Below are 231,975 nucleotides of genomic sequence, written 5' to 3'. Positions count from 1 at the left end.
GTCAGGGAGGTATTTTTGAGTTTCCCAGGACATCTAGTTTTTTAATGAAAAAGGTAGCCATTGCACTAAATTAACATACCTGGTTATCCCAGTTATCGCTCAGAACTAGAATTAATTCTGAAACTATGCCTGTTTGTGCAAGTGTTGGTAGTTGTGCATTTTAGTTGACACCATCCTTGGAGATGTCATAGTTATGGTGATTTTAACTTTAAATCCACCAGCTCATTTTTAAAAGAAAGGAGCAAGACAATTTTTACCTTATTCTAAGCTTTGTATTACTTGAGTAAAGGAAATTCAAAACCATAAAAATAGAAATCTCAGGATTAGGGTGTTTTTAAGTTCTTAAATTAAGTGATTTCCTCTCCAAAGGTTTTATTTGTTTCTAAAAAAGGTTGAAAATGTACTTTGGTTCAACAATTCTGACCTTGCAATGTTCCTTAAGGAGCAGAAAGCAAGTGCTATTTAGCAAAGATATCCTTGAAAACAGTCTAGTTTTCGTGTGTTAGATATTAAAAGGCTGCTAACATCTTCCCTTTATTCATGTGTGCATCAGAAGAAACCTCTCACTTATAACAGCAAAAAAAAAAATTGTGACTAAATGGCAAATAACATTTTTTAGTAAGGACGTTGACATTTTCTAGAACAAACGTAAGTAAACTCATTATGATGATTACCATTGGTCACCAACAGAACTGATCACTATGTTTCTACTGTGTAAGTCACAGGCTAGCAGCGTGTGTGACCAGCATTAGAAGCTTTACAGGCATAGGCAAGTACAACATATTTTGCACCAGAGTGTAGACTGTCCCATTTTTTCTCATACAGCACAGGCAGGTATCAGGTCAGTTCAGTGATTCCAGAGTCCTTATTGCCCTACATCATCCCAGCAAATCCCACATTTCAGTAACATTTTCGATGAATGTTTAAAGTTAGTTCAGAGAGCAAGTGAAATTCTTATTTTACATACCAACCAGCTTTTGATGAACAAGAACCAACAGTTCAGTTCGGTTTATTCTTCTCTTTAATCTTAATCTTCTTCTGCCAGGCTACCTTTTTCTGTTGTGCTGGTTTATTGTCTTTGTTTTATTTCATGAACAGGTAACATGGAGACAGCTGGCCCAAATTTACAGCAGAAAAAAATGAGTCCAAAGTTTTATCTTTACGTCTTTTGCTTTAAACAAGTGCTGACACCATTGCTTAGGATTGAATGGCATGTAGAATGCCACTGTTTGTTTTGTCTGTTGTTCTTTTGTAAGGCATGTAAGTGCTAATTAGACTTCATTATGGGTGATGTCTGGGTGTGGGCCTGATTGCCTGTGTCAGGGTATTAGTATGAAAGCAGTTCACAATTACAGGTAGTTCTGTGTGGTGTACTATGACCCCCACATTAGATTTTACAAGGTGGTTTCGGTTTACTTTTTGGGTTCAAACATTTATAAAAAACTTGTACTAATTTCTTAAGGCACCAACGTACTTTTGATATTGAGCAACATATGGAAGCACTGTTTTGCAAGAAGCTAATAACATGAGGCAGATCAAGGCATGGATCTGACAGTGTGATGGGAAGAGCAAAAACATCTTCAGAGAAAAACAGCCTGGCAACAGAGATCTAACCCTTCCATTTCAATTATAGGACTTATATGGCAGGATACATATGTTCAGAATTGAAGAATGAGTTGAATGTCCTGTGTAATTTGAGGAAATCAGTCAAGGCATAATAAGGGTTGAGTACTCTTGGTAATATGTCTTTACTTTCATTCTGACTTTCATGATCTATCAGAAGATAAACTGAAACATGGGACTGTTAACCAATAGCAATGAAAGGCACCTCTTAGTTTTACGTTATTAATATAAATTGTGAGTTTTTATGCAGTGACCGCATCAGACTGACAAAAAACTTCAGATGGACTGAGTGCTACTCTGCTCTCGCCTCAATTAATTTCAGGGTAATGTATCGCCCTGTCGGGTCTCTTCCTGTGGCGTCCAGCCTCTGTAGTCACATCCGCCGTCATCATGAGCCCAAACTGGCCGTCAGCACTGGGACTAACACACGAGGGCCGTGGCTGAAGTCCAAGGCTCGTTTTGAAAAGCCACTCATGGTCATGTTCGTGTTGAGCCCGGGCTCCTCTCTAGGCAGACTAAGGGTGTCGGTATTGCTGTGTTGGGTGCCAGCGAGTCAAGCAAACAGTGGTCTGTACAGTAGTGGCTTTACCAGCACTGCCCTAGAATGTGTTACTGTGGTTAGGGCCAATAAACAGCTCCACTGAAACGCACTGGGGAAATGGCAATGCCCAGTCTCCTTGTCCCTAGAGGAAGAGCTCTGGGAGAAAAAAACAATAGGATCTTTTTCCTCAGGAAATATCATACATTATGAATAGCTCAGGGAGTGTGGAGTAAACTCTAAATAGCCCATGGGGGAAAATCAACAATGCTTTGTGTTTGAGCCCACAAGGAGGAGACTACAGGGGCCAGGCTCCCCCACCCTGTTGTTGCTCTCAAGAACAATGCGAATGCCGACATGTCTCGGGAATGATAAACATGGAGATATCTGTTTTAACAATGTCTTCTCAGGAGAAGCTTGGCAGTGTGCTCTTAAAAAGAGGATTTCGCAAGCTGTTGACCCATCAAAAGGGGTGTGTGGCTCAAAAGCACTGCAAGAAACGTGCTAAAAAAATTAAACACGTCGGTCTGATTTGACTTTCTTTTCTAAGGGGGAAAAAATAAAAAAAAAATAGTTTAATTTCTTGACATAGTAGTTCTGGTTTATCAAACAATACTTCTAAACCAGTGATCATTACCCCTGGTCCTGGTCAACAAGAGCCTTGACAGTTTTTACAAAGAGCCCACACTTTTCAATAGTTAAAGACCTGGAGTCAGTTTGAATTAAGACCATGATGAATTAAGTCAATAACATGTTCAATTAAGTCATAAATTAAGGTGAGGTAAGGTCAGGACTCTAAATCAAGGCATGAATACACTTACTGCTTTAGTTAGCAAATGGTGGGAAAGCACTGTCAAAAACCTCTAATATATACTGTACACTGGACATACTGTAACACCAAATTAAATTAGTAGAGGGGTACGTAAGGATAAAACAATGTACTGTATTAAAACTTTTGTAAAAAATTGTAAAAACCTGGTAATTACCTTGTATTTGAATCTGTTAAAGAGAATAAAGCTCCCCGTTTTGTGCTAGAGGCAGTGGTGAAGGAGGACTGTAATGAAATCAAAATGGATTAAATTAAAAAAGAGCTATACCGAACTTTGTCTTGCACACTTTGGATGAAAGATAACGTTTTAATCAGAACTGTATTTGAAAAGTGGCTGCTCAAGACCCTTGCAGTTTATATTCTGAAATGGGGATATTCAACCCTTGCACTGGAAAGCCCCAGTCGAGCCGGTTTTGTATGAATCTATGAAATCCCCAATTTCATAGACCTGGAACATCTGAACTGAGACCACTTAAACAGGTGAGGCGTCTAATTTAGATATTATTCGGAATACAAATTGTGAAATGTCTCTAACTCTCAAAGACCAGATGTCTCTTGATTAAACACACTTCCTGCTTAAATGGTCAAAAAGTTACAAGTGTTTCCAGCCTTTGTACATAGGAAATTTATGAAAATCCATCAGAAGCAGTCCTGCGCTTTAATCATCCACTCAGTGGCAATAATTATTCTGCCCACTAGGAGGAGACACAGCAAGTAGAAATGCACATTCGCTTTATACATACACAGTGTAAATTATGTTAATTATGTTAATTCATTTAAGCTTTTTAGAAGTTGAATTTCTTTTAATACCATAATATCTTTAGTGGCATTTTAATTAAATTAAATTAAAAGCTCAGCAAATGGTGAAAAACTTTCAGATTAAAAATAATAGTTAGCACAGTTAACAGAAGAAACAACAAGAGAGAATTTCTTGGACCATCTGTTGCAGAACAGGCAATTAACAGAGCACTTTGTTCATTGCACTGCACATTATTGGATGACAACAATGTAAAAGCTGTTTCTGTATGTGTTTATATATTTTATTCCCTGACAGAAATGAACACAAATGACTTCCTACATTATGCTAGGAAATTCTTTAATTATATTGTACTGTTGACCTGTTGATTTTAAAATGTTTTTTTTAGAACTAGTTGTCTTAACTGATAACTTTGTTCACTGAAATTCAAAAGTGTTTCAGTTTGTACTGTATGTCAGGCTCCACTGGTCTGTGTTTTATAATTATTTATTAATTGTGAAGAGAGGGAAGCTTCAGCAACTCCTTGTGAGGAATATTCAGCTTCACTGGTAGAGAAAAGATTTCAGTTTTTGTTTTTGTGGATGCTATTGTAAAAAAGACAATGTAGATCGCTTCTTAAACATCTTCACATGGCTATGCTCACTTCTGGAAATTAAATTAAATTGTTGCATTGGATGAATTGATAGCCAGTGAATTAACAACTAGCGCCTAGCCGAGTGTCAGCTTTGTGTTTCATTAAAGTGATGAAGGATGTGAATTTTGAAAGCTTTCCTGCTTTTGGAAAGAGAACTGTGCTTTTGATACAACCAGGGAGACGCACCTAGCTTGTAGATTAAGTAGGCCCATCTGCCCAGACGTTGTGAGGAATGCTCAGGTATGATAGCATTCCCAAGGAAAGTAAAGCAGTTGTTCTGAGAAGGCTCGGTCAAGCTTGTTCTGGCTTTCACTGAGGCACGGACCTCCATTCTGGCCACAATCTATAAATAACGCCACTCTGAAGGATGTAGCTTCAGCACAAAGTTCTTGCTTCTTCTGTTCAGCAGTTTTTCTCCTCATCTAGCCGCAGAAATGGAAGAATCAATATACAAACAGCTGCCAGCATTTTTATCCCCCTTTCCTTCTATGCAGTTGCAGAAGCTCAGCCTTGCTGAGCACAGAGCTTGTAAGGTATCAAGGTGGCATGACTGCAGGCTCAGCTTTAATCAGTACCAAAGCTCAGGCAATTATCTAAACCAGAGTGTTAAAATGAAAACATCCTTAACCCCACAGTTGATTTTAGAAGCTTCTGCATGTGTATCTCATCAAAATCACATCCTTTCTTTGGACACTGGTTGATACAGCATCCCAAATCACTTATGAATCCCTATGCTATCGTTCAGAATCCATTTTTCCAAAATGTGACTGTGAAGAAAACACTAAGACCTATAATTCAAGCCACAGTGACATTCAAAGGTTGTTAGCAAAAAGTTTTATCAGGCCCACTGATATTTGCAATGTGATGAAGGCGTGACCTCTAGGCTTTTGTCTTTGAGACTTGCTCACTTTACACAGGAGAACAAAAACATTCATTATCTGCCCTTCTACTCACTTAAGTATAATAATAATAGTTAATTGCTTACTCTCATATAGCACTTTTCTGGACACTCCCCTCTAAGTGCTTTACAGGTAATGGGGACTCCCCTCCACCACCTCCAGCCCCACCTGGATGATGCGACGGCATCCAGAGTGCGCCAGTACACTCCCCACACACCAGCTCTCAGTGAGGAGGAGAACAGTGATGAAGCCAATTCATAGATGTGGATTATTAGGAGGCCATGATTGGTAAGGGCCAATGGGAAATTTGGCCAGGACGCCGAGGTTACACCCGTACTCATTTCGAGAAACGCCCTGGGATTTTTAATGACCACAGAGAGTCATGACCTCAGTTCTCAGTTCAAGTCTCATCCGAAGGACAGTGCCTTTTTTTCAGTATAGTGTCCCCGTCACTATACTGGGGCATTAGGACCCACATAGACTGCAGGGCGCCCCTGCTGGCCCCACTAACACCTCTTCCAGCAGCAAACTTAGTTTTTCCCAGGAGGTCTTCCATCCAGGCCAGGCTCACACCTGCTGAGCTTCAGTGGGCTGCCAGTTGTGAGTTGCAGGGTGATATGGCTGCTGGCTTGTATTCTCTGTGATGCTGGCATATTCCAGACAACAAATAGCCCTTTGGCCACTTGTTATATCAATTGCTGCTCTTTCAGGCTCTCAGAAAGCATGTTTATGGGAAAAGCATAAAATCATGTCTGATTTTAAAAGATATTGGTACTTTCTTACAGCCATATACAGTATAGATAGAAACTGGAACACCCTTTGTTGAAGCTACCAAAAACTGAACTACTTAATGACAGGTACATCAGCATGGAAAATCTGATGCTAATGAGTTAATTTTGTAATGCTTTCAAATTTAAAATGTCCTTCCTCATTCCCTTGGCTTGTACCTCTATGGAAGTGCCTGGTGTGTGAGTGTGCATGGCTCTTGAACACTTCTTTTTTTTTGTTTACAGAGGTGGACAGAGCCTCTGGTTGTAACAGGGGCACCTCAGGGTTTCCACACGCTGTGTGAGGGAGGTCAGCCAGCTCTGTTCCTTGATTGCTCAGCGCTTGGACATTCTGGGCTATTGGCTAATAACTTGATGGGCTCCAGGGACGGATTTTATTCTGTGCTCCTGGGGGTGTGATTAAGGAGTACAGAGCAAGTGGAGGCCATCCAAATACAAGCGGTAGGTCACTGAGCAGAGTGAAGGCAGCCAAACGTAGTAAAAAAAAATGGATCATCTAACCAAGAGGGAGCTACTGATCAAGCTTTATAGGGACTTCCTATAGGTGTACAGACAGTACAAGACGGCTGTAGATGTTTCAGTGGATTGTAATCATTTGACAGCAATCAGAGTAACACAGTGTAAACAGAAAATATGTACAAGTGCTGCAGAAAAGTTCTGATCCCCGGAGATTTCAGGGGGCTTGGTGTTGAAATGCACACTGAGAGGCACGTCGATGCAAAGAAGGAGATGCATGTGTGCAGCACGTTTACCTCCGATGAATGATTTTTGACTTTGAACATGGCTTTAAGGTCAGTGGGCTCATAAATTTAATCACACCTTATGTAAGTTCAGCAGTAAAAGCTTCAAAGTTTAGAGGAGAATTTTGTCCACTGCCATCGCTTATTGTGCTTTACGCATTCCCTTGTCAAAGTGTTACTTCACACTTTCACAAAGCTAAAGGAGATGTCTCTGTGGATTTCTCATTTTTCATATTCTCTTTATTTTTGTTTAATAGAAAAGGAAACTCCCAGAATGGAAGCTTTCGACAACAAATTATCTGGGGCAACAGTCAGAGAATCTTTCTGGGCTTGAACACCTTGATTTCTGTCTTTCAGGGAGCATCGTCTGAAATCTACTGAAAGTTTCTTACTGAAGCAGTTTGTCCCAAATTATTTCCAGTATCTCAGAAATTATGAACTGTTTTGATAAAGGAATTTCTAAAAACACCACGGACTGTGAGTAACTAGTTTGAATTTCCAAGGGCATAGCTAGATGTGTTTTGTAAACAACAGTCAAAGCACAGAAGACCATACATTTTGAAGTTGGTGTTTTTGATTTTTGTATCTCAATACATGCCTGTGTATTAAGATACAAAAATCAGCATGTCAGAATGATAATGTTAATATTATTTCTTCAGTGGTGCTTTTACCAGCTTTGGTTGGTGTGGGAATATTTTAATGTTATTCTTCTGTTTGCCTTCTCTAAGATGAAAGAAGTGAGATTGCTTTGTGATTCTGATCAGAATCAAGGATGCTTTGTGTGTAATGATGTGCTCAAACGCTCTGAGCAATGGGGCACATTATTACACATCTTAAAAGATGACAGCACTTGTACATTATACAGTCTAATTAAATTTTATTTCATTAACTAGCCACACAAAGCTTTTAACGATGTTTTTCTGTGTATTTTTACTGCTACTTCAGTTATTCTCAAGTACATCTATAAGAAAAAGAAAAAAAAAGCACTTGGCTAAGATTGGTGTGATTTTAATTATTTTGTCTTCACGTGTCAGAGTTGCACAATGACTTGCAGAGCTGTCCATATATCCACAGAGCCCAGCTGCAGACAGGGCCTGGGGAGCTTGCACATGGAGCAGATGGAAAGTGAGGCCTGGCCTTGTCTGTTTCTCCTGGGAGTGATGTGTAGTCTGGAATGTTCTTCAGAAGACCTTTGCTCTTAGCAGTCTGAGTGGGATGTGTTGGATACGTCACTCCAGAATTAGAAGCATGTTTTGTCCAGGAAAAAGCAAGAAGATATGTGTTTATAATCCATTGATTTATGAACAATCTCTGTGTGCCTTATAAAAATGCAGAAGCTTGTTTACCTCCCCCGACATGAAAAGACACAATGTCCACATAATACATTAGAAATTGAGTGTAATAACTGCCTGGTTCTAACGTGTTTTTGTGTGAAGCGCAGGGTGAGCCTGTCCATTTTTACTTGAAGAACCAAATTTCTTTTTAAAATAAGGTGAAGAAATGAGGTTACACCCTTTTAATCTTAGTAAGCATTATATATAGATTGCTGTTGGCTGAGGCACCATGTTGCTTTCTGTAGAGTATGGATTTGTGTGCTGGCATTTCTCTTTTGCTCCGTATAAAAATGTTTCTTCCACGAAGTAGTGACGCACACTTAGTACAGACAACCTGTACCCAAAAGAAAATCTGTAGCAGGGATCCAACGTAAATTGTTACTTTTTCAATTTTTGAACAGGACAGAACACAATCTTGAGTGAAACTGGCTCATTCTAAGATTGGCTCCCAAACATTCCAGCGTGAAATACGACTTCCTGCCCCTTACAGAAGCTGGGATGATAGACTGCAGACTGCCCTATTGGATAGATGTCTAAACATAAAGAAAGCTGCAGAATTTTCGCCACAGAAATGCTGGAAAGTGGGATCCTTCTCATGTCTTGTGTAGCTCATCCGTTCGCTCTGGAACATGTCCAGAGACTGAAGCCTAAACTGCTGCTGCCTTGGCCACAAAAGTCCCACAAACGTCCCGTCTGCTCAAACTCAACACTGGAGAGAATATTGCACGTATTCTACAGCATTTATTTTCTTAGTTGTGCAGAGCCAGGAGAAGGAGTGTCATATTACATAGGGGAGCCTCACATAATTTTTTGAGAGTAAAAATAGGAGGGGTCTGCCTGGGCCAGTTGTTGAAATCACTAGAAATTAACTTTTACTCTATAGTTACTGAAGTTCTTTGGGCTGGACCAATTTCTGAGGTCATGTTCAATATCACCTCCTAAAGAGGTGGTACCAGGAACTAGTGCCACTGTGCTTGCAGGCATTAGAGACTTGGTAGACAACAAGCATGATTCAAAACTGGCAGTGTAGCTGGTGTTACTGAATCAGCTCTTGGCCTTCATGGTAGAACAACGTTAAGCTGTGTGTTTCTAGTCTTTGCTCTCACCTGAAAACAGTGATATGGCAAGTACCAGCCAATGATAACTGACTTATAACTCATGATAGTGGGATAAACAACGTGTTCTATTTTATAGTAACATTTTAGCCATTTTTGTGACGAGCTAAATGTTCAGGATGTATGTACGCATTGTATCAATTGTTTTGGCTGAAGCAGTTACTGGAAATGGATGGAATTTTTGAGGCCCTAACGACCATTTTTAAGTGTAACAAAACTGTGAACTTAACTTGAACATTGAAGAAAGTAATTTCTTTTTCTTACTCATTTTTGCATGACTGTTCTTTCATCTGGAACTATTCTGTTGTTTTCTGTAGATACATTGAAGCCATGGTCTTTCAGAGCCCAAATTTAAATTAAAAGCCATAACAAATTCCTTTCTTGGCAAAACCCTGTTTTGTAACCTGTTGCTGTTGTGAGGATTGTTTTCTACCGGTCTTGAATTGAGCTTGAGAGTTTGCATTCCTTTAGAATACAAATGCTTTTAGAAGCTTGACCAATTAGTTTGACACTCCCTGTGACTCTGCTGATAAAACTGTTGAATTTGCACACCAGAGTGTCAATCTGTGAAGCAGCTGACAACAAGAATCCCCCTATCTACCATCTTTACTTACCCATCAAAGAGGGAGTCACATGGTCCTTCTTCAAAGATTTAGCTCTCTTACATACAGTCATGCCAGGGAAACAAAAATAATTTGAACAAAAGCATTTCTAAAAACTACTCAGTGGTAAAAGTCCAGTTGAATGTGCAGGTAAAGGTCGAATTAACAGACCTAGTTGAAACAAAAGAGAACCAGCTTTACGTACCTCCATCAGGCAGCTGCATGCTAATGGCTAGTCTTGGTGTACCTCTAAGCTCGTAACTGGAAGGTTATGGGTTCAAATCATTGGTGTTGCATTTCTGACTGAGCAACATCCTTAACTCATTTTTTTCAGTAAAAAGCCCAGCTGCACAGATACGTAGCAACGTAAGTCATTTTGGATAAAAGTTATCAAAATAAATGAAGACTATTTTTCAAGTGACATTGTTTTGGTAGTTTTCTTCTTTTTCCATTCTAATTGAAGTTCAGATTTGTCCCTTCCCTAAAAAAAAATTGTTTTTAGAGAAATAAAAACTAGAAACACAAAGGATAAGTAGAGTTGTTTTATAGTCATTTTCTGCATTTTTTTCTCCATTTATATTCAGAAAATTGTTTTGTATTTTTTCATTCCAGTTTAGACCTTAGAAATTCCCTATGAATGCATGGCGACATCTGTAATATTTTTAATACTGCCTAAAGTGGTGCCTATGTGAGGTCATAACGCTACTTAACACATTTGTGAACATACTGTGTGGACATACTGTAGCATGTGCTTTTCTCAGCTCTGCAATGATCTCGATAGATCGGAGGTGTGACACTGCAGCTGAGGAATGATACATTAACTCAGTGTATGGACATCTCTCCTGGGCTTGCACTTCACACAGACTTTCTTCTGTCAGCTGTCAGGTCAGAACACAATAAGGACATAAGAAACGCAAAAGACCTTTTTCAACATCTCGTTTGAGGCTCTGGACTGGGTGTCTCACTGTGATGGATGCCAGAACAGCCGCATCCAAGCCACAGGAAGCAGTGTATCATCCACAGGAAGCAGTTTTTGAAAAAAATAATTCTGAATTTCATCAGCATGGGCTTCAGTTCCCTTCTGAACCTCTGACACTCGTTCGCACACATTCAGGAACGCGCACCTTCTTAGTCACTTGTGAGGAAGGAACCGGAAGCCCAGACACACTGCAAAGCAGCAAAAGCTTATGTTATAAAACGTCTCTAGAATTAGAAACTCACTGTCAAATGGGACATGAATTAGGGATGAACTGTGAGGTCCACAACGAGTACAATAAAAAAACGTTGCAGTTTGAAACATTGTAGGAAGTGATACCGTTACAAATTCGTACACCGGTTATATTTGGTCCAATATGTACGGTGTACTCCATGTTTAGACAGCACAATTTTCTCTTTGTCGAGTGCAATGTTATATATTTTTGTCATTGTTTCGCATCTTGTTGTTAGCTCCCTTAAGGCAAGTGCTGGCTGGCTATGTGCTGCTGTCCAGAGAGAATTCTGGAAGCCCTTTCTCAATCTTACATGTGTCTTACTAGGTCACAAGCTTTGTCTGAGCACTGGCGTTCAGGTGAATGGCTATCAGACAGTCATATGACTAAAACTAAACTGACATTCATCTCGAGACATTTCTTGTAATTGTTGTGCTTCTATGTTATGAGACTCCAAGAAAATGTTTTTTGGCAGAAAGGGCAACTTTGTGACACTTTTACCTGTTGCGTAATTGCCTGACATATTTAAATTTAAAGTATCGTAGTTATATATACACTGTATATGAACATGTTGTATAATGTAATGGGCTCAGTTATATGAATGTAGTAAAGTCATCTGCAATAGAGCAGGAAAAAAATGCAAAAAACTTTTTAAAATTTGTTTCATTTATTTAACAAGTGATTTGAGTAGACGCCAGGCTGTTGTAGACAGATTAGGATGTTTTTGGCCATTACCTAGATCATTGTTTTCATTATGATGGTAAAATATTAAGAACAAGAATGTAAGAATACTCATGGAACAAAGTTGCTGCGGAAAACTAGACTGATGCTTAATCACAACAGAAGTGATTAAATTCACAAGTGATTCTATGGCTCAAATATTACTGTTTTGCTAATGCTTTTAAAATTGGCAGAAATACATGTTGCAATAAATCTGCAACCATTTTTATTTCATTTTGGCTTTACGCTCATATAGATTTATATTAAATAGACCTTAGGGGAGACAAAGATCTTTAATATGTATTTTTCTTCCTTTGTTTCTTTAAATATCAAAAACGGCTCCTGAGCTCTGTTTCTGTTGGTTCTGTGCCATGCTATGAAATTTAATTTGAGAGTTAAGCCTCAGTGCTGAAAGGAAAATCATAGAGTTAACTAAGAGTTCTTATAGAAGCTGACATTGTTCTCAGTTAACAGACTATAAAATGTGTGACCTTTTAGGTACAGTATGTTAACAATAACTTTATACAAAAATAGTGCAGTGCTATCTCTAGAACAGACATACTGCATAGATTTGGGAAGGTTAAAATGCACACAACTGTTAAGATAAGTCCTGTGAGCAGGATATAGACAAATTCAAGACAAAAAAATGAGAAATTTCTCACTTTATCTCACAAAGAGGTCCCTGGGAGATGCAGATATTTCAATGTGAAAAGCCAAGTCATTTCAAGCTCTGGTCTATTGTTTTCCACCAAAGCCAAGTTCTGGTGTTCCTCAGGAGACCCTCTCTCCTCACTATCCCAAATTTATTTCTTTAGACAGTTCTAGAGCATATTTACATTAATTAATTGTTTGATATCTACGGAGATCATGCTACAAGTTGGTAATAGAGCTGGTAGATGTCTGCAGGACTGGCTGGCTGAGATTGGACTTGCCAGAGAATATTGTCTCATGGATTTGGATGGGAGATGTCTCCATACTCACTGGTCTTCAGCCTCTTTTCTTGAGGACTCATCTTTCAATCACAAATCACTGATAGGAAACATGCTAAAGACTGGGCATTATGCAAAAAGTGTCACTGAAAGCTGATACATACTGAATGTAGTGCATTTGTGCCATCTTTATGGCCAAAATAACAAGTGACAGTTTGTTATTTAGGAACTAACAGCGCTAAAGAGGAGTTCTTGCTCCATCTGTAGTTTTCACTGCAGGCTGACTGCTGCTGTAAGCTGTGTTCTCACAGGGGGAAGCAGAGGCCCAGTACACACAAGCACTAGTGTTTTCACACCCTGCTCTGCTCTGTGAGCTGTCTGCACGAGACAGCTTCTTGTTGTCTGTGAGAGGCCAGTTGGGATACAGCTTGTAACAGCCAGCTGTGTTCTACAGCAATGGAGAAGTCCCACTGGATATACAGCACTGCCTGTGGAGGGGGTGGAAGGAGTACATGATGGGCCTTTTTAACATCTCATAAGAACACATTGTCTAACTGTGGACACTGTGATATTGTTCCTATCAGGAAGAGTAATGCATTCTGAAGTTTCAACGTTTTATCATCGTTCAATAAAGGAAACAAGCAATTGAGAGGACTCAAGATCTTTAGATATTTGGAAATGAGTAATTGATAATTATGAAATTCTTCAGTCTGCAAAAATAATGATGTTAAGTAAAATGACATTATCTTTTACTTTACCAGCTACAGTAAATGCAGATGGACAATCCTATGAAATTCTACTTTTAAGTAAATGAAAATCATGTTACTATTTATTTTTAGCTTCTCCTTTTTCTATAATTCCATCTGACTTTTACACAATGGAATTCCCAAATACAAGACTGAATGGAAAAAAGATGTACTGTTACTGATGCCAGCAGTATGCAGAAAAAACTTTGGTACTTTGGTCAGAAAGATCAGGGTTACTTTCTTCTAGTTTATGTGTTGCAGTGGTGTAGGTGTGTGTGTTGTGGTAGGGGAAGGTGTAGATATGTTGATCATTACAGTAGGATATCTTGTTACAATCAGAGTTGTGTATATACAACAGAAAATATAAAACAGCAAGAGCCTAAATGGATTCTAAGAAATCATTTCTTTCTATTACTCTGGTAGCAGGAACCATTACATCACTGCTACAAATGTGTGTGATTCTTCATAAAGTGGTCTTTCTGTGGAGAAAAATAATGCCACAGAGAGTACTTGGTTTAGTTTTAAACTGCCAGGGCTAACCATAGGATTGACTATAATCTGGATACGGTTCAAACAGTGTTAACAGTTAACAGCGATGAAGAAAGATGGTAGACTACTTTAAAAAGATGGAGTTAGCATCAGCTGTTGATAATCCTTTCAAACTAAAATGATACTCTGTGCTGTCAGTGGTCTGGCACAAAGTGGAATTTTTTGGTTTTCTCCTTAAAATTATTTTCAATGTTAACAGCGATGCAATCCAAAATACTGTAAATAACATTTGCAACAGATTTTCTTTGGCTTCCTTCTGACGTCTTGGAAGCTGTATATTGTTAAAGCAACATGGCTGCCAAAGTGCTAATGCTCCTGAGTTTTATTGGGATAATAAACATTAATGGGGCAGCTGTATATTATACTGGTGAAATATTAGCATGCACTGTGTATGGGCACAGCTCACGGGTGAGCTAGCACAGAGGATGGCAGGACTCCAGCACTGTAAATCTTGAGACAGCTAGAACTGGATGCCAAGTGCACAACGCCAGTCCCCCAGTCCATTGTAAGGGTACGGGACACTGTGTCCAGTGCCTGGCAGCCTTAAAGATAATTTCTTTCATACTTCATAATTTTTTATTGATCATGGGTAATAGGCGCTGCCTGTGGAGATAAGTCTGTATTTCTTATTGTTCTATTGCTTTGCTGCATGTTCATTTGTGTCTGGATTTATGCTGCTATATCCGTTCATGATGGCCTGCATTATCATATAGAACGGCTTTGTCTCTTTTTTGGCTTGCACAAGCTTACTGACTACAGATAGAAGTTGAAATGAATGATTCTTTCAAAGCAACTGAAGCACTGTTATACTTTTGTATAAAAAGTGTATCTGGAGGAATGCCCACTTCTTAACTTAAGTTATTACTACTACAAGTTCCTGTCAATTAAGATCCTAGTTAATATTCCAGTGTACAGTTTCAAAGATATGTACTCATTTAGGAAAAAAAAGGTTTTTAGTTATTTAGCTCACTGGCCTTAGAATTCCTCTCACAAAAGGTTTAATGATGACTGACTCTACATCTACTGTATTTTCCTGGCAGCTGTTCTGTAATTTTGGCTGTAAAAATATTGGAACAATATTGATATATGCTGGATATACTGTATATTTCAATTTTTATAATTGTATTGATCAAGTGTCATAGGTTCTCCTTGTGAAGATAAGTCTGTACATTGTGCTATAGCTTTCCCGCCCACCCTCTCTTCTTCTAAGAATTCCTTGTACTTGTACACTGCTTCTCAGAGTATTGTGTTACTTACAGGCTGGGTCATGCATCTCACTTCTCACTTCTCACTTCATCCAGCAAGGAAGTGCAGCACAATCTTAACCTGGGTCACCGGGGTGATGCTTGCCAGCCACTATGCAGCCCAGTGAATCAGGTGGATAGAAGTAAGATTTAAGGAGTTGTTTTGGGTAGACCACATTCTGCATGCCCACAGTGGAATTAATCTGACACACAAAAGTGGTGCTTTCCCACAAGGATCCTTATGATTATAAATGACTGGACCTTGGTTTAGTGCCTCATTGAAAGTTTGGCACCTCCAACACCACCATGTCCATTGTCACCACTCCGTGGCAGCGGCTTGGAAGATCTAGCCAACACCACATACAGCAGTGACCTCATTTCACACATAAGTCTCCCATCCCAGTGGAGCACACCCAGCCTCGCTTAGGCCTGAGATCTGATGCGCTCAAGTACAAGAAGGCAAAAGCTGCTGTTGAAACCTTTGAAAATACAGAGTGCAGCTCTGTTTGTAATTAGGCATGATGAGAGGTTATGTGCCTGCAGAAAATCTTTGAGCTCGTGTCACCCACATTATCCTCTCCTCTCTTCCTCCCACGTGGGAAATGACAAAACATCAGTGGTAAGACGTGTGGAGAGCAATGTGTGCTGCTTAACGTGCATAGACAAGAGACTCAGACATGAGCAGCCAGGCGGAAATGCCTAATGGCAGGAAAATTGTCTGATTGAGGGACCATATGAGTGATTGTTTTTACTCTGTAAGATCTACAACTACAACTAACACAACTAGGTATCATGAATGACCATTACATATGCATAAATTCACAAGCTAACACTTACATAGAGATACTTGAATTGGGGATGCTGTACACATCAACAGACCTATAATCCAGGAATAACAGTACTCTCCCTGCCACCCCATGACATTCAGGTGTTTGTGCTCTGCTCAGGGAGAATAGGCACATACTGTATTACAGTTACAGACAATGCACAAGTGACTAAATCAGAACTGATGTAAACTTTGTGAAAGCAGTAAATTCAATACTGCATATGAAAGGCTTATTTGCTTTTGGGCATTAATGCTTTTTAAAATCTGGATTATGTGCCACAGACATGTAAGCTAAATCACTCAGCCAAACAAAATTGACCTTGAGCTCTCCCTGTGTAATGCATGTAGCCCTGCTGGATTAAAAGAGCTGAGATGACTAGGAATAGTCTGGTATATTTTCAGAATGATGGCAATAATTGTCTTATAACCAACCAAATGTACATCTAAGCAAAATAGAAAGTTTTTTTTCCAGTTTTGCACATTCACATTTAAATTCTTCAATAACATCAGAAATGCATAGTTTAAAATGGGAATGAATGAAAAAAAGTAAATCACCCAGCTCTGAATGAGTATTAACATTTTGTAGTGTATGTTTTTGAACTCTAATATTCCTAAAAAAATAGTCTAATCTGATTTGATAAAAACATGCTCAATATCAATTTATACTAATTTCACTGATGTTTGCTACAGTTTTGAACTATATCATGGCTGCAGATGTAAATGTTTTTACATATTTGTGTTCACTAGTGTATATGTACTGCCATATTTCTATTGTTTAGAAGGTCACCTTGCAACCATTAGCCTATTCATTGACATCTGGCGCTAATGGGGATACAAATGACGTTTGTGGCATGAGGGAGTTAATGGAATTTGAGCTCCAGAGCTGCTTTGAAAAATGCTCTTCTACACCGTACAGTTACTAACAACTGACTGGGAGACATGGATAATATGGTGACCTGTTGCTTAGTGGGCCAATAACCATGAACCTGTACCATACTTAACTGTATTTTACTAATAACCTAATGTCAGTTAATAATCGCTTCCACCTTTAAAAAAGCAAGAGCACTAAGTAAATTGATCAAATCCTTTGACACGGTTGGAAGAGAAATGTGTTTAGAACAGAAGGGTGCTGCTAGGCTACAGGTGCTGCAGGGATCTTATTCATCTCTCGTCTTCCTGTGCAGTTTGAGCAGGCCACAGTTAGGGTTGCAGTTGAAATAAGGTGTTGCAGTAGAAGCTGTCTGCTGGGAGTAACCATCCTGCTCACGTTATAAGCTTTGCCCGGTGCAGTTAACACGATGAGCTTTTTATAATGTTGGTGGGTGTGCTGCCCTGTGTGTCCTTCTGCATGGTCTAGATGCCCAGGGGAAAGTCTACATGCACAGGGTTCAGGGGTTCAGAGATAAATCATACTAACTCGGCAGTACAGTATTTATTTGGCAAAAGGTACTGTTGCAACGCTAGTGGCATACTGCGTTTGATAGATGTCAGAAGTACTTGATCAGTGATGCTGTGAGAGACTCTCCATTTTGGTAGCTGATGAAGGCTTATAGTACACTTGTTATTACTGCATCCACAGTAGTGCTTTAGGGTTGTTTCTTTGAGTAAGTGTGTCTTCTGTTACATGCAACTGAGTGGAGTTTTGCTTAGGGAATGGCTAAGAATGCCTTTAGATTTTCAGTTGTCTCATTTTACAGTGTTTGTGTCTGCAGCTTTTGAACAGGATCACTTAATTGTTGTAAAAAAATTGTAAAAAAACAAATGGAACTTTCTAACTTCAGGTTCCAATTTCGACTAAGATTAAGTATTGCTTATTTTGGCAGGAACAGGGTGATTGGGTTAATCGTGATTTCTTATGTTTTAATACATATGTAACACTCCATGTTCATTAACCTCTCTATAAGCCAAGTCCATACAGGGGGTTAGAAATGATTCTGGTCTGTCTAGCATTAAGCAACACTAAGGTTTCCTTGGCTGTAGCAGTCTAGGATCTGTGCCAGTCAGGTAAAATTGAAATTGTGTTAATAGCATAGTTTGTGCACATGCTAATTCAGATTAAATTTGTGTTCTTTGTATTCCAGCAAATGTTGCATCTGGATAAGGTTCTTATCCAGGGTGCAGCTGGAGAAGACCCTCACTGCTGCTGGGGCTTCAGAACACACTGTGTGATGATAATTTGCTTTCCTGACCTCAATATCTCCACCTTCAGAATTTTTGGATGTCTTTGATTCATCAATTTAGTTTAAAGGACAGACAGCGGCACCAAATTATGTAGTTCAGTAGTATAACTGTATTCACAGCAAATAGGTCTGGAAGTGTCATTAACATCAAGAAGCAAAACAATATGGTTAGATATTGTATCTGTAGATTTTTACATTTGTTTTTAATCATTGAATTAAATCGGTCATGATTCCCGTGCATTCCTTCAGAAGCAGGTATTCCAGGTTTATTAAATTCCACTGTGTTGCTAGAAATTGTTCCAAAACTCTGAAGAGGGAATTGGGAAATTTAAACTGTGGAGAAAAATATGAAAGAAAAATAAATTAGGTTCTGCGCATTGATTCCTTCAAGGAAAGAAGGTAGGAAGCCTCCTCATCTGGCGAATATAAAATGGATGTAGAGTAATCCTAATTGTTGATTAAATCCAACAGCCCTGATGTGTATGGAAACAAATGGAATGTGAATAACATATCTGTACAGAAAGTGTTATTTGAAGAGGGAAAGGTTTGGCGTAGATGTCTTGCCTTCTCCATCAGTTCTCCCATAATGCTCTCAGGCATACAAAAGCTGTATATGTGCCGAGCGTCTGCCTTTGATTAGACTCCTGTGTTGGGCTGTTACAATTATTAATAACGACATATAGAATTAATAGCTAATCAGGGCTAACACATCCCTGCACTGAAAACTAGTCTGTTGGAAACTGATGTGAAGACAAAGTCATAGCAGTCGGAGCTCTCCATGAAAAGTCACCTGCACAGGGATGCAGCTATACTGCCTTTGTGATGCCAGGGAAACGCATCTCTGTTTGTCATGAATGTTGGATATTAGCAACGGAATGCCCAGAGAAAGGCCACTTATTTGAAACACAATCTGGAAACATTCTGTAATATAGCCACCTGACCCTGGCTGAAATTTTATCTTTCAAATCATGATATAATTAAAAGCAATATAATGTTTTTTTTAAGGCAATGACATTAGTTTCTTTGCAGGTACTGTAACCTAAACAATAGTTATCATTTCTAAATTGCTTCCCATTTGAAAGCAATATTCCATTTTTAAATCAGATACTATATTTAGGATACTATAAGGAAAGTCTTACGAAAATACAGTGTGGCATACAGGCTAAGCACATACGTCTGTGCATGTGTATCAGTTCCATTAAAAATCCTCCAACTCCTACTTAAAAAGGTCATAACAGCTGTGAGTATTGATCTGTACAACGTAGATTCTGGCAGTGCCTGGTTTATTAAAAGCTGATTTGTATTCTCTACAGAAATGAATTATTATGCATTTTTTACTGACAGTGATCCATACAGTTTTTCTGAGCCATTGCTGGCACGTCACCAAAAAAAAGTGCACACCCCCCTCAGTCAAAACCCAGCAATGCTAAATGTTAATGTCGGGAACAGTGAAAAAAGTAATGCAAAAAAGATTGACTTGTTTTAGAAACCACCTCAAACATATTTTGCCAAAGAGCTGAAAATAATTGTGAAAAACGATACGGCCTTTTCTGCCAAGAGGCTAAACGCGATCATGCTTCGTCTTTGCAAAGCCTTGGAAGAGCTGGAGCCAGGCTTTAACCAAAAACCCAAACATGACAGGAATTAAATACGCTTTTCATTTGACGCAGTGATACAAGACGCTGGCGCTTCACTGAGAGGAACGAGCCGCGGAGCGCCGTGCTGCCGAGGATGGCAGGTTACTGAAGAATGGGAAGAGCAGGCTAAACCAAACCCACAGAACGCCTGGAGCCAACATCAGCCCCCCAGACAGGGGTTGAGGAGGCTCACTTGCAACTCACTCGGGAGCTGCCTAATTTTCCTAGTGACACTGCGTCTCTGACACTCTTCAGCTCATCTCTTGTTACTGCTTATTTAGCTACCCAGGGATAAAAGCATTCTAGTGAAATGACAGCATCCAGCTATCTGATCTAGGCTTTGTGACAAGCATGAGGCAGTATACTGTATAATGAGTATGGGCAGAAGAGGTGGTATATTTACCATTTTTAAGGTTTGTATGTCCCCTATTGAAAGAATGTTGTTTAAAAGCTAGCTTTACAGTTTTAGATAGATAGAGTATGTCATTAGTAGATCTTTATATTTTCTGACCCTGTGGTTAAGGAACATCACCTTTAAAAGGGGTTATTTCTCTCTCCATGAGTGCAACTGTGTGACTATTGGAATTTTTTTAAATCGTGAATTATGAGTAATACAGAGAAACCCTTCATTTGCAAACAAGCCTGAAAGCAATTTATTACACACTGAGAAAATACAGTGTAGAGGTTTACACTCTACATTTTAGCAATCAATATACTTTAGTAGTAAAGGCATTTGTTAAATTCCTTTTCCCTGTAAGAACATATCTAAAAGCAAAGCATTCTTCCTCAGAAACTCCTCATGAAGTTAAAGCTCTCTCTGTCAAATTAATAGCCTGCTGCACCTCAGGTTACTTTCACCTTTAATGAATTTACTCTTAGACATCAACCAATGTCTAGTTAATGGCAAATCATGGTCAATCGGAGAGGATTAAAGAATACAAGAAATATCTTTATTTCACAAACTCATCTGATGTCACCACTGGAGGCTAGGTACAATAATGAGAAATGGAGTGCCTTTAGTTTATTCTCCAGCTAGAGTTTCCACCAAACTGCAACTCACAAGTCCCTGCACACAGAGCTTAGTTTCCTGCATGACTGTGATCTCCTGCTACAGTGAAGAAACCATGAAGCACGGCCTCAGACTTCCTTGTTAACATCCAGTTCACAGAGTTGGATGCACCTGGTTTTCCCTCGCCTGTTTGTTGTTTGCTGGATGGGAAATAGTGATTTATCGGCCGAATGGATATGCCTTAATCTGAGAGACAGCTGAAAAGAGATGGAATTAACCCCACAGAGTGCGCCAGCTAGCACTGCCTGCTCTGTGTTTATAGAGGAAGTAGTCTGGCAGCCCAAACTGAAATGAGCTTCAATAAATATTCTGAGTGCCCGTCAGTATAGTGTTCTAAGAAATAAACATCTGGAGAATCTGCAACAGTTTGAAACTTTAATTTATCTTTGAACTAGTTGATCTTTGTCTAGTTTATCTAGTTAAACTTTAAGTTAACAGAGCTGTGATCTTGTGGCACAGACCTAGGAAAGGCAGGACTGAGCTAAATAGTTCTGGCTTAGTCCAAGAGAAATATAATCTCCATAACGGATTTCCCTCTGCTCTAGTGATGTTAATAATACAGAATATGTCAGTCATGTAGAACTTGCACACGCCGAACTATAAAACCTAAAGATTTTGTATTCGAAAGCCACACTAGTTTTTTTTTCTTCTGCAAATATTCTTGACAAATTCAATTGAGCAATGGGTGAATATTATTCTAAATGTTTTTCATCTGGCCCCAAGTTTTAGATGATCCACAAATATGAGCAGCAATATCATCCAACCCAGCTCAAGCCAGCTGGGGAGAGAGTAAACAATCTGGGGAGATTTCTCCACCTTAATTCCAAGACTATTCTTACCAGGATTCCTCTAAAAGAGGAAGACAAACCCAGGACTGGAGCCACAGATTTTTAGAACCCAAACAGCCTACACCAGGGCAACATATGTTTGTTAATGGAATAAACACAGAGGTGAAATGGCAAATGATATCTGTAGGTGGATGTGCCTCAAAAAAGTTTTTAATCACCAGTGTGTTCCTTCTTCATATCCTAGTGTTATGGTCTCAGTTGGTGTTTAATCTATAATCACAATTTTCTACTTGTAGTAGAAAAATAGCATCTGAAAGGCTTCCCAAAATGTTGTGCATGAATTGTGCTGTTCTGGGAAATTTACTATTACGAGCTGCTAGTTTTACACTAGGCCTTTTTAAGGTTCTTTCCTCTAAATTTTAAAGGGCCTTATTTAGATGGGTGTGTTTCTTGATTGTATCACACAAACGTGGCTTTTCTTTGCCATATTTCCACCCTCCAGTGTTTGTTTATAATGTGTGATTACACCCTTTGCTCATTAGGAATCACGATTTTTCTCCTGCTAACTCAATCTCACTTCCTCAAGAAAAAAAATGTTTTTACGTAGGATTTCCTGCTCTCTGCACAGATACGCATGAGTGCCTCACTTAACTGTGTGAAGAGAAGAGAGGGAGTGCTCCTACACAGCAATGCATTTTTCCACAAATACCCCTTTAAAAGAGTCTAAAGAAACTGCAAATGCAGCTGTGGCTCCATATGTGTATGCTTACAAAGATTGTGCACATTAAGCCTGTTTTGGCCATCTTATATACTCAATAGAAAAAACATTCTGTGTCAGTTTAATGCTTAGTTGTGACCCTGAGTAATAATCCTTGTAAACATACAATGAAGTGAAAATGTTCAAATAAATGTGAAAAACATCAGTCTACTAGTAAACGGACTGAGCACAGGATAGTGCTGTTCACAGTCTTTAAGATTTCAAGTTTTTCCTCACCACTTCTGTCTTCTTTCTGTTCTCCGCAGTGGACTGCAGTGCTTTTGTTTATGACCAAAAGGAAAGCTGAGTGGTTTAATCTTTGCAATAGCATCTCAGTGGTCGAAATATGATACAGATGAAGGTACAGGAAATGCAGAGATCTCGACCCATGTGGACACACCAGTGTGATGCGCTGCGATTCCCTGCCTCTTCTACACTTCACACTCTCCCTGGAAAACCCAGGCCCCAGATCCTAAAGGAAAGGCTGTGCCACAAACATAGCAAAGAAGAGCTAGCTAAGCCAAGACATTATTCAATTGCGCAAAAATAATGCATCATAATTCAATTATAGTTTCATTCAGGAATACGAGAGGCACACTTTCTCTCCTAAATGTTCTCTGCTTGCTTTGGCACAAAACGACGCCTTGAGGAACCCTCGGTTCCCTGGCACGTGAAGGCCCAGGAGCTGAAAACACACTTCTTCGTGTGCTGCTCAACACTCTGCCCCTCACAGCGGGGCAACGATTAAGGGTCCGTATGGCACCTCGAGTGTAAGAGACTCGAGCAAACCTTCTGAGTCCAGCAAGGGCCACCGCTAACTGTCCTCTCTCTCTGCCTTTGTGTCCATGCCCAGCAGGAAAAACGGTTTGCTCAATCGTCCCCGATGTGTCTGCGTATTGAATGCGATTCTCGTTAGCAGCCTTGAGGCCCCCGGTAAACAAAAGCTCATGCTAGCGGTCCGGAGGGGCGGAAGCAGGGGGACCGGTCACTCCTTGGCGAGCCTCTCGATCAGTCTTCGCCACTCGGCCCGCTTCCGCGTGATGTGGGCGGGGGTGACGAGCTGGGCGAGGGGGGTGGGGGGGCCCCCGGGGCCCCCAGGGCCGGCGCCCTCGCACAGGGCCTCGGCCATGCAGATGACGTACATGCCGCAGTCGTAGCTGTTCTGCTGCGCGGGGGCCGGCTCCTCCGCGAAGGGGACCCCCGCCGCCGACCCCAGGAAGGCCTCCAGCTTGGCGGCGATGCGGCGGGCGTGCAGGGAGTTGCTGCCGCTGTGGGAGTCGTAGTGGGCGAAGCGGCCGCAGTCGCGGCGGTACAGCAGCAGGCTCCAGTGGGTGCCCCCGGCCGCCTGGCTGGAGTTGTCGTTGACGGCGAGGAAGACCCAGCGGCGCCGCGGCAGCCCGAGGGGCTCCAGGAACAGCGCCAGCTCCTGCTGGCTGGAGGCGCACTTGATGAACTGCGTGACCTCGGGGCTGATGAAGCAGGCCGCCCCCCGCAGGTCCCGGAAACGCTCGGTGGCAAAGTACTCGAAGGCGAAGCCGATCACCTGGTCGTTCAGCCAGTTGGGCCCCTCCAGCAGGGCCACGTCTGAACGTCTCAGCAGACTGTCCTGGTAGCTCAGAACCACCGGGTCCATCCTCCAAGGCAGGGAGACACAGTCCACCTAGGAGACCAGGGAAGGACCAAGCATGTGTGGTAAGAAACCAGATCATCAATATCATCAATAGTTAGCAAAATCATCGGATCTGCCGAAGCTGGTTTGTATCAGCATTCTAGTATGTTTCTACAATAGCTAGTTTATTCGCTCACGTTACATTACAAAAAGAACAGAAGGATCTGTTAACATCGTTCGCATCATCCATTTAATTTAGTGTGAGTGCTTCTTCTAGTCTGTTCACAATTTGTAGGGCTCCTTTTCCCTTTACATCTGACGAGCGATTAAGACTGAACTGACCTGAAGAACAGAGGGGTCATACAGTATTGTACTTGAATCAGGATTAATGACGGCACAAAATTGAAATAGCTGTAGCCATTAGTGATAGCTTTTCTGCTTACTAATGAACCAGACAGAAGGGGATCAGCCTGGAGTGAAATGTTTGAAAAAAATCCCTAATTATGGGATCTGCCAGCTCTCCCTTCTGAAGTCACTCATCCCCCCCCAAGGGACGTGTGCTCCTGCAGTCATCTGGAAGAAAGCAGCCTCTCGCATCTGAAGGAAATGTACATCTGAAGACATGAAGGTGCTCCTGTTTTCAGCTACCATCTTTTTAATTGGGAAGTGTTGGAAATAAACTCCTGGAGCAGTTTCTGAAGAGGTGTGAGTTGAGTGGCACACTAACCATTTATAAGCACATATCCATGAAAGAGCTAAGGCTTTTTGTGTGCTAATGTTCCGTTTAGAGGCTATTGTCTCTGTCAGGACTGCCAAATTCAACAATCCAAAAGTGTGCGTATTCTGATATGTACAGTATATCCTTTGAAGCAGTTTCATCCTTTATCTCAGTACATAAACTGTGAAAGTATTTACTTCTGTTGCAATAGATTAAGATTAGAATAAACTAGTTGCTGAATATTGTCATTATTGAATATTGCTGAATATTGTCACAAGAAACATCATAACAATAATTCCTTAAACTTACATAGTGCTTTTCTGGACACTCCACTCAAAGTGCTTTACAGGTAATGGGGATCCCCTCCACCACTACCAGTGTGCAGCCCCACCTGGATGATGTGATTGCAGCCATAGTGCACCAGCACACTCCCCACACACCAGCTCTCAGTGAAGAGGAGAGCAGAGTGATGAAGCCAGTTCAGAGATGGGGATTATTAGGAGGCCATGATTGGTAAGGGCCAATGGGAAATTTGGCCAGGACGCCAAACATCCCTACTCTTCTCGAGAAACACCCTGGGATTATTAATGACCACAGAGAGTCAGGACCTCGGTTTTATGTCCCCAAGGTATTTGTATTATATGACTGTAATACTATTATTTTTAACATACTTGTTAACATTGTTGTTTCAGTTGGTTTGCAAAATCTGTAGTGAAAAATTTAGCTTTTTAAAATAAATCGCCTTTGTTTTTAATTCTTAATTAACAGGTTAGTTTAAGGAACAGCTAAGCATCTGTAAAATACAGGATCCTAAGTATCGAGAAAATACAAATGATCAGTAAGGGAAACTGTAAATTACAGGGACGCCAATGCACTATGGAAAGTTTCTTAAATTTTTTAATCTACTAGGAAGCTTCTCAAATATCAATAATGCATGTGTAGCCCCTGGTTAGAAAGCTTGTATGACCTCCTAGGTCACTAATGCAATTCCAGATAAATGGAATGCATTTCACCCATACATGGTGCAATTGATAATTGATATAGAGGAGTAATAAAAGATTAAATGTAAAAAAAAAAACTTTTCAAATGACTGGATAAACGGGAAATCAAGTGGCATCTGGATACACTTCAGTGCTATGTATACAATGCTCCAGTGTGCACGTTACTGTTAAATAAGTCATGGCAAGCCTTGAATAACAGAATTCTGGGATTCATTAACCTAATACACCGAGTTCACACTGTAATACATTTTTATGCCTCAAAAACGTTTTGAATAGTTAATTTTCTTAACAGAACTTCAATTATGGCTTTATGGTTACAACCAAAAGATAATTTTGTCTGAAACAAACCGATGCGAGGTCGGCAGGTCTGTTTTTTTTTATCAACGAACAACAGTAATGTTCTATATCGCTTCATATCCTACAGCACATACAGTATATGCTTTCGGAGTAACGGTCTTTTATTTCGAAATGTTTTCATGCCGTCTTGTATTTACAGAGAGTCGTACCTCAAAAGAAACACTGCACGAACTGTTAGCTTTACTTAACGTTACGATCACAGGGAAAAAATGATATAGAAATGATATACATGATCAAATATAGATTGTAGATTTGTAACACACTGTACTGCATTGCGCACATTACCGATCACTCAGAAACCCCCCCTCTTTCTTAACGTCAGGGGTTATTTTTCTCCATTCGGCGTCTTGCCGAACACCCACTCAAAAGATTTATCCCAGCCTTACCTTGGACAAAACCCACTCACTGCCCTGCACGAGATATTTTTTTTAGGTTCCTCGTCCTCTCATTGCAGACTGGAGAAAAACGACGTGTAACGTAAAGCAGTTTTGCAACTTTTCCGCAAGGCCGCCTTGTTGTGCTGGGGGGGGGGGGTATGATTTCACGACAGAAGTGCGGGGCAGCAGTGGTTCCCAAGCACGAGGGCGCCCCCTTCCGCCTCTTCGGCTTTTCCTTCGGTCCGCGATGCGTCACGCCGAGCCACGGGCGCTCCCGGCGCCCTCCCACGCGAGCTCGCCAGGCACGGCCTTCCGCCACCGCCCCCCCCCTCCCCGTCTTCGCCTGGAGTAGCCGCGTGCTCGCGCGGCGTGCTCGTGGTCGTGCGCGAGCGCGAGCGCCTGCACTGATTAGCAGGGCGGAAAAAAAAAAATCTTGGCAGTCCGAGCCGCGCGCGGGGCGAACGAGAGAGGAGACGAGAGGGGTCCTGCTTCTTTTTTTTTTTAAAGAAAAAAATTATTCTCAGAAGGGAAGGATAGCGGGATTAACCAACGGCGTTTTCTGGATTTTACACTCGCAGCAAACTGTTGAGGAGGATTAATTTAACAAACCCGTTTTTTTATTATATATATACGAACGATCGACAGCGCCGGGGATTTTATATCGGACGTCTCGAGCTCCGTCTCTGCGAGCGCACGGGGAGCGCGCGCCGCCCGAAGAGGAGCCGCTCGCTCGCTCGCCGGCGGGCGCGCGCCGGAGTGGAGGCCAGCCGGAGCGGAGGTGAGACCGGAGGCTCTGTGTCTGTCGCGTCTCCCCAGCGGCGAGCGGCGCGGGACTGCACAGCGGGCACCCCCGCGGCCGGCCCTGGCGCTGCGGTGCACAGGCGCGCCAGGCAGGTACTGCGGTCCCGTTCGTCTGGCTGGGTGCCTGTGAATGCCCACAGCCCGGTGACATCTCTCTGAGCGCTGAAACATTCCTTGTCCAGGTGTAAAAACACCGTCGCGTCGCCGTGTCTTTACTAGTGCTGGTGATGGGATTGTTGAAAGAAACGCTCCTTAACAATTTCTTGGGGAGTTCTGTTTTCTGATCGCCGTGTTCGGCTGTTTTGTGAAAGCGCAGCCTGCGTGTTTTTTTTTTTGTTTGTGAGTGTCCTCCTTGCTGCGAGAACTACAGAGTGAAAACGAGCCCACGGGCTTCTGCGCTGTTCTGTGGGTTCTGCAGTCTGCAGCTCGAATAAGTGATTCAGGCGGACTTGACTCGAGGTTGGACGGAAAGTCGCAGCAGGGAATGAATGAAACGCTGGCGTTAAAGGCGAGGACGCTGAAATGAGATTCGGCGCCGGGACCTAATGACGCATTCTTTGCGCTCTGGTCGCCGGTTCACACCATTGCTGGGCTTTAATGGTGAAGAAAATGGAACTGAAACCCCGTGCACGTTGGTTTAGGGGCATGTAGCTGGTGTCCCCATGCAATCATCCTCTCTGCGTTTCTGACAAAGAGAAATCGTGCCCGCGACCCCTTTCGCTCACTTGTTGTGTCGGGGAGAAGGAGCTTGCATGTGCGATGCGAGAACCTGAAGGCGCTCACTTGACAGGTTGTAGGACGCCAGGCGACCGTGGCGCTTTGTTGACGGAGAGCGGCATTGTGCTCGGTGTGCTGGGGGGGCCGGGGCGGGCATGGGTGTGAGAGTGTGCTCGGTGTGCTGGGGGGGCCGGGGCGGGCATGGGTGTGAAAGTGTGCTCGGTGTGCTGGGGGGGGGCCGGGGCGGGCATGGGTGTGAGAGTGTGCTCGGTGTGCTGGGGGGGCCGGGGCGGGCATGGGTGTGAAAGTGTGCTCGGTGTGCTGGGGGGGGGCCGGGGCGGGCATGGGTGTGAAAGTGTGCTCGGTGTGCTGGGGGGGGGCCGGGGCGGGCATGGGTGTGAAAGTGTGCTCGGTGTGCTGGGGGGGGCCGGGGGGGCCGGGGCGGGCATGGGTGTGAAAGTGTGCTCGGTGTGCTGGGGGGGGCCGGGGGGGCCGGGGCGGGCATGGGTGTGAAAGTGTGCTCGGTGTGCTGGGGGGGGGCCGGGGCGGGCATGGGTGTGAAAGTGTGCTCGGTGTGCTGGGGGGGGCCGGGGCGGGCCGGGGCGGGCATGGGTGTGAAAGTGTGCTCGGTGGTTCGTATCTGCATCAGCGTTCGGGGGAGGGGGGGAGAGAGGGCCGGTTTGTGCCTCATGCGTTGGATGTGTAGAATAAGTACCGGACACTCTACAGCCTGATGATGTAGCAGCTGGAGAAAAAAGGCATTCCAGCGACACCTCGAAGAGCTGTAGTTTCAGCTGTAGGTCATTTAAACAGGGGTGGGATTGGGCTCTGCGGAGCTGGTAGCTGGGCGGACGCATCGGGCAGATGACGGCGGGGGTAAACACCGTAGGAGCGAATTGCGCTGTATCATTACAGATGAAGTTTTTGTTTTTTAACCCACGTAGAGGGCTTTTTCTTTTCTCCCCCTTTCTTATAATACATTTCGCGTTGTGAGTGGTCCCTTTTGTAGCTTGATCAGTTGTTGTAGATGAGGTGAAATTAGTTTTCTTTCCCCTCGTATATACATATATACGAGTACGTTGCATTATGAAATGAGTGATTCCTTTTTCCTGCACTGTACTGCACAAGCTGGTGAACAGATCTGTTGTGCTGCGATCCTTCTCCTCAACAAACAGTTCTCGGTGACAAGTCTCCTCGGAAGTTGTTTTTTTTGTTGTCGTAGTTGTTGGGCAGTGCCGACACGAGCAGCGTGCACAGTGATGGCGACAGAATCAGCCTGTGTTCCGCCTGTGTTGACTGAAGCGTGGTATCTAATATAGCCGGACAAATCTACGAAATGACATCAAAATGCGAGCAATTCTACATTACACAACTAGGAAATAATCATGAACCCCTTAGTTTGTGTAACTGAGTAGCAAAGACGTTTGTACAGTATATTTAATGCCCACACCTGCACTGGTAGTTGTGTTGTATACAGGCAAGGCATGAGTCCTGCTAAGACTGTCGCTGCGTTTCAACTGCTCTTGTCTGCTGGGTGTTCGCAGCTGACCAGGCTTGGTGCAGAGGGCCTTAAAGACTGCTGCTGGTGCGGAGCTGTTACATGGCTCTGTTGTGCGAGAGCTGCAGTCCCTACAGCGCCCTCGCAAACGGCCCAGCAAGTCTCTGCGCGTGGGACCTGACAACCTGCCCTGCTTGCAAAATCAATTTCAAAACTGTACTGGCTCGGCAGCCACGGCAGAACGTACAGTCCAGCGTTGAAGCAGTGTTATTCGAGGCCAGGCGATGATGCCTCTGTAGCAGAGGGTGGAGTGGCGGTCAGGAGCACTGGACTGCAGACAGCGGGGCTCGTGGATCTGATCCAGAGTGGGACACTGCTGTCGGACCTTTCGCTCTGATTAGAAGGGCACTATAACCGAACACGCTCTGGCTCTTTGTAAAGGAGGAGTTGTTCTCAACTGACACATCTGGTTAAATGAAGGAATAACATAAATACTGGTAAAGGAAGCTGGGGGAAACAAGTTGTGTGTGGGTGAAGAAGTCTCATCTTGAGAAACTAGGAATCGCCCATGTGCCGTGTAATCTGCAGAGTTCTGCAGGAGCTGTCTGGGTGTCTGGCGGGTGTTACAAGCTTTCAGGGAAACTAATTATAGTGTTTTTTTTTACTAACTGGCCATGCCGGAGAGTTTCACTGCATGCCTTGTGCGGTGTACAGTACACACGAGGCAAGTTTAAGGTTCAGCATCTTTGCATAGCGCAAAAGAAGACTGAATTAATGTTGGCGTAATGGGAAGATAATTAAGAATGGGTGAGGGTGATGTGTGGTGCCACAGTGGAGGCATTGCATTGTTATTCTCAGACGTGATCTAAACTCTTTGTGAGCTCTCTAACAACAAGTGTTTTCTGTTTTGCAAATTAGCTGATGAAAGCAGCCAGGAGAGCTTGATGTGGTTTTGAATAGTACACTTTCAAAGCCAGATGAAAACGCCTTTGTTTTAGGGAAGGATGGCTTGTCTTCTAATCGGCAATAGATTTGAAGCCTGCAGGCACCCTTGGCAATGCGGCGTCTGAGGAGAAAAATCACTCCGCAGTTGGAAGTGCTCCGGCATAAAATATTCATCAGCGCTAAAAATAAAGTAAGCTTTCGACATCATTCTCCTTCGCTGTACAAGATTGTTGAGCCATGACAAGGCCATTGGAAAGTGCTTTACAGCATCGACTTCCTGAACAGGAGGAAGTTGTGGAGAGAGGCAAAAACAGTAATTGTGTTCACGAAGCCACCTCATAATCAGGCGCATTGTAAAAATAAGAAGTACTGTAAGTGTAATGGGAATTGCACAATGTCATATGCAGCTACTAGGTGACTTCATTAACCAGGAAAGAGATGCCAGCACAGCTGATGTGCTACCAATGAACACATAAATTAAAACACTAAAAGTTAGTCAGTGAAATGTGTGTGTTAAAACAAGATAGGCAAGCACAGCTTGTACTGGATCAGTATGTCTAGGGAGGGTGTCAGTGTGCTGCAAATTTTTATACTTATGTAGGAGTGCTGAGGGATGGAAGAGTTTGAGAAAGCAGTGCACTAGATGATGCTCTGGAACATATTTTTATTAAAACATGTGTTGCCTTGGCTGCGTTTGCCAATGTCTGTGAGCGGACTGAAAAGAGGTCGCCAAGATTTGCAATGTTTGATGAGATAAGACAACGGCTCTGTGGTTGTTTGTAGTCAAAATGACTGTAAGTGATCACGCCGAGGTGTTTGGAATGAACTTCAGTGTCAAATGGAGGAGAGGTGTGTTCCTCACCAACAGCGTCACTTACCTGCACGTCTGCAGGGGTTACCGTGCCACTGAGGCCGAGACAGGACCATCTTACCCCACCCCACCCTCGGTGGCACTCGGCTAATTGTGAGCCACAGCCTTGGGAGTGCCAGTCACAGTCGGCTAGTGACATGACCTAGTCTCGAACCCATGGTCATGGAACTCAGCCTGCAAAAGGCTCAGAATGCCATTACTGGTTGACCCACTCTAGCAGTCCCTGTCTGTGAAGGACCCTGGAAAGTTGGGCAGCAGTCGTGACCCCTTAGGAAGTCATAGAGAGCTAACTTAGTGACTGCGGTCCACTCTCACCAGGGTTCACAAGAACACACGAAAGGTCTCATGGTCAGCTGCTCCGAATAGTATGTCCTGAAGATACATACGTGATGAATGATTGCTTGGTGAGCACCACTTTTCGTAATGTTCCCTACTCTTGTTTCTTCATGGAATAATTGGATATATAATTGATGTCGTAGTCCGTTTTGTAGGTACTGTACACCTTGTACGATAGTCAGTTTTGGGCTTTTTGAATGACCTTATATGAAAAGTCCATTAGCTGTAAAATTTAGCCACATACTGTAGTTTCATTGGAATGGGTCAAAGAGGAAGCAGGAGAATTTGAGTCCTTATTAAATCTGTTTCATAAATGGACAGTTTAAAAACTGAAGTTTGATGCCTTGTATTTGGAGGTTTGCAAAGACAATTTGGAACTCAGGCGTCAGTCCTGAGTCTCTTGCATGCTTTTGTCATTTCACTTAACATTCTTCTCATGACAAGGGATTGAGGAGATCAGTATCGTATGTAAATTTTGCACAAGGTAAGAATTACAAATTGGATCACACATGAGAACTGTTCTATGTAAATGTGTTTCCAAAGCAATTTGCCAATATATTTTGGCACAGATTTATGTAAACTTTGCAAACCATAAGTAAATAAGTCATAATATTTATTTAAACACTCTAACATGCACCCAAATGGCTTATTTATATCTTGGAATCATTATCTGTTTTTCTTCAATTATGTTTAATAAAGCCAGAGAAAGGACTTGTACAGGGGGGAAGCCATAGTAGACCTTAGTGTGAAGGATCATCTAAATACTTGTACTACAGGAACTGTGACTGTCCATGTCAATCCATCTGTCGTGTATTTTATTGTCTTAAGGCTTTTGAACACACTTGGTAAGTTTGACATACTCTTGGAACTGCGTGGTGTGTTCTTCACTTCTGCCTGTTAAAAAAACAACTATTAAGAATTATTCTCTTATAAACAATAGAAACATTACTTTGTATAAATATATTTCTCATCTAAATCTGTTCAATAATTCTGTTGTTCTGATTTGACAGCAGTGTGTTCTTGCTTGTCCTTTTACTTACCAGGATAAAGGCATTGGACTGGAGTCTTAATTTGTCAGCAGTGGTTACAGATCTGCTCTGGTCGTGTGTCATGGTTGGCATTTGGAACTGTTCACTGCTGTGCCATTTCTGGGATGTATAACAAATTATTTCCTCATAGTGTGTGACTGTGTGCCCTTTCAGGCTCTGTATTCAACTCATTTTGTGTTTTATTTGCCCTCTTTTTATATCAGAAACTATTTTTTGTTCTTTACATATATCTTTTCCCTTTCCTTCAGTGAGGTTGTCCATTTTTCTCTAAGAATAGAGAAATATTAACATCTACTTCCACGGTTCTGTTGCTTTAGTACCAAACCCTATCTCTCTCAATGATGGATTACGATATTTCTTTTTTCTGTGGAATGTGTGTGTAATGGGAGCCAGTCCGGTACAATAGTAAGTGGAAAAGGACGACGGGGATCAGGGCAGGCTGACAGACAGGGGGGCGCGACGATGGTGAACTGGCGCTCGTGGGGCGTGAGCAAGGCGCACTAGTGCAAGGAGTCCAGGGGGGAGATCCGGGGTGAAGTCCAAAAGCCCAAAACCGGGTGATCCAAACGAGACGGGAGAAAACACAGTTAAAAACCAGCACGGGATCCGGTGCAGGGACGGGGAATGAAAACGGAACGACGAAGCCGGGGCTCAGCTGGGTCAGGACGCTGATGGGAGGCCTGTGCCCTCGAGCTGCGGACGCGGGGCGACTTGGTGGGAGACGGGCCCCCCTGGCGTCTGTCTTCCAATGCAGAGCCCGGAGTAGCGAGAGCGCCCGGCTTAGATAAGGAGGGGCAGGATTGGGGGCAGGCGCATGTAGTTGGCAAAATAAGAAAGAGCCGGAGCGCCGTTAAGGGGAGGGGTTACGATTGCGACAGTTTGCTCTTATGGGGGGTGCCTGACTGAGCCCTGGTAAATTGGCAGTAGTCTCACAGAATACGCAGCTCTGATTTTGTCATGTGCATGAACACTCTGATTTTGAGTATTCACACTCCCTGAGCCTGATGGAGCTTGGTGTCACTGCACTGTCACAGGGAAGCTGACATATCCAAATAAGCCAATGTGCCTGGTGAAAAATTAATTTGGACTGTAGACCTCTGTCCAATCTCTCAATTTGGCTAATGTAGGCTAATGTTTTCATCCAAAATGACTTACATCTGTACCTGTTTATGTAGCTGGGCATTTTACCAAAGCAAATCTGAGTGAAGTACTTTGCTGAAGGGTACAATAGCAGTGCTGCACCTGGGATTCACAACTACAACCTTCCAGTTGTGAACCCAGAGCCCTAAACACTATTCCATACTCAGCCCCACTGCGGTTTGGACTTCTTTTGAACTGTGGACTTTTCTAAGAGCTTTTGAGACTGCGCTACTGCTAGTCTTCTTTACTGATATAGCATTTCTTGTGATTATGCAGTACTTGATTTGAACATTTCAGCCAAATTAAAAAAAAAGGATTGCTTTAGGTAGTTTAACATGTTTGCAGGTATTAAGTGATCTAGGGCAACGATACCCAACCTTGGAACTGGAGGAATACTGTCTCCTCTGTTTTTTGGTCGTGCCAAATTCTTAATTGCAGGCACCCTGATTTCAGTTTTCTGTTTGGGACAAACTGTATCTGATTTGCTTTCAGCTTTCTCATTTGCTTTCAGCTCTTAAAAGATCATTCGGGATTTGAAATTGACAGCAAACCTGTACCAATCTATGAGTTTCTGATCCGCCTTCATTCACGCATTCTGCCAGAAATCTGGCCGATTGGACGACTACAGAAGGACTCATTGAGGGAGTGTTTGATTCCCATCAAATTCCCAATACAAGAAATTGTGTATGGCCAATAAAGTCATCTTATCTGTGTTTGTTCATCAGCTGATCAAACTCTTAAAAAGCTGTTCGTCATAAACACTGGCTAGCAAATGGAGGTGACTCAGCACAAAGTTCTGTGTGCTGAAGTTGTCGGAAACAATAGCCTTGAAGAAAGCTATTTTTGACACTCAAGACTGCCCAATGAAACCAGTTAAATAAAAGACTAAACAAGCAAGCCTATCAATTAAGTCATCAGTTAGCACTTGCGATTTAGAGCTTAGCTGGAATGCAAACCAGCAGACATAGTTTTCCTACAGGACCAGGACTGGATCCACTGCTCCAGACTCACTTAAAGCATAAAACTTTAGAAGACAAGGCCTGTTATCCTTTGAATTTGAATTGAATTGAATTGAATTTTGCAATAAATCGCTGGGTTGGGATCACCTAAGGCAACACTTGAAATAAGGTTCAATAATAAACATCAACTAATGCTGCAGTTGATAGATTGTGACTATGTAGTATAAATACTCTCAATAGATTAGTGACAAATCCGTTTAAACTTGTAGCATTATAGAGAAAAGCGAGTGTATGCAAAATGTGATGTGAAATTATTTTACTCAATTAAAATCGGAGACGTGCTGTGACAGTGTTGTCAGACACCAAAAGCTCAAGATCTGAAACTTCCCATTAAACTGGGATGGATTTTTTCATTTTGCTTTCTTTGTTTAAAGAGGTGTTGCTACAGTATTCTAGGAGAACCTGGCTTTTAAGAACTAAGGCATAACTTACAAGAAAAAGACTGGACACATGAATTCCACGATAATCATACAGGGAACTCTCAGACTCGTATGTGAGCTAGTTCATGCAGTTTATAAAATCCTACAGTTCTGTTGTGTTATGAGGTTGGTGTTTCAGTTGATATTTTAGAAGAGAGAGTACTGAAACACATTTTACAGAATCAACTTCTGCAAATTGCTTTTCAAGGCTGTTTAAGCCTTTAATGCTTTTCTGTTCAGGTCTGTGCAAATTGAACTTAATAAACAATGGAGGCAGAGCTTTTGCGACTTGTCTGCTGTCAGTTGTAATTCTGGTGCTCTGCCGCTTAAAGAGCTGCAGGTGAGAATTTGTATTTGGGTTCTTGTTTTCCTGTGACGATGCAATTCTGGCATAGAATAACATATCTCTTAACACTGAGGGAATGAAAACATCCAGTCTGCCCACCATCTGTTACTCTCATCTCCACCATGGCAATTGGAGTGGCATTAGCAGGTGCTACCACTTCCTCCATCATCACTCCCTCATCAGACCTCCAGCAACAGGACCGGCTAGCAGAGCAAGCTGCGCACATTCTCAGGCTGCGTGTAGAGAAGACTGGGGGGTTTGTTCCCTGCCCATCCCCTAATCAGCAATAGGAAAGGCAGAAATCCATTCAATTGACCAACTGTAAGCTGCAGTACAGTACAACAAAACAGCTTAGGTTTGCTGCTGGAAATCAGGAAGGAGGAAATCACGAATTGGGAGAGTTCTTGAAGACCTACAGTGACAGGCTAAAGGAACAGAATCTCTGTAGTTTTTAACAGAGAGGATTATGTGGGGGCCTAATTGAAATGTTCAGAATCCTAAAAAGCATTGAAAAGTCAGCCCAACAGTGTAACACGGACCTAGACATCCTCTCCCTTAGAAGAACAACAAAGTTGTGTCCTAGGCCTTCTGTCACTACAGTTTGCTTACAGTTGTTAATATGAAGGACCTTTGCCTCCGCTGGGGTGTGAGTGCATTGCTTTTGTGACATCGACTGGAGTTCTTACAAAAATAAAAATTCTTTGTACCGTCATCTGACAGTTCAATGTACAGTGTCCCCTCTGGAGCCTCAGCCCAAGACAGCCCTGTTGTTTACTAGAAGGCTCATTGTGCAGGTAACTTAAAAACAACAAAATGCAGCTGCCGCTCAGGCTCAGTTGCGAACACCCGTGGGCTGGACACAATGAAGCCGAGCCGTGGCGAGCAGGCGTTGCCATGCTGCCTGCTGCAACGAGTGTGTGAAGAAGACAGTTGGAAAATTGAAAGTTGATGAGAATAAATTCACTCAGTATGTTGCAAATCAAATGTATTTCCTACTTTTATATGAAACAGGAAGAAATATCATTTTATATTTCTTTTCTTAAATATACTCAACCAAGTTCTTTTAAAAAAACCATCTCTCAAGAAAACCTCCTGATTGTCTTGGGGGTGGGCTCTCCCTGCTGGGCTGGATTCCTGGAGGGGGGGAGGAGAACAGCTGGGGTGGTGTGACGCCAAGACGTGCTGTAAATAGCAAGACTCAACAATGCGACTGCTAGTCAAACATAGGAGGGGTTCCTCAGTGTTTTACGATTGTACATTTTTTTAAATACAGAAATGACAGTGATTGATGGGAGTGAATAAGACACTTCTTCATTTGCAATATTTATTCATCTATTTACCAGTTAAGCACCATTATGCTCTTTTTGTTGCTTATTGAGTCTTCCTACTTTTTGAACAGTTTGGAGCCAGCATTGTGTCTAGGTCGAGGGTTGAAGTCAGTCTCAAAGTTACATTCTTATCTGGGGCTTAGTGCCTTTCATATATATTATATATATTATTTGCAAGCTATAATTGCTTTTCCCCAATTGACAATTACTTGTTATCCGTTATGTTTGAGTGTTTTGACATTTCAAGCCCTGGTGTTAAATCTGCCCTCATTCTCGGGCAGCAGATGCGCTGTAGTTAGCAGCATTCCTCCTGTGTTATTAAGTCTATGTGAATTATTTCTTTTCTAGGATTTGTTTTGGGTTGGGGAGGGTCAGGCTGAAAGTGGATAGCCAACTAAACAAGGAAGGAAAGGTCCTTGCTTGTTTTTGAACCGTGCCTCTTTATTAACACGTTTTCTTGGGTTCATGCATTCATCCTCAGCACTCTTCTGAGTCGTAGGAATTATTTCAGTAGTTTACTTCCAGCCAGCAGCCATATCACCCTGCAACTCACAACTGGCAGCCCACTGAAGCTCAGCAGATGTGAGCCTGGTCAGTACCTGGAGGGGAGACCTCCTGGGAAAAACTAAAGTTGCTGCTGGAAGAGGTGTTAGTGGGGCCAGCAGGGGGCGCTCACCCTGCTGCTCATGTGGGTCCTAATGCCCCAGTGTAGTGACGGGGACACTATACTGTAAACAGGCGCCGTCCTTCGGATGAGACGTAAAACCGAGGTCCCGACTCTCTGTGGTCATTAAAAAATCCCAGGGCGTTTCTCTAACCCCGGCGTCCTGGCCAAATTTCCCATTGGCCCTTCTAACAATCCCCTTCTATGAATTGGCTTCATTACTCTGCTCTCCTCCCCACTGATAGCTGGTGTGTGGGGAGCGTTCTGGCGCACTATGGCTGCCGTCGCATCATCCAGGTGGTGCTGGTGGAGGGGAGTCCCCATTACCTGTAAAGCGCTTTGAGTGGAGTGTCCAGAAAAGCGCTATATAAGTGTAAGCAATTATTCCATGATACAAATGTAGCACTTGTGGTATGCAATATGTTTAAAGAAGAGAGCAGTATATCACAGGGCTGACTCAGTGATTTTTAATTTGGGTTGTGATTCTGCTGATGTTTCTCAGGGCAAATATGGTAATTTGCCGCTGTTTATTTTTTTTGTGGTGGGAATGAGAGACAATCTCAACCTAATGTTCAATATAGCCTGCACTACCCCTGATATTAAAGTAATTGTTTCAAACCCCTGTTCCCTAGAAAAATACAGGGTCACTAGAGAAAGACCATGGGCCATTGGAGAACATTGCATGGCTGGACAATATTTAACAGCCACCTCACAAAAGTGTCTATAAATAAGATGAACTTTCTGAAATGAGACACGAAAGGAGAAAATGCAGTGTACGTTTTTTTTTCCACAGCTTATCAATAGACTTGGTATTGCAAAAATGAAACCAGCTCAGCCGAGCAACATTCTTCACCATATCCTCATGTGAAAACAGTGTAACGCTTTTTTTCCCTTTTCTAATTGATGAAGTAGAAACAAGGTCCAAACATAGCACGAAATACATTTAATACAGTCTCTTTCCTTTCTCAGTGTTTTTAAAAAACATGAGTTATGCAGCCTACCCCCATGACTTCGGTAAGTGCTTCTGGTTCGAGGGATCAGCCCTTCGTGTCCCAGGCCCTAGAGGGTGTAGAAGTATGAGGCTCAATGAAAAGTGGTGGAAGGAGGAGAGAAGTGTGCTTTTATTCCATTCCAAACCTTATTCCATCTAAGGTCCATTTTAAGTCAAAACGTCAACCCACCTGACAATCACAAATCAGAGAAACCAGGACTTGGTGGCAGATCTTTGTTTGCCTAAGGAAACGGGCCTTCAAGTTCTCAGCTTGTAATTTGTGATTGTTGGTGTGCGAAAGTTTTGATTTAGTCTGGGTTTATATTTGTTTTAGGGTTAGAGAATGTACTGAGATATGTAGTAACCTTTTCGTGGAAGACATAAAATGATTCATCCAAACTATTGGGCACTCAGAAATATCCTTATTACTCAGTTCATTAAAAGAAAAACTGCATACAGCCGGTCTGTCTTCTGCTGAAGCCACTGAATATCGAAATTAATTTCTAGCAGTTTGGGGTGATTTTTGTTTCTTCTCAAATGCATCACATTCATGGTGGAAGTTAGTCTGTTTCCATCCTAATGGTTCCTTTCTTAAATGGTTGTTTAGGATTATTAGCAGTGGTTAGTGTGGCTGCCTCACAGCTGCAGGGTCCTGGGTTCGATTCCTGATCGGGTCACCTCGTGACTTCTGTGGAGATCTTGCGCTGTCCCTGTGTGTGTTCTCCAGGTGCTCAGTTTCCTCGCACAGCCAAAGACAACTGGCGTCTCGAAAAGGTCCACTGTGATGGACTGGCGTCCCGTGAAGAGCATAGACTCGCCCTGAACTCCCTAAGCTGCAAGAGAAGGCTTGGGATTAAGTGGTTTTCTGATAATGGACTGAAGGGTTTTCCCTGCTCATGTTTGTCATTTGTTCCTGATTAGTTTGTGGGACAAGGAATAAAAAATATTGAGTTGATGAACATACAATCATAAACAGCCTCGCTCATTACCTCCACACACAGATGATGGATCTAAGTTTATCTTAAAAATGAATGAAATAAAGAAATCATTTAGAAATAGAACCAGCATGCACCAAAAAATGAATGAATAGAAGTATTACAGGCTTCGGTTCATACTTTTAAACAACATGTTGTACAGTTTTTCAGCAAGGCTGTCTCTATTTTGTTAACCGTTTTAAAGGTGGTTGTTTGGAATGTGTGTTTGACAGATTGTGCATCTGCTGTAGGTCCGTAGAGCTCTTTCCTGAAGGAAATGCTCAAGTGTAAACAAATCAGCATGACAATAAAAGTTTTCACTTAAACGCAAAAAATCTTAAAATTTCCTTAAACTTCGAATGAAAAAAAATTGCTTGTGCACATTTTAACCCCCCAAAATTATGCAGGGTAGGTAACCTAATTGTCGACACAACGCGGACACAAAGTCATGCCAAGACGCTCAAATGGCGAAGCCCGATTTCTGAGAGGGAAGGGTTTGTACATTTGAACACGGAATAAAATATGGGTCTTCCTTTCATTTGCTAAAACCATTAGACTTTCACACTGCTAATCCTCAACACATGCTCGTGCCTGGTGCTTTTCTCCAGTGCCACATGGCTTTGTTCCTAGTCTTTGCTAAGAGAGCGGCCCAGACACCCACCCCCACGCCCCTTTTAAAAGACAGCTGTAGCTGTGGCTGCAGCAGTCTGTAGTGCATGCCTGTTACTGGAGAAGGCTGATGGTTAACCCCAAGGCCTGAGCTGCTGTCCTGGAACAATGCTGCCCAGTTGCTAGGGTGTGGTGCTGCTGCTTCTAACCCTTCTGGTGATGTCTGAGTGTCTCGCTGTCCAGAGTCTAATTACAGAGGCGCCCTGTGATTGCGGGGGAAAGATGGGCTGCAGTATGTGCCTTCAAGACCGTGTCCTTTCAACTGCAGTAACAGTCATCTTTTCTTCATGTTCAGTGTGCTAAAATAAGGCTGAGACTTTTTTTCTACGTAGAACCACTGCGAGTGATACATAAGGGGCGACCTTTTCACTGTATTTCGCATTGAGAAAGTTTCAACAAATTTTAAAATTATAACCCTGGAGTGGTTACTTCTGAGCAAGGATATTTAAAGTACATTTTTTTTTAAATAGAACCTTTGTTCTTGAAAATGTAATTAGTCAACTGCCACACAAGTTATTTCGTCTGTCTTTTTTTTGTGATGGAAACCTTATGGCAAGATTGTTTGGCTATTTAAAAATAATCATTTGTGCTGTAACGTGTTGCATCTCTTAATTGTGTGATTTCATTTGAATCAGCGGGCTGCTTGAGCGTTCTGCCAAATGACATCTATTCTAGTAATTAGAGAATCCTGAAACAGGAACAGGGGCTGTAAAAGGCATTAGGTTCATTAACATCTTTCTTAATTTGAAGCAAAAACATAGGCAAGCTAATTCGTTCTTGCTTGATAAACAGTTTTAACCAGCTGTGTCAGTTTTTTTCTTTTTTCAGGAATTCAGTTGCTTTACAAGAGAACAGGTCTCTTACCCCTAATGCTTTAACCTTGCTAAAGGTAAATTATTAGATGACATATAAAAATGAACTTTGTTAAATGGTGAAGGATTTCAGTTTCCAGAAAGATCTAGATATTTAAGTTCTAAACTGCTATATCGTCTTTCCCATCTGAGTTCCAGAATATTTAATTGATTCTATTTATTTTTCATGAAAGCACAATCCGACATATATGACTGGAAAATACATTTATAAAGATATTCCTTTGTGCTACGTTAACAGACATTAACACAAGATATGACAAATATTAAGAAGTATCAGAATTGTTAAAATAGTTTTATTTATTTTATTATTTTGTCTTTTCTCAACGGGATTTGCCGTTTTTTGCAAAATGGAAAAGCACTGTGAATTATAAATGCAGTATATAACTGTGTGTAAGGACCAACTGCTTCCAAGTATAAATCTTCCCTTGCAGATTTAGAACTTTGCCTTTAAGCAAGCGTCAAACTACATAAATCTGAGTGTTGCAACATGTGCTGTCTTACGACAGGTTAAATGAAGTCAGTTTCTGTCTTCCTGCAGTGAAATGTATAATAACACTATAATTATATTTTCCCTTCAAAACAAGGACTATGAATTCTTGCCCTGTGTTTAGAATACCCTCCAGGAGTCCTACTTTGTTGCGTTTTTTGAAATCTAGGGCGCTTGACTATAAATACATGACCCAGAGACAGAATGAATGCTGTGGACCTACCTGATGTCTACTCCACCTCTGGAATTCATTCCTGGTGTTATGGTGACTTTAAGCAGCCGTAAGGACTGACATCTTGCTAGCCACCAATCTGAGTGTAAACGGTTGCCTTAAGTCTTCATGTTCGTCTTGCTAACTTGGGTACTGACAATGGAATAAGGTACAGCTTAATGAAATATGCTGTTCAGAGAAGCAGGTGCTTTTGCCTTGTATTATGGCAGTGCGAGTCCTGATTTAAAATCTTAAAAGTTCTTGCTTTTATTGAATCGGCGCTTTGAGCATTTTGAATCAATGTCATGTCCCGCTTTATACCCTACGGTGTCGCGGGAAGCCGGAGCCCACCCGGCAAGCAACGAGCGCAAGGCAGGGTACACCCTGGACAGGACGCCAGTCCATCGCAGGGCCAGTGCAAGCCAATCACACATGGGGACAGTTTGGAGGCGGCGGTAAAGGCTGAGGGGGGAATTTGGCCCGGACACCGGGATAACTCCCTACTCTTCTCGAGAAGATGCCCGGGGATCTTTAATGACCACTGAGAGTCAGGACCTCGGTTTAACGTCTCATCCGATAGACGGCGCCCACTACAGTATAGTGTCCCCACCACTATACCTCGGCGTTAGGACCCACACAGACCGCAGGGTGGGCGCCCCCAGCTGGTCCCACTAGCACCACTTCCAGCAGCAAGCATAGCTTCCCAGGAGGTCTCCCATCCAGGTACTGATCAGACCAGGCTCACAGCTGCTGAGCTTCAGTGGGCTGCCAGTTGAGAGCTGCAGGGTGACATGGCTGCTGGCCCATTTTGAATCATATCTTCTTCAAAAGGTTTGTGTATGATTTTTATGTGATTAATTAGTTTCACACTTCTGTATGTACAGGCCAGATCCTGTGTATCTCCCCTGCCTGGATGGTCATGAAATATCTCTTCTGTGTTGTCTGTGTTTCTTTTCCTGCAGTTTTTCCTTTGTTTAGTTTTAGGGCCCTTCTTCTGACAAAGTCAGGGCTCATTATATTTGTGTCCTACGAGCTTTAGATTACAAATAAGATGTTGGCCTGATCTCCAAGGCAATGTGTTTCTTGGTAGGTCTCACCAATAACGAAATCTAACAACAAATGTAGGCCGTTTGCAGTTAATAGGAGATATATTTGAAACTATAAATAATGTGTTTTTTCTTATCAGGACTGCAAATCTGAAGGCAAGTATTGACTTAAATTGCATTCTTAAACGAAGGACTTAAAATGATGTTCATAGTTTTGTTGCAGTCACTTGGTATAAGTATGCCTTTAAATAGTAGCTTGTAATTTATGTTTTTTTTTTCATTTGGGTAATGTATGTAGCAGATGTGCTTATATTTCATCCTTGTTGTGGAAAGAGGACCTCAAGGCAGCTCGTGTACAGTACTTTCTGTTGCCACTGGAATCGTGCACGTTGGGTGGAGTCAACATGAATTCTGTGTCCCAGATTCAGTGTTGTGTATGAGGTTGGAGTAACAATGCAGGTCATAATGTGCAGAATGTAAAGGCAGTGTCAAAGGGGTAAAGAAGAGGAGGTTGCTCAGCTCAGCCAGTCACACTCTGATCTGAGTTCCATTTTCATCTCCATTTCAAGCTGGTTTTTGGAGGTTCCTAATTTAAAAAAACACTCAGAATGACTTGGCACAATGATTTGTTTATACATTAGAACGCCATGAAAACATAAATTCACTTTTAACGGCACAATTTGAGTAAATTGTTCATTGCTCATTGTACAGCTTGCATGGACTTCATTCAGACAAAAATGTCTAACAGACTTTGTACAAAACAATTTGAGAACAAGTTGTAAAACTAAGTAGCTCCAACAACACTCGCACTGTTGACTGGGCAGGTCATGAGACGCATAACTTTTCTGATCCACCATTTCTTTCTTTATGTGTTGTTCAGTGCACACCATGACATTTACTTTGACTGTTTTGAAGAAGGTGATATTTAATACTAATGGTACAGTCTGGGATTTCTAAGAATGTCCTGTTTCCTAGGTGTAGCCTATGTGTTGTCACCACTGTAGCATGTTGGAAGCAGTGGTTATAGACCTGACCTGGACTGCGGTTGCTACGATGTTAACCATGCCATTGTCAGTGAGGTGTTATTCACTGTTCTGGTAAAGCGAGGAGGCTGGCATTCCTGTGAAGCAGTTTTTTGCACTTGGAAGGCGCCTGTCTGAGAGTGTAAACATTACAGCAGTTTGTGTAGCATTTCTCCATCCAAAAAGTAAGCTCTCGGGCATGGTCGTGCTTTAAAGTATTTTAATGCCTTCATGCTGAAATCTGACCCCAGTTCTATACCGCTTTTTCTGTTTCTTGGGATTTTCCTTTGATCTGACTAAAAGAAAATACAATCGGAACGTTTTTTCTGTCTCTTTCTGTCCACTCATATTATCAGTTTAATTGACCGTTGGCTATCAGAATGAAATTAAAGGCAGCTAATCATAGCTACTGACTTGTGTGGGAGCCTTTATTCTCATATTAGGAGGCGAGATGGCTAAAATGTACTGCTTTGAAATGGCATTACAGGTAATTTAGTACACTAAGCTGACACTGAGGTGTTTAAAAATAAATTTAAATGCAGGTACCGAAATGCAGGCACGGTCAGTTTTCTTTTAGCAAATGTGAACATGACCTTGTTACAGTCTCTTGTAAGGCACATGTTTTCTAATTTCAGAGATGGTATTCAAGACGGTCAGATACGCTACTGCTTTTGGGTCTTATAGACACAGTCTTGAGTCTTTTATGTATTGAACCAAGAAGCTAAATATTGAAATGAAAAATTCCATAATCATTGAGATCATGGTCTTCCGAAAGTGACCCGGTCGAGCCAGCAGCAAGAATGCTATAGTGCTATATGTATTACAAAATTTAAATGAGAATAACACAGCAATAAATACGTTTAACAATCAATATAATTATTTAAAAAGTTCTTCACCACTAACAGTTATCAATAATCAATTCACCAAACATGTCATTAAAACCTTTCAAATAATATAAGGTTGGACAACAGGAAATGTTTTTTGGGGGGAAATGCTCTTGAGCTTTACTGGTTAAGCCACTCTGGAGGCATAGTAAGAAGGTCTTTTAAGTGTTAATGAAACTGTGCCTCTAGACATTTATGTTTTGGCATATTACAAATATATGGACCACTAGATGTTCTTTGGAACCATCTAAAATGGAAGGTGTTACTGTCATCTGTTGGATTCATCCAATAGAAACTGTGGGGTTTATTATAGAGTTAAGGTGTTGTATGTGCTTCACATGCTGAATACAAATGTCATCCCTGATCTGAGTGCTGTGATGGGGTGTGCATTGATGTAAACAATGCATCCCATTGCTTAAAAGCATTAGCGCATTACATTAGTGCAGGCTGCCACAAGGTGTAACGTGGAGTAAAAATAATACAGTCTCCAATGACAATGCTGGGCGGCTTTTGCATTTAATTTAGGCATGTAAAAAATGTGTACATGCACTTTGCAAAAACAAGTGTCCTTAAGAAAAAAACGTGCGCGTGCGAGTGCGCGTGCGTCTGGCAAACCGTGCAGGCTGTCTGCCTCTCCCCAGCCCTTTTCAGATCTCCTGCCCCCAGGCCTGTGCCTGCTGAGTCCTGCAGTTTGTCCTAATGGCTCGGATTCTGCTGGTGAAATGGAGTGTGAGTAATCTGGGCCAGTGATAGCTCAAACCTCCCAGTGTCCCCCCCCCCCATCTCCCTACTTCCTTATTCCTCCTGATGACTTGTCCTGAATCAGCACAGCTGGTTGCCGGGCAATTAGACTTGAGGAAACTGCATGCTCTTTTTGGCGCCTACACTTGCCTGCCTTGGGCTTTTGTTTGGGATCGCTCTGGCATTCGGGATGGCGGGCACGTGTCCAGCGTGGAATGAATTTCATGTGTTCAGTTTTTCCACAGTGTTTATTTTCTTTTGCATACGTTGAACTGATGGACAGCACGTTGGTGGGGTGGATAGTACTGCCGCCTTCCGGCCCTGTGGAGTCTGGGAGGAGTTTTTTGCTGGGAGTTCCTCCTGAAGACACTTCTGATTTAGTTGAACTCTATTCCATGTCCCTTTTCTCTGGGGTCCTGCAGGGCCATGTGCCCTCCATCCCACCCTGCACCCGGTTCTACTGGGAGTAACTCTGGTTAGCTTTCAACCGATGTGGCCTCTGCAACCTATCCTTGTAATGTAATAACATTAGCCAACATAAAACACTTTGACCTGGACACAATACAAAATATCTTATTGCAATCTAATATTAGCTTGAGAATTAAGAGAATTAGAATAGCAGACATGACAAATTCTGGACCCTGTCGTATGGTAAGTCTATCTAGTAGTTAAAATATCTTTCAAAACATGTATTATATTATATCAGTGTCCTGAGAACCATAATGAAAACTGCTTCCATGAACTGAGTTTTAGCTGTAAGGCAGTAGTGTTATTGGTTAGGAGAAAACCTCTTCATTTTTGTTGCAGAGCTTCCAGAACTAGACGGATGGAAAAGCTCCCTTGGTGCAGAGTTGGAGACAATTCCAGTTTTCCAATTCCTATTCCCTCTTCCAGTTCCTTTTTTCAGAAAACAGAATTGGAAATGGGAATTACTTTGATGGAATTAGGCTCGAAAAACAGGAATTTGACCCCCGAGCCTATATTATTGCTTATTGCATCAAGTCTCTCTAACCATTTGTGAATGGTCTCATACGTAAAGACCTTTGGAATCCTTTGAGATGGAAAGCTCTGAAAAAATGCAAGGCATTATTCAAATTTTAAGGTAATCGTTAGATGCAGCAGCTCTTTTGAGCTTCTAGTATAGGAAATAAAAAAGTGCACATTTTAAACGTTGTTTTGAAACACGGCTGTTTTAAACAATGCTTGTTTGGTCTTATCTGAATGCCTTTTCATTCTAAAATCTAATTTGCAGAGCATAGTCTTCTATATTTGGTTGGTTTGTTTATTACAATGAGGAAAATCACAAATAAATCACATATCTACTACTTAATATATAATATACTAAGTAAGAAGAAATCTGCATTCCACGGGGGGTGAGCTGTACTTACAGGGAGCATTAGGAATTCTGTACAGAAGTGTCCACTCAGGGATAAGTATTCCAAGGGGCTAACAGATTCCATATGAATGAACCTTCTTGACATTTTGTAGCACGGAGACTCTCAGAGTTCAGATTGTTGAAATATTGTGTGGGCCCCATGGAAAGCGGCTAGAGAGAGGGTCTTGAAACTTCAGAACGCTTTTAAAATTTTCAATAAAAAATGACAGTCTGGTTGATTAAGTGGGTTTAAATCTGATTGATACACATTACTTAAATTTAAGATATGTTTTATAACATTTAGATATACTTCAGTCTCTCTTTTATGAAAGCCAGTGTTTGGCAGTCCTCAGCAGAGAGAATTCCGGCTGAGGTAATAAGACGTTTCCAGTCAATCCATTCTTAATAACTGGGATCTGTGGCGTGCCTCTTGTTTGTCATTTTCAATTTCAAGTTTGCAAGTGTCTTTTGGATTTTATGTGCAAAAGTTTGTTTTCCTTCCTTTCTTCCAAATGACTTCTGACGACGGCTTTAATAAGATAATACAGTCAGCATCTGCTTTTTGTTTGCAGCAGGGTAACTCTGGGTTGCATCCAGTAGGCATGCAATTCGGACATTCTAAAATAATCCCAAGAGATTATGTGCCAGTAATGAGAATGTTACGTTTACGGAAGATTAAACAGGGAAGAGAAGGTGGCCAGGGCATGTGCGCTTGGGATGGGGATTGCTGTTTGTGGCTGCTGCTCCTGTGCATTGTTTTCAGAGTGATCCAGCGTGGAATTTGGAAAGCTCATTGCTGAACATTTGCCATTTGCAACAGAAAAAACAAAACTGAATATTCTGTTGGATTTAGTTTTTCTGTGGCGGTGGTTGCAGGTCCCTTGCCCTCGTGTGTTGCCTGCACTGGAAACGTGCGGGCACAATGCCCTGCTAGGTTGGCTTAGCATTATGGTACTTGAAAAGCCCGATGAACCTGAGGGCTGAGGGCTGTGCTGCAGATGAGGAGCTGTGAGGCTGTTGGAGAATCTGTTGAGTTTGGACACTTCAAAGCTAGCTCTTTTTTGTGCTTCCTGCTATAAGGTGTAAGCACCCCTCTTCCTGAAGCTGTGTTAGAGTTTTGCGGTTATTTAGATGGTGACTTTATTGGCATAGCTGGAGGTTCCTCCCATAAACGGAGCAGAGAGTGCAGACCCTCTCGTTTCCTTTCGAATGGCCTGACGGATATGGTGCTGCAGTCGATGCCCTTTACTTTCAGCACGCAGAGTGTTGTAATTACTGCCAGAGCCTCTTCTGTTATGTCTGTTCTCCATCGAAAACCCATGGTCACTCAGCCACTTAGTGGATGTTTCTTTTGGAGCCGATCACCCCTTGTTACCATGGCCTTTGGTTTAGGAACAACAAAACAAATCTCTTAATAGGGTGCTGGACGTCTTCTAAGAAATGACTAGATGAGATATCTGGCCAGTTAGCTACCAGAACACTAATAACCCATGTAGTTTGAATTTGGTTTTTAACCTTATCTTGTAATTAATATCAAAGTTAATAAACTGTTTTTGGACTATTTTATCAGCTGAATGAGACATTATCAGCACACATTTCAGTGACATTGAGACATTGCATGATTTCAAAGTTAAGTCTTTTATTATCGCATCTGTAAGCCCTAGACACAAGTTAATTGGTTTCTATTTAGGATACCTATTATTGATAAGATTCAATAGTCATAACATTCGACAGTCATGTTATTGACTGGTGACTGTGGTCTGGACATGGGTTCGGTGTGATAGTACTTTAACATTCTTCTGCTCTGTTTGATGTCATATTATTTGCTTTTTGTGCTGCAGTGGTCTAGATTTCATTGGTAATCCGTTTCTGTAAGTTATAGATTTTTCATTTTTAAGTAAGTAAAATTGTTTTTCTAATTAATGCTAATGCTGAGAAGCTGAGATTTTTCTTCTTCTTTTTCCATTTAGGATGTTAGTAAATGGTTATCTCTCAAGCCAAAACCATTTTGTAAGCCTTTGTTATAGAACTGATATATTTTTCCAAAGAAGGTTTTTGTAAATCTTGTTTGATTTAAGAATAATGTCATGTAATCAAATTTCTTTTCAGTTACTATGGATGTGAATTACTACTATGGTGTTTCCGTTAAGTAAGATTTCTTATACTTAAGCCACAGTGAGCTGAGTGATCAGATGTTTATTGTATGTTAATTGTTATTTTGGATGAGCAATAATACAAACCCACAAGCCATTGTTTTGAACATACTGTAGGTAATACTTTTCTCACATATTACACTTGGTCTAAGAGAAATGGATCACATGACTATACCTTGTCCTATAGTATAGATTTGGTTAGATACCTGTACGTTCTATTTTCACAATGACAAAGAAATGACTGTTTTGTATACATTATGATGTTCACTCGCATATTTGAAAAGAAAAACAAGTTTCTCCATTGTAATGAACTAGTTCTGTATTTTTGCATTTCAGTATAGTTTTTGTTTAAAATTAAAACAATAACCTCCCTCTTTCAATAATAACCGCTATTGTAGTGGACAAAAAAATGGAAACAACTGATATAGTGTACAGTCACTTAATAGGGTGTTGGGCTGCCGTGGGTGGCTAGAATGGTCTGTGTGTATCGTAGCTTGGAGTCTACCAGTATCTGTGTGTATTCTGCAGGAGGGATGCAGCAATATTGTTGTGTGAGAAGGCCAATCAATGCTTGTCTGATAGAAGTGGAAAATGCTGCCTCAGACACCAGAGTATCCTGGTCAGTAAGGTTTAGATGTGGTGACTGGAAAGGTCATGATGTATGGATAACGTCAGTGTCTTTCTCATCTAGCATTGCGCAACCACGCTTGTTCTGTGGGCGGGGCAAGACGCGCTTCCTGGCAGGAAAGAAAAGCTGCAACAGGGGGGAAGATGATCACTCCGTACCGTTAAGTAGCGGTTTAGCGTTGACCTTGCCTTGTAAGGGAATGAGTGTACCCAAACAATACCAGGAAAACGCACCCCACTACATTACAGAACCAACAGAGCCCTTCACTGTGGGGACCCACCATTTGACCATATCACATTTTTCCACTGCGCAGTAGTTTGTCTGTGCTGTTTGCACCAGTGACCCAGAGGACTACCAAAGAACATACACAATGCAGTACTGAGCAATGAAGAATTGTGTGCATTGCCAAGTGTGTTGATCAAGACACATTCTGCCAAACGCATTCCAACTATCACCCATCTTTCAAAGTTACCGAGCCATGTATTGTGCGGTGCTCAATTCTTAATAATTCAAGGGAACCAGGCCTGCCCTGCTTTTATGACCCTCAGCATGCTGGGATGTTTTTTGTTTAATTAGTGCATAAGGTTTTCCTTTCAATATGTTGAAAGTTACTTGTATGTCATCTTTGTACCATCAAAGGTAGGAGGATAGCAAAATCCACAGCTGACTAAATCTGATCCTGTGATATAGCCACTCCATTTTGAATAGTGTCCCTACAAGTGCATGTTGCCCAGATCAGCCCTCACTGTAATGGCTGAACTCGTTGTTTTAATAAAGAGAACGGTGAACTTTAATAATTAACCAGAATAAAGGTGAATCACAAACCTATTCCATACAATCAGATGTGATCTGCATTGACGATGAGATTCCCCACATGGATTAACATCTGTGTCATCTTCATGCTCAAATAGTTTTAGTGCCGTTACAGTCATATGTCATCTTCCTTTGTGCTTGAATCTCAGGAGATCTCTATCTGAAATATGTATTCTGTTGGGTCTCAGATTCGTGAAGGTTCAGTGCAGTGCATATAGTCACGTCCACGTCCAACCCTATACTGTCACATAATGTACTACATGGTATATGTGTGGTTAAAAGACATAAGGTGCCTTCCTTTATATGATAATTAAAGCACTAATGCATTGGATTTAAGCTGATTAAAGTAACATTGATCAACTAAAATAAGCAACATTAATCACAAACTTCTAGTAATCAGTTAAAATAAATAACAGGACTCAGTTTTTCTCTCTACCTACGTGAAGAGCACGCCCCGCTGTAATGAAACAGGCAGTAACTACTGCAGGGTCTCTGCCAGCCGTCTCCACAAAGCAGACGCAGAACCAGGAGTGTTTGTTACAGTATAAAAACAAGACCATGGCAGGGAGAGACTCACTAGCCAGATGCGTCTCCTGGGCCTAGTCTGCTGCACTGATGATTTGAAAGTTGAGCTTAACAACCTTCGTTTCAGTTTTATCCTGTTCTGCTCTTTCGTCCAAGACCCAGTCAGCCAAAACAAATGGTAAAAAAGTGAATTTGCGATTGATACGTTTGCCGATGCTGAAAGAATAGAAATTAGAATAGGTAGGCTATTCCAGCTTAGATTGTTGTTTTTTTTTGGTTGATGACTTCAGTATTGTCAGCCTGTTCATTTGTGTACACTATTTCCTTTGATTTCTTTCATTTATTATTGCAAGAATGTAGAACTCTTTTTAAATACAGTGCCTATCTAGCGTATACAGATACTAATAAAATGTCTGTTTCCAGTGCTTGAGTTCAGTGGGATGCAGATATGATTTCCCTGGCATTTTAAGGCAATTATATGCAGCACATGCTGTTCTCTTTCTTGAGATTGGACACTACATGACTTGAAAGTTTAGTCTTTCATAATGGAGTCTGCTAGTTTCTGGTGTGGGCTCAAGGATTTAGGTACAGACAGTAACTAGTTGACCGATTTGTTCCAGTGGAAAGTGTGGGGGAAATTCTAAATTGGTAACAAATAAGCAGTGATTTTTTTCATTCCCATGTTTTGAAGGGTAAGAGAACAAGGCCCTGGTTGTAGTACAGGAAGACAAGGTGAGAATTTGGCCTTAAAAGCCCCTGTCTCACTTCTGTGCAGTATGTAAAACAGTGTGTACGGAGTCCAACTTGTTCTGTTTTATACAGTATGGGTGTGTAGTGTGACTGTTTTTGAGAGTTTCAGCTGATGTCACAAAACTTAATTTTCCTGCACGTGTAATACATGCATGATTTTACAGCCAGTAATTTTGTAGCACTGGTTATAGTGCACTAAATACCATATTTATTACGTGTCCATTCAGTATAACATAACTGCCCTTCTGCAGTGGAGGCTGGCTATCAGCTGACATCAGAGTTGCTCCTGTTTTTGCAATATTCGGCTAGGCAGAAGTGTAAAACAGAAGAACACTGAGTTTACCAGTGATGCATACACCTCACGCCAATGAGCCCAGATATTCTGAGCTCTGCTCCTGCTTCTGCAGGAAGTGTACATACTGGCCTGAGGGGAAGTGTAAATTCTGCATCTGTCATTTGTGGGTGAAGGAAAAAAATTGAATTTGAATTGCGTTTCCATTTTGTGGCATTGCCATTGCCACCAACAAAAACAAAAGAGGATTTTTTTTTTTGCTGTTGCTGACTTACTGATTTGTGAGTAGCTTGTACTTTTAGAGATATTTCTTCCAGCTCCAGAAAGGCAGAAGGTCCATATGAGGAACCGGGGGGTTTCTGCATTTGTGGCGACGATTAAGTGTTCCCAGGAGTCATCACTGGCTCAGTTCTTCCCTCGTCTGATTTAAATCAGTCTTAAGTAAGTTCTCTTTTCAACCTGGATATACAGTAAGGGTATAACTTAAAAAGCACTGTCATTTCTAACACTTCTCATTCTGAAAGAGTGTTGTGCTCTATCTGAATTCGCTGGCCGTTTCCCAAGTCAGTAATGAGTATTACAGTAAATGAGACAGGAACAACGGAGCAGAGAAGCTGCGTAAAAAGGCAACATCAAGATGTTTGGAAATGTGGTAGGAAACTTTTCTATCTCGCCATCGCTTTCGCTACATGTCTAGCCAAAAGTTTCATATTTTCTTTGGTTGGAACGAAGACTGCCCATCCTCCTTAAACAACGGGGTTAGGGATATTTTACAATTCCTGAAACTGGGGAAAAAAATAAATTTACACAAAGTGAATCTGCAGACGAGGTCTGTACAGCCTGGCGGCCAGTTTTGGATTGTCTGGGGCCTAAGGGAGTGTCCTACACTGACAGGTTGAAGACTGTGACAGAACCTGGGACAAGTATTGTAAATCTTCAGAAACACTGACAACACGCCGTATTTTTTCAGAAAGGAACAGCGAAACCCCGAACAGAGGGCAGAAGTGAAAACTGCCTGGAAGTACCTTTAAAACTGAGGACAGCAGGCACTTCGTCACCCAAAGGGCTGTGGGGCGAAGGAACAAACTACAGTACAAAGCCTTGCTTCTGAAGCCGATACCTTGGCTTCTTTCAAAGAAGGTCTGGAAGAGATCCTCATCTCGATTAACTACCACCTGCCAAAGGGGCTAAGTGGACCGGTTGTTTGTGACCTAATTAATTCGGTTTATATTCTTTTTGGCATGAGCAGTTATCCCTTTGTCTGATTTATCTATAGTTGTGCTGGGTCCAGCCCTGACCTAAAAGCAAGACGCTTTGAGTTTCAGTATATTTCCCTATAGGACTTTACTGGGGTACGGGGCTCCCTTTATCCAATTTAATGTTTTGTCCACGTTTAACTTTTAAACTGACTAGAAAGATGAGAAGATGGTTGGGGGAGTTGGGAGTGAAGGAAATGCTATGATATGATATACCCGTTATGATTTTAAACTTCCGAAAGTAGCGTATTACAATTGTCAAGAAAATATTCTTTGTATTGTTTGTACGTCACTAAACCCCACGTTGCGGAAGTAGTGTACTTGATTAAATACAGCGTTTGAGAACCTTGGAAGTTTTTTTAAGAAAAAAAAAACGATCTAACGAGAAAATATTTTTACTCGTTTTATCATGTCATCGTGATCTTCGCTAGAAGGGCCTGAGTCACTTTTCCTGTGGCTCCTGGCCTCCTGGCCGCTGGTCATTGTTCTGTGAGAGGAAATGAGAGCCAGGGGACAGGAAGAGGGGACTGGCCCTGGCGACTGGGGTGGAGGGCTAGATCTGCACCGCCTGACTCCGGCGCAGTTTCCGAATAACACCCGCGGATATTAATAGAAGCGAGTTCCTCTCAGGAACTGGCTTTTGTTATCAGTTTGCTCGCCAAGGGCTGCCCAATTGTTGTGCCTAAATTGCACAGTCCCAGGTCCCAGATTCAGAGTGCAAACAAATCCGAGGCGTCCTGTCTTGTCAAGTGGATGGTTGTATACATTTATGTGTAGTGGGAAATGGGGGCTTTCAAAAGACCGTTTGCCAACTTGTTTTCTTCAGTGCTGAGAAAATCTAGAATACATGAGGTCATGACATTTGAAAGTGTTGCCTTTCACAGGCATTAAGACACCTTATTTTTGCATCTAAATTTGATCATCTCCAAGCCTGTTCAAGGTAAAAATGAAAACCCAGAGGGTTGGTGATTCTTTTGTGTCACATGTTTATACCCTATCCAGAAAACATTTCTTCCCATTCTGTTTTTCATAAAGTACTAACAGTCAGTTGGCTGTTGCTGACCGCTTAAGTTGAATTTGACTTTTCTGAGTACGCTTTTGCTCAGGCCCCTTATCACTTTGGAAGAGTGGTAACAGCTTTGCGCTTGAAAATTTGCCAGGGAACATTCATATTGGTTTACACTGCATATAATCTGGAAAGAAAAACAAAAACACACTTAAATGCATGTCTTTCTATGCCAGAGGATCTGCCTGGTGGACGAGACTCGGTGTTGCGGTGTCAGTGTAGTTGGAGGCTGTTGCCTGTGTCATTATGCATCTGGCAGAACGCTGATGTTTGCTGGCCTCGGTGGGATCCTCTGCCGGCCTTCCTGTCTCTAGGAAGCCACCACTTGAAAGCACATTGTCCTCCTGACCCTGCTTGGAGTTCGAGCTGCCCAGGTCTCTCTTGGCGGCCCTGGGTCTGCCCAGGTCTCTCTCGGCAGCCCTGGGTCTGTCCAGGGCTCCTGTGAGGAGGTTGCAGGGCTACAGCAGCAGAGACGGAGGCGGTCCTTTCAGCTGTCCTCTCTGGGTGTCAAAGCCGATTGTTGTGTTTTACGCGTCTCGGGAACAGTGGTTTTCATGGCACCTCATCTGTAGGGATGCCGTCACCTGCGTTTGGACTAGCGTGATTCCAAATGCAGCACGTCGTCCTGTGAACTTGATCATCAGTGCCTGCCCAAAATCGCCAAGACGAACAGTGCCACATGCACACTGCTGTTATTAAAATACTGAAATTGCCGTATCGGTTTCAGTCTTGATCCCCCTGAGGTCCTGGGCTTCTTGAGTTTTCACTTGCGTGGCCTAGTTGCGTTCTGTTGGAAACTTGAGGACTTCTCTGTGAACATTTTCTTGAGACTTAATTTTTTCAAATAAATTTCTTTTCTCCTTTTTCAGTCTCTCGCTTTCTGACACCTGGATCTTGCGGTGTTTGGCACTGGCACGTCTAAAGGAATCTATCATAACAAATACTTTTGGCTGCGTTCCCTCCGTTCTCTGACTGGCTGAAGTAATCCTGTAATTCTTTCAGTTTGTTTAAAGAAGTCGGGATGCTGCCAGCAGTTCCTGCGTGGTATTTGTGAGCCGCTGAGAGCTGGCCAAGCTTAAGATTTGTTACACGGCATGAAGAAGCGATAAAAGAAGTACTCCAGACCAGTCACTGGAAGTGCACTGCTCTTCGTGCAGGACTGCTAGAGAAAGTACGGCTGCTCTGCTTACTTCCATAACCCTCCTCCATTCTGTTTGTCTCTCCTCTGATGACTCCCACCTCTCCAACCTGTAGTGTACCTGCAGAAGACAGGAGCTGCTATAAATGTACCAGCTCAAAAAGCAATTATGAGATCACTTTAGATCACTTTATTGGCCATATACAATTCCTTGTATTAGGAATTTGTCTTTTCACATACCCCAGCTTGCTCTCCATGAGACAGACAGACAGGGAGAGAAGCTTGGGGTCAGAGCGCAGGGTCAGCCATTTATATGGCGCCCCTGGAGCAGCTGGGGTTAAGGGCCTTGCTCGGGGGCCCAACGGAGTAGGATTCCTCTGCCGGATGCGGGATACGAACCGGCAACCTTCCAGCCACAGAGCCACCACACCGCCTGAATTGCATTATTCTCCAGTAAGTGTCCAGAGACAGGTGCGTCTGTATCAAGTTAGTGAAGCTGAGTAAATTGCAAAGGGACCTGTGGTCTGAAGTTGACTAGCTGTTACCTCATCTTCCTCACGAAACCATGGTTTCACATGGCTGGCCATACCTGCACTGGATACTGTATTTAACTCAACCCAGCAGTCCTTATTCTCCTCGTGAAAGCAGAACTCACAGCAGTCTCTGGTTGAATGTTCTGTAATGCAGTTTTTCCTTTGAGTTGTAATTCACCCTTGCACAAAGGTTTGATTAAATAGTTTCCCTTTGGGGCATATGGGCCCATAACATATTTACCTTATTAGGATTTGTGCTGTCTAATAAAAGGGTAGTAAAGACATCTTGGGTTAGTTTTACTGCGCTTTGTGTGTCTGTGGAGGATTTAAACTTGTGAGTGTAATTCAAAAGGAAAATGAGATAGATGTATACTCAGCTGGAACGCTTACATTTTTATTTAGCTTAAATGTTGATTTCCTTTAGGAATAAATAATTATCATTTTAATTTAATGTAGCACTGAAGTGAATATGTCACGTACCATAACCCGAATATAAAGCCCCTGTCTGGATAATTGTAAAGAAAACAAATCATGTCTACTTTCCTTATTTTTCTGTGAAGTAAGTCAATTTTGTTTATTTTCTTAAACAATTGTTACAAATCTGCTTTTTAACACAATTGCCTTTGTTTCATATACTGTTTTTTACTGGGTGCTGTTAATATTTAATATTCTGTTTGCTGTTATGTATTCGTGGGAATAGATATTGATTAAAGTAAAATCCGATAAATAAAAAAGTGAATACAAATGGAGCTTCATTGACCTCCAGTGTGTGAAACGAGGTTTCTGGATATTTCTTTGTTCAAGGTTATGTGAGAGCAGATTTCTGTATTAAACAGTACAGTGACCACAACCAGGTCAATATAAGTCAATATATTACCCAGTCTATGACCTTGCATGTACTAATGTATGGTACTGTGTTTTTTTTGTATTTTCAGTGGGTCTGTAGTTATGTTTCCAGTTAAAACCACTTCTTATAACAACAATATTTTTTTCCTGCTTAGTTTTAATTGTGTATTTACCTTTAGTTTCCCTTCCGTGTAGGCTTGGACACATGAGTAAAGCTTTTGACTGCCTGGTTGGTGAAAATGTGACATGAGTGAGCTGATCAGGTTGTTATGCCGTTAGTAAACTAAGAGAGACATTTTTTTTTAATATAAATGAACAATCTTATAGACTTGAGAGTCTTCCTGCACAGGAATAGGTAAAACAATTGAAAATTGTGTTTTTTCATGGGAACAGTTACAAAGATGTAGAGGCCATTCAGCCTGTCTGAAACCAGAGAAGGAGGCTTCCACTGACTTTTCAAAGAGACCTTTCAGCCAACAAAATGGCAGTGTCTGTATTTATGTGTCTCTTTTAAGTTGGGCACCATTCCAGGATGTTTTTTTTGTGTTTATATCCTTATCCTCATGTGACGTCACAGGGAATTGCTAAAATCTTAATTTTCTTGCGATTATATTGTGTCACTTACGTGGGGAGTGAGAACATACAAGGGGTTTCTCAGCTCCTGGAGAGTCAGAGCACGGTGCTTGTTCATCTCTCTCTGTCCACAGTTATACTCACTGACCCAGTACCCTGTTAGGCAGGGCATGAAGCTCCACAGCACTGAGGGAGTAACCTTGATAGTCCTGTAATCTGAGGGCTAAAGGGAGATAAAAAAATACAATCTGTTTTTTGTTGCACCATACAAAAAAGAATCAAGTCTCTAGGAACATCCTGAGATTCAGTTATGACTAATATTTGGTTTACTTTTATTAACAGGAATTTAGACTCACTGACAGTATTTCGCTATTGTCGTCACACACTGCATTATTTCACAAAATGCATTCCTTTCATTGCAAGATCAAGTGTTCGAGTGACAGATTTAAACCCATCCGATAATCTGCCTCATAACTTTTTACATTCACCAGCATCTCAGTGCCCACATGTTGTCTTGCTGTACAGATGACATTAATCGCACTGCATTTAAGTACATTTCTTTGATTATTGAGCTGGCTTGATCCTATCCAGTGTACCGCTGTAGGAATTCAGTTGAACGGTGATCTGCAACTTCTCTCCCTTCACCCTTTCTTTTTAGTATATTAGTGCCTCTATCCTTGACATGTGTCTGTTTTCCTTATTTCAAGTGCTTCCTGGTGGTTTTTCCATTTTTGACTGTTGCCAAGCTAACTTGCTGCTGTAGACATATAAAACGCATATGAGGGGAAATATATCACTGATGCTTCCTTGGCTGTCGGTCTTCTTGGCCTCTGTGTCCATGTATTTGCAATTAAATCAAGAGCGTTGCTTTTTCTGAAATGACTGATTTGCGTCGGTCAGTTCCTGATGAGTCCTAAAGACTTCAAACTTACATCAATGTTTTAATGTTGTTTCTAGTTTTTGTTGTGCTCTAGTTTTTGAAAGCCAATATATTAACACTACTAGGCGACATACAGTAATAATTGTTACCCTAGATCTGATCTGATCTGAACCTGGCACCTGGTTAAAATATCTTGTCATACCTTGATTATGTAGTTTGATAAAGTTAAAAAATGCCTTCGTGGTCAGATGGGAACATACACTGAAAAAATATGCCCTTCTCACCTTGCTGTCCCATCAGAGAACATAGTTTGTCACAGTTGCAGAGACAACAGAGCCTAAGTGTACTTTGAAATCCAAAAGGCAACCATCTTCCCAAGAACAACAACAAGGTTTAAATAGATGAAGTGAAAACGAAGGCAAAAGCAAAGATTACCTGGAAATTAAAACGGCCATTTTTTTTCAGGACATAAACAGATGAAAAGATGAGATCAGTTTTGCAAGATGCCACAGTGCAGAGAACTGGCACTGGAGGGTTTTATATGGCAGTGGGTAAGTGATGTGCCCCTTTGAGTGGCTGTGAGATGAGGAGAGTTTGCTTTCTAGAATTAGTGAATTGTGCATTGTGGCCTTGTGTGCTCTCTGCTGATACTTGGCATGTGGGATGTGTTGTCAGCAGCATATTTGGTGGTGTGAGTTTGCTAATATAACTTGCTGTTTGTCTGCACTTTATAGGTGACCTTTTGTTGCCATGCCTAAAGCTCTGCAACAGCATCCCAAATCAGGGACTCAGTGTCATTGCGTCCTTTGAAGTCTAGGCAAAAAACATTCTTCTTCAAGAAGTTGCTTTGTCTTCTTGGTTTTGTGGTTTCCTTTAATTTGATTTTACAGTTTAGTCTGCATATTTGCATATTATGAAGCTTTTAAAGGTGTCATGTAATATTGCTTACCGTAATTAGGACTGGAGTTTCCCAGTGAAAGCTGTCATGAAAATGATGGCAGAGCTGTGAATGGGATAACTGTACAGCGTGCTCACATTGGCAGTGACCCTTCTGGTGTTCTTGGAACCTAATAGATCACTTGCAGGCTATATACAAGCTAAAACATAACAGCATGTTGGGATTCATTCCTCTGAAGCGTACGACACTGAAAACGAAATGTAAAAACTGGACTGAGAGGACGTCACTCTGCGCCCTTGTATGAGCAGTTTGAAGTGCAGTACAGGAGGAAGTGTGACTTGTGAACACAAACACACAAGGGGTCTGAGCACAACTTGCCTCTGCCTAGAAAACCACTCAGGACCTTAATGCAAATTGATCTTCTAGTGCAATAGATCAGCATTATTCTCCTCTGTGCGGTGTTGGAGCAAACATTAAAATAACAAGGGATATTTTTCCTGTATGTAATGGAATTTTGATGCATCATTTTTGCTAGGAGTGTCTGACACCTCATCTTCATCTTCACTTGGCAATGAGGCTTGGATGACATACCATGTGTTTCAATGTTTCAGTTTTCTGCACTGGCATCACCTGCCACATGAACCATTTTGAAAGCAGCTCCTTTTTTCTTTCTTACTCTAATGGAGTTTTACTGCTTCTGTACTGTTTTTAATGGCCATTAGTGAGCCTCCTCAGCAGAGACCTGTTTGTGGAGTTGCGAAAGGACAGTAATGACCAGTTCCCTGAGGCTATGGAATCTGTGGTGTCAAGCCCTATTTCATTTTTGCCCATGTGGTGCCTGCTGCTTGAATAAAACTCTTCAGCTGTCATTGAGGAATTAGGAGTGCTTGCTTCCTCCTGTAAGGAATTTGCTTTTTCAAAACAGGTTGTCATTTCTGTATTATAAGAGTGTCATCTTAGTGTGACTAGGTGGTTGATTACTAGTGATATTGATAGAAACAAAGTTTTAAATATGTTGTTTTCATTTGGAGGGTTTTATAGTGGTTAACATGCATGTAATGGCAATGGCTGAAGTACGATTCTGTTTAACGCAATGCAGTTTTTATTGAAAGTCTTTCTGCATGATTCACCGATCATGACTCTTAAGTACCATGCGTCACAACAGGTGACAAATTGTGTAAACTCTAGTAATGGCCAGGGATGCTAAAAATATTATGACATATCAATTTTCATGTTTGCTTATGGAGGTAAGCTTGCCTGAGGTAGAGTAAACAGGTTCCTTTGATCAAAACCATACGAAATGGCAACATACGTCCTTTCATCCATTTCCTTTCTTACAATATTTTTTCCACTTTTACCATAGGTCAGAGTTTTAATGCTTCTGTTTCATTTTGCCATTGTTTCACTAGGTAAAGGTTCCTGTTGGCTGTGACAGGGATGTCAATTAAATGAAGTGGTTGATTTGTATGGCGCAGTGCAAACAGTTGTATTCAAAAGCATGCAAATAAGCTGCAAGCCCGCTGAGCTCACTCAGAGCCAGGTTTGCTGCAGGGATTTGTACAGAGGTTTGCACAGCTGCCTCAGAGCAGGGTCCAAAGCAGTGGTACAGTACAGGGGGTGATGATGGCTGGCTTTTCACAGCAGGCCCAGAATCTGAAAGTCAAAAGGCAATCCAGCACCTTTTTTTCTTTCCCCCCAAGTTCAGGTTTCTGACTTTATTACCACGGAGTGCTCAGTGATTTGATTGGCAGGTCATGCTGCATCCTGTTGAGCTGACAGTGGGAGGGAGTTGACAGGGAGAGTCAGGTTCTCCTGGGTGGGAGCTGTGCAGTGTGTCCTGATGTCATCCTCCTCCTATCCTGCTGGGTAGGAGGCTCCAGTGATCCGTGAAGTTCTGTCATAGGCTGCTTGCTGACCGTGGGCTGGCTCTTGGTGGAGTGGCTCTGAAATCCTCTTGCTCACTCACACAAACTCTCCCTTTTTCTCTCTCTCTCTCTCGTGATCAGATTTCAGGAAGCAATCGCCTCCACCCCTGCCAAAACCCCACACATCTCCACCACTTCCCTGTGTCATGCATCCAAAATGAAAGCTGTGAGTGAGAGAGGGAGAGCAAGAGATAGAGAGGGAGGCACCGTGTGTCCGTTTCGTGGCTCAGAAGTAAAAAAACCAGGAGGCAGTGGCTGTGTGCACTGATGTGGGAGTGTGATTTGCCAGCGACTGCTGGGGGAATTTCTCTTTCAAATGGGCTGTTGTTAAGAGAGCCTGCATTGGCCACGCTGTGGACTCTGGGGAGAGAGGGTTGGTGATGTGTGGAGAGTGAAATATCACATCACAATGCAGGAAGCCCTTTGAGTCCTGGAAAGTGGGGCTGAATGACAAGCTGTTGTGGTTTCGTCTCAGAATCAGAGCTGCCCAGCGTTTGCTCTGACATTTATCAGCGCATTGGGACAGTAAGTCTGTTGTTGGCTGGAGCCTATCACGTCTTGGGGATTGCCATGCCTGAGGTTCGACTGACTTTCTGTGGGGAGGAGAGGACTGGCAAGCATGAGTGAGACTCTGAACATTTGTAGTCCAGTCAGTTAACTGGCAAGGAATTCCGCACGCAGTGCTTTACAATTCCATTGAGCTCCGATAGCCAGCTGCACCTTTCAAAACACAGACGTGTCCTGGAAAACAATTCATTCTTCAGCTCCATCTGCAGCCCTTTATTACAAAGCAAGCCCACGTTGAGGCACACTGGACTTCCATTTGGATGCTGAAAGTTGCAATGTAATGGATTTTTTCCCCCAGTTTTAAAACATTTTTCATCAATCTTTTTGTATATGGAACCCCAAAGAGCACTGAACATCCATTTTAAGGGATTTTGTAGTTTGGTTTAAAATTAAGTTTACTTCTCCAAGCTTATTTTTTCACATACCAAAGGGTAAGTCAGAATACAAATTTTGTTGCAAAGACGTAATAGCTTTTCATTTATCTAGTGGAGTGGCAGGCTTTATTGAATCACTGAATCAGCAGCATAGATTCACAGCGTTGCTGGAAGCTTCTCTAATGATAAGCTATGTACGTATTAACAGTTGAGAAGTAATTATAGCCACAAATGTGTAGTCTCTGGCCATGTATCCCTGATGTTTTTGGGAGGTTTACTTGAATAAAACAAAAGAAAAGCCATTCAGCAATATCGGAATGCTGAAAGTATCTGTGGGTAGGGTTTCTCTGTTGGTGTTAAAATATAGAAGTGTGAAGTTCAGTGTTAAGAATGAAATATATTGCCACTTTTAATGTGTTTAAGTCTGTGCTCAATTAAAGGTTTTGGTTTCAAAATGAAGACACATTTTAGAATTAAAGATGGGTGCACATGAAAAATATTTTCTGTAAAATTTCCAATCCCAACAATGGCAAGACAGCCGCTGGATTTCTTCTTGCATATTACAAGATTTGGAAGGTTTCTTCCGAGAAGACCACGGTGTGGATTTTGTTTGAGGCAATTCCCTGCTATACCTTTTTGTTGCTTTTTGAGGGGGTTGGTGTTTGCTGAAACAAATCCTTTGCATTAGGACAAAACTGCTCAGGCCTCAGCTGACAGATAAACCCAGCAAATAAGTAATGAATATCAGTAAGGTTATCACTGAGTTTTAGATCAAAAGTAAGTGAATCTTCAACTACTTACCTTTACCTCTGTCTGTGCACTGTTGAAGAGCTAGGAGTAGAGGATGTTGTCATAACGTAAGATCTGGATTTCTACCAAATGATATGCAAGGTGTAGGTATCTTGAGGAGAATGGTGTTTGATGGTGTACTAGCACTAAATCACTGTCTAGGGATTATGTGGCCTTTTGAAGCTTACTTCACTAAATCACCAACACATTGAAAATGGTGCATTGTCAGATATTAGAATGGTGACTTTGTGTGATATAATTGTACAGTTTATAGAATACACCTGTCAGACTTCTTTAAGTATCACTACATAGCTGGTCCGTTCAGAGCCCTAAATAACCATGTACTAAATTTCTTATGTTTAACTTGGAGCATATCTTTGATTGCAACACTCTGGAGATATCTTTAAGGCTTAGGGTAGGCTTTAAATAGTACCTTCAAACGATCCCTTTAATCTTTAAATAGTTAAACAATACTTGTGAAACATTCCACTGATGGACAGGTTTTTACTCGCTTGATGTTTATGGAGATTTGCATTAGGGACAAGTGAAAAAGCCAATAGGTTTAGCAAAAACTGTAAGTCAGGTAGTATTAATCCAAATTGTCAAAATGGTGTCTGGCTGAATTGAGCTTATCTGGTGCCCTCTGAAAAAGCATCTTCTTTGAAGACAGAAGCCAGGTGAAACAACAGTTAATAGCTTGTATTGATTTCCTTATTTTAAAAGTTTTTAGACATTTTGAATTCTTGTTTTATGACATCTGCCAGATTCCGAAGAAGCAACATCTTGTTTTCTTGAGCTCTCCTTGTGCGTGAAAAGTCCTTGTTGTCCAGTAATATTGTGATAATGAAACCTTGTTGTCTGTCAGTCGCATGCAAACACAGAAAACACAAAGGGCACAAGGACAAGATTCTGCACAGTGTGACTGAAATGCAAAAGATATTACACCCAAACCTGGAGAGCGGGTAGCCAGTTTGTAACTATTAGTACCTTAAACGGTGTCTAGGAACGGATTGGTTGTGGGGGGCGGTTTTAGTAATTGCAGCTAGAAGATTCTGTTCATTTAAGTGGGTCACGGTGTGTGTGTGTGTGTGTGTGTGTGTGTGTGTGTCCAACAGAACCAGAATTCTTCATTAGACGGACCCTTTGGTCTAGAGAGCGCGTCCATGAGGCATGTCGGTGCGTGAGCGGGATGCCCCAAGGGCCTGCGCTCCTCCTCCACCAACCCGCCAAGAGATCAGCGGAGAAACCAGCTGCCGAAGGGTCATTATCTGGTCAATTATCTCATTCCATGAGCCCCCTGCTTCATCTCCTGCTGAGCAGCCTTGTTCTCTTCTGGAGCGCAGGCAAGCAGCCGGCAGGAGTGCAGCTGTAGGAATGGTTCTTGTCGTTTCATATTTAAGGCTAAAAGTCAGTGACACAATTCATGCTTTTCCATTGCTTCCAGGAACAAAACCGAAGATGTAATTTTCTGTATCTAGTGAAAATCTCCTATGTGTTTTCCAGCAAGTCTTGCCAGATACATGTGTGCCTTATATGGCTCAAGCCTAAGCTTTTATAATATGCGGCGAGGTTTTGCATTAACTGAAAATTGTGCAGAAAGGTGTTTGCTTGTTCAGCAACAGTATGTTTGTGTCTTTTGTAAGCATACATGAACCAAGGTCTTCAGAATGTCATGCTTTAAGAGTTTACAGTTTTCCATCTTCTCCTGAATTATTGCACGAGAGCTTGATCCAGCAATGTAAGATTTTCTACTTAGCTTCTTTGGTAGGTAACTGGGAGCTGTCCTCAATGTTACTGGATAGAAGACACTGGAGCACGAGATCAATAACATCAACCCATGTGAATTATAGTTCTACATGTCTTGTTAATTCCGGTCGTCTTCAGGCATCCTCTATAGCTTTCCAGTAGTGGTGAATTGTGCGTTATCTGCTGCAATCTGCAAGACAAAGAAGGGAGAAGGGAAAGTTCTTGTGATTGGGGCAGGACCTCTGAAAATCTGGCACTTCATCTTTTCCAGAGAGCGTTTTCTCTTCCCAAGTAAAGGAAATCAGATCCCAGTTTTCTCAGAAACAATGACATCACATTTCAAACATGCTTCACCACGCAGACAGACTACAAAAAAGCTGTTAGTGTTCAAATATAGATTTTAGTATCCAGCAACAGGAATGCTCTGGTCTTAAGATACCCGTTATTAATATGGAAACTTTTTTCATATTTTTAATCATTCTATAGTATCACATCTTAATCATTCAGATAGTTTAGCTAATTAGAATAGCTACTTAATGTGTGGTGCATAACATATCATATCAGTGCTTTAGCTTATTGTAATGCAGACCTGATCTAAATTACGGCTTGTTCAGTCTTATATTAATAATCAATTGTCAACCTGGATAGGCCTGATTCCACTGTAAATTAATCATCAAACATGTTAATCTTGAACAGGACCATTTGTATGAGGATTTTTCTCCTTTATTTAATCTTGCTTGGTAAATATTCAAGACGTCACTGAGGTTCACTGCTTGGATGATGGTAGTATGGACTGAAATTCTGATTTGTTGAAGCATTTTATGCTTGTGTTATGGCTACCTTCTCCTGAGGTGTTTTTGTATGGTTTCTGCCTTGAACAAAAATGCTCTAGTTAATAAGGGGCTGTTTGAGTTGCTCTCAGTTAAGATGTAGGAAGTGTGTTGGTGTATGATGACTCTGTACCTGCTCTCAGTGGTGGGCTATAATTATCACTACCAAAGGAAGGCTGAACTTCAACTGCACACACAGTGTTAGCCACGCAGGGTGCTGTAACAGACTGAACCTTGCAATATGAAGAAGACAGCAGATAGCTGGCATTGGCCCAGCAGCCAGAGGAGATCGGCAGTCATTGGCTTGTGATGATAGATAAGGATAAGACCAGACAAGTACAAATTGACAGCTTAGGATGAGAGCGTGCATGAGTGAGAGCTCAGTTCATGAACATACACTTATTAAAAACATTAGTGGGAAGTCTAAGACTTGATGATAAGAACTCTTATGGCAGCTTTCAGCAATTTCTTGTCTTGTTGTTGCAGAGGCCTTTCGAGGTTCATTCTTTTATTGCTGTGAAATCAGGAATTGCCATTTATTGAACTTGGACTCTGCCTTCAGGTGGTCGTCATTTACCAGCTCCCACGTGTTTAGGGTCTAAACTAGCAGAAAGGAAGTTTAGTTTCGTTTCCTCTGTGCTGTAGTCACAGTCATGAATGGTAACCCCTGGATACTATTTGTTTACCACTGGGAAGAAGTGAATTAGGATATTGTGTCTTTATTAGAGACACGTCTGTGTGGAAGGTGGCAGCTGTGAACCTTGGCACGGGACGAGGCAGGCTGTCTCTGCGTAGACTTTGGAAAAGTAGCCCCCGCACTGTGTGCGTTATCCCTGGATCCCTGTTGTTTCCTTTCACTTACTGGCCTGTTCATGCCTTCCAGGCTGCAGTCAATCACTTCCTCTGGCTCCCACCTGTCTGGACTTTCTGCATCTCTTCTGTTATAGACCATTCCAGTAGCAAACCTCATAGGAAAGAACAGAAAAATTCACGAGTGCCTTAACCACAACCTATATCATTTGATCATCAACAGCAAGAGTAAAGGCACAAAATTGCTACGATTTTGAAATATCGCGGAACTGCTAAACATTGTGGTGTTGCATTTACCTTCTTGAGATAGTGTACCTTCTTGAGTCACTAGGTGGTTGGATGATGTTGATGGTAATTCCTTACGTTTACCTTTATGTATAGGATCAGGCCCACATCATCCACCATTAAAATGCAGCATCCATCTGGGTGAAACATGGCAGCTATTGCACTCTAGCAAGGATCATTCCTGTGGCATTCCTGTGGCATACTGTATAGTGCAATATGCTGACACGTGGCAGAGACCTCAAATTTGTTCTTGGAAATAACAAGTTTTTATATTTTAATATCTGACTAACACCTGTTTTTTGGGGAATTCACAATATATTTGTAAAGTGCTCTGTTTTTATTGAATTCCACATTCTGCTAGGACATGCATGGCATCTCTGCGTGTTTTGGCCCATAGTGGAAGTTTATTCTGTGTTTAGGGTGCGTGATCTCTGTCCCTTGCCGATGTTTCATGTCTCGCCCCTCTCTCCCTCGCAGCTATGATGTCTTGAAGCAGTCGCCTAGGCCTTTCGAAGGATGTGCAGCGCGTGCTGATGGGAACTGCTGCTCCAATATGAATGTGCATGATGTTGGAGGGAGACGACGCTTCGAGGACTCCGAGTTCACCCTGCGGATCTACCCGGGGATCATTGCCGAGGGCACCATCTACTGCCCGGTCACAGCCCGCAAAAACACTACGGCTGCCGAGGTCATAGACCACCTCATCGGCAAGCTCCAGCTGGACAAGACCAAATGCTACGTGCTCGCTGAGGTGAAGGAGTTTGGAGGGGAGGAATGGATTCTGAACCCCACGGACTGCCCCGTCCAGAGGATGATGCTCTGGCCCCGCATGGCCCTGGAGAACCGCTTCAGCGGGGAGGACTATCGCTTCCTGCTGCGCGAGAAGAACCTGGACGGCTCCATCCACTACGGTAACCTGCAGATGTGGCTGCGGGTGACGGAGGAGCGGCGCCGCATGGTGGAGAGGGGCTTCCTGCCCCAGCCGCAGCAGAAGCACTACGACGACCTCTGCAACCTGCCCGACCTCAACGAAAAGACACTCCTGGACAACCTGCGCAGCCGCTTCAAGCAGGAGAAGATCTACACCTACGTGGGAAGCATCCTCATCGTCATCAACCCTTTCAAGTTCCTGCCTATATATAACCCCAAGTACGTGAAAATGTACGACAACCACCAGCTGGGGAAGCTGGAGCCCCACATCTATGCAGTGGCGGACGTGGCGTATCACGCCATGCTGCAGCGGCGCCGAAACCAGTGCATCGTCATCTCCGGGGAGAGCGGCTCGGGCAAGACGCAGAGCACCAACTTCCTCATCCACCACCTCACCGCCCTCAGCCAGAAGGGATTTGCCAGCGGAGTGGAACAGATCATTCTGGGAGCAGGGCCTGTTTTGGAGGTACGGTTCTGGTTATTCTGCATGGGCATGCCTCTGGAGACGTTTAGGGTGTCCTACCATCTCTTATGTCATAGTTTTTGTGCTGGTGCCGAGTAATGTACTGTAAGGACGTTCAGGAATTTATTCAGGTTAAAGCGAACTGTTAGAACTGAGCTAGCAATTAGTTACCCTTTGAACTTTTCTGTATCCAATTTGTTTAGATCTGTCTGGATTTTCTTCAAGACTAAAACCATCCAAACATTTGACCAGTGAGCAGCATTCCTTTTCTAGGAGGCAGAAATATTTAGTCTCTTATTTTCTTGATTGTATGAACCTCTGAAAGGCACTCAGATGTATAAGCCCATTGTTTGCCAGATTAATGAGGAGAGCGGCTACAAATTATTTATGCGAGTCCGTTATGTTCAGTCCTGTGACTGCTCTGCATGTCGAGTCAGGTGTTGATGTCTTGTCTTGGTGTGTCTTGCCAGTGGTGTGCAGGTGATGTGTTTGTTGATGGCAGCTGTGGTTTAGAGTCAGCGAGAAAAATGACTAAGCAAGACTTACTGGGCCCAGTTGTCCCCATTCTGCAGATTTCTAATATCTTTTGGGAGACATGAAATCTTAATCCACCCCTCCTGCGTTTACACACCCCAAAGTATAAAGCACTTTATGTAGTCAGCAGCATGATTGGCTTAAATTATTGTTTTTTCCTCTAAACACTCTTTCCTCTAAGCTACATGTAGTTTAGGGGACTAACACTAATTTCACACCTCGCACGACTGTTCTCTTAGTGCCTTAGCCTATATATCACTCCACGCTTCATATAATAATGCTAAAAACGTAGACCTGTTCAAACTGCATTCCTTTTTTCAAGAGCTTTTCATTTCATGACAAGATCTAGCCTTAGCAGCACTAAGGTGGAAATGTGAAAAGTGCTCCAAGGCAGATTTCCTTCAGCAAACATGTGGTTCAGAGTTCCATTTTGCATGAGAAGGAGATTCATGTACCTTCTAATGTTTTACTGTACTGAAGATCTTTTCTTTTCTTTAAATCTGTGTTACATCTATTATTTCTTATTAAAAAATCACTAGTGAACGGTACATTCCCATATATATATATGAACTGATTGTTCTACAAGCATTTACAGTTTTTAAGATGACAAAATGCAAGCTCATTAAGAGGCCCCAATATTGTTAATTGGTTAATGGGAACTATTTGGTTTATATACATATATACATTTTTACAAATGAATGGTACTTATTGGGTATGATTTAGTTTATGTTTAGGCTGAAGAGATGTATTCATTAGAAAATGGAGAATGGGCTGTTTGAAGGGTAATATTGAATAGAGAAAGGAGAGTGGGATCTTTATAGTACCATTTGTTCTGCCATTATTTGAGAGCTTCTTGTTACGATGTGATATCTCGTATAGTATTTCAAAACTAGCACTTCTGACAGTGGCTTCATGTTGTGTTTTAAAAGGGCCGCTTTACTGCCTGAAGGCCGAAAGTATATTTGTTTTCAGTGTGTTGGGAACTCTTTCCACTTGGGTTTCATTATTTAAATGACTGTGGGTTGCAGACTTCAGGTTCTTTGGGTTCTCCTGCTTGCTATAAAGGCATGTATAAAGTTTGTCCAGAGAATGGGACAGAGGCAGAACTGGGCTTAATTCAAAGTTCAAATAAAAAGTCTTTAGCGGCCATAAAGTGACTTTGATAGGATTCCCCTCTGTGCACTAAAGTGCAGCATTGCAGTGGTCAATGCATACACTTTGACTTGTTGTTTGATTAAAGAGATGCCATGAATTACACCAAGGATGGCAGAAGTGGAAACATTTGTTATTAACAGATTGTTCTCTACTAAGTAAATACCTTATTGCCTCGAGTTTTTACTCATATATTTCAGTTTTAATTAGCAAACTGAAGTGTCTCTTCCACAAAAGATGCGGTTTGCACACTACTTTGGAAGTAGAAGACGAGAGGTTTTTATTTTTATGCCTTGATTTTTAAAATAGTTAGCGTCTTTTCTTGAAACTTAATCTTCACTGTTTCCTAGTCCTACTTTACAACAGCTAACCCTGTCTGTCATTTTTAATAGGATCCATGGATCGTAACAAAGTATAGCTCTGCGATGATGCTGTTTGACATGTCTTCTGCACCATAATATTAATTTTCTTAAATATTGGAGAACTAGTCTCATATTATCCCTTGTTCAAAATGCTTAATATTATCTCCACCAATGACTTCACTTGGGTGCACATACTGACATTTACTTATAAATGTTATAGTTTTCTATTTTGTGCTGCATTATAAACTTGAACAATGTGCTATAGGGAGTTTTTTTGTTACAATCCCAATTATTCTGAGAAGTCAGTCTTAACTAAACAGTGGGATAAATGACAGGATCACGAATGGGAAACATCTTGACAAACAGGTTCTGTACTGTACAATATTTAGTTGAACTCATTCAGGAATGCTTATTGGGACATTTTGAAAGGTTAGTATTTAAGCATCTGGGTTAATCTCTAACTACCTGCCACAATAAAGTGGTCTTTGAGTGCACAATGCCAACAGCAGATGTTTGCACAGCAAGATTAGCTATCTCCACTATTACTGATTAATCTCAGTGGTCAAGTGGAGCATGGAGTTTTGTTCAAGAGGGAGATCTGTGTATTACCGTAGGGAGGAAGTGGGCTTCTTTTACTGTGCTCTTGTGTTTGTCCTGTAGAACAGAGTGAGTGTTTCACAGTTCCACAGTGCTGTTTTGACAAAGAGGCAAAAGAAATTGTCTTGAAAGCTAATCGGGGACATAGCTGAGTTCCTGGGAAACTTTCCTGGTATACTGTGGTTGCACCACCTCATATAGAAGATGATATTTATTGTCCTACAGGAGACATGCTGTATTTGGATTCAAGGCTCCCAGAATTCCTGAGAAGACTGCTGTTATCTTAACCTCATCCCTGCCCTGGGCTGTTGTTTTAAAGAGTATGAAGGCTACATATCTCACTCTCATATTTTTAGACTTTCTAAGTGAAGACAGATTTTTTGCAAAGAGTACATTGGGCAGAAAATGTCTTAATCAGCTTCTTCTGTAATATAGCATAGTAATTAAATGTTTAATACCAGCAGTGATGGGATGAAGAGTTGGATAGGATTTCTACACATGAACAGTACAACACAATGACATACTGTATGCACATGTGGTGCAGAAAATGTGAAAAATCCATACCCAGATAACCGGATAACCATGCTGATAACAATACTTGAATGTGTTTTCAGTGTAGGGAATTTACAAACTAATGGTCATTCTCATACATTTTGTAGGAGCAGCTGAAGTGCTGTAATAAGCACTTTAAGAATTCTTATGCACATTAGAAATTAGGCTCCGGGAGCTTTAACTTTGTTTCACAAAATATGATTTAAAGAGTCATTGTACCCTCTGTGTTATTTGGATGAGACCTTATATCATGAGTCAGTGGTATTCTTAAACAGCCTGTGGGAGAGCATAAAACATCTCAGATTGCCCCTGTTTGAAAGAGTATTGAAAAACACGAGTTTGTATGCCACAGGAACTGGCAGCACAATGTAGAATTTCTCCAGCATTGTGGAGTTTGAACTGTAGTGTCTGGTTTTTATTCAAGAAGAGAAGAACTTCAATACAACCTTCAAAATGTTCTGAGCATCATCAATTAGTATTGAAGAGCGTAAATTAAATTTTGTTAATTATAATGTGCTATATTGTTTCATTGTTCAAAACACACCTTGTGGTTTATTACCCTGTGATCTATTTGATATACATGTTGTCACAATCTTATTCAGCTGTGTTATTTCTAAATTACTGCTCAGTTTGAGACTTTTTTAGAGCATCGTTACCTAACAGCTTAGGTTGCCTGACGTAAATACAGTTTTGGTACTATAAAAATAAGAATAAATACTGGGACTGGCAGGTATTTGGAACTAAGGCCCAGTTTAATAGCTACTTTTGTTCTGGGAAGACATTTTATCATGAGGACACTGAAAGAAATCTAGGAGCAACAAAGTAGAGGGGAAAGGCAGTCACAAAGTGCTCTGCTCTGTTTTCTAAAAAGCCACAAATTATATCAGATTTTTTTTCGGGATTAGCCAGAATCTCATTCTCTGGAGTGGATTTTTAAGTACTGTAGAGTAAAACTATTGCTTTTTCCTTTAAAGCTAAAGAGCAGCCAAAATGACTGGATTAGGGAATTGGAGTACTTATTGACAATGCCAATGCAGGACTTCACACAGTACTTAAATTATAATTTAAATACAATAACCCTTACACTTACTTATATAGTGCTTTCTGGACACTCCACTCAAAGTGTTTTACAGGCAATTGAGACCAACACCAGATAGGGATTATTCGGAGGTCATGGTTGGTAAAAGCCAGGAGAAAATTTCTTTAGGACACTGGGGTTAACGTCCCTACTACTCTTTTTGAGAAACACCCTGGGATTTTTAAAGACCATGGAGAGTCAGGACATCTCATCTGAAAGACAGCACCTTTTATACAGTATTGTGTCCCCATCACTGTACTGGGACATTAGGACCCACACAGACTGCAGAGTGAGCTCTCCCTACTGGTCCGCTTAACCTTTTCCACCGGCAACCTTAGCTTTTCCCAGGATCACACCTGCTTAGCTTCAGTGGGCTGCCAATTGCATAATTAGCATAATTAATTTTCTCCTTAAAAACTTTGTTCTGAGATAAAGGAAGCTTGGTACGCTGTTTTTCTCAAGCAACATAACTATTGAGCATTCTCTTGTTATTTTATATAACAAATTCACTTTTGCACTCAAACCTGTTGAAGTCGTCATTAACATACTCGCCCATTTCCACACTGCACAAAGGTGACTTCCATTAAGGTTTGAAAATCTCAATTATGCAATGCATTTGCTGTCTGGTTTTGTCTTTGAACAATCTGTTCCTGAAAGACATGTTTGTAGCCTCCAATTATATAAAACAAGTAAAGCTTAGATTTCTTTTGGAACAGGAAACTCTAAATCCCTTCTCGGCAGACAAGTTTGCCAAATTCAACAGAAATCATCTTGCTTTGTGCTTTGTTTTTATCATCGTCTATTTTAAACAACTTTGAATATATACAGTTTGAAGCACATTATATTTTTTTGTCATTGTAGCATTTTTGTCCAAAGCAAAGGTGTTAAAGGGTTGTTGCAATAGGATAGTCTATAAAAAAGATTTATATTTTTGCATTCTGATCAGTGGATGCTCTCCATTTGATAGCCAAGATCCATTTGTCTGTTCTTGCATGTTGTACAGGAGTCTTGATTTGTTTCTCTCTTTGTACAATGGAAATAACTCAGATATGTTCTAAGGCAGAGTCTCTGCATAACTGATGCAGCATTGCATTCAGATATGTCATAAGAGACAAACAGACTGATTAAAAGTACAGACCATGGGTGTTACTGTGCATCCGAAGTGTCAGCTTTCAGGCAAAGACAATTAAGGAATTCAGTCAACACAAAGGCAGATGGTCAGCTTAAATGAAAAGAAGAGCTGTACCTGGGATACCTGTAGTTTTGCACTAGCCGTTGTGCCGTTTAAAATCTAATTTTTCTGCAGTGCATTCCTCATGATAAAGGGGAAAGCATTCTGGCTTGATTTACACAGTTATGTTGTTACCTCCAGCAAGAAATAAGAGAGACTGTCAAAGTCCATTAGAGGTAAAGTACTCTTGTTCTATGGCTGTATGAGATACCTACTGGCAGTGGTATAGTGTGTTTAAATCAGAAACTGGCACCTAGAATCTGTTCCATGTAGCTTGAGCTACATCAAGTTGAGGAAGGTGCACAAACAGGCAGAGCAGATTCCTTCCTGATGGACAGTGCTTACCACGTCTTTATGCATATGTGTCTATTATTTGGGATGTTGAGTGTTCATTTTCTCACAGATATGGTTAATTCTCACTTTTTGTGTTCTTGCTGTTGTTGTTACTATAATTGTTTTTGTTGCACTGATATGTATTTCAAAGCAATATTCGCATAAAGTGCACAAGTGAAGTAGGGCAGAATGAGCCATGAAAGGATGGCTAGTTGAAAGGGTGGGTTTTAAATCAAGGGATCTTATGTGAAAATTGTACAAAGCACATGTAAGACCTTATTTAGCAAATAGTGTACGTGGTAATTTTGGTTGCCATGCTGCAAAAAAGATATCAGTGTTCTGGAATTGATTCAGAAAGTAGAGAGATCATTACATTCATGGGCACACTGTGATGTCCTACTCTTGCAGGCTAAACTATTTAAATCTTTTCAGTCTTGCACAGAGATGGCTACAAGGGTTCAAGCATTCAATATCTTCAAGTGGAGTTCTTCAGAACCATCAGTGTAATGCAAGCCAGAGGACAACACTGGGAAATATAGGGATGCACATGTATAATGGAGTCCAGAAGGCACATTTGCATGTAAAGGATTGTGGGAATAAATACCCAACCATGCTGCTGAAGCTGGTAGAAATCCTAGATTCCCTGCCATTAACAACCAGGCGAGCGAGATCGGCTGAATGGGTTCCTCTTGTTTGGAATCTTTCTTAAGTGACGACCAGGCTCTGATGAGAACTCATCTATCTGAGGTGGGGATAAAAGCAAGAGTATTTCACTCACCCATGACTTTATTGGTCAGATGCAACTGGTAAAAAAAAGTGAGTAGTTTTTTAATATGGGCTTGACCACACGGTTCCTCTCTGAAAGAGACAAGATAAGATGTCAGGGGAAATGAAGCAGGTGTACAGTATTTGATATCTTTACTTGTATATATTTGCATATCTATATGTTTTTCTTAAAAAGGGGAACCCGTAAAACAAGCCCCCAGAACTATGAAGTGCACTTCTCGTCGGTGGTGTCAGACAGTTTCTTGAGTTTCTTGCTCTGCTGGAGGATGAGATTCTGGCAATCTGCTGCAGTCAGCTCTTCACTGTATCCTGGCTGGCCCCGAGGAACGCCAAGAGAAACATTCCACAGAGACAAATGTTCAGTGTGCTGGTGTCATACTGGGTCGCTCTGTGGCTTTTCTCTGTGACTATTATTGTTAGTTGTTGAATCTCTCAATGAGCTAAGTAATCCTACCATCTTGTAATGAATATTTAATGCCAAGTGTCATTAGGCCTAATGTGCTGTAAGGCTTATTTTGGAGGTAAATGGGTGTGTCACAAATCTTTTGGGCTTTACAGTGCATCTGCTGCATTTTCAACTGTCTGAATAGGATTTCTGTTTAGTTGATTCAGTTTCAAAACCAAGTATAACCCTCAATCTCCTGAATGTAAAGGCTTCTTTAAAGAGTCAATGCTGATTGCTGATTTTGGATAGAATGTTAATAGAAAATTGCAAAACAATAAGTAAGATATATTTAGTCAGGGGCTAACTATACATTATGAAGTATTTGAAAACCACAGACTATCTGTTCTGTATCAGACATTGAGCACTTGGCATGGTTCTCGCACTTAACTGTTAAACAATTCTTAATGACCAGGGCTGCATGTATCAGTTATCTGTATTAATTTATTTTAATTAGCTTCTGCTTACCTCAAATATTGCCTGCAATTCTGAATTTGAATGACTTGTCTGTAATGTCAAAAAGACACTTAGTGAAGAAGTAAACAAGCTTAGGTTTTGCAAAATCTGCCAAATTCTTTCCATGTTAATTTTTATTTTCCATTTGAAATGTGTAAATTTGTTATTATTTTATTCAAAGATGTTATTTAAGAGCAAAGCCTCTTCTCAAAACGTCTGACAGCACATCTAATAGGTATCTGCTTACAAAATGTATTTAAAGTGGCTTCATTAAGAAAATATGCATTGAATGTAGAATGTTTCTTACTTAACATCCATAAATACACTTAATTTTGTTTTTTGCCGAATGCACAAATATTCAATACTTATCATCTTGGGTAAGACGTTTCATTAGGTTTGTAGCTTGAGCTGCCTTTGTCATGTCTATTCCACAATGTTAAAGAACATGAAACTCAGCCTAATGACTCATGAACTCATGAAATGTTCAAAAGGTAGTTTGAACATTTTCTCATTGACAGTGAATAAACTAATTGTCTGTAGGCAAACATTAAGAAGCAGAAAAGATCCTGATATGTCTAACCATACAATCTGACCAGGAGATCCTGAAGTTTAAGCCCAGGCCAGACAGTGGCCTCGGAGGGCATTGTAAGCAGGAATGCAGGTATGTGAGTAGACATGCATGTCGCTCAGGTTAGATTCTTCTCGGGTAAAAGGCACTGGACCTAATCGATGAAAGAACTGACATTAAAATTATATTTGCACTGTACCTTAGGAAAAAGCCCTAGATTATACAATAGTTATAATATCTATTTCTGTAAAAACATTCCGTGTAATTCATTATGAAATAATAGCAGATTGTGCTCACAGTGAAACCCCCAGTGAATTTACTTGCTTTCTTTAATGTACGATCAGTTCTCCGTTGTCCTTTTGTTAGGCACATTTAATAAAATCAGAAGGCCTCTACCGAAAATCGATGCTTTAAATGTGCTTTATTCAATCTCGCTGGCTAATAAACAGATAATTAAATTCTCTTTGAATTCTGTTGTCTTTAATTGCGTCTATTGTTTCTGGCTCGGAGAGAGATATCCACTGTGATGAGACATGCTTTATTACCTCCACTTGCATGTAAGAATTTTTAAGACCTGGTATTTGTCTTCCTTCTTTCTGCTATTGCCATTGTGGTTTTTGAGGAATACACCTATCCTTCGATTCTCTGTATGTACATGGTGTTTTCTTCTGCATTTTTCCACAGTTTATCTTCACTGTACTAGGGTAGATGGGAGGATTATTTATCATAAACAAGCAATAGTGATCTTTCTTTTGTTGAGTCAGTGGTCTGTTAGGGTAAAAATAATTAATATCAGGTGGCTTTCTAGACGTCAGGAATAATTCGGATGGTATAACGTAAAGTAATAGGAATTTCCTTTTCAGATTCATTCTGAATGTTCACCTCCTGAACAGTTTTTGAGGAACGATTTACATGTTCTGTTTTACTACAGTAAGTTTGATTGCATACAGAGACTTAGACGAAGAGGATGTTGATGAAGGCCCTTTTGGGCCACAATGTCAAATTCTGGACTGGCGGTAGCAACCTCATAACCTTTACTGGGTGACAGGTGTCTGGCACCTTCTCTCTAAAGAGCTGTTGTAAGAAGGTATAGGGAAGAGGGCTTTTCATGCAGGGATACAGATCGTTCCAGGGCGTTGTGACTTCTCTTTACATCCAGAGTGGTGCGGTAGGCTGACCCAGGGCCATCCGTTTTTAACTCATTGCAAGTCTTCAGATATCTGTAATTCCTCTCCTGCTCACAGGTCAAGTTGTGTTTCAGCAACAGTTTTGGTGCGCTATGAGGTGACCGATCTGTGCTAGTGCTTTGGGGGATGTCTTTGGAATGATTCTGTAGCAGAGTTGTAACAGTATGGACATGTTTTCATTTTTTCCTCGATTACTCTAACCAGGCCTCCGGTTTCTTTCTCATGTGGTGTGATGGAGATCCTCAGACATATTGTGCTATGCAAAGGTCACAAACAGGAGATTTAAGTATTATTGTTATGAGTGTCAGCTATTTACACAGACCCAGCACTAGTGTTTTCTACTATTATATTCTACTGTTTCTACTGTTAGAACAACCTTGTCATTTTACCATCTGTAATTCACATTATTCTACACAAACATGATCACAGCAACACAAGGTAAAGTACACAAGAACAGCCTTCAATGTGAAGTGTGTAGTAGCCAATCCATCACTTTTACCAGTCAGTTCTGATTGACTCGGGATCTGGTGTTCCATGTTATCAACATCATTGTGCATTTCTACACATAATACAAGGCCTATGTATTGTACTATAACCTACCGATCACAATTAACCATTAAAACAAAATGGTTACAATCTCAATAGACGATCACAATAGAATTGTATTAATATGTCTGCATGAAGAAGGGTGAAAAGAGTAGATCAGTAAAATATCTTACGACTTTTGCACAGCTGCGAATATTTTATGGGTTGACTTGAATAAAATCACAACTGCGTGGAGGTTGAGATCATACATGCAGGGCTGCTGTCTCACTGTTTTGAGTATGGAGGGGCTGGGATCTTTCCTTTATGCTGATCAGACACAGCTGGTGAACAGTGACACTAGGTCACAACTCGAAGCCTTGCATTTTCAGTTCTAATATTCCGATACATTAAGGAGGAAAGGATAAGCATTGTAGCTGTATATGTGAACTACACTAGCATGCTTCAGATTTAGATTTTCAGTCTTTGGTTATACTTGTCATAAACAGACATCAACTAGGATATTAAATATCCAAGTACATAATACGAAACAGAATATGTGCAAGCAATGAGAGCATGCAATTTAAAGAAAAAGGTCAAATGGACTTAACAAATTCATTAGGCAAGAGAAGGCATACTGTATGTCCATGGTATCACCATTTTTGCACTAGCAAGAATGAACTGTAGTTCTTCCCATAAAAATTATTTCTACAAATGCATGCAACCATGTGTTATCACTACATATTTTAATAAAATCCATCTTTAGGCCTCCCTCTTAGCATGTCTCATAATATTTTGTCTGGTGCTGTTGACGTGACTCATTTTCGAAGATGCAGTGCTTTACTAAAACTTGGTAATCTTCAGATGTCAGCATCTGCTTGTTAAGAAATTTGCCAGTTGAATAGGTTACTATTACTCAAATAGGTTTGAGTTGGTATGTCATACTGTTATTTGCCTGCTTATCTCTTTTTGAGCTGAGGAGGAAAGGAGAGAGAGGATCATGGAGAAATCTTGTATCAGACATACTGGAGGGAAATTCTTTGCTGTTGAGAAGGATAAATGCTGAATACAGCTGAACTGTCTCTTTGGTAGTCCAACAGAATTCATTAAGGATGTACATTCAATTTAAAATAAACTTGACTGAATCTGCCTGTGAACATATTTTTGGCTATTTTGATTTATTCACTACTTCTGCTAACAAGTGTATTGCTGAGATGTTGAGGAGACAGCTACAGTATTTTATCACATGTGTTTAACAATGAATGCAGTAGAATGCTAATGGCTGCGTCTACTGTCATGAAGTTAAAATATATCATGTGTTTGGTGTAGTCAGATCTGTTTTTACTGATGTACAGAACACAAATACTCCCTTTTATAAAGTCTTGATCAGAACAGATGTATTATGACCAATGATGTCGTAAATGAATGTCACATGATGCACTCACTTGATTTTCCTGAGAAAGACCTCCAGTGTCTGCTGCCTTTTTGATTTAGCACTAAGTAGCTCCAATTCTTTTCCTTTTTTTCTGTTAATCGCAGTGCAGGAGTTCACTATAGGTTGCAAATTAGTGCAGTTATCTTGCAACAATGGGTATGTTGAGCATGTATTGCTGAAGGGACCTTTCGTTGTAATGGATTTCAAATTACATTGCGCAGCAATTTGTTCTAGACTTACAGTGTGCCATTTCAGTGTGAAGCAATCGTATGGTATAAAGAATGTGAAAACTCTATAGTATTAAATCTCTCATTTTTGTGGTGGTTGAAGCTCTGTGATTCTAAAATAATTAAAATTGTTTAAAATGTAGTAGAGTGAAAAACTTTCTGTTACTGGTGTAGTTTACAGTGGCTATGGCTATGTAAAACATACAGTAAACATACAGCAGGTCTAATAGTGGGCAATGTCTGAGCCATACTAAACTGCAGCAAAAGCTATTAAGTCAAAGATTTTCTCCCAGGTCAGCATCAACTGTGAAACATGAGCTTGTTAACACTGAGATCTATCAAAATCTCATTTGATATATTCCAGGAAACACAGCTGGCACTAAAATGCCTGTGATAATTATGAATGCCAGTACAGTGTACATAGGAGGGAATCTTGGGTACTTCCTGCCTATGTTGAACAGATTGTAACAAAGGCATCCTCACGGAATTGTATGCATTCTTCCAAGTACTGTAGCATGGCAGGCTTTCCCCTGCCTCATTCAAAAATCATTATAAAATTCTTCAAAATCAAAAACTAAACTTGACACTAAGGGGAAATGCATTGAAAATGGGCAACACTGGGAGTCTGCAACAGTCTGCCCAGACATAATGTTGAAACTGTTTCTGGGGCTGCTTTCTACAAGTGGCTGAGTGACGTCTTGTATCACTTGAGCTGCAAACAACCAAACATCCCTGATGGGCCAAATGATGTCCTCTTTTTGGGAACCTTTTTATGTACTGTACTCTCAGTGCTCTGAATTATTTTGGGTGTGGTGATTAGTGCCACCACTGCATTGACATATCTAGGAGAAAATGTACTGGAGTTCTTCAATTGGCAATTCATTTTTACTGGCATTTCCAATTTGTTAGTCACAAGCTTACAATGGGGGCTTCTGAATAATGTGTCATGACAAGGTTTAATGCATGGTTTGATGGACTTTTTGTTTAGCCAGAAGCCTATAAAGAAACAAGTGCTCCAGTGCAGACACATTTTCTGCAAAGAAAGAGAAAAAAAGCAGACAGTACAAAATAACCAAAACTGTAGTTTTGCAGTTAATTCACCACTCACAGTTTATAATAATAAGGCTTTTGAGAAAAACCCAACCTGTTAAATAGCACAAGGACTAAGTTAATTTACCCTTCACAACCAGCTCTAACCAAACACTGACTGCCACACTATGCATCCCAGGTTGAATGCCCTAAGCTCTGCCCCAACGTACCCCTGATGGACAGGTAGGATCCATTTGAGCCACACAAAATGGTGGAACAGACAGGAGACCAGAAACATCAAACACAACAGAAAATAATTATGCAAGCTAATGCATAAGAGATCCTTAACACAGAAGACTAAGAAAAGACAACATCCAATACACAGTTAAGAATAATAACACATCCAAATAGATACTTAACAGAATAACAACAAAAACAAGCCGTTTAATAGTGAAATTTCATGATATGCTGCATAACGTGGCCAGGAATCTGTGACTAAGGCATTTTGGTTTTGATTGGTAGTGTTTTATGAGTAATGCCATTCCTCTGCACAGCCTACATTTGACATGTAATCTTTGTTTTGTTTTGCTATCCAGACTATAAATCAAGTTACTCCAAATTCCTCTTCATGTGTTATCTCCTTCCAAAAACTATCCATGAGGATATCGGTAAGAATATTGCTGGTCAGCCTTGAAAAAGGCTGGCTTGAGTAAGCTTCTCCAAAGCGGTATTCTTATTTTTGAACAGTTAACTTGACAAAGGAGGAGTGGAAGAAAATACAGTCACATGGAACATCTCTCTCATGAAAGGATGTGCTAAAAAGGTGGTATAAATTTATCCTTCAAACAATCCAAATGACAGAAAATAAACTATTGTGTTGAAACACTCTTAGTCTGAGCCTCAGCAAGTACTGGTATTCCTCTGGCAGCAGCAGAAAGCAGGTGTCTGCCCCTGCTACCAGCTGGCCTCCTGGCCTACCCCCATTCCAGCAGATGTTCAGCTCTGTGGCTGCCTGGCAGTCCACTTGTATTTTAAGGGCAGCTCCCCAGAGGGCAGGCCAACTGGACGTAGGATTCAGAGCAACAAGTGTGTCATCTTTTTTGCTTTCTCTGTAATTCCCAAAACACTACAGCCAGTGCTGCTCCCCAGTTCAGTCAACTGATGCTAAGGCTCAGATTACTTCTCATCTATGTCTGACTTACAGAAGATTTAAACCTGCTTTATTCGACATTCGGTTTCTGTCTTTGCAAGTTGCTTCTCGGGCATTGATTTTGTCCCACCTCTCTTTAAATAGGGAGTTCTATTTTTATTGCCACTGTTGTTACACAGCTCAGCTCCGATTGCCTAGCTGTTTTGGCAAAAGATAAAATGTACAGTTTGTTCTCAAAGCCTCTGAGATTAATTTTGCCAATTTCTTTCTAAAGTATTTTGGATTCTGGAAGCAACCTGTTTGCTAACAAACTTAAGTTTTGAAATTAATATGATGAATATTAGATTCTGTATTTAGCACTCTGGGTGAGGTTGAGTATTGCATGCATTATAGCATTGGCCACTTTCATTAAAGCATTCTCTTAAATATAACGCATCTTTTTTCTTTATAAAATAACATATTTCTGTTTGGGCAAATAAAAATGACGTAGAGAGTTTTTAAGATCAGCATCTTACAGTTTCGTTCTCAGTCTAGTACATACAGTATTTCGCCTTTCCAATCCAGGTATTGGGTTGTTCTTTTATTTCCCAGATATGTACCCGCAGAAAATGATAGATGAGATGAGTTGACCCCAGGCTTAAGAGATTAATTCTGCTGTTGATTTGATTTAGCATTTAAGGCTTATTTTATTTTTTGGGAGATTTTATTTTTAATTTTATGTTGTAATCCTCACTACCCCCCCCCCACCCCACCCCAACCCCATGCTAGGAGCAGACTGCTTTCTTGGCTCAGCCTGGCTGCAGCCCACAGCCTCTTTTCTGGGCTGACCTCACTGGACTGCAAGTGGATGCTGAAAAATCATGCTTCTAATGTTGAAACACCCCCACCTGTACCGCTTTCAAGAGGCATACATGGACTGTTTAAGTCTCTGCTTTATCAGACTACAAAACTATCTTGCATAAGAGGAGGAGTGGGTGGTCAGTTGGCTCTTTGAGGGTTGCGTAGGCCTTCCAAGAAAGTCTTTGCCTCTTTTCTTTCCATCACTCATGGGACGATGTGCATCACTGTGCTCATCACATCAAAGGGGGCTGTAATGCACCCCATGCATATCTCTTTGATGCTGCTCAGCAATGGCGCTGGGGCATCTGGGCTCAAGTTTAGATTGATAAACAAAGATTGAATTCCACTGCATACAGTCTCAACATGTGACAGCTCTGCAGAGGACGTGCATTAAAAAAAGGTTTTGTGCCTTTTCGGCCCTTAAGGAACTTTTGGTTTGTTCTAAAATAATTGCAGGAGACTGTAGGAGTGCGTAACCAGTTGTTGGTGAGTGGTGTTTAAGGCGCGACCCAGAGTGCAGCTGCAAGTCTTTGATCACGTTTTTATTTCAGGTCTGAGGTGTCCGTGGTGTGGACTCCAGTCCTTGGCAAGCCTTGTGTCTATACGCTGCAGAAAAGAGCAAGGCCAGAAAAATGAGTTGCGTTTTTTAATGCTTCACTCAGAGAGGAGAAAAAAGGAAGCTCGATCTGTTGTGATTTTTGCCCCCTTTATTCAGACATGCACAGGAAAAGCAGTTAGTGATACTTCAGATATAACGCTGGCTATTCAGAATGTGTACGTGCTTGGAGCTTGCCCTTACCCAGTGTCTCCTATCTTCTGAGAAAGTTAAAGTAAGTGAAGAAGGAAGCAATTAAAAAAAAAATGGAATTTTTCATCACCCCATAAACCTTTAGATACTTTACATCTTAGAGATGTATCTAATTTTTCTTGAAACTATTTGTAGAGGAGCATGCTTCTGTGAGTTCAGTAAAACAAAAAAATGAATCCGAAGAGAAGGGCCTTTCCAGAGTGTTTGTCAGTGTGTAGTGATGGTTACGGGCTCGTTTGCACTTTGGCTTCCAGATTGCAACCAGTCATAGGAGGACTAGAAGTGTTTGCTTTCACTTTTCTGGAGTCGTTGGAGCTGTTTCTCTTTTTCACCTGTAGTGTTTTGCTTGTCCCTGGTGCCTCACCTTTCTGTGGAATGTTGATGCTGCTCACCTCCCAGCACTCTGCTCTGCTCTCATACCTCATACCATGTTTGCCTGACCCTTTGATCTGTAGTGTGCCGTGTGGTCTTCAATATGAGAGGATACGTGTCACCCCACTGCTAATAATAAAGCTGTTGTCTTCCTGGAAGCCTGCCTATGGCTTAGTAATTTGAAAGTTTCTTCAGCTGTACAAATGTGTTATATATAGAGAGTATGTGCGTGTCATGTGTGTTACGTTGTCTTTTCCTCCATTTACCAAACCAAGCACTTGAAGTTCTGAAGAAAACATGGAAAATTATGAGTAATTATTTGCAATTTGATGTGGAGTGGGAGGTGTAAACCAGTGGAGAAAAACTAAATATCCCCTTAAGTTCCCTTACTTGATAAGTCAGGAAACAAAATCCAGCAAAACATATGGAGAAGTAAAAATATTTGCATATTACAGTACATGCTCAGAGTTTGATAGGTGGGTTGCTCTTGTCTCCCTTTTTCAATTTCTGTGCAGTGCTTGTGAAATGACCTGAAACCAGGAATTGCTTCTTTGAAGTAGTATCACAAGAGAGTAGTGCAACACCTGACTCGCCTTACCTTGTAGTTTGGTAATCAGTTACATATTAAGATCTAAGCAGGTCCAGTACATGTTTTCTGTTTGCTTGATCTTTCCATCTTGACAGCTTTTCTTTTGTTGAAGCAGTGCTAGGCCTTGAGCTGCCAGATGGGTGTGGAAGCTTTTCCTAGCTCAGCCATGAGGAACCTGGTTTCGATTGTGAAATTCACTGCCTGCACCCTCCTTCATTAAACAGCCCCTTTGGACATCACGACTGCTGTAACGGAGATGTGAAGGAGAATAGATGAATCGGTGTAATTGCATGTCCACAGGGTGGTAAAGGGGCCGTGGTCCACAGTCAGAGGTGCTGAGTAATACTGGGATTACTGGGAAACCATGCTCCTCACTCCATGCAGTTTTCCATCCTTTCAAGACTGTACCTAGATTGTCTGTGTTCTGTCCCACTTCCAGGAATGCTCCTTAGGTCTACCCTGGTGCGACAGGTTTGGGACTGTGACTGATTACTGGTGCTGTACTCTGGATGCTTTGCCACTAGGTATTGTTGTCAGTTTATACCAAAATGGAAAGGTGTCTGTTTGTTCATTCTAATTTCCAGTGTGTATTCTTAAATTTACAGTGCTATACAGGTATGTCCAGAGCCTAACCTGAATTAGGGATATTGTCATTGTCCACCACTGCCTGGGTTTCTGGCACTAAAAAAGTTTATTGAAGGAAGCTATCCCAATCCTTCCTCTTCAGTGAAGCTCTCATGAAAGTGTCCATGTTGCATTTATAATACATGAACTGCGCTTTGTGATTCTTTGACATTTGTTGTCCAGGTAATTAAAAAAAAACAAGGCAGTGTAGCTCTGCATTGTTGGCAAGGGACTTGAGTCTAAGGAGAAAGAAAAGAATGTAAACACTGACAGAAAAGTGAACTGAAATACAAGGTCCTATCCAGGCCCTCAGATGGTAAATAATTGAGGGATTAAACATGGGCAGTGGTCCAAAGTAAACTTTCCGTATTTATGGAGAAAAAGAAAGAAAAGAAAGTTATCCAAAAAGATATCGCAACGATAACCAACTGGCCTCTTGCCTGGCTGCATTTCTATAGTACATTCTGTATCTGCACGGTTAAATCTGTTTCGGGTCCACTTGTGTTTCCAGGTTATTTTTGAATGTATTAATAATGCAGTGTGCTTCACCAGTTGCTCTGCATTGTCTTCTGCATTTGCCTCGGCAGGGCTTTCATAAGCCTGCATAACAAAACAGGAGGGCTTGACTTTATTCAGAACAGGGAGGACCGAGATGGACCGAGAGCTGGCCCAGTCTCCCTGAATTACCTCAAGATAAAATTGTGGAGCAAGGGCGTCATGGCAACCCTATCTTCAAGAGAGTGAGAGCTCTGGTCTGCTGGGTCACTCCAAATGATGGGCCTCTGGGTGTCCTGTTGTCTTTTCTTTTATATTATCTTGTGGTGGTATTAAATTTAGACATTGAGCTGTTTGCTAAGATTGAAGTTATGTTTGCTACTGGAAATCCTCCTAGTAGTTTGCTTGAACACTTAAACTGTTATAATGCAATGATATTTCAGTTTGTAATGAATTGATGTTTCACTTCCAAATGCCTCTGTGCTGGTAAGCCAGACTGAAATTGCTGTAGCTGCAGAGTGTTAAAAATGAGATAAATCTGAGAGAGTTTGAATTTGGAAAGAGAAGACAGGAAACTATTAGACACACATCTTCCGGACATTTTTTCTTCCTACTCTGAATGTAGGTCTGTATTCTAATAATAAATATGGCTTCCAGATTGTGAAGCTCATTCACATGATCTGTGCTTCCTCTGTTTCCTCCTGCGTCTGGGCACTCTTCCTCCATCCAGAAAGATGGGCTGTAACCTTGATAGTCCGGGACTGTTCCGGACAGAACTTTGTTACCACTCTATTGTTCAAGTGCCCTGAGCTACCGGGAGTGTTATCGTAGATCCCAGCTCTAGGCACACATTGACCACCTCCCTGTCACGCATAGGCACACAGACGCACTGTTATATACAGTAGGAGCCATATCCCTACAGACCTGCACATCCATACCATCTCTGCACTGCTCGCAGTCTGTGGGCCATGCAGAAATTGTTCAGAGCATTCCATCTCACACAGGGCCTCTGTTTCGTGCTGGAGCTGTCTTTAAAGCTATACCATGTGACCCACACAGCTATGTTGACCCAGTGCTTTGGGGTTCAGATGATGTGTCTTTTCAGAATTATGGATCGTAAAAAACAGTGTGCTCTTTTGTATTCACACTAATGGGTTTTCGTGTATCCACGCCATTTGGTTAGCACAGTTTTCTGGGAGGATCAATAATCTTTGTAGGGGGTGTATAAAAATACCGTCAGATCAGATCATTTCTGCACATTGACTTCATCATTGCGATTAATCCCACTAGACTGCAAATGGCAGTACCGCTTCCAAAAAAGTATGCCTATATAGATGCTCGCTGTAAGTCCTAATATTGAATATGACTTTCAAAAGTTTGAAATTGATTGTGAGAGCGCTGTGACAAACCGGGACAAGCAGGTCTTGATTCAGCCGAAGTGCAGCTCAGTAGTGTTTCCATTTCCCTGCCTGGGTCCAGAAACTGGGGCCGCGTTTCACTTTAGCAGAGCTGTTGTGAGGAAAGCTTCTTAAAATTAGCAGTGGCACTAGGGTCTTGCCAAGAGTGTAACAAAATAATAAGAAAAACCAAACACAAAAGATCCCATGGTCTTGGAATGCCGTTATGGTTTATTTTAGTGGAACAAAAGCTGCTGTGAACACATGAAGACATCCCGGGACGTTTTGGCTCACCTCGTGACAGTCGGGGCTGGAGGTTTTTTGTTGTCGGGAGAAGAAATAGGAAGCCTCCACGCCCTCTTTCTTCTTTTCTGAAACTGGTGAAAAGGAACAGATCTGCTTTTTTGGTTTTGGTTTTCTCCCCCCCCCCCCCGTGTTCTCCTGTGACCCCACGAGGGAGCTCTGGTTTCTTCCGGGGGGGGGGAGGCTATGTGCTGTGGTTGCAGGCGGCTGACATTTATCCTCAGACAGAGCCACTGTGTCCTCGGCCCCCCGTACAGGAGAGAGCCGGCGGGGAACAAGGCGACTCTTGTGACAGAACATTAGAACTCCCACCTTTCCCAGCAGGGAAGCCTCGGCGCGCATTCCTTACAAAGTTGTGCAGCCGTTTTGGGACTGAGTCCTAAGAACGAGCATCTCTTCCATGGAAACCGGCAATAGTGCAGATGGATTGAATAGATTCTGGAACAGGAATAAAGCATGTCCAATTTCAGGCTGACAGATGTGGCTGTTTTCTCCTGTACTTCTATATTTAAAAGTTATCAAGCAGGTCTTAAAGTAACCTTTTTTATTTAAATATTTTTACAGGTTGATGGGAAATACACTGAAAGAACCAAATGCAAATCTTTTTAAGCTTTAATATTCAGATTTTAAAGTTAACATATGCATTTAACTGTCCTTGTAGCATCAGAGTACTATGACAACAAGTCTAATAATACAATTTATATAAGAAGACTTAAAATTCTAGATTCTTTTCCTATGCAGTCCAGGAATAAGTATTTTTCAGTCCGTTTTGTAAATTCATTCGCTATTAGTTTATTTTGGAAATAATGTGCTTTAGGTACTGAATTGTTCAGTGAGTATTTTACAGTGCTTAAGGATTCCCAAAGTTTCTGGATTTAGTATCTATGAAATAATACACAGCTCTGGCAGTGTAATCAAAGTGCTGTCCATTATTGCACTGACCTTATACTGAAGGTGAGTTGCTAATGCTCTGTTTTCAGTTTTCCAGAACAGGGTGGGGCAAATAAAAATTTTCCTGTTAGCCACCATAATGTGTCAACAGTCATTGCTGGATTAAAGAAGCACAGAAGCCGACTTTATTACAAGACGATTCCTATTTCTGTTATCGTTTTTAGTGCAATATCTGATGCAGCTGCAGTTTAGGAGAAGCACTGTCGGTAAGGGCCTGGCACATTTACTCACAGCATGTCCAAAACCCGTGCCTACTTTGCTGGAAAAGGGCTCTTGATATTTACTTGTCCGTTAACATCAAGGGACTGGTGAGATTATGCATTAACAGTCTTAACACTTTAACAACCATCGCTTTTTTTCTTGGCAGTTACATTCTCAGAAATGTTGCTTTGTGTGCCTTGGCAGGACTCCGTTCTTTCTTTGCTATATGTTACAATTGGAATGAACCCACTAAGCATTTTTTGTAGCAGCAATGTGGCGTAGTGGTTAGGGCTCTGGATTTGGAAGGTTGTGGGTTCAAATCCCGGGTGGTGTTGTGCATTTGAGATTCACACAGATTCCTCCAGTACAGTACTCTGCTGTATACTGTAACTGTATCCAATAACAAGTTACTTTGGATAAAAACATCAACTAAATTATTTAATAATATAGCAGTCGAGATTCTACCTGCAATATTCCTAAGCAGTCCTGTTATAGGCTTTTGTCTATTATATGAAGTTTGCTTCTGATGTACATTGAATGATTATTTCTTTAAAAAGATGTTTATTGTGTTTTCTTGCAAGTTCACATAAATATTTTCCAGAGAGTGAGGAATTTAATGAAGACAGGCCCTTCTTGTGCTGACGGGCCTTGTGTCCATCCCTAATCTTGTCTTAACATGTGTTCTTATATATTTGCAGGATGTAGTTCAGACGATTATGTTAACATTACGTTATTGCTAATGTTAACAATACATGATTACTAATTGCATGTTATTGCTGTTTAAGATAATTTTTCCTTAGATTTGACATGTGGATTGAATCTGTGCCGTGTTGCTTTCTACAATATAGAAAGGCTATGTTGTGCCTTTCTAGCCTCTGCAATGAAACTCTCTATGCAATGCAACTATCTTATGCATCTCTAGCCTGTGTAATGAAACTCCAATGAAACAATCTAACTCTAATAGGCCTCAAAGGGTCACAGTGAGCCAGAGCCTAATCAGTGGACACAGGGCACAAGCTGAGACCACAGGCTGGGTTGGGTGCAGAGACGCCAGTTACCCTGAACAGCAAGGCTTTGGACTGTGGGAGGAAATCGGAAACACCCAGGGGAAACCCACAAAGACAGAGAACCTACAGGCTCCACAGAGAAGGTGCCTCAGGCCAGAATCAAATCCTGGACCCAAGAGCTTTAAGGCAGCAGTGCTAACTTTCCTAAGTCAGATCCCAACCTTATATGTGTGGAGTTTGTTGTCCCTGTGTGTGTGTTGGTTTTTGCTGGACATTCTGGTTTTCTCACACCTTCCAAAGTGATGCTGACATTCTAAAGTGGTGCTCAAGTGTCTATTCTAAGTTGTCCCTTTTATTGTGACCCTGCGCTGGGCTGGTGTCCCATCCGGGGGGAGAGCATTTGAGGGCCCCAAGTCCTGCCACTCCTGCCCCGTGTCCTGTGCCTCCAGGATGGGCTCACTCTTGCCTCAACCCTTCCCAGAATGAGTGGCTCCCTGATATTGTGTGGATGAGGTTGTCAGAGTTGAGATAATAATAATTGCTTACACTTACATAGCGCTTTTCTGGACACTCCACTCAAAGTGCTTTACAGGTAATGGGGATCCCCTCCACCAGCACCAGTGTGCAGCCCCACCTGGATGATGCGACAGCAGCCATAGTGCGCCAGAATGCTCCGCACACACCAGCTCTCAGTGGGGAGGAGAGCAGAGTAATGAAGCCAGTTCAGAGATGGGGATTATTAGGAGGCCATGATTGATAAGGGCCAATGGGAACTTGGCCAGGACGCCGGGGTTACACCCCTACTCTTTTTGAGAAACGCCCTGGGATTTTTAATGACCACAGAGAGTCAGAACCTCAGTTTTATGTCTCATCCGAAGGACGGCGCCTTTTTACAGTATAGTGTCCCCGTCACTATACTGGGGCATTAGGACCCACATAGGCCGCAGGGTGAGCACCCCCTGCTGGCCCCACTAACACCACTTCCAGCAGCAACCTTAGTTTTTCCCAATAGGTCTCCCATCCAGGTACTGGCCAGGCTCACACCTGCTGAGCTTCAGTGGGCTGCCAGTTGTGAGTTGTAGGGTGATATGGCTGCTGGATCCTTGCACTGTGATTTCTTGCAACTCAGATCCACATCACGGTGCCCTCAAGTTTATCAAAAATTGTTTGTGGTCAGCAAATAACTTCTGTCGATCCTTCAAAAAGACATGGAAATGGCCTCTTAAGCCTCCAATAGAAAGAAAAACCTTTTGTTACCATACCCAGTCCCCTGCTGACTGTAAATTTGTATTTGACTATCTGTATATTCTATTGCAATTACCCAGCCCACTTGTGTGGATGCAAACCAGATGTGGTTTAGATTTAGTGACATTGAGACAGGGAATTTGTAGAGATGAAGAAAGCCGCACTGTCTAGGCAACACCCTTTCATTATACATGCTAGAGAGTCTCTCAACAATTGCTATTTTTATTGCCTCAGGAGTTTTAATACTTATGGAGTACTGTATGTGCTCACTCTGCGTCAATGTAACCATACATTACACTTTCCAGAAATACTGCCACACTGCAGTTTTCTACTACCATCCAGAATTTTGTTTCTGCTTTGCAACTCTGATTCTATTAAGAAGCAATTACCAGAAGGATTTTGTAAGCCTTCTGATCTAGGGACAATGGATCTTGTTCACTCTGCAGCATGCCAGGGGGTGGAGGTTGCTGAGTTCAGGCAAACTCGGGCACTTTTACCGTGGCGCTCTGAGAGCTCTTTAATAAGACCAGAGTGTGTAATTGCATCATCAACTACAGCACGAGTGTTTTAGATTTGTGTGGTTCTGTTTGTTCAAAAGAATGAAGACATCTCAGCCATAGCCATTGTTAATTGGGGGGTAAATACTGTTTCTTTTTGCAGTTTCTGCTAAAAAAACAATTTGTTAGCAGATCCTGCAAGCTCCGTTGTTTGTTTTTAGCTGAGATTTCATTGCTATTTAAGAGCACCGAGGAAGGAAGAAGCTCAGATGTTTCCGAATAGATCAATATCCCTTAGCCTTGTATGGATTTAATGACCAAATGAGGAGATTAAAAAAGCAAAAACCATAAGGAATTCTCCTTTGAAATGGGGAGGGCGGGCAGTTAGGCCTATCCTCTTTATCCAATAAAGAACAAGTTTTAATGTCAAATCTTAGGAACTTGTAGATACAATAATTCAGTGCCATCTCCTGTACTCTGTAGGTGGATTAAGCACAGAACGTGACCTTTTCAACACGGGAGAAGCATGCAGCAAAGTGTTCAGGAGGCAGAACCTGATAACTTTACTTCCTCATGGGTAGTAACACACAGTCGAATTTGTACAGTGCCATGCGATAGGACTTTACTAATTATTAAAAAAGTCTATAGCCCTTAGCCCCCTGTCAAGTTCCTTCCAGCTGCTCCCCTGCTCACAGCACTGCAGTCTTTGACTTTCTGTCTCTCCTTTGTCCGTCCAGGCACAGCGTTAACAGCTCCAGCAGCTTTTATGTCAACAGCAGCTCACATTTTATTTTTCCCCCTCATTGAGTTGGGTGAACTAAATCCATAAGGACATAACAACAGTTACAGAGGAGGCCTTTCATCCCGTCTAGCCCATGTGGTAATTAGTTAATTGATTCAAGGATCTCACCCACCCTTTCCTTGAAAGATGTGAGGGTATCGGCTTCAACAGCGTGGCTGGGTAGCTTGTTCCATACTCACACAACCTTCTGGGTAAGGAACTACAGTACGTTCACATAGTGTCCGTGTCACCCTGCAACTCACAACTGGCCACCCACTGAAGCTAAGCAGGTCTGAGCCTGGTCAGTACCTGGATGACCCTGCAGTCTACGTGGGTGCTAATGCCCCAGTATAGTGACAGTTGACACTGTACCATAAAATAGGTGCCATCCTTCAGATGAGACGTGAAACTTTCCGCAGGGCGTGTCTCGAAAAGAGTAGGGGTCGTCCTGGCCTAATTTCCCATTGGCCTTTACCAATCATGGCCTCCTAATAATCCCCATCTATGAGCTGGCTTCATCACTCCCCTACTGAGAGCTGGTGTGTGGTGAACATACTGGTGTACTTTGCCATTGCATCACCCAGGTGGAGGGGAGTCCCCATTACCTGTAAAGAGCTCTGAGTGTCCTGAAAAGTGCTATATGCTGTAAGGGTATGGAGTTATTATTACTTCTGCCTTTTGGTTTCATCTTTCACTGTTCATTCTAAAGAAATTAAGATTAGATATGATCACTTTATTGGCCATATACGATTTCTTGTATTAGGAATTTGTCTTTTCACATACTGTACCCCAACTTGCTCTCTATGAGACACACAGACAGGGAGAGAAGCTGGGGGTCAGAGCGCAGGGTCAGACATTTATACGGTGCCCCTGGAGCAGTTGGGGTTAAGGGCCTTGCTCAGGGGCCCAGCGGCTGCGGGATACGAACCGGCAACCGTCCAGCCACAGGCGCAGATCCTGAGCCACCACACTTGGTCACAGTAGATAAATGCTATTATTTTGGATGAAATGTTTTTGAACCACATTGAAACACAGTGCTCTAACAGTATATCCTATTGGTTTAATATTGAGGATCAGTAATTATTGTTTGCATTTAGAAATAACTCAAATTTCTCATTCATGAAATCAAATTTGCATAAAAAGGCTGGATTTTTTTAAATGCAGTGTCAGTTTTTGTATTTGTGTTTAACCATGTATAAAAGTATTTTTTAAATCTGTTTTTAATTCCATTTTATCTTGCATCACTAGTAATCTTCAGTTTGTCATCAGCTTTCTCAGACAAACTTATTCTGAGAAACCATAGACAACAATTAAAGGATTTTCTTAAGCTTGTTTAGACAGTAATATAGATGAAAATGTCAGTAGTCATTTGGTTCTAATTGATATTTTCTGAAATTTGAGCAAATAAGGTAGTATAGTGTGTTCATTCTTGGTTTTAACCCTGAAATGTTCATTGCTTGGTACTGTAGCTGTGGGCTGTTTACTTTTTCATAGACACAACAGAAGTGCTGGAGATTCCTAATTGACTGCTTCTGCCTTATAAGCAAGTTTAGTCAAGCATGACAAGTATAATTAATCATGACTTAGTGGCTTCCTTGGAAGATGTGGTTAGAACAATTTATTCTGAAATCAGGATGTCTATTTTGAACCAGTAGTTAGAGAATTTATTTCTCAACTCTTTAAAGTACAGTGCAATTTAAAATTGTTCAGTGGATGTGAATGTACAGAAAAGTATTTTAAATAAATAAAAATGGGTTTAAATAAACCTTTACAGGTACTGGAAGAGTTAAGCTCTACATGTGCTTCTGTGTTGATGCAGAGGTTGTAACTAGAAAGGGGCAGGTTCGAAAATAGAAGGATGTCCTTTATTGCAAAGAGTGAGACAGTAAAAGTGGGGGGGAAGGGAGGAAATACTATATTCTTGGTTTTAATGAATCTCTGAGATCAATAAATTCTTAATGCTTCTATTAGCCTTTGTACAGGACATTGCATGGCCACAGTGCAGTTTTACAGGCCCTATAAGCAATGTGCAATGTCATTTCTGCAGATAAGGCATCTGTTTGACCATCTTGCATGTAGACTAGGAATTGTATCCTGGAGGCCTTCTGCTTGAAAAGAAACTGTTCTGCTGTGTTGTAATTGCTGCAAGAATCACTGAAACACATGTCCACTGAACTGGACTTATCTGCAGTTGAGACCCCCAAAATAGGGTCAGTCAGGCATGTAGCTCTTCCGTTTCTGCCGACTGTATTTGCACGGTGCACTCCATCTTGGCTCACTTTGGGTTTGTCTTTAATCTGTTTTGATAGTGCAGGATGACACTTGTCCCTGTATTCAGATGGAAATGAGGTTTCATGGTAATAAGGGATCCTTGCAACTTAATAGACATTTTGGGAAAGCCTAATTGTAGGCCAAATTATGAAGACATAACAGCATTCATTGAAGGCAGGAAATTGAGAGCATGCCTCAAGCATTTTAGTATGGTAATTTCTAGTGGTTGGCTGATGTAAGATACAATACGGTATGTTTATCAGCATTTAAAGTAGTTATAAATATTCATCAAGATAAACAAGTATTCACCGTGCAGGAGAGCCCACACCCTGTTAAGCTTAGTAGGACAGAACTGGACTGACTGCCTTTCATTAGTAATGGGAGAACACCCATCTAATCATCAGGTGGATCTGAGAGGTGAGATACTTTTTTTTATTTAAGTGATGCAAGTCTTTATCTGTATACACTAATGTGATCATTTATTACATTATAAAATGGAACATTTAGATTGCATGAATTGAAATTGAACTAAAAACAATGAATTTGCATTGTAAGCAAAGAGAACAAGCTCTTGACTTATTACAGTTATAATTCTAAGCCATCATTTGTATTTTCCTTTTCACTGTTGAGATCATTTTTCTCTGTGTTCAGCATCTGGTTCTTTTCTTTCATCAGCTGGAGGGAAGACTAGCCCTTTCCCCAAAACTTGCTGCAGACATTTGGTGGAAGTTTCCAGTTCATTTGAGGCGAGAAACATTTGTTTAGTACAGGTCTTTGAAAATGATGTTCTGCTGTGAGTTAGTGCTGTTTTTCACATGTGATGTTTGGCAGAAAGCAGAGGTCTTGTCTCTGAGCCACATGCGGGTGAGAGGTTTCTTCAGAAGACATTTGTAGATGTTAAAAGTGTAGTTTTGTTAAAAAGGTAAGATTAGGGAAGTCTTAACTTGTCTGTTGTATACAACAACGCACAGAACTGATTCACACTGTATAGGGAGGACCTCTCATGGATTTGTTTAAATCCACACAGATGAACTATGACAGCTGTCTCTATGAGTAAGAGGGTATAATTACAAATTTGGTGTAATTCTGCTTTAGTGTTACAGCCAATTTGTACTTACAGCCAACTGCATTGGTCTCTATAATAGACAGGTTTATTACAAACAATGCTACACCTGCTTCTGTAGCTCTCTGATGAGTCACATATTCTCTAAAATGTTGAACAATTGTTCATTTTAGCCTTTAGCAAAGGCAATGGAAGCTCAGACAAGGATACAAGTGGAAGGGAACTGCATTTAAAACTAAATAAAGGAGGTACGTCTTTACAAAAAAGGGTTGTAGGAGTATGAAGCAAACTGCTGAGCCATTTTGTTAAAGCTGGTACCCTGAATCCATTCAAGAAACATCTGGAAGATCCTCAGATCAATTTCCTGCAGTTTCCTCTAGTTGTGAGCTACATGGCAGCTAACTCCTGAATATTTACCATGTGGACTAACGAGTAATGGCACTTGCATTTACCTAAGTGAGCTGCATGGCCGCCTACAGTATTGTGTCCAGACCATATTACTTCAGGCTGGATTTGACTTTGTATTTCATTTCCTTTTGTAAATATTACTCTTGAGCAAAGACTGTTTTGAGATGACCTTCCTGAAAAAAAACAGGCTGTTTCTTACTGTCAAAATTTCATAACCACAGATTGTATCAGTTGATTGTCGTGACGTGAAATTTGAAAACACCAACCTAATTTGCTTTCCAAAAAGTATTTTAATGTATCCCACTCCAACTTGTTTATGAATAGCCCTTAATTGCTTGAAGTAAACGTTCTCTAGCTTCCTATGAATATACCTGAAGATTTCATTTTTTTGTGTTTTGGAGGAATATTTGAAATCATTTCCTGTAAGATACATCTGTGACTGCATTTGTATGTGTGGTTTTTTTGTCACAGACTCATTTGTGGCTAGATGTATTGTAACATGCAGTCCTGAATTACACTGTGGTCTTTGTGCATTTTTACCAAACTACAAATGCTTTACTTAGCATACCTGTGCTGATGTATAACATTCAGCAACTATCTTTTCCAATTCAGCCAGTCCGTACATTTTCTATTTTCTAAAGATTTGACCTTGTAATGTTAGCTGTGAAAAGGTTTGATAGTTTCACGACTGCCTTTATTCATCATGCGACAGAATCTTCAATATGCTACAGAAGGGGAATTAATCTGATCTTTGGTTTCTCATTTGTTCCTTAGACTTGTAATGAAGTAGGACAGGACAGGCAGGTCCTGTGTGTGACTAGACAGCCTCACAAGACAGTTTGTCTGCAGTGTCATCTTCTGAATGTGCAGGGTGCAGATCTCACTTCCTCAGGCAGAAATTTAACTCTTTAATTACTAAACCAGCTATTTCTGTTTTGGAACATTATGCGCACTGTTGGTGATGCATGATGCAAGCTGAAGTTATGTACTTCATCATACCAGAACTCTGAGGCACCCCAGGGGCTGAAAGTATGGAATTATACATACACAGAGAGAGCTTCCACACGCAGAGTGGTGGGTGTATGGAACAAAATATTGTCAAAGTATTGGGGTCTTTCAAGAAACAAGTGTTCTCAGGTCTTTCTTCTGTTCCCTGCTCTTCTATATTGCCATTGTCAAGTTTATATATTTCTTACATATTTTGCAGTGGTCTTTCATTTCCTTTGAGTTTTGTGAATAATGGAGGCTGATCAAGACAATTTAGTAAAACTCTAGCTTAAAACCTCCTGGTTTTTCAGAAAGGAAGCAGGGATGCTGTGGCCAGTAAGTGCTGTGGCCTCATAGCTCTTAGGCCCTGTATCTGACTCCTTCTGTGTGGAGTTTGCAGGTTGACTCTGTGACTGTGTGGGTGTTTTCCTCCAGTCACCCCACCACCCTAAGACATGTTGCCCTGGTTAACTTCTGTCTCTGATCTGCTCTCCCATGTTTATATGTGCGAGACCTGCAGTGGACTGCCATCTCATTAGGTTAAAGTCCCTGCAGATACTGAATGTGGGTGAACAGATAGTTTTTGGAACAGTTCACTATTGGAAAGTTAAATATCAATACACTCTGATTGCTTTTGTTATTATTATTTTTTAGAAGAGCTGATTACTCTGTAATCTAATAACAGTCTAGGATTAGCCATTAAATTATTCCTTGTTTGTAATAAGTGAGGCTTAGATAAAAGTCAGTTACAAGATTCCACAGCAATTGCAGTGCGGCAAGGAAATTTGGGATTTATTTTACATCAATCTTGGCTTTTTTCCTAATAGCACAACCACTGAATTTTTTTCATTCAGAGTTCTGTTTAAGGTGCTGGTAGAGGTTTTTGGAAAGCAAACAGATTTGGCAGGTAATAGGCTATGAACTGCAGTTTAATAAGTGCTCACTACAAAATTGGCATCCTAGTATTAAAACTAAGATTCCTTAGATAAGGTTACTTGTTCTCATCACTTTAATGGTGCAGTAATTGAATAGGTGTAGATTTGATCTTTATTTTATTTTTATTTCATTTTTTTATTATAGTTAAATGTGCAAACTCTTACTCATCTGGATAGCCATGCTTCTGTTTTTTGGGTTTGATTTCTATTTTGCTGTCGGTACCATGAATTGTAGGCACTGTATCTGATGGGCTCTTTTAGCAAGGTGGGGTGTCTTGTCTATCTTGCTGAAATTTGTCATTTCGAAGAAGAAGCCTTTCTTAGAAAATGTCTTTCAGACACTAAGCTCTATTTTTGTAAGCATTATCTTGGTCCAGAGCCCCTAATCTCCTGTGCTCATCAGTCAGAAGTGAGATTGAAGCCTTTGACTACTGCAGTTATGATACTGTAGGTTAGAAGAGTGTTTACCGAAGTCAATTGGAGCACAATATTGCAATCATGTCACTTCAAACCTCCTGTACATTGATATTAAGCCTTGGAGATCTTGGGTCATTTCTGATTGCTTTAATACATTCTGTTAGTAATCACAGGAGTTTAATTTTGCTTGGAGTTGAGAAGGTGAAGCTCTGGGTAACAGAGACAATTGATACCAACTGGAAGCGATGCAGCCTGCAGGCAGCATAAGACAAATTGAGAAACGAATGAGATCTAGTTGTTTGAAGGGCTAGTTGAATGTTTATTATTTATTTTTATTTGTTGTATCTTTATTCTAAGGGCTAGTTGTATTATATCTATGTTACGTATCATATCCTGTTTGATGCATGTAACTGATCTTAGTCTGTAATGTAGCTAGCAGTTTTGTTTCCCGCAAGAAAGAAAAGGCATCTCAAAATGAAAGTAATGTTGTTTCACTACACTTAGTTTATATCTATGAACAAATTATGGTCCTATGGAAAGTTTTTTTTGCATGTAATGCACTCTCTAAATCATGGGCTAATGACCACAGTTGCTTGATTTTATCACGTGCTGTAACTTGTTTTTGTTGGTAATTATAAACCAAAAAATCAATATATTGTATCTGAGTACCATGCCTTTTCTTAGGTCTCTTCAAAAACAGGAATTATTTCATTCTTTGAAGTTCTTCCTATAACAAATGGAACTTTTTGAGCTTGCTGTTGTTACACTGCCACAAGGAAACAGTACCCTATTGTTAGCTCCGGAATGTACCGGGAACGTTGTGTCCCAAAAAGTAGATTCTGACACTTTCATTGTTCGTGTATTAATTTTGTTCCATGTTAAAACCTTTTCTTGTTGCAACATTGGTGTGGACATGCTGCTGGCCTCTGTATGAGATATTGCATTGATGTGAGGCATCGTGGAGCAAGAGAGGAACTTTACTATTTTTGCAAGTGACAGTGCTAGTTAAACATGGCTCTCATGCAACACTGTTGAAGGTTTGGTTTGAAATGCCAGCTCCAATAGTTAATTATCGTGTGCAGTACTAAATAGATTGCATGTTTAGCCTTAATAGACCAAAAACGGGACGGTCAAGAAAAACAAAATACCAGCATTGTCTTGGAAATCAGAGTACCTACTGTATCAGCAATATTATAACAGAGAACCATGACGTTTGAATCAAGGAGACTATAAATAATTGATATCCCAGGAATTTAAAATTATAAGAAAACTCTGCAATTTTCCAGTAAACAATGCATACACAGAGCTTGGGCATTGCACATTACAATTTTATCAGGAGATGACCTTCGCTGACAGTCTCAGATATCCAACACAATATCCAGCAGAACATGCTGTTCTGCTGGAGAATATAGACGTATCTTTTTTCCCTTTTACTCTTTTGTTTCCTTTATTGTTTCTTTTCTCTTATAAAATCCTTAGGGTATACCTACCTTCTCGACTTGCTGTAATGTTTCTTACAAAGGTAAAGCAAGACAATATATCTATAATATATATTTCTTGTTCATCTTAAACTGATTTAAGATTCATTTTGGGTGTCAGGTGCAATTCTGGTAGATCTTTGTGCATATTTTGCATTGTTTTTTCAACCAGTAGGGGTTATCAACCGCTTTTCAGAATTTAAAGACTTTAGACTAAAGACTTTATACCCAGCGGCTTGGATGCACTCTTTTATGTGTGCATCTCATCATAAATATTAGTGCTGTTTAGTAAAGGTGTGATTGAAGACACCACAGTTCAAGGGGGTCAAGTTCAGGTCATGTTCTTTGTGGTGGGGGGAGTTCATCTCAATTCTGATTATGAATGCAAAGGTATACCATTCGGGCCACAGTTAACCTACATTGTAACAAATTGTAATAGGGATACTGTATGTAATCTGTTATATCTCTCTATCTTATAATCTTATCTTCTTATAATCTGTCTCGCCACTTTCGCATTGCTCTAATGACCTGATGTACTGGGGGCTGTGAATGTGGCTGTGAACAGTGTAGCTTACAGTACTCGGTGTTTCAGAATTTAGCTGCACATGTTGTATATCGGTTCTGCTGAAGCATCTCCTGCAAAGTACAGGCCTTCTCTCTACCCACAGAGGCGCTTTATGGAAAATTACACCTACAGATACCTACAATGATATAGCCTATTATTACAAAGCTCTTAAAAAAACCCTTAACCCACTTTGTACTTTAAAGGGTAACTTAATAATGGCTCTTTTCTTGACCTTATAATGTCAATTTTGTCATGAGGTTTGTTCCAGTCTACTTCTGAACTACTATACAACACACACAAACGTTTTTGACCACCTGTCAACTGGGGGCTGTATTGGAAAAACAGATTTTTGTAATTCAATAGATGACCCAAATAATAAAGGTTAGGATTTCTTCATGGGTAATTTGCAAACAGCAGTCTTGACAATCTGATAAAGATTGGCCTCTTTCTGTGGGAGGTGGAGGGTGCAATTAAAGGCAGTGCTCTGTCTTTGCATTTCCTGCTTTTGCCTGATGAAATTGATAAGATAAATTTCAAATGCATAGTTCTTTCATTCAGATAGTATAGTACTTTAGCAGCATTTAAAGTCATATGCGTGGGCATTTTGCCTACTGTATAAGTGCAGCACAAAAGACTTTGGCTTCACAGAAAAGGAGATATCATCCTTTAAGTCTGCAGTCAAAGGACTGGTCTTCTTCTCGCTACCTTTTGGCATTTTAGCCATTACTAGTGCTTGTATACAGTACATAGATATATTATGTTGTAACAGTTATGCATGTGCCATGATATTATTAAGGCCTGCTGTGCTCTTTTTGATCACAAATTAATATGTGTTGAGGGGAGAGTATGTTGTTCTTCATGTTAACAATTAGAAACGTACTTGCAATGGATATACAGGTTCCATGTATTTATTTATTTGGCAGACACTTTTATAAAAAGAAACTCACAGTTGCAACAGCATTTTAAGGAGATCGCTGTGTCCTCTGCTGTCATCAGAACTGTGGCATGATGGTTAGACCTGGTACCCCACAGCCCTTGAGTCCTGGGTATCACTCTGGGCTGAGGTGCCTTCGATGTGGAACTCCCAGAGTGCATGGAGGTTATCTCTGGGCCCTGGAATTTTATTCCAAGTCCCCAAAACAAGCTAAATTGCCGTTTTCATTAGGAGCCAGAATGTGGCTTCTTTCTCGCTCATCCACCCTGCCTGGAACAGCTCTGCTGCAATTACATCCCCACTGAAGTTGGGATGGGGTTCAACGATTATAATAATAATTGCTTACACTTATATAGCACTTTTCTGGACACTCCACTCCAAGCACTTTAGTGTCCCCGTCACTATACTGGGGCATTAGGACCCACATGGACCGCAGGGTGAGCGCCCCCTGCTGGCCCTCTAACACCTCTTCCAGCAGCAACCTTAGCTTTTCCCAGGAGGTCTCCCATTCAGGTACAGACCAGGCTCACACCTGCTGGGCTCCAGTGGGCTGCCAGTGGTGAGTTGCAGAGTGATATGGCTGCTGGCTAACGATAACTGTCATTTTAAAATGAAGCTCCCCACCCAGAAAGGTGCTTGCACAGAGCAGAGCTTGAGCCCTATGGCTTCAGATGCTGCCATTTGGAGCTTCCCAAAAATGGACATGGAGCTGGCAGAGACAGGGGTAGGGTGGGTGTTGGTTGACAGTGTCTGTTTGACGTTAGGTGAAACAGAATAGCCGGTCAGCAATTAAGTCTTCTTTGAGGCACTGTGGTTAAAAGATAAATAACTCATACAGTAGGTGTATGTTGGAGGTACGTGGCTGGAGGTTTTTGCAGTACAGGTGTAGCCATAGAGCTGACTCTTAAGCAGTAGTTTATTTCAAATGGGGTGGGTACATAATAAATACATAGGAAAGTGTGTTCATTGCACATCCTAGTCCATGGTCTAAATGTTCATCTTTTTAATCTTTTGATTGGCAATTATCTGGTTCAGTGTAAAACACAATGCTAAGCTGTCCGATTTGCTGTGTTTATGTGCAGCTCATTTTCATTTGACGGGGCTCTGCACACACTGCATTAGAGGAACAGAACTTTGACTTTGGCTTCCTCCTCCTCTTGTGTGCCTTAGTAACAATAGCATGGTAGGAAAGGGAGCGTGTGAAGTTTTTATCCTCTGTCAAAACTCAATAACGCATGGCAAGATGTTAATTTTTGCTTTTGTCAATGCCTTTATTCTGTAATTGAGACCTGGGAATAAAATGGATTTCAGATTTTTTTTCTTGGAATTGTGTATTCCACATGAGCATATCCCAGCCAGATGTGCAGTCAGTAAATTTCGGGAATGGCCATTCCATTGAAATCTGACCAGCTGTTTGTCTGTCTCGGAGGCAGCATGTTTGAAGTTGCTGCGAGTGTTGTACTGCAGAAGTTCGAGTTAGCACAGCAATGTTATTGAGTCTTTGTGGCTGAAGCATGACAATTGTAAGTACTTGAACACGCTTTTCTACATAAACTGTCAGATTAACAAACACTACAGAAGATCTGACAATACACAAGTTTAATAAAGGAATTTAAAGATGCAAACCTTGAGTCTAATGAAGAAGGAATACATTCAAATCCCCTTTATTAGCCCGCAAAGAATTGGAGGATTTCCCCTAGTATTCTGCACAAGTACTGGCTAGGATTTGATGAATGCATTGCCAAGAGATTTGCAGTCTTTAGTGACTGGTGTTTAGCATGGCTGAGTTCCGCTGTTCTGTATGTAGGTGCAGGATATGAAACATGAGCAAACTATTCTACACACAGCCCTCCTTGAGTTGAGCAGAAACGTCCTGACAGAGGAGCTGGCAGTTGGCAGTAACAGGATAGCCCATTTACAGGGGCTGTTGATGCCTCATTAACTTTGAATGGAGACTGATAGCGAGAGGAAGTGTTGGGTAATGTCCAGTGGGTCGTGCATGAACAGCGAAGGAAGAGGCACATTCCTTCTGTCCTTGTCATACAGCACGGAAACTGTGGGTGAGCCTGTCCATAGACTCGCATGTGAGCATTACTCACTGGAGAGCACAAATGAAACCAAAACCTATGAAAGATCAGGGTTGTATGTGCTATACAGGTCATAGGTGTTAAAAATACACATTGAGATCGTTATCGATTCACACACAATGATTTTGGAAAAATACATACAACATGTTTATCACTAATATGATTAAATATCTTGGGAAATGTCCATGCTGGACATATGTAGTCAAGTTTGTCTTTGCTTGAACTGGTGGACGAATTGCTCATTTTCTTACCTAATCTGCTCCACTGGGGCTGCAGGTGCTTTATGACTGTCACACGTCCTCCAAGTGGGTGCCAAAGTAGTGGATGAAGTGGTTCCCCTCCTACAGTATGTGTAGAGTGCTTTGGGATCCTTTTATTATAAATGTGTTTATTATTAATAAAAGAGAAGAAAAAACACAAAAATAAGGATGATGTACAAGTTGCAAAAGAAAGAGATTGCTTTGGGGAGCGTGGCTTGTGTCAGTCTCTAGAGGTGTTGTGAAACAGCAGCAGGATTCTCTTTTCACTACATCACTGATAGAGAAAAGGAAACCAGGATGACAGTAAATGCATGTGATCACAACGTGAAGTTGTTTTCTGGTCCTTTGTATGTGGGCAGTGTGATTAATGTGACTGCTGTGTTAATTTTCTGAGGCCATTTTATGGCTCTGCTGCTCTAATTGAAGCTACAGGTGTAACTGGCTGGATTCTTTACAACACTAATCAGCCACTTTTCACGATTCAGAGATCTCTTTCAAACAGGAGTAGCGGACAGAGACTTCTGCGAGGTAGCTTGGGAGTGATTCATACTGTTCAGCTGAAAGTTTTGCTGATTTGTCTTAAGTGACACTGCAACAGCTTGTGATTGCACAGTATTTTTTGCAGCTCATGATTTACGGCATTTTCAGTTTAAGTGTTGTAACTCACTTACAAGTTGCAACAACAGCTTTTCTTCTAATTAAAATCTCCCATTTGAAGAACAAGGGAATGTTCAGTGTTACTATTGTTGCTGTCTGTTCTGATATTCTATCTGAGATGAATGTGAATGATCTAGCAGGTTTCTCTCTCTCATTGAAGATTGTGGCCTGAGGGTGAACTTGTTTGCTAATATTTGTATTCTTGTAAGAAATGGCTGAATAAGATTCTTGGATCAGTTAGGTTCTGAAAAGCCATATAAGCTAGATGGGCTGTTTGACCCCTCTCGGTTTTTATCTGCTCTTATGTAATGTTCACCCAACTGTAGAGATCAGTTTTTGATGGCAGGGAATCATGTTAGTATCACATTCACTTGAAGTGCTATTGTTTGTGAACTTTTCTAGATTGACTAGCTCATCCATAACTTCCAAAGCTTCAACTGTTAAGTCTTTAGGGAAATGGAAGAATGTAAGAATATACCATTCAAAACAAATGTTGCTAACATATTTAAACATCCTGCTGTTACCAGCTGCCACAAAAGGCTGGAGAAACTGCATCTAAAGCAGGCAGCACTGAGAGATCAGACACCACTATCCCGAAAAGTGGCACACTCTAACTACAACTACAATCATACAGTAGTTGTAGTACCAGACCAGACTAGCTCACTAGTGATGTCACTCCTCTAAAAAAAGAACGCATTATTTCTCAGCAAAAACAGCAGGAATGCCTTTTCTTTCGTGTCACAAAACAGGACCAATTTAGCACATACGTCTGAATTGGTCTGGGAATTATTTGTGGTGTGTATAGAGGAGACAACTTTAAGGACTGAGTGATATCACTACCTGAAAAAAGAATGCTTTATATCTGAGTAACTAAAGTAGAGCAAATAGTACTTTTAACAGCAGAACAACAGGAAACAGAGCAAAGGGAGGGGTGTTTTCAACAGTGATTTAGTTTAGATATCTCTTAAAAGACACACTACCATTTAACACATCATAGATAGCGAATACATATTTTGTGTTTATTACCTTTTGTTAATCACAAAAGCCTAATACTGCACAGTATGTGCTTTCTACATATGACTTATAAGGCACATAATAGACATCTGCAAGTGCCAAACTGGAATTTCTAAGTTGCTTCTCAGTAATAAAGGACTCATACCCTCCTTACCTAAAATAGTATAGCTGCTGCTCTACACCACTACTAAGTGTGTTAAGTGACAAGCATAAATATCTCCGATTTGCACGTTTTACAACAGTGGTTTGAACTGATTGTCTTCTCATGAAATTCATCTTAGGCATTTCTTTTAATTCTTTCTGAACTCCTTCTAGGCACATTTGGTGCTCATTTGATCATTGAGAGGCCGAGACTGAATGTGTTAAAGGGAACCATTGAAGTTGTCATCACCTCTGCTGCTCTTTTCCAGTGGGTATGGTCATGAATGTGGTCTAACACGTTTTGGACCTTTGGAGTAGGCCTCTGTCATCCATCACTGAACCTTCTGTTTTTCTGTTTAACTTGGTTCATGCAGGAATATTCCAAAATTGGACCAGGGGAATAAGGCCTTGCCCTTTTTCAAAGTATCTTTTTTGGAAATATATTCAAATTATGGATTTAAAGTTCTCTTTCAAAAACACTTTTGTTTATCTTGTGCAAAAAAAGCCCCAGTAATAAACTACAGCTCCTGACTGAGTGTACAATTGACGTCCACTGCCTTTATATTAAGGCAGCCACAGTGTAGCTTTCTCTGAACTGAGACTTTTCATATATAACTGATACCATCTGCATGTTTGCTCTCTTAAATGCATCTCAGCGATATGTTATGGTAAAGATTCACAAAGTTTGTGATTACTGTAAATTAAATTTGATGTGGCAATATGTGCATTTAACCATTGTTTATGCAGCAAAACTATCCAACATCATTTTCAGCAGTGCAGAACTGACTAAGCAACGATTGGAACAAAGATATCCTAGACTAAAGGCTCAATAACTGAGTTGATCCTATGGCTACTGCAATTCTCTTTAAATTCTTTCTGCAGTAGTAGTGTCCTGTTTCCATTTATTGTTTATCTCATGAAGACAAAATACTTCAGAAAGTGTCTCTTATAACTGCACCACACTGTCAGTTCCACTGACCCTTCTTGCAAGGGTCATTTTGATAATTGACAAACCTTTCTCAAAAGTAAAAAAATAAGCTGAATATCAGTGCTTAGAATGAGGAAGTGATTTAACAGTCTGGCTGACCTACAGTAGCTGAAATATGTTATCCATGATTGTGCTTTTGAGCTCATTTGCAGGATAGTGCATCAAACCGCAACAAGAAATTGCTAACGTTCTGCTTTTGTGGTTTTGATTTTTATTCATAATGTCAATAAATTTGTATTTTCTTAATTGAACCTCAGATCACATTTATTCTCTTCATAGCCTGGAATATAAAATATTAATACAGTAATAAAGATTGCAATCTGTATGTGACCTTTGATATTGCCTCTTAGCTATTGTTTGATTCTCAAGCAGTATGCCTTAATGATGGTTATGACTTTATTTAACCAGGTAAGTGAATCGAGAACATTCTCCTTCACAATGGTGACATGGGTTTATACATCCTGGCGTTCTACTGGAGCAATCTAAGTGAAATAACTTGTTGAAGAGCATCACAGCAGTGCCGCACCAAAAGTTCAGAGCCCTAACCACTGCTGCACACCGCTCTTGAGTTGAATCAGATGGAATGGTCTTAGCCAAAGGGATGTTTATTTGGTCTGCAGTAAAAGGTTATTGTGACTCAAAGCCTTAGTTCCTCTGACTTTTTGTTTCCTAATTGTGAATGCCACATGGGCACTCCTTGCTGATCTAGACCTCCCTAGCCCAAACTGCCAACTATTGTATGTGTGTCCAAGTCCTTAGCCAGAGATTCCTGGACATGCGGCCACTTGATATAACACTCACTAAGCTGGTCTAATGTGGTTAGAGGGGGCAGGGAGGGGGACAGACCTTCTAGGTTCTGAACTATGCTAAAAGACACTGGAGGTTTTTTTGGGGGGTTTGCTTGTGCTTTTGTGGGTGTAACCTGTTACTAGGAACCCCATCAGTTTTCTCACCAATTCTTTTTTAAGATAAGAAACGCTGGGATGACACTGGGCCACTCAGTGATGGGGCAAGAGCAGAAACCACATGAAGCATGATTAAAGACTGCCTGCGGGGTTTCAGTCATGCACTGTTCATGGTAAATGGAGTACTTGCTGGAGGGTGGAATCTTTATAGAACGTCTGTTAGGGTAATTAGACTAGAGACATTAATTGTTGCTCTTTGAGAAGGCTACTTCTTCATACATTGCATGTGATGCCATCATGTATTATTTTTAATTGCAACTTGAGAATTTTAAGATATTTTTGGCTGTAAGGAGGCTCCAGTTCTCTTTCATTTTCCTCGACTGTCAGAGACAAATGGCCATTGATTTTGTGTCTTTTTGTGTGCGTTTGTGTGTACTGCAGACTGAAATAGAAGTTGGGTGACACTTTGGAATGTGAATTTCAGTTAGACGGGCAGTAAGTCTCATAGTTGTAGCCTACTGTGCAGTTTAGTTCCACGGCTTCAGACTGTATAGGTGTATTTTTCTTTGGCTTTCTATAAAATGATAACAGGTTTCATTGAACGTCTCGGTCACTGGTGAAAAAGAAAGGAACTGTGAAAAAAGGAAGGAAGAACAAATGCCATTTGATCCCTTCATCATCTTATATAATGGTGACACTTTATCTCCAATGAGTATCTTTTACAGCTCATATGAAGAGCCTCATACCATGCCATTGGTATTATTGTAGATCAATGTGTGTCTACTGTACCTTTCCATGAACTAAAGCCTCTGTTAGATGTGACTGGCCATTGTGTCATCCTTTCTCCTGTCATCTCTACAGTGTTAATATGTTTTAAAGTTGGACCTACTATTCTAGCAGTCTCACACCTGAAGAAGGCTCCACGGCCGAAACGCTGTGTTTTCTTTCTTCTCTTTTCAGCATGGAATATGCCTATTACTTGTTCCTACTATTCTAAAGTCTGCTCCAGTTTAAATTGTGGAAGTAAACAAAATCAAAACTAAATGCGTCTCCCAGGTGGTTCCTCGTTCCCGATGGTGTGGTAGTAATTGTTCACAGCAGAGAAAAGGCTGAAAACACAGATTAGATCCCTTTTACTTCTCTGGTGTCCTTCTACTGATTAGAAACTAAAACAACTTAATGTGTATTATAGAAAGTTTGATTTCAATTTGTAGAATACAGTATGCTCATGAGCAGTTATACTGTATATAAGGTTTGCAAGCAGGCATTTGCAGCGTGCACAGCGCGCACTGAGGCTGCTCTTTGTGGAAGATGGCTGAATGACCTCACCTCTGCAAAGTTTCACATTCCTGACATTCTTTAAACACCTTTTTCCTCACCTCCCTGCATCTTCATTTTTGCTCCACCTTTCTTTTTAAAAATGTCATGTTTCAGAAGTCATGCTTTCACTAGATATCCCTTTTCACATCCATTTGTCAGTTATCACAGTATGGTTGAAGTCCATGGTGAAATTTTAGAGAGCTAGGAATTGATTCAACAGCAAGAACACTTGTGTTGTATGTTATGATTTATGAAAGTAAATACAAACAAGATATAAGAGAAAAGCCTTAATGCTTACTTTGTTGTAGGGCTTTGAATTAATGAAATCCATCAGTACAGTTCTGAAGATCTCTCCAAACCCCAGTAACGAAAGAGTCATTATTGGCATTTTGGCTTAAGCCCTCTTGGTTTGGTTTGTTGCATGTGTACAATATGTGTTTGACTGATTATTGTCGTGTGCCTCAGCTGGATGGAGTTTTTTTGTATGCTTTTTCAGTTTCCTCAGACCTCATCTACCTCATTGGCTTCTCTGCATGTAAGCCTTTACTTAAATTTGGACAATTCCTCAAGAATAGGTGTGGCAGCCATTCAGGGTGCAGCAGAAACGACACTATAATTTAAATTTCATTTTATGTTTACCATAAACACAGGATATGGTGTGTTGGGTGTTCTCTGGAGTTATTGTTATAATTGCTAATAAAAACAGAGCAATATTGTATAGACTTCTTTAAGGTTGTGCTTTATATTATACAGTGTGAATCTTTGGTTATGCTTATTCTTTAATTTGGCTAGCTTCTAGAATAAAGAACGCCACTTATTGCAGATTTACTGTGCCCTTTTCAGGTTTACTTCCATATCTAGCTATTTCAGGTCTGAGGTGTTAACAGAGGAGTGTCTGCTAACGAAGGTTTTTGCATTAATTTTCCAAGCTTGACAATTTCACTTTAGTGCCATTTGGTACTTGCTGCATATTAATAAAGGTATACATTATGATTGTTTCTGTACAGTAATATCTAGACAATTTCTGTCAGCTAACTCTGTCACATAGCAGAGACCACATATTTTGACTGGGATGGTGTACCTTCAGAAGCTGGCTTTCAAACGCTTGGCACCTCAATCAGCTCTGTTAGACTCAAGACATCCATGATCTTCCCTGGACAGATTGGTACCTGAGGCATCGATTGCTCTGGATTCTGCTGTAGATGTACATCTCCCAGATCAGCGCAATTACCAGTGTTGCCAACTGCAAAACATATAGTATCCTTTGTGCTCAGTAATTGGTTGCTGCAAACTAATTGCTTCAGTCATGAACGCTAATAGTATATGTTACAGAAATACAAGAGGCAAGGAACGTGGAAAAAACGTTTACTTGGGCTGGGCAGTAAGGGTTACGGAACATCATAAAATGAACTCATGCACAGGCTTGTGAGGTTTCTGCAAGTCATTCTTCAACACATGCGGGTCATTTCTGACGTGTAATTCACAACTTAGCTTTGTGGATCTTTCGCAAGGTTTGCAAAACTCTTTTAAATCAGTGTTCTGCGTTTCATTAATGGTGAGATGCGTGTGAAATCAGACTTCTTCAAAGATCTCAAAATCACATTGACAGTGTGTTAGACCTGGGGGTCAGATGGTGTGGTGGTGTGTAGGCAGGCATACAGCTGGACTCCTGTAGATGATTAACTGATTGAGTGTGATACTGATGCAGCTGTAAAACCTGCAGAACATCACTTCACACTCTTAAATACAGTGCAATGTAGAGTCTGTCACCAGCTGACAGAGATGGTTTATATGCATAGATTACATGTGTACTCATTAAAACTCCAGAGATGACTGGTGCACTGGTGTTATCTGTGTCTCTAGGACACACTGAAAGGATTTCATTACTACCTTCATTTCATTTCTGTAACTACCTGAAAGGAAGGTAGTACAATTTCATAAAAACAAAATCCTTCGCATCATTTGCTGCCTCACAAGAAGGTTGTCACGTTTAAGACAAATATCCATTTTATCATTTATAAATATCTATTTAGTCATGTATAACACAAATGTTAAGTGACTGAAATCTGTGCACTCACAAATACCACCAAGAAAACAATCAAGCCTCTTTGATCACCAGTGTGTAAGTTGTACCACATACTGTATGTGCAGTATTTTTTCCGAAATGACCACTTGTGTAAAGTCCCAAATTGCGTTGAGAGTTTTATGTTTGTGATTAACATTCTTAATACAATACAGTAGTTCTTTAGGAAGTGTGTTTAGAACACTGCAACCTGGCAACGCATCTGTATTGTTCATGAAGTTATTCTTTATAGCCACGTGTGCGGCGAACCTTTGTTCTGTTAAGAAGAAAGGTTCAGCAGAGCTGGTTTGTTCCATTGTGTTGCCATTCTGTCCCGAGTTTCTGTTATTCTGGTCGAGTTTCTACCTCAATCAAACGGTCTGTTACTCTGGCCTTCCACCAGCAGAGTTCGATGTTTCAGCTCATAAACTTCTTTGTCAATTGAAATGTTGCACACTAGGAATGTATTTCATTACAGTTTGTTAATCAGCTGATACAAATAAACAGGGAGAAGCAAAAGCAAGAAAATACGTTTTTTACCATCTTACCTAATGCAAAAGAAGATTGGAGGCACTGTGTGTTGAAGATTGGAGCTGAGCAGTTTGATTGTGGTGAGGTTGAATTGTTTGCGGTATTCTAAAAATTACAGACCTGGAAGAAATTAACTAAAAGATTTTTTCCCCATGGATGACATGCTGAATATGACAAGTGAAGTATGAATAACTATAAAAGGCACAGTTTTTAAATAAGAAATATAGATTGAAATGTAAACTTTCATTTACCCTAAGATTAGGCTTAACATCTTTTGAAGAAGTAACTGAAAGTGCATTTATCCTTACTTATCAAGATAGCTTAAGCTTGTTTTAACAAAACAAACACTCTGAATGGGGGTCCCAGCCTAGACACATCTAGTTGTTGGCTATTGTTATTGCACATTAACATTCAATGGTTCTGTATAATCAGAATTGAATATAGTTAATGCACATCTAGATACAGTACTATTCATTAATATATTCTAAGTTCAGTGTCAGAATTTGAGAATATGGTAATTCAGTGGATATTGTGACTACAGTGCATGTACTGTACGTGCCAGTGCTCCACATTCAGCTCATGTTAATACCTGTGACCAGGCTGGGTGCTCCGTGAGTCCTGGCCTTGCAGAGCAGGTCTGAAGGTGAGGGCTGAGTACTTCACTGCCCCAGGCTCACATGAGATACACACGGTATTGCAGCAATGTGAAGATTAACAAAGCACTGAAGTCATTTTTTGGAGGACAAGTGAAATCATTATCTTGTGTGTTAAAGGGTATTTTTGTTCTAACTGTAGATAACTAATTTGGTTTCAGGTTTCCTTCAGATTCATGAGTAGCCTGGGGCTTCAGTGAATGACCTGCAACTTGAAGGACTCTAAATGCAACTTTCAAGTTCTTTTATGTCTTCTCTCCCATAGTATTTCCTTGTCTGTCTAGGTTTAAATGATCTGATTAAGGAAAAGTGTAATTCTTGGCCATTGTATGATTGTATGCCGTTGTTAAAACCACTCCTCAGTGCAGAACCCCTCCCGCTGTTCCAGGTTGCGTGGCCAGTGCTGTCACCTGCTGTTGTGCATGATTGCTGCTGCTGGAAGAGGTGTTAGTGGGTCCATTAGGGGAGGCTCACCCTGTGGTCTGTGTGGGTCCTAATGCCCCAGTATAGTGATGGGAACACTGTTGTTAAAAGGCACCGTCCTTCGGACGAGATGTAAGACTGAGGTCCTGACTCTCTGTGGTCATTAAAAATCCCAGGGCATTTCTGAAAAGAGTAGGGGAGTAACCCCGGCGTCCTGGCCAAATTTCCCATTGGCCCTTACCAATCATGGCCTCCTAATAATCCCCATCTATGAGCTGGCTTCATCACTCTGCTCTCCTCCCCACTTAGAGCTGGTGTGTGGGGAGCGTTCTGGTGGAGGGGATCCCCGTTACCTGTAAAGTGCTTTGAGTGGAGTGTCCAGGAAAGCACTATGTAAGTGTAAGCAATTATTAATTATTAAACTTTGGAATAAGCCTGTCCCTCAGTTCTGTCTAGGGCTTCAGGACCAGAAGGTAAAAAAGTGCCCTAAAGTAGAGCAGATAATTTTCCATTCTTCACTGAAAGGAAGACTTTTTTGTAAGTCCAGTTTGACAGTTTATCTTTCTGTGATCATCGCACTTCTGGTAACACTGTCCAAAAAGTCAGCTTGTGTTTCATCCAAATAAATTGTGCTGCTATTTGACATGGGTGACAAATTGTGGATATGTGGCAGATTCATGTCTTTTTTGGATTGCCATGGAATTCTTCTGCCTAAAACTATATTCATGAGATCAGGCTTGAATGGTAGCCTTTGAGACACTGTATCCTGATGAGTTCATTTTTCCAGTCATTGCTCTTGGGTGTGAGTTACTATGTTATTCTGTAGATATATTCAGTTTTTGTTTATAATACATTTTCATCATAGTATAATATGTCTTGACATTGTGAGATACATTTCATATTGTTTGTTAAGTGTATTTTTGATTACAGTTCATCCTTGACAAGGGTCTTCATGAATTTAGATGTTTATAGAATATTGCTCTAAGGACTTTGATCCAGCCATTGAGATGCTTACACTTCATTAGTGTCCCATAAATACAGATGAGAAATTTACCAGATTACAATTGAGCATCCCTACAGAAGAGAAGCACAACAAGGATAAACTGAACAATACAAAAAACAATATAGATCCGGCATTTATCCAAATTGAAAATGAAGTTAAGCTGAGAAGCATTTTTCCCTTCCTACAGTACAGGGTGCAGAGTCCCTCTTTGAAGATGCTCATGTCATTTTAAAGAGGAATCACATGACAAAATAGTGCATCTTTTTTTAAAAACAGTGCATGGCACTGAACAGAAATCAAATGTCAGCACTGCCGCACTTCGTCCCATACACACAGCCTCAGCCTCGCCACTGTGTCACATCTTCTCACATTACTGCACCTCAGTGTGAAACTGGAAAAGAAAACGCCAGTTTGGGGCCTTTCGCTTCAAATACAGCATGTCGCGGGCATGCCAGGGGCTCAGCCGACGGGCTGGCAGGAAGCGGGGGGGAGGCCACACTGCGAGTGGCACACGGCTGAGTTTCCAGGCCTTGCTCGGTATGAAAGGGAGCCTCTATAAAAAAGCGAGCACCTGAGGCAGCTCGCTGAGTGACACTGAACATAAACACACATGGGGGAAATTAGAGCTGGAGCATGCTGGCAGTATTTTGACAGTATCTGCCGCGCTTTAATGTCTTGCCAAAAGTAATATTGACCTATTGCAGTTCATTGAGACATATGGCCTGTGTCCTAACCGGCGGGCCGTGTGTCGCTGTGAGTGGCAGAATGCTGTAATTGTTAAAGCACGGCACCACAGGCTCCTGGGAGCAATCACCGCTATCAAACACAGGACTATTTTTTTTTATAGTTTTCAGTCCTGGCAGGGGTTCTGTGGGGGCTTTTCCGAAAATGTTTGCTAAGCATTCCCTGATGCTCTCTGCGGTAACAGGGGAGCGAAAGAGTCTGAACTTCGTATTTCTTTCTTGATGTCATGTGGCCTCGTTCTTTCCATCCCTGCCCCTGTCTGTCTGACCCGCTCGGTTCCTGCTGGGGACTACAGCCCCGCTTGTTCTGGACCAGAAAGTGCAGTACAGCACCTGTTGCTCTGTGAAGGGTGGAGGTTTACCGTACGGAGCACAAGGCTCATTCGTGTTTCAAAGTGAGATAGAACCAGGCTCCGAGACGACGAATAAGCCAAATGGCCTTTTTTATGGTGTGCTGAGACCCCCGAGCATGAGGGCACACCCTTATTTAAAATCAGTCGAGTTACCTCACAAAAACACTTCTGGAAGAATGAATTTGTGAATGTTGAAAAAATAAACATTTAAGGCTATAAAGGTTTCCAGAAATATACTTTATCGTAGTATATGTTATAAAACACTAGCACTGAATGCTCTCTGACTGAGCTCTCACACCAGTTTGGCTCTCTGTCTAACTTCTGGAACTTCAGATGAATTGATCCAGAATCTCCTGTAAAGTAAGGAGTGACGCATATGACACTCCTTGTTTTATGGGCTCCCAAACACTCTTCTCAAGGTGCAATATGTCCAGTGTTCTGCAGCTAGTCTACTAACTTAGACCAGAATTTGGCATCATATCACTACTGCAGTTGGTTGCCTGTAAAGACATGTATTGTTACTGTCTTTCAAGGCTTTAAATAAACTCGCTCTGTTATACATCTGTGAACTCCTCCATATTTACATTCCTTCCCGTAGACTCTATTCAGTTGAGGCTGGTCCTTTGCTCGCTGTACTAAATCTCGTACTTTTGGAGACTGTGCCTTTCCTGTCACTGCTCCGTTGTTATGGAATGCCCTTCCTCAGAGTCTATGAGAGACAACTTTGACCGTCTTCAGATCCAAAGTCAAAGCTCACCTTTTTACCTCAGCCTATGATTACCTGCTCTATGTGCTATCTGTATTTTCTTACACAGTTTATGATACTTTTTGGTCTTTTTCATTATAACAATGTACAGTGTCCTTGGATGTGGACAGGTGCTTTATAAATAAAAGATGAAGGATGATGATGGTGATTATTAAGATGCAGCAAGGAGTTTTGCCGTTGTCATGTAGCTGTTCACCAGTATTTTCATGCTGTATCGATGTGTTAACAGCTTTCGCGTCAAGATGCTGCAGAATTTACAGTGCTTAAGTAACTTTGGTGTTTGTTTCCTTTGGCCTGCGTTTTGGCACATGTTTGTAATGTGACATGTATACCCACAGGTGCACCCAAGAATGGTGCTGATGATGCTCTATTCAGTGAGTTTCTGTGTGATTCTCTACCTGCTGTTCTGTTCAGCCAAGAGAGAACTATGATGTGAAGTTTAAGCCTTACAGGTTTTGCTTGTCTATTGAGTTTGTCTGGTTAACAAGTTTTCGGTAATTGTAAAAGAGAGAAAGAAGGTGGCATTCTGTGGTATTGAGGGAGGTTGAAAAGGTCTTTGGCCCTGATTTACCAAAGCGCAGGCTCTTGTAACAGCTTGAGCAAAATTAGGGAAGAAAACTTAACAAGAGGCATCTCTTTGACCCATCTAGTTCTAGTGATCTCATCCAGCTGCTCCTTGAAAGAAGCCAGGGTATCAGCTTCTGCTTTTGGTCAGAAAGACGTGAAAACGTGCTCAAATACATTTTGCAGCTAACATCAAAGAAAATGAGAAAATCCAAATCTCCAGACAGTATTATGAAGGAACTAAAACTGAAGGAAGAGCATTGTTTTTTTGTTGACTGTGTTTACGACCCAGTGTATTTCTACTACGAGCCAAGTTGTACACTCCTGAGATTCTTCACCTCCACTGCACACGACATCTTTTACAACAGTACAGTGGAAAACATCCGTGTGGCACCAGACAGGCTTGGTTCAGGTTTGCCAGAGAAAAAGAGGTATTCGGCTTTAGGGAGGTGCTGCTTTCTTCCTGTCAGAACTCAGAGCAGGAAGTTTTTGATTTCATTGTTTTATAGCTCACACTCAAGGCACCATGTTTATAGCTGAGCCACTTGCGACGCCCAATGTCTCCTCCACTCCTGAAGCTTCTTTCCCGATGGAATGCTAGGTGGTGCTGAACATGTGTACTGGAGTGAAATGTGTATTGTTCTTGAGCACCTCTGCCTGGTGTTTTCCTCGTGATCCTTGGGGACTCTGAGCAGTTCACCACGGATCTTGTTTACTGTGGCGGAGTTACAAATAACAGTGAGGTTTCTTCACACTGAATCATAACTTCCTTTCTAGGGCAGGTTTCTAAAAACAATCCTTGACGGACACAGTAGACTCCACAATGCATCTGTATTATAAAAGCACACACAGTAAGTTTACTCTCTGGTATGAGAATTATAGGCCAATGGCTTATTCTGTGTTTCCTGAATCGCTCTTCTTTTTTATTACTCTCCCTTAGTGGTCACGACAGGATTTGTGGCTATATGCCATCGTGGTTTTTGTTATTAAGAAAAACATACAAACTTCCTGGAGATTGTTTTTCTCTCAAAGAAGGGATATGTGTATATGGAAATTTAATTTCTGTTTAAGACATCCCTGGTTTAGTACATGTATAATCCAGTTCAAGGATAATTGTACATATCCTATTTATAAACTAAAGTATTCAATGTCTAAAAAGTGCTTCAGTGAGTATGTGTGCCTCTGCGATAGCTTTTACACTTGTGCTTTAATAATGCAATGTTATAAATTATTTAAATTGATTAATTATTGAAATAAAGTGCACCTTTAGGATAACTGTGAATAGAAGCTGCATTTTGCATTTTACCTGCTGCATTTTACTTTCCTAAATCTGAAATCACAGGCCTTGTCTTCTTCTGGAAACCTGCAAGCAGTTAATATTTTCTACTTAGTGGGGAGATAAAAATCAGTGTTTATCTTTTGAGGGATTTAAAAAAAATCCCTTACACTTCCTATGCAATATACAGTATAATGAATATAGAGTTTGCCAATATTGCAATACTTGTGAAGGATAAAGAAAATCTATTACCTCCTGCGATGCATGTTTCCTACATACGGTTGCAATTATGCAGAGGGGTCAACAAGGCATTTGTCAGTATGCCAGGAAACCCTGCAAACAGCCAAAAGTGCTCATACTGTAATTATACTGCAGTATCAAACTGTGTGCTTAACCCCCAGCTCTCTTGATCCCTCCCTCTCCTGACCAATCCCCTCTTCCTTTTCCCAACAGGCATTTGGAAATGCGAAGACTGCTCATAACAACAATTCCAGTCGCTTTGGCAAGTTCATTCAAGTCAATTACCAGGAGACCGGCACTGTGAGGGGGTAAGAGAAACCTTCTGTGTTCCAAGCGCACTATTTCTTTTTCTTCTGAGGAAATTCTGGAATTGCTTCAAACATAATTTTGATTGGCCCCATAACCTGGAAAAGCCACAGAAGGCCGTGCTGCGAGTAAGAAAAACAATGATGAGAACTGCAGCTGAATTAATTTGCACCCCAGAACTAGGTAACACCTGTATAATTAGGTAAGTCCTTCAAGAAATACTGTAGCTCGCCAGAGCTGTTGATCACTAAGATAGCAACTGAACAAGCAAGGAAAGTGGTCCAAATGACCTGATTTCTTATGCTGTTAACGCTGATGAGTCCTTCGTTTCAACTGCAATGAAAATAGAATGGAAGGACAGGTGATTAATTCAAACTGATTGCCTGTTAGTGTCAGTAATTGTAACAGATGGGTCACAACAATGTTATATTTAAATGTAGAAGAGTGAAGAAGAATGCTCTGAATAACCTGTTTAATCCATTAGTGATAATGCCAGCTTGTGTAACTGGAGTCACTTTAAAGCAGAAGAGAGAGTATAGCAGGGGTTTCCTTTCCCTGCAGTAGTATGAGGGAGGGTAGCTCAGCAGGGAGTTTAAAGTGTTTTTTTCCTCTGGTTGTAATTATATTTTCATTGACTGTCTTCCATTTACACACGTGTGCACACTCACAAACTGACCTTTATTTTATTTATTTACACATAATAGACAAAAGGGCAGGAACAGAAACAGCATGCTTTCTTAGTACTGTAGCTCCATGTATTTTACTGCTTGAAACCATTTCCCTACAAAGAACAATTAGACAAATATTTACCTGCATGTCATCCTGAGCTTCAGAAGTTGGTGATAACATTCTGTTGATCAATCTGTTGTATATCTGTATACACAGACCTTCAGTGTGATTGTGATCATTTCTGTTTTCCAGAGCTTATGTGGAAAAATATTTACTGGAAAAATCAAGATTGGTCTACCAGGAGCACAATGAACGGTAAGATATTATTATAGTTGTTATTGTTGTCGTTTTTTATAGTAGTAATTTACTTTTTAAATATACACTGCAGAGAAAATATGTTGTGTTTTACACAAAACTACACAACACAGTTTAGGATTATAATACGTTGGAGACTCGGCTATGACATTTGAGAATTTCTCACAGAAATCTTGTCAACATAATTTCCTTATAAAGTCTACAGCTTTTAATAATAGCAGCAAATGGCCTGGGATTAGTTTTGTAGTAATGAGCCTGTTGTATTCTGTCTGGGAATAACTAGATTTAGAGACTGCAGCAGAAATGTTTGATACATTTGTGTCATCAAAAGGTCTTGTTTTCTAATAGATGTGATCATGAAAAATGGAAAATAGACTTATTAGATATAAAGAATAATTGTGCACTTATTTTTTGTTATGGAAATGAAATAGTTCAAGATGGGAAAAAACATTTGAATGTATTTATTTAACATGATTCTTTCAGAAGCTTTGGAACTGCTGTTGTACTGAAGAAAAAATATTTTAATCAAACCTATTTTTACATCTCTTGAAATAATCATCAAGAACTTTTTCATTGTTGTTTTTCATGCAATGTCTAAGGAATAACCTTTGCAGTGTCAATATTATGAAATTACTAAAAAACATATTTTCTGCCCCTCCCCCCACATGTTCTTGTTTTGTAAACAGAAGAAAGTCCTGTCTTTAAAATTTCTTTATGACTGAAGAGAATATACAAATTTATCCTTATGCAATGAGGTGTTTAAATCCCTGAAGCATTTCTGTTCTCATTAACGGCCTATTAATAAACAGATCTCAAGGTCAATGGAACCAGTGCAAGGATTATAAATGTTCAAGGATTTTTGCATCTGAAATCAATCATCCTGTGTGCTTCTCTCTGTACATCTCATGATATACAGTAGGTACACCTCCTTTCCATGGCAGTACCTGTGGTAGGCCTTTAGGACAGCTTAGTCACATTCCAATCAGCAGCATCTCATTGTGTTTTCTTCTAATCATTTTTTGGTCACTGATAATGTGAAAGCCTCTTTCTTTGGACATTAGTTGTAGGTATGACTTATCTAGCCTCGGTATAATTTGTTTTCTTTTTTGACAATATCTTTGCTGTTTTGTTTTGGATTTATGGATTTAAGTCTGAGATGAAGAGGGGATCCAAACACATGGAGTATTTTAAAATAGTTTTGTGTTGTTGTTTGTTGTTGTTTAAGCATTGTTCATTCTTCTAAACGCGGAAAAGCAAGACTTGGGAAATGTATTCTGCAGTTGCCTACTCTGCTATGAGAATATAAAGAAGAAATACTTTAAAACTAAAAACATCCAGAGCTGAAAAGGTTATATCGGAAGTCTGTGGGGCCTGGAAGAGGAGTGGGCTCGCACAAGGCCTTATTGAGATTGATGATAAACCCCAGCCTCCCTGTCCTCTGTGAGAATTCCCATTGGGAGAGCAGTGCGCTAACAGCTGCAACTCTCTCTGTGCCCTCTGACCTCTCCCTCGCTCTACATCAGAGCTCAGCTCCTCCTTACAGACCCTTTGAAAACTCACCACCCAGAGCTACCTAGGATGCTAATGAGTTTATCGTCACCTTAAATTCAAATTTTCTTATTATATTCTGAAATGGCGTTTTTCTTGCAACAAACTTCTGTAAGAACACTTCTAAGATAATACAGAGTTGCAGTTTGTGATTAACTTTTTACATGAATTTCCAGCTCCTTAACTACCTCTGCTGTGGTTCTGTGCAGGGCCTGGATATGGGACTAAGCTGCTGTGTCCATCGTTGTCTTTCAGGAACTACCATGTATTTTACTACCTCCTGGCAGGAGCTAGTGATGAGGAGAGGACGGCCTTCCACCTCAAGAAGCCTGAGGAGTACCATTACCTCAATCAGGTGGAGTGTGGGGGGAGGGGCAGGGTGCAGCAGCTGGGTCGGCTTGGGTGCTGACATTTCAAAACCGTGATCAAAGTCCGCCTGAGCTCAATTTTCTGACCATGAAACGCCCTGTGTGCGAGAAAGGAATGATATTAAGAAACACAAGCAAAATAATTACTAACATTTGTGTATACTTGACAGAAATTTTAAAACGCGCTGAACTGCAAACTGTAAGAAGAAACGGGTGCCAGTGAATAAGCCAGCAGAGCCGGCTCTGCACTTCTGGCTTTTCACACAATGCATACCTCACATTGCACCTTTCTGTCACTTTCAGTCCGAAACAGCGGCGAGCTTTGCATGGGGCTTCTGCACAGACACTTTCACTGGTTACTGGTACATCTGCAAAACACAGCCAGCTGCTCCCATTTAGCCCAGCCGGCTATGGCCACAGTCCCTCTCGCTGGAAAACAGGAAGAGAGGGGAGGAAAGGAAAGGAAGCAGATTCCATTGTTCATTACTCCCATTCCTTTCACCAGCTCCATTCCCTGTGCTTGTGTGTGCACTACAGCCGAGATCCTCAGCTTTCCTCACACCTCCCGCGCACGAATGTGACAAAAGAAGCTCGTTGCTCTTCATTCGTATTCCATTGCTTTACCGTCACACTGTTTCTCTTTACTGCCGCGTCACCGTAACACACGAGCGGGTCTTGGATGTTCATTGTCATACTTGCTGCTTCCCACCGCTTGTCCTTTCAATTCGCAGTGACATCTGGCAGCCCGCGAGCTGCGGTCCCCGGCGTACTGCTTCACACATGCTCCACAACACCATTGCCATGTGACTGACTCACTGCATGGCCCTCAGGGGTTTTAACAGAGCGGCACGGCTTCAGACTCCTAAAAATCAGACTAGGAATAGCCAAGGGAAAGGAAGGAATGGGCTGTATTATATTTTTTGTCTTTAACTCTTCATACCATATTATCCTTTGAACTTGATACACCGTAATTACATGTGTTGTCAGGCAAGGAGTGGGGTGGGGGGGGGGGGGGTGCTTTTTCAGAGTTGAAGAAAATAAGAAGCAAAATCATAAATTCTAAGTAGACCACTGCTTAGAAAGGAATTTTCTTCTGATCTGGCAAGCAGCATATAATTTGATATTCTTTAGGAAAAAATATTACAATAATACAATAAATCAGGATTGGTTCTTTAATCAAGGCAGAATCTATGTTTATTTCTCACACATGCAGTCATGCAGTCTCCAAAACAGCACTGCAGTGACAGAACCAGCACATTGGAAAGTGTGAAGTATCAATCGCAGGCCAGAATCGCAATGAAGCACAACGTTTTCTGGAAGTGGCCACAGCGCTGTTCAATACACAAGTGGGGACAGTGAAGCACGTGGCTGTAATACTGCTGGCTTCTGGTGGACCTCGGTGTTGCATTGTTTTGGATCTTGCTGAGTTAATTGCAAAGCCTTTTTTGATTGAAAGAGGGCAGTAAATTAAGAGTGAAGGATTTACGTGTTGATTAATGCCAGGCAGCACAAAGTACAGCAAACTTCTATTAAAAGTACTTGAGTTATTTTAATGTTTTTTGCTTGTAGATTTTCTTCACTACAAAAAATGTCTACAGATATTTCTTTGCTCTGTTTTCTCTCTTTAATATCCTTCTAAACAAAAGTTGATTTAAAAAAAAGATACCCAGATTCAAAATAAATTATTCAGTACTCGCAGTAATGAAGTTACAGCTATTAATATCCTATATTTTAAAACAATAATTTATGCATAATCTTAAATTTTCTCCTACAGTCCAAAATCTATTGTCTAGGGGAAGAGCAGTTTAGAGTAAGATGTCTGTGTGCTTTTGCTTCTTCATTAACTGCATGCTTCATGATTTCTCTGTAGAGAATGAGTGTTGTGTTGAATGCTGCCTAACCCCATCTACCTTACTTACAGATGACAAAGAAACCCCTCAGACTTCACTGGGAAAATTACTATGAAACCGAGCCGGTCAGTATTCATACAGTATCTGTGGGTGCTGCTGGGTTGGAACACTGCTTTTTCTCCAGATGTTCATGTATACACACATGCACAAAATCAAATCCTGCTTGTTTTCTTTTCCCTCAGTCTTGCAATGTCTTTTATGTTCTGCACAGTCCCTCAGCTCCCACGTTTGTCCTGTTTGGTCATTCTGTTTTCTTGTAAGAGGCCAATGTATGATAGGTTGGCACTGTAAAGACTTTAGAATTAATTTTGCTGCAGAAATAAATCATTATTAAGCTTTTAATATTCTTGAGCTGTGTAAGACTTGAGTTAAATGGGTGCATGCCATTTGCAACATCTTCACTAAGTAAAAGGACCCTTAAAATGACAAAATCCCCACTTCCTGTCATGTAGTTCTGTTCTTCACAGCTTTCTGCTGCACTTTTAGTTTTGTCCCATTTCTTATTGCTGTGCCAGATGAAGAAAGGCACTTTCATAGGGATATTCGGCCATATTTGAACTTAGATATGACAAGAGGTAGGTTTGTCTAAATCTCTCACCATTGCCTGCATGTCTTTGCATCATGTATGTTGGGTGAAATTTGTTATTTGTAGACAGATCGTGATTTAAAGGGCGATGCTTTCCCTGGTTCACCAAATGCACCTAGATAGTTGGTGAACACGAGAGGCAAGAAGTTCATTTTCTTCAACATATGCTGAAGTTTTCTTGCCTCACCAACACCCTGTAGTGGGTCTCTCAGGGCTGTCCCATCACCAGGTCTCAGTGAGTGATGAAGGAGTTCAGGTTGCCTCCATTTACAACAGAAGAGCAAACCACACGCTAAAACTTCTCCACCACCGAAAAGCAGTCTTGTCTGCTTCACATGAGATCAACATGACGCCAGCATCACCACAGTGTAGCCTGACTTTGTTACACCTCAGAAGCTTAGCAATGCTGGCGCTGGTCTGCACTAGGAGGCGAGACTGCTGAGGGAAACCACATTGCTGCTATAGGTGGTGTTGGTGGGCCAGTAGGTGGAACTGTTTCCTCTGGACCAAACCAAAGCCCCAGTGTGCAGTATGGTCACTGGGCCACTGTGCTGTAGGAGGAGCCATCCTTCAGAAGGGACTTAAAATCAGGACCCTGACTACATGGTTATTAAAGGTTTCTTGGCAGTTTTAATAAGAGTAGGGGAGTTAGCCCCAGGGTTCCTTGCTAAATTACGCTCAGTGCTTGCTTAGTGTGGCTACCTAAAGCTCCTCTTAAGTTCAGCTGTTGGAACAATTTCTCACTGTTTTACCTGATTTGATCTGTAGCAGATGATGCATCTCTGTAGTGGCTGAAGAGAGTCCCCACCTGTATGCTTAACAGTTTGGGGTCCTTTGAGGGAAGAAAAGAGATTGACAGAATCAAAGAATTATTATTATAATTATTCCTTTAATGAGCAGAAATACTCTCCTTCCCAAAATCAAGGTAATTCAGTTATGCTAATTTATGATGTTTTTCTTTCTCTTAAAAGCAGCTTATCCCAGTTTAAGAATATGCTCTTGTACTGAAATGACATGAAACGTACTGACTTGCTCAAAGAGAACGATGACCAAATAGACTGTGGCCTTCCATTTGTGTTGTAATTTCTCATATGACTTGTGGGGAAGAGTTTTTTTTTATTTCATGTCTTTCCATGTGGCATGCTTCCATTTAAATGGGTACCTGTCCATGTGGCTGCTGTCTCTTACTTGCTTTTTTAAGGCAATTGCATTGACAGTTTCTAAGACATGTGTCAATTAAGGTGTTGCTGTGAAGTCTGCTGAGTAAAACAGAGTAACCGTTAAAGTGTTAAAACAGGTGAGTTGTATTGTTTCAACACTGTACAGCTGATCCACAGCTGAAACGTCGAGAAGTGAAAACTTTAAAATGTTAATAGATTGGAAAGAGGTCTGTGTGGGGAAAAACATTTAATTTTGTTTATTAAACATAATATAAAAAAGCTGTTTTTCTTCTGCCCTGCACTGTAATTCCGAGAAGTCTAAGATTGATTAAACAGTGTTGGGGCCCATTACCCCAAGAAGATGAAAGCACTAATCATACTAAGAAAATAATTTGGAAAAGATTTAACATTGCAATGAGGTAAAATGTATTTGTTTTGAGGTGGTGCTTTTTCCCATGAGTGTGGAGCAAACTTCAGTGTTTTAATTAAGGGTTTCTCTGATTCTCACACAATTGTGCTCTCAGTATTTCACTTTAAGAAACATGTTAAGAAATTTTGCTTGTTTTGGTTTACTCATGCTGAATAAATAATGGGCCACCGATGCTTAGAGAATCAGCCGAATGAATCCAGAAATAACATGTTAGTGGGCAGCTTGTTTTGTAGAGTGTCTGTTTTTGTTAATAAAACTTGAGGCTTAAAAAAATGTGCCTGAACATAAAAAAAACGGCAGTCTTCACATCCATAAACCAGCACAGCAATTTGAAATGACAATCATTTCAACACAGTATGTGTTTCCATTGCTTTGGAATGTTATAATTATCACGTGAATTGTGGACCACGCAGAGCAAGGGCAGGCGCTCTTATTGAAGTGAGAACATGCGTTTTACAAATCCAACACTATTCCTGTAACGAAGAAACAACACCCTAGTGCCAGCCGTTTCTGGGCTTCTCTCAATGGCTGACTTGTCTGCAGACACCATTTCTGTCTTGACTGTTTAAAGTGCTTCACATTCGGGCTTTCATGCCTTTCAAACAGAAGGGAACTGTGTCTGGATAAGAGCATCCACTGGTTTAGGGGACGCCAGGGTTTGTCAGAAATTCTGATTTTAAAATATAACTTTAAAACATATTGCTCCTGAGACATAACTTCCCAGAGACTCAGCTAATACACATTTAAAGCTGAATAAAGGTTTATTATAGAAATTCCCTTTAACAATAGTGTGGCCTGGGCATACAGGGTGACCTTTCAATTCCTCCTCATGACAACTCTCTTTATTGTTGTGAAGTAATACTTAAGTAGTATGTATCTTATTTCATAGTTGACACTATATTTTATTTCATTATTAAATTTATTGTTTTTGTACATCATATATCATTGTTTTATTTGAAAAGGAAATTGGCTATTTGTTTTCTTAGAATACATTAAGGGTTACATTTTTCTACTTTTCAAAAACAGTTATGGCTCTCAGTAATGCAGTAGGTTTTGGTTGTTACCTGTCAGTCTCTTTTATTGGCAGCATGTTTAACAGAGATTCACTGGCTGTATGGACTCTCTCTTTAGCAGCAGTGAATGTTATGAAACCTCTGTCAGGCTTACTATCTCTGATTGAAGGTTTCCATATTTATTGAGTATGAATTAAATTGTATGTTTTGTATGAGCCAAATTAATTGATGAGTGATGAGCTGATACTGTGTTTTCAATTATAATGTCTCTGATTGTAGATATTGATTTTGTAAAATTGCATGGTAATGCTCAAGTTTCTGACCTACATACAGCAGGTAACATTACGGTCCTGTGTAGCCTTTAGTCTTTTCTTTTTTTATGCTGTCACCACATCATAGTTAATTTTCAGTTTCTTAATAAACGACAAAGCTAATCAAAATTATAATTTTATTTTCTTTGCTCCCCGGCCAAATTTCCAAAACTACATGGTAGAAATCATTTTAGATTTTCCAGTGTGTGGGCAAAAATGGTTGAAATGTACATATGCTAACGTTCAGCAAACCCTTAAATTAAACCAGAAGTACTTGATGTCTTGAGACCGTTTGACCGAATGTCAGAATGACATTGATCCATGAGTCATTTGGCCTCTACCATTGCTTTATGTTTGGCAAGTACTGTAAGAACTTGCTCTCCATCAAGGTGGATGTTTAGAGGAAACAAATTAGTATGAGCAGCGTTCTTGGCACATGGCAGGTGTAATGTGGATCCACTTTTTCAGAAGTGAAATTAATAAGTCGTGCATTGTTACATGCTAAGAGGTGTGGAAATAGTTTCAATGAACCCTCTATTTTTTCTGTATGGATGAGTAATAATCCATTACTGGGGTGAATGAGACATTAAGGTAGTTCCTTGGTATTACTTGTATTTGAAGTTAGTAATCGTGTATGGGCTCCCAGTGACACACCCTGCTAATCTGCTTGATGTAGGCTTTGTACCACTAGTGTATGGTATGCATTTTGCACTCACCTACTATTCTTATCTGTTAACAGGGAAAACATGTTTGATTTTGTATGCCCTATGTTGCCATTGCTGGCTCCTAGCCGGGCCTGTTGGAGATCACACTGGCTGAGTTCAGTCTCAGAAGCCACAGATCAGGCATTCCAGGTTGTAAGATGATCTTGTTAGCTGGTGAGATTAGAACAGTATGTCTCCACTGCATAAATACATACATAAGTTCATTAAATGAAGTTAGAAGTGGTAGATGTTAATATAAGGAAAAAAGAAGGTGAAATAAAAAAATGGATATTTTTAGACCTAATGTAAAATAATTCCAACAGAATTGTGATAATTGTGAAGCTGACCCCCCTGTGTTGTTGATACTAGCAGGATTGCTTCACAGTGGAAGGGGAGGACCTGAAGCATGACTTTGAGAGATTGCAGCTGGCCATGGAGATGGTGGGGTTCCTCCCTGCAACCCGTAAACAGTAAGTCCAGAGGAGAATTTGCAGCCTGGTCACCAGACACCCCCCACTCCACATACTGTAGATCTGTGGTTCCCCACCCTGACAAAAATCCATGAAGGAGAAATGTAAGGGAATATTAAGCTTAAGTGCTGGGGTTGACAGTTTTCCTGTCTTGAACCCCTGGGCTGCTGTAGCACAGCTGTCTTTAGAGCAGCTTGATTGCCTAAAGAATGTTTGGAGGTTTACCCACCTCTGACAATGATGAAGTGACAAGCTGCAAGCCCATGAAGATAATGTTTATCATATGTGCAGAACACAGCCCCTCAGAGATTACAAGCCAGAATTGATGATGACAATGCTGGTGTCTTTTTGCTGGAGGTGTTTTCTGACTTGTAACAATTTTTCTCCCTTTTACAGGATCTTCTCCCTATTGTCTGCTATACTTCACTTAGGGAATATACGCTACAAGAAGAAAACCTATCGGGATGACTCCATTGATATTTGTAACCCTGAAGTGCTGCCAACGGTATCGGAGCTGCTGGAGGTAAGACAGCCCTTTAGTACAGTACCTCTCCATGCTTCTGTGTTTTACACTGCTTTAGCAAATAAGGCTGTGAAAACGGAACATCTGCTATGTTAAAGGTTAAGTAAAATTGGAGTGAAATTTGCATTAAGCATGTCACCATTTGTACATTAAAAATTAAAAGAATTAAAAAAAAATTCCCATTGGACAGTTTCTAAATACATTTAAGATGTTTTTGAGGAAAGGAACACAAGACCAATTTACCTTAGCTTCCAGTTTCCTTTGGCATTCAGTTCATAGCGATATAGATTAAGTATATTGAGACTGCACTGGCTAGTTTTCTTATTATCCAGTAACTGTACCCACACTTTAAAAACTTGCTTGAACATTTTTTTTCAAAATGCAGTAATTAATGGCAGCAATGGTTCATTAAGAAGGCATATGGTCTGAGCACAGAAAAATCTTAAAGAAGCACTGTTTTTATCTGCCAAAAAGCTCAATTTGGTCATTTTGTTTTTTGCTGTGACGTCTTGTGTATAAAGCAGCAAATACATTCTCTGTGCAATCGAAAATTTCACGAGCTTGAGTGTGACATACTGTAGATCACTTGATTCTGAAACGAGCTCTGTGACGGTCACACCCTCTCACACCTTCAGCTCCCTTTCCTTTACTCAGGGCTGGAACTTTCTCTCTCTGCAGCTGCTGTGTGGTTCAAGACTTGACCCACACCTCAATTTGTCAATTAAAAACTATTCAGCACATTAGTAATATGGCACAGAACCGTAACCTTTCCTCTTGATGTGTAACTAATACATTTGGCCTCGGACCCGAGAGAAAGGAATGCCATTAAATTGTTCACCATTTTTAAATGATTCAGACACCGCACTGTGACGTGCCGGTCCCTGGGCTCTCGAGGAATGGTCTTGGAGGGAGGCTGGGCCACACTTGCCGACAGCTTAGATCCTATCTGTGCGTGTTGACAGGCTCGCTCTGTCCAAGTGGAGGAGTGACTTTGTCAGTGGAGTGGCTTGCGTTCAAAGCGACTTGCTGCAGTGAAGCCCTTCACGGACCTCTCCTTTCTCCTTCCCTCATCTCTCTTTTTCATACCCGAACCTTTTTTCAAGTTCCCCAGTAGATCGATTTACTGCCTTACACTGTACAGTACTTCTCTCTTTAAATGGCAGTAGTATCTGAAATTCAGTCATATTTGTGCAGTGTAGTTGTCCCCATATAAAGAAGGTAAGGCCATAGTGTGCTGGTCTGCGGTCCTGGGGTGAACAGTGTGTGCAAACAGTCCTGTGCAAAGCTAGAAATGTGCAAACAGGAAATGTTCCCAACACGTGACTTAGTTTTCCTTAACTGAATGAATGGAGTTGATTTTATTTCATTTCACACTTTATCTGAGAGAGCAATGAAAAAATAAGTTTATGATGTTTGTTAGAAAGGCACTTCAGTTCAGAGAGAATCAATTACTGGTTAGCAGACAGTGAGAATATGCAAGAGATGTTTGTTCTATTCTAAATATATAAGCAACATAATGGAAGTCTGTAAAGCACTGTAGACTAAAATCTGAGCAAGATGCTCTTGATTTTAACCTTCAAGAATAATCTCCCTAAGACCTATACAATTCCTTGTTGCAGGGTAAATTAATATTTCTGTGAAGAACTTTTTCATGCATTTTATTTTTCTTTGAGATCCAGCATTTTATTTATTGACAGATCTTCAAAACCTTGTAACTTTAAAAGAGGGTCACCAGAAAAAATATAACATTGGGTATCCTTAGATGACAATCTGCTTAACGGAGAAAGCAAACAGTACTTTCTGAAAAGTACTGCAAATGGGATCTGGGATTGTTTGACTTTTTTCAGTCAGAGGTTTTGATTCTCAAACTAAGAATAAGGAAAAAAGTTCAGTCTTCATTTCTGCAGCTCTTTACATCAAGGCAGATGGAGCTAATAGATGGAAAAAAATCGGAGACAAGAATTCAGTTTGCATGCAACATATAATTTGATGATTTATAATTATCTGATGTGTTTGGCTCAGTTACTGAGTCATAAGACTTTTTTATTTTTAATCTTTAAACGATAGCTTTAAGAGAGCTGATGTAGCAATTTGTGCTTTTAAGAACAGGCTTTCTTTACCAAAGGCTTTCAGTTTCCCCTACCGTTAAAAATAATAAGTATGGGGACTTGTTCCTTTTGAAACACATCCTAAAAGGTGGAAATGTTATGATGCTTGTAACAGGACAGGAACCATGAAGGAAAAGTTAAAGATTTACAGTTCTGACTATATTTCATTCTCAGCTCATTCATAATAAAAGCCAGGTGGGTACCCAGGGCTCTAGACAGTTGACTAAGCCTCACAGTTTTTGATTTTATTGTTTCAGTTTTTTATTGTTTTGGAGTTTAGAAAATATCATCCTGTTCTAGCTGTCTAATTAGATGATAATGTGGTTAGGTTTGAAAGTTTTGTTCATATGATGGATGTTTCCTTCAAGAAATGGCTAATTGAGATCTTCAGATAAATTAGCTGCTAACTCCAAGTGGACTAGGAGGATCAAATAGCCTCCTTTTCTTAGGTTTAAATTATGACCATTGCATATGTATACTGTATCTATTAGCATCCCTGCAAATGGGCAGGAAGGATTTTTGTAAACAAGAGCTGAAGCAATTTTATCAGTAAAATGTTTGATAAAAATAGTCTGGTAATTGAGACCCCTGTCCCCTGTTAAATTTAGGGAGACAGCTCCAGAAAGCTAGATATGATTAAAAAGTGAAACTGCATGCATGGAACTTTTTTGTTTTTGGTACTGCATAATTACAGAGACTGGTTTTGGAAGAAATGTACACACAGAAACACATTTATTTTTTGCGGTTGTTCATCCCGAGCATACTGTATTTCTTCAAAATGTCAGAATGTTTAAATAAAATTCTCAGAGTAGTGTCAGTTTTTAAACTTCTGTAACAGTTTTAAAAGTATGCTTGGCTGAATGAAAAGGCAGTTTCACTCTGTACTCCACTTAATCGCTGCGATTCAGTTTTAGTCAAATTGGACTACATTTTTAAGTGGTAAAAAAGTGGTGTTCAGGATTTTTTTTTAAGCTAAAAGCGGTAAGCATATTTAGCCAGATGTCTTTTAAAAAGACAGTATTCAAAATGTTTCTCAATCTTATTGGTGATGACTTCTTTTTTTGTCTTAAGTGACCTTTGTATCACCACCAGCTTGTACTGTGGACTTAAATACCACACCTGATTTAAGTCACATCCTCATGTGAAGCAACATGTGCAGTACCTCATGCTTGATATCTTATTTGCTCTTTTTGCTGTCATGCAGGCAGCGCTTTCATTACCAAATAGACAAACCAAATAAGCATCACTGTCCTTTGCTAGTCTGAACTTCATGATCTTATAAAAGCTTTAATGAGGAGCGAGTTAACACACTGTGCCATCTTTCAAGTGTATCAACAGACATTCAAAAATGATAATAACCCCCCCCCCCAAAAAAAAAAAACTGTGCCCAAGGCTACACAGCTCCTGCTGGCCCTGGCACAATCCAGTATGATGAGTTTAACCGGTAGTTACTGCACAGATCGGTTTAACTGCTGGCGTTATGACTCACACGGAGGGGGGGTCATATATATTTTGGGCAAATGTATGGAATACTTTTATTAGAGGAGATGGTACAGCATGTCCAAATGCTTTTTACATACCAAGGGCTCAAAATAAAAATAATTTTGTTTCATTATTTCTTTCGAAAACATGACATGACTAAGATGTATAGATTCTGTACTGTCTAGGGTCAAAATGAAGTGCAGGTTGAGCTCTGTCAGAGGTCTGCAGTCCAGGTACGATTAGATGGCCTGGGTTCTTTAACACTGAAGTATGTGTTCATACTTCAGTGTTAAAGCTTTTAAATATGGTTCCTTATACAGTACATGAGAAAACAGTGCTTTTTAAAATTCTTCTGTATGCAGTTCCTGGGTTGTGTTGAAAGACATTATTTAAATATTGTACCTGCTTCCCTTGCCAAGTCCATGACATCATTTAAAGGGTTTTGGTCGGAGAGGATGTTTTCCCTCTGAAAGTGAATGTGGTTCTGTTTGTTGCAGGTGAAGGAAGAAATGCTGTTTGAAGCCCTTACCACGCGGAAGACTGTAACAGTGGGAGAGAGGCTCATTGTGCCCTACAGACTTGCTGAAGTAAGACAAAACCGGCTTTTCTGGCAGCCTACTTCAACCCTACTAACCTTTATACTGCACACAGAACATGCACTGCATCAAGCACTTAGGCACTGTGTAGATTTAATAACCTTTTGACAATTCCTGTATATAAAGACTTGGATACTAGACTGGACATTTAGATACAGTGTGTTGGGACTAGAAGGCATACCTTATGTGTACAGTATATAGACATCAGTGTTGGAAACTTGGTCGATTTTTCATTAACATTTACCCTTTTTAAATTTTCTGTTTTCCTTAATGCAGCTTAACTTTATGTAGCACATTCATACTGCTGGATCAATTTTAACATTAAGGCAGTTTTAACACTCCTCAATTAGGGGAACATCCGAGTTCTGGAATTTAGTGGTGCATTCGCTATAGTTTTTTTTAATGTATACTTTATCCTGTTCTTTCATTTAAATATTTTATGACCTATTGCCTGTGTATGAGCCTGTGTTTCAAGGAAATACTTGAGGTAGAGCAGTTCTTTCAGTCTACCATGGTTGAACTGCAGATGTACAGTGTGCCGCGTTCTTTTCACTCACCTTTACCTCTATAAAAGAGAATTGTTGCTGCAGTTCTTGCTCAATGTCACAAATGGGAAGGATAAGCAAATTTCTAGAGAATAGCCCTTACATTTTGTATTAAAAAATCACAAAGTGAAGTAAACCACCATAGTATTTGCAGTATGGTGTACTTTAATTTAGGAGACATGTATCAATTGAGAGATTTAGAAATAAGTGTCTGGGTTGAATCAATCTGTTTAAGAGGACTTGTCAACTCAGGAAAGAGAAGGTTGTAAACTTCACGTGGCAGCAATATAGAATGGTATCTGATTCCATGTTTAATGTTGCAGAAGACCATGTGAATCCTAATTCTTGGGAATTGAAAGAGACAGGGCTGTTATTCTGATGGTTTGCATTACGAGACTTGAGTTTTGTTTTGGAAACCTTGGGCACTAATGTAAAACAAAGTATTAAATGAGTGTTGTGTCTGAAAACATGACATGACACAGGCCCAGAGCGAGTGAGGCTTCTGCAGCAGCTGGAATTAGGATAGACCCTCTGTGGCAGGGCTGTTTAGAGCCGAGATCGGAGGAAGTGTTGCAGAAGCAGATGTTTCTTGATGCTTTTCGGATCGTTTGTTTTGGAGAAGGCAGAAACACTGGCACTCAAATGATCCGGAATCTGTGTCGGGAAAGAGATGCCTATTAGCTATACCAAAATCAAATCATAAATAGGGTGTAGGGGAGAGATGGGGATGTCATGGAAATAAAATCAGGTTAGAAGTTAGCTTCTCTCGGAAAACAGGAGGAGAAAATGCTTGTTTTGTGAGCAAGGAAAAACACTGTCGATGGCACCATTTAACAATCTAAAAATAACATCCCAAATCACTTCAAACACTGTAGAACAATTTTGACTAGACTGAATTATGGCATTAATGGATTTGATATGAATAAGTCTTTACCCTAGCAATTTACATCTAATGCCAGAATTAACAGCACTGAAAGCTGACATTGACACTGTCTGTTAAAGCATTTGTCTATGCAAGACTTTCATTACAGAACTGAAATCATGTGATCAATTTCTGCATCTCCCAGGCATCATTTTAATTAATCACTGATACTCGGTGAAAATGCTAAGCCTTTTTAGTGGAATTTATGAGCTTGCACAATAAGGCTGATGAATAGAGCATTTCATTAGAATTTTGTATTGGGATATGTTTTCAGTTTTGTTTTCCATAGCTGAGAAACGTTATTCCTACAACTGAAAAGCTGTTGTTGTTTTTTTGCTTTTTCATGCAAATTGCTGGGGCTGTTTTTTGGTCATTAGACTTGTATCCAATTTTTTTAACATAACTGGTCACTTGAGCCCTTTCATTTAACTCAACAAGGAACCGTCTGTGTCAAGTCAGATTTGAAATATTTCCCTTTAAAACTTCCTCTATACTCACACAGTCAAACAAAAAAACAACCTCCCCCCAATATTTGCATCAGCTAATGGAAATGTAACAGCTGCAGCAAGATAAAAGCCAGTAGATCTGAAAATTAGATCTGCTTCTATTCCTCTTTCAGGCTCTTTTGTCTTTCAGTTTGGAGTAAGGTGAATGCTTTTAAAATTTAGTCTGTGAACTAGCAAGATGAAATAATTGAAAAATAGCTTCAGTATTCCAATTATTGTGTATTTAAGCCCAGGTGTTTTGTTTTCCCTCAAACACTTTGATTTCAGAAAACCAAAAGAACATTGTTATTTTGTCAACTTGATTGTGAGTCTCACAGTAAAGTACGTTGCTATTTATTTTTGAACATCTTATATGTTGTCTTTTACAATAAAAAACCCGTCAGGATTCTGATACAAGATAGGAAAGGACATTGCAGAGGGCCACATCACTAAGATGAAAGCTTCATTACAGATACGGTATAATCAGAATTTGCAAAGAGATGTCTGTCTACTTGAATGTGAAAGTAGTTTATCAGTCCCTTACACAACTATATGCTTAATACATTTTTGAAAAGACACTTTTTGCTTTTTACAACTACCTGAATTTTTATAAACTCTGTATTAGGTAATTTACTTTAAGGACTAGTGGCTAGTTTGCCCTGTACTCTGGAATACAATATTATCTACCAGGGCGACAGTACAGTCACCAGCTGCTCAATCTGCTTTCTTTAGATCATTAGGTCCTAAAAAGTTTAGTACAACCCATTGCCTGGAGCACTCGGAAGAATTGAAAGAGTTCCAGGTATTCCTCATGTTTAGACGATGTGAACTATTTGGAAGCACAAACGAAATTTTGAAATAGTTCCTTTCATAAGTTCATCATGTTAAAATGCACTTACTGGGCTGAGTAAATAAAGCTAGGAACAGCAGGGCTATTCTTTATCCCATATAATGATAGCTTTCTGAAAGTGTTTGCTATTCTTATAAAATGCATCGAACCACCTGGTAGCAAAGATGGTTATTGGACCATTTCCTTTTCCTGTTAAATTGAAGGACCTAGCAGTATGATGTTTCTAAAAAAATCAACTTTGTGGCGTACTTTCGCTGTTATTGGCCCAGGATCAGGTATATTCTGGAGTGGAATACTTCATGCTGTGTTGGATAGTTATTTACACTTAATCTTCGATGAAGAAAATATGACATCTCTGGTTATTTTCTGTTGAACCATATCAGCATGACATAAATATGTTGTGGAGTAGCATGTTGTCACAGGGTTGTTTATTTTAGCCAGCTATGGAGGCCTTGCAGATTATACAGATTATCGTGTTTGGAAGGCGAATAAAAGATTTTACTTTTTTAACATTGCAGGAAGGCTGTTGGTAGCTCACGCCCCCTCATGTCTTCTTTAAGGAGTTCATTACGTGGTGCAAACTGCATTTGCTTTCCTTTCATTTGCTTCTTTTTGCCCTTGTTTTTGCGCATACTGTACTCTGTTGTTTCTGCACAGGCAGTTTGCCATTTCCACTAAGTACTGCAGAACATCCCAGGATACAGAGCGATCATAAAGAAAGGTCAGACAGAAGCAAACAAACTCTAGAGCTGGGTATCTCAGCTTGTGGCCCCTGTGATCTGCTCCATCACAGAATCTGACTACAGTCGGCTGCTTAATTATTTAATTGCTAATTGTCAGGATCAATACAACAATTATGTGGATGGTTGAATCACAGAGGGACTGGTTAGGAGGAATTTAAATAGCTGGGCTATAGAGTACAGTATATTGAAGGCTTAGTGCAGGGAGACCAAGCACAATTCCAGTCTTAGGGGGCCTGAAGGTTTCTGGTTTTTGTTTCACCTGAACACTTAATTACATAATTGAACTCATCATATGCTTAACTGGACATGTTGAAGCCTCTCCTAGTTCTTATTAAGCTGGAGATTCAAAGAAGTATATGAAGTACCTAATGTACAGGAACCCTTGAGGACCAGTGTCAAGCACGCTTTTTAAAAGACAGGTAACCTGAAAAAATGAAGAATGGCTTGTAACATTTTGAGCTAAAATAATTACCCCAAGAATGAGCACATGTCGCTTCGAAACGAGCAGGATTTCACTTAAAAGAGCAAAAAAAGTCGATGATATAAACGTCCACTGTTAAGCGCTGTGCATACTCAAAGTTGCTTGTCAGCTCACTAGCCCTCTCTTTTCTAGAAACTCTCGAGTCTTGGCCTGTCACCCAGTGCTTGTAACTTGTTTATATGAGGTCTAAACCAGGCATGTACAGCATTTCTGCACGGCCCTCTGAGGATTTTGCACAATGCATCATTAAAACAATTCAGTGTGTCTGCCGGATGTGTTTATATGAATTTGATAAGAAAAGCATTGTGCCAAGTGAGTTTATTTTTTTTTACAGTGCATGAAAACAAACTTAATACCAGTTTTCAGAACAGTTCTACTTTCATAAGCTACTATTGACTTCTTGCCTGTGCACAAATTATAGAATGTAAATGATACCTATGTTGACCACAGGTCTCTAAAATCAAGCTGTCCTGAGTGATTTTCCTACAGATGGATGTTTGAGAGTAATTTGCAATGATAAATTGTTTGTAAGCCGTCTGTGAAAATACAAGCCTTTCTGCAAAACTCAGAATAAGACTTCTCATAATTAAAACCGTATCATACCCTTGTTTTTCAGATGTGGGTTGAAATGAAAACAAAGAGAAATTATTTTTTAACTTCTTAGGTTGCCCTTCAATAAACTATCACTTTTTACAATTTGGGTTACAGCAGTGGTCAGTGTGTGATGGCATTGTGCTTTAAATGTACTGTAAGAGGTGTTTCTATTCATCTATGATGTGTTGCAAATGTTAAAAGTGTTAAAATATTCACATTAACATTTTTGTTAGTTAAAAACCTTTTTTCTCAAATTGAATTGAATCCTTCTGTTAAATAAATTTATAAAATATAAATAAAGTATGCAAATTGTATATAAGAAGCTCCAGAAAATTAAAAGATGTAACTTAGTTGGTTAGTTGTCAAAGGATTTTAAGGGTTCCCAGAGAATATTCCTCAACGCTGAGAATGCTGTTCGTGGAACACATACCCCTCTGTATAAGAGAGGTGCCTCCTGTTTTCAGTACTCAATTAATATCCTATTGGTTTTTACTGTCCTTGTTCTGTTGTTGATCCTGAAGGAGCTTTTTGGTTCGTCTTTGTCAGTAGCCATCTGGATTTATATTTGCATGTGGTGCCTCTTGCGCTCAGCTTCTCTGTTCAGTACTGAAGTACTGCGTCCTTTCCCCAGTACTTATTTGATAACTTTGAATGTGCCAAACAAATCTACCTTTACATCATTGAAACAGCTTGCTTTTTGAATCTCACCAGAGCAAGAGCTTAATTATATACCTCTTTCACTATACTGTATTAATGAACGTGTTCTATTTTATGTCTTAAAAACATTCTTCTTAATATATGTACATTCCTTGTCATTTAATAAAACAATTGCACAAATACAACTGAACATTTGTGATTTACTGTCAAAACTACAAAACGAACAGAACAAATTAAAAGAAGAAACTGTTTACTACAAGGAGCTCTTGCAAAGAGGATTTGCATCGCCAGCAGCAGCAATATGCAATGTGAATGTCAAACACTGTAAAGCAAATGAGATGAGACTTCATTGGCCCTGGAGCTGTACCGTGCAGGTTCTATAAAGCCAGCTCTGACTGGAGAGGTCAGGCTTGATGTTAAGAGTATGCCTCAGTTGCTTTTAGAATAATAGCCAGGCTTCCCTTTGCTTACTGTAGCAGCCAAGTGCATTAGCTTTGATAAAAGCATCTTTATTTTACCAGATTTGTGCAAACACTGCTGCTGTTTGTATTGGAGTGTTAATAAGCCTAATGGAGCCATGAAACCTCTTTAAAACAAATAGTAGATATTAGTGAAACCACGGCCCATTGAGCTTTGGGAATCTGAGGAATGTTGTGTTCTTTAAATGATTTGCTGCTTAAATTCTGATTAAGTACTTACTGTATATAAAAATACTGATCAGCTACTAGGAGTAGCCAATATTCCAATATGAATGACTTTGCAGTATTGACCTGCATGTACATTACCCGACAACATCAGAAACATTCAGCGTTTCTCTTTATGTAGCTAACTTTCACTGTATGTACTATTAATTTGGCCACTGGACGTATGATGTATAGATATGTAAGATATTTCATATGGTATATAGTTTGATGTTTGTGCTTAGGAAAGGGTGTGTGCATAAACTCAGTCTCAAAAACACTTGTGGCTATAAAGTGTTTTTAGACTGACTTTAATGTAATAAGAATCAATGCCAGAACACCAAAAATGGCCATAAAGATTGTTTTGATACTGTGCTGTGTTTAGCCTCTGGAGAATATTGCACAGTAGATGGGCGTTCTTTGAGATTGAAACCCTGCTTTTTCAGCTTAGGTCACAAAGCCCCTGATGAGAAGTAGATCAACAAGTCTCTAATGTTCTGGAGTTTTTTAATTGTACCCGTGTTTTAAAACGTGGTGGTTTCAGAGAAATTCCAGAAATTACGTTCCACAAAGTTCTTCTTTGTTGTTTATACAAGTATTAATACTTGACGTACTGCAGGCACTAGAATTTTCCCCACAGATAAACTGGCTTTGAAGCTCATAGTTGTCCATTAAAAAATCTGTGAAGCTTCTCCAGTTTAGCACAGGTTTTGCATCCAGACCACAAACCATCACCTAGATACTTCAGGTGTTTATTTTAGAAACGACTACTCTTCAACTACACATAAGAATGAAGTGTAATCACAATAAGAGGGCTCCTGTATTTAAAGCCTTCCAACAGCACCTCCCTTTCGTATGTTAGGTAATTAAGTTTCTTTACAAATTGAAAATTGAATAGAAATTGTCATAAATACACCCACAGCTACCAGTTTCCATGACAGTGAAAAAACAGTTATCTGCTTGAGTCCCATCTCCTCAACCTCTATTACATGTTTGTTTTTTCCCTTCGATGTGTAAATGCTAATTTTAATGAGTTATGAATTCAATAAACAGTGCACTTCATTCTGGTGCTACATATATTCTTTTTTAATCTTATTAAATGGTACTTTATCTGCATTTCATAGTTCACAGCAAGGTCATGCGTTATAGAAGCAGCTTCCCTTCCATGTAACCTTTTTTATCCCAAACTATTCAACAGAGCCTTCTTTGCAAACTTTTACTTCTTGAAGATGAAAAGGGGAACACAAACCTATAATTTTTGTTAAGAGTATTGAAGTTTTTAAAGTTGAGGTAAAGAAGAGGACAGGAGAGAAACATTTTTAGGATTTCTAAATAAGACTCAAGAAATGTTTTACCCTCTTACCTTTTGATTAACTTAGGTGGGACTGCTAGCCCTGTAGGCGGTGTCTTTTTAAAACATTTATGATTAGATGAAAGTGGAAAAAGCACGAGCTTGTATTTAATAGCCAATTACAAACAGCAAGTACTGATTTTCATGCTTAACAATAGTTACACAACTTCTCCAATGAGGCTGTAAATCTGTGATTACTACTGTAATTGTTTACATCTTATGAAATGCATTTGATAGGTATGAAACTCCAGATAGTTTATCTTAATGGTAAAAGGCTATACCCCAAGAGCATAATGTCCAGACCAGGAATTATTGTCTCGGACAAGGTTTATATTTTTACTTTTTTGTTGTTCATGAACAGCAGCATACAAGTCCTCATTTGTTACTTTTCTTATTTTGTGACCATACACAAAGTACTGTATGCATGAACAAAACAACTACACACTGATTTGCTTGAAAGGTACCTCACATGCTTATCAGTATCAATATGTTCAGTATAATGTACTGTCTTTCTACACCAGTTGTGGATTTTTTTTAAATGAAGACAATCCACAATTGACTTGTTTCTGTGTACAGTATTAGGCCAGATGGTTCAGGAAATCCCTAGAGTAAGACTTTTACCTTATGGCAGTGAGACACGTTTATCTTATCTTCCCAGCTACTCCTTGAATGTGTTTTGTAAACTGTTTGCCAGCAGAATACACTATGCATTTGTCAATACAATTAATTATTTAAAGATAGATACTAATAATGCAACAGAGCTTTAACTCCATTTAGATGAAGACACCTTTATTTAAAAGCTTTTAAAGGTCGGCTGTACGTTAATGGCCTAGCTCTGCAGGTTGCCTTTGTTCTTATACACTGCTACTTAGATTTTCTCTTTGTAGCTCCATTTGTTCTGCCTAATTCTCCATTGTACTATTTGCTGTCTTTTGGAAGATGACAGATGAGGCACTTGGGAATAGGAATGCGAATATTGTCTTTCCAAAGAAAAATGGTAAAAGCGCCAAATGACACTGTAGAGATGAATGAGTTAAGAACATTTGGCGTCACCAGGTTTTCAGAAGTTTCTTGGCTTCAAAGGTATTAGAGCATTTTCTGGGAAAAAAAAACTATTTCTGTGCTTGGAAATCAGTGCTGGTTGAACTCAACATTGTGACTTCTACCTGAGTTTATTCTGAATTTTATCTGTGTTTTCTTCAAACAATCATGATGCCTGAACTCATCTTGGTAAGTCTTGCCCTTATGAGGTCTCAGGAGTAGACAGACTTACGACTTGCTCCTGCCTCAGTTGAGCTCTTTCCAGGACCAAAGCTTTTACTGTCAGTTAATTTTTATGTATCTTTTTTATATGCACTCTAAAATGTAGCCTCTTATAAGACTGCTCTTCACTTTAGTTTGTTATCATTCCCTGATGTCTGTTTTTCTAAGTGGAGCATTACAAAAATCTATCACTTTTTTTTGTAAGTGGAAAAAATCATCAGCCTCTTATCAAGCTGTGTTTGTTTTAAACGATGCTGGAGTTGCTCATGTTTGTACCTTGAAAATACGTCGTTATCAGCTGGCTAACTTCCGCCTGTGTGGACCTGTGATCCAGTCTCCCCCACAAAAGCTTGCGTATTTCATGCAGAGCCCTATTTAGCCTTCTCCATTAAGAGGTTACCATGGTAACTCAAAGAGCTCCTTGCCCAGAGTGCTTCAGTCAGACTGTCTTGTTTAGGAGGGCAGTAAAGATGGTCGCTTTTTACCCTGTCAGGTTGCCCGTAGTTTCAACCTGTAGTTTGAATGTATTTAAGGCTCTTGTAGTTTAATATTTTTTTAAAGAAGATCCAAGATACAATAAAGCCACTCCATTGTGCTGTGTACTCAATTACCAGGAAAAGAGTCCTAACCCCAACCCCCCCCCGCACACACGTGATTACTGCTGTTCACTCTGGAAATGAGAATTTCTCAATTGCCTGATTTGCCTGCTGAGCTGGTTTCATGAAATTCATCTTTATCTGTGCGGTGCCATCTCTTTCATCAGTAATTGCCAGCTGGCAGAGGGAGCTGGCGTACAGCTTTGCCTAGGTGATCACCATTTCTGCGGTTCTCACACAAACGTTTTGTCATGAGGTCACAGCAGAAAAGAGGATTGTTCTATTGCCCATCACCTAACATGATAAAGAATACCCCAAGAGACACGCCTGTCACCTGTGGGTTATCACACAGGCATCCTGTTAATAAAATAGAGGAACACCAGCCGCTGAAGAAAAAGAAGTTTACACATCTTCTTCATTAAAAGCCACTTAGGAAGACAAAAATACAGATGTTTAACCAAACCATTTTATCCAGATTTATTGTGTTTTGATCCTCCCAGAGATTAAGCTTTCCTTTTGGGTTGAATTTCAGTTGTGCTGTTTGCACTGGTTTCTATGGCCCACAATTTTACTCTGCCTGGGAGTTTACTGCTCATTTACTCCAGGGCTAATCGAACAATAAGTATGTGAAATAGGGACGGGCACGTTATGCTTCCTGTATCTGTCTGTGCCATTTTTGTTTTTTCCAAAATGCATGAATGTCTCAACAGTGTCTTTGAATGAACAAGCTGTACCAAGCAACTAAGGAACAGAAAGATTCTAAATCTCATCTTGCGGAATAAAGAAATCATTTCCTTTTCATTTGTACTTATGAATTTCCTCTTACCATTAATAGATTTAGGTGCTGCTGCACATGAAGTTTTCATGAAGAAACATGTAGTTTTCTGACAGTAGTGGTCTATTTTAGCTTCTTGTCAAGATCAAACTATAAGGAAGAGGTACTGTATAGGGTCTTATGACTGAGCTTTTTGAAAAATAAGTGCCCTTCTGCTAATTGAGTGGCTGGGGGGCAGGGGGCACACTGCAAACCTGATTAAAGTGCAGAAATATGGTTAGTCAAGTGTGACTTTTGTTCTTCTTGCTTTGCAGGCAGGGACAGTGCGCGACTCAATGGCCAAGTCCCTCTATAGTGCCCTCTTTGACTGGATCGTGTTCAGAATCAACCATGCGCTACTCAACACCAAAGATCTGGAGGAAAGCATCAAGGTAGGAGATGGACTCAGCCTTCAGGATGCACAGGAACTGGAACATGCATGTAATTCATGGGGTTTTCTTCTGCACACACCCCATCGCGTTATTTGTGGGTGAATGTGCCCTTCTGCGGGTGAAAAAGAACAACTCACTACTAGATAGACAATTTTAACACAATGTGAAAGCTGCTCATGGAATCAGGTATCTTGGTCTGCTCTATTGTGGGCAGCAAAACTCCAGGCTGGATTAAAAAAAAAAAGTCATTTTGGTTTTTTGTGTGTGGGATGTTGTGTTTGAGATACAGTACAGTACATAATCTCTTAGAAGAGTTTTAAGTAGTTAGGCATTAAAAGCAAACTTCCTTCCATGGGTCATCTTGATTTCATTCTGTTCTTGTGCAAAAACATTTTCTGCAGTTCTGGGCGGTTTGTCAATTTTCTTCCAGCAGAATACACTGTGACACTGCAAAATAAAATAGCCTGGTTGAGTTTGATTCATTTTAATGATTTTGTTTGGATTTTTTCTCCCTGAAAAAGTACAGGTATTACATTATCCAGAACATTTACATCTTTAGTATTGAATAATATGGCATAAATATGTTTAGATGAAAAGAAAGTGAATTCTGTCTTTGAATACTGAAGTACATCCAATACATTGTTTTGGAAAGAAATATTTAAAAGCAAAAGCCTGAATTATATCACACGGTGTAGAGTCTTTGTTGTGTATTGTGTAGGTCATGAAACAATCATTTTCTGTAAACATCCTAAAAAGGCAGACATTCACATGACCCTGCCCAGCTGATCGTAAGTGGAGAAAGGAATGATTGTTATCCGTTTTCTGAGAATATGAGAGTATGCCATTTGGAATTGAATCCTACTACATTGTGTGGAATTATCTCCCATCTGTAACACAGTGATCCTCTTAAATGATGCTTGACTTAAAGTATTCTGTGCGCTAGATTTCCAGTCATTATTCCAGTAATTTCCTTTGAAATCTGGTTTGAGTTTTTGCCCTTCATTTTAAGGTGTTGTCTGTATGTTTTTAATATCTATCCCAAAATGTATTGGATGGCATGCTGGTGGGGATATGAGTACAAGGATTTTATATTGATCTGTCACAAAGGCAGGAATGTTATTACGGTTTCCAAACAGTCACAGCTGGTTCCGTGTCGCACTGAGCACGTATGGCAGAGGAGCAGGCTGATTACCGTGTCCTTTCTTCCGTGCTTATGCTTGTCGAGCATAATGAGTTGGCTGTGCTTGCAGCAGTTTATTTCCTATATCCTTTATAGAAGCCTGATGTCAGTCTGTTGCAGGCCCCCTTGCTTCAACCTACAGCCAACAAGACCCTTATTGAAAAAATTACTGTCACATATAATATTCATGTTAGCAATGACTCAATAGCTCATTTTGGTTTCGATGGAAATGTGGTCCAGTGAAACAGATTGGGAACATCGTTCTTGTCCTTTGGCATATCTGCAACCACAGTGCACACGAATCACCGGTGAGTGACTTTTCCTCCTGTCTGTGGGATAAACCCAGTGCCTTTTGTCCAGGACAAGGAAGAAATCAAGAAACATCTGCCAGGCACAGGACAAGGGGAAGACATGCCTGGCTCCTTCTGTGATGAATAAAATCAGAAAGTGTTTACGAATTCTGGTAGCAAGCTCCAGTCTGGGCAGGGCAGTACTGAAATCACGGGTATCCACAGGTTCCTGAATTCCAGAATAGATGACTAGTAGTCTGGAAATGTGTGGATGGCATAGGGATGCAGGGATTACTTTAACTTACTTATCTGTTTTCAGAAGAATTCCGGCTTAGTCTTAGTTTATTATAAACAGCTCGCATGTGCAAAGCAGACACTCAGAATTTGTTGACACTCAGTTTAGTTCCTTTACCTCCCTGGGATGACCTTTTCTTTGGACAACTGGCGAAGTTCCTAATAAAAGTCTATACCCTGAGCACAATTCCTTTTAGTCCAACTGAGCACTGCTACAGCCTTGCAGCTGGCTGGCACTTTATGAAGAAGGACAGTGTGAGAAAATCTTGGGTTTTGTTTCTTTCAGATCCTCTCCATTGGAGTTCTTGACATCTTTGGCTTTGAAGACTATGAGAACAACAGCTTTGAGCAGTTCTGCATTAACTTTGCCAACGAGCGGCTTCAGCACTACTTCAATCAGCACATCTTCAAGCTAGAACAGGTAGGGTCTACCACTGTGGTTTGCTGCAGTCAGGTGTTTTCAGCTACCTGCTTGAGACAACACCAGTTGTTTCCCTATTTCTCATACAGTACTTTTGATAATGACTATGAACTGTGAAGGGAAAAAAAGTGTGTGAAGCAGCACTTAAATCTTCTACAGCAAGTGGCAATAGTTAAGCATCCCTTAGGTTTGATGGTGTAAATAGAATTTACATTATTGGAATACTGTTTTGTTATTTTTGTTATGTACTGTATAAACAGTTTATGAGATTTAGCCTAATACCAATTACTGAACTGAAGACAGCAGATATTCATATATCTGTTGAGTAACAGCAGCCCAACCCTTTTAATTAACAGGGATATGAGATTGTTTTAAATGCCTGTAGAATTAACAGGGATCAAAGACTAACAACAGAAAAGAGTAATGTTAACTCCAGAGATTAACATTTTTGTCTGTGATGTTGTGAGATTCAATGCTCAGTTATTTACAGTAGTGTGGATAACCTTCAACTTTCTCTGCAGTCTTTATTTCCCCATTTTCTGATACTGGATGTACTGAGAAGTATGTTCAATTAGCTTTTTTAGTTTTCGCTTTTGTTAATACAATTCAAATTTGGATTCTCTTTCTGCATGATGTGCAATGATTTCTAATAATGAATCTTGTTAGAAACCTTTTGCTACTATTATTGTGATGTTGTATTCCTTTAGGTTTCTCTTCAGGGATTCATTATTAGATTATAGCTTTTGTTTACTGAAGATCCTCTTACTATTGGTTTACTCTGACTGACTGACTGCAATACGAAATTAATGTTGCTAATGCTTCTTGGCTTACCCCTGTATTTTTTAATTGATTATTGAGGGTGTGTCTTGTTGAACGTTCTGATCACTTGTGCTCTTTATTTATGTTCCTTTCACCCCCCAGCTGTACTTGTTGATGGGTTTTGTCAGAGACTCCAGGGAGTCTGCTGCAGTAGGTGCTCTCTGCTGTTCAGCTGTTTCCTTGAAAGGAAAGACATGCTACACAGGATCCAGCTTTTTGGAATCAGGGCCCACTGCCTTTCTTTTCCATGTCCTTGTGCTTACGTGTGTTGTCCAATGAATGACCAACCAGAACCTGTTGTACTCTACAATGAGCTCAAGCTGGATTGCTCAGAGCGATGATGTGGGCTCTAAGCAATTGTCTGCAACACTAAATTGCATCTGTCTTCGTAAATAGAAGATGCCCTGCCAAAGGCTGTGGTGCATGAATGTAATGCTCATTTTTTAATGTGTTGTTCTCCTCTGATTAGTTTGATGTTCATATACTCAGACAGCACATCTCACAGTCACTGGCACATCAGTAGTCAGCTCCATTTCACATCCCTGAGGGATCGTCTTCATTTAAAAAAAAAGTACAAATCCATTGCAAGTAAGTGGTCTTACATAACAAAGCCAACTCACTTTGAAGGTTAAGTAGCAATGTTCCTGGGACTGTAAATAAATACAGCAGGAGAGATTCGAGATCTTTTCTGAACAAAGTGTAAAAAGAAAGGTTTCTTGTAATTCTACTGAATAGGAAGTTTCAGCTTTGATTGTGGGATCAGCTTTTCTTCTTTGAAATTGTTATTATTATGGATGCTTCCAAGGGGGTCAAATCACGAAGGCATTCTCTCTAAGTGCAGGCTGGGCTCTGTGAGTTCCAGTCTGGGTCATGTCTGTGCGGAGAATTCCCCAAGCATCAGCACACATTAAGCTCTGAGTTGCAGGTGGTGGAGTTGGGATTCAACAGATAGGTCAAATGTGTGGCAACATCTGTGATGGATGTACCTCTTCTACAATCAGCACTGATCCTCCTGTACGCCACTGCAGAGCTTGTACCATGTCAGAAGATGAATGGCTGGATGGGTGGGTGGGGTTTGAGGAGCCTGTCTGCTCTTTCTCGTTCCCTCTTTGCTGGTCCAGGGATCAGTCAAGTGTGTAATATAAAGTACATGGCAATTTTAATTTTTTATTCAAAGATGAAATAAGAATTCAATGTTCTATGATATTCTTTAGTAACTTGGCACAATACATTGTTCAATAATGTTAGTTGCGGAAATGCCAGAGAGCATAACCTGAGTTTAATATACAGGAACCTGTGTCAGAGAGATAGAGCTCGGCTCTTTTGCGTCAACCCACAGCACATCTCTTTGGCGTCTGAGCATCCCAGCAATTAAGGCTCCACCCTCCCACAGCAACTGTTGCAATCGCCAAAAGCACATGATAACTAACAACCATCTCAGGGTTCACTGATTGAGATACTGTAGGACCCTGAGCAACTACAGGTTTTATTAAGTACTTGCATCACCTTGACTTGTAATCTCAGCTCAGCTGTGCACAAGATGACTATCAATAGGACATTAATGAATATTTCTATAACTTGACTATTGAATTCAATGAATACCAAAGAAGGGGGATGCTGTGTATATACAGTATATAGTTTTAAACCTCTTCAGAAATCTATTTATATTATTGCTTGGATTTAAGCTGCATGCTTAAAATGCAGGTCATTTGTAGCAGAGTATGATATATAGTATTAACACACATAAAAAGCTGAAAATGTCCTTTGTTCTGTGACTTCTCTCACAGTTGGTCAGGGAATGTAGTGGTTTGGAAACAAGCAAATGCACTGTCTCTCTTTATCACACATTCCCCAGCTTACAAAGCTGCTGTCTGACAGCCTGGCTTGAGCCCTTCCCTGCCTGAATCGGAGCCCTGGTCCTTGGGCAATGCAGCTGTCAGAGGCAGGCAGCCTACACTGGAACTCCTCTTACCCGAGCTGACATCCACAGAGATAGAGTAATTGGAATATGCCATGAAAAATTATCTCTAATTGCGTGGTACAGAGGATACACAGTTGGCTGTCGAGATCAGAAGCAAACTGAAAGAGTCAATATGAGTCATGACTCTACAGAGGGCTCAAGTGGTGTTTAATGGAAGAGGGGGAGACAGAGTGATAAAATGATGGAGTTAGTTTAATCAAAAGCCGTGCCTCCCTTAGCCCAGGGCTGAAAAGCTCTCAGCTGTGCCATCTCTGTTCTCTATTTTTAGATTCAAAACAAAATAAAGATTTACTCTTCACCTACAAGCTTACCGTCGGTAACTGAACTTTTAAGGTAAAGCAATTTAACTTTTGCACATAAAAGTTTAAAAAAAACTTCTTCTTAGATAACTTATAGTGATCAGTAAATTTAGAAAGAACTATTTCATTTCTGTATTTTTCTGTACAGTAGGTCAACACTCCACGCATGTGACCCTGGCTGATCTGTTTTCATCACTTGCTGTGTTTTTCAAGCTGCAGATCTGTGAGCAGAACACAGCCATTGACAGGTGGATTCTGGGGTTGTGAAGCTAGCTGCCTCGGTCTTGTGGAATGTCATGCACTGTAAAAGAATGTATTTATTTTGAACAGACAGACTGCAAGCCCTGCACTTGAGAATCATTTGGTGTCTTAAACAGATGACATGGCTCCTCCAGTCTCCTGCTCCTTCTGGTCCTCAGAAAGCTCCTCTAAGGAGAGTTTGCCCCATTGAGCCCAACATGTTTTGTATGTGCATCTGTATCTAATATGCACAATGTACAGTAAATGTGTAGTGGTATTTTCATCACCTGCTCAAGAGAGAGGGCCTATTTGAACTGCAGTTCTGCATTTGTGACCAATAATTGTCGGATTTATTTGTGAGCAAGTTTTTATTAATTTTAACTTCTTCAAAACTCAAGACATAAATTACAAAGCAAAAACATTTCACCCCCTCCTATTGGCACACTTCTCTGAGTTACTGCATTCAAGTTAAGTCTGATTTTTAAATTATACAAAATTGGAAGAAGCACTAAAGACTTAACTGAATCTGCAGCAGAAAACCGTACTGTACCCCCAAAACCCCCTGATGATAGCACAATGAAACAGGGCTTCATTAAAGCTCCATATAAAATAGATTTAAAATGGCCAAGATCCAGTGAAGTAAAGGGAAAATGGAGATTCCCAAACAAATGACGTTATCTTTTTACTCTATGGGCAGAATTGTTTTGCTGCTGTGAAAGCACTATTCTAAAATAATCAATTAACAAGCACGGAATATTCTTGTCTAATATAGTTGACAAAGCAGAAGAAGTATAGTATGTCTCAAAAATACAGCCACATTCTGGCAAAATGTGTAAATATGTTCCTACAGCTTCCTTATGGGCATCATGTATGTGAAGGTTAAAGTACAGTATTGATATGATTTTTCTACTGTCACAGGAAATGTTTTTTCTACTGTTTTCTACTGTGTTTTTCTACTGTCACAGGAAATGTCTTCATTTGTAATTGGATTCTTGTTCCAAATAGTATTAGGTGCTAACACATGAAAAGGAATTAGTAGTAAGCACAGTTACATCACTGAAAAATATTGAGAGAATCTGATAAATATTTTATTTGGTTTAATTTTATTTTTCTGTGTTACTGACATTTTACTATGAAAGATTTAATATTTTACAGGATCCCCTGATCTGTCAAAAATAGTCTGAACACATGGGTGGTCTCCTTTTTTAGAAATGGCTTTATAAAAACAGAAATATAATCTGAGAAAGTCTCCTACAGCTTTTCACCACAATAGCAGGTGTTTGCTAATAGAGGCTTGTCTATATACTGTGGATAATTATTCAGACATGGTATTTAATTATAGTCCTTGTCAATGTTACAACAGCGTCTTTTCAATGATAACATCTTAAGTAGGTAATGTTAATAAAATGTAGTAGTTCAGGTGGGTAGAGTTCAGTAGGGTTCAGTAGTTCAGGGTTCTGGGTTCAGTAGTTCAGACAACTGAAGAAGGCTCCACGGCCAAAACGTTGTGTTTTGTTTCTTCTTTTTTTCAGCATAGAATAAACCTATTACATGTTAATAAAATGTCCTGGTTACATCAAGTGGATAATAGTGTTTCTTATTAACATCAAGTAAAGGAAAAAAAAACTGAATTTGAGAATGTTCTGTTTTTTCGAATGTACCTAAATATCTGTTTTTAAGAAATTATTTTAGTTATACATAGCTTTCACACCCTCTCAGCCTGTTTTCTGTCCTATTAAAAGGTCAGAGAATGAAATGTGTTGCTTCATCCTCAGATATATTTCCCTCATTCTACTGCTGCTTTCTCTTACCCACTTCAAGCTCTCCATATCTTTCAGCCTTCCTCCATTCTTATCTTTTTCCTGTACCTCTTTCTCTGAAAGGTGGCTGAGAATCAAGTATTTTGTTCTGCTAGTTGTGAAGGACCCTTTTGAGTCCTGCTAATCAATTAAATTCTGTCTGCGTTGCCATGGAGTCAGTGAGTAGCACAGTGTTCCAGGGCTTCTCAGTGTGCTGCCCACAGAGGTGAAACACACTGGATGGCTTTGTGGGCACTCACAGCAGCTGCTGTTAGGACCTCACCTCCAACTGGGACTGAGGAGGTCCGGCTCTGAAGACTAAGGGCCCTTTGCAAATGTTTAGCCTCCAGGGTAACAGTGTGCATTGCTTCTCCTTAATGATTTGGAGCAAACCGAATGGAAAAAAAACAACTTAATTCTTCTTCAGTGTTACAGTTCATCTCCTTTTGTGCTAAAGAATTAAGTTATTGGATTTCTGAAGGCTCAAAGAATGGATAGTGAATTCCTACGTACCAGAAAGGAGTTTTATAGGCCCTTTCTGTATCTTGTTTGTTCTCATTACTAAATACTGCACTTTGCCCTAAAGTCTTCTTTTAAAAATACACTTTGCATGTTGGTATAAAGGAGCCTTTAAAGCCTCTGTACATGAACTGACATTAAACCTTAACATCTATCATGTTAATTTGCTCGTATGAGTGGACATGTCTTGATCTCTGCCATTCCAGTTTCACTCACTAGGGGTTTTGACTTCCTTTCAGCTTGCTTATACTGCTCAACAAATGAAGAATGAGTCAATTGACCTTTATGAATAAGGTACTCACTTCAGAAAAACCTATTTAAGATGACATGCAAATGTTCCCTACTTGAAGGGTGTATTTGTTGTTTTTTTTTGGAGCTTTGGGATATGAGCAGCTGTTTGACTTTAACTAATTCCTTCATACAATTTTGACCATTTTGCTTTAGCCCTGGATAAAGAAATGTAATTAAAAAATCTTTCATTTTGAATGGTAGCTTACTTAGGTAAGTTATAGTATTGTAAAAACTATTGTCAGAGGTATTGACAGGAAAGCTACATCTGTGCATCCACTTCTCTAGCTTAAACAAAACAAAAACCACAGTGGTGTGTTCAGATCACTGCTGAGTATGAAGCCACAAGTGTCCTTGAAGCATTCCTGGCCCAGCAAGGTCCTGTGGAGATATTTTTGAGTCTGGTATTAGCCTGTGTCCCATGAAGCATTTTCTTTAAATGCTTCATTTTTCTAAGATGATTGCAGAACTGGCTGCTATCCTTCAGAGAAATGGGGTTTATGTGTTTATGGTGTGGTACAGTTCGTGAGTAGCCACACCAGTGGCAAAGTGGCCCATGTTGAGAGTGTCCCACACTGTCAGGACCCTTTGCCTAGTGTTCGACCCCTCTGTCAGTGGAGTCTGGATCTACACATCTGTGACAAGACTGGCCTTTCCAGAGTAAGAGAGGGACTGAGTGTTACTCCTGTGTTGGTGGGAGTGATGTAGTATTGATTTTCTCTCCTCTCTGAAACTCTGTGTGACTCTGCTCTCTTTCTCAGCCTGGAGGTGTGATTGTATTAAGGGAAGGCAGAGACTTGTTTACATGATCTTGATGCAATCTTGCAAACCAGCTGAGAGAATTTTTTTTTTTATTCTGCGCTGTTTAAAGAAAAATTAGTCACAGTAGCAGACAGTACTGTATGTGCATGTTATGTACAAAGAACACCACCCCCTTAAAACAGCATGTCAGCCTTTTCACCTCATAAAAACACTGTTGTGATGAATAATGTGCTAATCACGGCATATCGGCATGTTAAAAGTTCTGGAAAATTATCAGCCAAGTGTCAACCTGAGATGGCAATGTGAAAATGAGTTTCCAAATCTGATGATAGAGTGGTCTGTTAGTGCATTGTGGTGACTGCTTATGGAATTCCTATTGCTGTGATAGGATGGCAAAAAAAAAACATGAAATTGTCCAGTCAAGAACTTATTATACGAGAGCAGCTTGTGGAAGAGACATAAACGAAACTTGTAAAAGGAAAAAAAAACACAATTGACATGTCAACGCTGAGGTGATCAACTGACAATCTAAACGTGATCTGAAAAATGTAAGTGATTAATACAGAGGCTCCATAATTATTCTTGTTCCCTGTAGGGCAGTAGGGTAGTAGAAAATACGGTTATCTTCAAATTTTGTTTAAGCTCTGCACAGTATGGGTGTTGGGAGGATGGAACAAGCTACCCAAGCATCTTGTCAAATCCAATATTGTCTGGTTTTATGAAATGTTGAATGGGATCCTTGGATCTATTAGCTACTAAAACCCTAGCAAGGCAGAGGGGTTTAATGGCCTCCTTTCAGTTGTAAATGTTTTTATGTCATTTGAGCTGAAGCCTTTCAAGCCTGTCTTGTGATTAGAAGCAAGACCTGAAATGAACTAAATGATCATTTTGTAGTTGAAACATACAGGGTGACAAAACCGAGGTGAAAGACTTGATAAAACAACCTTCTCCTGACAACAGCTTTTACTCAGTCAGGTTGATACAGTACATGCCTACTGTACATTACGATCAGATGTTAAAATCACTCCCAGCTTTCCTACATTACTTTGCTGACTCAACAATGTATTGACACATACATATTTCCTTTGCATCCCTGCGCTGTCAGAGACTCAGGATTTCTTGTTTTTCCTCGAGCCGGGGGGAATTGTGAGGCCGCGCTCACTGGGGAGTTGCTCAGCCCAGTGAAGGGATCCACAGAGGGGCCCTGTGGTGACTCGAATGAAAGTGATACTGTAGCGTAGGCGAGTGGCTGGCCCACTGGAGGGACACCCTGGCTGTGTTTCAGCTACGTTTGGCATGCGTGCCATCTGCAGCTCATAAATTACGACAAAGTTGTTCTTGGAAAACCCAGACACCTCATGCTTTCATTAGGGTTTTAATGGTGATTTTTTTCACCTTTTATGGAGATGTTGTAAATGCTGTTTTTTTTATTTGTAGGGGTTACTAGGGTTCATTCTCTGTCAGCCAATTTTAGACTTGTATGAAGAGGTGTTAAAGCCCAGCTGTATTATTGTATAGTTCTAGTGTTGTAGATTAGCAGGTGGAAAGTCAGAAGTATTGAGTGAGGTTATAAAGACATTATTAGTAGATCATATAACCAAATATGCATTGCCTGTGTGGTACTTTGGATTCTGTATGGATTTTGCTATCGCACATGAAAGTGATCTCTTTATGATGTCACAAAACTAAATTGATGTATTTTTCTATTTTCTTTGAATAAGATGAATGAATTTGCTTCTGCCTTTTATCTCAATAAGCAGTCCCAGGCTGTTTTCAATCAGTGTCCTAGGCAGCAGAACAACAGCCCCTCAGTGACATAGCTCTAAGATCCCTCTTGGGAAATATGATTTCAGCTCCTCAGTGAGCCATTTTAAGGGATAATTTCAATCTTATTCCTGCATTGCATGTGCAGTTATATACAGAGAGAGAACTTTCAATTGTTTTTATGGATATTATTTTATGTTGTCAGACAATTCTTCCTACAGAATATAGTCTTCTCAGAGTGGCTAGAATCTAAATGTGAAGAAATAAGATGAGCAAGGAAAGCATTACACAGAATGCTTTGTCAATGAGATTTTCAGCCTAGAGCCACGCTAAATTACTTTCCTCCAGCTATTATTTCAGAAGAGGCATATGCAGACGTCTCCGAGGTTAACACTGTATCAGTGGCAGGATTGCAAAACTGAACAGGAAGGTGGTCAGAGAATCACTCATAAGATATTGCGCAGTTCACATCACAAATAGATTAAATAGAACTGTAATGTTGTGAGCTGCTTCTTTAAAACAGTCTAAAATTTAATAAGCAGATGGAGAATCTTTCATTTCTCATTGGCATTGGCAAGTTGCACATTTGGTCTTTCAATAATACAGCTTGCATGTATTATTTGTAACATTTTTGCATTTTAGGATTTTTTTTCTCTTATGTCTCCTTTGGTTTTAATGCTGGATGAGGTGCCCTTTCCTATTGTTTTCTGTTATTCTCATGTCAGACAAGTCAAAATTCTATGGGATATCTCTGGTACTTATACTGCCGTGAGCTGTCCAAGTTGTTACTGGCTTTAGGTCCATTTGACTTGCTGTATTCCTGTCCATCTCTTGTCTATTTTGAACCATATTTCAGAGATTATAAACAGTAATAATACAAAACTGTCTCAGATATATTTTTTAATACTTTTTTTTTTTAATTAAAAAGGACAAGTCTGAGCTTAGTACGTTTTGGTATCAAAGAAATGGTCTCTTCATATTAATATTTTATAACATTGGTTGTTTGTACTGTGTACTGAAACCCACTCATTTCTGATGCAAACAAAAAAAAAAGCTATTTTTATTCCTATGACCCGTGTGTATGTTGTGGTGAGTAAAGAAAATATTTATGTATAGTAACAGTATCCAGTGCCAAGCCACATACACAAAACCCACTTTGTATTCATTTTTGTTAGCATTTGTCTCGGAGACAAAAAATCAATCCTACAATGAAAGAGGTGAAGTAGAAGCATACATTGCATGATACATACAAAATGCTGAGAGAAAAATGTTCTTCTAATTATATTGGTTGCAGTACTCATTAGTTGTAGTTGTAATGCATTTTAGCATACAAGTCTAGCTGGCGTGAGGATCTGGGCCAGTAAGCAGCCTGTAAAAGGGAAAAGGAAAAAGGGAAAATTAATTGATGCCAGGCTGAAATGGAAAAGATTGACGGTGTCATGCACAGTACTTCTGCTGTAGAGCCTTCTTAATTTTTAGCATCTTGATACTGTATATGCAAAACACATGTAGCTTCGTAAAGAGCTGTATTGGTCACACCTGAGTGTAGGTTTTCAAGTTTTTTATTACGATTTTTATTACGAAGGTGTCACCATTTAATGCAACAGAAGAGATTGAACACGTATTTCAGGTGAGATACAGTGCTCCTTTCCCCTTTAATCTGCATAACTGAATCTGTGTACAAATGCAGTCCTTTGCTTTGTTTCCTAAATACGGGCTGTCCCTAAAGTGCATTGCACAATGGAAGCTATTTATAAACTTTGTATTTGTCCAGATAGTTAAAACAAAAGCTATTTTAGTTTTATGTGCTATCATCAGACAGGAGTTTTGTCTTCCATAACTATTTTTAATTTTTTAATTTCTCAGAACAAATCTAAAACACGCTTTATTAGGTGATCTTAAGCTATCTAGTTGAACATAGTTTTTAACATCTGTATTATTTTGTTTTTGGGATTGGAAATAAAAATAGGGGCTAGCTTGTTTGTCCAGCTGAGTTTACATTTACAGAAAATAAAAATTCCATTGATTTTGATTAAATCCTGGCCGGATTACATCCTTTATTGTTCCATTTTCTTTCCCAGCAATCCTAGGAAACACTGAAAAAACATAGAAATGTTAAGAATGCCTTTCATATTATTAAACCTCAGAGGATACAGCCAGCAACAAGGAAGGTTGGTTAAGTTGAACATGAAAAACACATTACTGGCCTGTTGTTTTGTTATATTGGCAGTGTTCCCAAAACACACTGGCCCTAGTTAAGAAATGCCTTGAGCAATCGGAATGGGGCTTTTGACATGAAGTCATACATTGGTGCTATTGTTTTTACCCCAACTGGGCCTTTTGTGCATTTTGCAGAAAATGTTGCAAGGCTCTAGGTTTTTCCAGCAGCATCAGTTTCTTGTAAATGTCTCTGACCCTTTGCAATGATCCAGTGCCTCCGAGCTAGGGATTTGCCTGTAACGAAGTGTGGAATTGCTCTTTCGATTTTATTAGGAATATATGGAGTGAGTTCTCTGAAGCGTTGTGAGGAAAAATGAAATCGGGTTCAAGATAATAATCGGATTGATTGTTTACCAAGTGAATTCCAGGGCTCAACAAGGAAACAAAACTCCTGAAGCAGAGCTACATGGATATAGGCAGAATTTCAGAAGTAGTAGTGGTACAGCAGGCATCTGTGTAGTGCTGATAACACCTGGATGTAAAGGCCCAGGTGTGCAAGTCCAGAAATTTTCTTCTCATTCCTCATTTTTACCTTTTGACAAATAAATGTAATTGACAGACAAGGTTTGTTTCTTAATTCAAGCAGATTCTCTTCCCTGCATCACACTGAGAGTGGGCTGCATCAGACACCATAATGACAGATTTAAATATAAAAAGATCGAAAGGGAATTTAATTATTTTATCTCCATTGAATAACCAAGTGATGCGTTTGTAGATTTAGGAATGAGCTATCACATTTTTGTTTTATAGATTAAATATTTTTTTTTTACCAACAATGCATCCGTAGGCCAGATTAGGAATAATCCAACAGGATGTACAGTAAAAGTAAAATTACATGCAAAACAGAGTAAGGAAAGAATGGAGATATCGGAGGAACTTCTTTAAGAGTAAGTAAAACATTTTGTGGTGGGTTGGCACCAGGTGCGAGGTATTATATACAGCAGAAAAAACACAAAAGTCTAATGTGCTGTTTTACCTTTACACCAGGAGGAGTATCGGTCTGAAGGCATCAGCTGGCACAACATTGACTACATTGATAACACCGGCTGCATCAATCTCATTAGCAAGAAGCCCACAGCACTGCTCCATCTACTGGATGAAGAGTGCAAGTGAGTACAAACTCTGTCCTAACCAGGGCATCTGCGCACGCTAACATGAACAGTGATGTAGTTGAGTATCCTTTAATATCATGTATATGCTTTCCTAGACTCATTGTTCCAGATTTATCTGTTGCAGTTGATAACTGTTTCTGATCATGTTTAAAATGTGTCAGAACTTGCAAGTATTACTCATGTTGTATTCTTTGCGCATGCAGAATTCGTTTGAATGGATGTTGCCACTGTAAAAGGAAAGACACAACATGTGGTTGTGAACTGACACAAAGTCCATGTATCAGCTATGTTGATGGCAGATTTTGCTTCATTTTGCTGTAGTTGTTTATTTACTTCCTTATTATACAGCAAGAACTGCCATATTAATCTTTTGTCTTTTTGTGTGATGCCCACAACACAAAACACACCTGGTTATTATTCCACATAATGCCGTAGAAAGACCAGACCACAATCACTTGTTTATTTTTCTTTACTTCAGAATTAAAATTGAACCAGCTTTGTTTTAGTACACAATTGAATAGCATCTGGTTATGTATATTTATATTATTCTGGTTGTTTTTTCAAACACATTTTAAAAACAATATATTGATCATGTCAACATTAATGAAAAGCTTTGTATAATAAAAGGTAAGGGCAGGCCTGTCATAGGATTATCAACAGATTATTATGAAGATTCCTTCTATGATAGCTTTTCACATTTTCCTTATCTCGTTTGGCTCTTGTCCAGCGGATGCCCAGACACTAGAAGAGCAAGAAGTTTTTTTCCTTCTGTAACGAATGACTTAAAACAGGTTCCTGGTTAACAGTACACTGCAGTAATCTCTGCATACTTGTAATGCCTAGAGTTTCAAAGACACACTTTTACTTGTTTTTATTTTCGGCATTTTGGCATTTTTCTTACAAAGATGTTTCATGTTTGGGAGTGAAAATGAAATTCCAAAGAATTTAAACAGACTGAAATCTGAATCCTGATCACTGTGGCGATTAACAAGTATCTCACCTTCTTGCATGCCACTCGTCTTCTTCCTGTAGGGTTTTATGTTGTTTAGGTTATAATTTTGGTAATATTTCTTTTGCTTTGGATCCAGGGCTGAAGATAATGTAAATCTAATTTACATTTCTTTGAACCAGCCTTGAAGCTGGTTTTATGATGTTTGTTAACCTTTAAAGAAATACTGTACACACTTTGAGACCCCAATTTTGGGAGCTCCCCAGGTTTGAGTTCTGAAATATTTGTCATTGCAAAAGAAAAACACACTTTAAAAGAAGGGATTGTGAATACAAATTGCAGTTATCTGTTGGCATGGTTTGAACATTTTAAGACAATTTAACATCACATTTCCAGCATTTTAAAAAAAGAGATCTACAGTTGTATGAGGAACATAAGAATCGTTGCAAGCAAGATGTTATTTAATCTATCATGCTCATCCATTTATAGTAATGATAGAAATAATTGTTTGTTTCAAGGAATTCATCACTGTTTTTGAAAGTTTCTGCTCTGGAGTGATAAGATTTAAAAGTTTCTCTGTTGTGTTTTGCATTCAAGGCATTCCTACAGATATCACAGTACTACACAATCTTTCTGATTAGTTCTGCTCTGTTCCTTATGCATATAAGTAACTGTATTTTGTGATCAAGGCCTAAGAGTTATGTGAATTCAGAGTCTGTTGTTCAGACTTTAATTAGTAGTTTACATTCATTAGTGACTCTGCTCTTTAAGAAAAAAATAAACATCTTGACTTAGAAAATGATTTAGTTAAAAACATAAATACTGTAAGGAATAATATTCCCTGTTTCAAGATTTTTTTAGTACTTTGAAATATGTATATGACAAACTTGTTGTCAGTACTTGATAAATAGTTATTTAGGTAGATATGGTAGGAATGTACATTCTCAGGACCAGGCATTGCACAAGAGCACTGTAGCAGCTTAACACAATGACAGAGGAAGAATCTCTGGTCATGCACAAGGCTAATAGCCAAGAATAAAAAAAGGCTTTGCTTAAGTATAAAGCTCACTGCCATATGTTTCATATACAGAAAAGAAGACCTGTCAAATTTTAAGTTTCCCAGATAGCACAGAACTAATTACTTAGCTAAATAAATATTTTCCTTAGTTGCTTAATTTAAGCATATTGTCAACACTGAGTACTTCTGGAGTGTTGGAGCTCTAAAAGTTTCAAGCAATTATTCCATCTTTTTCTTTGTGTTAAGTTCTGAATTCAAGAATGTGTTATTAAGTCTGATTAATTGGAACACTTTCAAAGATTCCATTCGTCTTAGCTAGCACACAATCTCGGAGCTATGAAGGCACAGGCCATGTGTGAGTAGTGTGTTGGACTATTATCTGTCTTGCTCATGCAGAACAGTTTTGATCCAGCAGAAAAGGGCCATGTTTAAACAGCACTTTTAAACATGCCCTTCAGTTTTATAGGCGATGGTAAAGCAAATCAGAAGCTCTAGACACACACACACACACACTATACAGGCACGCTGCAGTGTTCTGCTTTGTGTAGAGAGAGGAAAAGCAACCAGAAAGGGGCAGATATCAGTAGTTTATTTTCTCCTTCAAAGCTCATGGGAGTCTTTATCCGTTTATTGCAGTTTTCCGCAGGCCACAAACCAGACCCTTCTGGACAAGTTCAAACGGCAGCACGAGGGGAGCAGCTACATCGAGTTCCCTGCGGTGATGGAGCCTGCTTTCATCATCAGGCACTATGCTGGCAAGGTCAAGTACGGAGTGAAGGTCAGTAGCTGCCTTGGCAGCGGGTGAAGGTACAGACTGTCTCTGACGAGCACGCCGTGTGGGTAACGTCTCCCTTCAGATGACCGACCCCAGCACAGCTCCTCACAATACCGAGGTGCAAAACTGTAGAGTACTATACATTGGGCAATGACAGGGGAGTGAAGAAATGGGTAATTTGGTCCTAAGAAAAGTGTCAGTTTCTCTGCAGCCTTCACAAAGAGAATCTCATGTAACACAAGCAGTAGTTTCCAAAGCTTAATTGTACTGACCTGTATTGGGATTTGGATTGTATTCCTGGGATCATTCTCAGCTGTGTTTTTATAAATACTTTGGCACAGTGCAACATTTTATATCCAGAATTTTTGGGTTTTCTTAGAAACATATTAGACAGGTGACAATCAAGTACGACACATTTGTGATTTTTCTACTTCCTGATTTTTGAGGTTCACTGTCTATTATTGTATGCCCTCTTCCAAAGAAAGACAACTGAAACTATTTGACTGTTTATTTCAAGCTGATGCTCTGATTCATGAAACATACTTGGAAACATAACATACTTCCCTCAACGTGGCTCCAAAAAAGATATTTCTCAATGACATTAGTCATGATGTGCTCCTGAAGTTTCAGTTGGCACTGACCCCTATAATGGACACAAAGATGTCACAAGTCCATATTAAAAATTAATTGCATTGGTACCGAACAAATATTACACAGCTGCTTTTCGGTATCACGCTCCAGGTACAGTAAGATACCTAGGATGTCTCTTACTGTCTGCCTTGGCCTTTCTGCAGGATTTCAGGGAAAAGAACACTGATCACATGAGACCGGATATAGTTGCTCTGCTGAAAAGCAGCAAGAGCTCTTTCATCTGCGGTCTGATCGGGATCGACCCCGTGGCCACTTTCCGTTGGGCTGTGCTCAGAGCCTACTTCAGGGCTCTGGTGGCCTTCCGGGAAGCAGGCAAGCGACATGTGGAGAAGGAAACTGGTAAGTGACCATCATGCCAACATAACACTTCAGGTTTGTGCAAGTTATCTGTTTCCGAGTGCAGCAATGAGATTATAAGCGCTAGTATGCTGTATCATCTCAAGCCAAAAATATGTCTTCACCTAGTGGGAATGACTTTCTGTACTGTATTGAAATTATTTTCAGCATTACAGTAACTTGTCTGGGTAATTCAGATATGTTTGAACAGTCATTAAATCCCCTTTAGAATAATAAGTTATTTATTCCCTTTGGGATTGTTTTATCGTTTGGGCAGACGCAGAACTAAGTAGCTCAGGAAGAATTTTGAATCTTGATCTTGTTACCATGAGATCTAAGAAATCAAGAATTGCTCTTCCTTCTCTGATACAAAGCCATTTAATGTGATCCCCATCCATTCTCCATACCATGGAAGTGGAGCAAAGCATATCTCAAGGTTTACAGCAGCATGACAAAATGGATGTTTAAACAGATATTGCCACTTTAGAGCTTTTCACAGACTCCTCCCCATTGCATAGCTTACTGTCTGAAAAGTATCTATAAAAACAACACGTTCTTCTGCCTTTTATGGTGCCGTTGTCCTTGTTTGTTGCTCATGTATGCGCATCCTGTATGCTCACTATTGATCAGAATCAAAAGAAAACCATACAATCTGGCTGATGCAGGAGAATATCAATTTGTTGCTATAATGCGTTCAGTTTTAAAGCGCTGACTGCACTGGGTTTGTCCCAGCCTAGAGATTAAAATCCTATATACTGTATGTACTTTGGCGGCAGGGAAGCAGTGAAGAAGTGACATCCTCATGCTCATTGGACAGGAAGGAGCCCTTAACTGAGGCATCATCATGCTGTGGTGGCTGGCGCTGTGACTGCTGTGCTTTGTAGAGCCTCCCTTTGCATAGTGAGCAAGTCCTGCAATGAACAGGCCTGGCTGCTGAGCACTACACTCCCACAGAACACGTCTTCTCCCTTGCTGGTTTGGGGCAGAGACTTTGAATGCAAGGAAAATGGTGTTTCATGTATTCATTTAAACATAAAGTTGACTCATCCTCACTGTACACTGCATAAATATTTCTGTAAGTAGTGTTGTCTGCAGTGTCCTTTTTTTAAAATAACTTCTAATAATTTATTTGCTGTAACTGACAGTGTCATCACTTGAGGCTTTCCTGTTTGGGGAAGATGTATCTTGAATTGTTACAGTTTCTTGAATTGCATCTTGAATTGTATTCAAAGCCTCACTGCAACATTTTCTGGATTTCTGTACATCAAACGTTAGCACATGCCTGTTGTTTTGTATTTCAAGGACAGTAAACTATTGCAATCCTTGAAGTGCAGTGATGACAAGCTTTGAGAATTTTGTCAGACCTTTTTTAACTACTACAGGATACAAAGAGAAGTATTATTGTTCAGACTTTGTTCTTGCCTTATGCTAGTAAAGTTTTAGAGCAATTGAACAGAAAGCTATGCTGGTAAAGTTCAGTGTATGCCTGTCTATTAATGAGGTGCCCTCAAGTTATCGTCTGAGAGAAGGTGAACATCTCTGAATGGGGTTAAAATCCTAATTCACTCAATTGTTCTGGCATCTCAGCTCAGTTTTTAATGGAACCTACTTCTCATAAACAGATAAACAAATAAATATGTAAAACTGCATTCTTTCATACTTAAATTAGTTAACATTGATGATCTAGATGCAGATAGTTATTTTCTCATGACCAGTTTTGTACATGAGTGATACGAGTGGTCTGTCTGGGTACGTTGTTGCTGCTAGAGACTATATTTCCTTTCTGTGGGTACTTGTGCAGTGAACCAGCAGCCAGGCACTGTCTCAGCTAAGCTTATTGCCTGCAGTAATCGTAGTATGTAGCTCCTGTGGCTTTGGCTCTGAGTAGATGTCCAACTTCTTTTTCCAACACTTTCAACTTTTCAGCACAAGGCTTAAAAAGGATTCAGATTCAAATTCAGATTACATTCACTTTACGAAGAAGGAAGGCAAAACCTGTTTGTATGTATACACATGCCCATTGCAGTAATGCTTCAGATGACAAAAGGTTTTTGTTTTCCGATCAAATCCAGGGCTTTTTTCTGTAGTGAAATGAGAGTCCGCTCTTGATCTTTTGTAGTGGAAGGAAAATGCTAAAGCCCTTTAATCATGTAATAGGAAAATCTTTGGGCTGCTCTGACAAAACTATGAGATACATGGGGGTCACAGATGTGGGGAAGCTTGCAGCTGTCACCAACCAACTTGCTTCAGCTTAATTGATTGCATTTGGAGCTCAGTTGATTGCACTAATAGATCTCTGATAATATTTTAAACTCTGCTGAGGTTTAAAAGAAAAGTCATGCCGCTCAATTGGTCTGGGTAGAAGTCATCCCACCTTTGCAATAATTCATATTGCATATCACTCAGCACAAATTTTTGTCCTTTGTTAAGTGAAACATGCGAACCATTTGAAAGTATTACTGAATATATTCTTCTCCCAAAATATCCTTAGATTTTGTTTACTGTAGTGGTGAAGTACAGTAACAACTGTAAAAAAAAATACTGTAAACCTACATAATTCAACAGGAAGTAAACATATGATAAATACGTAAAATATGCTGCATTAAATTGAGTAGTTCAGGCTTGCATCGGTTTCATCGAAACAGTATTTTCACTTTGGGTCCAACTGCAGTGCAAATGTGACTGTTTTCTTGAAGGCTAGCAGTTATATCTCTTGTAGCTCACTCTCTCATTCCTCTCTATATAATCTCTCTTCTCTCTCTCTCTTTCTTTTTTATTTTATTTTTTTTTATTTTGCTTCCCAAGGGCATGATGATGCTGTGCCGTGTGCAGTTTTGAAAAGTGTGGATAGTTTTAGCTTTCTGCATCACCCAGTGCATCAGAGAAGCTTAGAGATCCTGCAGAGGTGCAAAGAGGAGAAGTACAGTAAGACTGCAATCCTCAAATCTTCTCTCCTCACTACATGCACCCGAATGGACAAGGGGACCAACTACATCTGCTCTCATGCTCGCTGCTTCCCTTGGTGGCTAGGCCAGGATCCCTTCAAAGCTTGCATCAAGTCAGCTGGAGTACAATTTCTCCTTCAAGAAAAAATGTTTCTTTTTAATATAAAATAAGTAAAATAGCACACTTGTTAAGGGCCAGATACTCCAGTTGTGTTTTAATACTAGCCCATAAATTGGAATTTATGGTTTTTAGGTGGTACTTTTCAATTTGAATGTGACCAACAAATGCACAACAAATACCCTACAAAATATTTATGACCAAAAAAGTTTAAACTGCAGATTTTCTGCATTTTTAGGCTCTTTAGCCTGTGTCTTTACCCTGGCAGAAACAAATTCTCCCCTCTGAAAATCACAACACTTGTGAATCTATCTTTTCATACAGACAAAAGTGTTTTTAATCCCCTGTAAACTTAAAGCAGGTATCATCAATATCAAAGATACAAGACTTGTGTGGCTTTGATTTGACGAATATAAATGTATTCCCAGGAAATCAATGTGGCTTCTTTCAAGTTTCACATTGTTGGCGATTTTGCTCAAGGTCATAGTGATTTGAATGTTGTTGGTCCCCATGTTCGTGCCCCTCTCTCTGTTGAAGAATAACCAGTTCTGCATGAGAAACTTTGCCAGTTTTTACTAATACAGCCCACTCTGGGGTCAACCCACGGTGTGTTGAAGCATGGACTATACAGTGGTCAGTGGGATCAGTTACACTCCTGAACCCTGCAGTACTGAACTCCAAGCACACACAAAGCCAACAGTAGAATCAACAGTGCACTGAGACCTGGTGTATGTAGGACTCCCTCCTCTGTTTGTTTGGGTGGAGGAGGAGTGCTCTTCTGGCTCCGGTCCTCACTCCCTCAGGTCTTGCTACTCTGGACTTGCAGGGCAGCAGCTAACCGGACCAGAGCTGCAAAATGGTAATGTATGAGCAGGGGCGTTTCCCCAAGTACAGTGGACAATTCTCTTTGACCAGTGCTTTTCAGAGAATTTCTGAGTCACTGGAGCTTCTACTGTTCATCCCTATGACATCCTGAACAATAGTTTATATATTAAAGCTCAGTTGCCACTCTAGAACAAGAACAACCCGTAGCAACACCCTAATCAGATAAAAATGAAGTACCAAATGTAGGTAAAACAGGTATTTTTATATGTAGTTATTTTCATATTTAATTTTTTTGTAGATTTTAGCATGGGACAATTCTAGAATTTTAAAATTTGCTAGTAATAATTGTAACCTGTTTCATGAATCGTTTCTTCTCATTTCTGCATCAATAAATCTGTGATGCATGCTGCATGAGGTTCTGTATATGGATTTTATTTTTGCTGGAACATTAGAAACTCCGAACACTTTTCAAACTGCCGTCACTTTGAAGATCGCATTAACCATAGTTATAAGTGATTATGTCATTGTTCTTTTTGATCTGCTTAAAAACAGTTAGCTCACATCTTTGACAACACAGTATCTCCCTTTAGCTCAATGAAGAAGGGGCAAGCAGGGATCACCCCAATGTTTGAGAAAACAAATGCCTTGTGTTTTTAAAGTGTACCTTTGCAGCACCTATTACATCACATTGAATTTTACATTGCTTATGTTATGCTACTGTTATCTGCACCCTAATGCCTCTTGTTCTGATTTGTTTGTAAGTCACTTTGGATAAAAGCATCTGCCGGATGAACAAATGTAATGTATACCAGTGTTGTCCTCACCAGATTGCAATGGCAGAGAGCGCAGTCTTACGATTGTTTCTCAGTGTAGACACGTTTGGCTCATATGTGAACATTTTACTGATCAAGAAGAGATTGTTTCTGTGTGGCTCTTACTGATGTGTTAATCAGACTCGACAGAATAAATTAGAATAAAAAATTGGTTCCAGAACACAAAAATCAGAGCGACTGTAACACGTTTTCTCAAAAAAATTAATAGCCCTGATTCAGTTCCAGTGATGTCATGCCCAAAAAATCACATGACGGCTGCATGCAGATTGACATCAGTTATGGAAGCAGCAGGTTTTCTGCTAAAGCTAACATAAATTTAAATGCCACCACAGCTACATCTGATATTTGATTGATTTGATAGCTGGCTGAAAAAATATGATACACATTTTCCACAAGTTAATGGGGGTTATGGAGTGACATAAAGTGATCTGCTAGTAATAAAACATTCAAGTTACAGCTCTTAAATTTAAAAAAGGGGGTTTGTTTTGTTTGAATGAAAAACACTTTTCAAGACAGATTTCTTAAAAAAAAGACGCAAGCTGTACTGTTTCATCACTGGCTCTTCATAAACCTATCACCCTGTGTGGGGATGAAATAAAGCCCAGGCCTCAAAGTTTGGCTTCATTGTTCACTTTCCTTGCTGACTTTACTGCACACAATGCAGATCTGGTTCACACATGTGGCACTACCCTCACCTTCATGTGACTACGGAGAAGTGATGCTTATTTTGGTTGAAAGGATTACCATCTCCCTTAAATTGTACTGTAGCTAGCATCATTTTTTATTTTCACTGAGCATTCAGCAAATATGAGACACATTAGTGCAGACCCTGGAACAAACAGACTCCCTCCTAGTTTGTGAAGACTGGCCAGGAGGTTGAAAACTCTTTCCCTTGAGCGGGACGAGTGAGTTGTGTTTTCTGCTCTGGAGCTGATCTGGATTCCCTCCACATATTCCTCTTGAGTGCTGCAAACAGTATTATTAGAACTAGAGAGTCATATGCATTAATCCACTGGCAGAGAATCCTTCTTCATAATTCTCACCTTTTCCCTTTTCCTCCTCTCAATTCCAGTATTCAGTTGTTTTTTTTCAGACACAAAAGTCCCATTTGCAAAATTTCAGATCTCCAGTAGTTCTTGTTAACCAAACCAAATATTTAGAAGATGTGTAATATAAAAATGTATTTAAACAAGACAGTCTTATGCGCATGTGAACATACAGTACCTGTATTTAGCTCTTAGTCTTGCCTTTACCAGGACAGGGCCCTGTAACCCGTCTGCAGGCTTCTGACATGCTGATTATAGATCTGGCGATGCATTGTACCTGTTGTCACTCTGAGATCCTGCTCTGTCTCTTGTGTGTTAGGTATCACACGGAAGAGCCCTCGAACTCCACTGTCAGACTTGCAGGGCACCAACACACTCAATGAGAAAACTCAGCGGTAAGACCTTCTGCTACACATTTCAATCTCAACATGGCTGCCGTATTGAGCTGCTCAGTACTCTGTGCATCTCATTGAAATCTTCGGACTGAGTTGAACTGGAACTTTTAAGTTGTCGCTTATTAAATAATAAAGAGATGATCATGGTGTTTCCCTGTTCACTTTAGTTTTTTTCACAGTAAAACATGTCCCACTAGAAACATTGCAGGTTTAGATTTTGTAGGAATAGACCATGTTTTATACAGCCCGAAGGCGGTTCTGTTCTGTTTTCACTGAAATGGACATGTGTTAGGGAGAGTGCTGCCAAACTCAATTAGCCAATCTGCATTTGAGCACACTAACCTAAAGAACACAGATGTACAAAGGATAATTATAATGCATTCCTTCATAGTGTCTAAACTGCTACAGTAGTCATTCTCCTTGGTCTGTAGAAATTTGGTTAAAAGGAGAAATCCCCGGTTTTTGTAGTGGGATTTGTGGAGTGAAGGGCTATGAAGCATGACCATTCACAATGAGTAATTTCTGTGTGCGACCCTCAGGACACCCGCAGGTTATGGGGGCTCATACTTGGTTAATTAGTACAGGGTTGGGATTACTGAAAACCTGGGGCTGACCCCAGGTTTCACTGACCACTGTGACAAGAGTGCTTTTGTTCAGCACGGTCTCGGCGATAAAGGCTGGTTAATGTGATTTAAAACCACGCACTTTCTTCGTTACTAAGTGACCACTAAGCCCTATGCAGCTGCTTCCTGTGTGATGTCAGGGTGTAGTTATGCATTCATAGGCAATACCGGGGCTAATAAATATTCAGACACTGCAGGGTCTGCTTATACATACCATAGATATGTTCTGAGCAGACTTTTAAATTAGAGCAGGCTTAGTTGGATTAAATGGCTTACATTTCTGTATAAACAGGATTACAAGAAACTCTATGTTACACATAATGGCCTGGGAACTGTTATGGTTTTGGAATATGGCAGTGCCACACTCATTTATACACTTTGCATTGGCCTTTTCCTTGAAAGACATGTCTTAATATGTTATGCCCTGGTTATCTGTGCTCTCTCTCTTGCACAATTCCTGTACAAGTGCACATTGGATAGCAGTAACAAATGTGGTTGCTGCAGTTTTCCTTACACACTGTGTTTTTTGTGACAAACTATTGTGCTGTTTATCCCTGTCAATTAAGGCAAACATGATCTATAGTCTGTTGAAAACAGACACACACTTAACTCGTATGGTTTTCTACCATTAACCTTCCATCCTGCTCATTTGTCTCTTTTTTAAATAACCTTTTTAAGTATTTTTAGAAAAAGGCTTTCTTAATCTACTGTAAATTTCTGTTTTGGATTATTCAGCATTTCCCCAGTCCCACTGGTGGAGCTAAAATTTCACACCTAAGGTTTTTGTATGTTGTTTTTTATGTTGTTTTATTGTGACTTATTTTGAAGTAGGTCTTTTGGGGAAAAATGGACTATTGCTGATGTTGATTGGTGGGCTGTAGAGAAAACTGTTTTTGCAAACTTGGTTTTTTTAACTCTTTAAACATGAATTGCCTCTTAATGTCTTAATGCAGTGGAAGTCTAGCCCAAGTTTACAAAGAAAGCCACGTTATGGGAAAGCAATAGATATTAAAGTTCTTTTTTTTTCAGAGCAAGCAAGAAACAGTAATTTCTCATCAGAAAAATAGTTCAGACTCTAAAGGAATTTGGTCCTCTGCTGAACAGGTTTTGTAAAATCGTTTCCTGGTGGCTATATTTTCGTGCAAGAGTGAGCTGTAAATGGCAGTGTATATTTTTGCATGGGCAGAGCGCCTTATATTTATAGTCCCTATCACAAGAAAAGCTTTAGAGAAAGGTTCTTTATTTCCTGACGGGCCTTTTGCCTGTGAAACTTTTGGGAAGTGATGTTAATTTTAGTTCTCACACTTGGCATCCGAAACCACACCAGTGTTTTAAATCATATGAACTTTCTGTACGCTTTCTCCTTTTGAATGGTACATTTCTGTGTGGTGGGGGATATGGGCCTAGATCTCTGAAATGTATTTGTTTAATGCAAACCAGTTGCCTTTCTTTTCACAAAGCTTTCCCTCTAGGGCCTATTTTACACCATTTCCTAGAAAGAAAACAAAACTTGCAAAGAACCAAAGAGAGAGGTGAACGTTCAAATAAGCATTTTTTTTTTACTTGAATCCAAAATACCCTTGGCTGTGAATGTGGAACTGCAGACATAAAAGGAAATATTTATAAAACATCCTGCATACAGTTTCACCGCAAAGTTAAATGTTGCAAAAACTGTGGGAACAGATTCTGTTTGTTAATGTAATAGCTCTGAAGCCTTTTTTATGCATCTTTGCAAGCGCTTGTTGATTAGTCAGTTCAGTGTTGTTTTTCTCTATAGAAACACAAGCCAGAAACCTTTATTTCTTCATATAGTACATCGTAGAGCACAGAATATGAACAGTAGAATTTTGCAGTAATAGACCCCGAATCTGAAACTTCATAGGAAGGTGAGATTAAAGTACCAAGATGCTCTGTGTAGCCATTACAATGCAGAAGCTTGTAGAGTAGACAGGAATAGCAGCCATTAAGATACTGTGAGTACAACAACTCTGTGATTGGTCTGCTGTCAATGGAAACAGACATTCGTGCTGTCAAGCCTCACAAGTATATACTTTGCCCAGATTAAGTTAAACAAGTTTTGGAAATAAAATCCTTGGCCGTTAATGAATCTGATCATTACTAAATAATGTCTGTTTTATTTTAAAAATGTCTGGTATGAAGAAAGTAAAGAGGTATTAATCATGGAGTTAAAAAATAAACCATCAGAGTCTGCGGTTTTTTGAACGGTGTTTTGACGACAGGTGGAGTGTGCTTTCTCTTTCCTTTACACAAGTCGTTTAAATTGATCTTTTTCTTACAATCCCAAGTGGTTTTACGTTAAATGGTTTTTCATTGCTTTAGAGTAAACCGATCAGACCTGTTTCTCTACTAAATAAAATATCTAGTTGAATGACCATGCGATCAGACCTAGTGCTCTCGTACTTTGGGCTCACAGTAATGACGGGTTGGTAAGAAAGAGTCTTCCCTCCCTGTGTGAAATGAAAGTGATAAAATTTGCATGCATTTGCTTCAGCCTGCAGTCCAACCTGCAGATAGGGTGAAAGGTTTCCTGAAGCAGTGTTAAGGCAGGGAGCGTTTGTCCGCTCACAGCGAGTGACAGATGGGGCCCCTGCCTCTCCCTCCTCTCCACAGGGACAGCTTCAGTGTGGGCTGGATTGGGCGGACCGGCAGGCAGAGCCGGTTGTCCAGCTCGGGCTCCTTGCTAGAGGAGGACGGCATCTTTGTCAACCCCACCAGCAGCAAACTCCTGGAGAGGGCGCATGGTATCCTGATGTAGGTATCGGCTTCTCGCGCAGACGAATCTGCACACTTCCACACACGTCTCACTTCTCAGCACTGCAGCACTGTCACTGTCCATGCTTTGTCTCTGTCCTGTATTTAAAACACTTCTGGAAGAAAAGGCTAACATTAAAAATGCACAGAAGGATAAATTGTTCCAACAGCCAGATCTCATTTTCACATACCTGCAACAGCTGATGTATTAGTGACAGTTGTGTTACTTCTTTCTTTCTTTCAGTATGGAATTAAGCTTTACTTGTTTCTTATGTCATTCAAGCAAGTACTCAGTATAAACTTAAATATATCTGATACAATACCTAAATAATCCTTTATTTAAAGATCACCACAAGAGTAACTTTTTTCAGTAAAATAGAAGCTACCGAGATGTCTTACTACAGTAGCTAATAAACCTCATAAAGCAGAAAGATGTTAATCCTAAATAAGAAATTTTATTTACTTTGTCCTTGCAGGAGGAACAAAAATTATAAGTTAAAACCCAGCCTTCCAAAGGTAAGAAAATTCTCTTTTCTTGTCTTTATATAACTCTGCATATAAGATTCCTTAAAAGAAGACTTGTTTAGTAGTATTAGTAGTTTGTTTTATTTTACCGAAAATCCATACAAAGATTGAGGTGAGAACAGCTTTTGTCTATATGACAGAATCTTTAATTCATGAGGCGGCTAGTACATTTGGCATGAACTCTGTACGTGTACTGGTTACCATACCATTAATTGGTTTTTCGTATGGCAGCACCTGTTGGATGTGAAGTCTCTGAAGTACCTCACTAGCCTGACACTCCACGATCGCATCACCAAATCCCTCCTGCACCTGCACAAGAAGAAGAAACCTCCCAGTATCAGCGCACAGTTCCAGGTGAAAACAGGAGCTTGTTTTCCCAATGCTGTTTTCACTCACACCTTTTCAGCTTATGATTATATTGGCTATTTAGTTATTATCTACCCGACGGCACATTCAAGGCAATGAGACATCTGTCCTTGGAATGTTTTAGGTTTTCAATCAATTTTAAATCCGTGACTACTAAGCCGGGGTCTTTACCCACCTCCACAGGTACAGTACTCTGCAGTTTGAGTGTATTGGCAGCAGTGGTGAGACTTCTTTCAGGTTGCTGCTGTGTACCCTTGAGTAAGATACCCTAATTGTTCCAGTAAATGTCCTGCTGTATACCTGGGTAAAATTGTAATTCGCTCTGGTTTCAGCCAAAAATATAAGTAATAGTAATAATATTTATTTTGTTGTTGAACAGTGTTAGAGATGCACCAGAGAACAGAACAAGACCCAGCAATGTTGCCCCTGAAATAATAAATAAGGTTTACAGTTTTTTTGATGGATTAGCTAAACATTGAATTACTGACATACCTGCTTATTTTTGAGCATTTTAAACACAGTGCAGCACTTAAAGTTTAGGGGTACCGACCAATATCATTCTGCTTACACAGTCTACAGGTACAGCCCCTGCAGCAGTTCTTATCATGCTAGGATTTATATTTGTACAAAACCTCTGCACAGCAGGAGATAACATCTGGATTTTTGTCCCCTAGACTTCTTTTTTTTCTGCAAATCCACAGACCACCTCTCAGTAAGCGTCAGTGTACCCAGTCTCTGAAATGAAATGGCCTAACCCTCTTGCATTGTTGCTTATAAAGACCTCTGTGACTAAGGCGTGTTTCAATTCATTCCTGCCAAAATTATATCAGTACCAGCAAAATTGGCCGCCATATTTTTATTGGAGGCCTGGGCAGTTAATATTTTTAAATCCCCCCACAGATTTGACTTTATGTGGTCATGTCTGCCCTTTTAATTAAAAAAAAGCATTGCAGGGGAAACACACTTCCAGATAAAACTGTCCTTTTAAACCTTTATTACTTTCTTTCTTACGGGATTCAGTTTGCCTTCATGGAAGAATATGAAATGTAGAAATGACCTGTTAGGGATTACAATTACTTCCCATTTACTATAAAGGACAACGAAGACTGTTATTTAAACATATTCTTACCTTCTTTGCTGTCTGCTGATGTTCTGGGTGTTTCTGGGTGACCTTTAAGCCTTCTGATAGGACTAAAACTACATTCCTCTAATTTTACAGTCCAAGTTTCCTTAGACGTATATTAGTGTATTTCTGACTTGGTACTCTCAGTTTCTAAAAGGGACACAGAAAAGGGGCTGCAAACACTGTAGATTTCAAGTGCCTTAAAAATCACTAACAAACCGTCCTAAAGCCTAGAGCAAGATCTGTGTAGAAAGCCCTCGATGACTTCATGCCATTAAGTCACCCCACATCCTGTTGTAAGTTTTATTTCTTTAATCTGCCGAGTGGGGAAAGTGAATTTGTGGCCACCAAAATAGCAGCACGTCCTCCTCAAGCAAAAGTGGTTCTCAGACAAGGAAAGAAATGAAGTCCAGGTGGCATATAAATGATGTGTACTTCATTACTCTCTCCGGTTCCTTTCGGGGAAGCTGGACACACGCTGCAGCTATTGTTCGTTTCGCTCTGTGCTCCCGGTCAGACTTCTCTTGAAAACACTGAGTTTATTGGCACCATAGGAACCCATTTGGCTTCTGGGTTAATAAATTGGAATGTTATCTGAGGGAAAATAGTAGGTGGTTTAATAAAAATACTAAACCGAAGCTGCTTTAAAAAAAATAACTATATAAAGTGAAACTGGTTGTTTTTTATAGAGGTATCTGCTGCTACATCTGCATGCTTGCTTAGTGATTTTTTCCGATTTTTTCTGTTTTCCTGATTCTCCCTGCTTTTCCTAGGCATCACTGAATAAACTGATGGAAACGCTAGGTCAGGCAGAGCCCTACTTTGTGAAGTGCATCCGATCCAATGCGGAAAAGGTAAAGTGGTGCTGGTAGAGCCCAGTGTGCTCGGATCTTAAAATAAGGTGTGGCTGATATCGGACTTTGTCCCGTTCAGTATCTTTTAGCCAGTTCTGGAAGTAGCTATTTGTCTTATACTGAGTTATGTGTTTTCAAATTAGAGGGTTTAGGTTTTTTTTCCTATCTTTACCTGCCCTTTAACAGATATTAAGTAGATGTAGTTACTGGTCTAATCCTTTAAAGAAGCTGTTAGCGCTAGTCAGTTTAGGTTGTTTTTGCTCTGGGTGAAACTGTCAGTTTTGACCTCTGCTTTCCCTGCAGCTTCCCTTGAGATTCAGTGACAGCCTGGTGCTCCGACAGCTGCGCTACACAGGCATGCTGGAGACGGTCAGGATACGACAATCGGGATACAGTATCAAATACACTTTCCAGGTGAGATGTCACAAGTGCAGCTGCCACTGATCCCTGCACTCCTGTTTTTGATTTTTAGTGTAGTTTTAGCAGAGGTCCCGTTCTTCCATCATCCTTCCATCAAAAACCACAAAAAAAAAACCAAACCTGATTAGGCAACGCATGCGCTTCTCAAAAAATAAAAAGGGACAGCTATTTCAGTTAGTAAACGTACAAAATCTTATGCCAAAATCATGTTTCCCCCGTCTTAGGGTGTGGAGAGGTTGATACAATTTCCTGTGTTCCTCAACTTCCCTGGACAGGAATCTCCTTCCAAAACTAAGAGCCTGAATCATTGTTTCCTACTATAAATGTCTAGTGTTCATGGCACATTTAACAGCCTGTTGCATGTGTATGTCCTGTTGGATTTTACTATTCTCACATTTGGCTCTTGTATCTTTTTCAATCTGAAGAGATTTGACCAGAGGTCAAAAATTATTACAAAGATCCTAGAACATAAAAGAACATGACCTCCCCACTGTATTTATAAGACCTTTATTAACTCAATGATGGGAATGTGTGGTGACTAATACCAAAGCTCTCATTTTTCTGAGGCCTCCACTTTAATTTGTGTTTTCTGATTATTCCGGTTCAAAGCAGAAGCTTTTGAACGCTGGGCTCACCTTCCAGGCGACATGATGTCACTGGCGACTGGCCCTCGGAACAGAGGTGCATTATTGTTCGTAATGGAAGGCCCGATAGTAATTATATAAACACAGCATCTACTTCCCAACCTGCCCCCCACAGTTGATTGCATCTCGGCGTGGAACAGAATGGAGCCTGGGGATTGTGTTGAGCTCATTGTCTCAGTCGGCCCCCCCTCTCTTCCTGAGACACCATGTGTGAGCGAGCTGCGTGTTTACACAGTGATGTCAGGCTGCTGTAACATTTGGGCTGTGTGTTTAAAAACCACATGTGTCCAGATAGGGCATTCAGCATAAATATAAATAAAGGAGAGAGGGGCAGGGGGGAAGCGCGCACGTATAGAAACACAACTCTTTTATAAGCTATTGATGATGGTAATACAAAGGACCCCTTTGTCAGTTTTAAACTTTTCCCTCCCCTCTTCCTCTTGTCAGGATTTTGTTGATCACTTCCATGTGCTGTTACCAGAGGGCACCACTGCCACCCAGCAGAGTATATGTAAATTTCTCCACCAGCTTGACCTCAGCCCAGACAGCTATCAAGTTGGCAAAACAATGGTACAGTATGCACACAGAACCCCAGTGGTGTTTTTTCTCTTTCGCAGAACCAGCAGAGTTTGCTTGCTTTCTTTGCAGCCCCTGAAGACAAAAATAGATGCTTTTTTCACTCACTGCATTTTTTGTGCAGCCCATGAAGAAAGACCATCAAAGTACTGTAGTTAAAATACAATGTTAATTTTTCTTGTACCATCTAACATTAAAAGATGCAAATGATTGAAATTCATCCAAAGATACACTAGTGTACCATCCACCAGATCTCTCTTAATAGACCTCCAGAGGTTGTGAGATGAAATACTGTATATCAGAGGTGTATCCTAGATAAGCAGAGCATTCACACACAATGCTGCCATACACATAAGCATCATTCCTTTGAGATGGCACTATCCCCCAGAGTGGAGTATGGTCTGTCATTAGAGACCCATCCTTCACATTCCTGGGATTATTTAAGGGTGGCCGCTGTGTGCTGCTCATGTCTTTGACGCGGTCTCTGGATCGCTGCAGGTGTTCATGCGGGAGGCAGAGCGACAGAGGCTGCAGGACCTGCTGCATCAGGAGGTGTTGAGGAGGATCATCGTCCTGCAGCGCTGGTTCAGAGCCCTGCTGGAGAGGAGGCACTTTGTCAACATGAGGCAGGCCGCCATTGTCATCCAGGTGGGTGTCCAGCGCGATCAGTCACTTAGACTAGTGAGGTACACAATGCGAGCTGCAGGCCATGCTTATATTTCTGTTGATTCGTGATGCACAATCTGGATTCGAAGCATGGTCCTTCCTTACAAATCTTTAGGATATTGTGATGTGACATGTGTGGGACTCATTTCATTGTGCCTTTTTTGTCTAATTTTCCCACTTGTTGTACATCCTTTTAAATATCTCTTTCTTGTCATTTCTTATTGTTCTGTCTGGTTTTGCTGTTCTGTGTCTTTCTAAACCTGCACTAATAGTTCCTGAAAGCACTTATATAGATGGGGATGAATTGGCTTATGCAATGTTCCTGTGTATACTCTCTTCCAATCAGCAATTGACTGTTTTCAGAAGCTGTTTTTTTATGAACGGTTAGTTAGAACTTGATAAGAAATTTGGATCAGATCGTTCAATAAAAATAAACACCTTTAAGAAAATCAACAGCAGAAACCACAACACTGAATCATGCAAAACTTAAAAACTATGCAAATGATATCACTTTTTCCTTTAAATGGTGTTTAGTTTTTACAGAGGTAGTAGTTTCTCTAAGAAAAGCAATATGAACTTTTCAAACTGCAGTCAGTTGTTTTGTATTACAGTACCTTAGTCCGAGAGCTCCCTTTGTCCTTAGATTTCCTTAGGAACCGTAGTTTGCTGCTGCAGTACCTTTCATATGCTTTGCTATAATATTTCCTTAATTAATGTCAATAGGTTAATACATCAATTAAGCTACAAATGACCATTATTAATTTCCACTGTTGCAAATATCAAATGGCTACTTAGCTTTTTCATTTAAGAATTTTAATTTTCAGACACAAGGACTAAATTGTGTGTTGAACTTCATACACCTTTTAAAATCCAATTGCTGTATTATACATATGCTTTGAATTTGTGTTGCTAATGGAAATATTTACTTTAACAAAGTATTTTTTTTAAATGCACACCACTCTCTTTTACCCCTGTAGCGATGGTGGCGGAGCTACAGGCTGAAGCAGGCTGCTGGTGAAACGGGGGCAGACGTAGAAGGTCAGCAGAGGGCAGCACTGTGCCTTCAGGCAGCGTGGAGGGGGTACAGGGAACGCCACAGATTCCTGGTCTGGAGGGAGGCTGCGCTGGTGATCCAAAGCAGATGGCGGAGCTTCTGCTGCCAGAGGGTCAAAGCTGCAGTCAGAATTCAGGCTGCTTTGCGTAGCTACCGAGACCGAACTGCCTACAAGGCACTCAGGCACAGGACTGTGCGTCTGCAAGCAATGTGCAGAGGATACCTGGCACGGCAGAGGTATTGAACATTCAGTTCAATTCAATTTATTTTTATATAGCGCCTTTCACAACAAGGTTGCCCCAAGGCGCTTAAACATCACCTGTTTAATGTAGAATCACTACATTATTTTGGCTTGATTTAGGTGAAGGATCTCAGTTGTCAGAATATAAGCAATAGCAGATTTCATGCACAAATCAAATAATAACATTTATTATGTTATGAATATTAGATTCCTAAACAAAGATAGGAAGATTCCTCAATTTCCCGCCGGGATTAATAAAGTCTTATCTAAGAGCAAAAACAAGATATAGGCTAAGCATGACTGTATTCCTCTACCGTTGTTGTCTGTATCTCACTGTGCAGATGAAGTTGGGTGGAGAATTTATTAATGTATTAATGCCTGTTATTCTATCCTCTGCTATCCGTCATAGGGATGTAAAACAAAAATATCTCTGATTTATTATCTGACATCTCCTGTTTTAATTTTTAGGTTCAGAGTTCTTCAAGAGCAAAACTTAAAAGAGAAGGCGCTACAAAATGGACAGCCAAGTCCACTATTAGGAGATGAACCTTTATTCCCAAAGATCATGGGCCTGGATCCCACCAAGTGGGAGGACAGCTCTTACGAACAGCGGGAGAAGGTTCTTTGGAGACATAGCTCATCACAGGAGAGTTTTCAGGACTCAGGAGCCAAGGATGCTCCATTGGACTGGAATCAGCCACATGAATCAGCCAGAGAAGAGGATAGTGGAGTTATCATGTCAGAGGTGGTGGTGAGAGAGAGGCCCAAGTTATTGGACGACCCCAACCAAAAGAAAGTGGTCAGGGCCAAAAGAGAGAGCCGAAGAATGAGGGAGTTGGAGCAGGCCAAGTTTAGCCTGGAGTTACTAAAGGTGAGGTCTAGCGGTGGCATTTCTCCATCTGAGGAGAGACGGTGGTCTACAGAGCTGGTTGCAGACAGCTTGCACTCCCCTCAAGGCACCCCAGACAGTGAGAGCTCTAGGGGGAGCTTTGAGATTCTGAACATCGATAATCTGAAAGACAAGTCCAACTCTGTGGAATCGGAAGACTTTGGCTGTTCATCCAGTTTAACTGAGCAGCCCGAAGTTTTACCCATTAGATCAAGGTTGCCTGATAATCTCTTGGGGGAGTCCCAAAATCTGGTTCTGGATGAAATCCCCACCAGCTCCAGGATAGAGCCACCAAATTTGACTTCTTTTCTGAAGATGGAGAATCACCTGCCCACTTTCTACATCCCACAGCAAGACAGCTCCCCTGTTCTCTATAGGTCCACTGAGGATTCTTCTGCAGCGAGACCAGAGGGTGGTGACAAACAATTGAGGGAGCAGAAGGAGTCCACACGCAAGCCCATGGTCGTGGTGATCAGTATGCAGAAAGACACAGTGCTGGATAAGAGGCAGGGCTTAACGCCAGAGCTCCAGGATGGTGAAGCTCAAACTGTGGAGCCTCTATCTCTTGAGGCTAAAGATCTGAGCAACGTGGCTGTCCTGGAGAAGCTGGAGAAACTGAATGAGGAGAAGGTGGAGCGGCAGAAGCAGCAGCAGCAGCAAAATGAAAAGGAAATGATGGAGCAAATCCGCCAGCAGAAAGAGATCCTGGAGAAGCAGCGCAAATTCTTTGCTCAGTACGAGAGGGATCTTTTCGAAAAACACCGTGGCGAAGCCTTGCAGAAGATTGAGCAAAGTAGGCAGAATGAGTCTTTGCAGGCCCAGGACCCTACAGACAAGCAGAAAGAAAAGCCATCTCCTCCTTTGAGGTCCCAGGTCTTGTTGGAGCCAAACGCCACTGGGGACCTTGCTTCTTCTTTGGTGAATGCCCAGTTGGTCTATCCCCCACAACCTGGTAAGAAAGAGCAGCCTAGCCTTGTTTCCAAAGACCACCCACAGTTTCCAGACAGAAGGGAAGGACAGTCCAGGGCCATACAGGATGGCTGGAGCCCCAAGCTAACACTGGAGACACGGGACACCTGTCTAAGAAATGAACGACTGAGACAGAAAAAAGCTCCCAGTCAAGTCATCGACATCAGCATGACCGACAGGCCCTCTGCTATCTTCTTCTCACCAAAATATAACAAGGTTGCATTTACCAAGTGAGTACATAGCATGCCTACGCATGCTGACGCAGCTACCCACATGATTTATCAATTATGGATTTTGTTTTTCCAGTTGATACAAAATGTTATATCCAACTTACATCTGAATGGGGGTTGGCAATGGGCAAATTTAGCATCCGTCCAGGGCTTAATCATGTATCTGTATAAAGTATTAAATACTTCCTAACCTTTACAATGTATTGTAGGTCTGATAAGGAGTCTGTGAACCAAGAGAGGTCAATGGCCATCCAAAAAGATGAAGCTTCCTCAGACCCCAAACCTTCAAAAGCAGCTGGGCACAAACGGCTTGAGGTGTGTGGAAATGATCAACCTCTCAGCTTAACTGGCTGAGGTGTCGTTCTTCTTTATCAATTAAGAAATAACGTTTTCAGAAAGCCTTGGTGGAGGGGCAGGCTTAATGTGCGATGGAGAATTACATTTTGTTTGTGTATAGCTGAGTCCCCAAAACCTGCTTGTATTTATTATTTTGCATCTTAGAGCAACCTTGCATTGGGAAAAAGCAATGTGTTCTATCAGGCATTTATGTTCAAAAACAGCCTCCAAAAATGAGTGCACGTGTAAGCAGGGCTGAATGGCATGCAGAGGTCTGAAGTCTGAGTTGTAAGGGAAGCCTTACAGCCTTACAATGTGCTGGTCATTGTGTTTTCTGGGTGCAACAAGTAATTGGACTGTTTTTTACATGTTATTGAATGCGAAAAAGTGCTTAATTTCTGAAGCTGGAATAATCAGATACAGATTGCATTGATCCAGATGCAGATTGATTCATTAGAGTGCAATGAAAGGTGTACTTTGGGAATTTTTTTTTCATAGCAATTTTTTTCCTCTGATGAGTACTTAATAAATCAGTTATACGTGATCTCGGGATCATCCATTAGGAATGGGCATAAGGTAATCAAGCGATTCAAGGATTGGTTCCAACAACGCAGGTGCTCAGGCATACAGTGTTAATCATGAAACATCCAAGAATGAAATAAGCTGGTCTTTGTCAGCTTTTGTCTCACATGATATGAGAGTTAAGATTATTTTCATAAGGGAAAAAATAACAGAAGGTCAAAGAGTATGATTTGGAGCTGAGGGTGAGACAGACTCAACACAGCTGGGTTTGTTTTAAGAACTACAATGAAGCTATGACAGAAAACCATTTTATTTAGTACGCAAATGCCTTTGAAAGCACACACTGTGCACAGATTTTGCTTGGTTGTTTCTCAGTATTGCATTAGCCACACTTAATGTGCTATTAAGGAATTATGATCAAGCAATTAAACCTTTCCCTTAACTTGAAGACTTGGACTCACAATTTACTGTAACGTAAAAGTATTTGTAACCGATAGTTTTAGAACAGGGGTGTCAAAAGCTGATGTTGCAGAGCCCCCCTCTAGCAAGTTTTAATGGTAAGCATTAAATCGTTATTTTAAAGAAAAAACTTTGAACAATTTAGGTATGGTAAATTAAGGGGGTGATATTCTAAATTATTCTAGAGCCCTTTTTGTATAAAAATCTGAATACCCATCAGCACTAAATGATCAGCATTTGAATATGATGCTTACTTGTTTGCATAATAATGCAATGGAAGTAAGTGGTTTGGGGTGATCTAGAAAACGTACTGATTTTGAAAAAGAGCTTGTGTTTTCCCCAGTTTTTGAAGTTCATTGAGTGACTTGATCAGTTCAGAACAAGTTCCTCTGTCTTGTTCAGCCCAGCTAACCTGTGCACCCCTGTAACAGCGGCCTCTGTTTGTTGTTGTGGTTGCTACCAAACTGTTGCTCCGTGTAATTCTGGGCGCTTTGTTTGTTTGTTTTCATTTTATGTAGTTTTGTGTGTGTGTGTCTTTGAAATATGACCGTGCTAATTTTATCTCTCAGAGTTGTTCTGGAACTATGAAAGATGTATTTTTTTTTTCAGTTTTTCTAAAATAATTCATAAGTTGCCAAATTCATCTTTTGAAGGGGGAGACCATTTAAAAAGAAATAAGCTGACTGAGTTTAGTGTTCAGTTAAGCCTCTTTTAGTTTATGAGACGCGCGTTTGTTGCCTTTGCCGATATTCACGCAGGGTTGAACCGCAGCAGGCACCAAGGTCACAAGAACGTGAGGGCTGGGTTTCCCCAGGTGCGGCGTGTCTGAGTGCATGTCTGTGTGTGTGTGCATTTCAAAGCGGAGAGACGTACTGTAATTATGAGCTCGTTTTCATTTCACTCCGTTTCACCGCCTTCAGAGCTCGCTCTGAGCTCGGCCGTGCGAGAGCCGCGAGGGCCGCAGCAGGGAGGTTTTTACCTGTGTTGTTATTATCTGGTTAATTAGGTTGCCAGACCAGGCCATAAAAAGAAGGCCCGCATGGCACGGACACGCTCCGATTTCCTGACCCGAGGTTCAAACCCCGAGGGGGAGGGGGAATCGGAGGACGATGAGTACGATGAGCCCCTCATCGCACCCCCTCTCTCCCCCAGCCTGCCCCACCCGGAGCAGGACGCTGAGGGGAGCGGAGTACAGGCTTGTCACAGTGACTCCGAAATGGTAATTGAACCAGCCAAACCAAACCCCAGACCTCCAGGCCTCTTCTGGGTGCAAAGCTCGCAAGTGGGAGCGAACTCTTTATTGCTAACCCCTTCAGCACCGCCTGGGTAGAACTGCAATACTGACAACTAAATATGCTTCAATACTCCAATTTTTTTTTAGCTTTGATTTTCACTTTACTATAGATTGGGAAACACCTTTTGAAATACAGCATTAAGCGTGACATTTCAAGGTCTACTGGAAAGATGAACCCTTTCTACGCTTCTTGTTTCCATGGCATTGACATGCAAGAAAAGAAAAAATATATACTCTATATTATAAAATAAATCATCTTTTATTATTTACTTTTTCAGCCAATGTGGAAACCTTTCGCAGGAAAATCCAAAAATGTTCAACATTCCAAGGCTTGGTTTGTTCGTGTGGACACAGAAATGTGTGTGTAGCGTTAATGCACCTCTGCAGCCAGTGGAATTGAGGACAAGGTGTAGAAAGGGTTAACCGTCAAGTCAATGGGACGAACAGCACCATCATCTGCAGCAAGATCCAAATTATTCACAAAGAGAGAGACAGCATCTCCAAAATCAGATTTTTTCTTCATTAGGCTTCTTGCAAAAACAGCCAGGTGCTATTTTGCAGAATGGGACCATTATATACCTGCATAATGCAGCTACAAAAATGCCTAGCTGTTTAATTCATTGACTGCTGAAATGTTGAAAATATCCAAACCCAAGGATGAATCATCTGCTGATTCTAAAGGGGTTAAGTCAGTCAAGGGAGTTTTTCAGTTAGCCACAAAGCTGGGTTCAAAAGGGTGTTTCCTTATATTCAGTGAATCACCACGTTAACTCACTTGCACTGGGTATAGTGATTTCTGGCTGGTGTGGGTGCCTTTGCCAAGCTGGGGTGGGGTGGGGGGGGGGCACTTAAGATGGCAAAAGCTCACGTCATTCATCCTAAAGGCCAAGTGCAGAATTCACCTACTTTCATAAGAGCCTGGTTAACAGCCAATCATTGCATGCTATAGCTTGTAACTGCCTTCTGTGGGCACACTTGATCTCCTTCCTTCTCTCACAGTCCGTGCTGAGCACATCCATCGTCACCCTGCAGGGTGGTTTCAGTGGGCTTCTCGCATCATTGGACACGCTGACCTGAGTTTCTCCTCTGCCTGATTTTGTTGATTTTGTTTGATTGTGAAGTGTTTCTTTAACCTACCGTATGTGTCATAATGTTTCACTTTTCAGTGTTTGTCTTTGTTCAGAGATGTTTTTTTGTTGTCCACACAGGTATATAAGCACTGAAACTGATCAGCAGTACATTACAAAAATAGAGAGGTGACGCAGGATGTCAAATATAAGGGTTGGATTTCAGAAACAAAGATACAAGAAAATCACCCAGTCATCCATCCATTAGTCCTCCATTACAGTCCCTCAGCAGTTCCTGCCTTTGATCTGCAGTATAGCGACTGATACAGCATAATACCACATAATAACACATAAACTCTGACACTGTTAACATGAACTTCTTTACCTTTTAGTATCTTCCACCATTAGGTAAGAATACAAAATTGTGCTGTCGGTCCTGCAGGGCAGCACAGTGAGGATTTCATGATGATTAACTGATGCATTGTGCGGTCAGTTATATTAGGAAGAGCTAATATAACGGCTTTTATTGTATCTGCGCCAAAGGCAAATTTTAACAGACTGCACTTGTTTATAAATCAAAACACAATTCAATTACATTTGTATTTTTGGTGCCATTTGTTTCAGTTCAGGCACTTTCATGCTGCCATTGTTATTCTAGAGTGTGCTGCCACAGTAAAGCTTTCAGCCTCCCAGCCAAGAATTACACCAATCTGTTGATCTGTTAAAGAAAGTTTAAGAATATGAATGTGGGGATTCAGATATTTTGAATATTTTGAAAGCTTGAGCACATAAGTGGTAAGTGTCACAGCAGTCACAATTTTAGAAAATCTGTGGGCTCACTGTATTTGTTGCCTGTGTCAAAACTGAGGATACACTGCCATCTGTAGATTAAGAGCTCTATGCTTGAAAATTCAGTGCAGTCAGACAAGCTAGCCAACTGTATGCACTACATACAGTTAAAATATCCTGGGGATATTGGAGAACTGCTGTATAGAGTATGATTACCCAGCAAAACCATAAAGTGAATTAATCTCATCTACAAAGTGAAATAATCTCATCTGCTTGCACAGGCCAAAAAGAAATCACATGAAAAGAAATTTCATGTGCGGTTAAAAACATAAAAATTCATGCTTTGAGGTGAAGCAAAAGGTTGATATGGCTTTATGACTCCTCCTTGTTATCTGGTACTTAACTTGCCAGGACACTACATCTCAATTAACATAGTTTCTGTCAGCCAAACATTCTGTTGTGCTGACATGGTACACAGTCGTAGATGCCAAGGGGGTTTAGATACAGTAAATAGCAGTAGGGGTTTGCCAGTAAAGAGGATAAGTGCTTTTTTCTTGTAAACAAATTTAAGAATTTTGATTTCCTATAAATATATCAGGAGGTTTCCTCTATGTTAGCAGCTCCTATAAGAAGCTGTGTGATTGAGTGCTGTAGTAACACAAAAGTGTCTTGAAGGGAGACACTCATTTAGAGCTGAAGATGTCCATTCAGTTTAGATGATCTTTTTCTTGTGCAGTTTTTATTTTTTGTTTTACTTTGTTATTTAATGCATTTGAGTGTGCTTGGATAGACTGTCAGATTTTAACTGGTGCATCAGATAATGTCTTCTGCAGAATGAAGTTGAGACAAGATGTTCATATACAGTATACTTTCTCACTCAAAGCTTGAAGTCACTGACCTTCTATTGGAGTAGCAGATTATTTTTTTCCTTAACTTTTGATAAAAGGGACCCGTCTTGAGTGTTTTAATACATTGTGCCACTCCATTGAAATTTCAGCCGTCCTCGTATACCGAAGAGCAGAAGAAGATGCATAAAACCATGTCTTCTGGAGATCTAGGCAAGATGGACAGCATGAGGAAGAATCCCCATGCAGATGGAAGGTAACCAGTGCAATGGCTGGAATGTAGCAAAATTTCCATTGTGTGCACACATGCTTTTTGTGCATTACAGCTGTTTTGCTTAGAGACTTGCTATTTTGTGTGCTTTCCGACTGTGCATCATGCCATCCTAGGTACTGGCATTATTTTTAAAAGTGCAGAAGCAAGATAGAAGATTCAGTGGCATACTTCCTTTGTGCCAGCGTTCGCTGGCATTGCACTTACAGTATGTCATGTGCTGTGGATTGTTTCTCCCGGGCTGTACTCCTCTGAGCCTATGTCTCTGTGTTGGGGCGGCAGGGTCCGGGGTAAAATGCGTTTCTGGGGCAAGACAAAGCAAGGAGACAAGAAGTCATCCAGGGAGAAGCTTGCCAGCACAGGTGACCTGCTGGAGCTCCATAGAGAAGTAGAGGCCATGGAATCTGGATTGAACAAAGCTGAGGGTGAGTACACTTTCTTCAAACACACAAGGGTATCGCCAGTGGGTTATGTGTAACCCTACAGTATATAGAGGCACTAAAGTCATTCTGATGCTCATGGATAGGGAATGAAGTAGGAGACCTATCTGCCTCCCTCATGGGAAAGTAAACCCAGTTATGCGGGGACGTCCTGGAGTAGCCAATTCAAACTAACCCAGCTTCCCATAAACCCTGAAAACCTCAAAAATCCACTGTTCAATTCAGACACAAATAGAAGCTTTTCAAGACTACATTTAGTGACCAGTCATTCACCACTAGAAACCATGAAGTTAGCTTTGGCACTGAGGGTTAAAGCAATGGCTAGGGGTATGAAGGAAGAGAGCACTTCCTCTGTTGCTCCTCTCCACATCAGTCCATGCGCTTGACATACTTTTTGATTTCAGCCCCCTGACTTGTGGTAGCAGGAGCTACAAGTAAATATGTGAATGATTTGTTGACAGAATGGATAGTGTTTACCAATAGTATGAATTTAATAAACATCGGGTTGAGACATCAGGTTGTGGCGTGCCCAGCGTAAACCTGCAGTGGAGAATGTCGAGAACATAAAAGCATGTGAAGTATCCAAGTGAAAGAAGGCCGTTTTGGACCTTCTGGCTCATTTGGTTGCTGGTGGGTGGGCTGAGAGCCCATCAACAGCAGCGGTGAACTCTCTCCCCCCAGCAGGGCAGGAGCACATGACGCCGCCCCGCAGCCCAGACCTGGCCTTGGAGCGAGGGAAGGAGTTCAAGGAGAACAAGGAGCCGTCCCCCAAAGTGAAGCGGCGCAGGAGTGTGAAGATCAGCAGCGTGGCCCTGGAGCCGGTGCTGTGGCAGAACGACTCCCTCCAGATCCTCACCAGCGCCAACGACTACAAGAGCATGAACGAGTTCCTGATGAAGAAGGTGAGGCCGTGCGGCCAGGGCCTCGCCAGCCTCGCCAGCCTGCAGGCCTGATGGGTTTGCCAATCACACAGAATGTGAATCACATAATGAAAGATGTTCATCTTCGTCTTCCAGATAAATGACCTAGAAACTGAGGACAGCAAGAAAGACACCTTAGTGGACGTGGTCTTTAAAAAGGCTCTTAAAGAGTTTCGCCTCAATATCTTCAACTCCTACTCGACTGCCTTGGCCGTGAGTAGCTCTACATCAACCTCGTCTAAAAGATTATACTTGTGCAATTTACAGTATATTGAGTATATGATTTAATTAATTGTTATTGAAAGATCGATCTACACAAATCAGAGACTCTCCTGTTAGCGTCTCTACACCATATCATTGTTGCTGCTACTGGATGGAGGACATACTTTACAGCAAATATAAGAATTCAAAAACCATGAGATTCCAAATAAGAACATTTCAGGACTAAACAGATTCTTTCAGTTGATTTGTGTGGTGGTTGTGAAAACTGCCTTTGTGTGTAGTCAGTGAACATAACTGCTGTTTACTGTGTCATAAATTGGCTACATTCTGCTGTTTTGCTTTCACAAAGCTCTTTGACATTGATTTAAATGCAGATGGATGATGGGAAGAGTATCCGTTATAAGGATCTTTATGCACTGTTCGAGCAAATCCTGGAGAAGAACATGAGGCTGGAGCAGCGGGATTGGAGCGAGTCACCTGTCAAGGTCTGGGTGAACACCTTCAAGGTCTTCCTGGACGAGTTCATGACTGAGTACAAACCCCTGGACAACACCCTGAGCAAGGTACAGTGTCAACTGTTCTCCTGGACCAGAGCAGTCATTCTCTCCATCAGTATTCTACATGTGTTCTGACAAACGCCTAAGGCAGAATGCTAAAGGATGTCCTTGATGGCCTTGACAGAGTGGACTTTATGATGGCTGTGTCTTTAAACTGCTGTATATAGAACATATATATAGTTGAAACATCTAGACATTGTAGAATCAATTCATTTTACCATCAATGTGGAATTAATCAGTGAGATAGTCATTGCAAGGCCTGTAAAGCAACTGTGCTGAAACCGTGAGTAGAATCCTTCAATGTCTTCCCCTCAGCTCATTCATTTGTTAATTATGCTATGTTGCTGCTCCATAGATGCCTAAACCAGAACGCAAGAAAAGGAGGAAAAAAGACACAGATATTGTAAGTACACTGTCCTGGGGTACATCTGTTATCGTTATTAACTATCTCATAGTGTAATTACATTTCCAGGATTTTTGTTTGAATGTGAAATGTGAGGATTCTGTCTTTCTGGGAGTTTACATTACAATGTCATTCCAGCTGGTAGCTTCTTGACTTATTGGCAGCGAGAACAATTGACTGTTTGACAGCTACCTGGTGTGTTTCACAAGTTAAAAATAAATAATTCGAATTTGCTGTTGTAATCCTTAGGCAGGAGTGTTCTTCTGTTAACCATATCAGAATTATTAAAAAAACATTTTTTTAATACAATAAAAATGTGGTCAGAAGACAACTTCCCCAAGCAGCATGGCAGTCATATTTTAAATGCCTTTGATTGACTATTGAGAGCTTTCATCCCAAACTATGGGGACACAAAGACAGTGAAGCCTTACTTTCGAGCTACCAGATAAGACTTATCCTGTACTGTAAAGTGCAGTTGAATTTCTTGCGCTGTCCTGATGAAGAAGGTTATGTCTTACTGCAGGTTGAGGAGCACAATGGCCATATCTTTAAGTCTACCCAGTACAGCATTCCCACGTACTGTGAGTTCTGCTCCTCTCTTATCTGGATGATGGACCGAGCCTGTGTATGCAAGCGTAAGTTAATTACTTCCTTTGTGTTTGTCTTTAAACCAAGCTGGAATTAGATCTTTAACAGCTCGGCTGATGCCAAACTACACATGGTCTCATTACCCTCCCTGTCTTGTTTCCAGTTTGTAGATTTGCCTGCCACAGAAAATGCTGCTTGAAATTGACTACAAAGTGCATCAAAAAGGTAAGTCTTCCATCTACAGTGCATAGTTCAAAGATTTCACCATTGTTACTTGGAAACTTGTTCATATGCACAGTACATTTGCATAATGATGTTATCCTTGCCATTATAAAACTTAGGAAATCCATATCTGACATGAAAATTTTTACCTGAATGATGTCTGAGTGCCTCCACAGTGAACACGGCATTGTTATCATTTTTTTATAATACTTAGTTCTCCTTTGTGTTAGTGCATTCACAATCTTAGTGTCAGCTGAGCTCAGTATGTGGTCTTACAAGTGGAGAGCTGAGCTGAGTGGAGTACTGGAGTGGAGTGGGGCGTGGCCCTGCCCAGCAATTGTGTGACAGTGTCTGTGTTCCCCGGCAGTATGACCTGGAGCTCTCCTCCAGGCAGTTCGGTGTGGAGGTCTCCCGCCTGACCAATGACGAGAGGACAGTGCCCCTAGTGGTGGAGAAACTCATCAACTACATTGAGATGCATGGATTGTACACAGAGGGTATTTATAGGAAGTCAGGCTCTACCAACAAAATAAAGGAACTCAAGCAAGGACTGGACACGGGTATGTCTAGAGATGAAAAGTATTGATGGTTAAAGTTCTGTGCTGTATCATGCAGTTTTGTTGTCAATGTCAGCTGAATTCTAATATAGTAAAGGAAATACTGAAAGTTGTCCATATTGTCATAGTATTATACTAGATAGCAAATCTTTCGGTTTGTGGATATGACTGTGGTGTATTATTATATAGCAGAATTTTTCTGGTGGTTGGTTTTAGTTGTGTCTTTGTTTCTGCAGATGTGAACAGTACCAATCTGGACGACTACAACATTCACGTCATAGCCAGTGTGTTTAAGCAGTGGTTACGAGACTTGCCAAACCCACTTATGACCTTTGAACTGTATGAAGAATTCCTCCGAGCTATGGGTAAGAGTCTTTGAATGTACTGAGGCCATTGAACTACATTTGTTTTTATAGTACAATACATTATAGACGTTCAAGTAGGGAGCTGCATCAGCATGCGTAGGCTGCAAAGGAACAGGTAAAGGTTTGTTCCATGCTGAGAAGAAAAGAAACACAACGTTTCGGCTGTGGAGCCTTCTTCAGGTGAAGACTTGAAGAAGACCTGAAGGACTTGAAGAAGGCTCCACAGCCGAAATGTTGGGTCTCTTTTTGTCACGCATTCCACACGCTCTCACAAAAGCCGTCACATTCCCACGTAACTAATCTTCCTATCGCCTTTTCACTCCCATCACTACTTTAACCCTCCTCTTTTCCCTGACCATCGCTCACTCTTTCGGATTCCCCCTGGAGCTCCCTAGTGCGCGTGTACCCTCCTTCTAAAGCTTGTTCTCTTCCTTACTTCCTGACTCTCGCTCGATTCTGACCCCGTCTCTGCCTTTGTGTTTTCGGATTGGTTGCCTCGCTGTTTTGTCTCCACCCAGTCTTGACTAGCGCCTGCCTTTTGGATTGCGGATATTAGGACTTGTGTTTCTTTTTTGGAAGCCTTTTCTATTTGGATTTCCTACTACTGCTCAGGGAATAAGCCACCTTGAGCCCCGGACGGGCTCAGCATTCATAGTTGCTAACAGCTTTCTTTTCCTTTCAGCTTGGAATAAACCTTTACCTAGTACAATACATTATACTTCCATCAACAGGTGTTATTTATGGAGTAGGAAAATTGGTTGTATCCATAATTTTAAATATGTGGTCAAAAATATTCATAAAAACTTTATTGATCCAATGATAATTTTTTTAAACATTATTCAGTATTTACAACCTTCGGTTTATTCAGTGTTTTGTCTGGAAAATGTAAGAACTAAGGAAGTGTTAAGAACTAAACATAAGAATGTAATAACAGTAACCAGTTGCAGAAAAAAACAAGGTATCTTTGTGTTGTCAGTAGTATTAATAATAATAAGAGGAATAATGTCTCCTACTTTGAAACTATAGGTCTGCAGGATAAGAAGGAGATCATTCGAGGGGTGTACTCTGTGATTGATCAGCTAAGCAGAACTCACATCAACACATTGGAGCGCCTGATATTCCATCTTGTGAGGTGAGTAAGAGACCTTGTACTAAAGGTAGCTTCTAAATTAGTGTCTCTGGTGGCAGGTTCCTATTGGAAAGTTTAGACAGGATATTTCAAAAGGCTGTTTGGGATATTTCAGTTTTCCCGAGATAGAAATGATGACGACAGGTCATTTTGGTCTTAAGCCCCACTGTACAGTATGTGTAGGGTTTCATGGCTAGTGGTGACAAACGGAGTAACAGACATGGCTTGTCTTGGTTTTTACAGAATCGCCCTGCAGGAGGAGACCAATCGCATGTCTGCGAACGCGCTAGCCATTGTATTCGCTCCGTGTATACTGCGCTGTCCCGACACCATCGACCCACTGCAAAGCGTTCAGGACATCGGCAAGACCACTGCGTAAGACTCTCTGAAGCAGCTAGTAAAAAATATCCATCCCTGTCTTTGGTGTTCAATAATAATAATAATAATATTCCTTACACTTATATAGCGCTTTTCTGGACACTTCACTCAAAGTGCTTTACAGGTAATGGGGACTCCCCTCCACTGACATGTAGCCCCACCTGGACGATGCGACGGCAGCCACAGTGCGCCAGTACGCTCCCCACACACCAGCTATCAGTGGGGAGGAGAGCAGAGTGATGAAGTCATTTCATAGATGGGGATTATTAGGAGGCCATGATTGGTAAGGGCCAATGGGAAATTTGGCCAGGATGCCAGAGTTATACCCCTACTGTTTTCGAGAAACTCCCTGGAATTTTTAATGACCACAGAGAGTCAGGACCTCGGTTTTACGTCTCACCCGAAGGACGGCGCCTGTTTACAGTATAGTGTCCCTGTCACTATACTTGGGCGTTAGGACCCACACAGACCGCAGGGTGAGCGCCCCCTGCTGGCCCCACTGATACCTCTTTCAGCAGCAGGCTTTTGGAGCAAGGGCTAAAAAATAAGATTAACTGCAAAACTGGTGAGATAATGGTTACAAATGTTTGTATATTGTCATGTTTTTAAATCTTGCTTGAAAAATGTATTTTTTTATTGTTTTATCTTCTGCGTTGCCTTTGTCATTCTTAATTTTGTTGTGATGCGTGTTTTTCATTTTTTGAAAACCACTTGAAGACTTGAGCTCCAGTGTAGCTTAGTGAACTTAGTGAAAAGAGTAAAGCTAACAGCAAATCAGCAGGTTTTCCGCATTTTCAAATTAAACCTGGAAAGTTTTACACTTCATTTCCAGGCCAAGAAAGCTAAAAATAAAGATAAGAGAGTCAAAAGCACGACAAAGATTGTACTAATGGAAACATTAATCAGTAACTAGTCATGGTTGAATAATAAATAATATTAATAGTTAATAGGTTTTCTGGTTGCAACGGTGAGATATTATTCTTTGGTTATAATAAATGTGCTAAAACTGAAATGAAAAAGGAGTCATATACACACTCCAGATCCTGCCTGTGGAATTTGCTAAAAGTTCTGCTTCCCTTCAGCTCATAGTCTCTGAATGTGTTTAATGTTCATTGTCTTTGATAATGCAGGTGTGTGGAGCTGATCATCGGTGAGCAGATGAACAAATACAAGGCCAGACTAAAGGACATCAACAGCCTGGAGTTTGCAGAGAACAAAGCAAAGAGCAGATTGTCTCTGATCCGGAGGTCTATGGTAAGATTCAGGTGGTAGCGGGGTGAAACTGCATATGCAGAATTTCAGTGCACAGATAGCAGAAAAAGACATGAATAGACTGCTGTGTCACTAACAACCACAGTTCCAGTTTCGTTCTGAAGCTAAAGAAATTGGCCTATTGTCATCACACTCTGTAGGCTGCTAATCAAATGAACATTTGTCTGGACTACAGGACACTACAGTGCCATTTCTACAGTTTCAAAAGTGGCTACAAAACAGACATATTGTCATTTAAGTAGCATTGTTTTTCTTGTGCCTTCCCAACAGATGGGGCTGATTCTGAAACAAAATCAGTGCTTTTGTTACTGTTCTATTTTCCCCACTAAGGATTTAAAATCAGAAAATTCCAGTTGTGTCATCTCCTTATAAAGTCATGTCAGAAATTAGGCATTTTCCACAGGGCTAATGTGATTACAAAGAATCTGAGTTCCACTGTTTGTGTTGAAGCCAAAGTAGCCCACAGCCCACATTCCTTTTTTTCCCCCTTTTCCATCCATGTATTAGTATATTATGTTTAAGGTAGCAGGCATTGCACTAGTAACCTGACTGTTGCCCTTGAAGCTGGAAGATTTGTCTCAGGTACAGCAGCGTTTCACAGTACTTCCTTCAAGGCTTGATGCCAATTTAATTTTCTCACAGGAAATGCAATATTTAAAAATGTGTAATTTCATTGCATTGAATCTCCTTTTGTTTCACCTCAACGGTGTACTGTGTCATGACGATCCTTTTTTAAGGCTTGGCGGTCCGACCTGTTTTAGTTGTACTGTACAGTACATGTAAACAGGTCCCATTCTTTTCAACTGTACTTCATATATATACCATAACAGTCTGCTTGCTGTTATTAGGTGACTTAATTTTAAATTTATTTCAAATGTTTAATAAACAACAATATAAACAACAGAACAAACCAGTTCTTTGAACTTGCGTGTTACCATAATTTCTTAGCTCAGATTTTTACCAAGCCCATCTCTATTAAAATCCTGCTGCCAATTTAGAATATTAACATGTGCTTTGATAATATTCTACATTTTATATGCAGTTCTTAGTAAATACTAGTTATTACTGAGAAGAGACATGAACATAAAATAAAAGCAAAGTAAAAGCAACAGTAATTATCAAGTATGTCTTTAGAAAATTATTTTTATTTTCTCCCCCAGTCTATTAACTTATCACTATGCAGAAACTTTTTTTGACGTTGTTTCTGATGGAACACCTCACGATTCAATTATGAATATACAGTACTTTTGTTACATATATTCAAGGCTTATAACCCCCTTACATAAGTATAAAACCACTAGTGCATATGTTCAGGTATGATAGTAACTCTCTGTGCCATCCGAAATGCACACAGCTATGTCTCATCAGTCTCATACCTAAAAGAGCGTATTTTGGAGTATTGTCTTCACAATTTCTCTTCAGTCCAAAATGAGCTTAGTTTCTTTCTCAACCTGTCCTACAGCAGATGCTAGCTTTCTCCATAAAGACATTGTGGGACGAGTAGTCAGGATGACCATGGACAGAGCTGCGCTCTCAGCCCTGAGAGGTGCTTCCTCCTGGGCAGGCTCTTGGAGGCTTTCTGTAGCACAGAGCTCTGTTGTCACACACTGCCCTTCCTGCAAAGGAATCCCAGAGCACCACAGAGAACAAAAAACAAAGCAAGACAGATCACACGTTCTACTGTATACATTGGCCTTATCAACACCTGTGTTTGCTGGAAAAGATGACATTGCCACTAGAGTAAAGACAAACAGTACCAGTTGTCACTCAAACAGCTGCCATAAGTCATGTAAAATATTCATAGTTGAAAATTAAGAGACCCTGAAGTTAAGGCAAAACAGATGCTGGTAAAGCATATTTAACAGTTCACTTTATCTGTGGAAATATTCAGTTTCTAGTACTTTGTTCTCCATCCTCTGTTATAACCAGTTAGACCTGTAGACTAATTTTGTTTCAAAGTAACCCTTTTTGTTCCAGTAGCACCTATTTCCCATTTCAGTGAAGACTTACACTAATCCTGTTCTCTCTTCCCCATCCTCTCCTAATACAGAAACCTGTACTAATTGCTGTTAGGTTTATGAGCATAACCCGCAGTGCGATCCCGGTATGTATACTCCATGTAACCCTGTGCCAGCCATTCTCCAGCCCATCTTCCTGTCGCTTCCTTCAGTCATTCATGCCCTGTGCTGTGTGGCTAACTGTGTTGCCATCCATGTCCACACTGTGCCTCTCGCCGCCTGCGTTTGCTGGCAAATTGACGTTGGCACTGGTGAGTCGCAGACTCAGGTTTGCCATGCCAGGTGTCAAGTGTTCCACACAGTCATCTTTTATGACTGTTGTCTGTGTGCTGGTGTCAAGTCAGTGAGGTCAAGTGTTGATGCTGTTTGCAAGCTTTGGCCTTAACAGCAGTTTCTTTTTTAAAGCCATTCACCCACAGTGATTGTTGAATCTTATCTGAAACGCGGTTTTTCTTCTCAGATATGTGACTTCTTCATAAGAGCACTGTTGTCTGTTTTGACAAAAAAACAAAGGGTTTCCAACAAATAAATTGATGACTGATGGTGAATTTGTGGGAATCAAGTATCAAGTTTTTGATATCCTATAAAAACGGGGAATATCTGAATTGACTGGCTTGTTTGCACCAACTGTTCGCTTAACTCTTGCATTGTTTTGGTAGTAGCTGACATCCTGTCTTTTGTCAATTGTCTTTAGCTGGCTTGCAGTGTCAAATGCAGCTAACACAGCCTTGGTAAATGGGTTGATTTAGTTTGTCATACCTTATTATGCAGAGGCTGCAAATGCTGTGTATCAGATCTTGGCCAAGTGTACGTTTTTCCTACCTTTGGTGCGGGCAGCTTTCTAATGCTCTGCTGTTTCTGTCTGAGTAATGTGAATGTTTTTTTTTTAATGGGACAAGTCTTGGACTTTTTGAATTTCCTTAATGTAGCAGAGATCTTAGAGAACACTGTGAAATCTGAAGAACTGGGACATGTTAAAGCATATTTTGTTAAAAGATATTTGGCTGCGTTGATCAAGGAGGCACTTAGAGCAAAAACAACATCCACAAACCTGGGTCATATCATATGAATTGCTATTTGTCAGTGGAATAGTAGTGGAGTTGGGGGTGTTAGAAAAAAATAGAAGAAGCAAAAGGAGTATGAAACACTGGTAATAATATTACTGATTATTCATTTTAAGTTTTTTTGAAAGTACAAAAGGTAGCTAATGACTAATGACTATGGTGCTGATTCATCATCTAGGTTAAAGAAAGGCAGCAGTGATCAGGGTTCTGGACTCATAACTGGAAGGTTGTGGGTACAGAATCCAGGTAAGTCACTGCTGTCACTACCCTTGAACAAGATATTTCACCCAGATTGTTCAAGGGAAATAAACGGTTGCCTTGGATCCAAATCCAAATCATTTATTGAAAGATGGTTTACAAATGTCCTGGTTTCCCTCTGTTGCGCACAGCTAGTGAAGACACTGACTGGACAAAAGCCTGTCACTTCTTGCCAGATTCCAAACACATTGTCTGCGGTCTTGTGCTGGTGCACATTGTGCATACTGTTGGTGTCTTCAGCACGTGTTTCCACGTGATTTTGTCTCTCCATTAGGAAACTACCATGTGGAAGTCAGTCATTGCCTCATGTCATGCTTACCCTATTAACCTATTATTATTTTCATTTTTTAAACTTTTTTAACATGCAGCCAAACGCCACTAGAAAGGTAAAATTCTTAGCTCTGCTTATGTCTTTTGTTTGCTGAAGTGTAGCTAGTAATGAAACTGCATGGCTCTTCGAGCTCACACCAGGTGTAGGCCTCTGTCCTGTCTGGGGTCTCTTTATTCCAGACTGTTTCCATGTGCACACTAGTGCCATGCTGGGAGAAAGATAGCTGAAGAAGTGTATCCATCTGCCCCACAACTACATCTGGTGTGAATTAAACCTCTAACAAAGTACAATTATAAAGGAGTGCAAGATTTTATTTTTTTTTAATTTTCCTCCTACTGAAGAGCTTCATGCCACAAGAGTAAAACTCGAGTCTCTTTCATCGTGTCTGGCTATGTCAACCCAGACTGCTGCTCGGTTTAAAACTTTTGTGTTATTTTTTTTAAGTAATAATAATGTAGGCATTGCAAGATTTTTGTAACTTTGCTAAACGCTCTGACTTGAATGCCTTCTGCGACTCGGTATGAAACGCACACAGGTGCGTTGATTTTCATTAAAAGCACATCAGTTTCCGCAGGTCTTGAGCCTGGTCAGGTTGGCCACTGGGTGCAGTGAAACAGTGTGACCCGCACCCTGACAGGTTTGCTCGGACTGCTCCAGAGAGCTCGTTGGCAGTCCTCCCGGGTCTCCCTGTGATGGAGCGCGGTGAGTGCCGGGAAGCCGCGCTGCCTGTTCTGATCGGCGCCTGGCGCCCTCTTGTGTGCGGCAGGGGAAGGGCCGACTGCGCCGCGGCAGCCACCACACCCCCTCGTCGCCGGTCAGCCCGCGGCTGCCCTCGGTGTCGGACGTGGCGGAGGAGAGCGCCGGGGAGGAGGGCGCCGTGGACGTGGAGCTGTCGGACCAGCAGCAAGCCGCCATGCAGCAGGAGGAGCGCGTCCTGACGGAGCAGATCGAGAGCCTGCAGAAAGAGAAGTGAGCCACCCGGTCCCTTTCTGCACACGCCCGTCGCGGTAGTCCACCCTCCATGTGTGAGAAGCAGAGGAAACAGCCGGATGTCAACAGCCGTAGAGGACGTGGAGAGTCACCCTTTTGTTTAATTAGCCGATCATTATGCAGACATTTGTTCTGTTTATTACCGCTTTCTCGCCTTGATTGTGTTGACTGAAACTGAACTGGGGCAAAGCAGTTGTTTACCTTTATGCTTTATACTGATTTAACCTGTATCTCCCTTTTTACAAAGTTAAAGTAAAACTTTTTTGCTAAAAAAAATAAGAATTAAAATGGTCAAGCCATGAAAGAGATGACAGAAAAAGACACCACAGATTTTTCATTTTTGCCAGATTCTAGGGAACTAAGCTAAAAGGTAATCATGATCTTTTCACATACTGTAATAGCATGTGTTAGGTACAGTACATAGACTGTAAAGATGGCCTCATCATAGACCCACTAAGTAAAGAATTTAGAAAAGCAGTGTAACACGTTTCATTGTGCAGGTTTCAGTACTGTTGAGTGTTAGTGTAGCAGTTAATGTCGTTTTTTTTAAAAAATATTTATTTCATATGAACAGATGTGGTAAAAGATGTCATCGGAAACGTTAGGGAAGGCACCTCCCACACACACACGTGCTGTGCCCTGGTGTGACAGTGCTGTATTTTTAGGGAGGAGCTAACATTTGAGATACTGACGCTGGAGCCCCGGGCTTCAGACGACGAGACGCTGGAGTCAGAGGCATCTATCGGAACGGCAGACAGCTCGGAGAACCTCAATGTGGACTCTGAAGGCGCTGCCTCGGACTTCTCTGGTGAGTTCTGTGACATTGAGTCCCACTGGACGATGCTTTCCTTCTTATCCCTGTCCATGATACCTGCTCATTCATTGAAAAGGAATCCTGTGAGTTTAATATAATCTTAGCGGTAGGGACCTCCTGTCAGTATTGGTTAATTATTAATTAGCTGATTAATAGTGCAGACAGTAGAAGAAGTATTTCATAATAAGCATTTCGTTGTCGTCTTTATTGTCGATCATGTATATCACAAGGGCTCAGACGTTGTGGTTGCGGTTGGCCTGCTGGTAAAGCAGGCCCTCAGCTGCAGACATGCGGTGTTTGTTAAAGAGCTCTGGCTTGTCTCTGCAGAGAGAGGCTCAGCGCTGGCCGCCGCCCGGCCCAAGAAGTCGGAGTACCCCAGCAAGACGAGGAGGATGCTGAGGAGGCAGGCAGACTCCCTGGACTCCGTGGACTCGGCCTCCACTGTCTCCTCCGTCTCCTCCTCCTACCCGCAGCCCCCCGCGACCAGACGGCGGTTCCACTTCCACTCCAAGTCCCCCTCCTCCGCCCCCGCGTCCCGCGCCGGCCCCCCGGGCGAGCCCGCCGACGCCCCGGGCGCCGACCCTGAGGCGGAGGAGCGGCCGCAGTTCACCAGCCGCGGGACCTTCAACCCCGAGAAGGGCAAGCAGAAGCTGAAGACCACCAAGAGCTCCCCGCAGAAGCCCCGGGAGCCCCCCGAGGGCGGCGGGCGGAAGAGGAATGCGGAGCCCGACTTCGGCTCGGCGCAGCAGCTGGTGCTGTACGGCAGCAACGAGTTCATGGTGTGAAGGGGCCCTCTGCCGAGGAGCAGGACGCGGTCTGTCCGGCCCTTCTTCAGAAGCCAGCTCTTGCCCTGCACGCGCTGCGCCCCCCCCCGGGTCAGCACCAAGCAGGACCGCCCCAGAGTGCCATGAGGAGACAGCGGGAGAGCCCCCTGGCTGGGGGGCCTGTGGGCTTGCGGCCTGAACTTGCAGCTGTGCTCCCTTGGGTGTCTTTTTGCTACGTTCTTGAACACCAAAGCCCGGTGAGGTCTGGAGCAGGGCGGTGGGGGAAAGGGAACTGGACATGGAGCCCGGGCGAAGTTTTCAGTGGCAACCTTTCACCCTCCAGGAGAACACGGCTCCGGTGACCAGCAGGGCCCTGCGGCTGGGGAAGAGATTTAAACGGGGAGGAGCCATCGACAGCCGGAACTCCACTGACTTAGTAGAAAATTACAGGCTGCTCTCTGGTTTACATTCAGAGCAATCTGATCACGTGGCATATTTTTCATAGTTACATTTTTTTTTCCTTTTGCATTTTAATAGATTTTAATAATGTTGAATATATATAAATATATAAATATATATAATATAAAAAAGTGTATAAAACCGGAACACCAGTGGCTGCTGGGTAGTTAAAGTTGAATATTTATGTCCGTCGTAAGTCATGAGAATTTGGAGACAGAGGCTGTATGGATTTGGGTGACGTTTGTGTTTTTCTAGAAAACCACTTTTTTGTGTTCATCGGTTGTGCTGCTTTTTAATATGGGAAGATATCACCACGAAAGGGACCAACTAAGCTGGCTGTCTGCCTTGGTTTTACAGCAAGGAGGATCCCAGCTCAGTGACAAATGTTGTTTGAAAACAACAGCTTATGCCATTTAACCACCTTATGAATTATGTAATATAATGTAATGCAGGTAGATAAAAAAAAAACAACACGGAAAAGGATCTGCCAGAAATGTTTTTCTTTTTCTAAAAACGTGACCCAAGATTCCTTTCTTTCTCCGAGACATCAGTGTTAAATGAAAAGTGACAGAGCAAGGACTTGAATTTTTCTTCTTTTGTTTTTATTGCTATTGCTGTTGTTGTTGTTCTTATTTTCGTTGTTGTAGCTCAGTTTCAGTTCTAATGAAAGCCCCTGTCTATGGGAGGGGGTTGATGGTTTTCCCGGGCGATAGTCACACAGCAGGGTATAAAGCCAGTCCAGTCCCCGGTCACCGTCAACACTGCGTTTCCAGATGTTGTTTCGCCTGTTCGTTCTTTTTAATTTTCGGAAAAGCAGCATTCAGAAATGGTTTTAAACTGACTTTAATTCCTGAAATCTAGCGCTGCCAACCAGAAATGCAGAGGGAGGAGCAGGAAGAGCTCGAGTCTTGCGGGATTAAAGGAAAGCCGAGTGCTGTGTCTTGTGAAGGGACATCAGTTTGTGTCATTTTGAGACGGTCAGTACACTTTGCAAAGGCAAAGCACAGGGACCACACTAGTAGCATGTGAGAATTTTCATTTAATGTACTTTCTGTTAACGTTGTAAGAGGGGGGAAAAAGTATTTAAGCTATTTTAGGATATAGTAGAAAGCTGTCACTTGATTATTGGCTTTTAATGGTGGGAGTCTGTGTGCTCCCATGTTGCGTTGTCTGTGAATGATTAGATACAGATTTTGTAAAAACTTTCATGCAGTGACCTGCTATCAACTGCTCTTCATCTCGCAGCTCTGAGGACAATGTCAGCTGAAACCCAGCAGTTGCACATGCCAATTGCTTTAATGTGGAAACAGTTCTGTACACCTTTCACACTCTTCGGGTCCTCATCTTTGAGACAACTGAGCCATACAAAGAGGTTTAAGCTTTCTTACTAAGTGGCAACAAGTGTGAGTTAGTTCCTGGGTTAAATCCAGTTACAGGCTCTCCACAGCTAATGCAGCCATACAGCTGGTTAATTGCCAACAGAAAAGCAAAGATGTTTAATTCTTGATTTCAATAATGTGGCTTCTTCTTCTTTGCTTTTTCTGAAATTAGTCTTCCTTAATTGTGGCTGGATTAGCTATGGTATCACTGTAACTACATACATACAGTATATGGCAATCATCTTTCATTATCAAATTTAACTCAGTAAATTAAAAAAACATTTTTGGTCAGAGTGCAGGTTTCTCTTCTGTTTTCTTCACAAAGTATTACAGTTTTTAGATCTGTTGTAAAGCTGATTAAAGGCAGAGAGATCTAATATATATACACTATACTTTAACCTGTGCAATATTAAAAGTGAAGTGAATCAGCCACTTAAAAAGAAGCCACTCTGAAGTTTGTAGGTCGCTAGTATAGTACAAAACAGCTTGTATATGTGTTACCAGTCATGGGTACGCATGTCATTAAATACAGTATTTCATGGCAGTCTGTCGAAAACCTAGTCCAGCAGAACCCTTTGGGACATTTGGATATTGGGATGCAATGCCACACCCAGTCTGCTTTCTGAAATGGTTTTTTAGTGTAACTGACATGAGAGCAGTATGCAACAAGTAAGGTTTAAATCTGGGCTTTAAAAAGTAATGGTTTTGGCTTGTACTTGGGATAGCAGTTATGATTTTTTGGAAATATTTCAATATTCCTTATTTGAGGTATGCTACCTAACCTAAAAGAACATGGTAGCTGTGCTCCTTCTTGCCGTCTAGTTGTGGAGTTACTGTTCTTTGGGGAAGATTAATCAGCTTACAGAATTGATGAACGACAAAAGCCTCTTGAGGAAAGAAAATGGTTTCAGTCTTAAAATGAAGGCGGCTTCTTTTTTATATGCTTTTTTTTCCCCTTCCAACAGCTTGTTTTATGTTTGAGGTGATGCCGTGTGAGATTTGTTGGAACAGACCCAGCCTGCTGTCTTGGGTGCTGGAACAACATGCTGTCGCTGTCACGATCCACTTGCAGACTGATGCACGAGCGAACCGTCCCTCGGTGCAGGATCGTTTAAAACAGGCTAAAAAGTGCAAAATCAAATTTCTGTTTTTAAATCATTTTAAATAATGACAATTATATTTTCAAATCTTTTTTTAGGCCATGTCATACATGAATCTGGCAAAAATCCATTAGGTTTACATTAGGTTGCCTGAACCCTGATGAAAACTGGTAGTAAATCCAAAATGCTAGTTGTGCTGGACTGCAAAGATCCCAGGCTGTGATAGAAGGGCAGTGGTGTTAGCTGTTCCTTTATTGGAAAATACCTTCTCCCTGCTGTGCCACAGAGCTGCTGAGGGTGCACTTCTGCTGATCCCATGTTAGTTAAGGTCCCACTTTGTCTGACTGAACCGCTGAAGAGGATACATCGGGGGAGAGGAGAGGGGCAGACCTCGGTATTTCCGTCCCATTGCAGGCCTCTGCTCTAGCTAATCTTAAATTATTATAGTAGTTTCCAGCTCCTGGGTTAATTAAGCAATCAGGCATCCGTTCAGTAATTAATTTAGAAGCTTCAGAGTCTACTAATGACATCGAATGGAGGTACCCCTTCTACAGATGTATGCTACTTTGCTACACTAGGGCTGAGATCCATTCAGCTATGTTCCACATAGTACTAATGTAAACACCTGCCACCACAGTACTGTTCTCAGTGTCTAGTTTATTCTAAGTCAATTCAAAATGTACTCTTTATTGCCTACTATTACAGGGTCTAGTATTTAAAGGCGGTGCTCACAACAGTGTTTTCGTTTGTTGCTAGCATGCAGATACAGATGGCATTGAGGCAGCAGATATATGGTGTCAACAGCACTCCCTGCTGGTGCGGGGAGGGGTCCGAACTGATCGAAAATAAAAAACATCCTCCCTGCCAGACTACAGCTGGCATCAGTTCCCAAAGGGTTGTCGTTGTCCTTGGCATCCTGCATAAAGTGAATGTACTAATCACTGGAAAAGGCATGCTCTGCTTTTTTACATAGTAATTTATGATTATGCTTAGGAGTGTAAATTTGAACAATTACCTGTTGTAAAAGGATATATTATCCTGTGTACTACGCTATATATAAAGTAATCATGTTCTTCAATGTTTTAACTGGCCACACCGCCTGTACGATTGTGCAAAATGACGCAATCCAACTTGAGCTTTGTATTTCAATGTGAGCTGTTCTGGACACACAGTCGTATGTATAAAGTGCAATTTGTGTAATATTTCTTAAGAAAGAAAAAGTATATATGTCTATGGCTGTACAAACAAGTTTATGAACAAATAATCATCAGCTTATTAAAGAGCAAACCTGGAACAAAACAGCATGGAACTGTCATTCAATGAACCGTTGGGAAAAGGGATGTACTGTGTTTGCTTATTGTGTGCTTATTCAGTTATTTACATACTTCCACTGGCTCTATCCTATAGGGAACAGGTTTTTCATACCACTACTATATTTGTTACATTACTTTGGCTTTGACTGTGCTGGTGGAGGTTTTATTGCTCATAGAAGTGGGAGGTAAATGTCCAAAATTGTCAAAGAAATGTCTACAACAAAATTCAATCTGTACAAAGCCCATTTAACAACAGTCACATTTAATAATATTGAGACAAATGTAATCAATATCAGGACATTTGCTTTACAAAGAAAATTATAAACACCTATATATAATGTAAATGGTTATCAAAATGTTCTTTGAACACTTTGCTGAGGAGTTACAAAAATTGCTTTGCGCAAGAATGCCTTTGGAAGTGAACCTACAAAGCAGTTTTGAGTATGAAATTTGATGTTCTTCAATATAAAATGATAAGGTTTCACTTTTTATCTGTTAAGAAAGCAGAGAGCTGGATTTAAACACCACATTAAGTCTGACCTATTAAGTTAAGGTGGAAACCCCTTTAAGCACCTACAGCCATACAGTATAAAAGATTAGATGTTGTACTGGGAAAACCTAGACTCTGATTTGATAATATAAAGTTTGGATCCTCTCATATAAGATCTTTTTTCCAGTGCCTCTGTACTGTGCCTTGATATACTGCTTGTGTCTGTGCTGTAGGGTCAAGTAACACAATGTGTACCGATATTCCCATGTTTATGTTGATGTAAAAAAAAATAGCAAAAAATTGAATAGGCATTATCCGAGTTTTGCCTGGACTAGGCATCACAACAAATATACAAATCAGAAATGTATGCATGTGTCTGAAATATAAGAAATAAATAATTTTAACAGAACACAATACAAAGTTATACAGACAGGAAAAAAAGAAGAAACAAATAACTAATAACAGAAAGGAAAAGTGATGTTTAAAATTACACATGCTCGCCAGTAAAGCGGATCATGGCTTTAGTGGTAGCAAGTTGAGTTTTGAAGAGACATTCTGGGTCTTTGCAAATTTTCAAATACCGGCAAGACCTGCATTGTCCAAGATCATCTTTCAGAACTCTTTGAGATGACCTGGGTGCTGTTTTGCCTCGCACAGGCATCTCTGGGTCTTTTCTCTTAGGCTGCTTCACTGGATACAAGTCCAGTCTGATTGGCTCATCACAGCCAAGGTTCTAAGCAGACAACCTTTGAATGTCTTTTTTTTTCTTTTCATAGTGCATCTCAGCTGCAAATTACTAAACAAAGCGTCTTTCTAAGCCTTGTAGTGCATTTGCCTGCCTTGGGGGTGGGGAGGGGGGGTAGCCCATAGGGCCGTCTTTTTCCTGGTGTGTCTCTAGTTCTTGAACATGTCACAGAGCAGCTTCTCCATAGGCGTGTTTCCAATGGTCCTGTGAAAGAAAAGCAGCTCTATCCTCTCAGAAGCCACAAACCGCAGGGAGGGCAGCAGCAGCAGCAGTTTCCCAAACCTGCAAAGGAAATGAGAACCGGGGTTTGATCTTACTGGAGTCAAGGAAAGAACCATTATACAGTAAGTGGTCAAGGCACAGTTATATTCTGGGGTTTCTATTTCGAGAAAGGCTGTGATATGAAATCCATCAGTTGTATTGCATTGGGTAGAAAACAGATTCCCACAGTTTGTATTAAAAGGAAACATCTCTTGTACCGTTGCAGAAATGAGTGCAATATTCATCCCAAGAGGTGGCCACACTTCAGTGTGACTGTTCAGCTATAGCAGGTCAGTTTCTGAACCTGACTGAGAACGAGCAGAGGTTGTGACGTCTAAGCAATGGCTCTGAAGGGGATAAGGTTTAAGCAGTGTTGGTAAGAACGGCAGTCTCTTGCTTACCTGACAGGCTGGCTGGGGTAGTGGGTCCGGATATGCTGGCCTAACATCACCTGTGACTGATCCTGAAGGTTTTCCACCTGCTCTGGGTCTTTCAAGCCTCGGGTCTCTGCAAGACCAGCAAACACATGGGATTCCCACTGGATGTTTCATTTTCCCACAATACTAATTAATGAAAAGACTTGCAAAAAATGCATCACACGATGATCAGCTCCACCGGAGGTGCTGTTCAGTTGTAGTATATATGATATGATATTCTAATATAATGATCAGCTATTTTTTTAAATAACCCGCATCTGTGGATTAGAGAAATGTTAAAAAATCAGATCTCAATTTCCACACTTGTGAAGGGTGACCAAAACTTTGGGGTTTTTGGGTTTGCTTTATTGAAAAAAAAAAATCAACATTTTCCCACTGAAATATTTGCTTTCTACCTAATCAGTATTTGAATTCACTTTATGCATGGAATTTGCTTCTTTCCAGATTAACGAAACAGTCAAAACCTCCAAATATGATCCTATATATTAAATTCATGAATAAAATATACTGCACAGAGACTTATAGGGCGTTCAGACTGCTTATCTTGGAAAGCTCTAAAATTTTCCATCCCTTTTCGAACCTCTTTCTCCAGTAAAGGGTCATGGAGGAGCCGGAGCCTATCCCAGCACGCACTGGATACACCCTGAATGGGCCACCAGTCCATCACAGGGCACAAACGCACACACTTGCACCAGGGCCAGTTCTCCCAGAAGCCAGTTTACCAACCTGTATGTTTTTGAACCCCAAGAGGAAACTGGAGCACCTGGAGGAAACCCACGTGAACATGGGGGTGAAAATACAAACTCCAAGCACCCCAGGTCCCGAACTGAACCCAGGACCGAGGCGCAGCAAGAACGCAATGCGAACCACTGCACAACCCTGTCTCCCCTAGCGTGATCCGATTATTTCCAATTCCTCAGTGTGCGCACCCAGCCCTGTTATCTCTTCACGTGTCTGAGCAGACCAGTAGAATTCCTGCTGCCCTGAGAGAAGGATGGCCCACCTGGTTTGAAGAGCACGATGGCCTTCAGACAGGCGAACTCAGTGGGGTCCACAGGAAGGGCCTTGAAGCGGCCGAAGATCTCCTGTAGCACACGCAGATCGGCTCCTGAAAAGCTCGTCTTGCCCTGCAGGCTGGGGGAGAGCTCGGGCACCGAGAGCAGGGGGCAGCTGTCCAGGGGCAGGGACCACTGGATGGCACACAGCAGGAACAGCTCGCTCCAGGCCTCCTCCAGCAGAATCACCTGGGACAGCAGGAGCAGCAGGTCAATCACTCCACAGACGTGGACGCCCACCCCCAGACCCTGCAAAACCTGTTTTTCTCTGATGTACTCGGCCCCGCTGTGATAATCTTTTTGCCCTGGTCTTTGTTTCAGCTAGAGCATCATGGTTAAAGCTTTAAAGTTTAAAGAATCATGTTTAAAGGGTAGCATTGCTGCCTTTTGTAATGAAAATAATTGAGTTTATTTTTCCCCGGAAGCACCTTTTGTGGTTTGCAGCAGTTTGTGATGTCATGTGTGAATGCAAGAGCCAAGGGCTGATAGCCAGAAGGACATGGCTCAGAAACGACTCCCTGCTGCTGACTGAGCTCTGTCCAACATCACTGAACAGGCAATCCAAGGCACTGGAAGGGCAGTGATTCTTGCATTAATGGTGCGGTTAACATGTAGGTGCCAAAAACGCATACCGTAGATATTGTCTGGAGGAGATGGTTTTCTCTGCAGTGTAGTCATTAGATATTGTCAAATCTTCTGCTTTGATAAAATGTCTGCAAACCTCAAGTCTGTTTAGGTGAGATTAATGTAGCAATTAATCATTTTACAAGTCTCCATACATTGGCTTCATAACAGAGATTCTCCAAATTGAGAAGTGTTTTAATTTTCATATGTGGAGAAATTGCATTCATATTTTTTCTATAAAGATTTTCAAGTAAGATCTCAAGGCTTACCAAAAGATTAAGTTTTATTTGTTAATTGTGGGTAATTATAGTTGAAATTATAAACATATTTAGCTCAACAGGATTAAAAACAAATATCAATTCATTTCCTAAACCTCTTTATCCAGTACAGGGTTGTGGGAGTCTAATTGAAAAAGCAATGGGTGCAAGACTGGGGAAAAAACTAAAATGATCACTTTTTTCTACTCAATATAACGTGCATCTATATTTAATTATTGCGCATGTACTTCTCCAATTATAATTTTTCTCTTCACGATCCAGTGTGTCCGTTCTCTTCCTTGAATAATAAAAGCATCTCAAATATTTCCATTGCTTATCTAGTGAAAAGCTCCAGGGTAGTGGTGTTTTGTTGTGTGAAGTTTGCGAGTGGACAGGACGTACTCAAACAACCCCAGTATATCTTGTGATCTGACGTGGCCCCTGTCTGTAAAGGCTTGGGGCTGGTTTGTTACTCACCTGGTCCCTGAAAGGCAGGTTGGAGAAAACCGGGAGGTTCTTAGCCCATTTGACTGCCATGAAGAGCAAGCGGGCAGAGGTCTCGTACACGTTCTCGGGGCTGCTGGGTGGGTACAGGGACATCTGGTACTCTGAAGAAGCCCTCTCAGGTTCATTGCTTGTTACATCGATATTTTCATCCACTAGAGAAGAAAGCAAAGGACCATGAGTTGACCGCATACATTATACAGTATCTCTTCATCATATGCTTTAGTGCAAGTTGTAATCTGATGTTCCAAATTTTTTTCTTAAAGCTTTTCCACAATTTTATTTTTCATCTGAAGTTATGCTACTGTAGATGCCTTCCTCTGGTGCTTTTCAGCTTTGTAGATGTACGGTGCCTTCCACATAAAGAAGCACAATAGTTATGTTTTTAGAAATAGATTCATAAAGTGCAGTGACCTCTTCTTTTTCTGTCACAAATGTATTCACTCCTTTAGTTTAATCCTATTGGAAATACCAAGCTTGTGACCATGGAATTAAACATAAACGTTCCGGAAGTGTTAAAGCCTGAGGAATGCAACGTGAAGTTCAGATGATGGTGAACAGCAGGTGGAAGATGTCAAATCGAGAAGAGGGCAGACTCACCGTCCTCGGGCTCCAGCTTGGCGCAGGTCTCCGCGGTCATGAGGCTGGCCATGAAGCGATGGTTGTTCTGGGGGCTGACGGAGCGCTGGGACGGGGCGGAGGAGGTGATGAGGGGCCGGGTGATGACCGAGCAGGAGGAGGAGGTGGGCTCGCGCGTGGTGGTCAGGTGGTCTTTCTCCGTGTCCACATCGATGGTGTCCAGGCGCACCTGGGCAGTGCTGCGAGGCTGTCGCTCGTTCTGCACCGCTGTGGGGTCAGGGACAAGAGGAAAGAGTCAGAAGACAAGAGGCAAGAGACAGGCAAACTCTGAGTCTAGAGACAAGACATAGAGACAGACGCAGAGTCAACAGACAGGCGAACTCTGAGTCTATAGACAAGAGATAGAGACAGACGCAGAGTCAAGAGACAGGCGAACTCTGAGTCTAGAGACAAGAGATAGAGACAGAGTCAAGAGACAGGCAAATTTAGAGTCTAGAGACAAGAGATAGAGACAGAAGCAGAGTCAAGAGAAAGACTCAGAGATAGATGCAGAGTCAACAGACAGGCAAACTCAGAGTGAAGTCAAGAGATAGAGACAGACACAGAGTCAAAAGACAATAAATAGACTCAAGAGACAGGCAAACTCAAGAGTCAAGACACAGGCAAACTCCAAGTCAAGTGTCAAGAGACAGAGACAGACTCAGAGACAGCTGCAGATTGAAGAGACAGTCAGAGTCCAGAGTCAAGAGATAAAGACAGACTCGGAGACAGACGCTAACCCAAGAGGCAGGCAAACTCAGATTAAAGAGTCAAGATTCAAATCAAAGTTGTTTTAAGATTCAAAGGTTTTGTAATCTTTTTGACAAATCAAATTGTGATGAAGACCAAATTCGGACCTTTCTCTTTTCATTCAATGTTGTTCAGTTCACCAGAAAGAAGTACCCTTTTGCATTTTAGTACTGCTTAAAGACACTGAACAGGGGAGAACTTTGGGTATATTATTTAGGATATTCAATTAAAAAGTTATGTACTGTGTTACTTTTTTTTAAGCAAATTTCTCTGATTTTCATGACTCTTTATAAGTGGACATTCGTATTCCCAGAGGCCTACAGATCGATCTGGTCTCGGAGTTCCCCTGTGCCCATGGAATCGTTTTTATCAGTCTGCCGTCAAATATGTTACATATCAAATCAAATACCTTGTATTAATACAACTATTTTCTCTAAAATAAATACTTCTAATAAAGTTTAATTATGGAATATGACTGCATCTCAAGGTGTTAAAAGCTTGATTTAATAGGGCATTATTGAATAATTACAGTTGGACATTTAAACTTCTGATAGACAATGTTGCTTCTTTGATTCAAAATAATTCCGCACAGTAGTCTGTTGCAAAGAATATTTGTTTTTTTTTTTGTTTGTTTTGACTTTTCAAGTACCTTTTTCCAGGAAAGAACTTTCTTGCGTCTTTCTGTTTGCATTTCGTCTGTCCTCTTACCCCTAACCCCTGCTCTCTGAGGCGCAAGGCCAGTACTGGTGTTACAGGGCCAGGAGCAGTGCTGAAGGGCTGTTCACCTCCGCACTTTCACTCACCATCCTTGTTCATGCCAGCTTGCAAGCACTTCTTCAGTCGACACGCTTGGCACTGGTTGCGATGAGCTTTGTCCACGGGGCACATGCCCGTGCCTGCCTGGCACCTTCAGGGTGTGAGAGAGAGAGAGAGAGAGAGAGAGAGAGAGAGAGAGAGAGAGAGAGAGAGAGAGAGAGAGAGAGAGGTACCAATCACAACAGGTACCAATCCTACTGGGAGAGGGAGGTGGGAACTCCAGCCCAGTATGTGATCTCCTGTCACAGCCTGAGGAACAGCGAGTCCGTCTCCCAATAACGCTCCATACTGTATGTTTACAGTATACTATATATCAATATTTTTTTTGTAAATGTCTGTAATATCTCTGTTGATTTTATTTTATTTTTATATTTTGTTTTGCTTCCTGTTTATTTTACTTTTATTTGCTTTGGCAGCACTGCTTGTACCCATCGGTCATGCTGATAAAGCACCTTGAATGGAATTGAGAGAAAGGCCTTTCAGGGTGCGGCTCTCGGAAACGGGGTTCCCCGGAGGAATGACCGGCCCTCACCTGTAGATGAGTTTCCTCCGGACGCTCCGCTTGAAGAAGCCGCTGCACCCGTTGCAGGCGTAGATCCCGTAGTGCTTGCCGCTGCTGGTGTCCCCGCAGACTTTACACAGCAGGGCGGGGCTCAGGGCCTTCCCGGGGGCAGGGCTTTTAACTAGGAGCGAGAAACGGAAAGAGGCCCCGCTGTGACCGGTCTGGACTCCCGGTGAGAATCTGCGCTCCATTTCTACTGGGGCACCTGTTCGCTGTCTTACCTTCCGCACATGTGTGCAGACACTTGCCTCAAGCGATTACTTCCAAAAAAAAAGGGCGTGGGATTTGTGAACAGCTGTTATCAAATCAGTTTACTCTAAATGTAGCTGTAAACGCCTGTGTTCTCGGTAGTATTTGTTTTTGTTCAGAAGCCGAAGCTGCATCAGGTGCAGAACGCCTGGAATCTCCCAAAGCGCCTTATTTCCCACTGGAAGGCTGCAGTATAACTCTTAAATGGTGTGTATTACGTTATAATTGAAACGTACAACAACAGTAGCTAATGTATGATAAATGCCTCAAATCATATTATCAGTAAAACAGTTCTAAATTGTTTCTTATAATTTAATGGAAAATGGTCACTTTTCCATCCCCTCATGCTAATGTGTTTTTCCAATTCTGAGATTGTATCACTAGACACAATCTAAAGAAACTTGCTCTTCTGCTCTTAATTTTCCTTGTTTTCCTTGTCCTTGTTTTAATGTGTCAAAACAGTTTTGTTTCTTTATTCTCATCACACGCCAGATGTGCCCAAAGTGTGCAGTACTTCGCTAAAAAAATATTTGTAATCCTGCTGCACAGCTACTGAAGGGATTTTTAAAAACACGTTTGACAATATTTTCAACAGCTAAACTGTACTGGCCCAATAAATAGGCAAGTAGATGTTAATTCCGCACTAAAAAGTTCAAATGAAAGATGGAGGAAAAAAGTTTTCAGCTATTGTTCCTTCTTTCAATGTGTAAAGGTAAAATGTTGCGTCTTCTTTCTGTTAATGTTTTAGTGTGGAGTGAACTTCTACTTTCAGCTCATACACTGAGGCAAATTCCCACTCTTACCTCCTGTATACATAATCTATCCACTTCAAATTCCTTCACTGAAATATTTAGGTCTGTGTTTTGACAGGTGTTTAGCAAATAAATTATATTCTTTTTGCACAGCATTCCAGAGATTTAAAGTTCAGTACATGCAGATAGTAAAACAATACGTGTTGTTTGTCAGATTAGACACAGTTTTTAGTCCCTTTTCAATCCTTATGTCACAATATGGATAAGAAACTGGTCTGCGAAACTGGCCTGACATCTTGTTTCTTACCTCCTCGGCTCTCGTCCAAGCCAGTGCTGACTGGAGAATCGCTGGGAGGAGACGGTGTCATCGAGATCTTGGAAAGGTGGTCCTCCATTGTCAGAGGGAATAGCGAGGTCCTGGAGGGAGAAGCAATGCAGGTACCCCCCCACAGACAATCCCCTTAGGGCCCTTCAGGTTATTCGAGACACACGGTCGTGGCTCAGAGAAGTACAGTCTCAGTTTTGTAGAAATTTCCAAGCACGGCACAAAACGGAGATTTTTTAATGAATATATCCGTGCGTATTCGCCCTGCTGTCCCTCCTTGGTGTGAGGGAGAGAGAGGTAAAAGAGGAGAGTTTCCTTCAGGAGTGTTCCAGGAGTGTTGGAGGTCTTTTCCAGGGAAAAGGAACCTCAGGAGTTTGATGGTGGTGAGATTTTACTCTCTGAGGATACTGCAAAACTTCACATTTCAGTGAAACTTCTCTCCCGGGCTGTGCGGTGCTGATGACAGAGGTGTTCTGCTTCGCAGTGCACTCTTGCCAGAAGGTATCTCATTGACAGCCTGTCCGCTGTTTGTTTGGCTTTGCCGGCTCCTGTTTTGGATTCACAAAGACGAGCCCAGGAATGCTGCTTCGGTGAGTGTCACCTTCCCAGGTCCTGGAACAGGAGCTCTTTTCTTGGTGCTGAGCGGTGGTGTTCAGTGGTGAACCCTGAAGGGGTTGCAAGTCCACCTTCTCTCTTCCTCCCAGCTCGCTCGGCTGGAGTGTCTCTGTGTGAGTCTTTCTCTTCTCCCGGCTCCTAAAGGGAGGCAGGAGGATTAGCTCCAAGCGCTGTGTAAGCACATGCTTATTTGTCATCCTCTTAATCTTTACTGTCCATCTAGAGGTGGATCAATCAGTCACACTACGAAGAATTAAAAAGGGGGTGAATCTTCACCAAGTGCAAAAAAATACCCAGCCCAACAAAAGCCCAGGTTGGAGGCCGGAGCTCTGTAACTTAAAACCTGTCTCTTTCCCTCCCTCTCCGTTTCTCGGTGTCTGAAAGCAGCACATCAGTCAGCAGCCCTCAGCCTTGTCTGCATTTTAAAGGATGATTATATGGAGTGCAGATTATTGTGTTTGCCAGCCTTCAATTTGTATTGCTCCCTTATTCTTTTCCTCCCAACTCCAGCTCAATTTCCCCTTGTAAATTTGATCTGTGTGATTGCCCCCAATTCATAATGACTCCCACTGTTTGCCAAGGTGCCCAGCTGCCTATTAACTTCAATTTGCCTCTCTTTTTTTGAAGGCTGATCATTCTTTTCAATGGCAAAAGGGGGAAAGGGTGGGCTAGAGAATAATAGAATTTTTAATGGCAGTATTTTTTGTCTGGGATTAATTTGATTCACTTCTCTGTGCCCAGGGAGAGCAGGACCCATGCATTATTGAGTGTCCAACGTGTCAATGGGGACCCTTATAGGATAATTACAGGTCTTTATGAATGAGGACAGCACTTTTACCAGTGATCTTTTGACAGCCTAGCAGCACTACAGAAAACCACATTCTAGATTTACTGAGCTGAGAGCGGTATTTATTTACATAGAAAAGCAAGAAGAAGAAAATACACTTTATTTGTAAATTGGCTAAATCAACTCTTAAATAGTTCATTGACCCCTAGATTCAAGACTGAAACAACTAGTTTTTCTTTGTTCTGAGAGAAAAATGAAATAGTAGACAATTCTTAACAACAGCTCAGCCTCCCCCCCCAACCCTGACAAACATGTGCACAAGTGCTCGTGAATTTCTTACCGTTTCATCATTTATAATCCCCCTGCACAAGTGGGACAGGACAGTGTGCAGTCCTAAATTACTGTGCAGCTAGTGCTGGTCAGGAGACACTATACCTTGAGTTTCCTTAAACATTTAACAATAACTTGGCTTTAACAGCAAAAATGACAATCAAGTAAAACATGCCATTTTTATTATGTGGTTTAAATGTTTATGAATTATATCTACAATTATAGACTGTAAGCTGAAAACTTTTAGGGTGTGTGAGTACATTTGTCAGTGGTTGGAGACTGCAGTTTTTGTTTTTTCTTCTGTTGTTTTTTTGTAGATTTCTTTTTAGCTTTGTTTTTCATGTTGTTTGTTTTTCAGAAGCTATGATATTCTGAATGTTTTAATGACACTAAGAGTTTGTTTTCTACAAAGGAGTCTGTACAGGATGGGCAAAGTAAAATCAAGGAAAACAAAACAGTTCCACATCTAAGTCATTTCTTTCTTTGTCAGAATATATCAAACACATTTATGTAACATTACCTAATATTTGGCTGAGATACCATTTTATCTCATTTTATTCATGTGAGCACTCGACATTTTAGAGTGAGTTGAACATGACGAGCATAAGTACCTACATGGGTGGAATCAAATTTGAATTGTTTCTGTTTTATAATATTTAACCCACATTTTCTGATGGGAATCATCTTTGCACTTGCATTTAAACAGCAACAGTCTAGTGTAAACCTGAATTAAATATGCTTTACTGTTAACATGTAGGAAGCAGGTTTGGAATCCTCTCTTTAAAAGCAATTTTTAAGATAATACACAGTGCCAACATTCACAAAAGGTGCTTAGGCACTTGAGTGAAGCCGATAGAGTACATTCCGCAGAAAACCACCGTGCTCCATTAAGAAGAGAAATTAGCCCTGGGGAAACTTGTTCTATAATATAACACTCTGTAATCCTACACCTTTGGGCTTTTGAAATATTTGAGTTTATTGACCCTGTAGCCTTGGCCTTTTGTGTATTTCAGCTGCAGGGTCTAGCAGTTCCAGGCTGTGCTGGGGACGATCAGGTCCACTCAGTTTCTGCCCAAGCTGCTACTGCAAGATTCCTTTAAACAACAAGCAGAGATCAACAGGTTCTGTGTTTTACACATAAATGCTAATGAACTAAAATGAATACACAGCAGGAGGCTTAAAAACTGTTCTAAAACTTATTCTGCTGTGTTCAGGAAAAAAAACCCAATTAGCAGTAATACTGAAAGAGCAGTACAGACTCAAATCCTTGTAGCTATTCTTTTGCCATATGGTGCCTGCTCTCTCCATCTCTGTCTGCCTAATTAGCGAACCCTCCATGATTTACAAGTAATTAGTGTACTGAAGTCACTGATTTGTTTTTTTTTCTTTGATTTGTGGATTTAGCTTATTAAGGACTTACACAGTGTCGGGGTCACAGAAAAAGCCAGACAGCGACACATGCCTGCTTCAGCCCTGTCCTCATCGGCGCGGCCGGTCTCCTAGTCCGAGGATGATGTAATGTCATCAGTTCCACGCGGGCTGTTGCTACCATGGCCAGATCTCTGACACTGGTGCCACCAATCAGATTAGTCTCCTTTACGCTCCTTTTGTTGGAAATCCAGCACTGTAAACAGGTAAGACATTGTCAGTGTGAGCAGTGTTGTTCCAGGGGGAAAAATCCTTGTTTAGGAGGTACTTGTCCTGTTTGTTATACTACAGCATGTTCCTGTACTAAGCTGAAACATTTCGCCACTAAATGCTTTCTGATTTTTTTTTCACCAATTCTTTTACCAGGAGAAAAAATGTTTCTCTCTCTATTGCATTAACTCTCAGAACTCCACTCCCTTCCGTGTTTATTAGATTTGCGTCTGCTAGATTCTTGTAAATGATGTGAGGCAGATCATGTTAGATCACACAATGTGGGGGTAAGCCAGCCAGGATCCAAGGCACAGATACAGTATGATTGCTTACTGGACGTCTGCAGTTGCATCAGTCCATTAATCTCTTTCGCTTTGGCAGAATTATTTACGTATTTATATGCACTCTTTGGTGGTGAATGTTTATTTTATTTTACTATATTCAACAATATAAAATCTTTTATTTTTTATTTTTTGTACGTATCCATTGATGGGTTGAACAAGGTCTGACGAGAGCTGGATTTCTTATTGTTGGCAAGAACTGGTGGACAGCTCTGTGTCTTCAAGCTTGTGTTTCATTTAGGAGGCTTCATTTATAGTGCCAAGAAACAGTTTCAACAGTCCCTTAGGTTGGTCTGTATTCTTGTGTATTTTAGGCCTAAGATGTAAATAGAGCTTTATGAGTTAATAAAAGATGAAGGTAACCTTGTTGAACATATAACACAAAATCAAAATTTCTATTTGGATGATTTCATTAACGAAATGATCCAACAGTAAATATCCTTGTAGGAATTTGTTTATGAACCCTTAGATTCAGTAGGCTTTGGCACCTCCTTGAGCAGCAGTGACCTCAATAACTTCAAGACATTTTGTCTCACTTTTCCTAACAGAACTGACAAGTTGGTGACATTTGAGAGTCTCCTTGAATAAACAACTTGCTTCAGTTCCTGCCATAACATTTAAAATTTAGGTCCAGACTTTGACTTGGCCATTCCAAAATGTAAATTTTCTTCTTCTTCACCTATTCTGTTGCATATCTGCTTGTTTGTTTAGGATCATTGTCTTGCTGCCAGCTCAGCTTCACTCAATGAGTGGATGACTTGACTTTTTCCTCCACTAAACAGCAATTTTATGGTTCTGTCTATGAGATTCAGGACATCCTGGTCCTGAGGCATAGTAGCAGAGTAGCCTGAAACTATTACACTCCCACCACTGTGCTTGAAAGGTAGTGTATGTTTTATTCCACACAGAACATTTCTCACAGTGGCCAAAAACATCAACTTTGACTCATCTGTCCAGAGAGCATTCTTCCAGTAGTGGGGTAGATGTTTAAGGTGCTCTCCAATAAATGTGAGACAGGTAACATTTGTTTAGATTTAGATAGAAGTGTTTTTTTTCCTGGCTATCCTCCCAGGAAAAGCATTCCTTTATAGTCTTTTCCTGATAATTGAGCATGACTGATAGTAGTTACAGTGAGAGAACTCTGCAGGTCCTTAGATTTTACCCTGAGGTTCTCTGTGACTTTCTGGATGATTTTCTGGCTTGCTCTTGGGGAGATCTTGGCAGGATGTCTGGTCCTGGGCTAAAGCTACTACATTAAAATTCTTATATGCATGCATATGTGTCTCGCTTTTGGAATTTGCTTAATTTAGATGGTTAGAGTTATTCAAAGAGTAATAAAACTCTTTCAGGATAGGAAATATTGAAATGCTGGATGTTACGAATTACATTATTGAAGTGTTAGATCAACCCACATACTGTACCATGGCCATGTGCTCATAGTAGGATGTCTCTATAGGGACCCAAAGATCTGCATTTCCATAATGTATTATGAGCAAACCGTGGATGTAGAAATTCTTCTTGGTTTACATTCCTAAAGCCATTTGTATTCCACCAGCCTGACTGGTAACTGATGGTTCTCCTGTCTGTTGCAGCAGTCTTATATTTTAGATTTACTGTATTTAAATATTTACAGTCCAAATCCATACTGGTGGGTTAATTGGCTTCTGGGAGAACTGGCCCTGGTGTGAGTGTGTGTGCCCAGTGAGAGAGTGGCGTCCCGTCCAGTGTGTATCCTTGCTCCCATTGCTCCTAAGGCTCCGGCTCCCCCACCATCCCCAATTAGAAGAAGTGGTTAATAATAATTAATCCCTTATACTTATTTAGCACTCATCTGGACACTTCACTCAAAATGCTTTACAGGTATGTTATGAATTAGCCCCTCCAATGTGCAGCTTCCACCTGGATGATGCAATGGCAGTCACCAGTCCACTCCCCACACACCAGCTATCAGTGGGGAGAACAGAATGATGAGGCCAGTTCGCAGACGGGGATTATTAGGAGGCCATGACTGGTAAGGGCCAGGGGGAAATTTGTCCATGACACCAGGGTAACACCCGTACTCTTTTCCAGAAATGCCCTGGGATTTCTAATGACCATGGAGAGTCAGGACCTCAGTTTTTAGTCTCATCTGAAGGATGGTGTCTTTTATACAGTATAGTGTCCATATCACTGTAAAGGAACATTAGAACCAACACGGACCACTGGTCTACTGGTCCCAATAACACCTCTTACAGCAGCAACGTTAGCTTTCCCAGGAGGTCTCCCATCCAGGCCAGGCTCAGTTGAGCTTCAGTGGGCTATCAGGGTGATACACTATAGCAGCTGGCTATGAAAATGGGAGGATGGGTGGATAAACACATATGCATATGTATTTATACATATTTATTGTGTTTAGAAACATTTTTAATACAATATCACATATTGTCCACAAGGACAAGAACGGTGAATCTTCACCTCTGTTAAAAAAGATTAGACCAGTCGATCTTGAGGGCCCACCCTGTGTCAGCACGCTGCTCTTATTTGAACGCTGCCTTATTAGCTCAGGAGCCTGTAGTGCAGTAAGACTGATTCTTCAGGTGGTACATGTAGTTTGAGCACTTGCCTTTGTCAAACTCCCTCCAAGGAATGACTTGACAGCTTGACTGTTGTAGAGAAGGAAACTAGAACAATCTTTAAAGACATTTGGTGGTGTTTAATTAAAGAAAGGGAAAGGAACAATGCATGGTCCACCCTAATGAAATCTTTAGGAATAATCGCAACATAATCGTTGTGACGTCAGTTCAGCAGCTCTTGGAATAGGAATATTACAGCAAAGTACACATACGGGGCGGAATCATCACCTCCTTTTTGTGGCACAGGTAGCAAATTGATATATGTCCATGGATATTTTTAAAGCTCAAAACACAAGATCTCTGTGCTTTATCTGCCACATGTGAGGTAGTTTTATTTAACCCATGGCTTTATTTTGTGCCTCATTGCTGTAGAAATATCGTGACATGTTCCCTTCCTTTTCCTTAAACAGTGTAGTGTGTGAGTGTTTACGTGCTGAGACTGCTTGATGCACACTCAAGTGTATAAGCTCTTAATACAAATGTTCTCATCTGTTTACATGGGAATGAAATTGAAGAGAATAAGAAGATGGTTATAACCTCGTAACAGTAAAAGCCTCTGTGTCCGGTAATGAGTTTATGTAATACTCCAAACCTCTTTTGGTAATTACTCACAGTGCCGTTTCAATGGAGAAGAAAACATGCATTTCATTATGGCAGAAGTGATGCTGCTGATGGTCTCCACCATCAGGATTTACTCTCCTCCTGCGAGGAGTGACTGCCTTCAGGCATCTTTTAAAAACCAGCTCATTAAAGCAGTCCGCTCAAATCTGTTTAACACAAAGCACAGCATCTGCTCCATTTACTAGCCTCTTTTAAAAGGGACTTTGAAGATTGTCTTAAGGGTACAGTTTGGGTAGTCCTGAAATCTGGGACAACAGCTAAGTGGTTTGCAGTTGCGTTGTAACTTAAATAAAGCTTGTGGTAAATGGTGATTGATATTAGTGTTCCAAAAGAAGAGAAGACTTCTTCTTTTGCATTCTCAGGTCTCCTGTCCCAGGTGTTTCCAACATCTTTCATTTGACTTATTCAGTTTTACATGAAAGATGGATTTTTAATCAGTGACCATACAAGACAGCAAATGTAGCTTCGAATCTTTGTCTTTCCTTAATGTTCCTTGCAAAAAATGCTTCATGCATTCATGGAAAAATAAAATGTCCTGCGAGTACCTATTACAGTTGTTTGTTTTATGATATGTTCTCCAAAATGGCTTACTGGCATTTTGCTATTAATTTTGTGTAGGAGTCGCTTATTGAAACAGTTATCCAATACATGTCTGGCCCAGGTACTCAAAAGGCCTGTATAATTCTGTAAAATTTTCTAAAGTCCTTTTAAAATGTCCTCAAATCTGATTAAAGCATAATGTAATTTGTATGTAAAATGTGTTGTACAAGTCCAAGGTCAAATGATTATGTTATGGTATGCTTATGATAATTTTGGTCAAACTTTTTGTAAAACCAAAAACCAAAAAAAACAAAATGTTTTGTAAAAACGGATTACCACATTTAACCTTCAGTATCTAAAATATAGCCCTGAGGCCATGAGTTTGAACACGTTTTCTGCGCCATGACTATGATCATCCCAAGCACTTTAGCTAATCCATTGCAATTGACACACTCTACCTGTAGCTGTCTGTGACTTGGGAGCTCAGTAGTGAACAGATCAGGTGAGCATTAGATCAGTTTATATAATGCGCACCTGTCGACTAGCACAGGGTGTTATTGTAGTGAGTACTAAGTTTATTATGAATGTTTAGGAGACTTGCTTAGATGTGCAGGCTTCAGATTATGGGAAGACAGAAGTGATTAGCAAATAAGAACCCTAAATTAGAATTCAAAGGTACATTAGATATCTGTTACGTAATAATGTCATTTGTCACTTTTTTAACCCTGGTCATTATAGAAAAGCAATTTCAGGCTACAGCTCCAGTTTTGCAACTCTAAGAAATAGCACGACCCGTGACCAAGTTAAGAAATAAAGTTAAGGTTGAGCCGTGGGGACAAGCGCTTGTATTGGAATCAAATCAGCGAGCAACTCTTTTAGAGATGTAACAGTTTGTAAACATTGTCATGAACATCATTTTCTAAAAGCCCCTGTTGCAAGAATACCTATAACTCACCTAGTGCAGTGTTGTCCAGCCAGACGCCCTTATGGTGGTGGCCCTGGTATTGTTTATTGGCCATGTCCTAATATAGGTCTCTAAAGCACACAAAGCTGGAATGAATTAACTTTAAAAGTCATTTTAGACGTGCAAGACAACCTTGTAGCGGGTTGTAAAGTGTCCGTTGCAGGGACTGGATTGGGGTTCTGCGCCAGCCGCCCAGAACACAGTGGAAACTCACTCGCTGCTAATTCTTATTACATAAAGGGGATGTCGTTTTCATGCATGGCAGGGATCTGGGGAGATGAGTTTAAATCTGAAATGAGCTGCTGATTCGTGGAGTGCTGACAGCGTAACTTTGGCAGCTGCCGGATTCCCACCTTGGCCGTGTTATATAACCAGCTGCTAAGGCCTGGCTCAGGGAGAGGAGCCGTGTGTGGGATTTGAACTGCAGGATTAGCCTGTTACCTGCAGGGCGAGGGACAGCTCTGGGTGCCAGCTTCACCCCTTGATACTAATACCGGGAAAGGTAGCTTTTGTGTTTGCCTTTTCTTATCACTTCACTTCGAACTCGCTGTGTGCAAGGTGCACGGTCTTCTGGTTTTTATTTTGCTGAAAACTGCAGTGCAGCGGAAATGCCTAGCCAGAAGGGCTGCTTGAAAGAGTAAGGTCAGAAAGTCTTTTTCAAGCAGTACAATCCGGAGTGTGACTGGCCTCCAGCACCATAAACATACAGTACCACTTTCTCAATGGATCATACGATATGCTCAGACCTCATGTCTCTCCCAGTGCTACACAGCATCTGGAACTAATTGTTGGTTCCCCAACTTCCTGATATTGTTAGTTTGCACCAGCAGTCTGACATTCAGGGTATGAACGTAACTGAATGTTATCCTGAAGGCTGACTGATTTCCTAAATCATAGGATACAATATGCAGTGAAACTGAAAATCAACCAATTCTAAGAATCTGGGAATGTTTCCATTACTGGGAGGAAATTATCCATTGCTGATTATCTGATTTTAATCACCATAATATGTCTTAACTCTCACAAATAAGAGATGATTATTCATATTTATATTTATTTATATTCGTATTTAAAACGAAAGTGAAAAAAAATTCACAACTAAAAATTATCAGCCTTTCACAATGACTGATATACTAGTTAAAGTGAATTGTGAATATACTGTATAGTACATGCTCGGATTCAAAACACTTATACCTGGGATTAGGTAACAATATCTCAAGAAATTGTGTGTTATTGATAGCAATTGCAATGTAGTATTTAAGCTTTAAATGTAAGCATTTTACTCTGGACGTTTCTTAGAAACAAACAGGACTCCTCGAATACCTCTAAACTCTTTTCCTCCAAGAATCTGGAGGTGTGCCAGGCTTTTCACTTAAGTAGGTTTTTTGGAACCTTTGCCCACAGTGTAGTTGATGTTGGCAGTGTTTTTAACTGTGCAGACAGCCCCTCAGTCTACGGCTCACTGGAGAGATCTGCCTGTCTTCTTGAAGGTTTGCCAGATTCAGAGTATAAGCAGGATTGACACTCTGCACCCATCTGGGTTCATAAACAACTGCTGTATCAATCAAGTCACAAAAAGACCCAGGTTTGGCAAGTTCCATTGCATGTGCACAAAGACGAGAGCCCTTGGTCTTGCTGAGAGGGTAGAGCTCTGATCTGGTTAAATCCCGGCAAGACGTTCTATCATATTATGTAATCTTCACCCAATCGGTGATTACAGTTTCAGAAAAAAAAGATAATTTCTTCTCTTCCATCAGATTCTACCAAAGTTCTAGATTTCAAAACAAAAAACGAACAAATACAGCTACTGTAATACTCTGATCTTCAACATGTTGTAAAAGGATTTCAATCATCCTGAGGCCTCAATTCAGCAGGTGGTCAATCCAGAGAAGTGTGTGGAGAAGGGCTTAATTCTCACTCGAATGATATCCGTGCATCATCAGCATGAAGGAGCAATCATTCTTTTTCAAAATAAGCCCTTTTTGTTATGGGTTATTTCATATATTTGGAAGCACAATGGTCAGTTTCACAAAAGACAGTTTTGCTACTCTGTCTTCTATAGAGAGAGAAGACCATTCACTTTGTTCAGCAACAATATTCAGGCTGTACTTTTAAAAGCAGCAAGTGCTGCTGAAGGCATCATAGTCTGCCAGGTGTTATTTTGAACATGAAGCACTCCCTGCTGTAGCGCCTTCTAGTATAGGACGGCTGCATTCCGCTAGTGCAGGCAGCCCTGGGGCTCCCTCTCCAACTGCCCCAGCCCACCTATCTCCCCCCGCAACCGTTGCACTGACAGATAGGTCCTGACCTAGATCTCTGACAGCCTGCAGCTGCTGCCCAAAGCGACCTCATGCTGCCATCAGCAGAATAATGACGTGGGGCTGGGGCTGAGAGGAGATAACTGTCAGATTGCTCCTCTCCTGAGCTCTTTGATGAGAATCAGCCTCCCTGAGATTGTTTAGAAGATCCATGAGCGCTTAAACAGCAAACTGTTGCCGTCAAGCGTGTGGCTCTACTCACTGCGAGGCCTATTAAAAAAACCTTTCCCATCGAGGCAACGTCCAGTCTTTTACCTTACAGATGATGCAGTGTGCACATGCCTGATTTAAAAAAAACTGTCTCATCTGTTACTCCAGTAAATGGCCATTGAAGTAAAATTGCATCCTCATTGGTAAACACACAGAAAACACATAGATTGCCCCAGATTTCCGACTCTAATCATCATTGAGTTGCAGATCTACAGTAGGCAATGATCGTTCCAAGCAGGCCAGGGAGGTGAAATGCAGCACATCGTAAATTAGAACAAAATCTGCATGTCAGATTGATTAGAATTGCAGGCCAACATTAATGCTTACTATAAGTCATTGTAACAGATTTCTTTAAACCAGAGTCTCAGTGCTCGTGAAGATGCAGGCATTGGCTTTGCTTTGGGGTCAGTGACAGCTACTGCATGGGCCCACACCAATCTTGTACCCTTGCAAGCTTCTCTAATTGTCCCATCATTTTTACTCGGGCTTACAAAGGCTGTGGTCTGCAGAAAATGATGAATATGGATAAAATATTTTTTTTCAGCAGTATGATGGATATATCAAAACTTACCTGTAAAGGCAATGCTCTTATGCAACTCACACAAATGTAAGAAACCAATATGTAAGAAGAATCTGAGTAGTCTGTTGCATTTAGATATAAATGTCATAGATCAGTCTCTGTTTCTCCCTTGGAGTGCTGTCCATCTCCTGGCCCTTAATGCCAGATCTAATTGACAACTTTGTCTTTCCGAATTTCTAACTTGATCCTCCAACTCTCTCATTTCCTTTCTCAGTTTTCATAAATAGCCTTGGAAGAACTTTAATTGTTAGTGCTGTATTAAAGACTGTAGGAGCTACATTTTGAGAAAAAAAGACAAGATCTTCTTCTTGTCTCTTTTTATTATAATGTTGTTGTACATGCTGCTTCCAAGTAAGTGCATTGTGTGTGCTTTACCTAAGAGGTAGATGTGTTATGTTTTCTTATGTTGAAAAACATAAGAAAAATCTTCAAACAAGTATGCCTCGCCTTCTAAACAGCCTGAAAAACTTACAGACAGATGAAAGAGCAATTACAGTCACACATTCTACAGCAGGGATAACCGAGAATAACCAAGCAAGTGAGAAACATGAAATCTTTCTCTATCAGGTACAATGTCTGGTCCTGCTGGAGTTCTGCTCTCCTGTGAGAGAATAAACTGGTATCACACAGTATGGCAAGACAGGACAGAAGGGTCCCATTTCACAGTGAAAGTGTTTGTGTGTGGTCTCCTGACAGGAGATATCTTCCGTTCACAATAATTTTAAGTTCTTAGTGGATGGCATGATATAGAAATAGGAGTAGGAGTGGAAAAGGAAAAAAAGTTTCTGATTGCACCCTGTGGAGTCACGTTTTGCCAGCATTGGGTTTTTTATTGTTAGACCCCTTTCTGAGCCCCTTGGGCAGCTTCTTGGCTCAGGTGCCCTTGAAGGGGACATTGTCACAGGTTCACAACACGCTGCTTCTTCCTCCTCATATCAGCGTAAGCAGATTTAAATATAATCCTCCTGAATGTCAACTGTTGACAAAGAGCGGGATTAACTTTTTAAGATCGATTGTGTTTTTTTCTTCCTCTATGATTGTGGGGGTAATTACTGCTGCACAACGAGCTAAGCGTCTCTTCGACAGAATGTACGATCTGACAGTGTTCTGTGTGCATGTCATAATTCCCCACCCCACACAGTGTGGAAAGAGAATAAGAGCACGGCTGTGTTAAAACAACAAGCTACAGCATCTGGCAATGAGAGCTCTGTGGCGGCTTTAGTCTATTCATGTTTTCTGCAAGAGCCATTGGATGTTAGATGTATGGGTGGCAGTGGAAACCAATGGGAATCAGTGAAAGAACAACAACCTTCTAAGCTGGTTGGCAGACTACTCCCAGCTGGGCACACTCAACTGTACCAACCTGCCACTCTGCCCGGACTTTGCATGACATATTGTCTAGTGCACAGAGACACTTGGTTGGTAGGATTGTAAATATGTGGCCATTTCGGATAGATTAGATAGGATGTTCTATGTAGCAATTGCTAAATTGAATCAGTTCGAGGTCTTCAAATTTCTGGGAAAAACAAGGCAAAGTTATCAAAATAAGCAGTCTGACCTCAGGATATCCTTACACTACACCATATATTTCTCAAACATGTCTTTTTCTTTTTTGGAATGCAAAAATCGGAAGCATTTAGGGTTAGTTCCGATTTCGACTGTACTTTGTCCTTGTGACTGTGTGGTAAAAGGAAGGAATTTCATTACTTTTTTCACATTTGGTCATCCATGTCTGTGTAACTCTCCTTTGCACTGAACAAAGAAATATAAACAGGGATGGACTGGATGGAATGATGGATATGGATGGATTTTTAGGGTGGACAGATGCACAGATGTACAGTACACACAGGTGCACATATGCAGACAAGAGAGCTGTCTGATCTCCCTTGTACAATCCAGCATAACATAATTCTGGTCATAACTCCACTGTTCACACTTCAGCTGCCTATTTAAAGCACTGACTGCTCTGGAATCCAATTATACTGCTGGAGTGAGGTGGCTGAGTCAAACTGACTAATTATACCCAATGCAGTTTGTGTTCGTTAACTATGGATTTATATCAATTGATATAATCTGCCTTCATCACTGTTGCTGGGGTTTAGAGAGATTAATGAAGAAAATATATAGCAGATTGACCCTAGTAACAGCCATTTGTCTAATAGCACACAAACATGAATTTCAGACCGGGCTTTGATGTTAGGCTTCAACCGGGCCAGCAGTCTGTTCAAATTTCTTGCAAATAGATTGTTGTTATACTGAAACATTCATATTAAGAAACCTCTGTAGAGGAGCTGTCTTGGTTGTCAGCTTCTACAGAGATGAGAATTTTGTGGTTTGTCGAGGTGAAATATATTTTAATTTTGTATTAAAGCATGGATGCTCTCCTTTTCTATTTCTTTTCAGATTATAGTAAATGTTTAATCCATGTGAAAACTACTGGTGACGGTACACTTTTGCAAATTAATTCAACGTTCACCGTTTCTATGGTTGGATCTACATTACTTAGAACACTCTTATACCTAAGTTCTTTTAGTAGATTTATATCTGAGTCATCATGATTACTAAGAAGGCTTTCAGTAAATCTGAGTGTCAGGAACATCAGTCTACAATGGTTTTGTTGAGAACAAGAATATGACAGCCAAAGGCTCACTTCAGAATCTGTGTGCTCTAAATTTGTCTTTGGACTTGTTGCTAAACAAACACCTTCATCTAAAAATATAGTAGGTACAGTAGGTAGGTTAGGTCCCCTTTTAAGGCCATAAAGGCCCATGGGCAAATGAGGGGCAAGGGCCACCATTTTGGAGGTGGAGGTGATGTGGTCAGCATCCCGCTCCGGCCGGCCTCTGACCCGCAGAAGGATTAACCCCCGGTGCTCATTTGGCAAGCAGGCTGAGTGGACCTGGGAGCCGTCTGGAAGGCATTAGAGCAAGCTCTACAATAAGTGCTCTACAATAAACTCTCACCAATGGTGTTTTATAGGCTGATGAAAGTGATATTATTTTTAACTGTTGACATTATCCCTTACACTCAGCTGAACTCCTAAACTCATGAAACGACGTCCATAAGGATTGATTTTTAATTTCCACATAATTCATTAATTGGGCCCGTAAGACCATCTCTCTTTCAGTGACTGGATGGCTTTGAAATGCTGAAGGCCAGATTAGGCCTGTGTGTTGTACTGTATGTGAGTTGTTTTTGCATCCTCCCGCAGTCCAGCCCCCCCGGAGACAAGCCCCTCGGAGCCTCTGTTGTGGGGCAGCCTTCTCTAGCTGGCTGACTGCTGACTTGGCTGATATTCAGGGGCTGGAGGGTTTAATGTTGATCTGCCATACGGCTCTTCAGTCAGATAAGACGGAGAGAGATGGGGGTGAGGGGTCTCGGTGCGCGGACTGTCGGGATTATACAGTACCATCTGGTACTGGGGGCCATAATTATCGCAATGAAAAAATCAATTGCCTGAGTAAATATCGGAGGCGTTTAAGCTCATTTAATGAAGTAAATTAAAAATTAGGTAGAGTTAACTTAAAGATAATCCAACTCTAGAAGGTGGAGCAGGGTGCGGTTATGGGATGCGTTTGGAGTTGGGGATGTGATGAACACAAGGCTTTAGGATTTGGAAATAGTAAAGAAAATATCACATATTCTTCAGGAAGTCTTTCTGCGATTCTTGGCTAGTCGTTAATAATATAGGCCACATCTTACCCTTTTTGGGATTTTTTTCCATTCCATAAAGCATAAATTCTGAGGGAGTTTGTCTACAAATAAAACACTGTGTACTTAATGTAATACCAGAAAACTAGGTATGAAAGAAAATCATTATTGATTAAAATAATGTTTATAAACATTATTCTAACAATACACACACATTTTTTTGTTTCAATAAAAAATATTTGTTAGTTTGTATCACTAGTCAAGAGATCTTAAGGCAAAAGAGGGATGTTGTGTTTAAATTTGAATGCTGCAATGTGTAGTCTGGGCCTTCATGACTTGGTCCTGAAACAAAACCCCCTTAGAAATGTATTTATTAATTGAGCAAAATAAGAAATTCTTTTTCAGAACTGCTGTGATGGGGTTTCAGGATTCTTTCTGAAAATGTCATGAATCTTATATTCTAGGGGCTCTACTTTGGAGTCTCGTAGTTCAAGATCTGCATAGCTCCTCATTCTGCAGCTGTAAACATGTCTTAAAGGTAGCACCTTGATTCTGACCCCTAAATTAAGAAATTAAACCAAACATGCCCCATTAAAACCTCATTACTTTACTAGAAAACCTTTGACAATGTGTGCATGTAGTGCATGCTGCTGTTCACTGTACATGCACAGTGATAGTGAACTAAAACCCACCCACCATATGTTTTGCTGCAGCTGAATGATTTAGACTGACTGTAATGCCTTTGATCTCTGGTTTTTAAAGGAGGTGATTTGCAGCAAGATGGGTTAAACGGCCTCTTTGCACTTTTCCTGTTAAGTCTTCTCTTGTGTTTCCTCTTGATCCAAAACCTTTGGTGTGACATGCAAACGATTCCATTGCTAACCAAATGGACATCCTTCGAGCTCAGTCTTTCAGTCATTTATAGTTTACTGCAGGCACTCAGCTTTAAAGCTGTCAGACCTGCTTCCAAAAGCCAGACAGAATTTATAGCAAATGAAAGAAATGAGTGTGTAAATCGTCTGAGAGATGCTGCTGTGCAGTTGTGTTGAGGATGGTCGGTCTGAACAGAGGGAAGAAAAGACTAGATACCAAAGGTCACATGAGGTGACAGAAAAAAGATGAGTCTTGTGTAACCCAGGATCAGTTCTCCAAAATGATAATCGTCCATGGCAAGAAACAAATAATGAAAATAATTCTGATGTATTTCTTAATAAATGTTTTGCAACACTGGGTTTGTACTAGAACTGACCTTTTAGAGATAACAATTTGTATATTTATGCATTTGCCTCAAGAATTACTATTCTTATAGTGCATCATAGGTGTACTGTAGTACCTCATAGATGTACCTCATAGGTACAGTAGGTAGTACTCATAGGTGAAAGTCTGACTTTCCATTCCTTCTGTATTCCTCAGTGACTGACATTTGGCTGGGTGGCAGTTCCATTTGGGATTAACCCACAAAGCTGTACTCACTGAATTTAGTATTTATCGGATTTTTCTTTTTTGTTTGGATCCTCTGGGATTTAATTTTTAGCTTTCATTGTGGAGATATCAAAACCATTTGGAGTTTAAAGACTTCCTGATCAACATAGTCATGATATACATAGGTCCTGTGTGCTGAATGCAATCTAGCAGACATTGAGTAATGCCAAATGTTTCTGCTTTCTCTGTTATTCAGTATTATGTTGAATTGGAAGTACTGCCAAGTAGTTCATTTTACTTTTCAACAGGTTTGCAGCTGCTTGCCTGAAAATAATGATGTAACTTTTACATGACAAACGTTATTATGTACAAAGGTCTTTTGATACCTTGATGAGGTGAACTTGCTGTGATTCTGAGTAGGTGAAACCACAAAGAGACCTCAGGAGAGAAGAGATATTTGATAGTGATTGTGACAGATACAGTACAGATGCTCTACAAGTCGTGTAAGTCTGTGTCATACTGGAGTTTTGCCAGTATACACAAATGAGATAATCCACTGGCACTTGAGTGAAACACGTGGCCCAGGACAGTTCCTAGGTGAAGTGTGCTAATTCTGTTTGTAAAAAAAGATTCAGGTTGTGTTATGGATTTACAACACAAACAAGCCTGGTGTGATATTCTCTTCCTAGAGAGCAGAGAAGACATGGCGATATCCTTACAACAGTTCATACTTTTTCGTCACCTTTAACTTTGCTTTCTTGTAAGTAGATGATAGCAACCAATAAGAATCATATTGTTGCTTTATTCCATTTTTAACATAATAATTCCTTGCATTTACATAGTAAATTTTATTTCAAAAGTTCCCAAACCCTTTTTTATACAGGAAGGAGCCCGTAACTATATGTAGTTCAGTGTTGCTATGTTGCACCAAGTGTCAAACAACCTGTTATTCCTAAATCAAGGAAATGAAGAATACTCATCGTTCATCTGCTACTTGCAAGGATAAAGGTTGAAAAGAAAATGATATACTGACACACAGTACAAATGCAAGAATAAAAATTGTCTATCAGTTACATTCCCAATATTATTTTATATTAACTAGTAATAACAGGTATGTTGGTGGATTGCTGGAACAGTATTATTCCTTGGGGTATAGACCTTAAGCCGCCTGATTTCACAAACTAGTATATTTGGTATGTAAATTACTAAAATTACCAAAATTAATATTAATTCTGTTTTAAAAAAAAACAGAATGAACAGCTTTTCAAATGTACATGGTTTAATTATTGAAAGAATAATTCACTTGCCCCACTTGAGTATTGAAAATCACCTGGTTGCTACCAGCAGGACAGTCTCTGAGGGCTGCTGCCTGGAGAAAGAAAGATCATAATAAGTAGATGATAAAGGAACAAGAGGTTGAAAAAAGAATCATGCAGACAGATGCCAGGTGCTGTGAATGAAAGGACATCAGCAAATCTTGAGTGTTTTCCAAAAAGAGAACGCTGCACCAGGAATGGACAATCTACCTCCTAAAACTGAGAGTGTCACCACAATGGCCCAGGGCTGTCACATCCGTCAGAATGACTGTAGCTCACTGCATCAAAATGATCTGCATGCTAGGGAGCATTTCAGGGCTAACTATGACAGCTGAGAAGAGAAGGAGCCTTCCTCTGTGCATGCAGAGAGAGTGGTGGGGTGTTTTATTTACTGATGAACAGCGTTTTATCCTTGACAGGCCCAACGAAAGACAAAGGGTGTGGCGATGTCATGGTGAATGTTGTGCTGATTGTTTTCATCAATTGTGGCCAGTTGGCTTTCTCAGGCTGGCTACAGGTGCACCAGTAGTGATGAGACATGGCACGGCAGTCTATCCAGAGGATGGTCAGGTTTGTATGCAGTATATGTGTTGTCTTCATCTTTATACTCAATGCCTGTTCTTTGAACAAGCAACAGTAATGCACAGAACATATGATATGACGTACAGTATTCAAATTTTCATGAGGCTTTTGATAAGGTTCCTCATAAAGGATTAATTCTTATATTACATGTGGTAGGCATTTGCGGAAGTGTGCGTTCTAAGATAGAGAATTGTTAACAGAAAATCGAGAGTACGGACAAGGGGAGAATGCACTAAATTAGGGCGATGTAATTATCGAAGTACCATAGGTTCAATTCTTTGGATTCTATCTGCATGGAGATTGTATGTTCTGTATGTTGTATGTTTGCATGGATTTCCTCTAGGTTACATTACCTTACGTTAAGGTAAGTTAATAGGCCTCTGGGGAAAAATTGATGCAAGGATGCAAGGATGGATCAATAAGCAGAATCAGTAATTGATTTAGGAATTAGATACCTGTAGTTTTGCTTTCCAGTGTTGTGAAAGAGCCCAAGCTAATTCGTTCAAAACGCCCAGGGAGAGAGAAGTTGGAGTGATTGTGAGAAACACGTGTCACCTGCACATTGCTTTGGGATGAATGGTGTGATGTCATCGCTGGCCAGGAGTGGAGCCCTGGGCAGACGCGGCCTCACGTGCTGGCCTCCGGAGTGCGTCTGTCCAGCTCTCACCGTGAGGCCACTACCTGAGCCCAGATCTCAGGCTTTCATTCACACTCCTTGGGAACGTGGGGGATAAAGGAGCTCAGGTGTTAGCTGAAGTGAGCGTGTTTGTACTGTGAGCTACAGTAAGCCCTTCCGACAGACGCACCTGACCCAGGCACCCTGCTGACTTGGACTGGACAGATAAATCGGCCAGCGCAGGGTGCTGTGAATTCTCCATGTAATTTAGGGGAGATGGTGATTCAGAATCGTTGAACGCTTGTTCTCTTTATAATATTACCTTAATGTCAGGTACGATGTGAGAGTAGCGACAACTTTGCCTACCCAAGTTATTCTTGGGTGAAAATCCAGGCAGTTTTCACAAAACACTGCCCTTCCTTTTAGTATGGGAGCTCTCATATGTAGTTGCCTATTTTAAACCAGGACACTAGTATTATGCGAGTTACAAATAAGGTTACAAATAAGCGGAGTTCATTCACTTGTATGCATATTTGTATTTGTTATAAGTGATAATTCTGCCATTTCTTGGAAGAACCCGGGGTTTCAGCTTCAACAAGATGCCTGAGCAACTTATTCCAGACTCCCATAATCCTCCGTGTAAAACGAAGTGCCTCCTGTTCTCAGTTTTAAATGCTTTTCCCTGCATTTGCGGCTTGTCTTCCCTGGTTTGGATTGAATTGACTTTGTTGGTGCCCTGGAATATTATGAATACTTGAGACTAAGAGACTCTTACATATGTTTTCCTTGATTGTGAAGGGTTTTTATTTTATTTTTGAAGACAGCATGTGGTTCAGGCGGCATGGTGCACACACACACATGCACACACACGCACGCACACCCACACGCACACACACAGCCTTACAGCGCTGGAGCCCTGGGTTCAATCCCTGGGGTGCTATCTGTGTGGAGTTTGTATGTTCTCCCTGTGTTTGCGTGGGTTTCCTCTGGGTTCTCCGGTTTCCAATCACAGTCCAAAAACATACAGGGAGTTTACAGAACACTGCCTCTGGTGTGAGTGGTTGTGTTGTGTGTGCCCGTGATGGAGTGGCGTCCTGTCCGGGGTGTGCCCTTGGCTTGCTGTGATAGGGAATTCACTTGAGTTGGATGAAACACTTAGAAAATGGAAGGTTGGATGGATGGCATTCGGCTCTTCTAGAATGATGTGCATTTACAATCTCTGGTGTATACAGCTCTGCTCCAGATTGAGCAGACAGATAGGGACCAGGCAAAGGTCTAATCAGGACTGCAACCTGAGCTGGGTTGAACAGAGCTCTCTGGACCCAGCAATTATCTTATCTCCCATTGTACTTTACTGTAATTCTCTTCTCATGATTGATGATGTCTCTGTCTGATTAGTGCAAAACAAAAACCCAACAGATCAGTTTCCCAATCTGCAGCCAGGGAGGAGTAGAGAATCAGCCTAGATCCATTTTTTCTACTTGTAATGAAGTCAACAAAATTACTGTTGCTAACTTGTTTTGTTTTAGGCATATGTGCAGATATGTAAATGGTTATTACTTGGCACTCCAGGGATTTAATTTTTATTACTGTAATTACAATTGTAGATTGCAGTTCAGTGCATATTGTGTGGTCTTGATATTTCACAAAATAGATAGGAGCATTCAGCACTGAAAGTATGCAGAAAAACTGATTGAAGGTCTAAGCTGGATCAATGCATCTGTTTCAGTGGAGCCTCTCTCTGTTCTGTCAGACCATTTTCTTAAGCACATCGATTTAAATAAAAAATAAACAAAATGGGACCACTGGAGTCACCCATCACTCAGTCACATATTGAAGAGTGCAGATCTGCGTCACTATCACAGAGGCATAGCCACAGGACCTAAAACATGAGTGGATTTTCTGTGTGTGGATATAAATGGAGAAACTGGGTATCCATTCTGGTAACCAGTTGTGACACGGAATGATTTATTAATGACTTAGAGAGGTGTGTGGTTTTCAGTTCCTTGTTTTCCAAAAATAATAACTAAATTAATTTTATTGTTGGGTAATAGGACTGTAAAACTGTAAAATATCCAGCTCTTGCTTAATTCGTCTTAAAGCCTTCTGAATTGTGGCTGTCTGTGAATGAGGATGATCACCTCTTCTGTATGTTTAGTCCACCATCATCAAAGGTAAGCTGCCTCAGCCTGTACTGAACACCCATGATGTAATAGGTATTGATATGGTTAAATAAGATGATATTGATCAATCTTCAGCCATTACCCACATGTGTGTTACAGTGCAAGTAGAGTGAGGCTAGTTTCTATAGTCTATCTAGTATCTATTCTGTACTCACAATGAACTGAAACATACTGTAGAACAACGTAACTGCTGCTGTGCTCCAAATACAATCATTCCTAAAGGCCTTTTTTAGGAAAAGCCCCATCCAACCTCTTGTGTTACCATCAATGTCATGTTGCAGACAAGACATATTTAGCCACAGCATGTTAGGGCAAATAGACCAGTTACAGATGCGTATTCTAATGTCCAGTTGCGTGAGGAAATCATAAAGTCACCGGAACAGCTAACCTGGTTATAGCCCAAGTCAAACAACAAGCCTGCCTACCTGAATTCTACATTGCAGAAGGCAGTATTCCTACAATGTGCTGTTCCATCACACTTCAGCACCTGAAATGTGTCCTCATCTCAAAATGCTTTTTTAGGCCAATAGTGTCACAAACCCACCTTCACTAAAATCATGGAATACCAAATTGAAATTCACAGTCAGCTGGATGATTTGTCTTATTTTTATTGTTCATTTATGTTAACTCTTTAATTGTCAGAAGTAGATATCCTAACTACTCAAGGGTCATGCCCCTTTTTTGTAAGACTAGGGGTGTTAATCCCAATGAGGCAGATGCTTAGTAAAAATGAACAGATTAGTCTGAGAAATCAACTCTACTACCTGAGATCAGATGGTTACCTGCCCTCGTACAAATCGGATAAATGAACTATAGACTTTTCATAAGGTGTATTTTGTCTTGCCACAGCCTCCCCATGGAGAGAGATGCCTCATTATTGATGGCACTCTAACAAAGCACCCGAACACTCAATGCCACTGGTGCAGGTTCTAGTTACAGGAGTGAAGACACACAGCGATCCTGTGCCACTGTCATTTCTGACCTCATATTGCAGGTCGCTCTCAGAATCACATTAAACTTGCAGGGAGCCCAAAAGCCTTAGTCAGGAGTGTTAACAGCACCATTGTGCACAGCCATCCTTCTCTGAGGGTGCTGTAACTCAGCACGACAGTCGATCCCCCACCCCCCCCCCATCTCTCTCCCCCCTGCTGTAGTGATACAGTAACTCCGGAGCAGGACAAGGAGCCCTCATATCTAATACTCGCTTTGTTGCAGCCAGTTTAATGATAGCTTGCACAGAATTGTGCTGGAACTGGATACCTCTCTGCGCGCCAGGTAATCTTTCTTGAGCGTGGCTCTCCTTTGTGAGATGTTAGCCATTTTTGTCCTAAATATGTTTTATCTTAATGGAAGCCAGATCTTAAGCAAGGAGAGTTGTGGTTCGTATATCATTCCTAACACTGGAGCTTGTTATGTCAAATAAATGGCAGACGAGCACTATCTTTTCCTACAGAAGAATGTGTACTAAGTAACATCATGATCTAGAGGCTCTAATCAAACTACATATTTAAGCTTACAAATATATTTCTGT

At 40.8% G+C, this 231,975-nt stretch overlaps 3 protein-coding genes across 10 annotated transcripts; 1 reads left to right on the top strand and 2 right to left on the bottom strand.

Annotated features, from left to right (window-relative positions):
• Nucleotides 1-20,527: 20,527 nt before the first annotated feature.
• senp8 (SUMO peptidase family member, NEDD8 specific) lies at nt 20,528-26,924 on the bottom strand. The gene is made up of 2 exons (XM_088922412.1): nt 26,584-26,924; nt 20,528-24,172 (listed from the first exon to the last, which is right to left on the bottom strand). Exon 2 carries the CDS (start codon nt 24,143-24,145, stop codon nt 23,498-23,500), a length of 648 nt encoding a protein of 215 aa, XP_088778538.1. The 5' UTR covers nt 24,146-24,172; nt 26,584-26,924; the 3' UTR covers nt 20,528-23,497.
• An 84-nt stretch (nt 26,925-27,008) lies between these two features.
• On the top strand, nt 27,009-200,659 carry LOC148831604 (unconventional myosin-IXAa-like). Of its 8 annotated transcripts, none has more exons than XM_088920362.1 (44): nt 27,010-27,352; nt 67,134-68,052; nt 117,058-117,152; nt 118,072-118,134; nt 119,938-120,037; nt 121,972-122,025; nt 126,537-126,634; nt 127,031-127,157; nt 131,245-131,334; nt 141,600-141,716; nt 143,767-143,901; nt 155,580-155,701; nt 158,308-158,449; nt 159,241-159,436; nt 162,239-162,358; nt 165,520-165,595; nt 168,850-168,990; nt 169,467-169,506; nt 169,747-169,869; nt 171,778-171,858; nt 172,162-172,272; nt 173,370-173,492; nt 173,997-174,146; nt 175,142-175,455; nt 175,928-177,547; nt 177,757-177,862; nt 179,871-180,083; nt 183,012-183,115; nt 183,413-183,555; nt 184,255-184,472; nt 184,587-184,703; nt 185,087-185,275; nt 185,625-185,672; nt 186,196-186,307; nt 186,424-186,485; nt 186,850-187,042; nt 187,276-187,404; nt 188,431-188,536; nt 188,777-188,908; nt 190,042-190,165; nt 192,234-192,287; nt 194,621-194,823; nt 195,510-195,652; nt 195,986-200,659. In XM_088920362.1, the coding sequence occupies exons 2-44, from the start codon at nt 67,210-67,212 to the stop codon at nt 196,441-196,443; spliced, it is 7,935 nt and encodes a 2,644-aa protein (XP_088776488.1). In that variant the 5' UTR covers nt 27,010-27,352; nt 67,134-67,209; the 3' UTR covers nt 196,444-200,659. The 8 variants fall into 8 exon arrangements, with proteins under 8 accessions (XP_088776490.1, XP_088776488.1, XP_088776487.1 ...); XM_088920361.1 differs by having other exon boundaries at nt 126,534-126,634; XM_088920367.1 differs by having other exon boundaries at nt 27,206-27,468; nt 126,534-126,634.
• A 1,398-nt stretch (nt 200,660-202,057) lies between these two features.
• On the bottom strand, nt 202,058-209,188 carry nr2e3 (nuclear receptor subfamily 2, group E, member 3). The gene is made up of 8 exons (XM_088921673.1): nt 209,101-209,188; nt 207,763-207,913; nt 207,218-207,321; nt 205,647-205,892; nt 205,020-205,201; nt 203,610-203,850; nt 202,571-202,676; nt 202,058-202,190 (listed from the first exon to the last, which is right to left on the bottom strand). Exons 1-8 carry the CDS (start codon nt 209,186-209,188, stop codon nt 202,058-202,060), a joined length of 1,251 nt encoding a protein of 416 aa, XP_088777799.1.
• Between the last annotated feature and the right edge of the window lie 22,787 nt (nt 209,189-231,975).

This window comes from Atractosteus spatula, chromosome 7, assembly GCF_055471065.1.
Source record: "Atractosteus spatula isolate fAtrSpa1 chromosome 7, fAtrSpa1.hap1, whole genome shotgun sequence".
In the NCBI taxonomy this organism is placed as follows: Eukaryota; Metazoa; Chordata; class Actinopteri; order Semionotiformes; family Lepisosteidae; genus Atractosteus; species Atractosteus spatula.
The sequence above is the reverse complement of the archived record's forward strand: the minus strand, read 5'-3'. Positions and strand labels throughout refer to the sequence as shown.

What these genes read in the sequence shown, in the direction of transcription:
- senp8 (XM_088922412.1), bottom strand. Translation starts at nt 24,145, where the DNA reads ATGGACCCGGTGGTTCTGAGCTACCAGGACAGTCTGCTGAGACGTTCA.
- LOC148831604 (XM_088920361.1), top strand. Translation starts at nt 67,210, where the DNA reads ATGAATGTGCATGATGTTGGAGGGAGACGACGCTTCGAGGACTCCGAG. An exon ending in ACATGTGGAGAAGGAAACTG is followed by an intron (nt 159,437 to 162,238) that starts GTAAGTGACCAT and finishes TTGCTTCCCAAG; the next exon opens with GGCATGATGATGCTGTGCCG. An exon ending in AGAATTCCTCCGAGCTATGG is followed by an intron (nt 187,405 to 188,430) that starts GTAAGAGTCTTT and finishes TTGAAACTATAG; the next exon opens with GTCTGCAGGATAAGAAGGAG.
- nr2e3 (XM_088921673.1), bottom strand. Translation starts at nt 209,188, where the DNA reads ATGGAGGACCACCTTTCCAAGATCTCGATGACACCGTCTCCTCCCAGC. An exon ending in CGGAGGAAACTCATCTACAG is followed by an intron (nt 207,322 to 207,762) that starts GTGAGGGCCGGT and finishes CACACCCTGAAG; the next exon opens with GTGCCAGGCAGGCACGGGCA. An exon ending in AGCTGGCATGAACAAGGATG is followed by an intron (nt 205,893 to 207,217) that starts GTGAGTGAAAGT and finishes CTGACCCCACAG; the next exon opens with CGGTGCAGAACGAGCGACAG.